Genomic DNA, 247,619 nt, shown 5'->3' on the forward strand with positions numbered 1-247,619 from the left:
TATCTATTTTTACATTAATTAATAAATTTAGAGCGTGCCATGGCCCTGATGTGGAGGTCAGAGGGCAGCTTGCAGGAGTAGCTTCTCTCCTTCTATCATGTGGAATTTGGGGATTGGACTTGGGTTGTCAGGCTTGCAGCAAGATCATTTACCTGTTGAACCATCTTTGAGGTCCTGTTTGACACCCTAAAAGGAAAAAGCTGGGCACAGTGGCCTGCACTTATGATCCCAGCACTAGGAAGGTGGAGACAGGAGCCATATGGCTGGGTGGAGAAAGGAATGTAAGGGGAACAGACAGGAACTCAGTGGAGTGTGGTGTGGAGTGTGGAGTCTTCAGGATTCAGGGAAAACAGGATCTTGCCCATTTTTGGTCTGAGGTAGATAGAGCTAAGAGCTCTCTAGTGGCTGGCAGTTTTGTTTTTCTGATCTTCAGGTTGAACCCCAGTATCTGTCTCTGGGTTTTTATTATTCTTGCTACAAGTATGCACCCCTGGATAACCTATAACCTTTTATGTACTCCAGGTTGGCCTCAAATTCAAAGAGCTCTGCCTCTGTCTCCTGGGATAAAGGGAGGCCTGGAACTTCTAGTCTTTAACAAAACAAAACAACGAGTCTGTGTGTGTGTGTGTGTGTGTGTGTGTGTGTGTGTGTGTGTGTGTGTGTGTGTGTGTGTGTGTGTCTGCGTGTCTCTGTGTCTGTGTGTGTGTTCATGTACATGGGCACATGTGTGTTGGTGGAGTGCATGCATGTTCAAGAGAGGGTGAAGTTGACATTGAGTGCCTTCCTCCAAGGCTCTTCCATTTGTTGAGAGAGGCACTGAACCTGGCGCTCACCAATTCAGCCAAACAACATCTAAATAAAACCTCCATGCTAGAAGAGCTGTAACGTGCGAGAGTTATTTGGTTGCGGTGGTTTTCATTATAACCTTTGACAACTAAGGTTAACTTTGCTATCCAAGGTCACAACTCCGTGCCTGGAAACTGAACTACAATTCCCATAGTGCATCGCTAATGTCTCGGGGGATTCTGGGAAGTGTGGCAGAAGTATGTTTTGGGCCAATTAGAATTACTGTCGCAGACGTAGTTATTAAATTAAGTTTCCCAAAGCGCATTTTTAGAAGGATTCTGGGAGGAGTGGCAGAAGCATCAGTTCCCCCGGGAAGAAAAAAAAGAGAAAGCATTTGAACTTGAACTTTTGGCGTTTCCTGAGGTTTGCAGACTTTTGGAGCATCGGAGGCACCCCGAAAGAATTCAGAGTGAGTAGAGTGAAACGAAACCTGTTCTAACTGCAACCAGGACGTTGGCGCCAAAATCAAAACTTAGCAGCCGCTCTCGGCTACAGCGTTTGAGTTTTAAAAGTGTTTCTAATCTCGAGAAACCAGACCTTTGCACCCAACTTTGAGTACCTCTGATTATTTTCCGAAACGTTTTTGGAGAGCTTTTTATACCTGGAACTTTTTCGATTTCTCACCTTTTCTCTTAATTTTTGAATTGGTGGTGGGATACTTTAGAAGTAAACCATAAAACTTTTTATATAATCAAGACCGTGAAATCTGCAACACGGTGGCTTCGCATCCTTCCCAGCCCCGCTGAAGTCCACAGTGGAATGGGTGTCCCCAGGTCTCTCTCCAGCACAAGGAGCAATGCCTCTGCAGGGGGAGGGCACCCGTGAAGATACAGAATGAATCTTCTGTCACACTTTATAAGTCATTCCTTCCGGAAAGGCGAGCAAGATGAGAAGTGTGTGTGTGTGTGTGTGTGTGTGTGTGTGTGTGTGTGTTGTGTGTGTGTGTGTTGTGTGTCTGTTGCAGTTATTTCATAAGAACCCTGCTTTGGCATTTGTTAGTTTTATGTAAAAACAGTTACCTTTCATCCTATCTATAATTCTGTGTACACACACACACACACACACACACACACAGACAGACAGACACACATACACGTGACAGGGTGTTTCGCTCTGTGACAAATTCCCGAGTATCCAGACTGTGATAATCCGCAGCTGGCTAAAATTAATTTAGTAACAGAAGTTGGACCAGACACCAGGCAGCCCTACAGTGGGCCACACAAAGTAGGAAGTAGCCACAGCCACAACGAAGTAGCTTTTGCAGTTGCCAGAACCCATGAACCTCATCAAAGGAATTCCAGTAGCCTAGAAATAATCGCCAGCTATTAGTCTCAGGAACTACTGTTTTCGTTATACTGTTTTGTTATACTGTTTCTTTAAAAGGAACATGTGCATGTGCTTACATTTTTAAAGGAGGCTGGGTCTATAAACCCCCGCTGAGGCAAAATGGTCAGTGCTGTGAATCTGAGACCAGCCTCGGCTACAGAATGAGACCTTATCTCAAGAAGTAGTAAATGAATGAAATTTAAAATCAATAAAAAATAAATAAATTTAAGTCAGGGCTCGGTGGATAAAGTGCTTGCTGAGTTTGATTCCCCAGGACCCATGTAAAGCTGGGTGCAAACAGCATCTGTAATCTAAGCACACCCATGGTGAAAGGAGAGGCGGAGGAGGCTCCCTGGGTGCTCACAGACGAACTAGCCTGGTGTACATAAGGACGAATAAGGAAAACAGCCTGTCTCAAAATAAGGTGTAGGGTGAGGTACCAACAGCTGAAGTTGTCCTCCAATCTGTACGTGTGTCCTGTAGCATGTGTGTGCCTGCAGCCCCTCACACCATATACACACAAATACAAGTATAGAAAATGAACAGTTTAATCACATGTACCCTTCTCAGCCCTCATCATCTTCTCTTTCCCCTAACCTAGCCACTGTCTATAGTTTGGTCTGTATACTTCTAGTCTGAAATATATAAATGCCTAGCTATAATCTTACCATTTGGTAGGTGGTAGTGGGAAGATGAGTGAATTCAGAGCCAGCCTGGGTTATGTGAGACCCTCTCAAACAAACAACAATAACAAATCCACATACCTCCAGATGAGTGAAGTGTCATACATTTGTAATCAGCACTGTGGAGTCAGAGGCAGGAGGATTGCCATGAGTTCAAGGCCAGCCTGGATTACATAGTGATTTTCTAGCCCACCAAAGCTAAGACCCAATGTCAAAATCAAAACAAAACAAAACTGTAATTTATGTATACTGGAATGTTTATCTGTCTCTTCATTGTAAATGAATTAGGCAGTGGTAACCAACCAAATATTGTCTCGCTGAAGATACAATAGGCAAATCAAGCTCAGTATGGTGGCTTATGTGTCTTATCTCAGTACTTGGGGGGACTGATATAGGGTGATTGCCTCTGGTTCGAAGCCAGCCTAGGCTATATTGTGAGTTCCAGGCCAGATGCATCATATTTTGATAAAAATACAGATTTATAGTATACAATGTAATATTTCAATATTTGCATATCCTATTAAATCAAGCTAATATATCTATTACCTCACATATCTATAGTTGTTCTTTCTGATAAGGGCATTTAAGATCTTTTAGAGGTTTTCAAGTATCTTTCAAGTATATATGGCAACCATCAGTACTACTGCTTTGCAGAACTTACATATCCTGTCCAAGTGAAACTGTGTACTCTGTACTTTGGCCAGCATCTCCCATTGCCTCCTAGGCATTTCTCACATAATAAAATATTATGCATACTACTTCCTGTTACTACACACATCGTTCTCTATTTAAAAGCTACTTATTATTCTATTTAATCATAAATTTAGGGATTGCTGAGGATCAAACCATAGACCTCATGCATGTTAGGTAAGTAGACTACAATTGAGCTACATCCACAGACCATATCGTAATTTAACCTTTTTATTTTATTATTATCAGTGTGTGTGTGTGTGATAAGTGTGCCTGCAGATGTAAGAATGCCGTAGTATACATATAAAGGCCAGTGGACAGCTCTGGGGAGTCAGCTTTCTCCTTGCCCTATTGGTTCCAAGAATCAAACTCAGGTCACTAGGCGTGCACAGCAAGTGCTTTCTGTGGCTGAACCATCCTACTGGGTCCCATTATCATAAATTTAAAAGAAGTATTTATCTATTTTATGTTCATTCATAAGCAACTGCATGTCCCTATGCCACGTGTGTGCCTAGTGCCTGGGGAGGCCAGAAGAGGGCATTGGGTTCCATGGCACTGGAGTTACAGATAGTTGTGAGCTGCCATGTGGGCACTGGGAACTGAACAGATCCTCTGGAAGGGCAACCAGCTCCTTTAAATTCTGACTCATCCTCAGCCCATATACTTTTTATTAACATTCTTAACCATGTTCTTTCCTCCCTAGAACAGATTCTTAGATGTAGAATTTTTAGGTCAAAGAAAGTTTATTTAACACATTAATAGTTATCTCTAAATTAACTTTGTGAGCTAGTAAAGTTGGCCTTAGTCACATACCTTTAGATTATTAAAATTAAACCTTTAACATTATTCTCACAGTGCCTTTTAACCCACATAGTACATACTGCCTTCTCTGAAGGTGATTCATACTATACATTTTTTGTTTTTTAAGCCACCTTGAATAACATCAGTACCTAATATTTTGTTAGCTCTCATTTGGTAAATATATTTTATCTTCGCCAGGGTCATAGATTGCAACCAAAACTATTCAAGATTAGTCATCAGTGACTCATAGTTGCACAATCAGAAAGCAGGTCTGAACTCTAAACGCTTCTTGGCAGGCTAGTCTCTAAAGCTTGCTTCCCTTGGGCAGGTTAAAAGGTGGTTGGTTGTTTAACTTGTCTTACTTTCTCAGTGAAATTTCTTGACATTTTTACTACTAATATGAAAGATGCCCTTCACAAGAAAGACAGTACAATCTAATACACAATTTGAAAAGAAGCTTTGGGCTGGTGATGTAGCTCAGTGGTTGAGTGCTTGCTTAGGATGTGGATAGGTAACATTCAGATGTGTGAGACTCTGGGTTCAACCCTCACGAATGCAAAAACAAATAATCAAACACAATTCTGAAAATGGATTTTTGTTTGTTTTTTTTTTGTTTTTGTTTTGTTTTGTTTTTCGAGACAGGGTTTCCCTGTAGTTTCTAGAGCCTGTCCTGGAGCTAGCTCTTGTAGACCAGGCTGGCCTCGAACTCAGAGATCCGCCTGCCTCTGCCTCCCGAGTGCTGGGATTAAAGGCGTGCGCCACCACCGCCCCGCCTGAAAATGGATTTTTAAGAGACAGAATCTACTACAAAAATGGGAATGAACTTGGATTTATGTGAATTTGAATAGCTGCCTATTGAAATATTTTCCTAGTGGTCTTGATTTTAATTTTGTTTTAGTCTACAGGATATTCTCCTACTTCATTCTCTAAGAGATGTTGGGTTTTTTGCTTGTTTGTTTTTCTTTTTGGTTTTTAGAGATAGGATTTCCCTGTGTAACAGTGCTGGATATCCCAGAACTCAATTTGTAGACCAGGTTAGCCTCAAATTCACAGAGATCCGCCTGCCTCCGCCTCCCGAGTGCTGGGATTAAAGGCATGCACCACCGCCCAGCGCTTTTAGCTTCTTAATATGACAAAACCTTTCATTTTAAGAATTCCTTTCTGTTATTACCCACAGTTCTTTGGATTGAATCCAGGGCCTTGCACATCCTATGAAAGTGTTCTATCATAACCCCATCCCCACCCCTACCCAGTATGGTCAAACTTCTTGTCTTACAAAAAAACAGTCCAATGCAAAGGATGGTCGGTAGGGAGCTTTCCTCCACATGTAAATCAAGGATCCATCTCATGACTGCCTTTTCCGTTGGAGTCTTCCCAGAAAGGGGGAAATGAAGATGGAGAAGCCACATTCATGTCTAATGCTTCATCCTAGAAGGGACATACATCATTTTCACTAACACCATATTGTTAAGACACAGGCATGACCCTACCTAGGAACAGGGAAGGGGAGAGAAATGATTAACTTTGCAACCACCTCCCAGCATCAGCTCCAAAGTACGAAGGAGGAAACACGTTGTTTATTTTAATTAGCTAATTCTCATAACTTACTAGCTCAGCAGAACAGGTTTTGTGTATTGGATAATAAGCAATGGGAATTTGAGATGCTAAGTTAGTTGGTGATAAAATGCAATGAAGGCCAGGGGTGGTGGTGTACATCAAGAATTCCAGTACTCAGGAGGTAGAGGCAGGTGGATCTCTGTGAGTCTGAGGCCAACCAAGGCTACGTAGTGAGGCCCTATCTTAAAAACAGAAAGCAGGGGCTGGAGAGATGGCTCAAAGGTTAAGAGCATTGGCTACACTTCTAGAGATCCTGAGTTCAATTACCAGCAACCTCATGGTGGCTCACAACCATCTGTAATGAGATCTGATGCCCTCTTATGGCATAAAGGCATAAATGCAGGCATATATCAAGGCAGAATGTTATATACATAATAAATAAATAAATCTTTTAAAAAAATTTTTTTGAGGCAGGGTTTCTCTATGTAATAGTCCTAGCTGTTCTGGAACTAGCGCACAGAAATCCACCTGCCTCTGCCTCCCAAGTGCTGGGATTAAAGGTATGCGCCACCACTGCCTGGCCAGAAACAATTTGTTTTTGTTTTGTGTATGTGTGAATGTTACTTTGAAAAATACCAATCTAAATTCCCACTCCCTCCCATCCTCCCATTCCCTCCACACACCCTCCCACCCCACCTCCTCTAATCCTAAGAGAGGGTAAGGCACTTTGCCTTCTGGAAAGTCCAAGGCCCTCCCCACTAAATCTAGGCTAAGCAAGGTATACATCCAAAGAGAATAGGATCCCAAAAACCAGTACATGTAGGAGAGACAAATCCCAGTGCCACTGTCAGTGGCCCCTCAGTCTGCCCCAACTGTCACATTCAGAGGGACTAGTTTGATCCCATGCTCGTTCACTCTCAGTCCAGTTGGAGTTGGTGAGCGCCCATTAGCTCAGGCAAGCTGTCTCAGTGGATGAATCCCTCATGGTCTTGACATCCTTGCTCATACTCTCACTCCTTCCACTCCTCAACTGGACCTTGGGAGCTCAGTCCAGTGCTCCAATGTGGGTCTCTGCCTCTGTTTCTATCTGCTGTTGGATGAAGATTCTATGGTGATATTTAAGATAATCATCAGTCTGACTACTGGGCAAGGCCAGTTCAGGCCCCCTCTCCTCTATTGCTTAGGGTCTTAGCTGGGGTCATCCTTATGGATTTCTGGAAATTTTTCTAGAGCCAGGTTTCTTGCTAACCCCATAATGGCTCCCTCAATCAAGCTATCTCTTTCCTTGCTCTCATATCTGTCCTTCCTCTATCTTGACTATCCCATTCCCTCAAGTTCTCCTCAACCCTCCCCTTCTCTCCTTCCTTCTACAACCCCACCCCCATATTCTCAATTTTGTCAAGCGATCTTGTGTGTTTCCAATTTCCAGGGGGTCTATATATGTTTTTCTTTGGGTTCACCTTATTACTTATCTTCTCTAGGATCATGAACTACAGGCTCAGTGTCCTTTGTTTATGGCTAGTATCCACTGATGAGTGAGTACATACCATACTAATTTTTTGGGGTCTGGGTTATCTCACTCAGGATAGTGTATTCCATCCATTTGCATGCAAAATTCAAGATGTCATTGTTTTTTACCGCTGAGTAGTACTCTAATGTGTAGATGTGCCACACTTTCTTTATCCATTCTTCAGTTGAGGGGCATCTAGGTTGTTTCCAGGTTCTTGCTATTACAAATAATGCTGCTATGAACATAGATGAACAAATGCTTTTGTAGTATGATTGAGCATCTTTTGGGTATATTCCCAAGAGTGGTATTGCTGGATCCTGAAGTAGGATGGTTCCCAGTTTTCTGAGAAACTGCCATACTGATTTCCAAAGTGGTTGTACAAATTATTCCCACCAGTAAGGGATGAGTGGTCCTCTTACTCCACATCCTCCCTTGCATAAGCTATCATTAGTGTTTTTGATCTTAGCCATTCTGACAAGTGTAAGATGGTATCTCAGAGTTGTTTTGATTTGCATTAGTTAAGGAAGGTGAACATTTCCTTAAGTATCTTTTGGCCATTTGAAATTCTTCTGTTGAGAATTCTGTTTAGTTCAGTACCCCATTTTTTAATTGGGTTATTTAGAATTTTAATGTCTAATTTCTTGAGTTCTTTATATATTTTGGAGGTCAGTCCTTTGTCTGATGTGGGGTTGGTGAAGATCTTCTCCCATTCAGTAGGCTGCCTTTTTGTCTTATTGACAGTGTCCTTTGCTTTACAGAAACTTTTCAGTTTCAGGAGGTCCCATTTATTTATTGTTGCTCTCAGTGTCTGTGTTCCTGGGGTTATATTTAGGAAGTAGTCTCCTGTGTCCATGCATTGAAGGCTACTTCCCACTTTCTCTTCTATCAGGTTCAGTGTGGTCAGATTTATATTGAGGTCTTTAATCCATTTGGATTTGAGTTTTGTGTTTGGCGATAGATATGGATCTATTTTCATTCTTCTACAGGTTGACATCCAGTTATTCCAGCACCATTTGTTGAAGATGCTTTCTTTTTTCCATTGTATAATTTTAGCTTCTTTGTCAAAAATCAGGTGTTCATAGATGTGTGGATTAATATCCAGGTCTTCAATCCGATTCCATTGGTCAGTGCCAATACCAAGCTGTTTTCATTACTGTAGCTCTGTAATAAAGCTTGATGTCAGGGTTGGTAATGCCTCAAGAAGTTCCTTTATTGTATAGGATTTTTTTGACTATCCTGGGTTTTTTGTTTTTCCATATGAAGTTGATTATTGTTCTTTCAAGGTCTGAGAAGAATTGTGTTGGGATTTTGATGGGGATCGCATTGAATCTATAGATTGCTTCTGGTAAGAGTGTCATTTTTACTATGTTGATCCTTCCTATCCATGAGCATGGGAGATCTTTCCATTTTCTGGTATCCTCTTCAATTTTTTTTTCTTCAAAGACTTAAAGTTCTTGTCAAATAGGTCTTTGACTTCTTTGGTTAGTGTTACCCCAAGATATTTTGTTATTTGTGGCTATTGTGAAAGGTGATGTTTCTCTGATTTTCTTCTCAGCTTCTTTATCATTTGTGTATAGGAGGGCTACTAATTTTTTTGAGTTGATCTTGTATCCTGCTACATCACTGAAGATATTTATCATGTAGGAGTTCTCTGGTAGAGTTTTTGGGATTACTTATGTACACTATCATGTCATCTGCAAATAACGGAATTGCAAATGACTTCTTCCTTTCCAATTTGAATCCCCTTAATCTCCTTTTGTTGTCTTATTGCTATTGCTAAAACTTCAAGCACTATGTTGAAGAAATATAAAGAGAGTGGACAGCCTTGTCTTGTTCCTGATTTTAGTGGAATCACTTTGAGTTTCTCTCCATTTAATTTGATGTTAGCAGTTGGCTTTTATATTGCTTTTATTATATTTAGATATGATTTTATTATATTTGGATATGATCCTTGTATCACTAATCTCTCTAAGACCTTTATCATGAAGGTGTTAGATTTTGTCAAATGCTTTTTCAGCATCTAATGAAATGATCATACTTTTTTTCTTTCCGTTTATTTATATGATAGATTACATACTTGATCATGATGGATGATACTTTTTTATATGTTCTTGGAATCAGTTTGCCAGTATTTTATTGAGAATTTTTGTATCCATGTTCATGAGTGAGACTGGTCTGTAATTCTCTTTCTTGGTTGAGTCTTTGTGTGTTTTTGGTATCAGGGTAACTATAGCCTCATAAAAAGAGTATGTCAATGTCCCTTCTGTTTCTATCATGTGGAACACTTTGAGAAGTATAGATATTAGCTCTTCTTGGAAGCTCTAGTAGAATTCTGCACTAAAACCATCCAGCCCTGGACTTGTTTTGGTTGGGAGGTTTTTGATGACAGCTTCTATTTCCTCGCACTTATAGGTCTATTTAAATTGCTCATCTGGTCTTGATTTAACTTTTTTGGTATATGGTATCTATCTAAAAAATTGTTCATTTCTTTTTACGTTTTCCAGTTTCAGCCCTCAATTTGATTATTTCCTGTCTTCTATGCTTCCTGTGTGAGTCTGCTTCTTTTTTCTAGAGCTTTCAGGTATGCTGTTAAGTCACTAATGTGAGTTTTTTTCCATTTTCTTTGTGAACACTTAGTGCTATGAACTTTCCTCTTAGCAGTGCTTTCATAGTGTCCCATAGGTTTGGATATGTTGTTCCTTCATTTTCATTGAATTCAAGGAAGATTTTAATTTCTTTCTTTATTTCTTCCTTGACCCAGGGGCAGTTCAGTAGTTCACTGTTCAATTTCTATGAGTTTGTAGGCTTTCTGAGAGTTGTATTGTTGTTAAATTCTAACTTATCAGATTACTACGGATCTGATAAGACACGGGGTTACTCCAATTTTTTTTTTAATCTGTGGAGGTTTGCTTTGTTACCAAGTATGTGATCCATTTTAGAGAAAGTTCCATGAGGTGCTGAGAAGAAGGTATATTCTTTTGTGTTTGGGTGGAATGTTCTATAGATGTCTGTTAAGTCCATTTGATTCATTACATCTGTTAGTTCTCTTATTTCTCTATTAAGTTTCTGTTTGGTTGACCTGTCCATTGGTGAGAGAGGAGTGTTGAAGTTTCCTTCTATTAATATGTGGGGTTTGATGTGCGATTTATGTTTTAGGAATGTTTCTTTTACATATGTAGGCGCTCTATTAGGGACATAGAGATTCAGGATTGAGACTTCATCTTGGTGAATTGTTCCTGTTATTTGTAGAAAGTGTCCTTCTCCATTAGATATTAGGATAGCCACACCCACTTGTGTCTTAGGTCCATTTGATTGGAAAACCTTTTGCCAACCCTCTACACTCTGAGGTGGTATCTGTCTTTGAGGTTGAGGTGTGTTTCCTGTAAACAGCAGAATGTTGGATCCTGTTTTCATATCCATTCTCTTAGCCTGTATCTTTTTATAGGTGAATTGAGTCCATTGACATTAAGTGATATTAATGACCACTGGTTGTTAACTCTGGTTATTTTTTGGTAGTTATGTTTGTGTATTTCCCTTTTTTGGGTTATGCTGGAGGGAGGTTATCAGATGTCTGTTTTTTGTGGGCATTGTTAGCTTCCTTGGGTTGAGGTTTTCCTTCTAGTACTTTCTGTAAGGCTGGGTTTGTGTGTAGAAGGAGCAGCGGGCTGCACTCCTGCCCAGCTCCCACACAGCTAGCTTTACCCAAAATAATTACACGGAAACTGTATTCATTTAAACACTGCCTGGCCCATTAGTTTCAGCCTCTTATTGGCTAATTCTCACATCTTGCTTTAACCCATATTTCGTAATCTGTATAGCACCACAAGGTGGTGGCTTACCGGGAAAGATCCTAACCTGCGTCTGTCTCGGAGAGGAGAGTCATAGCGACTGCCTCACTGCCTTCTTCCTCCCAGCATTCTGTTCTGTCTACTCTACCCACCTATGTTCTGACCTATCAGGCCAAGTAGTTTTCTTTATTAATTAACCAATGAAAGCAACAGATAGATAGAAGACCCACCTACATCATTTGTAGATACATATTGTTTAAATCTGTTTTTGTCATGTCATATCTTGTTTTCTCCATCGATGGTGAATGAAAGCTTTGCTGGGTATAGCAGTCTGGGCTTACATCCATGGTCTCTTAGTATCTGCAGCACATCTATCCAGGACCTTCTGACTTTCTTGGTTTCCATTGAGAAGTTGAGTGTAATTCTAATAGGCTTACCTTTATATGTTACTTGATCCTTTTCCTTTGCAACTCTTAATATTCTTTCTTTATTCTGTATGTTTTGTGTTTTGATTATTATATGGCGAGGGGATTTTTTTTGATCCAGTCTATTTGGTGTTCTGTAAGCTTCTTGTACCTTCATTGGCATATCCTTCTTTAGGTTGGTAAAGTTTTCTTCTATAATTTTGTTGAATATATTTTCTGTGCCTTTGAGCTGGAGTTCTTCTCCTTCTTCTAATCCTATTCTTAGGTTTGGTCTTTTCATGGTATTCCAGATTTCCTGAACATTTTATGTTAGAATTTGTTCGATTTAATGTTTCTTTGACCAATGAATCTATTTCCTCTATAGTATCTTCAGCACCTGAGGTTCTTTCTTCTATCTCTTGTATCTGTTGGTTATACTTGTCTCCGTAGTTCCTGTTCATTTACCCAGATTTTCCATATTCAGAATTCCCTCGGTTTGTGTTTTCTCTATTATCTCTATTTTAGTCTTCAAGTCTTGAACTGTTTCCCTTCACCTGTTTGATTGTTTTCTCTTGGCTTTCTTGGGGTTCTTTGAGGAATTTATTAATTTCTTACAATTTTTTTGTTTGTCTTCTCTTCCATTTCTTTAAGGGAGTTGTTCACTTCTTCTTTAAAGGTCTCCATCATTTTCATAAAGTTACATTTAAAAGTTGTTTTCTTCTACTTCTTCTGGGTTAGGATGATCAAGTCTTCCTGTTGTGTGTCCACTCGGTTCTGGTGTTACCATATTGCCTTTTAGGTTGTTGGAGGAATTCTTGCATTGGGACCTACCCATCTCTTTCTTCAATGAGGCTAGCAGTGTCTTGGCATCTTGGTCCAATCCTTGCTGTGGCTATCTCTTATGTCCCGGTCCCCTCAGTATTGGAGCATGCTGTGCTTCAGGGTTCTACAGAGCTCTTAGATCCCCTCAGTATTGGAGCAAGCTGTGTTTCAGGGTTCCATGAAGCTCTTAGGTCCCCTCAGTATGGAGCACATTGTGTTTCAGGGTTCCACGGAGCACTAGGAACAATTTGTAATTCCCATTTTGGCAAAACTTTCTTTTTTAAATTTATTTATTTATTTATTATGTATGCAATATTCTGTCTGTGTGTATGCCTGCAGGCCAGAAGAGGGCACCAGACCCCATTACAGATGATTGTGAGCCACCATGTGGTTGCTGGGAATTGAACTCAGGACCTTTGGTAGAGCAGGCAATGCTCTTAACCTCTGTGCCATCTCTCCAGCCCTGGCAGAACTTTCTTTATTTCTTCAAACATTCCTTCCAAAGTATCTATGTTTGAATCAGATAGCAAAATGTCATCCATGTAATGGTAAATTATAGATTTAGGAAATTGTTTATATATTATTTCCAATGGCTGCCTTACAAAGTATTGGCACAGGGTGGGGCTATGGCGCATTCCCTCTGGGAGAACCGTCCACTAATATCTCCTAATAGGCTGAGAATTATGTTAAATAGGCACCGTGAAGGCAAATTTTTCTGTGTCCTTTTCTTGTAAAGATATAGTGAAGAAACAATCTTTTAAATCAATAACTTTGAGAGGCAATCCTCTCAAAGAAGACAGAGAAGATAGAGAAGACAGAGGAATTCCAGATTGTAGAGGGCCCATAGGTTAAATTTCCTTGTTGACAGCTCTTAAATCTGTCACCATTCTCCATTTCCCAGATTTCTTTTTAACAACAAATACATGAGAATTCCAAGGGCTGGCTGATTCTTCAATAGGTGAACATGTAGTTGCTCCTGTATCAGCTGTTCTAAAGCCTGCAGTTTTTCTTCTGTTAAAGGCCATTGTTTAACCCATATTGGTTTTTCAGTTAAACATTTTAAAGGTAGGACCTTTGGCACCTATAAAGATTTGCTAGTTACTTTGTGTTCTTTTTTTAATTTTTTATTGATTTTTATTGAGTTCTACATTTTTCTCTGCTCCCCTCCCTACCTCTCCCCTCCCCTCTTAAATCCTCCCCCAAAGTCCCCATGCTCCCAGTTTACTCAGGAGATCTTGTCTTTTTCTACTTTCTACTTCCCATGTAGATTAGATCTATGTAAGTCTCTCTTAGTGTCCTCATTGTTGTCTAAGTTCTCTGGGACTGTGGTTTCTAGGCTGGCTTTCTTTGCTGTATGTTTAAAAACCACCTATGAATGAGTACATGTGATAATTGTCTTTCTGTGTCTGGGTTACCTCACTCAAAATAATGTTTTTTAGTTCCATCCATTTTCCTGCAAAATTCAAGATGTTGTTAATTTTTCTGCTGTGTAGTACTCCATTGTGTAAATGTACCACATTTTTCTTATCCATTCTTCGAGGGGCATTTAGGTTGTTTCCAGGTTCTGGCTATAACAAACAAAGCTGCTATGAACATAGTTGAGCATATGTCCTTGTGGCACAATTGAGCATCTTTTGGATATATACCCAAAAGTAATATTACTGGCTCTTGAGGAAGGTGGTTTCCTAATTTTCTGAGAAATTGCCACACTGACGTCTGTAGTGATGAGCTGCGGGCTATGTTCCTGCCACCCGGCTCCTGGCTGCCTGGCTAGCTTATGCCCTGAAATAACAACACACAAATTGTATTCTTTTAAACACTGCCTGGCCCATTAGTTTCAGCCTCTTATTAGCTAATTCTCACATCATGCTTTAACCCATATTTAGTAATGTGTGTAGCACCACGAGGTGGAGGCTTACCGGGAAGATTCTAACCCATGTCCATCTTGGGCCAGAGCTTCATCATGTCTGTCTAACTTCCCTGCTTCCCAGCATTCTGTTCTGTCTACTCCACCCACCTAAGGGCTGGCCTATCAAATGGGCCAAGGCAGTTTCTTTATTAACCAATGAGAGTCCTCCATCAGACATCCAAAGGGGTTGTGCCAGCTTGCATTCCCACCAGCAATGCAGAAGTGTTGCCTTTTCCCCACAACCTCTCCAGCATAAGTTGTCATCAGTGTTTTTGATCTTGGCCATTCTTTCAGGTGTAAGATGGAATCTCAGAGTTGTTTTGATTTGCATTTCTCTGATGACTAAGGATGTTAAACATTTCCTTTAGTGTCTTTCAGCCATTTTAGATTCCTCTGTTGAGAGGTCTCTGTTTAGGTTTGTACTCCGTTTTTTTTTTTTATTATTGGATTATGTGATCTTTTGGTGTCCACTTTCTTGAGTTCTTTGTATATTTTGGAGATCAGACCTCTGTCTGATGTGGGGTTAGTGAAGATCTTTTCCCATTCTGTAGGCTGTCGTTTTGTCTTGTTGACCGTGTCCTTTGCTTTACAGAGGCTTTTCAGTTTCAGGAGGTCCCATTTATTAATTGTTTCTCTCAGTGTCTGTGCTGCTGTGGTTCTATTTAGAAAGTGGTTCCCTGTGCCAATGTGTTCAAGTGTATTTCCCACTTTCTCTTCTATAAGGTTCAGTGTGGCTGGCTTTCTGTTGAGGTCTTTGATCCATTTGGACTTGAGTTTTGTGCATGGTGATAGATATGGGTCTATTTTCATTCTTCTACATGTTGATATCCAGTTATGCCAGCACCACTTGTTAAATATGCTTTCTTTTTTCCATTTGGTATTTTTTGCTTCTTTATCAAAGATCAGGTGTTCAAAGGAGTGTGGATTGATATCCGGTTCTTCTATTTGGGTGCCATTGGTCCTCCTGTCTGACCTTATGCCAATACCAGGCTGTTTTCAGTACTGTAGCTCTGTAATAGAGTTTGAAGTCAGGAATTGTAATGCCTCCAGAAGTTCTTTTATTGTACAGGATTTTTTTGGCTATCCTAGGTTTTTTGCTTTTTTATATGAAGTTGAGTACCATTCTTTCGAGGTCTTTGAAGAATTTTGCTGGGTATTTTGTGTTTTTGTACTGCCTGAATGGCTGGTGACCTTTGTGTATAGTACCTTATAATATCCCTGTTTCTGGTATTCAGAGATGTTAATTGGGTATTCCATTGCTGCAGCAGGTCTCGACCCCATTAATTAACTGTGATATTAGCTACATATGTCCTCAGCCTTCCTCTCTGTCCTTCTGTCCCTGTGCATTCGACCCATCCCATGCTTTGTTTCACTTGAGATAGGGTTTCAATTCCTAGGAACTGAACATCTGCCTCTTGAAGAGGCCAATTTTGATGCCAAGATTCTGGAGTAATGACAGACATAGCCGCACCTGTGTCCAGTAATCCATCAGTTACAATGCCATTTATATGCACTGGTCTTTGATCATTTATAGAAGTCTGCCAGAATATACGTTTCCTGTTTCCTATTGGAATTTTTGATTCATCCTCCATGTTTATTCCATCATCCAGAACAGTATGGTTTTTTTTGTTGTTGTTGTTGTTGTTTGTTTGTTTGTTTGTTTGTTTTTAACAGCAGGCACTGGATTTTTTTATTTTCCTGGTCCTCCACATTTCCTCCACAGTGACAGGGAATGACTGGTCCACTTTTGACTTGAGGGCCTGTGAGAGGCATCCCAAGGAGTTTTCCGATTGTATTGGGTTGCCTTGGCTGTCTTTTGTTGATCTACCTTCATTGGTTCAAGTCAGCCTTTGTCACATCTCCTACATATTCCAGAAGGTCGAGGCCACCTATTCTTACCATTCCCAAAGGAGGCATTATTTCTAGGGCTGCCTGCAGTCCTTTCTCAGATGTCCTATTCTACCACAATTAAAACATTTGTCATTTTGATGTCTCCTCAGACCACTGGAAATTGCTTCTCCTACCCAAGCCTTAGTACTATAGTCAAATGTCTCAACATTCATTGTATGCAAGATCCATTCATCTATTGGTGATAATCTGTCCTTTAAAGGCCCAAGTATTTTTTTGCATTCTAAGTTGGAGTTTTTAAAAACTGTTCAATAAGTACTCATCTAGCTTCTGGGTCTGTTACTCCTATTTGTACAGCCTTAGTTAATCTTTGTAAAAAATCACTAAAGGGTTCTCTCTGGCCCTGTTTAACCCTGGTATATGATTCAGTTCCTTTCCTGGTTCCTGAATCCTGTCCCAAGCATTTAAAGCTGCTGTGCTGCACAGGGAAAGGTGTGCTCATCGTAGAGAGCCTGGTCCTAAGAATTGGAGTAATAGCCTTCACCAAGAATGTGATCTTGGGAGGCCTCAAATCCTTTTGTTTTTCCCTGTTCTAAAATTTTTGCCTCTTTTCGCCAGTAGCATTTCCATAGCAGCTGGGGTCCATCTTCCAGGATCACTGAGACTAACTGAAGTCAGTTGTGTGGGGTAGCCTTATTGCTTGAAGCCCACAGTTTTACTATTTCCCTAACAAATGGTGAGTGCAAGCCATAAGATACTGTTGCTTAACTTCCTTTAGCTCACTCATACCTATAAGTTTCCATTTATATTCTTTGACTATCTTAGGGTATTTTGTACCTGTTGGCTTCTCAGAGGAGATTTCTGGATAAACAGTTAAAACTCTGGGCAAGTCATTCCTGACTTTAACCTGTACTGGCAAGCCTGTGTAAATCCTGTTCTTGTACCTTTTCTCCATGATCATCAGTTCTAATAATTTCCTCAATCATTTCAAATCTTTTTACCACTGCCTTTTGTAAAGTCTGAATCTCCAGTCCTGTGTTCTGTTCTAGTGCCCTCATTGATTCATTTAGCTTCTGGTTGTTGTTCTTCACACAGGATTCCAAGGTATGAAATTTGTCCAGTAAAGACAATGTCTCATCCTTGGACATTATTTGGATAGCATGCATATTGCCTTCCTACAGAGATACCTTGTCCGTTAACCTATCATAACTTTTCAACAGATTCTGATTGTTAAATTTAGCAGTATGAATTCTTTCAGATAATTGCTCAGCACCCTTCGAACTGGATTGAATTTTGTCTGTCAAATTAATGTTATCCTTTTTAATAAGTGTTAATTTTTTCAGCTAGCTGCTCGTTATTAGTCTGTAAATCTGTATTATTTCTAAAAGTGTCTCATTCTTGGCTCTGTTATCAAACTATTTTCTTAAAGATATAATATGAAAATCAAAGCTAATTCCCAAAGTTATGTATAAGGAAAATCACATAAGTCTTGCAGAGTACCATCCATAGTATAAGCAAAATGGTTATTAAATTCATGAATGGTAATATAGTCAGTCATCATATAACTTTCAAATTTCAATTTACTTACCTGCCCTAGGCAATTACAGTGAATTGGAGTAGGTGTAGTAATCTTTATTGGCCAGCAGGTGTCACAGTTGTAGCCACATGCAAGAGGGCAATGGAGGAGAGATGTAAGCAGCCCAGGCTCCTGCCAGTTTCTTTGCACAGCATCCCGCACTGGTTCCGCATGCACTGTTGCCTACTTAGATACTGATAAATATGCCTTGTTTAATAAAATGAAAGCACTTATTAAGGACAATTAAAGTGATTCCATACACGGAGAAAGTTTGTGGCTGGAATAAGAAGAATACCCAAAGCTTCCCCTCAGTCGCGAGACCCTTCAACATTGGGCTATGGCGGGGAAAGTCAGGTTCCTAAGCAGTGGCAGGTGGGCCACGGGCAGGCAAGAAACATGCCTGGATGGCAAACTAGGATGTTCCCATGGGCTTTTGGTACCCAAAGTCACACCCAACCTGGTCCAGCCTCTCAAAAGCCATTGGCTGAAGGAAGTTCCCCATCAAATAAGCAACAGACAAATAAACAAAACAAAAATAGTGTCAAAGCCTGTCCACATGAGTCTTGGTTTTTGTTGTTGTATGTTTTTTCCTGATACTGCAAAGTGGTTCTGGCCTAGCTTAAACTATAACTCTTGTCAATTTAGTACTTTAAGTGCATACTATGACCCTAAAAACAAAACAAACAAACCTCCATTTTTTTCTCTAGGAGCCCAACAATGTCTCTGTATTGTGGAACAATTTGCAGAAGGAAATCTTTTTGGTGCTATAGGCTACTGTCAACTTATGTCAACAAGACACGGTGAGTTCTAACCAATATGATTATTTTGGGCCTAAAAATACTAAGCTCTAAACTCTTTTTTTAAATCCCATATTAAAAATTAAATGTGTGAGATAAAAATTATACATAATATTGTTCACTGTAAATTATTTACCTTTGAAATCCATTTAGTAATAAAATTCCAACATTGAGAATGTTTCATAATCTTGACTATAAGTTCTACTCAAATAAGACATTGTCCTTTTGGCCAAGAGGTGATGAATACCTGAAATCCCAGCATGTAACTGGTGGAGGCAGGAGGACCAGGAATTCAAGGGCCTCCTCATCTACATAGAGAATTTGAGGTTAGCTCAGATTACATGAAACACTCTCTCAGGAAGAAGAAATAGAAGAGTAGGAGGAAGAGACGAAGAGAAGAGAAAGAAGGGGAAGGAAAAGGAAAGGGCTTTGTCTTTTTTGTTGTTGTTACTGTTTTTGTTTTGAGACAGGGTCTAGCTGTATTTTTTTCATGTGTGTGTACATATTTATGGCTACACATGTGGAGAAGAGTGAATGTACTTGGGTGTGCCTGTGCACATGGAGGCAGAGACTGACAGGTATCTTTCTCAGTCACTTCTCCCATCTTACTGGTTTTTAAAGTTTTTAAAGTTTTATATATATTTTTCACTGCAAAAAACTGATAGAGACTCAAACCTGAAATCATGTACAGTAAGGTAGATGAAACCTTTTTCCAGAATTATTTAATATTCTATATGACCATTAATATCATGACAAAAAGTTTAATATATATATATATATTAATCCTATAAATTTTAGATAATGTTTACATCTTAAGAAAGCCCTTTAAAGAGTCAAAATAAAACCAAAGAATTATGTGGTAGTAGCAATAAAATAGTCGCTTAATTTTGGTTTTTCTTCTGTCCCATATCAGGTAGCTCTTTTAACATGAGACAGAGATTTTGGATTTTAGTTTAACAAGCATGCTGGCTTTAGGGAAGGAGAGAGCCACACTCCAACTCCAAAGCCAGCGTTAATGTTTTAATTGGACTGGGACTACAACAGACCATTTGCATTATATTGAGAGTCTGTTTCAGAGCTTAATTTTTTTGTCCTTTGTATGGAGAACAGACCCAGGGCCTTACATGCCAGATAAGCACTCTAACACTGAGATACACCCTAGTTTGGTTAGAGAGTTTTAATAGTTAAATGGTTAATAATTAAGCCCCCAAGAGAATGCTCATTCAATCACCCACTAATTTTTTTAAGATTTTTATTTATTTATTATGAATACAGTGTTTTGCCTGCACACCAGAAGAGGGCACCAGATCTCATTACAGATGGCTGTGAGCCACCATGTGGTTTCTGTGAATTGAACTCAGGACCTCTAGAAGGGCAGCAGTGCTCTTAACCTCTGAGCCATTTCTCCAGCCCTGCTACTGAATCTTAAGGACTCTGATTCAATTTGTAAAGCTTGTAGACAGATTACAGCCACCCTAAATGAAGGTCCTAGAAAAGCCTAGAATTTGCTTTATTTTTGCCTCTTTTTGAGAAACCAGTACTTCTTTTACTTTTTTGAGACAGCCTTTCCACATAGCCCTTGTTGCCCTGAACTCACATAGATCCACCACCTCTGCCTCCTGAGAACTGGGATTAAAGGTGTGTTTCACCCTAGAGCGCCATACTTGATAAAATAATGGGCATTTTGATTCGGTTTGATTTGACCTAATTGGATTTCTTTGTGTGGCCAAGCCCATGGCAGGGGAGAAAGGAAAGTGGCAAGTGTTAGGTCCAGGGGGGTCGCGCAAAGATGAGAACACCACCAAGTCTAATAAACCAGAAGCAAACTATTCCAGAAACCAGATCCTAGGAAAACCAGAAGCAAACTTAAAAATAAAAAACCACCGTGGGGCACAAAAGCTTATCAGCGAGCTGAGACCACAGCCAGAGATGGTGTTTGTTAGGCTGTGGCCAAAGGCCGGTTTCTGAACCCACTTTTTATAATAGGGGCACCAAGCATTAGCTCCAAACAAAGGGATTTTTACGATCTTGCCCTGACCCGTGGGTCAGTCAACATAGGAGGGGAGTGGGTTTTAATGTTCATGGGTAACTAGGCAGCTATCATGAAGTATGTTTTAGAGAAGATTACAGAGAAAGTCACTAATTGCAAGAAAATAGATGTCTTTAGCAATAGTCAGAAAAGGGACTGCTAGTAATACCAGAAGGCTGATAAATCAGAATAATTGGTTCTTAGGCTGAGAACTTAGCAGAACGCTTTTCACACTATCGCAAGGTAGAACTCAGATACTGACTGCCATACTTTACAACCTCCATTATTAGAGCTCATAATTAACCCATTGTATTTGTCCACTGTCTCCTGTACCTCCAGGTGTGTGCCAGAGTCCCATGCCTCTCCTCTGGTGGCACCGGTTTCCCACAACAGAGACAGTGCCTAACCCAGAGGTCACATGTCTCTGTCTCCTAAAGGTTAACTCAGGTCACATCTGTCGTTTATCAAGGATGGCCAGGACACTACTCTCAGTTTGCAGGGAGAAGCTCTGGCCTTGTAAATAAAACAGCCAGTTGTAAAAGGAAATGACCTAAGCTTCCCAAGCATCCAAGAAAATAGCTCACTGTGAGTGAATGATCCTTGATCTGCTGAGAAAGCTGCTGATGGTCTGCTCTCATTCTTCTAGACTTATAACTTCATATTTCTTTATTTCTACATTCCTATTTCTGGAATCTACATTCTTATTTTCTTATTCTTGGACTCTTCGGGGAGCACATGCAAACCTGGAACCATATGTTTCTCCTCTAGGAGCCCACTTAAATACCCTTTGGGGGTGGTCCTGACCCTCCCCCAGGGCATGCTGGGATTTGGAGTCCAGACTAATACAACTCCCAAGCCAGGGGAGCTGGGATGGATGCTAGGGACTGGGGGCTACGCTCCAGACTTAACACGAGGGACCACCAGTAAAGCCTATTCTTAACCTAACTCATGTTGATAATACTTTTAGTAGCCAAAACGAAAATGTGGATTAAGAAAATTTACTGGACCAGGCATAGAGGTGAAACACTGAGGCAGAGGTGGTGGATCTGCGTGAGTTCTGGGGCAACAGGAGCTTTGTGGAAAGGCTGTTACGACTGTCGCTTTGGGAGACAAGCCACGCCCACTCCCTCCCCCATCCGCTGAGACAGGCTGATCTTCAGCTTCCAGCCTAAGCTCACTCTCTTTTCCGTCTTCCTCTCGGAGAGGCAGCTTCGCTTCTGTCTCTCTCCCAACTTCTCCGTTTCCCCCCCTTCTTTCTCTCTCTCTCTGTCTTCTTTCTCTTTCCTTTCTCTCTCTCCTGTCTTCCTCCACCTTCTCCCCTCTTTCCTTCCCATTCCATAATTCAACTAATAAATATCCAGTTCTATTCTGTACAATATGTCTGTACATGTGCCTCCCACCCGCTCGCCTGCCCACACGCAGCTCGAAGCTGGGAACGTGCACCTTCGCTGGGAACTTGCACTTTCCTGGGACTCACTGTCTGCGAGACTCCGCATGGCTGGGCCCTGCCCGGAGCTGCTGGCAGCTCTCGGGACACACGGTTCGGAACCGCAGGCAAAAATCATAACAAAGGCTGTCTCAAAAAAAGAAAGAAAGATGTTAAGGGGCGGCTCTGCCAACACAAAGAAATCCAACTAGGTCAAATCAAACCGAATCAAAATGTCCATCGTTTTACTAAGTAAGGCGCTCTTGGGTGGCTGAGCACATGGCGGGGAGACAGGAAAGCAGGGAGCACATGTTTCTCCTCTGGGACCCCACTTAAATACCCTGTGGGAGTGGTCCTGACCTCTCCCCTATGGCATGCTGGGATTTGGAGTCCAGACTAATGCAACTTCCAAGCCAGGGGGGCTAGATTAAATGAAAATTCATAAAGGTCAGTGAATGCAGCCTGTGCCCTTCTGTGGGTCTGTACTCCTTTTCCTTTCAGTCTCCTGCCTGCAAATACTTGCCTCACTGTGGAGAGCTGGCCAAGTTCCTTAAGGTATAATTCAGTGAGTTTTATTGCCCTTCAAGTTCAAGCCAATAAATACTGCTGAACTAAACCATTTCATATGCTAATTACTGAGATGAAAAGCCAAGAATAGCTGACCCTGTCCGTAAAGAAGCCAGTCTTTCTGTAGAGAAGAACAGTGAACAGTTCGGTGGCACACAGAAGGGTGGCCGGGAGTGCAGGGTGAAGACCAGATCTGGTGCATGGTCACCTGTAGCCACCTCAACTTTGGAGCAAACTGGGATGAAAAGAAATGAGTGGAGCTTGTCATGATGACACAGACCTGTAGTCACAGCTACTCTAGAAGCTAAAGCAGGAGGATTATATTCAAGGCTTTGCTGGAGCGAGTTCAAGACCAGCCAGGGCAACTTAGTGATAAAGGTGAGCATATAGCTCAGTGATGGAGAGCTTGCCTAACATGTCCATGTCCCTGGGTTCAGGCTCCAGTACTAGAATACATACATACACACACACACACACACACACACACAGTGCAGGAGAGTTAAGAATTCCCCCAAATGAATGATAGACAAAGAACCAAGTTTGGTTTATTTATGTTTGCTTGTTTATTTAACTTGGACTATATCTGTGTATGTCATGGCCTGTATGTGGAGGTCAGAGGATAACTCAAGGGAGTTGGCTTTCTCCTTCTCCCATGTGGGTTCTAGAGCTTGAGCTCAGGTTGTCAGGCTTGGTCACCTCACTAGTCTTAAGTCTGGTCTTTCGATGGCTTACTTCCCAAATACAGATATTTATTTGAACTGAAGGAAGATGACGAGGCCTGCAGGAAAGCTCAGCAGACCGGAGTGTTTTACCTCTTTCACGATCTGGCTCCTTTGCTGCAGGCATCCGGACGGCAATACCTGGTCCCCCGGTTTAGCCGAGCAGGTAAGGTAAAGTGCACCAGGGGAGTAGACGAGGCTTTGCCCATTAGGTAGGATTCAGGTCACACTGGAGCTCCAAAAAATATCCTTGCATTTCACATAGTTCAGATTTTTCTAACAGCTCTTGAGACTCAAGCTTACATAACTATTCCTACTAATTAATAACTTATTGCATGAATTTGAATTGCCGGTTAGATATTCTTGGTGGGAATGTGAACTCTAAGTGACTTTAGCAGAAGTCCATGAAGCTGCTGTTCAGGTGGGCTGGACCACTGCCCATTTTGTGAATGAAACCGTGTTGTAGCACACCATACTCATTCCTTGACATATTGTGTCCACAGTATACTGTAATATACCACAGACTTTATTGTAAACTATAAAATATTTTTCTCTTTACAGAGAAGGTTTCCCGACCTTGCTTTAGGCTAGTGATTCCTAGCCTCAGAGAACTGCAGTTTACATAGTTCAAGATTTGCATCCTAACTTGATTTTGACTAGGTCAAAATTGAATAAAATTAATTTTGAGACCCTTTTAGTACATATAACTAGAGATCTACACCTTTTGAATTTGGGGATTCTATTTTTGAGATTCAAGTGTGAATTGAAAATATTTTTTAAAGCTGACAGCAGGGGATGTGACTCAGTGGTCTGATACTTGACCAGCACACACCAGTGTCTTAGTTCCTTCCCCAGTGCTGTAGTAAAGTGCCACAGCCAAGACAGCTTACAGAAGGAAGGGGGTATTTCAGACTTGCCATTTCAGAGGGTTGGGAGCATCATGGCAGGGAGGCATGGCACTGGAGCAGTAGCTGAGAGCTTACAATTTGAAACCAGGAGGCAGAGACCACACTGGAAACAGTATGGGCTTTTAAAACCTCAAAGCCTTCCTGCACACCTCTCTGCAGTAACACACCTTCAACAAGGCCACACCTCCTAATCCTGCCCAAATAGTTCTACCAACTGAGGACCAAATATTAAACATAAGGGCCTTCAAGGGCCATTCTTATTCACACCTCCACAATGAGATTCCTAGATTCAATCCTAGTAGCAGGGAGAAAAAAATCCCGCAACCATTGAATTAAAGGTAAATACCAATGAAAAAAATCTATGATATACTAAAAATGGTCAGGTGTTCATTCTTGTTATTATTTCCTAAACAACAGTGTAAAACAGTTGTGTACCTAATTGCATTGTTATTTGATATTTTAAACAACCAAGAGCTATTGGCAAATACTATCTTATTCTATTTGAGAGATGGAGCACATGCAGATTTCGGTATGTAAGATATTCTGTAACAGACCCAGCTGATCCTGAGGTAGCAACTGTATACTTTAAGCAGAGGTACCTCCTGTGGGTCTCACATGGCTGTGATGATGTGACTAAAATCCATGTCTTACTTTTCCTCTCCGTCTTCTTTTTTGTTATTTAGAGTTGGAGAGGCTGCTGGGCAAGTTTGGACAGGATTCACAAAGAATAGAAGATTCAGTGCTGATTGGATGCTCCAACCAGCGTGAAGCGTGGTTTGCTCTGGATCTAGGTCTGAGTAGCGCATCCTCCATCCACAGTGCGTACCCTTCATCCACAGTCTGTACCCCTTTTCCTGCGAGGTACCTCCCTAATTTTAGGGTTTTGCATAAAACCACTTTAAAGAAAATTTCACACATACAAAAACATTACCAATTTTTCTCTTTAAATAAGGATATAAAAACACCATTATCCACTGTCATCACTGAAAAGAGAGTAAGAAAGGAGAGTTTTAGGCCATCGTAGCCTACATAGTGAGTTTTTGAGTGGGGGGGAGCTAAAGAGCAGCGGAATCTTGGCGTGTTAGTATTGTTTGTAATCCCAGCACTTGAGGAGCTACAGATGGTTCTCAGCTACAGAGGATGAGGCCAGCCCGCCAAGAGTGTTTCCATGGAGTGCTTCTGGGTCCTCCACCCTGCACTCTGGAGTCAGTCTGGATCCTCCCCTGCTCTTCCTCTCTTCAGTGTCTGGTGAGGGTGGAATGGTGATGGAGTGAGCCTAGACGTCCCATCTGTGTTTCCAAGGACTGTGCTGCTGACCCTGAGCACTCCAGAGGATCTGGAGAGATCTCTGCTGATCCTGAGCACTCCAGAGGATCTGGGGAGATCTCTGCTGACCCTGAGCACTCCAGAGGATCTGGGGAGATCTCTGCTGACCCTGAACACTCCAGAGGATCTGGGGAGATCTCTGCTGATCCTGAGCACTCCAGAGGATCTGGGGAGATCTCTGCTGACCCTGAGCACTCCAGAGGATCTGGGGAGATCTCTGCTGACCCTGAGCACTCCAGAGGGTCTGGGGAGATCTGCTCTCCGTTTCCCTGACTAACCTAAGAATCACGTTTCTAATCTTCCAAAATTCAGACTTGGGAACCCATACCCTGTGCATGAGCATGCATTCCGCCCCCCACTCCCTCCCCAGGTAGAAGCCTGGGAGCCTGTGTAAGTTCCCACATCCTACATGAGTCTCATAGGCAAGTTTGGAAATGGAGCTCTGACAGGAGGGACTTTGCAGAGGCAAAGGTGGACATGTGTTTAATCATGTTCTCTTTTCCAATTTTCTACCCTCCTGACAGAACCTGAAGTGGAGGCAGAGCTCGGAGGTTCTTTCGTCAGTCTGAGGCAGGCTCTTTTTCAGCTGAGCTCCATGGATTCCTCCTTGCTGTTCACGGTACTTTGGTTTCTCAGGTCCCTAGGAAGTATAAGAAAGCCACGTGTGAGGGCATATGCACATGTGCACACAGTCCTGGGGTGACACAGACCTTCCTGGCATTGGCAGAGGACAGTGTACTGTGAAAGATGCTCTACTGTTCCTTGTTGTGCTTCTAGCTACTGTGAAGACTCATCTCCTCAGAGCATAGCAACAGGCTCCATATATTTTAAAAATAAGTATTGATTATTATTTATTAATATATGTTGTATATACTTTTTCTCATAAATGCTTTTTAAATTTTTTTCATTTTTATATGCATTGCGTTTGAGAGAGATGGAGCCACTAGAATTTCATTTACAGATGGTTGTGAGCTGCAATCTGGGTGCTAGGAATTGAACCTGGGTCCTCTGGAAGAGCAACCAGTGCTCTTAACCACTGAGCCATCTCTCCAACCTATCATAAATGCTTTTTAAAGATTTTCTTTTTAAGCCTGGCGGTGGTGGCGCACGCCTTTAATCCCAGCACTCGGGAGGCAGAGGCAGGCGGATCTCTGAGTTCGAGGCCAGCCTGGTCTACAAGAGCTAGTTCCAGGACAGGCTCTAAAAACTACAGGGAAACCCTGTCTCGAAAAACCAAAAAAAAAAAAAAAAAAAAAAAAAAATATTTTCTTTTTAATTGTATGTGCATGTATGCCTGAGTGTAGGTTGTGCATATGAGTGTAGGTGTCTGCAGAGGCCAGAAGGGGTCACCACTACTGCACGAGATGGATTTACACATAGTGTAAGCATTTACAGGCCATAGGTGCTGGGAACGGAACTCTGGTTCTCTGAAAGAGATGTAGTCTTATTTTTTTTTTCTGGTTTTTTGAGACAGGGTTTCTCGATGTAGCCTTGGCTGTCCTGTAACTTGCTCTGTAGACCAGGCTGGCCTCAAACTCACAGAGATCCACCTGCCTCTGCCTTCCGAGTGCTGGAATTAAAGGTGTGCACCACCTTCACCCAGCCAGTATATATTCTTAACCACGGGGCCATCTTTCCAGCCCAACCTCATAAACATTTTTTTAATTCTATTGCATGAAATATATCATGTTTCACATGAAAAATAATTTTCCATTGCTCCAATAACTTGTTCTCACAGCTTTAGATTCCACTAGTTAATTTTTATTGTTGGTTTGTTTGTTTATTTGTTTTATGGTTTTTGTTTTGTTTTTTTCTTTTTTGTTTTTTTTAAACAGGGTCGTACCTACCTACCCCAGGCTGGTCTTGAACTTACTATGTAGCTGAAGATGACCTTGAATTTGTGATCCTTCTGCCTTTGTTCCTGGATTGCCAGTATTTTAACCATGCTCTCGGATGCTGGTGTATGTAGTGTTAGGACTGAACTCATTGATTTTCCTGCTGCTGTGATTGTCCATCGTCGTGGGGAAGTCACGGCAGCTCGAGGTCGGTGGTCAGTTACATCATCCACAGTCAGGTGGCAAAGAGTGATGAAGGATCAGTTTGGTGTCTCCTTTTTATTCCGCCCAGGACCCCAGCCCATGAAATGGTGCTAGACACAATTAGGGTGGGTCTTCTCACCTCATGAACCCAACTAGATAATCTTTACCATACGCGCCCAGAGTTTGTTTCCATGGGGATTCTAAATCCTGTCAAGCTGATAACATTTATCACCATACCAGCCTTTAACTTTAAAGATGGGATCTCAAGTAGCCCAGGCTGGCCTTCAACTTTCTATATAGCTGAGGATGGCCTTGATCTCCCGGTCCTCTGGTCTCCATTTCCCAGTGCTGGGATTACAGGCACCAACACACCTGTCTGCTGTGGTGTTTTATTGTGTGTTCTGAGTTAAAGAGAAACCCCTAAGCCTTTTTTAGGTGGAAAAAGAAAATCACAAGTTGAGTTGGGGAAACAGTGGATGAAAGCACCTGCTGCACAGTCCTGACCTGAGTTCCACCCTGGGAACTTGTAAAGCCAGATGCCATGGTCTGCTGCTAGGATCCCAGTACTTCTGTGGCAGGATCTCAAGCAGAGGCATTAGCCTGGAGTACACTGCGCTGAAAAGCCAGTGAGGCCCTCTTCAAGGTGGAAGGCAAGAACTGATTCTTCTGACCTACATGCACACACACACATGTACACACACACAAATTGTTTTCTTTCTTTTTTTTAAATATTTATTTATTTACTTATTATGTATATGTATACAATATTCTGTCTGAAGACCAGAAGAGGGCACCAGACCTCATTACAGATGGTTATGAGCCACCATGTGGTTGCCAGGAATTGAACTCAGGACCTTTGGAAGAGCAGGCAATGCTCTTAACCGCTGAGCCATCTCTCCAGCCACCTCACACACAAAATTTAAAAAAAAAAAATCACAACTTCATTGAGGAGGAATGAGTAGGAAAGAAATGTTTTAGCTATAATAGAAATTGAAATGTTTTCTTCTTAAGCTGGGTTACATTTTATGGGTGTGTATTGTATTGCTGTATATTTTTATGTTTTAAGAAATTCATAGTGCATTTCAAAATACCTTTAAGCTAGGAATATAGCTCAATGGAAGATTACTTCCTAGTGTATGCAAAGCTATAGATTTATAGCACTCTAAAAAAACAAAAAATAAAATAAAAGTACATAAAATATGCTTTCTTTTAGACTTTTAATGCTAGTAAAATATATTTAGGTCATTTCCTAGAGCCAGTGAGATAGCTCAGCAGGTAAAAGTCCATGCCATACAAGTCTGGTGACCTGGGGTGATCCTCGTAAAGGTGGAAGGGGAGAACCAACTCCACCAAGTTCTCCTCTGACCCATCCATGCACCATGGCACATGTACTATCCCCCCCCACACACACACACACACTACTAATAATACAATTAAACAACTTTATGAAATAAGTGAGCTAGAAAAAGATTCCCCCACGAATTGGTCTAGACACCTTTCTCTAAAACCAGACTTTCCTTTGTGTCTCTAGGCTCGGGCTCTTCTCCGCTGGCACGATGGTCATCAGTTCTGCAGCAAAAGTGGGCAGCCCACTAAGAAGAACGTGGCTGGCAGCAAGCGAGTGTGTCCTTCCAATAACATCATCTATTATCCACAGGTGGGGCACAGTACTTGGGAGAAGGCAGCCTGGACTACCTGAGATACTTTCACAAAAACCAAAGCAAGTGGCTGGAGAGATGGCTCAGCAGTTCAGAGCACGGGCTGCTCTTCCACAGGAGCTGGGTTGGTTCCGAGCACCCACATGGCAGCTCACAACAGTCTGTAACTCCAGTTCCAGGGGAACCAATACCCTCTTCTGGCCTCTGTGGGCACCAGGCATGCATGTGGGGCACATACCTACATACAGACAAAACATTCATACAGATAAAATAAAAGTAAATAGCCAGACATTGTGGTCAGCACTTGGGAGGCAGAGGTAAGCAAATCTCTGTGAATCTGAGGCCAGCCTGGTCTCCACAGTGAGTTCCAGGACAGCCGGGGCTGTGTAGAGAGACCCTGTCTCCAAACAAACAAAACAAAACAAAAATAAATTAAAAAACAAAAACAAATGAATTTATCTCAAAAATATTTCTCTATGTTTTTTTTGAAAAAGGGTCTCTCTATGTACCCCTGGCTATCCTAGAATTTCTATGTAAAATGAAAAAATAGGAAAAAGAAAATTGAGGACAGTAGTCCAAGAAAGTCGCTACCACTCCGCCGTGGGGAAGGAAGCCTGTGTGCTCAAAAGGCTTCCATGATTGCCTGTTCCTTTTGTCTTCTAGGCCCCAAAATGGCGGCACCTCAGTTTCCATTCTCCTTTCCTAGATGGCCCCTGTGGTGATCACCCTGGTGACAGATGGAGCCCGGTGCCTGCTTGCCCGCCAGAGCTCCTTTCCCAAGGGAATGTATTCTGCCCTGGCAGGCTTCTGTGATATAGGTGAGGGGTTTAGGGAGGAGCTGCAGGTGACACGTCCCGTCGCCATCATGCATCTAGTCACAAACATGCATCCTCATGTCAAGAAAACTTTTCTGGAATCATGTATGATTTTCCTACATAGCAGGAGGCAAAGTTTCACACATGCAACATAGCGGGAAGAATAATCCAGTGGGTGCCCCTTCACCCACCGCCTCAAGTTTATAATCTTTATTACACTCTTCCCACATATCCGTTTGTCTGCCAGGCCATCAACCCGTCTTAGTTCCTAATGAACCAATTACAGACGTTAGTGAGTCTTTCAGCACACACAACACTGCTCACTGGACTCCCATGCCTACTGACACTGCTTTTCCGTGTGCTGTCATCTCTTTACTGGGTAAAGTCTACAGACGGTGAAAATGGCACTGTCATGCAGCTGAGGGCAGCAGTAACCTCCCCACAGCTACACTCACCTGCATCAAAACCAGCCCACCAGACTTGAGCACTTGCTGATTCCTCGTGCTGGGGACTGAGACTCGGGACCTCACAGGAGCACCGCATTCAGACTTCTTTCACACAGTAGGTGACATACAATTGTCCTGCTCCCTGGCTGTCTGGAATTAATCTGAGTGCTTTCAGGTGAAAGTGTGGAAGAGGCCATCCGGCGAGAAGTTGCAGAAGAGGTGGGCCTGGAAGTGGAAAACCTACAGTACGCCACGTCCCAACACTGGCCCTTTCCCAATAGCTCGCTCATGATTGCTTGTCATGCAACCGTGAAACCAGGGCAGACGGAGGTAAATTCTGAACTTTCCCCTATGCTGTGGTGTCCCCTTCGCAGGCCACTGAGTGTTCTCTGAGCATGCGTTTAAGGATACTGTCCGGGCTGTATGGCACTATATAAGATAATCATTGTCGTGAAGGAGTATACACCTGAGAATGGAACACATAATCACCATTCCCCCTTGCTATATCTCAGCTATGACACAACTTCCCTTTGAGCTGCTTTGTAGAAGCATAATTAACACCCAGTCTGCTGATGGACTGGGGGTGGGGCTCAAATGGTAGAGTGCGAGCCTCACATACACCAAGTTAAGGGTTCAGTCCTCAAGCACCGTGTAAACCCAAACTGGTAGTCCTTCTCATAATCCCAACACTTGCGAGGTGGAGGCAGGAGGGAGAATTCGAGGCCAGCCTAGACTACGTGAGACCCTGTTTGATTTTAAAAGCCATGTATAGACATCTAATGCATCTAACTTGCTGGGTTTGGAGAGAGCATGTATTAGGAGCCATCAGTCAGATGACTGGCAGTGTCATAGACTTTACCCATCATTTCCTGTCCCCCTGTTTTTCCTCTGTGCTAAGAGCAATAAACATAAGCTTTTTTATTTATTTATTTTTTTTTTTTATTTTTTTTTTTTTTTTGGTTTTTCGAGACAGGGTTTCTCTGTAGCTTTGGAGCCTGTCCTGGAACTAGCTCTTGTAGACCAGGCTGGCCTCGAACTCACAGAGATCCGCCTGCCTCTGCCTCCCAAGTGCTGGGATTAAAGGCATGTGCCACCACCGCCCGGCCCATAAGCTTTATCTTAATATATTCAGCAGAATATTGCTAACTGTGAGTGTTGTACAGGTCTCCACAACTTAGTAAGTGTAAGTGAAACTTTACATCCTTTGACACTGCTTCCCCATCCCCCTCCTTCTGGGCACTCTACTCTTTGCCTCTACGAGTTTGACTATTTTAGAGTCTCCGAGCGCTGAGACCGTGTAGAATTTGCATAAGGCTTATTCTACTTAGCACGTCTTCCAGACCCATCATCTTATTATAAATGCATGATTGCCTTCATTTAAAAAACTCAGTAATGCCGGCCAGGGTGACAAAGGTCACCCGACAAGGTCACGTCGGTACTTGGGAAGCAGAGGAAGGAAGATTCAGGAGTTCAAAGCCAGCTTTGGTTCACATTGCAAGTTGAAGGCAACCTAGGACTGCATTAGACCCTCTCAAAAAATATCAAACAGAACCTCTCAATACTAGTTCATAATGTGTCACTTTCCTTTTTGACATACATCCAGACTGTTCTTACATCATGGATATTAGGAGCCATGTCACAGTAACAATAAGAATGTAGAGGTGCCTTTGACATCCTGATTTCAGTACACTTGGATTATGTGGTCAGAAGTGGGATTGCTGGATCAAATAATAGTTCTACTTTTTAAAATTTTATTTTGAGATAGGATTTCACTGTGTATCCCTGGCTGATCTAAAATTTACTATGTAGACCAGACAGGCCTGGAACTCCAAGAGCTCCACCTATCTCTGCTTCCCCGATGCTGGGTTTAAAGGCCAGAGCAACATTTTTTTTTTGAACTTCCATATATAGAACTATAGTGGTTGCACCCATTTATGTTTCTGCCAATAGTTTACAGTGGCCCTCCATTTCCAAATCCTTTCCAACATGTGTTGTCCATTTGTTCATTTTTGAGGCAGGCTCTAACTGTAAGTAGCCCAGGTTGGCCTTCAACTCACTGTGTCACTCTGACTTGCCTCAAATTTAGGGTCTTCCTGTTTCTGCTTCCCAAGTGCTGAGGTTACAGGTATGTCATGATGACAGACTGCTTGGATTTTTTGATAGTAGCCATCTGACTTAGCTGCCTTTCTATTGTTGTAAAGAGACACCAAGGCAACTTGTAAAATAGCTTGTAAACTGAGGTCTTGCTTAACAGTTCCAAAGGGTGAGTCCGTGACTACCATGGGAGGAAGGCATGGTGATGGAGAAGTAGCTGAGGCATTACATCTGGTCCACAAGCAGGATGGAGAGAGAATACGTAGGAATGGCATGGGCTTTTGAAACCTCAAAGCCCACTCCCCAGTGACACACTTCCTCTCGTGAGGATACACCTCCTAATCCTTCCCAAACAGTTCCACCTTCTGGGGACCAAGCATTCAAACATGTGAGCCTATGGAGGCCATTCTCATCCAAATCATCACACCACCTTAGAAGGTATGCAGCCATCTTGAATTTGCTCTGCATTTCTCTGATCAGCAACACTCTGTATTCTTCTATATATTTGTTTGCCATGTGTATTTCTTCTAAGAACCATCTATTCGGGTGTTGCCTGTTTTCCCCAGTGCTAGGGACTGAACACAGGATCTCAAAGGTGCACGCTACCGCTGAGCTCTTCCCATTCTGTGTGTGGTACTGAGCTGCAAGGGATATTCTTTATGAGCTGTTTGTTCTAAGACATTCTCTCACATCCCATGGGATGCTTTTGCATTTGTGTTTCCTTTGCTGTATAGAAACTTTTTTCTTCTGAGACAGAGTTTCTCTGTGTAGCACTGACTGTCCTGGAACTCACTAGGTAGAACAGGCTGGCCTCAAACTCACAGAGATCCTCCTGCCTCTGCCTCCAAGTGCTGGGATTAAAAGAGTATGCCCCCACTGCCTGACTTTTTATTCTGATCTCATCCTGTCTGCTTTAGCTTTTCCTGTCTTTGCTTTTAATGGCACACCTAAAAAAGTCAGTGCCCAACCCAGTATCACAAAATGTTAATAGCAGTTTCTTCTAAAGGTTTATGTGAGGTCCTACATGTACAATTAATTCTTGATACATTTTGTGTTGTTTTTTTGGTGGAAAGAGTGCAGTTTCTGTATCCAGTGTGCCAGCCCCATTTATGTTGAGATTTTTCACCTTCAATTTTGGTTTGGTTTGATTTTGTTTTTGGGTTTTCGATGTAGGGTTTCTCTGTAGCTTTGGAGTCTTTCCTGGAACTCGCTCTGAAGACCAGGCTGGCCTCAAACTCTTAGAGATCCGCCTGCCTCCGCCTCCGGAGTGCTGGGATTAAAGGCGTGCGCCACCACCGCCCGGCTCACCTTCAGTTTTTAACAGTACGTTATATAGAGACAGAGTACACACACCTCACTTAACAATTTAGGAGCTGGTCTCACTGCTCAGGGAATTCAGGATGTTGAGGACTAATGATATAAAACTCTAGGAACTTCTGGTCGAAAGGGACTTTGATGTCTTCCCTAAATCCACCTTGGCTGTCTGTAGCATGTCTGACAGATGGAAGTCACCGAAGGCCCTGCCTTTCAGTTTGCCTATTCTGTCATCTGATTTTTATGGACTCCAATCTGCTTCCGCTTCCTGGGACAGTCTGTGTTTACTTTGCTTCTTGCTGTTAGTCATCATTGACCTTTACCCTTTAGAGAAGAGAAACATTTGTACAGATGTGTTTGTGTGTGTGCATGGTGGAAATCAGAGACAGGCTGCGGGCGTCTGTTCTCCCCCATGTCTCATGTGCGTCCTGGGGACCAGGTGGAGGTCCTCAGGCTTGGCAATAAGCCGCTGAGCCAGCTTGCTGACCCTGTTCCTGCTTTTTAACTGAACGAGTTATACAGTTGATGCAGACACAATTAATTATAACTTACCACTCGGTATTTTAGTATCTGTACTTTGGGATTTTATGTGTATGTACACTGGGTACTGAAACCAGGCTTAACAAATGTTCTTAGCCTTGTACAAATAAGATTTTTTTAATTTATATTTTTTAAAGAACTATTTAAAAATACATTTAATTCTCTCTTGTGTTTCTGGTGTTAACCTAGCCCATCAATGCCAGGTGTTATCATTTGAGAAAACAGTTTTATTTGCATTTTCTCACTTTAGGCCTAGTATTTTAAATTTTATATCTTCTAATTTCGCACCCCCCCCCCTTGTCTTCCAGATCCAGGTGAACATGAGAGAACTAGAAGCAGCTGCCTGGTTCAGTCTGGATGAGGTGGCCGCCGCCCTGATGAGAAAGGGCTCCTTTATTCAGCAGCAGAGAGATGCTCTCCCATTGTTGCTGCCCCCCAAGTTAGCTGTTGCCCACCACATGATTAAGAAGTGGGTAGAAACACAGACCCGTTCTTCCCTGGCTGCTTAGCTCCAATCAGGCCATCTAGATCCCTCCCAAGCATCTGAAGGGCATGCCAGAGATCTACTGCAGAAGAGGTGGCAGAGCCACCAGGGCCACCTCATACAGCGAAGGAGCTCTGAGAAGTTCCAGTTAATAAAAGAGGTTTCTACTAATGAACAACCAAAAATGTCAGTATAACCTGGATAGAACATCCTGTACCTGCACTTGTCCAGCTACTTTGAAGGCTGAGGCAAGAGCATCACTTTTTCCTAACAACCTGGGAAACGCATCAAGACTCTGTCTCTATGACAAAGCAGAGATCTGAGGAAAATGTTGATTGATGAGACGCTAACTATGAAAAGCTGAGGGAAGGTGCTGATTTGTTTGGTGGAGGTCATTTTCTCCATGGCTGTAGGAGCAAACTCTTTCCAGCATGTGGCTCATTGATATTGCATTTACAGGAACTGCCAAATGTACCTGGGGTAATTTATCTTAGTTTCTAAACTATTAACAGATCTCAACTCACATTTGAGTTGCTTCTGTCCCCACAGAAAAATAACATAATGTTTTTGAATTTGTGTAAAGGTATATTCTTTTTTAAGTATTATTATTTTAAGTGTTTGCCTGCATATATGTCTTTGCACAACATGCATGCCTAGTTCCTATGGAGGCCAGAAGAGGGTGTCAGATCCCCTGGAACCGGAGTTCCAGACTGTGGTGAGCATGCCATGCTGGGACTCAAACTTGAGTCTTCCGGATGACAGGCTCTGATCCCTCTCCAGCCCCTATAGGTGTGTTCTTATGTGGTAGGAAAAGTCGACTTTTGTAGCAGTTGTTGCTAGAGGTGGAACCCAGGGCCTCACACATGGTAGGCAAGTGCTCTATCGCGGAGCTCAAAAGTTAAGGTTTTATCTTTGTAAGCTCTTGAAGGGGTGAAGAAAGTGGAGCAAAGGTCTCCCGCAGCGCGCTCTACAGGCTACCAGAGGCAGTGTAGTTTTTTGAAGTAGCTAAATCCCAGAAGGGCTGGAGATGTTTTGAAAGACTATGTTCTTTCCAGCTCTTTCATTTGTTCAGTTTGTGACCCAGGGAGGAGACTAAACACACACAGTACTGGACTCTGCACACCCAGAGAGTGCTGCTTCTGTTAAGGGGATGGCGAGGCCAAGCAAACACCACGCCTGAAGTTCGAGTCAGGACGACCCCCAACTCCACCCATGGAGCCAGAGACTGAGCTCAGGACCTCACGCACCTAGGCATGCCTGTCACTGAGCTGCACCCCAGCACCTGTGTCCTCTGTATCTTGCTGCTGTAAAAGAGAAGATTTTCTGGAGGAAATATATTTCATGCTTTTACTCAGACTTATTTTTTTTCTGTTCTGTGGTCCGAATTTTAGAAAAATGAGAATGGGCTGGGGACAGGAAAGCTCTTTGTGCGTGACAGAAAAATGTTTGCGTCTAGATTGCCAGGCTGTGACACAAGCGGGAAATGCGCAGAAGAAACTGGAAAGAGTGACTGGCAAGTCCCAGCTTCAGATAACGGCACTCATTGATGCTTAAAAGATAGAAGAGCCAGCAGCCCAACGATTACACACACATTAGTGGAGCATTTATCTAATTATTCTTTACTTTTTATTATCAATAAAAAGTTGGGAGTCAGATATTGAGATAAGAACCTGAATGATCAGAGAAGTGGCAGAGAAGCCACCAGTGACCTCCTGTCTCTTCCATTCCTCCATCCAAAAGTCTAAGATTCTTTCAACCCACCTTCTTACTTCCTGTTTCCTATTTGTCCTCAGTCCTCCAAAATCTCAATGGTTAATTTGATCAGCTAGTGGCTAACTCCGCCTTCTGACTCAAAACAAACTTTATAGTGAAAATGTGATCAAGGTATCGCTCACTACATTAAAGCCTCATAGCACTAGGCAAAAGATTCCAGAAGTGAAAAAGTTGAAGCTCTGAATTTCCTTTTGACCCCAAAAGGTCACTTCTGGGAAAACCCAGGTGCCTCTATCTGGAATTCCGGATCCTGATTTGGCAGCTTGCTTCCACCCAAGGAGGACAGCACTTGGGAAAGGAACCTGAGATTTCTGCACACCCCTGCAGTCAGGAAACAGTTCAGGGTCTGTGTGCCTTACTACCTGCTCATGCCATGAATGGGCTGAGTTTGGAGAAGGGCTCGGGGTTCCAGCTTAATTATGTGCTTTTTGATGAACCTGGGTTTTTTGGAAAAGATGAGGGAAGCCAATAGGAGACACTGCAATATTGAACTTCATTTTCCCAGCACAAGTTGGTAGAGGGGCCTTACCATTCCAAGGTTATCTGGAAGACGGGGCTAGGATACTGAAAATGGGAGGTCTGTGGGCACAGGGTGTGTGCACGGGCACAGGGTGTGTGTGCATGTACAAGCACACATGTATACACACAACAAGGGATTGTAGAAGTGCACACACACATGTATACACACAACAAGGGATTGTAGAAGCACTAAGGATAGAAGGTGGAGCTGGGATACTGAAAATGGCAGGTCTGTGGGCACAGGGTGTGTGTGCGTGCACAGGCACACACACGCATGTACACACAAGGGATGGTAGAAGCGCTAAGGATAGAAGGTGGGGCTGGGATACTGAAAATGGCAGGTCTGTGAGCACGGGATGTGTGTGCATGCACAGGCACAAACACAAGCATGTACACACAACAAGGGATGGTAGAAGCGCCAAGGATGAGTGGCATAGCTGGGGCCATGGTGCAGATTAGCAAAAACCAAGCAAAACCTTTTACCAAATGTATTGGTCACCAGAGGGAGTCTGCATCAAGCTCAGTCGCCTTTGGTAATGGGAATAGAGAAGCAGCCCGCTCTTGCCGTAGTTTTATCTGTTTACCCTTCCTCAACATTTTGTCATCAATGAAGATATAATTAACATACATGAATGCATTATGGGAAAGCCTTTTTCTCAATCAAACTGGGACAGAACCATAATGTGGGGATAAATTTCAAAACAAACTATAAGATGTACTTACTCTCTTTGTTTTTTTTTTTTTAATTCTTAACATTTAAAGTTATTTAAAATGCTACCAATTAAAAAAAATTCACCTGCTACTTCTGCATATGTGTGTGTTTGCATGCAGGCAGACCTGTGTTCATCTGTAGAGGCAGAGGTCAACTTCAAGAGCCATACATGTGGTTTGAGAAAAGGTCTCACTGGCCAGGAGCTTGCTGATTAGACGAAGCAAGCTGGCCAGCGAGCTATGGATATACCCAGGGCTAGGATTTTAAACATTTGCCACCAGGCCTGGCTTTTTCAGGTGGATTCTGGGGAACTGAAAGGTGCAGCAAGCATTTCATTGATAGGGCTCTCCACCCAGCCTGATATTTATTAATATATAAATTTATATTTTAATTTATTTATATTAATTTATATGTATGTTTTGGGTTTTTTGTTTTGTGGGTTTGTTTTTTGGGGTTTTTTTTGGGGGGGGAGGGGTTGAGACAGGGTTTCTCTATACAGCCCTGGCTGTCCTGGAACTCGCTGTATCGACCAGGCTAGTCTTGAATTCACTGAAATCCACCTACCTCTGCCCCCGAGTGCTGGAATTAAAGGCATGCGCCACCTCGGCCCAGCTAATTGATTTATTATTTATATTTTATGTGTATGTTTTGTCTTTATGTATGTATATATGTATACCACATGCATGCAGTGCCCACAGAGGCCAGAAGAGGGCATCAAAACATCCTGGAACTGGAGTTATAGGTGGTTGTGAACGCTGAGGATGTGGGTCCTCTGCAGGAAGAGTGAGTGCTCTAAGTCACTGAGCCATTTCTCCAGCCCCCAGCATTAGGCCTTCTCCAGACAATATATAGCAATTGTGTACAGCAAGACTAAAGGAAAGTTGGGTGTGACAGGCCACACTTTTAATTCTAGCACTTAGGCCAAAGAAACAGAAGGCTCAAAAACAAACAAACAACAAAAGAAACAGAAGGCTCAAGGGATTGTCAACAAAATGGACATTAATTCTCAAATGGAAAACCTCCTTTCATGTGTGCAAACAAGTCTCGGGTACATAGACAATGTGAGGCCGCCCTGGCTACGTGAGATTGCCTCAGTAAACTAAGAAACGTAAATGTGACATGAAAACAGAAGGGAACTGATGGGGAGGGGGATGAGGGCAATGGAGGGACAAACGAGGCCCTGTGAGTGGGAGAGGGGACGAAGGAGGCAATGCGAGCTAAACAGAAGCTAGGCACTATACCAGCTACACAATGCTCAGTGACACCCAGTCTGTAGGCTGCTTTTAATTAGTTAGTTAAAAAATAAGTTATCTTGAATTAGGAACATGTGCAAAATGTCACAGAATGAACATTTTAAACTTTAGCACTTTATATCTCATTAAAAAGTGAATGAAATGGGATTCTGCTAAATTAGAATCCTGACTGAGGAGGAACATACCTAAGAGAGAAACCAAATATCCAGAGTCACATCGAGGGCGCATCATGCTTTACTAAGCTACAAGGGAGACCATGTCTTGGGAAATTTTAAGCAAACAAAACAAGCTCATGAGGCCACAGGACTTGTGGAGAAGTGGTACTGGGGCTCTGGAACCTGCAAGGTTTTATTGTTTTTGTTTGTTTGAGACAGGGTTTCTCTGTGTAGCTTTGGAGCCTTCCTGGAACTTGCTCTGTACACCAGGCTGGCCTCAAACTTGCAGAGATCCACCAGCCTCAGCTTCCGGAATGCTGGGATTAAAGGCGTGCGCCATCACCACCCAGCTAAGGCAGACATTTCTAGCCGACTCGAAATAGCACACTTGACTCACGGTCTAGTCAGTGAGGATTTATTATTTATTCAGCTGATGTGCAGGCTAACTCTTCACTGGCTTTCCTTGGGGGTTGTGATCAGCATTGTCAGGGAGTCGCACACCCATGCTGTGTAACAGGTTGGAAGCAGGTCCTGCCAGGCCAGCTTGGGAACTGTAGGATTCCAGTATATTTGAAACCAGGTTCAGGTCTACATCCACTGGTTCAATGCAGTCTCCTGCACCTGAGTCTTCCTCATCTGAATTGTTATTTGCAATCTGGGATGAAAGGTCCTTCTAGAGAGAAGAAGAGAGAGAGAACAACATGAGATATTAACCCTTAGGTTGGATGTCAGTTACAGAAGATGGAATAGCTTAGCAATAATATATATACATGAATTCCAAATTAAAAATGAAATTTCCAATCCTTGGTAACATAAAGTGAAAATGAGCTCTAATAATGTGATTTGATGCATATATTAACACCTGGTTCCATCAGGTGTTGAGATGGCACATGCCTGTAATCCCAGCACTTGAGAGGTAGAAGCCAGAGGATCAGAAATTCAAGATCATCCTCAGCTACACAGGGAGTTCAAGGAGAATCTGGACTAGAGATCTTGTCTTAAAACAAAAGAAGCTTAGTTCTAAAGAATGTGACACATTTCTGTCTCAAAAGAGTTTCTATGTAACGGACAGTTCCTGTCCTGACTGTCCAGACCCATATAACTGACTCAGAGGCTGAATATGAATTATAATTGACCAGCTGATAGCTCGGGCTTGTTACTGGCTCACTCTTACATTTAAACTAACCCATTTCTATTAATCTGTGTATGGCTATGTGGCTGTGGCTTCACCTGCCCTCTAGCATGTCTTGCTTCCCAGGCAGCTGACTCTGCTCCTTCCCATCATTCTCAGCTTGGCTTCCCCGCCTAACTTCCAGCTATTGGCCTGTCAGCTTTTTATTAACCAATGAGAGTAATACACATTCATAGTGTAGAAAAGGATTGTTCCATAGCATTCCTACAAAGTGAACAAAAACACCTGCCCCTGCTTTGAAATAATCCAAAAGAGATAGCTAGCATGAATAGTTACACTCATAACCTGCATTAATATTAATACATTAATAAAAGACAAAAATCTAAATGTTCCTCCAAATGAAAAAAGTTAAATTTCCTTTTTGTTTCTTGACCACAATCTTTTAAGTGGCGTCTAACTACAGAGCATCCAGTTTGCTACCTGGGTCTCCTATTTCACAGGCTGGAAGAAAAGATTTGAAAAATTGCATCTTGACCTATAGACCTTTATGTCTTTGTCACTCAAACTGTGGTCCACTAACTTAACAGTCTGAATGTCTCAGGACTTCCCAAACAGAAAATTTCAGCTCTTTGTCCATTTGGCTTAATAAAGGCCATTAGTGCCCGGTGTGGTGGTGTCTCTAAGTGGATCTCTGTGACTTCAAGGCCAGCCTGGTCCACAGGGAGTTCCAGGACAGCCAGAGCTAAACAGTGAAACCCTATCTCAAAAAAACAAAAATAAACATACCAACAAAAAAAGGTCCTTATTATAACAAGATCCTGTGCAATATTTATTTACAATTAAATCTAACAAATAATTTCTATTAGGGTGAAAGCAATTACAGTTTTAAATGTGGTTTAGATGATTAAAGCACAGAGCTCACATTAACCATGAGCTCCCATGGCTTTACTGTTATTTCATGCTAATTCTAGGACACGAGGGTTACTGGCTAGTTAGACAATGCACAGTAGATAGCCAAACAATATTTCAAACCCTGATTCACAATGCTCTAATATCTGTGCTCTTCCTATAATGCCTCTTGCTGGCTAAACAGTGTGGTCAAAAACAGAGATGACTATGAGAATGGGAGAAGAATTCTAAATTTGAATCTAAACTAAGAAGACAGGAAACAAGATTGAAGTTTTTTTTTTTCTTAGTTAAGCTCCTCTTAGCTTTCTTTACATTTTTGTTTGTTTTTGTTTTTTGAGACAGGGTTTCTCTGTGTAGCCTTGACTGTCCTGGAACTTGCTCTATAGACCAGGCTAGCCTTGAACTCAGAGATCCACCTGTCTCTGCCTCCCAGGATTAAAGGAATGAGCCACCACCACCCGGTTCCCGTTACATTTTTTAAAGGTTGATTCTTTGTGTGTGTGTCTGTGTCTGTGTGTGTGTGTGTGTGTTTGATATGTGTATAGGTGCTCTGAAGTCAGAGGTCAATTTTGGGGAGTTGGTTCTCTCCTACAGTGTGGATTGAAACTAGGCTGTCAGGCTTAAGAAGAGGCACCTTTACCTACTGACTCAATACTCCAGCCCCTCTTCTCTCTTAAAAAAAAAAAATCTACGCATTGCTAGACCCAGTTGCCCATTCCTGTAATTCCAGCTCAACTTTGAGGTCAGCTTGGACTACAAAGTGAGGCTCTATCTCACGAATCTACTCACTCCATACACCTTCCAAGCACCACACACGAAGGAAAAGGAAAAGAAAAAAATGGCAGTAGTAGTAATAACCACATGCTAATTTGAGTACATAATGATTCTTTACTTTAAATCCTGAAAAAAAAATCATAGCATAAAGAATTTAACTCTGGGGGCTGGACAGATGGTCCAGCAGCTCAGAGCACCTCTGTGCCATCGTGACGGTGAGTTACAGTGACAACACCCAAGTAGAAAGCCAGGTGTCCTGCAAACACCCGTAAACCGTGACTGCTCTAAGAGGCTCAATGCTCTCTTCTCACCTCAGCGCTTACATAGCGTAGGACTTTTACAAAGTAGTTGGGTTAACTCATTGGTCCTTGCACATTGGTATAAAATGAAAGATTATAGGGGCCAGGCACAATGGCATGTGCCTATAATTCATAGCTACAAAAGAGGCTGAGAAGGGAAGGTCCCTTAAGCCTGAGACTCTGAAAGAGGTGGCAGTTCAGTGGTAGCGCAGGCACCGACAGCACAAAGCCTTTACTTGAGCCCTCACCACTAAAAGGAAAAGGCAGATTATAAGCTTCAAGTTAGGGGAAAACTAGCATTCTTGGGGTTGAGAATATAGCTTAGTGATGGACTGCATGTACCCCAGTCCCTTAGGGTCAATTCTTAAAATCAATCAGCACTTATTTATTTCAAACCTCACAAATCAAAAGAAAAGAAAGGAAAACTCGGATGAAATATGACTGTCAGTCTCCTACACGTGGAAAAGGAGAGGTTAAAAACACTCACTTCTTGCTTCCGGGTACTGAAGCTTTTGCCCATGCTGGTGTGCGCCAGCTCCTGGTCCATCTGAGCCATGTAGGACTTGAGACTGCCAAGAGCTCCTTTCAGGGACTCGGAGTCCTCAGTTTCAAAGTCCAAGTCGTCATCATCACTGTCTAAACATCCAAAGTCATCTTCATCTGGATCATCAGGGTCTGACTCTTGAGGGTTTGTTCCTACATTGACCAAGACACAGAAAGAACCATAGAAAGACAGGGTTTCTCTGTAGCTTTTTTTTTTTTTTTTTTTTTTTTGGTTTTTCGAGACAGGGTTTCTCTGTGGCTTTGGAGCCTGTCCTGGAACTAGCTCTTGTAGACCAGGCTGGTCTCGAACTCACAGAGATCCGCCTGCCTCTGCCTCCCAAGTGCTGGGATTAAAGGCGTGCGCCACCACCGCCCGGCTCTCTGTAGCTTTGGAGCCTGTCCTGGAGCTAGCTCTTGTAAACCAGGCTGGCCTCAAACTCACAGAGATCCACCTGCCTCCGCCTCCCAAGTGCTGGGATTAAAGGCGTGCGCCACCACTGCCCGGCAACTTGGTAAAACTTTTTGAGCAAGGTTATATCTCTGGGGACTGGAGAGATGGCTCAGTGGTTAAGAGCACTGATGGTTCTTCCAGAGGACCTGGGTTCAATTCCCAGCACCCACATGGCAGCTTACAGCTGCCTATAACTTTACCTCTTGGGGATCTGACACCCTCGCAAAATACCAATGCATATAAATAAAAAACAAACAAACAACAAACAAACAAACAAATAAATAAATAAGGTTACATCTCTCAAAGGATTGGAATGTTCCACAAGGGCCAAATGAGTTAACCCAACTACTTTGTAAAAATCCTTTCCAAAAAATGATGATTCAGGGAGACATTTATAGAACCATGAAAAGCCTGAGCCAAAAGATTCCACTCGTTTTTAAAAGTAAATTTGATTAATTGAAAGTATTTTTTAAAAAAGATAAAGCCAGACATTGGTGGTGCACACCTTTAATCCCAGCACTCGGGGAGACAGAGGCAGGTGGGTCTCTGTGAGTTGGAGGCCTGCCTGGTCTAACAGAGTGAGTTCAGGACAGTCAAGGCTGTGACACAGAGAAACCCTGTCTTGAAACATTGGGCTGTTGAGATGGTTCTCAAGGACAGGTATTTGCTGTGTGACCTGGTGATCTGAGTTAGATCCCTTAAGGAAGGAGAAAACTATTCCACAGTTATCCTCTGCCTGACCTTGACACCATGTGCTGTTATACATACACCACCCCACTCACATAATGCACACACACTAATAATAATAATAATAATAATAATAATAATAATAATAATAATTTTTCTGTTTAAAAACTGGGTTGGGGGTGCTGGGGAAATGGCTCAGCAGTTAAGAGCACTGGCTACTCTTCCAGAGGTCCTGAGTTCAATTTCCATAATAAGATCTGGTGTCCTCTTCTGGACTGCAGGCAGACATACATGCAGAACACTATACATAATAAATAAATCTTAAAAAATAAAATAAAAACTGAGTTGGAAGTATTTAAAAACTGAGCTTAGTGGTAGAGAACATGCCTACCATGTCTGAGGCCCTGAGTTTGATCTCCAGCACCGTAAAAAATACAGATTAAAAATATGGGAGCTGGGAAGGTGGCTCAGAGGTTAAGAGCTCCTGTTGTGTTGCTGAGAATCTGACTTTGACTCTCAGCATCCACCAGGCAGCTCACAACCATCTGGAACTCTAGTTCCAGGATACCCAACCCCCTCTATGGCCTCCTCAGGAGCCAGGCACACACACGATACACATACATTCATAAGCAAAATACATCTAAAATAAATCTTTAAATTACAGGTACATTTTTTAAATTTAAAATTAGAAAATGACATGATGTCAGCATTCAGCTACTCTCTGAGACATCTCTGAACAGCTGGATGGAGTCCAGATGTCAGATGTAATAAACACAGGTCTGTGCACAGGCACATGCAAAGACAGACATTTCTTTCATTTGTGTGTGTACAGACATATGCCCATGGGCCAGAAGAGGGCATCAGATCCCATAGAGCTGGAGGTTGTGAGCTGCCTGACATGGGTGCTGAGAACCAAATTCCAGTCCCCTAAAAGACCAACAAGCCACCCCAGGGTTTCCTTCTTAACCCAGATGTGCTCACGGTGAAGTGCCGTCTGCTTTTCTACATACTGTGTCTTGTGGGCCTTCTTACAAACTACGCAGATGACATCATACTTTATTATGCTTGTGCAAATTCATAATACAGTGCTTTATTTACCCATTTTTCTCTTGGTCATTATAATTTTGTTGCTACAAAAAAAAAAAAGCACTGAAATGACCATCAGTGACTGTTTATCACGTTCACAGAATAAATCCCTGAAGTGAAATTGCTAAGTCAAAAATAATGGGATTCCTAGATTCTCAAAATGTCCTTAGACTTACTTCTCCCCACAGAGGTGGTGTTCATTTCTCCAACCCTTTAAAATAGCTGATTAATTTTTTCAATAAGGTAAGAAAAAAAATCATGCTTTTATTTTACATTTGCTTGCTTCCTAGGAAGAGTTAACTATTTTCAAAGATGAACTGGTTACTCTTCAGTGCACAGCCTGTTCAACCCTGGGATTTGTTGTGTGCATGTGCACACAAGCATGTGCCAATGTGCATGCATGTGTCTCCTACCACTCTTCACGTTGTACTTTGACACAGTCTCTCCACTGAATCTGGAGCTCCCAGCAAGCTCAGGGATCTGCCTATCTATTTCCGTCCCTGTGTTTCTTAGAGGCACAGAAACATCTGTGCCTAGCTTTTTAAGTTAGCGCAGCGATCTGAACTCAGGTCCTCACACTCCTATGCAGCAAACACTTTATTGACTGAGCCATCTCCCCAGGCCTCTGTGTCGTCTCTTATTTTCTTATTGATTTCTAAAATAGTCAGTGTGAAAGAAAAGAAAAAAAAAATATGGAAGCCAATTAAAATCCTTTTAAAACATAAAATGTTTGTGCACTCAGCAGCTAGCAAGTCAAGCACTAACAGGTCGCCTCTATAAAGTGATTCAACAAGGCAGTAATTTATGGTTAAAAGCAACTCAAAACCATCAAAAGAAAGTAGTATTTTGACTCATAAATGACCTAATGTCCCAGTACTCTAACAGCAGTGATACCTCTTCACAGTTTCAAAATAAAAGTAAACACCACACTGTAACTTACCTAAAATCTTATCAAAATAATTAAGAAAAGAATCTGCATCAAAAGTGATTGGAGCTTCAGAAGGGTCTCTGAAAGATAAAAGGGAAAAGGCCATGTAATTTATCCTGATCACAGTTCTCTGAGACATGTTCTCAGATGGTGCTACACTTAGAGAAACTACCAGAAATATCCAAGAAAGAAACACCTAGAGTAATCGTAGTTTAAATCAATAAGAAAAAAATCCTTGTGCTTGTTTGAGTGGCAACAGAAATACAAAAATCTGGTCGCAGAAAAGCAAAAATTACACCTTGTTATCTTACATTTAAGCATATGCCACGTGGGGAGTAAAGAGCATGATTTATCTGAGTTCACTTTAACGCTTATTCTTACAGGACACCAAGTTTATGTCTTTAGCCCCAGCACATGGGAGGTGTAGTCAAGATGATCGTGATTTCATGTGAATTTAAGGCAAGAAAACAGCAGTAACAAAAATCAAAGCTTAACAAATTGCACTTTTCCCTTACTCTTTCCCTCTTAACAACAAATAATGTGCGTGAACCGTATCTTTTCTTACAGTTCAGGAATAGTAACACTCACAAGGTTTCATTAGCCTGGGGTTAGAAGCTCAGCAAGGTGCACTTCTTAGCGTGCACAGTCCCTGGGCCAATGGTGTGCACAGCCTCTGGGACAATGGCGTGCACAGCCTCTGGGCCAATGATGTGCAAAGCCTCTGGGACAGTGGTGTGCACAGCCCCTGGGACAGTGGTGTGCACGGCCTCTGGGCCAATAGTGTATACAACCTCTGTGCCAATGGCATACACGGCCTCTGGGACAGAGTGTATACAACCTCTGATTCAATGGTGTGCACAGCTTCTGGATCAATCCTATTTCAACCAAAAAGAAAAGAGATATTTGCTGTTCAGGTAACAATTTTACCTACTTTTCCTTAGTTACTTGCCACAAACAGCTTCACAGTTCTGTGAGTCTTTCTGCCTATGATGAGTTCCTTTAAGCCCTCTCTCTGAGTTTCAAGATTTCAGTCTGTTTGTGAGGTAAGAGATCAGAAGCTTGAGCCTGTTGAGAGCTACAAGCGATAGAGTCTACGGGTTCTGAATAAGAGTCTATAGAAGCCGGGCATGGGAGCTCACATCTTTAACACTCTGGGGGCAGAGGCAGGCACACAGCTATAATTCAAGACCAGCCTGATCTATATGCTGAGTTCCAGGGCAGGCAGGGCTCTGTAGAGAGACCCATCTCAAAAACCAAACCAACAAACCACGAGTAAAGTGAAGGTGCTGCGCTCTGCGTGGTGACTGTGAAAGCCACGAGTGCTCCGGCTTCGGGAAGTAAAAGGCTGCTTATGACCTCAGCTAAAGAGGGCGCACTCTATGCACCATATGCACCAAAAGAGTAAGCAAAGCAGGACAGAAACTTGCTCGAAAATAAAACAACAGTTACACACATACAAGAAAAAAGAAGGGAGAGAGAGGAAAAGCAACATGAAAACAATGCCAAGTGTGGTGGCATGTGGCTAGTCACATCTGCCCAGAAGGCTGACACAGAGATAGCTTAAGCTCAGGAATTCGAGACCAGGGCAACACAGGAAGACTCGAACAAAACAAAACAGAGAAAAACCAAAGTGGAAATGATACTTTCTTGAAGCACAATTAATAAAAACTCAGGGTCAGAAATTGGGGTTCAACCTGAAGATCTGAATAGCAAAGCAGCCAGGCGCTGGCTCTTACCTTGACCTCAGTCTGAAATGGCGATCCTGCCTCCAGGAATCTCACAATGAGACTGTGTCTGAGAGCTGTCTCCCCTGCCCCAAACCACCCCCCATCTTATATTCCTTTCTAGGGCTGGGATTAAAGGTGTGCACCACCATCATTAAAGGCATGCTCCACCCAGTTTCTATGGCAACTAGTGTGGCTATGGGGATTAAAGGTGCATGTCATTATGGCTCCTGGGATTAAAGCTGTGCATTACCATAATCTGGTCTGTAAGGCTGACCAGTGGGACTGGTTTACTCTCAGATCTTCAGGCAGTCTTTATTAAAATACAGTTGAAATGCCACTACATCTCCCCTTTTTGACTTTCTGCTTTAGTATAGCTACCTTGGCAGCTCTGCCCCTTTGTGGGTTGAGACTTTGGAGATGAAGGCCTTCACGCTGTCTGAGACCTGCACTACGTCATAGTTCTGCTCCTCCTCCTTCTGGGAAATGGGCTGTGATTCTTCTCTGCCTGCAGCATCTTGCAGCAGCCGGTCCAGCTGGTCTGGTGAGAGGACTAACCACTGATCATCTGAAAAAGAAAGCAGGTGGGCCATGACACAGGACAGGCCCTCCTTTCTTAGCTTCCTGCCTGCTCCTGGCCCATCACTCACCATCCTCAGGAGGAAGATCAGTTCCTTCTTTTCTGAGCTCCTCAACATCAAACGGTAGTGTCTGCAACACGGTTAAGATTTCCTCACCAGGACTCATAGCAAGTGAGCTATAAACAATGAGAGCCATGAGCATTCTTTATGATGGTGACATGACTTACTCTCTACACTGACGGAACCATCTCAACTATTTAGATGAAGCAAATTTAGTAAACAGATGAGTACTTTGAAAAATCACATAAGTAATAAATTATCCCTACCCCATGTTATGCAAACATGACTGGGCAAGAAAAAAATAATAAATGGCAAAACACAGGTGGGTGTGGCAGGTACATCTGTAATCCCAGCACTTAAAGGTGGAGGCAGGAGGGTTAGGACTTCAAAAGCAGTCTCAGCTATGCCGAAGGTTGAGGCAGGCATGGACTAAAAAAAGATACTGAGAATCAACCAACAAACAAAACCCTAAAAGTGATTTTTTTAAAAAAATGGCAAAAACCAGTCATTTTAGAACAGCAAATGCTAAAGAAACATGGAAGATGGTAATTAATTACCTTTATTAGGGTGTGGACAAGATTTTGGATTTTGGTTTTGGTTTTTGAAGACAGGGTTTCTCTGAAGCTTTGGAGCCTGTCCTGGAACTAGCTCTTATAGACCAGGCTGGCCTCAAACTCAGAGATCCGCCTGCCTCTTCCTCCCGAGTGCTGGGATTAAAGGTGTGCGCCACCACTGCCCAGCTATGTTTTTTTGTTTATTTTTTTTAAGAAGAGATAGGACCTGAAACATGGGTCAGTGGGTAAAGGACCTGCACGGTGGAAGGAGAAATCCGACTCCTGCAAGCTGTCGTTAAGCTCCACAAGTGTGCTGTGTCACTCGCACTGACAGTGCGGTGTTAGTGCATCATCAAGTGTATGTGAGGCAATACACACTTTACTTAGATCTGACCATTCTGCAGTGGATATACATTTTAAAACACCACATTGAGTCAGGCAGTGGTGGCGCACACCTTGGCAATCCCAGCACTCAGGAGGCAGAGGCAGGCGGATCTCTGTGAGGTTGATGCCAGCCTGGTCAACACAGACCAAGTACCAGGACAGACAAGGCTACACAGAGAAATCCTGACTCGAAAAACAAAAACGAAATAAAAAAAAAATGACCACATTGCCGGGCGGTGGAGGCGCACGCCTTTAATCCCAGCACTCGGGAGGCAGAGGCAGGCGGATCTCTGTGAGTTCGAGACCAGCCTGGTCTACAAGAGCTAGTTCCAGGACCGGCTCTAAAGCCACAGAGAAACCCTGTCTCGAAAAACCAAAAAAAAAAAAAAAAAAAAAAAAAAAAAAAAGACCACATTATACATGAAACACATGCACAATTTTCTCTGTTACTTAAAAAAAAATCTGAAAAAAAAATAACGGCAATTCATTTATCTCTTTGGATGGATACTTACGGCACATTTTCACTGTTGCAATCTCCAAAGTTTAAGAAATGGGAGATTAGCAAGATCAGAGGTATATTTTCCTGGCTCTAATGGTTGAAGTGAAAAAGTTATTAGAGGTTGGGAACCAAGTTTGGGTATAGACACAGTTGAAGAAATAATGGTGTAGAGGGACAGCAAGGAAGACGGGTGCAGGGCATGGGTAATCAACAGAAGCTAGAGACTGGACCAAAGACAACGAGGATGCTAGTGGTGCTAATAAAAGATTATGACACTGGCTGGCGGTGGTGGCGCACGCCTTTAATCCCAGAACTCGGAAGGCAGAGGCAGGCGGATCTCTGAGTATGAGGCAAGCCTAGTTTCCAAGAACTAGTTCCAGGACAGGCTCCAAAACTATACAGAGAAACCCTGTGTCAAAAAAAAAAAAAAAAAAAAGATTATGACACTGGCTGGCAGGGCAGCACTTGCCTTGGGAGGAAGAGATAGAAGATCAGAAGTTCACGTTCAACCTCTGCTACACAACAGACTCAAGGCCAGCCTAGGCTACAAAAGACCCTGCCTCAACACAAAGACAAAAACGTCATGTTACTGTTTTAAACAGCTCTAAGGATGGGGCTGGAGGAATGGCCCAGAGGTTAAGAGCATTGACAGCTCTTCCAGAGGTCCTGAGTTCAATTCCCAGCAACCACATGGTGGCTCACAACCATCTGTATGTAGTGAGATCTGATGCCCTCTTCTAGTGTGCAGGCAAACACTATACATAATAAATACATAAAAATCTTTAAAACAAACAAAGATGTCTAAGGACTGGAGAGACTGCTCAGTGGCTGGGAGCACTTAGCTCCTGCAGAGCATTGGCTCCCCAGCACTCACATGACACTCAATCACTGGGCTCTCCAGTTCCAGAGATCTGATGCCCTCTGCTGACCCCTGAAGGCATCAGGAACAAACATGGTACACAAAACACATTCAGGCAAAATACTCACAGACATAAATGAAGGAAGACTAAATAAATGAAAGAAGGTGTCTAAGCCTTGGGATTCAAGAATAGGTCTGGAGGGAGACAGGAGTTTAGTTTATAATAGTTTAAAAGGCCAGTCATGGTGGCTCAAGTTCCCAGTTCCAGAACTTGTGAGGAGGAGGCAAGTGGAATAAAAATAAGAGACCGGCTGGGCTACACACTGAGACACTGATTCAAATATCAAAAGACCAAACCAAAGCATATCAAAAGGAAACTGTTGAAAACCAACTAGTTTGAGAAATGGGAGTCTCTCCTGAAACTTTCAAACTCTGGTTATTTTGCTTCTTGAGTCAAGGTCTCTCTTTATAGGCCCAGCTGGCCTCCTACTCATAGTGATCTATAGTGCTATACCACTTTTGTTTTAATAAGTAAGGCTTCCCTGAAGACAAGAACGCAAAGCAGCCACACTAGTCAGCCATACAGGCCAGGCAGTGGTTATACACACCTTTAATCCCAGAAACCACACTATTTAGCCACAGAGGTAGGGTGGTGGTGGTGCACGCCTTTAATCCCAGAACTAGAGAGGAATATAAAGCGGATGAGACAGGAACTCGCTCTCTTTCAGTCTCAAGATTTCATAGAGGTAAGAGCTCTTTAAGGCTTGGCTGCTTTGCTTTTCTGACCTTCAGGTTGAACCCCAATATCTGTCTCTGGGCTTTTATTATTCATGCCACAGTGATCCTCCTGCTTCAGCCTCCTGGGTTCTAGGATTACACCCATGAACCACCACACTTGCTTAAAACATTAGATGTTTAAGCAGCTTGTATATTTTTCTCAGTAACAAACATAGTTGTGTGCCTTATGGCACAGCCATTTCCTTAAATATTGTGTTATAAAGAACTGCAGGGGACTGGAGAGGTGGCTCAGAGCTTAAGAGCACTGGTTCTTCCAGAGGAACTGGATTCAGTTCCCAGCACCCACCTGGCTATAACTGTTCTCAACTGTCTGTAACCCAGCTCCAGGGGATCTAACACCATCTTCTGGCTTCCTTAGGGAACCAGGCATGCATGTGGTGCACAAATGTACTAGCAAAACACTCATATACATAAAAATAGTAATTTCTTAAAAAAGAATTGTACTCAAAGTAAAATGAACAAGTAAAATTATGTACGGAAATAAAAATATCTACAATATAGATACAAATGGTAACAATGTCTAGAAACCAATAAATCAAAATAATAGTGGTCAACTTTGGTATAAATATTTTCCTCTCACATCACTCTGCACTTACACTAGAGTATCTATGTTATTTTCATAGCAACAACAAAAATCTTACTTATGGCAGGCAAGATGCCCAAAGGAACCTGATGATCTGAGTTTGATCCCCAGTGGCAAGTTTGTGTCTATAGCCATACACACATTACATACACATAGTCATGATACTTTTATAAAATAGACTAGTAAAAAGAACTATCCACTCAGCAGTCTTCCTTCCTCTGTGGTGGGTCCTAGCTATAACTCACCTTTCTGGCCGGTGTATGGAGAGCTGGAAGTAATTCTTCGCCATTTCTAGTCTTTCCTGGTACTCCGCAGAACCTTCCATCAGTCCCTTGGGAACACAATACTGGCCATTAGAGCAGCGCTTATACAATATGAGGCTCCATTCCCAGCACAATTATGATTTTGAAACTAGGTCTTGTAAGTAGCTCAGCTGGCCTTAAATAGCTACAAAAAAAAGGCTTTGAACTTAGAATCTCCTGTCTGAGCCTCTGGTGAGCTGGGATTACATACGTGTGCCACCACACATGACCTCAAAATGCATTGATTTTTAGTGTTTCATTACCATATGCTAATTATGTATGATAATGGGTATGATTTTGACATTTTTCGTATGTATATTTAATGCATCTGATCATACGCCTGTCTGGTAAGGCCTCCAGTGACAATGGCAACAGTGATGGACAGGCATGTTCCCTTTCAACTCTCTTCATGGCCATTCTCACATGTCCACACCTGCTACTGGAAGCTCCAGGTTCAGTGAGAACACGCCTTCCACCCACCTCTGCCCCCACGAGTGAGAACACCAACAACACACACATGCATACACACGCATGCTCACACACACATGCACACACACTCACAAGAAGAAACAAGCACCACAAGTCCCACCTTAAAGTAATCATTCCTCTTCAGACTTTCGAGGAAGCTGGCCCAGAGGGGTGAAGCAGTCACAAGGGATTTCCTGGAGTCAGAAAAATGTGGGCTACATTTGGAGCACAAAATCTCAAATCCATGAGCCTACATGAGACAGACAGAATTTTTGTTATGTTATTCTTGTATTTTCTTTTTCTATCATCTTAAATTAATTTCTTTCCATTTAGCCCAAATCAAGAACTAGATAACCGGACACAATGGGATGTGAATACTTAGAACACTTTTTGTTTTTGTGGTTTTTTCAGACAGGGACTCACTATGTAGCCCTGGCTGTCCTGGAATTTAATATCTAGAGCAGGCTGGCCTCAAGCTCAGAGACCCGCCTGCCTCTCCTCCCGAGTGCTGGGATCAAGGTGTCCACCACCCAGCTTCACTTAGAACACTTTTTAAACTTTATGAAAAGTAGAATTTGTTTCTGAGCTGCAAGATGACTCCGTGGATAAAGGTGCTTGCCTTGTGTTCACACAGTAAAAAAAGAGAACCAACTCCCAAAAGTTATCCTCTGACCCCCACTGTGTACCATGGCAGGCTCCCCAACCCTGCCATACACACAAAATAAGTAAATGAAAATGTAACAAAAATGTGAAAGTAAGTTGAGCATATTCTCAGACAAAGGAAAGAAATAATGATTTTGATTTATGATCCTTTGGTTAAAAATTACAGTATTATGGCACAGTAATCCAAACATTACCAACGCCCAGCATCTCCCTTCAGAAGTAATGTGTGCACTCAAGCTGACCCTAGTGCCATCCTTCTCCTCCTCTTCCTCCTCCTCCTCCACCCAACAGCCGCACGTTCTACTGCATGGAGAGAACTTCCTATTGGCACACAGTTGGTCTACTTCGCTTCACGGATGTGCCGTAATTGACCTAGTCAATGCACCTAGGTGTTTTCTAAATTGTCTGTGTGGTGTCTGCACCTGGAAAATGCACTTCCAGAAGCGAAGATGATAAGCAGCACGTCCAGTGCATCTGCAGTGTTGGTGGGCAGTGCAGACTGTCACAGGGACCGCCTCAGTCTCGCTCTGGAGCATGGCCATCCTGGAACTCAAAGGCCCGCCTCTGCCTCCCAAGAGCACCATCACACCCAGCTCGATTTCTATTCCTACCAACACGTTAGAGTATATTTTTCCTTTAGAAATTCTTACCAACTCAGTATATGTTCTCATACATTTTTATACTTGCCAATCTAGTAGTAAAGCTATTTTTGTAGCTTTAAATGATATTAATTCTTAAGAACAGAGGTCAACATTTTTTTTATTTTTAAATTAAAATTCATTTGTACTTCCTTCTCTGCAAAGTATCTGTTCAGCTTCTGAATATTTAAAACTAATCAGTTAGTATTCTTTTCTATAGGAACACTTAATATTCCTTCTCTGGGTTTTCTGATATCTTCTGAGCATATGACATTTTTCTTTTCCATGCAGAACTTCATCCATTTACTATTGCATTGTTGTTTGAGACAGTTTTGCTATCTGTCATCCAGGCTGCATTCTGGCTCCTAGACTCTAAATGAAACCACAGATGTATACAGTGCTTGGCTGGAAATCTTACATAATCAAATTATCAATCTTTCTTTTTTTTTTTTTTTTTTTTTTGGATTTTTCAAGACAGAGTCTCTCTGTAGCTTTGGAGTCTGTCCTGGAACCAGCTCTTGTAGACCAGGCTGGCCTCAAACTCACAGAGATCCTCCTGCCCCTGCCTCCCGAGTGCTGGGAAAAAGACATGTGCCACCACCGCCCAGTCAAATTATCAATCTTTTATTGTTTGCAATAAAAGCAATATTGGTTGCAAGCCACACTTTAAAAGGCCTTTCCCAGTCAGATAATTTTCTATAGTTTTTAATTTAATAGTTTCAATTTTTACATTTAATTATTTAATCCAAGAGGAATTCATTTTGCTCTAAGTGTGAAGGAACTGACTTTCTCAGATGGTTTCACAGCTGTTGGATCACTATTTACTGAATAAATCACTTGATGCTCTGATTTGAATTGATGAATTTAACTATCTTCTCACATACTCAGGACTTTCTAGAGTTCCTATGCTGTGTGTAATTTAAATGTTGATGAATAGCAGGAAATTTTTGCCTATAGGGATTGAATCAATTTATATCTCTATCACTGATGTTTAATGTTCAAGAGTGTCTTTCTTTGTGTAGTCTTTTTTAAAATAATGTATTGTTTAATTCTTTATTCGGTTAGTTAATTATTTATTTATGTGTATGTGTGTAGATGGGCATGCACATGTGAATGCAGGTACTCACAGACGCCTGAAGCCTGGGAACCACTGGTTCTGTAATTACAGGCTGCTGTGAGTCATCAGCTATAGGTGCTGGCAATCAAACTTGGGCCCTCTATATTTCTCCAGCCCATTCATATTAGAGAAAGAAAGGAAGGGAAGGAGAGAAGGGAGGGAGGGAGGGGAAATAAGTTAGGTAGTTTTCTCACTCAGCTTACCAACTTCATGCCCAATTCATGGGCTCGGTACTGGGGATGTGATGGAGGTGGCAGCCCATATCCACTCCGCCGGTCTGGCACAAACTTCTGTTGTACCAGCTGTGCGTAGAGACATTTAGTAAAAGTGACCTGGGCATTGGGATACAAAATGTGTGAGTCTTTTCCTGAAATTGAGTTTTGAATACCATTTCTAAAGTTAGAATAACAGACATAACGGTTGGTCCATTCGTGCACTCCATGTTTATAGACACAGGTGCAGTCAGAGGAGGTGTGGCCCGTTCACTTCCTGTGTTTTCAGAAGCAGCTAGCAAGATAAACATTCACACACTGTAAATTCACACTATTGCCCACTTTTCATTTGCCACTACTGAAATTATCACTAATTATACTACAGCAATTTAGGAGTAGAAAATAATAATTCTTCAGAGATGAAATGTTTTATTGGTAAGAAGGAAGTGATTACAGAAGTAGAAAGAATATGATCAAAAGTAGGTAGTATTAAGCCACAAAATGAGGAGTTTCTTAACACACACACACACACACACACACACGCACGCACGCACGCACGCACGCACGCACGCACGCGCGCGCACACACACGGGTTAAAAAAAGAAAGACAGATGTGCATTGATTATCTAAAAGACATATTAAAATGATAAGAAAGACCAAATGACCAAGAAAGATATATCTCACAGATGCCATTATTCGTGTTTCAGGCAAAAACATCTTGAATGTGCGACAGGCTCTCAAGTCAATTGGGTCGCGTAGATAGAAAGCCTGGACTGCAGCAGACAGCAGTCTGGGTCGTTGTTTGAGCACGGCCACGATGCCAGCTGGAAGGAAGCAGTGTGCCCGATGAAGGGAAGCTTCGATTTTTTCTGGGTACCTGTGGCAGGTAGCATAATGTTTTTATTGTAATTTTTGTAATTATTGTAAATTTCGTAATAATTGTAAATTATTGTAATTATTTAATGTAAATATTGTGGGTTTTTTTTTCAGGGTCTCACTGGGTACTCCTAGCTGACCTGGAACTCACAGAGAGGCTTCCTGCCTCTGCCCCAGAGTGCTAGGACTAAAGGTGTTAGCTAGCATGCCCAGCTTAAAAAGAATTTTAGTATCATTAAGACAATATTGTTGAGAGTCAGGCAGTGGTGGCAAATGCCTTTAATCCCAGTGCTTGGGAAACAGATCTCTGTGAGTTCAAGGCCAGCCTGGTCTACAGAGTGAGTTTCAGGACAGCCAGGGTAGTTACACAGAGCAACCCTGATTCAAAGAGAGAGAGAGAGAATATGCTGAAAAGTGCTATTGGAACTTGTCTTCTCTTCAAAATGAAGCTTAAAGGGTTCCACATAGGTCAAAGGACCTTACAGAAGCTCTAGAATCACAAAAATTTCAATTCTTACTTTATTTTTAAAAATTTATTATTTTATGTGTATGAATGTTTTGCCTATATGTATGTTTGTGCACTATATACATGCCTGGCCACAGAAGCCAGAAGAGGATATTGAATTCCCTGGGACAGAGTTACAGACTGTATGAGTGGCCATATGGGTGCTGGGAATTGAATTCAGGTCTTCAGGAAGAGCAGCTGGTGTGTTTAACCATGAAGCCATCATTCTAGCCCTGATATCAAATTTTTATAGATAACACTTTGATAAGACACCCAAATAAGAAAAGATACTTTGGAGGTAGGGTTTGAGACAGGGTTTCTCTGTGAAGTCCTGACTGTCCTGGAACTCACTCTGTAGACCAGACTGGCCTCAAACTCACAGATCTCCAGTTGCCTCTGCCTCCTGAGTGCTGGATTAAAGGCGTGCGCCACCACTGCCGCCCAGCTAAAAAGATACTTAGAATGGGAAGTAAAACTACACCTAAGTCAGGCACAGTGATACACACCTGAAATCACAGCTACTCAGAAGGTTGAGGGAAGAGGTTAGCTTGAGCCTTGGAGTCCAAAGCCAGCCTGGGTAACATAACAAGACCCTATCTCAGTCAATCAACCAATCAATGTGATTTCTGAATTTAAATCCCATAAATTTAACTGTCAGTTTCATGAATGGTGCCATCAATAAAATGCAGATGAGTATTAATCTAGGTGGAAGGCATTCTGTATGCAAATAAAAACCTGTGTTGCCCTGAACCAAATGTTCCTCAGCTAACAATATCTCTTTCTTACCCTCTGATGCGCCTGTCCACAGCAGCTCGTACAGATTCTGAAGCTAAAACAGCTTCTGGGTGTGCTGAGATAATACTCAAAGCCTGCTGGATTGTTGGGGGTGTAGTGGGTAGCCAGGGTATTCTTCCAGATTTCCTCGGCACAGGAATAATGCACAGCTCCCCATGATGATAAAACACCTGCAAAATGGTATGTCTTAGTCTCTTCTTCGTGGGCCCTGGGAAGCTCTAGGGACCCAGGAAATACCAGGGCATGAATTCACCTCTTGTTCTAGCCTGGGTGTACTTACCCTATTGGCACTATTATCAGGATCCAACCACTTAGGGAGAAAATCAGCAGCTTCTATTAACAAGAATTCACCATCGTTGTCTTCGATCCTAATGAGAGAAAAGACCCTTTTCACATTCACAGAGCGTAAACCAGCTATGATCCAATACATTTTCCCTTCTCCTCAGAAAACACTTGAGTGTACTATGTACAGATGGTCATTTTAAAATACAGTCAAGTAGGACTGGGAAATGGCTCAGCAGTTAAGGTGGTGCACACCTTTAATCCCAGCACGCACAGGGCAATGACAGGTGGATCTCTGTAAATTCAAGGTCAGTCTGATCTACAAATCAAGTTCCAGACCATCCAGGACTATACAATGAGATTGTCTTTAAAATGTGTGTGTGTGTTCTACCAGACTTCAGACAAAAATTAATAAATGAACAAAAATATAATCACTTAAGCTTTAAAATGAGAATTCGTTTAGAACAATTAAAATAATTACATTACCTTGCTACTAACTCTGGAAATGCCTTTGTAATCTCCTTTATTACATAAACAATAAACCATTCATCCTCAATGTTATCTCCAAACTTTGTCATGCCATACATATGGGCAGGAACACCTCCTAATAAACAAGAGAGAAGTGATCACAATCCAGGCATGTGTGACACTACAAGGAACTAGACATAAGTATTCAATAACTAACCACTGACTGCCTTCCAAGAATTATTTGGGGCATCACAATCCCAGACTTCAAACAGAACTACAGTACTGAAAACAGCCTGGTATTGGCATAAGAACAGACAGGAGGACCAATGGAACCTAATAGAAGACCTGGATATCAATCCACACATCTGATATTTGATAAAGAAGCAACAAATATCAAATGGAAAAAAGAAAGCACATTTAACAAGTGGTGTTGGCATAACTGGATATCAACATGTAGAAGAATGAAAATAGACCCAAATCTATCACCACGCACAAAACTCAAGTCCAAATGAATCAAAGATCTCAACATAAAGCCAGCCACACTGAACCTTATAGAAGAGAAAGTGAGAAGTACACTTGAACACATCAGCACAGGGAACCACTTCCTAAATAGAACTCCAGCAGCACAGACACTGAGAGAAACAATTAATAAATGGGACCTCCTGAAACTAAAAAGCCTCTGTAAAGCAAAGGACATGATCAACAAGACAAAACGACAGCCTACAGAATGGGAAAAGATCTTTACTAACCCCACATCAGACAGAGGTCTGATCTCCAAAATATACAAAAAACTCAAGAAATTGGACACCAAAAGATCACATAATCCAATATAAAAATGGAGTACAGACCTAAACAGAGACCTCTTAACAGAGGAATTTAAAATGGCTGAAAGACACTTAAGGAAATGTTCAACATCCTTAGTCATCAGAGAATGCAAATCAAAACAACTCTGAGATTCCATCTTACACCTGAAAAAATGGCCAAGATCAAAAACACTGATGACAACTTATGCTGGAGAGGTTGTGGGCAAAAGTGAACACTTCTGCATTGCTGGTGGGAATGAAAGGGAATGACCCCTTTGGATGTCAGTGTGGTGATTTCTCAGAAAATTAGGAAACAACCTTCCTCAAGAGCCAGTAATACCACTTTTGGGTATATATCCAAAGGATGCTCAATCGTGCCACAAGGACATGTGCTCAACTATGTTCATAGCAGCTTTGTTTGTCATAACCAGAACCTGGAAACAACCTAAATGCTCCTTGACTGAAGAATGGGTAAGGAAAATGTGGTACATTTACACAATGGAGTACTACACAGCAGGAAAAAAATAACGACAGCTTGAATTTTGCAGGAAAACGGATGGAGATAGAAACATTATTTTGAGTGAGGTAACTCAGACACAGAAAGACATTATCATATGTACTCACTCATAGGTGGTTTTTAAACATAAAACAAAGAAAACTAGCTTACAAACCACAATCCCATAGGATTTAGACAACAATGAGGACACTAAGAGAGATTTACATAGATCTAATCTACATGGGAAGTAGAAAGTAGAAAAAGACAAGATCTCCTGAGTAAATTGGGAGCATGGGGACCTTGGGGGAGGATTGAAGCGAGGAGGGAAAAGGCAGGGAAGGAAGCAGAGGAAAATGTAGAGCTCAATAAATATCAATAAACAAAAGAATTATTTGGGAGCTGGAGTTGCAATTCTGAAAAAGATATGAAATGTGAATTTCTTAGGAGCTTGGGTATAAAACAAGGATCAGCCAACCAAACCGGTTGTCTTTGAAAGCAAACGAAAGGTTGTGTGAGTATAAAACTGTGTTGTTGCCGGGCGGTGGTGGCACACCCCTTTAATCCCAGCACTCGAGAGGCAGAGCCAGGCGGATCTCTGTGAGTTGGAGGTCAGCCTGTACTACAAGAGCTAGTTCCAGGATAGGCTCCAAAGCTACAGAGAAACACTGTCTCAAAATAAAACAACAACAACAACAACAAAAAAAAACTGTGTTGTCTGGAGGAATGGCGGCTACAGAATGACCAGAGCTGGGCTTTCCAGAAAAGGCACAGACCCATAGAAGATAAGGAGTATCATGGGGATATAAGGATTCTGCTTTTGGAATTGTAGAACATTTCAAACAAATGTAACATCTGTAAGTATACAGAAGCTAGGCCGTGCGGTGATGGTGTATGCCTTTAATTCTAGCACTCGGGAGAATCTTTGTGAGTTCAAGGTCAGCCTGGTCTACAAGAGCTAGTTCTTGGCCGGGCTCCAAAGCTACAGAGAAACCCTGTCTTGGAAAAAAAAAAAAAAAAGTATACAGAAGCTAAACATCACACTCTTAAACAACCAAAAGTCAGAACAAATGAAAATGAAAATACTACATATGAAAATTTATAAAATTTAGCAAAAATAGTGACAGTAAGTTTACAGTTATGTAAAATCTCAAACCAGCACTCTAACTTTATACTTAAAGAAAACAGAAAAACAAAAAGCAATGCATAAATCTAGCAGGAGAAACAACAATTACAACAGAGATAAATGAAACAAACAGGGATTTTTGTTTTGTTTTGTTTTAATGGGGGAGAAGGCAACAAAATTAACAGACCAATAACAAGATTAAATAAGAGGAGATCCTACAATCAGATATGAAAGCAGGAATGTTATACTCTTTCTATAGAAAATAAAAGATTATCAGGAAATCTATGAATGCCTCACATCAAGAAACTGGGAAACCTATAGGAAAAGGATAAACTCCTAACTAAGGTCTTGACTCAATCATGAAGAAGTAGAAAATATTATCAGACCTATAACTAGAAAAGAATATTGAATCAGTAATCAAAAACCTCTAACAGCTGAGCACAGTGACACACTTGTAATCCTAGCACTGGGGAGGCTGAGGCACGAGGATCAAGAGTTTGAGGCCAAGCTGAGTTACACAGCAGAGCCAGGAATCTGAAACCATAAACTAAGTCTTAAGCTGATTTTTCTCAGGTATTTTTGTCACAACAATGAAAAGCTTACTAATAAAATTCAACAACACATTGAAAAGGTTATAATACTATTCAGTGGGATTTATTCTTAGACTACAAAGATGGTTCATAATACAAAAATCAATCAATAAGGCGGCTGGAGAGATGGCTCAGTGGTTAAGAGCACTGGCTGCTCTTCCAGAGGACCTGGGTGCAATTAATAGCATCCACATGGTGGCTTACAATCCTCTGTATCAGTGGAGGATCTGATGTCCTCCTCTGACCTGCGGGCACTGCATGAACACAGTGCACAGACATACGTGCAGGCAAACACCCATGCACATAAAATAAATAAAAATTTAAGAATTCAATCAATGCAACGTACCACATTAACAATGAACGTCAAGCACTGAGTAGAAAAGGGAACCATGAGTGAAGCAACAGTAAACCTGGACCTGTGCAGTACGGCATCATAACTAAAGTTCACAACAACAGCCACAATCCCCACATATTCTCATCTATATGATATATATTTAAATTTAGGGGTTTGCATGGATATGGGCAAACATCACTGATTTTAAAAGTTGTAAGTGTAAACCTCTTTGACAACACTAAATGGAAGGATTACTTTACCTTTGGCAGGTTTATATTTGAGATTGAAAGGCTGATTCTGCCAGATATAAGGCACCAGTATAGGTGCAAACTGGGTCATTATTCTTTCAATGTACTTCTGAAGAATCTCTTTGAGTTCTTCTGTGTCTCTTGCTTCATCTGGCTTCAGGAACAGACAGTACTCCACAGCATCTTCTACCACTGCAAGCTTCATATTGGCCTCCATTCTTTAAAAATGACATTCAAAGTTTCAGTGATATAAGCCACATAGAAGGATAAATAACAGCATTCCCCAAATGCTTCTATGTGACTGCACTATTTCCCAAAACTTTGATATGCACCTACCTACCATCTTCACGGTTTTGGTATTCATCAGACACCACTTGACTTATAATCTCTGAATGCCATTAATAGGTAAAAAACATGTTCCTTATAGTTAAATTATGTTAACTGGAAACCTTGACATTATAGAGTGAATGGAGACCCAACAATGCACTTCCCAATTACCAAATAAGTATGTAAGAATGAAAATTAAAAATAGCTAAATGCAATGGGTGTGCCTAATGTCTCAGCTGAGAGCCTGAGGTAAGAGAATCACTAGGGTCCAGGAGTTCAAGGATAGCATAGCAAGGCCCTGTCTCACTAACAAATGAAATGTTTTGCCCTTAAATTAGCAGTATGTGTAACAGTTTAAAAGTATTATATTACTATCCACTATTTTCTCTCAAAACTTTCATCTGTGCTTCTATTGCGTACTTTGGGCACTTTCTTTCTTGAGTCTTCTCGTTAATTGTGGAGCAGAAGTATTAACCCATCACTAAAACACCTCATTACTTCAAAACTACGTTATCAAGCCGGGCGGTGTTGGCATACACCTTTAATCCCAGCACTAGGGAGGCAGAAGCAGGTGGAGCTAGGCAGCTAGGGCTGTTACAGAGAAACCCTGCCCTGGGGGCGGGAGGAGCAAGTCTCTTGCTTTACAAAATTTAAGTCTATAGAAGTTTTAAAACTACAAACATTTGTGTGCTACCATTTCGTCCCAAAATAATTTGCCATGGTTCCACTGTCCGCCTGATGCAGCGATTTGTTTGTTTGTTTGTTTGTTGTTGTTTGGGGTTTTTTGTTTGTTTTGTTTTTCAAGACAGGGTTTCTCTGTAGCTTTGGAGCCTGTCCTGAAACTAGCTCTTGTAGACGAGGCTGGCCTCGACAGAGATCCGCTTGCCTCTGCTGGGATTAAAGGCGGTCGCCACCACTGCCCGGTTTGCGATCTGATTCTTTGAACCTGCATCTTCTATGCAACTACCCGCTCACCACGGTAAATTAGAATTATGCTGCCTTTCAACCCGGAGGGTCGAGGAAAAATTCTACCCATCCTCGCTACTAACCCAAGCAGGAGTCCTCATGCAGCATTTACAGGGTCAGAATTGAACCTGAGATCATTCGGGTTAAGGATCACAACACAAATGACAAACCTGAGCGCACAGAATGAAGCAACCGAAGAGCACAAGCTTGGCAAGGTCTTCTAGAACTCTTTGATCAAACTAGACTCCCATCTTCTACCCGACAAAGGCTAAGCAATTCCTTTTACGATTAGAGGCCCTGAGGGCCTCTGCTCTGGCACCTTTCCTTGGCCGCCTTTTCCGCTAGGACACTTGGTCAGAAGATACCATCAATCGCTCAAGTCCAGCCCACGCTGGGTCCCCTCCGCTTGGGCCCTGACCCGCTGCTGGAAACTTGGAAGAGGTGAGTCTATGTGGCCACTAATGCGCATCGGAGCCAGTTTCCGCACCATGCTGTATTAGTCCGTCACTTCCGCTCTTGAGAGGAAGAAGGCAGGTCGGAAGACTATAGAGTGGGAACTCTGGGAAGTGGCGGTCCGGAATCTAGGCGACGGGGCGAGACCGGGCGAGACGGGGCCGGTAGGTGGCAGGAAAGGGCTGGGCCGGAGCTGGCGGGAGGGCCAGGCCCCGAGGCCCCCGCCCTGGCTTGCCCGCCCCTGCCGCGGAGGAGAAAACGGAGGATGATCTCCAGATACACTCGGAAGGCCGTGCCACAGAGCGTGGAGCTGTGAGTGGATTGCTCAGCCCGCCCAGCCTGGGCCGCGGGAGCTCTAGGGACCCTTCCTTGGCCAGTCCTTCTCTCCTTTCCTTTCCCAGGGCTCGCGAAAGAAAATAGTATCCTCTTCTCCCAACCCTGGTGGAAGCTGTCTCTTGTCCTTGGGTCACCAGCGGAGAGTGTGTCATCCATGCTATCCTAAGACTGTTTTTTGGGCTGTTACTACGTGAATTGAGGGAATGGATATCCAGAAGCACTTAATGTTCCCACAGTGCTTCTGGCCCCACTGAAGATAATAGCTGAATGCTACAATAAATTTGAACGTGTCTAGTTCCAAACACTTTGCAAAACTGTTTGCTTGAATGCGTTAGCAAAACCAGGAGACCGACTTGGCAAATCCTGCAGATAAAGAAAGATAACAGATCTAAAGATTGTATTTAGAAGATGGTGCAGCTGAGAAGTACAAACCAAGTGGCAACCCAGTTCGAAAGCCTGTTGTCAAGACTTTACACACACACTGTCTTCACACCCCTGGCAAATAATGATCAGTTTTGTTTGTGGACTAAAAAGCAAGCACTTGTAGCTTAAAGACCTGCTTTGTATGCTTAGTAAAGTGTTGTAACTTGGCAGGTAACGATAATGCCTTCCTGGCATGTTGCGATTTCAAAAGAATCTTCAGTTTCTTTACCCTTTCAACAATTCTGAAAGATGGCTATAACTAGTTTCTGTTTCTCAGAAGAAAGTAGAAAGGTTCCACATCTTAAGCAGATAGAGTCTGAACTTTTAAAAAGCCAAATCCCATTGTTCCACCTCACTGACCTAAGTAATTTCAGCAGCCATGCACATACTAAATTTTAGCTATGCATGTGAATTTAAAGTCACGCCTGAGATTTTGAATGGACACTTTCTTGCTATGTAGCTTTTGGGCAATTTATGAAATCTGGGCCTTCATGTCCTGTCAATATATACAAATAACACCTACAAGCATACCTAAAATGATGGCATAGGCCTGGCAGCTTCAGGGATTGAGGGAGATCCACAGAGTTGATCTCAATTGACTTTAATATCTGTCTATCTGAGGGAGTAAAACTTAATTCTCTGGGGCCAGCAGGGTGGGCAAAACTTAACTCTCTGGGGCAGACGAAAAAGGAAAACATAGGCACCTCCAACATGTCAGGATCTCACCTAGGGTGCTGATGAATGGCAAGCCTTCAGCAGGTCAGAGAACCGAAGAGGAGATGCAGGGCATGCAAGCTACTGGACAGTCAAACAGCCACACGAGGTCTTTTCTGAGGGCCAACCTTAGTTCTTCATTTTATTATTTTAGTTGTTGTTTGTTCTCTATTTTTTCTGTTCTGTTCTTCTGATTCTCCTGATTTTCCCTTCTGTCTATTCTTATTTTTTTCCTTCTAACTAAATTTATTTTTTTCTCTTACAGCTTATATACCCCAGCAAAATCTTTCAAGCAGTATAAAAATTACAATGTAGTTACATTCTATTTTTTAAGTGAATGATTACAATGAATACAAGTAAAAAAAAAAAAAGCATGTTTCCCTTATATGAGTAAACATTTTACAAATTACAGGTGAAAAACTAGTTGTCCCAAGAACCCACGTACATTCATATTCAAGCAGTTTGTTGTAGATGAACAGCAAGGTATATTTCTTAGTCAGTTCTTTTGCTGCCAGCTGCATTTTGTGGTTACAAAAAAAGAGGGCCATTATCTCAAAAGGTAACCTTATAAAAAAAAACTACAAATATAAACATTTGTATATGAAAAACAGCTCCACTGTAAATCCTCAGGGTACATACCCACTTGTCAACAGTTTTTATTTCAGGAAGCTGAGGGCAGAAATGGGCACAAGGAATTGTTTTGTTTTGTTTTTCGAGACAGGGTTTCTCTGTAGCTGTGGAGCCTGTCCTGGAACTAGCTCTTGTAGACCAGGATGGCCTCGAACTCACAGAGATTCGCCTGCCTCTGCCTCCCAGGTGCTGGAATTAAAGGTATGCACCACCACTGCCTGGCTGGGTACAAGGAATTAATAATCACCTTTGATCACCAACCCATCCTAGCAGGAAAGGTGTGTTAGCCAGCAAAAGCTACGCTGCCATTGTTCCTATTCTCTGACCTCAGCAAGTCCCATGTTCAACTATTAAAAATGTGTCTTTATAAACTTTAAACTGTTCCCCGAGATTTCTGCCTCAAGCCATTAACAAAAACATTTTAACCTAATCTTACTAATCTACATGTCTAAATTCTTTCTAAGGGTAGTGGTTGAATCATTGATCTGCTCCAACAGCAATACTTGGAAAAAGCCAATCACTATTAGTACTAGTAACACTACCCAGTGAGGAGCTAGAAACCCCCTGAAGAGTTTTCATACAACCCATAGATTATGAGGAATATGGCAACCACAAAGGCAGCAATCAGAATTATGCACAATAACAGCATGAGGACCTCAGGACACATAGTCCTCTGGGCTTTGCCTCTCCAAGGCTCATTCAGGCATGGCTTTGCCAACCACCCTGCTGTGGTCCATGAGTTCCAATGCTACTTATTGGTCCCCTTGCATGGCCCCGACAGTAGGTCCTCAATAAGTGGTAATAATCACCTTGCCTCTTCCCACCTTTACTTAGTGCAAGAGTCATACAGAGAAAAGAACGCGAGCCAGGGGTGGTGTGCCTTTAATCCCAGCACTCGGGAGGCAGAGGCAGGCGAATCTCTGTGAGTTCGAGACTAGCCTGGTCTACAAGAGCTAGTTCCAGAACAGGCTCCAAAGCTACAGAGAAACCCTGTCTCGAAAAACCAAAAAAAAAAAAAAAAAAAAAAAAGAAAGAACACCCTGCTTTGCATCATCCGCTGAGGAGTATGTTATCAACACCACAGCAAATCGGGCAATAAACTCTTTAGGAAATAAGAATAAGAAATAGTCATTTCCCAAAAGGATTTGGCTTAAAAATCTGCTTTTAGTTTTTAAAATTCCATTCAGTGTTTGTGTGTGTGTGTGTGTGTGTGTGTGTGCGCGCACGCGTATGTACCAGCTTATAAGAGTCACTCCTTCCATTTTGTGGGTCTTGGGGATTGAACTCGGGTCCTGAGGCTTCGTGGCAAGTACCTCTCCCTACTGCACTATCTCATCAGCCCCAAATTTGCTTTTATAATTAATTCTAACCAGCTAAGTTAAAAAGACATTTTGCAGTTTTGATAGTTCCTAAAAGTAACGTTTCCAAAAGGAGATCCAAGTGGAGTGGACGAGGATTAAATGCATATAAATGATAGTAAATTAAAATGAGTTTTTTTACTTTAGGTGTTACAGTGATAATCCATTTTCAAGCAGTAGCTTCAAACAGCTTTCCAACAGGGTACTAAGTATACGTGTTGGAAAGAGTTTAACAAAAGTACTCACTCACACATACAGCCTTTCACACTCACCCCCTTTCTTTGGTGCTGGGAATTGAACTTAGTGTCTCATATATGCTAGAAAGCTCTACTACTGCTGAGCTACATTCCCAGTTTTGGGAATGAAAAATTCAAAATAAACATCTAAGCCAGGTGTGATGACCTGACATTCATAGTTTTTTTTATCATATTTCCGTTGGACATTGCCCCTCTGGAATCTATATTCTGTTGGTCTTGTCCACTGAAATAAATAGACTATGTCAGTTATTATGTCTTCCAGAACAAATAATCTACAGTAGGCATCATTTCCCCACAAAATACATTCAGGAAACTTGACAGGTTAGAGAGAGTTTTACAAGTTTCTTTACAGAGAATCTTCCCAGGGCTTTTCATGTGCAAATGCACTTCATAATCCCTGGTACCCGTATTTCACTTGAAGCACAGTATTAAATAACTGCTTGTGGGGGCTGGAGAGATGGCTCAGCAGTTAAGAGCATTGCCTGCTCTTCCAAAGGTCCTGAGTTCAATTCCCAGCAACCACATGGTGGGCTCACAACCATCTGTAATGAGGTCTGGTGCCCTCTTCTGGCTTCAGGCATACACACAGACAGAATATTGCATACATAATAAATAAATAAATAAATAAATAAATAAATAAATAAATAACTGCTTGTGATAATACGGTTATTAAGTGGTGAAGCCAGTGTTCAAATCTAAGTAGTCTGGCACCAAGGATTCCCAGGGGAAATGAATAGTTTGGGATTGTAGTGAATCGTACCATATTTGTACATAAAGTTAAGACCCCAGTTAGTGGATTGCACTTTAACTTTTCTCTCTAATGGTGGACATGATATTTGGCTGGCGAGATGGCTCAGAAGTTAAGAGTACTTACTGTTCTTGCAAATGATTTTAGTTTAGTTCCCAGCACCCGTATCAGGGGTCTCAGTTGACTGGACCTCAAGTTCCAGGAGATCTGACACCTGTGTGCACCACAGACTCACACAGGCACCAACACATACACATAAATTTTTTTAAAAAGTGTATTTTTACTTGGGGCTAACAAGATGGCTCAGCATGTAAAAGCAGTTGCTTACCAAGGTTGACAGCAGAGTTCAGTCCCAGGGACTCGCGTGGTGGACGGAAAGAACCAGCTCTCACAAGTTGGTCTCACTCTTCGCATGCACACACACAGAGAATAAGTAATCGTGAGCCAATGACTCTAGGGAATACCAACTATAAAGAGAAGACTGTTTTATCTTTCACAGGAAAGGAATAACAAAGCACGCTCTTAACCATCATCCCCTTCCAGAGCAACTGGATGACATTTCCTCTACCAATGACGGCCATGAAAAAGATACAAGTTCTCAAAGGTACTAGCACAAAGCATGCTTGCTTACTTATTGCACTTGATAATGGCAAGGATTTTGTTCATTAGGACCGCGCCTATGCTAGTGAAACAAAACAAGAATTTTATTTCTATGAGAACCTGAGGCAGGAGGATTGCTGGAGCTCAGACTTGCAAAGCCAGCCTCTCTCTCTCTGTCTCTGTCTCTGTCTCTCTCTCTCTCTCTCTCTCTCTGTCTCTCTCTCTGTCTCTCTCTCTGTCTCTGTCTCTCTCTCTCTCTGTGTGTGTGTGTGTGTGTGTGTGTGTGGTCTGTACAGATGACTGCAGTTACCAGCAGAGGCTAGAGGTCAGGTTCCCCCTATGAGCTGCCTGTCATGCATGCAAAGAACTGAAGTTGGATTTCTTGGAAAGCAGTTCACATTCTTAGCTTCAGAGACATCTCTCCTACCCACCAGAAGTAATATGTAGTTGTTGTTAAGTAATTAGATTTAAAGGGGATCAGACATTTGATTTTAATTCTATTCCTGCCATTTATAAGCTGAGTAACATTGGGCAAATGAGTTAATGGATAATGAAATAGAAAAACAACAATCAGCCGGGCAGTGGTGGCGGATCTCTGTGAGTTCAAGGCCAACCTGTTCTACAAGAGCTAGTTCCAGGACAGGCTCCAAAGCTACAGAGAAACCGTCTCAAAAAACCAAAAAAAGAAAAAAAGAAAAAGAAAAACAACAATCAGAAGTTGGTTTTTTGGAAACTAGTCAGTAAATCTTTCATTGGTTTGACCAAAACAAAACAAAAAAAAAGACATTATCAGCATCTCTCATATGGTCTTGTAAATATAAATCAGATAAAGTATGTAAAATGTCACACAATGTTTGTCATATATGAATACAGAGTAAATAATAACTGCAGTTTCTAAGAAACAGACCAGCTTCGAAGAGGGTGCTGAAGGACAATGTGCTGTCACAGGAAACACTGTAAAGTCAAAATCTAGTTTCAAACCTGGAAATAAAAGTGAGATTCCTTGAATTTTAAAGAGAGTTCATTAGAACTGCATTAGCAGGTTATAGTAGCAAGGGTTTAATGAGGTGGGTGTCTGTGAATGCAGTTGGGGAATTACAGGAACTAACCAAGTTCAGACGTCCTGTCACCGTTTCTGAGCTATCTCCAGCGGTAAAGCATGCACGTCACCGGTGGACACTGAGCAGCTCAGCTGCCGCCATTTCTGTATTGCTAGGTGGGCTTTTCCCATTGCTTGAACTCCAAGTCGATTTGCCTCTGCAGATATATTGTACACGTTTACCACCTGATAAGTTGCTGAGGAAACATGAAATTTTCCTTTTTTTTTCTTCTCCCTTTCTCTGAAATTAACCATTTAGTGAGTCTGACATCACCCAAGAGTCACCGTTTACATCAACTGACACCGGGAACTCGCCGTCTGCTTTTCCAAGCTATGCAGGCACAGGGATCTCCACAGAAGGCAGCTCTGACTTCTCTTGGGGATATGGTGTGAGTTGTCTGCTAATCATTCCCCTGCAGTTCTGGGAAGATTCTCTTGGAACGCCTCAGGAATTGCCATTCCTGCACTCTTCGCACTGTGTGTGCACGTACGCATGTGTTTGCTGTGTAGGAGTATGCTTGCCTTGTTGCCTTGCATGATGTGTGGAGGCCAGATGTCAACATTGTTTTCCTTGATCACTTTCACCTTATTTACTTATTTATTTATTTACTGTTTTTTGAGACAAGGTATTTTTGTGTAATTTTGACTGTCCTGGAACTTGCTATGTAGACCAGGCTAGCCTGAAAGGCACAGAGATCCACCGGCCTCTGCCTCCTCAGTGCTGGGATTAAAGTCATGTGCCCCCACGCCCAGCTGTTTTATTTGTTGTTTTGAGACAAGGTCCCAGCCAGAAGGTGGTGGCGCACACCTTTAATCCTAGCACTTGAGAGGCAGAAGCAGGTGGATCTCTGTGAGTTTAAGGCCAGCCTGGTCAACAGCAAGTTCCAGGACAACCAGAGCAGTTACACAGAGAAACCCTGTCTCAAAAAAAAAAAAAAAAAAAAACAAAATGTCCCACTAGGCAGCATTGGCTAGCCTGGAACACAGACCAAGCTGGCCTCAAACTCATAAAGACCCTACCTATCTCTCAGCCTTCTGAGTGCTGATATTAGAAGCATGTGCCACTATTTCATGGCTTATTTATTTTTTTAAAAATGTTGTGTGTGCATGTATGCATTTTATGTGTGTGGCTGCTGGTATCATGATCCATAGCTGGAGATTATAGGACAACTTTGTGAAGCTGTTTCTCAATTCCATCTTTACGTAGATTCTGGGACTTGAACTCTGGTGCAAAACTTTGGAGACAGGCACCTTAATCTACTGAGCCATCTCTCCAGACCCCGTTGTATTGATTTTAAACAACAGTTAGCTGCTCTCTTTACAGAAAGGCCTAATTGTTTAAACCTGTTATTATTATCATTAATCACTTCCCAATAGTTTTTCATGTATGTATATTTTCCTTGGTTATATGTATGTGCATACTATTTTGCAATCCAATTTCGTCATTGTTAATGGTGATGTTTATTATTACCTCCACATCTATCAACTAGAATAGTGTATATATATATAATAGTTCTTGGTGTTAACCTATCATAATGAGATTGTCCCTGTATTTAATATTTGGATTTTAAGGGTTTATTAGTTTCTTCAAGAATATTTTGAGCATATCTGTCTGTTGCTGTAGTTACTAGAATATGGAGTGAGACTTACATAGTTCAGTAGTCTAGTGAGGAGACTGCACAGAGGATGGAGAGTACAGAGTGACAAAGTGCCCCAGCAGGATATTGAAACAATGTTAGGAGAGGAGTTTCCTTGAGACTCTAGCATTATCTGTCCAGTAGGCTGAGATTTAAGGACTGTGGAGGTTACCGTGTGAAGAAAGAAACAAACACTTCTCAGACAAACAATGGCAGCTCTGCAAGAGCCCCAGAAGTGGGGATAGCAAGATGGTTCAGTGGCTAATGTCATCAGGACCACCAGTGTTTGGATCCCAGCATCCATGTAGCAGTCTGAGTGTCCCCTCAAATGCCTGTGATCTCAACTCTGATAGGGGTAAAGACAGGAAGATTGTTGGGACTTGATAGTTTGCATCTTAGCTGAGATTCAAACTGCAGACTCAGGAAGAGATCCTGCCTCAGGAACAGGCACAGAGTGATGGAAGAGAAAACCTAACACCCTGCCCTCCTGGCCAGTGTGCATGCACAGGAACAGACACATAGATAAAGAAATGATGTTAAAGTAAAGGGGTGCTATGAGAAGAAACTCACATTTCAAAGGGAAACATTCTTGGGACTGAAGAAAAGATGGGAACCTAGGGAGGAAATATAAATGACAGGGGCAGAAGAGCAAGACTTGGCAGTGGAGCCTTGCGGGGGTGGGGTGGGGATTAAACTTTATTCCTAGTGACTTAATCAGATGCCTTAGCAGGAAGTGAGCTGAGTAAACAGTCCTGCCACCCCGTGTTGTGATCAGAATCTCTAGGTTCTGAACGTTGTATACATGTGTCCCATCCCTTGCTTTCCTTTAGGTATTGGTATACAATGAATTTTTAGAATTAATTTCTAAATTACTTTAAAAATGTATTTCTGGCCAGGTGTAGTGGCATACACCTTTAATCCCAGCAGTCAGTAGGTGGAGGTAAGTGGATCTCTGTGAGTTCAAGGCCAGCCTGGTCTACAAGAGCTAGTTCCAGGACAGGCTCTAGAAACTACAGGGAAACCCTGTCTCGAAAAACCAAAAAAAAAAAATTCCTTGAGATGAAAACTCCCCAATTTAACTTTCCTTTTATATAAACACAGTATCTCAATTTGATTGCTTTAATTTTTTTATTTCTCGGTGCTGGAGATTAAAATATTCCCTCTGCTCTTGTGTGTGTGTGTGTGTGTGTGTGTGTGTGTGTGTTTCTCTGTGTCTGTGTCAGATGCACAAATGCCATGGCATGAGTGTAGAGGTCAGAAGACAACTTGTGGTAGAGCTGGGGAGATGGCCCAGTGGTTAAGTGCACTGTCTGCTCTGCCAGAAGACCAGGGGTCAATTCCCAGCACCCAAATGGCAGCTCACAACTATCTGTAGCTCCAGTTCTGAGGGATCTGGCAGCTTCACACAGACATACATGCAGGAACATACCACATAAAAATCAATGAATCTGCTGGGCGGCAGTGGTGGTGCACACCTTTAATCCCAGCACTTGGGAGGCAGAGACAGGAAGACCTCTGCGAGTTCAAAGCCAGCCTGGTCTACAAAGTGAGTTCCAGCATAGCTAGGACTGTTACACAGAGAAACCCTGTCTTGAGAAAAGAAAAAGAATAAATAAATAAATAAATAAATAAATAAATATCTTTAAAAAAATAAAAACAAAGAAGACAACTTGTAGATGCCAGTTCTCTCCTTTCACCTTTGGGTCCCGGGATTTAAACTCGAGTCATTGTGATTGGGCCCAGCAGCAAGTGCTTTTAACCACTAAGCCTAATCACTGGACTGAAATAAATATATATATTATAGCCTTTTTAAGAGCAGCTTAAAATGGATAGAAAATTCAGTGTTATCCACTGGTACTCCTTCTCTAGAGAATTGTACAGATTTTTTAAATTAAAACTTTATTACAAAGAACTTGGCCAAAAGAAAGTCAGACATCAAAATTAATCTGACACAAAGTCGATACATCCCTATGGCTCCTGATTGCATAAAAATGTATTTGATAGGGAAGGTGTCGAATCAAATGTGAAGCACCTCAGGTTCAGAATAGCTAATCTGACTGTACAGAAGCTCACCAAAATACATTCTTAATAGCTCATATAAATGTTGTTTCTAGGAACTTGACCAAAATGCCACTGAGAAAGTGAAGGCCATGTTCACCGCCATCGATGAGCTCCTGTATGAGCAGAAGCCAAGTGTGCACACACACAGTCTGCAGAAAGAGTGCCAGCAGTGGGCATCCAGCTTTCCTCACCTCAGGTACCAGACAAGACCACAGTCTAAACTGTGGGCATCTCAAATCTGGAATTCTGAGCATGTATGAGCTTTGGATTTTATTCTCGTTTTTTTGAGATGGGGTCTCACTATGAAACCCTGGCTGACCAGGAACTCACTGTGTAGACCAGACTGGACTTGACTCACAGAGATCCACCTGCCTGTCTCCAGAGTACTGGGATTTAAAGGTTCACCTGGCCTGAGCACAGTTTTTTGTTTGTTTGTTTGTTTCTTTCTTTCTTTATTCTAATGGATACAGCTTTGATAAAATTATCCAAAGTCATGTTGTATAAAGCCTTAGCTGAAAGAATACTCAAATTGTAGAAGTTTTTAGACTTAACCTAATCACCAACATGCCAACACATTATTCTAATTAAGCACACTTTTTTTGTGTGTGACAAGTCCTCCCTGTGTAGACAGGCTGGCCTTGAACTCATTTGTCTGCCTGCCTCTCTGTCTCCTTGGAACAATGCAAAACTTTTTAAGATCTACTTGTACATGCATGAAACAAAGTCTCAGCCCAAGTTTGCCTGGCCTTGAACTTTTCTTTTTTTTAAAAAAATATTTTTTCTTGGCTGGGTGTGATAGTGCACACCTTTAATCACAACACTCATAGGCAGAGACAGGTGGATCACTATGAGTTTTATGTATCTTGGCCTATACATTAAGTTCCAAGACAGCCAGAGCTACTTAGTGAGATCTTGTCTCAAAAAGAAAATTTCTCGTTTTTCTGTTGTGTTTTTCTTACATGTATTTTATATACTGCACATATGCCTGGTGCCCGTGGAGGCCAGAGCCCTGTATCTGGAGTTACAAACAATTGTGAACTGCCATGGAGATGTTGGACACTGAACCTGGTTCTCTGCAAGAGCAGAAAGTGCTTTTAACCCCTGAGCCATCTCTCCAGCCCCAGGCATTGATCTTTACATGTGAGCTGATGATCTTTAACTTCTGATCCTCCTCTACCCTTCACCTCCAAGGGCCTGGGATTGTAGACATAAGCCTTTCTTTTGAACAAAATGGCCAGAAAATGTTTTTTTTATACCACTGTCTACAAGTAATTCTCGTGTATTTGAAAGGACATACATACACACATTTCCTGAGAAGCCACTATAGTATCATGACTGTATGTACTGAAATTTCTGTTTAATGTTATTAAGAACATGATTCATGGGCTAGAGAGATGACTCGGCGATTAAGAGCACTGGCTGCTTGACCTAGGTTCAATTCCCAGCACCCACATGGTAGCTCACAAATGTCTATAACTCCAGTTCCAGGTGATCCAACCCCCTCACATAGGCATGCATGCAGACATAACACCAATACATGAAATAAAATAACTAATTTTAAAAGAAAGAATATGATTCATAGTTCTCACTAATTGGCTGGCCCTTCATCCTCTCATGGAGTTGGGGAGAGGGTGTGCAGTGCGTGTTGATGATTGAACCCAGGGCCAAGTGTTGTACCACTGACTCCTGGGCAATAGCTTTATCCTTTCCATATATATTCTATTAAAGGGGAATATACCTGAGTCATAATTCACATTTCCTCTCAAGAGTCATTCTTAACCAGTATCTGACTAAATCTGTGGGGTCTCCGTATAGAACCATCAGATGAACCATCAGACTTGGCATGCATGTGTGCCAAGCAAAGGTACTTTACTGTGTCTGTTCTTCGTTGGAAGGATTCTAGGTAGGCAGATAATCACTTCAAGTGAAGGCTATGGATTGTACCCTCGATCACCTTCTGCTGTGTCAACTTCCCATGAAGCAACCTTGTCTCAAGAGAGAGACTCTACCATGTAAGTACGCTATAACGCAAGCACTTGAGTCTCCAGTGCATAGCGATGGTTCCTGTGGAGGATGATAGCACAGAGGAGCAAAGCCAAGATCCTGAAATGTGTGCTGGCGCTGCTGGGTTTCTGAGACAGGATTTCTCTCTAGTTTTTGGTGCCTGTCCTAGAACTAGCTGTTATGGACCAGCCTGGCCTCGAACTCACGGAGATCCACCTGCCTCTGCCTCCCGAGTGCTGGGATTAAAGCTGTGCGCCACAGCCGCCTGGCATATTTTTTAATCTAAATAGAACATAAAATATTTACATGATAACAAAGTACACAAAAAAGCAGACTAATATATAAATTGAGATTATGGTTTCAAACAAGATTGTCGTATAACACAGATAGTAGTGTGTAGGTCAAAATGGTAGTCCAGGGAGTTAAGTATTAGAAAATGGTGTTAGGTTACAGAAGCACAAGCATGAAAACATGAAAAATTGAGTTTGCAGAGATAATTCTTTTGTTTTGGGCTGATTTAAGGGTTGTGTCTAGACAAGGTTTCATTATGTAGCCCTGACTGGCCTGGAACTCACTATGTAGACCAGGATAGCCTCAAACTTAACAGGTATCTCCCTGCCTCTGCCTCCTGAGTGCAGGGATTAAAGGTGTGTTCCACTACAGCCATCTATATTATTTTAAATACATATTTCAATGGATCCTTTTGGGAAACTAAATTCCACCACCTAGTTAATGAAGTCAGCCCCTACCATGGTATACACAAAACAGAAAGCATACAATGAAACACAGGAGATGCTTCCAGGACACAGAGTTGACAGTGATTTCGAGGATGTAATGTCATAGGCAAAAGCAAAAAAAAAAAATGGCCAAATTCCTGTGTACAAATAATCAAAAGAAGAAGAGAATATATACAATAGGATAAAGTGTTCACAAATCATATGCCTAATAAGGATTAATATCTACAGGGTAAATGATTTCTACAATTCAGAAAATCAGAAACAGCCTAACTGCAAATGGACAGAGGCCATGAATAGCTGAGAAGGAAAAAAAGGACTTAAAATCGTTCAGAAAACTACTGCCAGGACAAGGGGGGTTTGTTCCAAAAGTTATGTTATTTGCCATGTGAAAGCTGTTATGTGTTAATATGTCACTAATACTGCTTTTTCTTCCCTCTCCAAGATTTGGTATAAGGGGAAAGAAGTTACATTTTTCATCTTCTTATGCTCATAAAGTGTCTCCCACCACTAAACCCTCTGGCTTGTCCACTGCGGAAGGGGAAGAGGTGGACTGTATAATCTTTTCTGAAGGAATAATTGAGGAGTACCTGGCTTTCGACCACACAGATGCGTGAGTACTATCTTTTAAGACTGTAGCTCTGTTTTGGGTATCAGCGTCTACTTATGAAACTGCGCTAAGCAGGTTTGTAACAGTCTGATACTCGTGTCCAGTCAGCTCTAGCTGTAAGCAGGTTTGTAACAGTCTGATACCCTTGTCCAGTCGGCTCCAGCATGCAGAGCTCATATCCCTTTGCTCCCACACACCAGGCTTCCCTCTGTAGCTTCCTTCTTCATTTAGAAATTGCTTTTTCCTGAGATGAGAGCTTTTTAAATGACTTTCTCTCCATAATTTGATTTTATCATTTTACAAATTTTCACCAGTAGAAACTGAAACTTCAAAGAGTAGTTGAAGAGATGTGAAACTTGGTTTATTTAAAGTAAACTTTCTTGCTTTATTTTTATTACTATTATTGTTTTGAGACAGGGTCTTACTATGTAGCTTTGACTGCCCTCAAATTTATAGAAATCTGCCTGCCTCTACCTCCCACATGCTAGGATTAAAGGTGTGTGCCACCATGCCCATCTGATTCTTACTTTTAAAGGATACATATAGTTTATACAATTAATAATGTGTATTTATATCCACTTATGACAGCAGTCATATAATAGATATTACCTTGACATGGAATAGCTGAGAATCAGAGTGCTTAAGTAATTTGTCTGAGGCAAAGTAAACCAAAACCTTGTTCATCTGTTTCTAAATCCAGTAATCTCATCATACTGCATGCTGCCTCTCTGAAATGTAAACTCTTTTTCTTGTTGTTGTTGTTGTTGTTGTTGTTTTTCGAGACAGGGTTTCTCTGTAGCTTTGGTGCCTGTCCTGGAACTTGCCTTGTAGACCCGGCTGGCCTCGAACTCACAGAGATTTGCCTACCTCTGCCTCCCGAGTGCTGGGATTAAAAGGCTTGAGCCACCACCGCCCAGTGTAAACTATTTTTCTAAGTTCTAGATTTAATTTTGGTAAGTGATATTTATCCAGAAAGTTGTCCATTTCCTTTAAGTTTTCCAATTTTGTGGAGTATAGGTTTTCAAAATATGACCTGATGATTCTCTGCATTTCCTCCGGTCTGTTGTTATGTCCCCCTTTTCATTTCTGAGTTTGTTAATTTGGATGTTTTCTCTTTGCTTTTTGGTTAATTTGGATAAAGGTTTGTCTATTTTGTTGATTTTCTCAAAGAACGAACTCTTTGTCTCATTGGTTCTTTGTATTGTTTTCTTTGTTTCTATTTTGTTGATTTCAGCTCTCATTTTGATTATTTCCTGCCATCTAGTTCTCTTAAGTGAGTTTGCTTCTTTTTGTTCTAAAGTTTTCAAATGTTCTGTTAATTCACTAGTGTGGGATTTTTCCAGCTTCTTTATGTAGGCGTTTAGTGCTGTGAACTTACCTCTTAACACTGCTTTCATTGTATCCCATAAATTTGGGTATGTTGTATGGTCATTTTCATTTAATTTTAGGAAGTCTTTATTTCTCCCTTTATTTCTTCCTTGACCCATTGATGATTCAGGTGAGCATTGTTTAATTTCCATGTGTTTGTAGGTTTTCTGGAATTGGTATGGCTGTTGACTTCTAGTTTTAAAGCATGGTGATCTGATAAGGTACATTGGGTTATTCCAATTTTTTTGTATTTGTTGAGATTTGTTTTGTTACCGAGTATGTGGTCAATTTTTGAGATGGTTCCATGAGGTGCTGAGAAGAAGGTTTATTCTTTTCTGTTTGGATGGAATATTCTATAGATGTCTGTTATGTCCATTTGAGTCATAACATCTGTTAGTTCTCTTATTTCTCTGTTCATTTTTTGTCTGATTGACCTGTCCAGTGGTGAGAAGGGTGTGTTGAAGTCTCCCACGATTAGTGTGTGGGGTTTAATGTATGATTTAAGCTTTAGAAGTGTTTCTTTTACATATGAGGGTGCCCTTGTATTTGTGACATAGATGTTCAATATTGAGATTTCCTCTTGATGGATTTTTCATGTGACTAATATGAAATGTCCTTCTTTGTCTCTTTTGACTGATTTTAGCTTGAAGTCTATTTTGTTAGATATCAGGTTAGCTACACCCGCTTGTTTCTTAGGTTCATTTGATTGGTATATTTTTTCCCAACCTTTTACTCTGAGACAATGTCTGTCTTTGAGGTTGAGATATGTTTCTTGTATGCAAAAGAGGGATGGATTCTGTTTTCATATCCAGTCTGTTAGCCTGTGCCTTTTTATGGGTGAGTTGAGTCCATTTACATTAAGGTATATTAATGACCAGTGATTGCTATCTCCTGTTAACTTAGTTTTCATCGTTGGTGATGTTAATTTGTGTGTTTTTTTTTCTTCTTTGGGATTTGCTGTGATGAGATCATCAATTCTCTGTGTTTTTGTTGGTGTAGGCATCTTCCTTGGGTTGGAGTTTTCCTTCTAATATTTTGTGTAGGGCTGAGTTAGTGGCTAGGTATTGGTGAAATCTAGATTTGTCATGGATTATCTTTTTTTGTCCTTCTATGGTGATCAACAGTTTTGCTGGGTATAGTAGTCTGGGCTGGCATCTGTGGTCTCTTAATGTCTGCATAATGCTTGACCATGACCTTTTGGTTTTCATTGTCTCCACTGAGAAGTCAGGTGTAATTCTGATAGGTCTACCTTTATATGTTACTTGGCCTTTTTCCTTTGCAGCTCTTAATATTCTTTCTTTACTCTGTATTGTTAGTGTTTTGATTATTATGTGGTGAGAGGACTTACTTTTGGATCCAGTCTATTTGGTGTTCTGTAAGCTTCTTGTATCTTCATAGGCATATCTTTCTTTAGGTAGGGAAAGTTTTCTTCTGTGATTTTGTTAAAGTTTCTGTGCCTTTGAGTTGAAGTTCTTCTACTTCTATACCTATTCTAAGATTTGGCCTTTTTATGTTGTCCCATATCTCATGGATATTTTGGGTTAAGCTTTTGTTAGATTTTATGTTTTCTTTAACTGATGAGTTTATTTCCTCTATTGTATCTTCAGCGCTTGAGATTCTCTCTTCCATTTCTTGCATTCTGTTGTTTATACTTGCATTTGTGGTTCCTGTTCTTCTTCTCATGATTTATGTTTTTTTTAAAACTTTATTAATTTTTATGTATGAGTACTCCGCATGTACACTTGCGTGTCAGATGAGGGTATCAGATCCCGTTGTAGATGGTCATGAGCCACCATGTGGGTGCTGGGAATTGAACTCAGGACCTCTGGAAGAGCAGCCGGTGCTCTTAACCGCTGCGCCATCTCTCCAGCCCCATGATTTATGTTTCTATAATTCCTTCGGCTTGTGTTTTCTTTATTTTTTCTATCTCAGTTTTCAAGTCCTAAATAGTTTCTTTTATATGTTTGAGTTCTTTTTCTTGGTTTTCTTTAAGTGATTTGCTGATATCTTCCAATTTTTTGTTTGTTTTTTCCTCCATTTCTTTAAGGTAATTTCTCATTTCATCTTTAAGAATTTCCAACATTCTCTTGAGGTTATTTTTTGGATAATTTTCTTCTGGTTCATCCATATTTGGTTGTTCAGGTCTTACTTTTGTAAGGTCTTTAGGTTTTACTGGTGTTACTCTTTGTGGTGTAGCGTGTGATCTTACCTTTTCTACTCATCTTTTCCTCTAATAGGTGTGGTTGGGGCTGTCTGAGATTCTGTTGAATAATCTTCTAAGTACCAGTGAATCCAAAGCTCAGATGGTTGTTCCTCGTGGTACAGTCAGTGTCACAGTTCTAGTTACGTTGGTTATAGCTCAGTGCTCCTGTGCTTTGGTCTGCTCCCTTGGAGTTTGCTGTCTCAGGCCTACTTTGGCCTAAGCTTCTGGCTTTGATCTGTTTCTGTAAATCTTGATCTAGATCTCCTCTTGCAGATGTCCCTGGCTTGGAGTTGGACCTGTTTTAGTAGAGATCGCTGACTCTGGATCTGGTTGCTGGGTCAATCCTGATCCACCTGTGTCCCGGGACTGGGTTTGCTCCTGGCTTCTGCTCCTGATGGAGCTTATTCTTTCTGTGTCTTAGGTAACTGGTTCAGTCCCACTCTGGTTCCAGTGGAGGTTGCAGACTCTGAGTCAAGTAGTTGGCTCACTCCTGGTCTGCCAGTGTCCCAGGACTGGGTTGGCTCCCAGGGCTGAATTTGCTCCTGGCTTCTGCTCCAGGTGGAGCTTGTTTCCTCCGGCTCTCTCTGTCCTAGGATTCTCTGGCTTTTGATTTTTTTAGAGACTCCTCTTTCCCTAGCCTTTGTCATCTACTTCTTCTGTCTTTTGTTTTTTCTCAGATCAGAAGCCCTCCCCTTTGGTCCTTCATCTTAAGTTGTGAAGAATGAAGTTGACTGAAATAATATAAAATGTGGTACAAATGGCTGACGTGTGCTACCCGGGCACCTTTCCCTTTTTCCGATTAAAGTAAACACAGTGAATTTTCAGGCAATATGGGCAAGATTTCAAAAGGCAGACATATTACAGATACTACCAAAATATCTTCTTGTAAAGTAACTGAGTAGTTGGGCCTTTAGGATGTTCCTAACTAAAGCTGGACCTACTGGACAAGCCTATAATCACAGTTATTCAGGAGGCTGAGGCAAGGAGACTCACAAGTTGAAAGCCAGTGTTGGCTACAAAGTGAGATCAGGGCCGGGCGGTGGTGGCGCACGCCTTTAATCCCAGCACTCGGGAGGCAGAAGCAGGCGGATCTCTGTGAGTTCGAGACCAGCCTGGTCTACAAGAGCTAGTTCCAGGACAGGCTCCAAAGCTACAGAGAAACCCTGTCTCGAAAAACCAAAAAAAAAAAAAAAAAAAAAAAACCAAAGTGAGATCAGGATAGCCTATACAACCTGGTGGAACACTGCTTCAGAATCAAAAGTTGAAAGCTGTGTTGTAGCTCAGTTGTAGAGCATTTGATCCTGCATGACTGGAAACTCCAGTTAAACTGAAAATATCGAAGGTCACAAATAAATGAAAATGCCCACAGGAAATGAGTATATGTGATAACTTAAGCAGATGACTTTGTAAAAGTAGAAAAACCAGGAAAAAGTAACATTCCTAACTTACTCTTTCTATAAAAAGTAAACTTAAATTTCACACATAAAAATTTGCACATGACAGACCAAATCATGTAGGTTTAGAAAGCAGATATGAAAGATTTTTAATTTTTTTGTTTTGTTCTTTTTTTAAGTGCTGGAATTAAAAGCGTGTCACCACGTTACATCTCAAAAGCATTTTTAAACCCTAATACAGAATCTACAAGTCATATGAGAAGTTCTTAAATTATGATGTTAGATGGCATTTCTGCATAGGAACAAGAAATACAAAGTCAATAAAACTAGGCAAAAATATCTGTACCACATTTATAGAATTAATTTTTTAATGTATATATCAATGAGGAAAAGACTAAGGATTAAACAGGAAAAGAACATGAACAGAAAGTTATTATGAGCAGAACAAACATTTTATTTTTTTAATTTATTTATTTATTATGTATAGTGTTCTGCCTGCATGTATGCCTGCCCGCCAGAAGAGGGCACCAGATCTCATAGATGGCAGTAAACCACCTTGTGGTTTCTGGGAATTGAACTCAGGGCCTCTGAAAGAGCAGCCAGTGTTCTTAACCTCTGAGCCATCTCTCCAGCCCCAGAACAAACACTTTAAATATTTGAATTCAACCTTTTTACATTAGAGATAAAATGTCAACCATAATGAGATGTTGTGATCTCCCATCAGTTTGAGAGGACCTCAAGGCAATTGTGAAGGGTTTCTTCTTTACTGTTGGACTGTAGAGCCTCTTGAGAGAGTGGTGGACCTTATCTTTCAAATTGCAGAGTAGATGCCCTTTACCTCACTAATTGTATTTACAGGAATCTATTCTACAGATGTAATCACCCATAAAATGAAATACGGTATAACAATTACAGTACCTACCATAGTCAGAAGCCTGGCTAGTTGGATACATGTGGTGCAGCTGCTGGAATCCTCCAGCTGTTCTCTAAGAGACAAGCTGTGATATGTGTTGATAGGACAGTTGCAGATGCACTGGTAATAAAACATGGGCTACAGTGTAACACGCAATGTAATTATTTCTCTGGAACAGTATAGACTATTTGTTTTTGGTGATGGGGACCAGGAATCAAGAGATATAGGAGACATCCTTTTCATTATGAGTCCTATACATTTTAATTTTTCACCAAATAATGGCACATGCCTATAGTTGCAGCATTTGGGGGGTGGGAGCAAGTGTGATCACACCTGGTCTACATAGTGACTTCTACCCATTCAGGGCTACATAGCAAAATCCTACCTCAAAAATAACATTTAAAAATGATAGAAAGTAAATACAGTTCAGCACAATCATCTGATCCTCTTAGTTCCTACTACTGCTAAGCTCGTTCTTCCTCTGGTAGCTGCTCTACATGACCTCTTTCCTGCCTGTTTTGTTTTGGGGACCTCTGCCTGAGGGCAATCTCCTGTAGAAACGTAGAATATTTCTTCCATTCCTCAGTCACTTCCTGAATTTGCTTTGTTCTATTCTATGGCAGCAGTTCTCAACCTTCTCAATGCCATGACCTTGTAATACAGTTTCTCATGTTGTGGTGACCCCCAACAATAAAATTATTTGGTTGCATCAGGTGGTGGTGGCGCACACCTCTAATCCCAACACTCAGAAAGCAGAGATAGGAGGATATCTGTGAGCTCAAGCCAACCTGGTCTACAGAGTGAGTTCCAGGACAGCCAGAATTCCACAGAGAAACCCTGTCTTGAAAAAACAAAACAAAATAAAATTATCTTGTTGCTACTTCATGAGTAATTTTGGTACTGTTATGAATTGTAATGTAATATCTGACATGCAGCTTGAGCCACAGGTTGAGAACCACTGGTCTATGGTAAATGAGCACACTGTCAGCTGCCCCTCCGCAGCCCCAGACTATTGGTATTCCCCGTAGAGAAGCAGATGGGCTTGACTTATTGGGAGTTCCTGGTTGTAGGCATGGAGTTTCCAGAAGAACATAGAGGACTTCCAGTCTATTTCATTCCCACCTTTCCTTTGTGGGGCACTAGGACAGGGTGCTGATAAAAGAAGGAACTAGTCTCTTCTACTGAGAACTGGCAGCTGCAGGTGCTGGGTGAAGAGGAGGGTAGAGCGGGTACACCATGCACATTTCTGAGTATAAAGGACAATGGTGGGGCTCAGGGAAGAATAATCATGAAATCTTTCCCTCTTGCTTCTATTCCAGGGAAGAGGGATTTCATGGAAACAAATCAGAAGCAGCTACAGAGAAACAGAAATTAGGGTACCCTCCCATTGCTCCATTTTACTGCATGAAAGAGGATGTCCTTGCTTATGTTTTTGACAGCGTGTGGAGCAAGGTTGTGGGCTGTATGGAGCAGTTGACACGTAGTCACTGGGAGGGATTTGCTTCTGGTAAGGATCCTAATGAAACCAATGTGAAAAATAATTATTTATGATTTACAAATCCCAGTCAGTCTCTTTGTGTGTGTCTTTGGTGCTGGCTAAACCTAGGACCCCTAAGTGTGCCAGGCCAACATTAACACCAGGTTACAAGACGGCCTTTTTTTATTGTTTAATTTTGAGACAGAGTCACTCAAGACAGGCCTTGGACTTGTGATCCTCTTGCTTCAACCTCTCAACTGATATTCTGGGGCTTTGCTACCAGGTCTGGCTCTACAAAATCTAGGCTATATGCTTTATTAGTGCAGTACCTGGGTAAGAGAGATAGCAGAAACCAGTATTTTCCTATCTTTACACACACACCACAACACTTCTGAAACCAAGTTTGTAGGAGTATTCCACACATACTTAATAGATTCTCACACACCATGTGAGTGTGTTATGGTTGAATTCTCACACTACCTAGAAGATGGCTTTAGATCCCACAAGAGGCAGTTTCACAGCCTCTCCCACTTTATACCTCACACAACACATTGAAGCTTCATGCTGTGATCTGTACTTCTACCCAAAAATTAGAACTAATGAGTCTCCTTCCTTAGGTTTGATTAATCTGCTAGAATGGTGCACAGGACTCAGGGAGAAATCAGGCTTGCTGGCCTAGAAAAAATACTACAAAGGATGTAGATGAATAGCCAAATAAGAGATGCATAAGACAATGTTGGAGGAGGGAAGGGTGTATCCTCGCCACCCTCTGAGCACCCTCAAGTGAGTAGTCGGGAAGCTCTTCTGAAGAAGACATTTGTTCGGATTCTTATAAAGTCCACATTGTATAAGCATGTAAATAATTGGTTGTAAGCATGATTAAATAATCAGCTCATCCTCAGACCCTCTCTTCACAAAAGTCAGGGGAGTATGGCTAAAAGTTCCAAACCTGACTACATGTTGTTCCCCCTGGCGGTTAACCCTCCTGCTGGCTCCCCTCCTGAAATTATTCAGATTCTCCCAACCACCAGCCCTCTTCTCAGAATGCAGAAAGGCACTGTTGCTTTGAAGGTTCCAAGGGTTTTAGGAGCTCTGTGCCAGATACTAAGTAGAGACCAAATATGTTCTTTATGTTATATCAGAGTGAGTCTGATTAACGTTGGTGTTGTGGACGGAAACTAGCAGAGAACTTAGTAAATATCTGAGAATGGGTGGAGCAGTAATGAGGCCTCATCTGTGGTCATCAGACGAGTACAGAGCTTGTACTTTCTCCTCCAGCTGTGAGAAACCATGTGAGTGGCATATGCTTCTTAGTGTCAGTGAAGAATAATTAACAAACAGATACTTCACATCAGGTGTACAGTTGGTAAGTTCCGTTCTATGTACATGGTCAGTACAGTGAACACTCATCACTCCCACAAGTTCATGCCCTTTACAGGCCCTCCATGCTGTCGTTATATGTCACATCCTTTGCCAAAGATGCTTCTGCTGAGAGAAGCCAGATGAAGTGTGGTGGCCCCGAGGCTCCTAGGGAGTGGTACTGTTTGAAAGGATTGAAAGGATTAGGACATGTGGCCTTGTTGGAGGAAATGTATTTCTGGGGGTGGACTTTGAGGTTTCAGATGCTCAAGCCAGGCCCGGTGTCACACTTTCTTCCTGTTGCCTACTGATCCAGATGTAGAAGTCTCAGCTACTTCTCCAGCACCATGCCTGCCCACACACTGCCATTGTTTCCTGCCTTGACAGTAATGGACTAAACCTCTAAACCTGTATGTCAGCCCCAATTAAATGTTTTTCTTTATAATAGTTGCTGTGGGCCAGGCAGTGCTGGCACATGCCTTTAATCCCAGCACTTGGGAGGCAGAGGGAGACAGGTTTCTGTGAATTCAGCACCAGCCTGGTCTATAAAAATGAGTTTCAGCCAGGACTGTTACACAAACAAACCTTTGTCTCAAGAAACCAAAAAAAAAAAAAAAAAAAGAGTTGCCTTAATGGGCCATACTAGTAGGAACATGGAAGACAGTGGAGCTGAGGGTGATTTGAACTGTGGGGGCCTGGCTCAAGAGGTTTCAGAGGAGAAGAAATTTTGGTAAAGAATGTATTTGGCTGCTTTCTGCACTTGTCTAAAAAAAAAGAAAAGTTTAATGGATTAACAGCTTTGGTAGAGATTTCCAGACTGCCTAGTATTGACTGTGTTGCGTGGTTATCATTGGCCACACTTATACAGATCTATCATGAAAAGGAGCAAGCTGAGCAAGGAAAAATACAAAATGTACAGTTTGAGAAGAAAAGGAGCTCCAGGAAGTGTAAAAAGATTAAAGAAAAGCCTGCTGCTAAGTGGAATAAGGGAGTGGTGACTCTGGACAAGACTCTACCTAGCTAAGCTTTCAGTTTGTGAAAAGGGATGGAAGAGAAGCTTAGAGCGGCTGATGGTGTGGCCACCCCAGCACTTCGGAGGCAGACACAGATAGATCTCTAGTTCAGGCCAGCCTGGTCTACAGAGTGAGTTCTAGCACAGCCCGCAGTGAAGGAAACCATCAGTAATAGAAAGCTGGTGAAAATGAATTTGAATGAGGAGGCCATGTTCCAGTTCCAACAAGCAGCAGAATTTAGCAGCTTAGGCCAAATGGTTCTGGCCTTAGAGTCAAGGAATGACTAAGAAAAGCTGCTGAGGCTGGGCATGTGCCAGGGGTGTCCATGAATGGAGGCCTGGAGAAGCCATTGCATGAAGCTGTGAAGGAGAATCCCGGATTGCCTTGGAGATTCCAAGATGTTGGAGATGCCAAAGCCATGGGATACCTGCTGAAGAGAGCTGCTAACAGGGAGTGGAACCAGCCCAAAAGAGAGAAGTGTGTTGCAGTCAACAAAACTGAAAGGCATTGGAGATCTGAAGAGCAGTTTGACATCAGACACAGAGATGCAGAGTTTGGAGTTTGCCCAGCTGGTTTTAGTCTTGCTTTGGTCCAGTATTTCCTCACTGTGCTCCCTTTCCTCCCTTTTGGAATGGTGATATATATTATGTGCCATTATATGCTGGAATTATGTGATCTGCCTTTTCATTTTGACTTTACAAGGTATAATAGTTTCCTTGCCATGAGTATCAGAGACTTTGACCTATGAATAACGTGAAGAGAGTAGGGGCTTTAGAAGTAGAACTGAATGTAGTTTTGTATTATGAATATGGCTACAAGCCTAAGAGGGCCAGAGAGTGATTGTGGTGACTGAATGAAAATGAACCCTATAGGCTCATAGGAGGTGACATTCTTTGAAAGGATTAGGATATGTGGTCTTGTTGAAGTAAATGTGGCCGTGTTAGAGGAAGTGTGGCACTGGGCATGGGATTTGGGATTTCAAAAGCTCAAGCCAGGCTCAGTATCACACTTTCTTCCTGATGCCTCCTCTCCAGCACTGTATCTGCCCACACACTTCCATGTTTCCCACTATGACAATAATGGACTAAACCTCTGTACCTGTAAGCCAGCCCCAATTAAATGTTTTCCATTGTAAGAGTTGCTGTGGTCATGGTGTCTCTTCACAGCAATAGAACACTAAGACAGAGCACATATGGTCTACTTCCATTTACACCAACATCCTCTAATGTTAACGATCTGCAGTGACAGGAACCAGGTCATTTGCTCTGTCCGATTCTTCCACATGAGCATAATGACTTTAGATTTATCCATTTCACTTTTTATATCTGTAATTCCTTTTATTTCTGGATATTATTTCATGAAACCACATTTTATCAATTCATGTATTAATGGACATTTCAAATGCTTTTCACTATAGCTCTTACAAACACTAATGTACAAGAATTTAGAGGTAAATATTTTCATTTCTCTAGGCAAATCCCCAATACTAAAATGACTGAGTTAGATAGATAGATAGATAGATAGATAGATAGATAGATAGATAGATAGATAGAGATTATAGAAGTATTTTGTTACAAATTATATGTTTTTCTTTAGCACTCAAATTATTCCAGACCTCGCAGCTTTAAATAATACTGTTGTCTCACACATTTGTGAGTCAGAAGGCCTAGAATAACTTAGCAAGTCTTTTGTTTAGGGTCTCACAAGACTGAGGTCAAGGTATTGGCCAGTGCTGGCTTTTTAATATGGAGGCTAAGCTAGGAAAGGGTCCAGTTTTCCTTTTGTGTATGCTCAGAAGTATCTATTCCTTGTGGCTGTGATTTTCATGGCAGCTTTATTTTTCAAAGTCAGCCAGTCAAAAACAATTAAGGAACAGTTCATTTATAATAACATCAAATGACTGAACTGGACTGAAGTGGACTGGAAAGATGGCTCAGTGGTTACCAACAGTGGCTGTTCTTCCAGTGAGGACCTGGGTTTGATTTCCAGCACCCACATGGCAGCTAACAACCTCTGCAGCTCCAGTTTAGGGAATCTGACACCCTCTTCTAGACCCCACGACCCTACATGCACTTTATACATGGATACATAAAGATAAATATTTTCATGTCTTTAATTATCCTCCTCTTCCTTTTATACTGCCAGCTTCCTATTCTATTAAAAATGTTTAGGAATAAAATTAACTCTAGAAATGAGAGACGTGTGCCGAAAACTACAAAGACCATATGAGCTTACAGAAGACCACAACCTAAATGAAGAGACACAGGAAAGACAGCCTGCATGACATGGACTGGAAGACATGCTGCTGAGGTGACAGTACTTCCGAGTAGATCTGTATGATCAGTGCAGCCCCTATCAAGATTTCACCTGCCTGAGCTGGGGATACAATCATGGAGAACATAGTACAGGGCAAAGTCTACAAAAGAAAAAAGGACAAAATGGGAATTCAACTGCATGTTTTGTAGAAATGGGCAGGCGGATCCTAAAAGTCTGGAACTGCAAGGTCCCTCAAAGTTAAAACAGCATTGAAAAGAACGAAACTAGATAACTTCCTGATTTGAAAACTCTTAAAATACTGCTTTGATTAAGACTAGCAAAGGACAGATACATCAGTGTAGGTCAATTTCAGCAGGGCAGCCAAGATTAGTCAGTCAGGTGACATCTTGCCAACAAATGTGGCTAGAGTAAATGGATTTCCACACAGACAAAAGTGAAGTTGGACCCTGACATCTCACCTACAAGAGTCAACTCAAAAGTGGATGAAACAGGCCAGTGAGAGCTCAGTGGCTATGGGTGCTTGCCCATCAGACCGTATAGAGTACTCAGACCCTATAGAGACCCTATAGAGACCCTATAGAAAGAGGAAAGAACCAAATCTAACAAGTTGTCCTCTGAGTTCCACATGCACATGATGGCACATGTACATCTGCACACATACCAATAAATGATAAATGTAAACATTTTAAATAAAATGTTTTAAAAATAAAACACTAAATTTGAGTGAAAATTATGAAATCTCAAAAGAAATCATATAATAGATATTATGACTTTGGATTTAACAGTGAATTCTTAGGACATCAAAAGCATGCATAACAAAAAACTAAGTTGGGTTTCATCAAAATTTATAAGTTTGTGCATCAAGAGACATTCTCTAGATTGTGAAAGACCACACACAGGTCAAAATAATTATAACCACCTTTCCAGCTTGGGACCGGTAGAATGGCTCCCGCATAGAAGGGTGGCTAGAAGGGCCGTTCTGCCATAAACGAGGTGGTGACCCGAGAAAACACCATCAACATTCACAAGTGCATCCATGGCATGGGCTTCCAGAAGCATGCCCCTAGGGCACTCAAAGAAATCTGGAAATTTGTCATGAAGGAGATGGGGACTCCAGATGTGCGGATTGATACCAAGCTCAATAAAGCTGTCTGTGCCAAAGGAATAGGGAACGTTCCATACCATATCTGGGTACGTTTGTCCACAAAATGTAATGAGGATGAGGACTCACCAAACAAGCTCTACACATTGGTGACTTACGTGTCTGTTACCACTTTCAAAAATCTACAGACAGTGAGTGTGGATGAGAACTAACCTACTGAATCTCAAAGTTGGAGAACTGCCTTCAAAAAAAAATAATTGTCATATACCAGAGGAGATAAAGAACTACAATTTAATAAAGAAAGGACACAACCCAGTTTTTAAAACTGAGCAAATGCCTTCAACAGATATTTCTCCAAAGAAGATCTATAAATGGTCAAAAGTCACATGAGAAGGTGGTGTGCAGCAACTCATCATTAGGGGAATTCAGGTTAAAGAGAGAGAGAGAGATGCTGTTTCATGCCTACTAAGGGGTGTGTGTGTGTGTGTGTGTGTGTGTGTGTGTGTGTGTGTGTGTGTGTGTGAAGGGGGTTACTAAAGTGTGGATCCTATTTTTGAGAGACAACAAATGGGAAGGGTTTGCAGAAACTGGAACCCTCATGAATTACTGGTGCAAATGTAAGATGTACAGCCATTGTGGAAAGTTCCTAAAATGTTAAACAAAATTACCATATAACACAGAAACTCCTCTACAAAGTATATACATTACCAAGATTACAGAAAAGAGTTTACACATGTGTAAACATGTGTGGTTATAGTAGTAGTATCAGAAATAGACCCAAAGTGGAAACACAAATTTGATGTGTGTGTGTGTGTGTGTTATGTATGAAATAAATTGTGTGTACTCTAAAACTCCTGTGTTGAAACTATAATCCTTGATATGTTTTGGGAGCATTTAGGGAGGTACCAGCCCCCTGAACTAGTAGATTTCTTCTAAAAAGGTGAAGAAACACCAGAGCTCTTTCTCTTTCTATGCATACACAGAGAAGAGGCTGAGTGAGAACACAGTAAAGTAGGTGGCCATCCATAAGCCAGAAAGAGAAATCTGAGAGGTCAGCCCTGGTGGCATCTAGAACTGTGAGAAAGTAAGTGTTGTGTATGCCACCCACCTGTTATTTTATTAAAGCAGCCCTGACAGACTAATACACCATACAGTAGAATACTATTTATCCATAAAAAAATTAATTACTGAACCATTATTACAACATGGACAAACCTTGAAAATATACCAAATGGAGACAGACACAGAAGGCCACTTACAGAATTATGTATTATTTAATTTATATAAAATATCCCAAGTAAACAAAACCAAAAACAGACACAAAGTAATTTAACAGTTGCCAGTGGATGGAAGAAGACTTGGAGTGGTGGGAATTTTCTGGAATGACACTGTGGTGATGATTGCACAGCACTGAGTGCGGTGAGAATGACATACACTTTAAAGTGCGTTATGAGGCTTACCTCATTCCCAAAACTATAGCCTGTGGCTGGGAAGGTTAAGTTAAGTGGCTAAGAACCTTTGCTGCTGTTACAAAGAATTCAGGCCCCAGTAGCGACAGGGTGGGCGGTTGAAAATCATCTGTAACTCTAGTTCCAGAAGATATGATGCCATCTTCTGGCCTCCATGAGTACTGCATGCATGTGGTGCACACACAGAAATATAGGCAAACACTTAATAAACACATAAAATAAAAAATTAATATAATCTTTAAAAGTCTAGCCTAAAGATTATGTGGGGTTTTTTTATCTCTCACATGGCTTTCTTTTTTTAAAATTGATATTTATTGAGCTCTACATTTTTCTCTGCTTCCCTCCTTGCCTCTCCCCTCCCCCCTTCAACCCTCTCCTAAAGTCCCCATGCTCCCAATTTACTCAGGAGATCTTGTCTTTTTCTACTTTCTACTTCCCATGTAGATTAGATCTATGTAAGTCTCTCTTAGTGTCCTCATTGATGTCTAAATTCTCTGGGATTGTGGTTTCTAGGCTGGCTTTCTTTGCTTTATGTTTAAAAAACACCTATAATGAGTATATGTGATAATTGTCTTTCTGTGTCTGTGTTACTTCACTCAAAATAATGTTTTCTATCTCCATCCATTTGCCTGCAAAATTCAAGCTGTCGTTATTTTTTTCTGTTATGTAGTACTCCATTGTGTAAACGTACCATATTTTTCTTATTCATTCTTCAGTCAAGGGGCATTTAGGTTGTTTCAAGGGTCTGGCAATGACAAACAAAGCTGCTATGAACATAGTTGCGCACATGTCCTTGTGGCATCCTTTGGCTATATACCCAAAAGTGGTATTACTGACTCTTGAGGAAGGTGGTTTCCTAATTTTCAGAGAAATCGCCACACTGACATCCAAAGGGGTTGTGCCAGCTTGCATTCCCACCAGTAATGCAGAAGTGTTCCCTTTTCCCCACAACCTCTCCAGCATAAGTTGTCATCAGTGTTTTTGATCTTGGCCATTCTTACAGGTGTAAGATGGAATCTCAGAATTGTTTTGATTTGCATTTCTCTGATGACTAAGGATGTTGAACATTTCCTTAAGTGTCTTTCAGCCATTTTAGATTCTTCTGTTGAGAGTTCTCTATTTAGATCTATATTCCATTTTTTATTGGATTATGTGTTCTTTTGGTGACCAATTTCTTGAGTTCTTTGTATATTTTGGAGATCAGACCTCTGTCTGATGTGGGGTTAGTGGAGATCTTTTCCCATTCTGTAGGCTGTTGTTTTGTCTTGTTGACCGTGTCCTTTGCTTTATAGAAGTTTTTCAGTTTCAAGAGGTCCCATTTATTAATTGTTTCTCTCAGTGTCTGTGCTGCTGGGGTTCTATTTAGGAAGTGGTTCCCTGTGCCAATGCGTCCAAGTGTACTTCTCACTTTCTCTTCTAAAAGGTTCAGAGTGGCTGGCTTTCTGTTGAGGTCTTTGATTCATTTGGACTTGAGTTTTGTGCATGGTGATAGATATGGGTCTATTTTCATTCTTCTACATGTTGATGTCCAGTTATGCTAGCACCACTTGTTAAATATGCTTTCTTTTTTCCATTTGATATTTTTTGCTTCCTTGTCAAAAATGAGGTGTTCAAAGATGTGTGGATTGATATCCGGGTTTTCTATTGGGTTCCATTGGTCCTCCTGTCTGTTCTTATGCCAATACCAGGCTGTTTTCAGTACTGTAGCTTTGTTGTAGAGTTTGAAGTCAGGGATTATGATGCCTCCAGAAGTTCTTTTATTTACAGGATTGTTTTGGCTATACTGGGCTTTTTGCTTTTCCATATGAAGTTGAGTACCATTTGAAGAATTTTGCTGGGATTTTGCTGGGCATTGCCTTGAATCTGTGAAAAGTATGTTTTTAAAGATTGATTTATTTATTATATATACAGTGTTCTGCTTGAATGTATGCCTGCAGGCCAGAAGAGGATACTAGATCTCAATATAGATGGTTGTGAGCTACTATGTAGTTGCTGGTAATTGAACTCAGGACCCCTAGAAGAGCAGCCAGTATTCTTAACCTCTGAGTCATCTCTCCAGCCCCTTGAAAAGTATTTTTTTAATTCTTTGTACACATTTCTGCTAGTTAATTTGTATTTAAATTTTTCTCTATTCTTTTTTTTTTTTTGGTTTTTTTTTTTGGTTTTTCGAGACAGGGTTTCTCTGTGGCTTTGGAGCCTGTCCTGGAACTAGCTCTTGTAGACCAGGCTGGTCTCGAACTCACAGAGATCCGCCTGCCTCTGCCTCCCGAGTGCTGGGATTAAAGGCGTGCGCCACCACCGCCCGGCAATTTTTCTCTATTCTATCAACAGTTTACCTCCAAGTACTTTGAAGATGTTGTCTCTGGTCCTCTCCTTTTAAATATGTTGTCTCTGGTCCTCTCCTTTGTGTTATTTCTAACAAGAAGCCTGATGCCATTTTGTCCCAATCTATGTTTTTCACTTCTGGCCTAGAACCATCCTTATAGACAAGGCTGGCCTCAAACTCACAGAGATCTACATGTCCATCTCCCTGGACCTGGGATTAAGGACACATGTCACCACACCCAGCCTCCAGCTACATGCAATATTTTCTTCTTATTGCTGGTTTCAAGCAATTGATGATGACTTTGCTGTAGTTTTCTTCCTGTTTTTTCTGGTTGGAGGCAGCTGGGTTTTCTGTCTCTGCGGACCCAGGAAGCTTCGTTTGGAGTTTTCAACCATGTTTTTTCTTCACATGTGTTTGTTTCTTCACATGCTGGTTACTCAGAAATGGGTTTGTCGCATCATGGAGCCTTCAGATAACTTGGGCTTTAAAGAACTTTTTCTTAGGTCATCCTCTCCGAGAAACTCATACCTCCCTGGGTATGTGTACAACTATGCTTTTCTCATGTCTGTCTGTCTGTAATAGCCTCTGTCTCCTCTCCTGCTTAGTATCCATGCTTAAATCTATATTGATAAATGTATTATTTTTAAAAAACTCCAATCTTGATTTATATTTCTTCTTTTTTCCTTTTTATTTCATTTTCTTTTTTGTTTGTTTGTTTGTTTGTTTGTTTGTTTCAAGACAGGGTTTCTCTGGGTAGCTCTGGAATTTGCTCTGTAGACCAGGCTGGCCTCAAAATCACAGAAATCCACCTGCCTCTGCCTCCCAAGTGCTGGAATTAGAGGCGTGCACCACCACCACCTGGCAATATCATCAATCTCTGCTGTGATGTTAAATACACTATTTATCCACTCTATGATCTTGATACTTCAATGCTTCCATTTAGTGTTGTGAAAAAGGGGAGTAGTGCTAGGCATTTAATCACACACCTGCAATGCCAACACTCTAGGCTGAGGTAAGAGAATTCTGAGTTCAGGACCAACCCTGGCCACACAGTAATATCTGACAAAAAGGAGGGATGTAGAATAGCTTGGGAACCTGTTCCTGATTTTGGTTTTGCTTACTGATGCTCTCTTCATTTTGAGTTGATAGTTTCCTGTCTTTGAGTCTTTGATCTTGGAAACAAACTTAGGTAATTGCAAAGCATGTCTCATTAGTTTATATCTCCAGGATTTACTCTTTTATTATCTATTATCCATTGTGTTGAAAGCCAATGTCTTGTAGCTTCCGCAGCCTGAGTATGGTGGTGCACACCTTCACTCTCAGTAGTTAGGAAGTGAAGACAGGAAGATCTCTGTGAATTCAAGGCCAGCTGTAGATAGAAAGTGAACCCTGTCTCAAAAAAATTATAAGAATGGGTTATACACCCTTCTGCATGTTTTCTTTCAACTTTTAGATTACTATATTTGCTTATAACAGTTTTTCTTTTTTGTTGCTGTATAGTATTTGTTATATCTACTGCTGATGACTATTTGGGTAGCGTATGTTTTTCTGCGTAGAGTGCTATTAGGATCATCTCCATGTGTCTTTGGGGGAACATTTATACTGGATATATACTTGCATAGAATTGGTGGGTCATGTGATAAACTATGCCAATGTTAGTGACATCTCCCCCCAAATTTTTCTAATATGACTTTACCTATGTACACTCTCTCAGGTAGCATGAGTTCTAACGAGAGGTTTTTGAGGGCCAGCCCCAATGCTCTCTCAGGGTCCAGAAAGAAATCTATAGCCAGCGAAGGCTAGGGATCTGAGGGTGATCCATATTTCTTATGCCAGTTTTTTTTTATTTTTCTGTTTCTATTCTAATTCTCCTGTCCTTCATCTAATTCTTCCTAGCTTCTCTGTAGCTTAAAAACTCTCTTTCTCCCAGAAGCCTTGAAGTGATAAATAAATTACAAGAGTTGCCTCTCATTGGTCAAAAGCACATTTCTAGAGCAAGTGATAAGGAGCTGAGCTGTTTACCATGGCAACACAAGGGTCCAAGGTTACAGGACTAAGTCCATGACAGAGGGTGGAGGGCACAGTGTCCAGCGAGATAAGTTTTGAGACATAGGTCTTTTGTTAACAGACTGGCAAGCAGAGAATTGCCATGCCTTTCTTAGGGTGCTTTGTGTAATAACCGTGGTTGGATTTCTGAGACTCTGACTTGTGCATAGCTGTAAGGTTTTACACTTGTGATCTATTTTAAAAAAGCCTTTAGTCTAGTTTGAACTTGCTCTGTGGTAAAAGTGGGCTAATTGCATGCAGTTTATGTTAGACCGAGGAGAAATTGTTATTTTTTGATAATAGTCAAAGTGAAAAGGAACAGAGCAGGCTTTTAAGTGTCTACAGTCTTCAGTCTTCATGGGACAAATACATCCAGTTATGAAGTATATCCCAGTAAATATATTCTATATATCAAAATTATGCAGCCAAAATAAAAGTCATCTTTCTGACCATCCACAGATATATGAGCCCATAAAACTGAGATGCAATCATGAGATTACATATACACATCACACGAGATTACACACTACAATGCAGGTATTGGGGAGACACCAGCTGCTTTAGCAAAAATGAGCAACACTAGCCGGGCGGTGGTGGCGCACGCCTTTAATCCCAGCACTCGGGAGGCAGAGGCAGGCGGATCTCTGTGAGTTCGAGGCCAGCCTGGTCTACAAGAGCTAGTTCCAGGACAGGCTCTAAAAAAGCTGCAGAGAAACCCTGTCTCGAAAAACCAAAAAAAAAAAAAAAAAAAAAAAAAAAAAGTGAGCAACACTTTCCAGAGTCGATGGTCCTGCAGGCCTTGTCTGGACAGTGTTAACCTCCACCAGATAACCACTCCTCTGGTGGGCTGACATCTGAACACTAGTTGTCACCTGCAGTAAGTAATTCTCATGGCCCCTGACAGAGTTCTAGTTGCCCAACCTTTGCTATATTTGATGTTGTCTATGTGTGTTCCCTTCTAAAACCCAAGAGAACAGGACTGATACTTTTCATTAAAATTACTTGGTCAGGCCAGTGAGGGGGCTTAACAGGTACAGATGCTTGCATGCAAGCCTGATGACCTTGATTGGATCCCCCAATCTCATGAGGTAGCAAGAAAGAGTTGATTCCTTCAATTGCTCTCTGACTTCTACACACATGCACGTACACACCTGACAGCACATGCTCATATTTGCTTCCCCACCCCCCATAGACACAAACAAAAGCAAAAACCAACTGGGTATCTTGTAGTGGTATACACCTATAATCTCAGCACTTGGGGGAAGCAGAAGGATGAAGAATTGAAGGTCAGCCTAGGCTACATAAAATCCTGTTTCTAAAACCTAAATAATTAATTAAATACAATGAAGTGGGTTGTGTTTATGAGTGTTTTGAAGATATGACAAATGTTAAGTCTGGGGCTAAGAGACAGCTAAGCAGTTAGAACCCTTGTTCTTGCAGAGGACCCAGGTTTAATGCCCAGCACCCACATGATGGCTTACAACCATCTATAACTCCAGTTCCAAGGATCTCACATCTTCTGACTGGTCTTTCCTTTTTGAAAAAAGATTGTTTTTATTTTATTTTTGTGTGTTCACATGTTTGTCTGCATGTCTGTCTGTGCACCATGTGCGTGCAGTGCCTGCAGAGGTCAGGAAGGTGGTGCTGGACCTCAAGACTGCAGTTACAGACACTTGCAAGCCATCATGTGGCTGCTGGGAATAAAACCTGAGTCCTGTAGAATAGCAGCTAATGCTCTCAACCTCCTTTCTTATACAGCCCAGGATCATGACTGCCCTGGGGGTGACACCATCCAACTTGGTCTGGGCCCACCCACATCAAGAAAATGCTGCAAAGCTATGTGTGTAGACCAGACAGGTGAAGGCAGTTCTTCAACTGAGTGCCCTCTTTCCAGGTGGCTCTGTGTAGGCCAGACAGATGGAGGCCATTCCTCAACTGAGTGCCCTCTTTCCAGGTGACTCTAGTGTTGACAAAAAAAAAAAAACCTAACCAGCATAGAAGCCAACCTGCAATTTAGTCATGTGACATTCTGTTATGTTTTGTTTCTCTATAAGCCAAAAGTATATAAAAGTATATAAAACTGAGTAATATTCTTTTTTATTTCCCTTCTTTGTTTGTTTGTTTGTTTGGTTTGGTTTTTCAAGACAGGGTTTCTCTGTAGCTTTGAAGCCTGTCCTGGAACTCTGTAGACCAAGCTGGCCTCAGACTCACAGAGATCCACTGATCCGCCTGTCTCAGCCTCCCGAGTGCTGGGATTAAAGGCATGTGCCGCCACCACCCAGACATACCCGGTATTCTCATCTTTTACAAATGCAGATGTATAAAAAGGGCCTCTTCCTCCTAGGAGCGTCAGCATTTGCTGTGCATAGAACTTATACTCCGAGTCCTCACCTGCGCTCTGGGCCATCTGTGCAAAAGATGCACAGAGCTAACTAGAGATCTCAGAGGCTGTGCAGCTTATGTTGGTGATCATTTTAATTCTCAATCAAGATGGTTTTTGAAATCTAAATTAGGAAGAAAATACTTAGCTTTAAGTTGTTATCATGTTTTTAACTAATGGGAGCCAAGCTTCGCTGTTCACTGTCTCCGAGAAGTGGACCATCTCTGCCTAGACAGTGAGCCAGATGAAGAGAAGGGGGTGGCTTAGGGACTGTGAAGACAGTCCATCCAAAAACATGATTGATCCTCTGGTTCATCCCCCACCCCCCACTTCATTTTCAGTTGTGTCTAATGATAAAAAGCTCAGAAGTCCCAGTGATGAGGCTCAGAGGGTAAAGGAAGCTTGCTGCCAAGCCTGACAACCCAAGTTTAGTCCCCAGAACCCACTTGGTGGAGGAGCAAGCTGTCAAGTTGTCCTCTGACCTCCATACAAGCACCATGGCACATGTATGTACACACATACAAATAAATAAATGTGATACAGAACTTTGAATCTCTCAGGGAAGTGATGGCACACACTATTAATCCCAGCACTTGGAAGGCAGAGGCAGACAGAACTCTGTGAGTTCAAGTTCAGCCTGGGCTGAGGTACAGATCAAATTCCAGGACAGGCTCCAACACTACATGGAGCAACTCTGTCTCAAAACATAAAAGAATTAATCCCAGTTCCATATATACTAAAATTTGACAGTTATGACAGTAATGCTATGAACATTCTTGCATATTTCATGTCATACACATGTTAAGTTTTCTCTGTGCTTACCAAGGTTCACTGTTCACTATGCTGGTCTTCAATTGTTTTGTATACTAAATTGTTTTTGTGGGGTTTTGTTGTTGTTGTTGTTTTGCTTTTTTTGTTTTTGGAAACAGGGTTTCTTTGTGTGGCCTTGGCTGTCCTGGAACTCACTCTGTAGACCAGGCTGGCCTCAAACTCAGAGATCCAGATCTGGGATTGAAGGTGTGGGCCACCTTTGTCCTTTAGAGTTATTTTTATTCGTGCGTGCATGTGTTTGTGTGTGTGTATGTGTATACATGTACCTGTGTATACTGGTGCTGCAGAGGCCCAAGGAGGTTATGGGAACCCTTAGAGTTGTGAGTTCAGATGGTTGTGAGATGCCTGTTGTGGATGCTGGGAACCAAACTCTGAGTCCTCTTAGAGAATAGCAAGTGTTCTTAGCTTCTGAGTCATCCCTGCAGCCCTAGATTTCCCTCCTAGTTCACCATTTCTTTAACTTTACACCAAAGCTTAAATCTCAGTTTAGAGGCTTTTGTAGATTTATTGTGTTCTTTTAAAAAATTGTTTCTTTTGATATTTTGCACTTACTTATATTTTCAGATCTTTAAAGAAAAATGCTAGCTTTACATTCAGTGCCTGTCTATCCCAATTTTGGAAGTCTTTCCAGAACTGGCAGTGCTATTCCACTTGCTTTTTTTCAGGATGCTTGATCTCCATATAGAAACTATGATTTTAATGGTTTCTAGTTTCAGTGCATTGTCTATGACAGTAGTTCTCAACTTTCCTAGTGCTTTGACTCTTTAATATGATTCCTCACGTTGTGACCCACAACCATATAATTATTCTCATTTGCTGCGGTTATAAATCATAATGTAAATATCTGAATGCAGAATGCTTGCTGTGTGACCCCTGTGAAAGGGTTGTGAAGTCAGGATTCATGATCTGAGGGCTCTACAGCTCTGCAGCAATCACTAGCAACATGTGGCTCTTTAACTTTAAAAACTTTGTTCCACAGCTACAGCAGCCACATTTTAAGTGTCCCATCCCTTATGACCACCACATTGGGCAGCACTGATGTAAACATGTCCATCAATTCCGAAGGCTCTGTCATAGATGACTGCTTTTCCTTCTGCTTGGAACCTCCAGACATCATCAGCCTGGAAAGCGCTGTAAACTGAGCTGTCAGCCTGAGGGTTTACAGCTGTGCGGGTATGCAGTTGAGCTGCAGAAGGGAGAAAAGCCTTTCTAGACTACTAGCTGTCGGGAAGACTGTCTCTCAGAACTGTAACCAGAAGAGACCTATGGGTAATAGATCCTTTTCTTTGCTCAGATGATGAGAGTAACATTGAAATTACCAGACTGGATTCGGCAAGTCCCTGTGTGCTGAATGAACAGCACCCCTTGGTTTTACCTCGAGTGCCGCAGTCCAAGGTGCTGTCCATCACCTCAAATCCGGTAAGCCTCAGAGCAGATTGTGAGAAACTGGAACTGTTCTCTTTCCAAAAGAAATTCGCTCAGGTGTTTGCCTTGGTTGTGTTATTTCTGGATTTCTGGCAGGGTTCACAACAACGTAGTCATGTTTTCGTTATAAACTGATTAGCCCATTAGCTCAGGCTTCTTATTAACTGTTATAACTTATATTAGCCCATTGTTCCTGTCTCTGTTAGCCACATGGCTTGGTACCTTATTTGGTGAGGCAGTCGCATCTTGCTTTTTCTGTGGCGGGTCATGACTGCAGAACAAGCTTTCCTCTTCCCAGAATTCTCTTGTTCTTATTGGTCCACCTCTACTTCCTGTCTGGTTGACCTGCCTATACTTCCTGCCTAGCTACTGGCCAATCAGCGTTTATTTAAAATATAATTGACAGAATACAGACCATTGTCCCACACCACTTCCCCCTCTTTTTTTTTTTTTTAAAAAAGAACTCTGAACCTGATATCCTTTGTTTAGCTTTTCTCCTGACCATTAGCCATAACAACTTGTAACCAACATTCTAAACAAAGGAAAATATCCATAGTTCATTTTTTGGGAATGTGGGTGTAGTTTTCCAGGCTACTTCCTGCTGGTTTGGGAACACTGATAATCTTATGGGGACCTAAAGAACATTTAGAATTATGATCAAGTCCTGACCAGTGTATACTATGAGGCTTGATCATCTCAGGCAGCTTCTTGAATCTGTTCTGGATGTAGAGCTCAGACATCTGGGCCATCTGTTCCTACTGGGAGATCTCTCAGATGGTCTTCCTTGATCAAACCTGATTTTTCTTAACTCAGAATAAATTGATAGCCTCTTATTTTCTGTGGAAACAAAAGCAAAACCTCTTCTCCAAAGTAACATACCTTTTGACTTCAATTTTGAAGTCAAGGTATTTTCAAAGCACCTATCTTGGATTAATTCAGCAACATTTATAAGCAAATATCTTTTAGCAGCTGTTGCTCCTTCCTCAGCATTCAAACAATTCAAAGAGAGCATAATAGTATACAGTATCCAGACTCTGTGCGTTTTTCATCTTTACATGGCTTTATTTTAACCTCTATTTCTTTTATTTTAACTTTCAATTTTTGTCTTTTTGAGACAGGTTCTCTGTGTATCTTTGGCTGTCCTGGAACTCCCTTTGTAGACCAGGCTGTCCTTGAACTCACAGAAATCTGCCTGCCTCTACCTCCCAAGTGCTGGGATTAAAGGTGTGTGCCACATATCTTGAATTCACAGAGATCTGTCTGCCTCTGCCTTTCAAGCGTTGGGATTAAAGGAATGTGCCACCACACCCAACTACTCTTTTTCTTTTTTATTTTAAGGACTTTAACCTTTTTCTTTTCTATCCCAAGCCTGTATATATTTTTTAAACACACTGTAAACCATTTAGAGGTTTTCTTTGTCTTTGAATCTATCTTTACTGTATATCTCTCTTTTTCTGACCATGTGAGTCTTTAATTTGCTAAGCAATATGGGTAAGATTAAAGCCGTGGCTTTGACAGCCATATCCAGCCCATTCCTTAGCTTTCTGAGATTCCAGCCTCATGGCAGAGGTACCAGCTGTAGCCATGTTTATTGCCACAACTCTATGGCGTTTCAAGGTCCCTGCCACCGAGCAAGCTGCAGCAGTCTGCTCACAACCACATTCAAATTCTCTGTAGCCGGAACTCCTGGCTGAAAGAGTCAGAGTTTACACTGGCAGGACAGCCCAGAAAGCCAGCATTTTAAAACAGCGTGGCTTTTTTTTCTGTTACAGCTGAAAACCAAAAAGCATGTGATCAGCTTTTCATCAACACCATTTAAGTGTTTTGTGGCAGGGCCTCTTAAAAGAGCTGCAAGGTTTTACAGCTAAAGCTGATCAGGAAGCCTCTCTTAAATGAGAGTGCTTGCCTCTAGCAAGCAGAGGCCACCTGAGAAAATGCTGCCATGCTTGACTCTATTATTTTATGTCTAGAATTACTTCCCAAGCTCTCCCAGGCTTTATGTGGATGCAGTTGTCCACCTGGGCACCATTTGTTGTCTGAGGTTTCCTGTCCTGCCCGGTTCCTGCAGTTGTTAAGTCCCAAAGAAATCACACAGAGTTCTACATTAGTTATAAACTGACTGGCCCATTAGCTTAGGCTTCTTATTAACTATTATAACTTATATTAGCCCATTTTTCTTGTCTATGTTAGCCACGTGGCTTGGTATCTTATTCGTTGAGGCAATCATATCTTGCTTCCTCTGTGGCCAGGTCATGACTCCATTAGTCATGTTGTTAAGAGATGGTTTCACTGTATAGCCCAGGCTGGCCTCAAACTCACTGTGAGTTCAGGCCAGCCTTGAACTCACAATCCCCCTGCCTCAGCTTCTCAAGTGCTGGGATTACAGGTGTATGCCATCTCTTCTATGGCAGAAGAGGTGGTTAAAGGGCACTGAATGATGGCCAGCTCATGTTGGTAGTATTAGAACAACTAAGATTAGCTCCTTATAGAGCCTTTGGAATTTAGGTTATCACATGGGACAGACGTAGGGAGATATACCCCTGTAGTTCCAGCTACTCAGGAGGATGGCACAGGAAGATTACTTGAGCCCACCATTTCAAGGCCAGTATGGGCAATACAGAGAGACAATGTCATAAAAATTTTTTAAATAAAAAAATAAAAGAAAGAACAATGAAGATCAAGAACCAGCACTCTAGGCTAGTGAGAGATGAGTCTGCAGAGCTCAGGATTGTGTGCTAGTGGAAAAGAGCAGTTACTTTGCACTTATTTCTTCCTCTTGCTTCAAAGTTTGCTTGTGACTTTACTATTTAGGGTTTCTTTTCTCTTGTAAGCAGTAATAATGCTTCTCTCTGCCCATGAGAGTAGCCATTAATTTTCATCTGTGTTGATCAGCTGTCACTTAGAAATGCAGAACAAAGAACCCTGTTCTCTCGACAGCGCACCGTGCCGGCCAGTGGTCAGCTGTTGTACAGTTAAGGCACAAGGTTGGGGGGAGGTGTAAAGAACCTAACTGGAAAACTAAGTTTGCAAACTTAGCAAATGGAGCAGGTGTCTTCACCAACCAATGTATGCTTTTGACACATAGATGAGTTTCTGTCAAGCAAGTGGTCACCAGCCAAACGTGAATGGCCTCTTGGTTCACGGGATGCCTCTACAGCCAAGGAACCTCTCCCTGATGGATAAGCTCCTGTAAGAAGCTCGGCTTTTCATTCACTGGAGAGCTTAAGTAGAATGCTGAGAAAGAGAGGAAAGCAACCAGTCACCACCAGGCCACTGAGTGGCAGACACAAGAGAGGATAACAGTTAAGGAGCAAAGTCTCTCTCTGTCCCTGGGAAGGAGACCCAGGACCTGGCCACATATAGCAGTGTGGGGCTGAGTGTCGTGTGTGTGCTGCCCACATGGACTGCTGTACCACCCCAAAAGAAAATCTGTGTCTAGGGATTTAGATAATTACAAGGCCATCCTAGTAAGAAGAACGGTGCGTGAAAAGAGTTGCAGATTAAAACATGTAAAATACTTAGGAAAAAAGGAGATCATTTTGGCATAAAAGTGTCAGATGTCTGAACTTTAATGCTTTTGGGCCAAAGGGATTGCTTAATGGATACATGTGCCTGCTACCAAGCCTGACAACCTGAGTTTGACTTCAGGGACTGAAGTGATGGAAGGAGAGAACTGGCTCCCCAAAGCTGTCCTCTGACCTTCATACATACACTGTGACTGACATGTGCATACCCACACTCTTACAGAAAAAGTTTTTTGGTTTGTTTTGGTTTTGGTTTTGTTTGTTTTTGGTTTTTTGTGGCACGGTCTATGTAGCTCTGGCTGTCCTGGAACTCAACTATGTAGACAAGGCTAACCTTAATCTCTGAGATCCACCTGCTTCTGCCTCCTGAGTGCTGGGATTAAAGACATGTGCCAACACATCAGGCTCACCAAAAAAAGTAATATTTTAGAACTTCAATGCTTCCAATCAAAGATAATTGACAATATTGTAGAATTTAAATAGTCCATGGTAAAATTAGTGGGAAAGAATTCATGAATAAATGTGATCAGATTGTGGATGGCTATGCATGCAATGTTAGTATTTGTTCATGTAGTTATATATGACCACCATAATTTATCTATGCTGTTGTCCCTAGGTTGTCTTTAGGTGGGGTTTATTATGCAGAAAGGCATTATAAGTATTTTGTATAGGACATTTTTGAGGACATATAGTCACATTTAGGACCCTGTGGCAGATCACACAGCATGAGACAGGAACTGTACTGCAGCAAAAGGAAGTGAGAATAAGCAAGAGCTGTAAGGGTGTGCAGCCAGCACTAGTGCAGGGTGATGGTGCAGCTAGCATTAGCAAAGGGCAACGGTGCAGCCAGCACCAGTGTAGGGCAACGGTGTAGTCAGCAGCAGCCCAGGGGGGCGATGGTGAACAGGACCACAGACCTTGGCTGCAGATACTTGTCTATCGAGTAGTCAATACCCAGCACTCAAAGAAGGAATGGCTGAGCTTAGGGGATATTGTAATAACAAATGAATCAAAGTCAGTTCTGAGATTTCAAGCTCAGGAGGTTCGTTTTCCTTTTGGGCTCTGTTCTCAGTAATGGACCACCTTCAGAGAATGTGGAGAGATCAAGCTTGGAGACTGGCTTAAATGTCACCTAGTAAAAGATGGTAATTGAACTCACCATCAGACAAGAAAGGACTTGACAAAATAAAACACCAGTGGAGAGCAGCTGAAATCCATGACTCTTTTTTGTTTTGGTTTGTTTTTTTGGGGTTTTGTTTTGTTTTGTTTTTAGTTTTTTTGAGACAGGTTTTCTCTGTAGCTTTGGAGCCTGTCCTGGAACTAGCTCTTGTAGACCAGGCTGGTCTCGAACTCACAGAGATCCGCCTGCCTCTGCCTCCCGAGTGCTGGGACTAAAGGTGTGCGCCACCGTGCCTGGCTAAGTCCATACTTTTTAAATTAGAATAGAGTGAGTGAACTGGAAAAAGAAGACATGAGTGAGTGTTACTTAGGAAGACAAGAAAGCTCTCCAAGGCTGGAGCTTGGGCACTCTCCTTCCCAAATCCTCCCAAACACCAAGGCCTGACGGGCTCAGCAGTCATGGCAGGCTCCTCACTTCTTCCACTCTCCTCCATCTTGTCTCCTAGACGTCTTAGAATCGCCAGACTTCCTGGTATCTTCGTAAAACAAAACAAAACAAAACAAAAAACCAAGCCCACTGCGTCTGTAGAGCAGCACTAGGCTTATGGGAGAATCGTATTCTTCAGCTGTTTATGCAGACAGGGGTCTGCTCTGTTCTTACTGCCCTGGGCAGCATGTAGCAGCAATCTTTTGCTCGTTCCCACTAGCCCAGCACTTTAAAGGTTTATTTTTATTTGCATGAGTGCTTCGCTCCCACATGTGTATGTGCCATGTGTGCAGTGTCCACAGAGCCCAGAAGAGGGCGTCAGATTCCCTGAAACTTAGCTCACTATTTCAATAACAAATCAGTACCAAACCAGTGAGGCCACCCTGGTGTCTCAGATCTAACCCTGAGGACGTTTCCTCAGCTCAGAAAGTGCAGGACTGTGCGCAGGACGCACTAAGTACCTGTCAGCCTTGCCTTCCCCACAACTGAGCAAGTGACTGTGGCAAGTGGGCCATGGGCATTTAACCCAATCTTCATTCTAGAAAGGTATGAGTGAAACAGGTCATTGTCAGTTATAATCCAGGACTGGAGAGGCCAGGAGAAGGGTCTCAAACTCCAGCCTGGCCTCTGCTATCTAACAGGGCTGCCCGAATCCTAGGTAGCCTCTGGAAGCCGCTCGGCTCTTCTCTTCCCTGAACGTCTTAGGTTGAGGCTTCTTACCCAGAGCCCTGTGTTCTTTTACATAGAGATTTTCATTGTGGTTTCTGATTTGGCCACCAGAGATCTTGATGACAAGCTACTTATGAGGCCTGGCTCCAGTTCCGTCCTTTCAAACCGAAATTGGCCAAACCGAGCCCTGGACCTTAGTACGTCATCTTTGTCATATACAGCACAGTCCGCCAGGAGACGCAACCCCCCGCCACGCACCCTTCATCCAATCAGCACAAACCACTCACGTGCTGGGACGCCATGGCCTGCAGAAGAAATCCTCAGAGGATCCCGAGTGTAGGTTTCAAAAGTAAAATTTCTGAAACTGGTAAAACTAGTCCCAATAGTTATGTGAATAGTAATAGAGAATGAGTTTGACTATAAGATTTAAGCTATGCCTGGAAACAAATACTCAAGTAGTCATACAATGAATTGTCTGTAGTTTAAGTCCAACTCATTTTTTTTAAGTTTTAGTGAAATACAAATACTGGATGAGATCATTCAGTTGATTCTGCTGAAATTTGATTTGTGAAATTTAAGGGAGGGGGAGAAAACTCTTTCCAAAATTGCTTACCCTTTTCTGAAAATCTAGGTGAGCACATTAGACTTAGCGACTTAATGACTGCATTCCTCATCTATTTGCTTGTGTTGTTACAACTTTGCTTTGCATCTCGGTTTTGCTGGTGGGCTCTGCAGTCCAGCGACTGCAGACACACTCTCTTCTCCCTCACCAATGCCCCTGGGTCGGAACAATCTGCTGCCACCTATTGGAACAGCTGAAGTAGAACGTCTGAGCAACATGGGGTCACAGAGGCCAACAGTAAGTCTCATTCATACAGCCTTCAGGTGTGTGCCCTGTAATCTCTTGGGCAGTGGTAGTTCTGCAGAGTTTATGGTGACCTTAATTCTTCTCTCAAAAATAAGCCTGGCTCTAGGCGGTGGCAGTGGGGTTGGAGCTGTCGGCAGCGGCTACCACCGCTGCTGATGTGGGACAGTGTTGATCTGGCGCTTGCACAGCAGCACCCCCCTCCCGCCACACCCACACATATACTGTTAGCTGTTTCTTCTCTGCAGAAAGTCCACGGTGACTCCAGCAGAGCTCGAAGTGCAGTGGTGGATGAGCCTAACCAGCAGCCCCAAGAGAGGCTCCTTTTACCTGTCTTCTCTAGACCCAACACAACTCAGTCATTTTTGGTAAAGTGCTTCCCATTTATTGCTCTTGGAGGGGGTTAACACAGCGTCTCAGATAGCCCATGCTGCTCTTGAGCTCCTAATCCTGCCTTCCACTCCCAAGTGCTGCAATCACAGCAGATAGCTACCTACCCAGCTCCTATTTGTCCTTGGTAGTTAGGGAAAGAATGGGGTAGGGTATAAGTTAGGCAAACTTAGGGCTTTATCTAGTGGTTTCATTAACTCTAAGGAAAACAGTTGGATGTTCTAATGATAAAAATACTAAGTGTTTCTCTTAAAATTTTCAGTTGTCCCCATTCTCACTTTTTTGGTAGTAAAATGCCCTTCTTCATAACCTGAACATCTTCAGCAACTTCCTCTGAGCATAAACACAATAAACTCCAGTGCACATCCAGTCAGCCTAGCTTCACTGTCTACTCTGCTCTGTGGAAAGTACTCCGAAAAGTGATGTCAGATTGAGGACCCGAGTCTAAGAAGACGCTTTCCCTGATGGGTGTCTGCGCACCTGCTAGCGCTTTTACTTTTACTTTTAAGGGAGTATCTGGTTGTTGTTGTTGTGTTTTTATTTTTTGAGATAGGGTTTCTCTGTGTAGCTTTAGAGCCTGTCCTGGAACTTGCTCTGTAGACCAGGCTGGCCTCAAATTTCATCCACCTGCCTCTGCCTCCCAATGGCTGGGATTAAAGACATGAACCTCTACAGCCAACTGAAGTAACTTTGAAATGTTTGAGTTTCATAAAGCTCAAACGTAAATGGGAAGTCTGATTCCATCTCATGATGATGTCATAGGTGTACTTCCCTCTCACCAAGTGTTGGCTCTAGAAATGGCATTCTCCTGGCAGCTGTGGTGTTGAAAACTGCAATCCCAACACAATGAAGGCAAAATAAAACATCCCTTTTGTCCAACTGCAACATTACACCATATGGATTATTTGTAAATGTTAAGATTTTCTTAAACACATATTAATAAAGTTATAGAACATGCAGTTCTTACAAGTTAGCAAATCGCATTGTGGGCATCTGGCTTGAAACTTTCTTCTTGGAATTTAACATAGTGACCCCGGGTTGGCAGGTGAGTTTTTCATTGTTTATGTCAAGGTTTTCATGTGTGGTTAGAGTGTAGGACATATGAATACTTGGTCCCTAGCAGTGGCGCTGTTTGGCAGTTTAGAAGTATGGCCTGGCTAGAGGAAGTATGCTATTGAGGGTGCGTGGGAGAGTTTGAAGTCTCCCACCGTTGCTAGCTAGATCTCTGGGCTTCCTGCTTGAAATTCAGATATGCACTCTTCAGCTGTTCCTGCTGCCATGCTTTCTGCCTCCCTGCCTCAGACTCACTAAACCCTTCCTTCTGTAAGTTGCCCTGGTTTATGAAAGCAGTAGAAAATTAGCTAATGCACTCTCTAAGCCTCAAACAACCATCTTTGAGGGAAGAAGCTGCATCCTAAGACATCTTTTCTTTTCTTTTAGCCAGACACACAGTACCGAAATTCCTGTGCATCTGAGTATCCTCACCAGGCCCGACCTGGCAGAGGGGCTGCAGGTACAGGTGGGGCTGCAGTTCTTGCTTTTGTCTTTGTTCTACACATCCTCCTTTCCTGCAGACTTTCTATATTTAGCTGTCCCTCATCTGTGTAAATCATCTTAGCATCGTTTTGGAAGATGGGTATAAAAGAAAGGCCTAAAAGCTCCAAATTTCTGTTGTTTTTTTAATACCAAGTAAACTAATCTTTAAGGTAAATTACTTTTTAAATAAAAAATTTGGGGGACTGGAAAAATGGCTCAGTGGTTAAGATTTGCTTCTTCCAGAAAACCCAAAGTTCCCAGCATCCATGTCAGGCAACTCACAACCACCTGTAAGTCCAGATCCAAGAGATCAGACTCCCTCTTCCCGCCCCCACCGGTATCTGCACATGTGTGGCATACACTCATAGGCACACACATATACCTAAGTTAAAAAAACTTTTTTAAAGCCTCCAATCTTGCTACATCAGCTACACTTTTAGTCAGCTATTACTTAGTTTTAACGCTTAGGTTAATGAAATGTGTGTCTTAGGTTCTTCAGCAACTAGGCTACAGTTCCTTTTTTTGTTTGGTTTTGCTTGGAGACAAGAGTCTCTACTGTTCCACCCTGACAGTTCTGGAACTCACTTTACAGACCACGCTGGCCTTGAACTCATGAAGATCCTCATACCTCTGCTTCCCAAGTGCTGAAAGGTATGTGCCACCAAGCCCAGCTTGCTTTCACTTCTTAGGCGATAGTTGTTTCTTCAGTAGACTATTCAAACATGGCTTTTAGTGCCTTGGTGAATGTGTACTTCGCAGTATTTACAGTCTCCAGTTTTAAAGTCCACTAGTAATTTGTGCAAAGGTCCCTAAGATATGAACTGTGATGTTCATTACCAAATATAAACTGTTGACTAATGTCACTCTGCAATTCTGTATCTGACAGGTCCTCAGTCACATGGGTCTACAAAACCTCAAAGCAGAGGTGGACCCATCTCTAGAACCAGGCAGTGACCAAAGGACAAGTGAGAACCCGCAAGGCTGCAGCAGACTGAGAACACATGGAGGGCTTCATGCACCAGTGCTCAGGCACCAGATAATGCACAGCTCCTACCAACAGCAGCTTGGTCCATCTTCAAGGGTTATCTTGGTACAACTGTCCGAGAAACACTAGCGTATGTGCCAAAGACTGCAAGGGCAAGTGTTCCGTGTCCAGTTACTGTCTTCTTTCAGCTATTCCACTGGGTAGGAGAGACTGTACCCAAAGACGTGACAATGAAAAACAGCCCCAAATCACTGCTCATGTTGTCTGCAACCAATCACCAGTCTGATTCTTGTAAAGTTCAGTGAGATTACATACACACGGACGATTCAGATCACTGGCTTCAGAATATTTCTACTTATATTAATTTCTAAAGAACTGCACTGTTTTACCATATTTTTAGAAGAAAGTACTGCCAAAAATCTGATACTCATGAAATAAATGTCATTCCTAAACTTTAAGTTATTACTTTTTTTTTTTTTTTTTTGGTTTTTCGAGACAAGCTTTCTGTTACTCTGGAGCCTGTCCTCAAACTCAGATGCACCTGCCTCTGCCTCCCACGTGCTGGGATTAAAGTGTGTGCCACCACCGCCCGGCTCTATCACATCTTAATTTTTGTGTGAATGCATGTGTGTGGGGCATACATATGTGGTCAGGACCACCTTCAAGGTGACTCCCATCTGAGTCAGGCTGAACTCAGACCATAGTCTCAGGACAGGTGCCTTACCTGCTGGGCCGTCTTGCCAGCCACACTTTCCTATCAGCACTGGTAAAAAGTCAGTTTCTTTCCTAGGACAGCCTCATATGCCTACTTCACATCAGGGGCTTTTGTGTGCGCATGTATGTGGGGGCCAGATGTTGCTGGGTACCTTTCTCGTTTCTCCATCTCATTTTTTAAGACAGGGTCTCTTGCTGAACTTGGAGCTCATGCACAACAGGGTTTTTTTTGGTCAGTGGCTGGGCTCCAAGCTCACTCTTCATGCTTGTGATGTGAGTACTCTACACTGAGCCAGTTCTCCATTCCAAGAGCATTGGAATCGAGAACATCTCAAGGGCACTAGAAATATGAAGGCGACTCTTTTGTTTTTTGAAGACAGGTTTTCTCTGTAGTTTTGAAGCCTGTCCTGGAACTTGCTCTGTAGACCAGGCTGGCCTCAAACTCAGAGATCCCTATGGTATTTATGGTATGTTATAAAAAAAGCTTGTCTGAAGATCAGAGTGCAGAGCTAAAACCCTGGGTAGCCATAGAGGCCGGGCAGTGGTGGCCCACACCTTTAACCCCAGCACTCGGTAGACAGAAGCAGCTCTCCTAAAGGTGATCCCGGCACTAGAAAGGTGGAGACAGGAGTGATATGGCTGGACAGAAAGAGAAATGTAAGGTGGGAGGAGACAGGAGCTCAGGGCAGTCTGAGGATTCACAGCGACAGGATCACCTCTTTGGTCTGAGCATTGGTAGAGGTAAGAACTCTCTAGTAGCTGGCTGCTCTACTTCTCTCTGACCCTTCACCCCTGATAACTAACTCTAAGTTTTTATTAAGAACAATTAGAATTAGTTTTACAGATGCACCTGCCTCTGCTTCCCAAATGTTAGGATTAAAGGCATGTGCCACCACCACCCAGCAAAAGTGACTTAAATTATTCCTAGTTCTTATGCCATCAATTAGATAATATGCTTCAGATATCCCACACTGGATCATATTTCAAATCAAAAGTTCTGGCGTGCTTGTGATCACAAAAAATGTGTGATGTATCTACCTTGAATTATAATGCCCTGTAGGAAGAGGCTCAGTTTCTGCATCAGTCAACAGCAGGACTTGAACAGTCACTACAAATACACCACATACTGTAGGAAATGCCTACCAACCCTGGGAAACCTGTTCTCACGAGTCTGCACAGTGAATCTAAGCAGCTGTGACTCTGAGTACCCTCAGGCCACTCGGCCGAGTTCCTCACCCTTTTCATGTGTATGTTCCCTAAAGTTAGTACTCATCCTTAAAAAAAAAAAAAAAAACCTGAGAATTGGCTGGGCCTTTAATCTCAGCACCGGAGAGGCAGAGGCAGGGAGAGCTCTGTGAGTTCAAGGCCAGCCTGGTCAACAGAGTGCCAAGACAGTCACAGCTACACAAAGAAACCCTGTCTAAACGAAAAATAACAACGAAAACAGATTGAAACACATCCACCAGACCTTTTAAGTTTTTCTTTATTTAGCCATATACAATCTTACAAAAAAAGTCTGCAGTAATATGAACACCCACTTCTCCTACCACAAGGACAGAAGACAAAAACCTAACGGTAGAACAGGAAGAGAATCTGTAGGATTACTGAAACAGCTGTTCAAGTATTCTGAGGGTGTCCTCTGTAGGTAGAGTATTTCTTTTTGTTACATTTTTTAAAATTTCACTTTACATTACCTCTGCAGTTCTCCCCCCCCCAACCCAGGGTAGAATATTTCTTAAGTGCATGCACATCAGCAGAAAACCCATGGAGGCAGATGTCGAATCCACCCTCCCCACCATCACCGCTACACCTCACACAGCGTCAGGTGAACTCTAGGGATGACTCCTGTCTGGCTTAGGCGATCCACGTATTTTAAGCAGGAAAAAACTCTCAAAAGGTTAGGCTAATACCTGCCTTCACCTTGTCTACCATGGCACCACTGACATATGAAGAGAAAAATTCTATTATTTCTTTTCCTTCTTGGGAGCCGTCCTTTTCCCTTTGGAAGGTTTGCAGTATTTTGCTTCCATCTGAGCCAGAAAATTGTCCATTTCCTTTTGCCGATCCTTTTGTCTGCTCTGTTTGAGAAGTTAAAATACATCTTTCAAAATGCAACACTGTCCAATGAGACCAAAGTATTTCATGGTTTGGAGGGTTTGGGGCCAAGGAAGCACTCCAGTGACTAATAATGGATACCGGCTTCCTTGGGAGTGGTAACAATATTCCAGAACCAGGGGAGACAGCTGTACAATGTGGAGGGGGAATATTACTTCATTGTACACATGGTACAAGTTATGTGTAATTACGCCTTTAAAGAAAACAAAAACAAAACACACTGGAATCCATTCCAAAGAGTATACACACACAAACAATAAGAGACCATGAGAGAAGCCTGCCACGTTTACCTGGATGAGTGCTTTCAGGTTATCCACTCCTTCCTGCAGCCCCAGCTCCTTTCTGGTCATCTCTGCCTCTTTAGCCTCTTCCTGAGCCTGAACAGAAACTTTCATCAGACTCCATGGCAACCAAGAAATAACAGATTTACACCTTTTTCCCTTAAAGAAAATGTTAAGCCAGGCAGCAGTGGTCCACACCTTTAATCCCAGCATTTCGGAGGCACGGATCTCTGTGAGTTCAAGGCTAGCCTGGTTTATAGAGCAAACTCCAGGGCAGCCAGGACTGTTAAACAGAGAAACCCTATTTCAAAAAACTTAAAAAGAAAAAGAAAAAAAAATGTTAAGACCCCTTCTAGAGCTGGGGATACATGAATAAAATCACACACGGTTTTCAATAGAAAGCAGCATGCACTTCTGGTTCTTGTAAGCCTTTCTGTTCTGTCCTAGAGAGCACAAGTAATCTAGCATCACAAACCATATGGTGACACAAAGGAAAACAATGTACTAGGTGGACTGGAGGGTCACATAGCCAGGAATGGCTTCAAAGGGTAGGCCAGGTATCAGACACTTCAAGATCTTTGTCTGAAACCCAATTTTGTACAGAGCACTGGTGGCAGTCTTGTGAACCATTGTGGTTCAAAGGCTTTCTCAAGCAGCAAGCCGGCTTAGTGGTTAGCAGCACTTCTTGCCCTTTGAGGACACGCCAGCATCAGGTTGCCTGCTGCTCCAGATCCTGGAAATCAACAGCCTCGTGGGCCTCTGTGAGCACCCATGCTCATGCGTACACAGTGCACCAGCAAACACGCACAAACACACATAAATTTAAAATGTTTTCTGAGTAGAGAAAACATTAGGAAATTCAGTTTTAGCTTTTTTTTTTTAACTTGACTTCAAAGCTGCCTTCACTTAACAAAATATGCCAAAATACCACAAGAACATCTAAAGGCAGTAACTGTAATAATATGTGGCCCTCATCAGACAGAGGTCTGATCTCCAAAATATACAAAGAACTCAAGAAATTGGACACCAAAAGATCACATAATCCAATAAAAAAAAAATGGAGTACAGACCTAAACAGAGAATTCTCAACAGAGGAATCTAAAATGGCTGAAAGACACTTAAGGAAAGTTCAACATCCTTAGTCATCAAAGAAATCCAAATCAAAACAATTCTGAGATTCCATTTTACACCTGTAAGAATGGCCAAGATCAAAAACACTGATGACAACTTATGCTGGAGAGGTTGTGGGGAAAAGGGAACACTTCTGCATTACTGGTGGGAATGAAAGCTGGTACAAATCCTTTGGATGTCAGTGTGGCGATTTCTCTGAAAATTAGGAAACAACCTTCCTCAAGAGCCAGTAATACCACTTTTGGGTATATATCCAAAGGATGCTCAATCGTGCCACAAGGACATGTGCTCAACTATGTTCATAGCAGCTTTGTTTGTCATAGCCAGAACCTGGAAACAACCTAAATGTCCCTCGACCGAAGAATGGATAAGGAAAATGTGGTACATTTACACAATGGAGTACTACATAGCAGAAAAAAATAACGACAGCTTGAATTTTGCAGGCAAATGGATGGAGATAGAAAACATTATTTTGAGTGAGGTAACCCAGACACAGAAAGACAACTATCACATGTACTCATTCATAGGTGGTTTTTAAACATAAAGCAAAGAAAGCCAGCCTACAAACCATAATCCCAGAGAACTTAGACAACAATGAGGACACTAAGAGAGACATATATGGATCTAATCTACATGGGAAGTAGAAAGTAGAAAAAGGCAAGATCTCCTGAGTAAATTGGGAGCATGGGGACCTTGGGGGAGGATTGAAAGAGGGAGGGGAGAGGCAGGGAGGGGAGCAAAGAAAAATGTAGAGCTCAATAAATATCAATAAAAAAATTTTTTAAAAAATAATACATGGCCCTAACTCCTTGTAAAAATTTCTAATTAGCAAAGAACTTTACTAATGGGAATAATAATAAATTGGATCTTGTTATTCCAGAACAAAAACAAGCTTTGTTTTCCTCTCACCTCTCAAATGCAGCATCTCCTAAATCCCCTCACTGGTAGGCAGTTTTCAAACTGTCTTTCCGCCATCAAGTTTCTCAAACTAAAATTGCATGTTCGAGTACAGCTGTCCCAGTTTTACCTAGAAAATGATTAAAACGACTAGCGCGGAGAGCACGACACAACACAACGGTGCCTTCTCATTTCTTCCCTCCGAGCAACAGAATCGGCAGTCTCTTATTCCAGTAAAGCAGGCCCTAAACTCACCCCATACACAAAGGTCAGTTTTTCTCTGCAATTCCATGCATCCAAAAGCTCCAGCTCTTTGCCCATCTACTTGAGCCACACAGAAGACAACTCAAGTGCCCACCAGACCCCTAAAATCTTAAATTGCCTGCTCCCAGGAAGCTCTCGCTGTGAAAGCAAAGATGAAGCAGCTGTTGCTTTAATAGCAGTCCAAGGTCGCTTTTCCAAAGAGTACAAACACAGATGCTCTACCTTGAATTCCTATGCTATCATTTGTAACAACCCTGGCTTAATCACAAGTCCCAATCCTCAGCTCTCAGCAGTCAAGTGTTTCTGTCTGAGTGGGCAGAAAGACTCACTCCAAGCGTGCTTTAAAAAAAAAAAAAAAAAAAAAAAAGAGCAGATGGGGTCTGGAGAGACCACTCAGGGATTACACAGAGACCAGACCAGAAGGGTCAAATCCCTAGAAGCCGAAGTCATAGACAGTTGTGAAGCACCTGACTTTGGTGCTGGAAATCAACTTGGGCCTCTCTGTAAGAGCAGTGTATGTCCAGAATCATCTCTCCTGCCCCTTAGTTTACAATTTTTAATAACCATATGCATTTATAGAATTTTAAAAAATCAATCTTTGTTTTTCTCTGCCTCTTCTGAGCCATTTTGGAGACTTAATTTGGGGGCTACCACATACAAGACAAGCAATCCAGCACCAGCCTGACCTCAGAAGCGGTCATCTCTTCCGTTAGCCTCGGTGCTCCAGGACCACCACACTCCAACACCTTCTCTCTGTCCACCAATCACATGAGGACCACAGCCTCTGTCATGTAACCAGGCTCCAAACATTTCCTTCCCTAAGACAGCAAAGCTACAAGCACTGCCCCATGTGAAGTGTTTCAGAAGCACTTTAGGGTGATTTCAAACAATCTATAAAGTAAAATCATTTTCAGCATAACATACGGGGGGGGGGGGAGGGGAAGCAAAAACCAGGGTTTTCCTCATGATCTGCCAAGCCTGCTAGATGAGTGCCAGGTGAGCCCCGTGTCAGCAGTCCTGATTCCCATCGTCGTTAATATTCCACAATCCCTTTCTGGAGCAGCTGAGATATGCTACGAATAGCATTCAGACTTACCCTCCTTTTCCTTGCATTCATCTTTTGTTTAGACTCTTTGACAAAGGCATTGTACGATGGGACCTCCTTAGCATCAATTGCTTGTTGAATGATGTTCCTTAGCCTGGGTTCGTCTGTGTATTGCACACAAAGCACAGACTCCATGATCTGATCCATGTCGCCCTTGAAGTCCAGATAGGCCTGCTTAATATCGGCTAGCTCTTCTTCTGAACCTTTGTACGTCTCTTCAAAAGCTTGAATGTCTTCTAGCGATATCTAATAACAAAGAAGATCGCTTTAACTTCGAGGACTGTACTTATGAACTGGACGGTGGAGTTAATCAAAGCCCTGTTACCTTTTTAAAGAGTAACCTCCAATACACATCCCAGTCCCGGTCTTGGTTGAGGCCACCAGAGTCCTCGTCCACTGTCCCCTGTTCATCGTACACTGCTCTCTGCTCCTTGTCACTCAGGATCGCATAGACTCTTCCCAAGATCTGCAGGCAAAGAGCATCCAAAAGTCACCCTGAACCTCCCGCTGACACCGTGCGGCTAGAAAGGCTTAAAAATTCCAGGCCGGGGATCAGCAGTGCGCTGTACCGGGGATGGTGTCGCCGCGGAGCGGGAGGAGTTCGGGTGGCCGTCCGGACGCGGGCCCACATACCTGGAAGCGGCGGGTGGCGTCCTCTTTCTGATCCTCGTCTACGCGGTCGGGGTGCACTTGCAGGGACACCTTGTGGTAGCCGCGTCGGACCTCGCTGTCGGAAGCCTCACGCCGCACGCCCAGCACCCGGTAGAGGTCGGCGGTGCCGAACACCTGCTCACAGAGCTCCAGCAGCCCCATGGCCGGGAAAGGACGGCTCCGCCAACGCCGAGGAAATCCGTCCACAGCCGCTCCGCAGCCCCGCGGCCTCTACCCACCCACCGCCTTTTTCCCGCCCAAAACCTTGGTCGTTGCGTCACAGGCGGTGCACCGGGGGCGGGGCCAGCGCGCTTTACGGCAGCCGCAAATCTCGCCAGCCAAAATGCGGCCCTCTGCGTGCGTGGAGAGCCTCGTCTGGTGAGGAAGCACGCCCGCCCCGCTTCTCACGCCAGCACTCCTTCCTGCCCCGAAATCTGCCTCCAGGATTCTTACACAGAAGCTCACTCAATGACACGTGAAAACATTTAGTAGTTTCCCAATAGAAAGCGGTTACTCAGCCATACCTGATGACCCCCAGCACAGAACCCATCAAGTTGTCTTCTGACCTCCACACACACAAATCACATAAAATAAGTAAATGTAATACGAATGGTCATGTATTTGCGTTGAGAAATTTAACATGCTCAACCCAAAGGTTAAAGTAATGTGTTTTTTTTTTTTAAGATTCTCGAAACAGAACTATACAGGCTCAAATGACATCATCTGGGATGAATCCCTCAATCCTTGACACAGGAGAAAACCTGTGTCAAACAAAACGCACAAAGCAAGTTTTTAAGGACACCTTTTATCAGTCAGGCAGTGGTGGCACACACCTTTAGTTCCAGAACTTGGGTGGCAGAGGCAGGCGTATCTCTGTGAATTTGAGGTCAGCCTGGTCTACAGGACCAGTTCCAGGGCAGCCAGAGCTTTTACACAGAGAAATCATGTCTTGAAAAAACAAAAAATACCTTCTCTATTCCAGGCAGGACCATATATATTAGACAGCACAGAACTAATTCTACTTGCCTGCTCCAGTCACCTGACACTTTTGGTGGACATAATATTGACTCAACCTCTCATTTTAAACATTTCAGTGGTTTCTCAGCTTTTCCCATGCCTCATATCTAATAATCAAAGACAACTAAAGGCAGTCCCTCTCTATCTATTCTCAAAGACCCCTCATGCCAACTGAAGGAAAACTAGCAGGCACATTGGAGAGCCTCAGTCTCAGAAAGTGCATTTGCTAGTAGATGTTTCTAGAACCCAGATAAGACAAGTCAGAGCATGAGCAGACCTTGGAACCTTCCAGTACTTTAGCCTTACTCTAAATTTGAAGCCTACACTATCCAGCTTGTGAAAAACAAGTGATTATGTGAAGGAGACCCCCCCCCCATGCACAGCAGAAGCTCCCTCCAGACTCAGGATTAGGCACAAACCACACCCAAACATCTATTTTCCAGAAAGATCCTTTATTATGTGGGAAGAAAAGTTAAAGTGGCTGCTTTCTGACTCAGGCAGCAAACAGCAGCAAATGACCTTGAGAGAAATGGAGAGGTCTGTGTGAGGATTGCCGTGGATATACTGACTGGGCGTGTTAGTTGGGTAAACCAAAGGGGGCTTTTGATTGCTGAACTTTAACACTGGGATAGCCGGACCTGTTAGTCTCAGGAGGATGAGGTAGCCAAATAAGGAAGAAATGCTGGTGGCTAACTTTAGGGATTTGATCTAATGGTTTTTAGCAAGGTAGAGGGAACTGGGAGAAGGGCAAGGCCTGCCAGAGCTACATGCTCGAGTAGGCCAGTGTCCCTTCAACAAGTAATTCATGCTAATAGCTATATAATCCTATTGTTCTGGTGAAGCAGATTTGATTTCATAAGCCTCTCATTTACATACCAACCTCAGGATGCCTAAGCACAACACTTCTATCACTGACTTTCTTCTGTTTATGTGTGTGTGTGAGTTAGGTGGGCATGTGCCTGCTACAGCACACGTTTGGAAGCCAGAGGAAGACCTCAGCTGTCAACTTTACTTTGGACCTTTCTTGAGACAGGGTGGCCTCCTTTGTTTGTCCACTGTGCACACCAGCTGGCCTGTGTCTGGAGATTCCTTTGTCTTTCCGTCCCATCCATGTTCCTGTAGGATGCTGCTATTGCAGACTCTTCCACTTCCTGATCTGAACTCAGGACCGCAGAACTACATGGCAAAGCACTTTCCCCCGGAGCCATCTCCACAGAAAAGCCCTATCACTGCTTTCCCTCATATGGGCAACAACATGTGTAGGAAGACTTTGTAGGACATATGGAGTCTATAAAAGTTTCCTGCTCTTGAGGTACAGCCTCTCTCCTCATCTGTGAACATGGATATAATTGACCTAGAGTTGTAATACTTGAATACACAAGTAATTTCTCAGTACAGAGCCGGCTATACGAAGGGGCTTTGTATTAGCTTCCTTCTAACTACTCTCTTAAAAGGTAGCAGCGCACACCTTTAAGCCCAGCATTTATTTGGCAGGCAGAGGCAGGCAGATCTCTCTGAGTTCCAGGACAACCTGAACTGTCACAAAGAGAAAGCCTAGCTCTAAAAAACAAAAACAAAACAAACAAAAGGTAGGTTATTAAAACCCCAAAGCAATTTTAACAACCCGTCTGTGTAAACCTGGGATCATATGTCAAGAAAACAATAAATCTTCACCAATACAAACAATAAACAGGTAACTTCTTGAGCTTTGGGATGATCCCAAGTGATAAAGGAATCATTTGGGCCAGGCAATAGTAGCTCTACCTGTAACCCCAGCAGGCAGGAGAGAGGGTCAAGAGGCTGCACGCTAAAGGCCAGTCTGGTCTATGTATCACATATAACAAGCTCTACACCAGCCAGGGTTGCAGAACAAGACCCTGTCTTAAAGAAAGCCTTTGAATGGGCAAAGCACATTCTAGTTGAGGGCTTTGAAGCAGGAAAGGGCTAAAAGGCAGCAGATCATAAAACTGCCCATGTGACCAGGGCCTAATCCCAAAACCAAACCTCCCCACACCCACTGACTCACAGGTAAGGCAGGAGGCCTAGCAGGTATCATACACCCAGCTCTAATGTCAGACAACAAACTTCTGACTGATCCCTGCTCAGGCTACGTTGGAAGACTGGGACTTGAAAACCTCCATTTATTGATCCTCAAACCCAACACAAAGCTCTGCGCAAGAGCTGTGAAGGCCCCTTGACCTTGCAGCCACAACTGTGTGCACTGACGTCAGCTTGCTTCTGTTTCTCCAGGCTCTGATTCTGTTTTCTGGGACGCTAAGAGGACTTCTTGAGCTCTCTTCCTCCGAAGTCTCTCAGCATTTGTAATCATCATCGGATGCAGGGGGTAAAAGCCAGAAAGACCTAAAAGCAGCAGGATTTTCTCTGTAATATTGCACATGCCAATGTTTCCCAGAACTAAGATGCAACGCCTGACCCGCGGCACAGACAAGAAATAGGCCAAGCCTACTGTCTGCTTCCTAACACTGCTCTCCTTACTTTAAAGGGGAAAAAAAGGAAACTGACAGGCACCCAAGACACACTAGCTCCATTTTTATCCCCACAACATCCCAGTCACTCCAAGTGTTCTAAAAAAACTGGCAATTACATCACCACAGCTTTCTCCTGTCCGGAGCAGCATGGATGGAGTGAAAATCATACTTTGTTTCTATTATCCTAGAGCTGACTCCGGTATGAAAACCTCTTAAATTATCTAAGCTCAGAGATGTTTTACCCAGAAGTTTCTCCATAGGCTTAGAGAGGTGAGCCCCACAGCCAATCCAATGCCGGATCCGGTCCAGGTTGAGGGCAACCAGTTTTTCTCCATTACTGTTGGGCAGCGGATCGTAGGAGCCCAACTGCTCCACAAAGCGGCCATCCCTGGGGCACTTGTTGTGAGCAGCCACGATGCGGTAAAAGGGCCGGTTGGTGCAGCCACCCAAGGCGAGGCGGATGGTTAGGTGGCCCCCACGGTACGCTTTGCAGAGAAAGGTTGCTGTAGAGAAATAACTGGTTAGGACGCAAAAACAGAAGACACAAAATAAGTCATATACGGTGAAGGCCCAATTCCTCTTTCTCCTGCAATGTTCTCACTTCCAATCTATTCCGTCCGGCTTAGGTACCAACTTATCTGTAAAACTTTCCCCCTTCAACATTCCATCTCGGACACACCTCCATACCTGCCATTTACTAGGTTGCGACCTTGTACCCTTAGCTACCTCATCTGCAAAACGACTACTACGACAATTTTTAGGAAAAACTGAGAAGAGAGTTCGGGAGCGGGGGAGCACGCCTTTAAGCACAGCACATTTGGGGGCAGAGACAAACTATGATTTTGCTGTCTATGAGTTCGAAGCCAGCCTGTCTTTACCTAGTGAGTTCTAGGCTAGCCAGTGCTACCCAGTGAGACCCTGTCTAAAAACAAAGTGGACTGAGGCGATACTGCACTGTAAGGCAGTGCTGCCGCTCCTAACCCGGGTCCCCGCTTCCCGCACGCGCCCCAAAGCCCAGCGCACTCACTAAGGTGGACCATGGCGCAGCGACGCGTGTCCCCGCGGCTGTCCTCTCCGCATAGACCAGCGGCACACAGCCTGAAGCCTGGAGGAGCGCCCCAAGCGGCCTCGCACGCACCTTCAATATCCGGAGCCCACTGCGGAAGCGGTTGGCCGCTCGCCCCACCTCTTCCGCTTTCTCTTTCTGCGTCTACCGGAAGACAACAAGGCGACCCAGACCCTGACTTCCTTAAATGACGCGGAAGAGCTGTGTTTGTAGGCGTGGAGCTGCTCGTGGGGCTGTCATTGGCGTGATTTCCTGCGGCAGTCGGGGGAGTATTGCGAGACTGCGGGTGTGGTCTGCAGGGGTGCTGCGGAGATTCCCACCCTGGTTAGGGCGGGTGGGGTCCCACCGGAGAGCCCGGGCGGTCCGGACACAGCAGGGGATGAAGTTGGCTTTCCTTTCCTCAGGAAGACTTCATAAAGGACTGAGCGATGAGCAGGATTAAAAATAATTCATTCTGTTTATTAATATGACTTTCACTTTCAAACCTCGTATTCTCCCACCCTCACAGAAGAAATCACTCCATTGAAAAATAAGGTGGGTGGGGAGTCGGGCGGTGGTGGCTCACGCAGAGGCAGGTAGATCTCATGAGTTCAAGACCAGCCCTGGTCTACAGAGCTAGTTCCAGGACAGCCAGGACTGTTACACAGAGAACCCCTGCCTCGAAATAAATGCTAAACAACTAAATAAATAAAGGGGGAGAGGGCTTTAATTTCTCCCCTTTACTGCAACGTGTTCTAAGAAATTAAGGGTATGATTTCTTTGTCCTCTCAAGACCTAGAATTACGGCTTCACTAGTGAATTTTGCATCTCTGATCACAATGGTGTATAAAAGCCACTCCTGATTTACATCCATGAAGATACTGGTTGATTTAAAGAAATTAGTGTGTCTGTATTAAAGACGTTTTTTTCAGCGCTCCCAAAAGGCTTAGCCCCAAGAATATCCTCTTCTCTCTTACCGAGTGATGTAGCACGACAGTGTTCTAAGCTCACCTTTGAAGATGATGCCTTCATTGCCAAGCCCCAGTAGCTGAAGCTGGTCAAGAACCTTGACAATTGATGATAAGCTTTCATCAGAAATTGTAATGGTCACACCATTATGCCATATAGCTACCCACAAAATATATTTATTAATTAGTTACATAATTATATAAACATATGAAATATATAAGACTCAAAAAACAACACTGATAAATTTGAGTTTTCCTTTTTAATTGTGATCTGATTATAGTTAACAGATAAGGGGGGAAGAGGTCAGGTTTCATCTAGTGACAATTTGGGAAGGAAGATGAGATGCTTGTGGTCCATATTGAATATCCATTTTTAAGGATGTCAGAAAGATGGATCTCCAAAGCCAACCATTTCCTGAACGGTGTGGATTTCTGTAAGCAGAGCCTCATCTTTGAGTTTCAGCTGCAGAAACAAGATGGGGAAACTGCAGGTAACTCCAACACCATGAAGCTTTGAAAAACCCTAATTTGTGAGGCTCCAAATTTGCAGGGATAGAATGGGCTTTTCCTATATTCTCAATACCATGGGAGCTCCCTTAAAGACTTAGAATGTTGTGTTATTTTCATAGGTGTATGTTTCCCTCAGCGGAAATCCATCAAGCACCGGGGCTCACAATCTACATTCTGGGTCTTACAGCCATCTGCCGCATACCTTCATTGTGTACTTGTAGGCCTGCTCAGCTTCCAGCTGTCGTCCAACCTGAAAGAAACACACAGAACATGTGAGTTAATGATTACTAAGCATAATCATTTCAAGGAGGGACTGCCTAAGATTGACATTTCCATTGTCATCAGTACAGTGACCAAATCCAGAGCTAATCAAACTTGGGTTATTATGTGTTAACAGCCATCTTACCTTTCTTTCTTAGTTGGGCCCTTGCCTGTTCCCTGAAAGGGCTTTGTGAAGGGACAATAAGAAACACTTACTTTCAGACAGACCAGAGTCAGATAAGCCCATACTTCAGCGTTGTAGTTATTCAGTGCATTGGCTTCGGAGAGAGCGTCCTCAGCCTCGCTGAGCTCCTCCAGCTTGGCAGAGAGGGAGAGAGAAGAGACACAGTCCAGAGTGCTTTTCACTTAAGCCAACTAGAGTCAGCTTGGGTGGAACCACTACACAGCCAGTAGATGTCCATGACCTATACCAGTGCTCTTCCAAACAAAACCTCAAAACCCTGGAGTAACATGCAGCATATATTTTACATGTTCTTATATAATTTCATAACTATTAATAGGTATTATCCTCCCCATGATAAAGTAACTCTTCTTTTTTATCTATTTTGTTTTAAAATTATTTATTTAGAGACTGGGCTTTCCTGTGTAGAGAGACTCTCAGCAGGACTGGCATGATGAAACGCATGTAGTCCAGACTGGCCTTGAAACTGAAACTATCCTTCTTCAGCTGACCAGGCATTGGGACTATAGGCATGAGCCACCAGTCCTATTCTGAAAGCCAGGCAGCAGTGGTGCCCTCAGAAGGCAGAGGCTAAGGCCAGCCTGGTTGACAGAGCGAGTTCTGGGACAAGTAGGACTGCACAGAGAAGCCCTGACTTGAAAAACAAACAACGCAAAGAGAGAGAGAGCGAGTTTCTAAGCCCAAGGAAAGATGAAGGGTCAGCAGCCTTTCAGTCACGGCCCTGTTTCGCCCTACTCGTCAGGGCTCTCGGGCGTTGATTATTCGGTCACTCTACATTTGTAGAGTGCTTGATGCTGGGAAAAAAACGTGTGCGCGTATACCGCACCCTACCGTCAAAGACCTCACTGGTAGACAAAAAACAAAAAAAGCAAAAAATAAATGAAAAATAAAATACATAAACAGTTCCATTACAAAATAAAAATAAATATTTCTATAGTAAAAGCACACTTGCGATCTAGAAGTGGAACAAAGAGAAACAGCATCAGATCTACCCTAACACCGAAGACTAGCCTCAGAGAGGAAACATCACTCCTGTGAACCGTGAAGTTTGTTAGACACACAAGGTCAGGAGAGATAAAGGGACTATCTACAAAGGTGTGGGGCTTGACTGAGTACACCATGCATATAAAACTATCTTCTTTTATTTTTCCGAGACAGAGTCTCTCTGCAGCCCTGGCTGGCCTTCACCCCATAGAGAACTACTTTCCTCTGCCTCTACTTCTACCTCCTGAATGATGGAAGGTGCTGTCCCAGCCTCAAGGCAGGGACTCTGGACATGATAGACATCAACAGCCTCACAGCCTTGGTGGAAAACATCTGTCTACAACCCCAGCACTGGGTGGGTAAGGGGAAAAGATGAGGAGTTTAAGGACATTTTTGGCTAAACAGTGAGTTTGAGGCCACCCTAGGTACATGAGAATCCCATCCCTGGCACTGGGCAGGACGGGACTTAGTCTGCTGACCATGTTAGCAGATTTGCAGATGAACTGCGCCATGTCTAACAGGTGCTTTGAAAGATGCAGAGGAAAGAAATGCTGAGGCAAGGATGAAGACAACGGTCACCTAAAGTTAGTGACCGCCAAAGCAGGGGAGAGTAGAAGGCATTTTCTTCTCTTTACAGACTAACAATATTTTAAACTGTCCATGATAAAAAGCTAAAAGAAAACATTGACCCCGTAGCTGGTTGTGTAGCCCTGTGAGCTCACTTTGGTCTATTTATATCTCAGATTTCTCAGGCTAGGTTTGCCTAAGATTTTTTTTTTTTTTTTTTTTTTTTCGTTTTTTTTCATCTAGTTTAATTTTATTTCATGTGTATTGGTGTTTTGTCTGCATTCATTGGATCCCCTGGACTTGTACTTACAGACATTGGGCTGCCATGTGGGTGCCAGGAATTGAACCCAGGTCCTCTGAAAGAGCAGGCAATGCTCTTTTCTCTTTCTTTTCTTTTCTTTCTTTCTTTCTTTCTTTCTTTCTTTCTTTCTTTCTTTCTTTCCTTCTTTTTGTTGTTGTTGTTTTTTCAAGACAGTGTTTCTCTGTGTAACAGCCCTAACTATCCTGGAACTAGCTCTGTAGACCAGGCTGGCCTTGAATTCACAAAGATCTGCCTGCCTCTGCCTCCTGAGTCCTGGCATAAAAGGCGTGCGCCACCACTGCCTGGCCTTATGATAATTTTGAAGACTTATTTTCATTAGAGTAGACTGCCATTCCACCATCATTACAACTCCTACCCCACCCCACCCCACAGTATGCTCGGAGGACCAAGGAATCAGGGCCTGGTATTCAGACTCTGTTTTCTTACCCTGTAACAGGCAATTCCTAGTCCTAACCAGGTCAGGCATGAAGGCGATCTCTTACAGGCTTGCATGTAGGTTCTCTTTGCCTTTTCATACTGTTGAAAGAAAGCACCATTAAATTTCAGACACCATGTTGTAAGGTAACTGTTATCTTCTTGACAGTTTTGCTCCAGAATATTCTCAAATTGAGTGACTCCTTGGATTATATTTTCTTTCTTTTATTTTTCCTTTTTTTGGGGGGTGTGCTTTTCAAGATAGGGTTTCTCTGTAGCTTTGGAGCCTGGAACCCACTCTGTAGACCAGACTGGCTTGAACTCACGGAGATCCGCCTGTCTCGGCCTCCCCAGTGCTGGAATTAAAGGTGTGCACCACCACTGCCCTACTGGATTATATTTTCAGGGCTCCTTTAGAGGAGCTGATGCAAGAGGACTGAGAGAGATGAGGAAGCCAAAATGAAAGGTCAAAGGGTGAGAACCTGGGAGCAGATCTGAAGACGAGAGAGGGACTTAGGCTGGACATTCTGGCCAGGCACAGTGCTCATCTGGATTCTGTCTAGACTTTATGGACTAAATCTTTTCCCTTGGAAGTGGCATCATGTGGAAGGATGATAGACACTGAGCCTCTGGTCCCTCCGAGAACCTGGTCTCCTATCAGAAAAGTCTAAATGTGCCACAGAAGATATTTAGAGAAATTCAAAGATCCAACTTCCATTCAGATGCAAAGTCTATATTCCAGCTACTCAGTGTCTAAGAGCCGAGAGAAGAGGATTAGTTGAGCCCAAAAGTTCAAAGGCAGTCTTGGAACATAGTAAGACTCCATCTCTTTTCTTTTAGTGTGGGTGAAGCTGAGACAGGTATAGTGAGATACTATTTGTGGCTTAATAAATAAAGTGTGCCATACTAGTCAGCCATACAAGCCAGGCAGTGGGTGCACACACCTTTAATCCCAGCAGCCACACTAGTTAACCATAGAGGCTGGGTGGGGGTGGTGCACGCCTTTAATCTCAGCACTAGAGAAGAATATAAAATGGGAAGAGACAGGTCTCAGGCTCAGTCTTCAGTCTGAGGACTCGTGGAGACAGAATCTAGAATCTCCCATTTCAGTCTGAGGTAGAGGTGAGAACCAGTGGCTGGCTGTTTTGCTTTTCTGATCCTCATCTTGAACCCAAATATCTGTCTCTGGGTTTTTAATAGTCATGCAACAGGGTCTTATGCTGTAAGGAGGGCTGCTTGTTCATTTCCAGCTGCTCAGCCCCAAAATGATCACACAGAAACTATATTATTTAAAACACTGCTTGGCCCATTAGCTCTAGCTTCTTATTTGCTAACTCTTACATCTTAATTTAACCCATCTCCATTAATCTGTGCATCGCCATGAGGTTGTGGCCTACCTGCAAAGTTTCAGCATGTCTGTCTCTGTTGGAGGCTCCATGGCTTCTGTCTGACTCTGCCTCCTTTCTCCCAGCATTCAGTTTAGTTTTTCCCCACCTAGCTCTGTTTTTCTATAGCTCTGCTATAAGCCCAAAGCAGTTCCTTTATTTATCAGTGGTAATCACAGCACACAGAGGGAAATCCCACATCAGTCTCATAGCCCAGACTGGCCTCAAGCTTGCTGTGTAGCCCAGGATGACCCTTCAATGTCTGATTCTCCAACCTCTACCTTCTGAAACCTGAAATTCCAAGGATGTGCCACCACACCCAGTTTTATTTGATCCGAAGGCTGTATTCATGATAGACATGCATTCAACCAACTGCACTAAGTCCCTAGACCATTGTCTCTTTTTTGTTGTTTGAGACAAGACCTCAGTATTTTCCCCAGGGTGACTTCAAAGTTCTGTGCTCAAGCAATCCTGTGATCTAAGCCCTTGAGCCCTGGGACCATAGGTACACACTGCCACACTCAGCAAGACCCTGTCTGTCTCTTTACAAAATGAAACTTCCAAAAGAAGTACGACCCAGTGGCTTATTTCTTGCCTTGTATCCACAGCTGACCTTGAATATTTAATCTAGGAACTGGTTGCTTAGTAACTATAAAGTCAGTAGTGCCTTGAAGATGCAGCTTGCAATGACATCAGAAAGAAAATGTCAGCCAGGCAGTGGTGGCGCATGCCCTTAATCCCAGCGCTAATAAGGCAGAGGCAGGAGGATCTTTGTGAGTTCAAGGCCAGCCTGGTCTACAAGAGCTAGTTCCAGCCAGGACAGGCTCCAAAGCTACAAGAAACCCTGTCTCGAGAAAGAGAGAGAGAGAGAGAGAGAGAGAGAGAGAGAGAGAGAGAGAGAGAGAGAGAGAGAGAGAGAATGTCTCATTTACTTCACTGCAGCAGGGCTGTGAATTCTCTCAGCCCTGGCTCAGCCTTCCTGTGTGCCTTGTCCAGCACTGTGACGTCATGTTCCTGTTGGTTAATATAGTAAATAAAAACTGACATTTATGGGTGAAGAAGGAAAAGGAATGAAGACAAAACAACCATCGAGCCATCGCTCCAGCCCCACAACTTAGTTTTTACACTCTGATTTTTAAAAACTTGCTTAATCTTTAAAGCTCCTCTTAAATTACAGCTCACAATACCCATATGACGCTATCCAGACTGATCTCTGGAGAAGCCCACGCCCATTTTGGATGTGTATTGCTTTTACGTCAGTTTTACTCCCTCCTCTCCCAAACGTGTTTAGCTAAATGGTGTGTTATTCTGTATCTCTACTTAATAAATTTCAGAACTTCTTTCTGACGTGTCCTGAGTTCTTTTCTGCAGGGTAGATTTACCAAAATGAAGGTCCCTAAAAAACAGGTGGGGTGGGAGGACAGAGGACGGGTTGCTCTTCGGGTTGCTCTAGGTTTCTCCATCGCCCCGGACAGATCCTGGGTCATGGCTTCCCAGCCTTCTCTCTCCGTTACCTCCTTCTCCTCCAGGTAGATGTGTCCCAGGCGTAGGAAGATGAAGTGCATCTCAGAAGCGTCAACAACAAAACTGATAGTTCGCTCATAGCATGCCTTGGCCTCTGCATGGTCTCCGCTCAGAAAATAGAGATGGCCCTTCACACCCCAGACGTTAGGGTTCTGAGGAAGCAGAGAACATGCAGGGTGACTGGTAGTTAAGTCTCTAATGAATTTTATTTAACATTTAAAGTTAGATTGGTACATTTCTCTTTTTTGTTTGTTTGTTTGTTTGTTTGTTTGTTTTTTCGAGACAGGGTTTCTCTGTGTATCCCTGGCTGACCTGGCTGTCCTGGAACTCAAAACTCGCTCTGTAGACCAGGCTGACCTCAAACTCACAGAGATTTGCCCGCCTCTGCAGTGCTGGGGTTAAAAGTACAGTGCCATCATCACACGGTCTCCTCAGCACTTCCTTTCTCCAAGAGCACACACAGAAAGAGCTGTGTTTGTCATGCTAGGGGGTAACACCCTAGGTCTGTCCTCATTTTCTGATTCCTCAAAGCCATTTGCTCTTCAGGGGTGACTATTAAGACAAACACTCAGCTGTAATCAGGATAATCCTATTTGGAGCAAATAGAAGTCTAGAAACTTGAAATAATGAGAAATTTCTGCTAAATGCCCACTTTATCTATTCTCTTTACCTTTTGTAAAACTCATGCTCACTTAAGAAAAAAACCACAAATGTAAATGTTACACACACACACACACACACACACGCACACACGCACGCACGCGCAAACACACACATCAGAACTCTCTCCATGGTATGGTACCACTACTCTGTTTTGAGACAGTCTCCTCATGCTGCCTGTGCCCTTCTCAAACTTCTGGGCTCAAGCCCAGTAGCTGCTGAGACCCACTCTATTGTGCCTGTTCACACCCCTCCTCCCATTCAAGAGGCTTTATCTAGGAAAATCAGTACCAGATAGTCCATGTGGGCTGCTTGCTGAAGGTACTCCTCTGTCTTAGCAAAGTCCTTCTTGAGAAGATGTGTCTGGGCCAGAACCAAATAATATTCACAACTGGGTCCTCCTTGAGGGCACAGCAGCTCATGTGCCAGCACTCTGTGCACAAACTGCAAGGAAACCCAATGATCAAGAACATAAAAATGACTACATGTGTTAGCCGCATAGCTTTACAGGAAACAGTTGAGTAAAATGAGCATCTTTAGTGGCAAAGGGACAAGAGCAAATCATAAGCATTCAGTACTTCATGTTCTAGTAACAGCTATTCAGTCAGTAAATATCAACATTTTCAAGTGAACACCCTGCAGCACTGCACAGTGCTAGACTAGCCCTGGTAGCCACCAGACTGGGAGTTAGACCCTGCAGCACTGCACGGTGCTAGCCCTGGTGTATGTAGACTATATGTACTGAGTACAGGAAAAGGCTTCAGTTGTCTGCTTACAGGACGTAACATTTTCAAACTGTTGACATTTTAGGGAAACTTATAGTGAGGCAAGCCCCACCTCTCTGAAATGCTAAGACTTGGAATTTCACAAACATAAATACCTGCTTTTGCCACACCACTAAACATCTATGCTTACCAGTGCATCTGAGGCTCTTTCCCCCACCTCCTCAATTTAAATGACCTGCAAATCTGGTGCAGTCAGATGTGCTTGCAAAGCACAAGTGGAGCCTCCTCAGTTTTTGCAGTCCATTCTTAGTGTTTCAGCCCTTGATACAGAAGCCTGTTAGCTCTACCTGCTGTGGGTACTCTGACAGGGGGAGATGGGATTTACTCACTGAGGAGAGAGCCTGTTTCTACTGGGAAGACTCCCCTGTGTGAAAGGCTCTTGTTTAATGTGGTCCAACCCATCCTTTCGTGAGACTGCATGCTCTCCCGTGAGGTATGTGGTTGCAGGATCAGGGCCAACTCCACCAGTCCTAGATTTCACTCTCCCTCCTACCGCCTGCTCTTGAGCACCCCTCGTGCGGTCATGTGCTTATTGGATAGACTTTCTTTTGGGGAAGAAGACCGCATCCCCAGCTGCTCTGCCTGTGACTATGAGGGTAAGTAAATTTGGAAATAATGTATGTGAATGCATGTTTGTAGGGGGACAGGGGCACGTGTGTACTCTGTTGTGTATGTGGAGGTAAGGAAATAACTTTCATAGGAGATGGTTCTCTTCTTCCATCATGTGTGTACCAGAAATCAAACTCAAGGCCTTACCCCTTTACCCACTAAGCCATCTTGCCAAATCTATAGCCTAGTTGTACCGTTAAAATAATTTAATGTTTTTAGCCCTCTCTCACATAGCACTGTGTATCTGTTTTCAGGAATGGATGGTAAAAGAGGTATAATCAGGTGCCTATGAATCTCCAACATTTATAAGTTCCTAAAAGAAAAAGTGATATGGGATTCCCCTGTGTATGCTATGAATGTTTTATTGCCATTGGTTAATAAAGAAGCTGTTTTGGCCAATGGCTTAACAGAATATAGCAAGGCTGGAAGATGATAGATAGATAGATAGATAGATAGATAGATAGATAGATAGATAGATAGATGATAGATGGATGGATAGATAGATGATAGATAGATAGATAGATAGATAGATAGATAGATAGATAGATAGATAGATAGAGAATAGGCAGCCCCACCAGAGATAGTCGCCAGATGAAGGACAGACCTTCACCTGCTAAGCCACAACCACGTGGCGATACACAGATTAATGGAGATAGGTTAGCTTAGGATATAAGAGCAAGCTAAAAATATGCTTAAGCTATTGGCCAAACAGTATTGCAATTAATACAGATTTCTATGTGATTGTTTCGGGAGTCTAGGCGGCCAGAAGACAAACGAGCAGCCTCTGCCAACAAAAGAGCTCAGGAACTGACAAGAACAATCAGTGGGTAAAGGTGCTTGCTGCCAAAATATCTGAGTTCAATCCCCAGAACTCACACAATAGGAGGAGAAGACTTATGCAAATTGTTCCCCGACCTCCACATGCATGTATCTCCTCCAAAAGAAGTAAATGTAAAAATATTTTTAAAAGAAAGAGGTCAGGTGCAGTCAAATGTAGAGCCTGACTTTGTTCTGGGGCATTCTATGGGAACAGACTTCAGCAAGGGCTGCTGACAGCATCTGCAGAGAGGGACAGTGTTTGCAGAGTCCTCACATTTGGTAAGAAATGCCCTTAAAAGTATGCTTGAGGAATTAGCAAGAGAGCTCAGTGGCGGAATATGTGCGTAGTTTGTAGGAGGCTCCAAGCTCAATCCCCAGCACCAAAATTATCTTTGGTTTCTGTTTCACACATATTTAAATTTTCAAGACACCCCTATGGATAGAATTCACTAAACTCTTCCATCTGTGCCCATTCCCAACATTCTGACCTGCACAGCATTGACCTTCATCAGAAAACGAATGGTCTCCATGAAGATTGTGGCAGGAGCTTGGGGGATAGCATAAGGAGTAGAATGCAAAAAGGCTGAGGAATCTTGACATTTTGATGTTTCTGGAAATAGATTAACAGGATAGAAGACCAGATGCAAATAGGGAATGCCAGAAGCTCAGACATATTTAATAAGATATGGAGAAAAATATTCTGATCTCCAATGAGATAAAGATCAGACTCTGGGAAGCAATAGACTATTTGTAGTTATGATGCAGAAAGCTGACTCAAAGGCCTTCAAGATAAATGTGGTTCTAAAGGCCATTCACAACCAGATGGAGGGCCAATCACAACCAGATGGAGGGCCAATCACAACCGGATGAAGGGCTTTTGAAACCATTAAAGGGCCTAGAGAGCTGCATCAGTCAGTAAAGGCATGAGTTCTGACTTCCATCTCCCATGAGAAAAGCCAGGCACTGGTGTGTCACCGAAGTCCCACCAATGACAACACAAGCCCAGCAGATCCCTGTACTCACTGGCCAGTCAAGACAGCTGAAACATCAAGACCACAGAATCACACACTGTTGGGAAAAGTCATCCAAAGTACCATTGCATAGGGGAAATTGTGCCCACTGAAAGATAAACACACTGTAGTACCATGGGAAGAATCCCCAAACTGTAATCTGAGGGAAAGAGCTCTTCACACAAGAAGTCTGCAACAGAGGCAGCTAGCACATTCAGAAGGCAATATTCCTTATCGTCTTGGAGACAAGGTTAGTGAGATGTGCATCTCTGCTGATAGAACTCCTCATCCCTTGCCAAATGATGTGTCCAACGGGAGATAAAGCATCTCTCATGAGCTGACCCTGAAGGTCAGCTGTGTGTACTCTTCCTGCATAATTCTGTGGTCTGTAGCAGATGACTAAGGCCAGACACCTAGTGTTGGCCTCTGACCTTCACAAGTGCGGCACACACACACAAAATTAACCAATTCATTTGAAGAAGTATTCTCAGACATCCTTGGGTTTTAAACACAATTTACAGATATTCTGAAAATGAATACTCATTGGAAAATTACAGTTTTGTTAGATACTTGTGTGAACAAAATTAAAATCCATACTTATCTAGGAGTTCCAACATGGGGTTTGGATTTCAGACCCTGGACTAATGTGAAGAAGTGTGGTCAGTAAAACTTCATCAGAACCCACAGTCATAATCCCGAGAGTCCTTGTGCTCAGTTGGTTTGTTTACAGCCCTCTTTCCAGGGAAAACACTGACTCCTACTTACCTTTTTTCACTGTTAGCTCTTTTAATAGCACATTGGATGATTTCTGGGCAAGAGAAGGTTCCAGAGGCTGTAAAGTCATTATTGGTTCCTGTGACTCGGAATGCGCCTTAGATGATTCTTCAATAAACTCGTCTAGACTGGACAACACAGTGCTTGGTCCTAAACAGATTAGATGTTGATGAAAAGGAGCTTCCTCCCCAGCTGGAAGGTCACAGGGGTGAAGATGTGCAAACGGTAATGGGCTAATGTGTGGGCATCGTGAACGAAGACTATAAACGCCTCTCGCCTCGTCAGCCCCAGGCATGGTGAGGCCACACAGCACAGGTACAGCAGTCATTGGCTAGGTCCACAACCTCAAGAACTCACAGGCGAAGAAAAGCACAGCACAGACAACAGCAATGCTCTCAAGGGACAGGACCTCTTCCCCCTGTGCTCAGCAGGAAGTGGGGGAGAGGAACAACTCACAGAAGCAGACAACGAACTGAATGCGTAAGATCTGGGAAGACATGAACCCAGCAGGGAAAGGCGAGTGAAGGAAACACACCTCCCACAAAATACCTCCAACTTTGAAGGGGGGGGGGGCACACCAAAGACACAAAAGATGATGATACAAAGAATAAGAAGTAAAACAACAAGAACAACCTTGGGGCTGCGGCTGCATCTCAGCAGGGAGATGAGGACTCAGCATGTGGGAGCTCCTGAGTTTGATCCCTGAATAACAAAAAACTCTTGGTAATTTTTCAGAGGAAAATAACAAAAACCAGTAATTTCAGACATAGAAGAGATGAAAGCTGAGAAATTACACCAGAAACCGCAAAGTAATGAAAGATTAAAGTTTAAAAAGAAAAGGGAAAATTATGACAACATTGGAGGAAATAACAAGATAATGTAGGGGCTGCAGAGGTGGCCCAGGGCTTGATCCAAAAGGGCCGGAGCTTGGCTCCCAGCATCCACATCAGGGGGCTCCCAGCTGCCTAGAACTCCTTCCTGCTCCAGGGGATCACAAGCCTGCACAAACTCCTGACTCAGACACATATGCACACATAAAATTAAAAATAAAGCAAAACATTTTTAAAAGGTATTTGACACGAACATTGGAAGGGAGAAGACAAAACTATGTCAACTGGTGGGTATCAGTCATGTTTATCTGGTTGGTTGGATGGTTTTTCAAGACAGAGTTTCTCTGTGTGGTCCTGGCTGCCCTAGAACTCATTCTCTAGAATGAGATCTACCTGCCCCTGCCTCTCAACCACTGGGATTAAAGGTATGGATACCATGCCCAGCTCATAGTCATATTTTAAAGAACCAATAAAAATCACTAATTCATTAGAGTGAGTAAGAGAGAAACAAGGCTTCTACATACAAATTCAATAAAAACTATCTGGAATCTAGAAATAACTAGAAATTTTGTTTACTAAACAGGGTCTTATTAAATAAAGTGTTAAATTTTTAGTAAAAGACAAGAAGCCAGGTGGTGGTGGTGTACACCTTTAATCCCAGCACTCAGGAGGCAGAGGCAGATGGATCTCTGTGAGTTCGAGGCCAGCCTGGTCTACAAGAGCTAGTTCCAGGACAGGCTCCAAAGCTACAGAGAAACCCTGTCTCAAAAAAAAAAAACAAAAAAAACAAAAAAACAAAAAACAAACAAACAAAAAGACAAAGAAGAAAACTTATTAAATTGAGACATCATTGCCACACAGGACAGATGCGGCTAATATAAACATTAATTATCCTTCAAATAATCTCTAATTTGAATACAGTTCAAATAAAGATTAAGCAGCTGGACAATGGTGGCACAATTCTTTAATCCCAGCACTAGGGAAGCAGAAGCAGGAGGATCTCTGTGAGTTCAAGGCCAGCCTGGTCTACAAAGCAAGTTCCAGTACAGCTAGAGTTGTTACACAGAAACCCTGTCTAAAAAACTGAAAGAAAAAAAAGAAATAAAATAAAATAAATGTAGCTACACTTAAAAAATACACTTACTATATTCACTATAAAATCCATACAGACAAATAAAGGTCCATACATAGCTAAGTGATACAATCACATGTGCGAACCTGATATGCCAGATATTAAAGCACAGGTCAAAACCATAGCCATAAAAGACACGTATTCAATGCATATACATATATATATGTATGTATATATATATATATATGTATGTTTACATCTGACAAATATGACAGGATGACAAGTCAGAGTTTAGGAATATATATACCTTACCTCAAGGGGGGAAACAATGAAGTTAGTAGAGATTGCAGAGAAAACTATATAGCTATCTGGACAAAAAAATAAAATAAAATGTACTGCCCACCTAGCAGAATATTTTAAAATGGACTCCCTAAAGATCTAAAGATCTAAACATGAGACAATTATAAAGTTAGTTGAGGAAAATATTCTAAAAAAAAAAAACTCCACCCAGGTGTGGTGACCCATGTCTATAGTCTTGGGAGGTGGGGCTGAATGACAGCAACATCAAGGATAGCCTGTGCTACTAAGGGAAATCCCATCTTTAAAACTATGCCCAAACTGACACAGAACTGAAGCACAACTGCTAACGACTTCATCCACATCTGCAGAGCATTGTCTTCATCAAGGATATTTATCAAGACAGACTATTTGGCCCATTAAAAACAAGTTTCAATAATTTTGAAGAATTCAACTTAAAGAAAGTTTATTTTCCAGTCACAATGAGATAACAGTGTGAGTAAAAAGCAAGCAAGTGGGCTGGAGAGATGGCTCAAAGGTTAAGAGCACTGGCTTCTGGCTGCTCTTCCAGAGGTCCTGAGATGCTGAGTTCAATTCCCAGCACCCACATGGTGACTCACAGCCATCTGTAATGATATCTGGTGCCCTCTTCTGGTGAGTAGGCATACATGCAGACAGGACACTGTATATATAACAAACAAATCTTTAAAAAAGGAAGCAAGTATATCTTGAAAACTTCCAAATATTTAGAAAATATAAACCAAATTACTTAATAACGTTTGGTCTGAGCTGGTGAGTTCCTAGGTGTTGACAGGCGCAGCATGAAAGTCCATCTTGTCCCAGCACCTCCACATCTCCCAGCCTCCTTTCTTTTAGCCCCTTTCCATAATCTTTGGTTTGTATGTGGTTTCCCAGTTAATACATAGCTAATAGCTCTTATTTTTCTTATTTTTCGACTGCTTTGGGCCTATTTCAATGTAAGGGTGAAAATTCATTTGAGACTTGTGCGTATTTAAAGACCCAGTTGCTCCTCTGGAGCTTGTACGTTCAAGAATGATTAATCTATGAAATAAACTGATTACTACAGTCCAAAAAGAGTCTGTCCTGCAAAAACTGGAACCTAATGTCGGTAGCTTTAGCTCAGTCACCCCAACAGAGCAGCAACCAAGCATGAAGCAACAGATAGGCATACAGTGTTCTCTCTACACTGGGATGCAGCGTGGCAGTAAAACCAGGGAGCTGATAGAAGCAGTACACCATGGTTCAATCTCAAAATTTTTACAATTGGTAAAACACCATATGAAAAGCACATACCAAATAACTCTAGAAGTTCTATTTAAAAATCTAGAATGTTCCTAGAATTCTAAAACTTAAAAACTAACAAATGTGGGCTGGTTATACGGCTCAGCGGATGAAGGTACCTATCATCAAGCCTGAGTTCCACACCAGGAAGTCACATGGTGGAAAGACAGACCTGACTCCTCAAAGCTGTTCTCTGACTGCTGCATAGGTGTCAGGGTACAAATGTCTCCCAACCCAATGCATAAATACATAGATGGAGCCTGGCAGTGGTGGCCCACACCTTTAATCCCAGCACTCTGGAGGCAGAGGCAGGCGGATCTCTGTGAGTTCGAGGCCAGCCTGGTCTACAAGAGCTAGTTCCAGGACAGGCTCCAAAGCCACAGAGAAACCCTGCCTCAAAAAACCCAAAATAAATAAATAAATAAATAAATCTTTAAAAAAAATCTTTAAAAAAAATCTTTAAAATATACAGGGATAGAGAACAGGGTAGGGGAAGTGGATTAGATAACACATACATTTAAGAATTACATGGTAGGGAGAAAAGGACACAAGAAAAACATTTTAACGTATTCAAACAGTACCCTTTTCTTCGTTTTTTTTTTTGTTGTTGTTGTCGTTTGTTTGTTTGTTTTTGGTTTTTTGAGACAGGATTTCTCTGTAGCTTTGGAGCCTGTCCTAGAACTTGCTCTTATAGACCAGGCTGGTCTCGAACTCACAGAGATCCACCTGCCTCTGCCTCCCCAGTGCTGGGATTAAAGGCACGTGCCACCACCATCCGGCTTCAATACCTATTTTTTGTTTTTTGTTTTTTGTTTTTTTTTTTTTCGAGACAGGGTTTCTCTGTAGCTTTGGAGCCTGTCCTGGAACTGGGATACCGATGAAGGGAGTAAATTCTATATGATATGAAAATCAGCATCAGCAGATGCTTCTGGCCAGTTCCCTGATGATGAGTTATTAATAGGCATGGTGTCTCCCGATACTGCTGAAATGACTGAAACTTTCAGTATTTGTTGAACAAACACTGATTCCGCCTACTTTGCGCCAGGTCCTACTCCCAGGCCAGTACGTTTCCGATGAACACTTCCCATCTCCACATCCCACTCCCACCTGTCAGGCCTTCTGACTTCATGGCTGTGGCAGAATCGTGTATGGCTCCCCAAGGACCAAAACTGTGCTCCGTCTTCACTCCATCGTCAATGTTCTCTATGGTGCCAGCGCTCCTCAGCTTTGTTTGGAGGGTTCGTGCCTGAAGCTGCTTGAAGGCCTCGTGAAATGCCATTTCCATTCGAATGTCATTATTCTGAATTTCATAGAACAACCCTGAGGAAATAAAGAAGCTGAGACAGAGGGCTCAGCTCCCACCGTGTGGGTGACCTTTCATTTCTCTTTGCTTTGTTTTCCTAGAGTTTAAAACCACATCCAGCTGTGTGCACCTTTAATCCCAGCAATTGGAAGGCAGATGGAACTCTGAGAGTCTGTGGCCAGCCTGGTACAACCAGGGCTACACAAAGAAACCTTGTCTCAAACTCCTTACTCCTCTCCCCTAAAAAAAAAAAAAAAATCCTACATCTTCAGTCACTAAATAGGGAGAAAGAATCTGGTGATGGAGGAAAGCCCACATGTGCACCAGGGCAACAGCCTACCGAGTAAAGTCCAGGCGACAACACTGCTAGGCTCCAAGCACGTAGCATCCTCAAAGAAGATTTCTGCTTGCTCATAGTTCTCGGTCAAGACAGCCAGGACACCGCACAGCAACAAGCTGGGAAGAGAGCCGCTAGCACTGGTTAGCAGTCTGGTCCTCGGTCACGCTGTAGTTTATCCTACTCATTGTTCTCCGTTTCCCCTCTACCTGTGAATATGATTCTCATTCAGGGAAAGGGCTTTCCGGAAACACTCCTGTGCTTTCGTGATGTCTTCTGTGAGGAGGCAAAAGGCACCATAATCCAGCCAGTGATCCAGGTTCTGGGGCTCACGGACCAACCTCTAGGTGCACAAAGTGTCGGGAGGGACAGGGTTATTGTGACGCTATGCCCCACTTTTTGTGTATGCTACACAGTAAATGTCCCAGAAATACCACGTTATGAAAGTCAAAACCATCACTTTTCTTTTGCTTACACAGGACCCAGAGGACCAGCTAGAAGTGCTGTTCTAGCTTTGAGAAGGTCAAAAAATTGACATGACCTAAAAACGGAATCCTCAAGAGATTTATTCCTGAACTCCATCAGTGCCTCAGGAACTAAGGACTTACTTGAATAGCTAATAATACTGCCATAATCTTGAGATGGAAAATATATACAATTATCTATAAATACAAGGAAAATGATACCTCGTGTAATTGAAAACTATAAACATGGTTTAAAGAAATGAAAGAAAACTTGAATAAATGGAAGAACACCCTGAGTTCAGGTCAGGACGGGGAGAGTTGATGCTAAGATTCCAATGCTGCTAAGAGCAACCTACAGATGAAGACCAATCCTGTCAAAATCCCAGTGGAAATCCTTCAAACGTTAAACACAGAACCACTGTATAGTCAGCAATTCCACTCTTACGTATACCCAAAATAATTAAAACAGACACTAACTACTTTTATAAAAATGGTGCATTTTGAGTCTTTGGTTTGTTTGTTTAGAGACAGGGTCTCACTATATAGCTCTAACTGGAACTCACTGTGTAGATGAAGCAGGCCTTGAACTCACAGAGATTCACCTGCCTCTGCCTCCCAAGTCCTGGGATTAAAGAAGTGCCACAATGCCTGGCTGCATTTGGAGTCTTAAATTATGGATAAAAGTTGTTTGAAAAATATATGTTCTGTTTCTCCTAGTCTGTATTTTTGTAGCCCTGGCTAGCTTGGAACTTGTGATATAGCCCAAGCTGACTTCCAATTTATAGCAGTCTTCCCGCTCTGCCTTCTGGTGCTGACCTTCTGTCCTTTGGTCTTCTGTCAAGGGACCCTACAAGACCTGATCAAGGAGATTTACTACTATGTTTCTTTTGAACGATCCATGCTTTACATTTAGATTAATTATCCATTTATCATTGATTTTTGCAAAATGTTTAAAGTCAGATCAAGGTTCATTCATTTTGCATGTGGAGTGCCAAATGTTCTCATTTGTTGAAACAACTCATTTCTACATTGAATTTATTGTACAGTTTCATCAAAAATCAAATGACCTGGCTGCTGGGGAGATGGCGTTCATCATGCAACATGAGGGCCGGATTTCAGATCCTAGCACTCAAGTAGAAGCCAGATAGGTATGATAGCCTGTCTGTAATCTCAGGATGAGAGACAGAGACATAGGAGGTTGAAACAGGAAGATCTCATAGGTCAGCCTGAGATATACAGAGAGACCTTGTCTCAAAACCCCGAAGCCTGGACTGGGGATGCAGTTTGCCTGGTGCAGTACTTGCCTAGCATGCTCACGGCTTGTGTTGCATCTCCAGTACCACATGAACTGTAAGTGCTGTAGGTGCTGTGATCCTAATACTGGGGAGGTAGAGGCAGGAAGAAGAGAAGTTCAAGTTCGTCCTTGGCTATATATAGTGAGTTCAATTAAGGTCAGCCTTGAATAAATGAAACCAAACCAAACCAAAACACCAAATGATCTTATTCATATGGTCATATTTTTGGTCTCCCTCTCTGTTTACTGATCTGTGTCACTGGGCAAGTTTGATGCTCATAGCAAACTACTGTTTTACATATATTCACAAATAATAACAATAATCATCACTGAGATATTTAGCTACCTCTTCATAATAGACTGCTGCCATTTCAAAATTCTCATTGACTTCTGCCTCAAATGCGAAGAGTCGAAGCTGTTCACTGCTGGTGTGAATCGTTGAGGCAGTGCCTTGCATGGCATCTGGCATGGACTTGTCATTGAGATGGTAAACAAACAGAATGAAACAATTATACGTGAAAAATTATGAGAGTAAACTGGATGTGAGATCCAACCATCACATTAAATGAGACTGTAGTGTGTGTGTGTGTGTGTGTGCACATGCATGTGCAATCATGTAGGAATAGAGGAGTACACTTGTCTTGAATGTACTCGGTAGACCATGCAAATCTTTAACTTTCAATCCTCCTGTCTCAGTCTGCTGAGTAACTGGTATTTCATGCTCACAGCTACTAGGCCAAGTCCCAACACTTCAGTAAGGGGCTATTTCAGAGAAGTAATAGAAAGGCTAGGCTAAGCACAGTGGGCCCTTGAGAGGGGGCAGAAAGATCAGTTCAAAGCCATCCTTGGCTACATAGCAAGTTCAGGGCTAACCTAGATTATGTGAAACATTGTCACAAGGAAGAAAGAAAAGAGACGTCATTAGACAAGCAAGCCTTAATTTTTTTAAGGTAGTGGAGATTGAACCTAGGACCTGGCACATGCAAATGCTCTGCCACTGAGCTACATCTCCAGGCTAAACCCTTACCTTCCAGCTTCCCACCTAAGTTGTTTCCCTCTGGGCTCTGTCCTATGATCTCAAGGAAGAGTCACCCAACGCTTTCTCCTTTTCACGTCTAATCCTTCCATTTCAAACCTAGGTTCTTTCATAGTTGTATACCTGGGACTTCCCGACAATAGTTTCCTGCATTTACCTGATTTTTTTGTTTGTTTCCTTGATAGAGCTTTTCTGTACAATATTAATACAATCAAACTATATCCCAGTATGAGAAATTCAATTCATTGCTTCTGTTAATGGGAAAAAGGAAAACTTTAAATTAAAAAATTATTTTATGCCTATGGGTGTTTTGCCTGCTAAAGACTGTTCACCATGTGCATACATGGTACCCGTGGAGGCCAGAAGAGGACATCAGATGCCCTGGAACTGGACTGACAGGTGGTTGTGAGCCACCATGTAGGTGCTGGGAATTGAACCCAGGTCCTCTTGGAGAGCAGCCAGTGCTTTTAACAGTTATTGAGTCACTCCTCTGACCTTGCGAATGTTCTCTGTATAGCACTAAAGGCCTCCCCTCCATACCCCAAAGCCCTCATCAGGAATGGATCCCCAACTTCAAGTCCTGCTTCTCCAACTCGAGACAACTTCAGCCTCTGTGCCCGAACTCTGTGAACTTTCTGTATATGCTGCATTCTTCTACTCTTAAGCCTTGTGATGGACCTGGTGATTCACTGCTCTTGAGCCACCTGGAGATGTCTGCAACTTTGAAGGCCTGGCTCAAGCCACATTTCTTCCATGAAGCCTCCCCTGAAAGATCCCAGCATCACACAGGCTTCTGGCATGCTCTGTGGAGATATGCTCCATCCCATTTATGTTTTGTGCTTGTCTCCTCTCCTAAACAAAGGTTCCCTGGGGACAGAGGCAGAAGCAAATCCCATCTCATGTCAATGGTCAAGAATTTTCCAAACAAACCCTATATATCACCTGAGTCTGTGTCTAAGCGGGACTGTCCTTTCAGTCCCATATGACTGTACTCTCCTGCCTACCTATCCCAGGAAGACTGAGGTTGTGAAGTGGCGCGGCCAGCCAGAGACTCCCTGGCCATGGTAAGGTTTGATTCTGTCACTGCTCACATCAGTAACACTAACTACACACAGGAAGTAACAACTAACTACACACAGGAAGTAACAACTAACTACACACAGGAAGTAACACTAACTACACACAGGAAGGCACAACAGCCGGCAAGAAACCCAGGCACAAGCAGACAAGTAGGAAGAAAGAGGATCACCAGCCACTAAAATGGATGTCCTGAGCTTCAAGATGGCTCAGCGGGTAAAGGAGGCTGCTGCTAATTCTAATGACCCGAGTTGAGTCCCTGAGACCCACACAATGACAGGAGGAATCTCGACATGTGCACAACATGGCAATACACATACAAAATAAATAAAAATGTATTAAAAAATTTAAATGTGTATTTAATTGCTACCGTCATCTTCATAGTAACATAACTTTAAAGATACCCAGATGCAGCTTTCCCTTATTTCTGTTATCCTGAAGAGAACTGAGACTTGTGCACATTAAATAAAATAATTTTTTGTTTCACAATTGCCATAGCTTTTATTTAACAATTCTGCCACATTAAAAAATCTTTTATTTTATTTAGGTACATGCTTATTTTGTTGCCTGCATGTCTATGTCCAAGGCTAGCTGAGGGTTCAGAAGCCTGGGCGTTAGACTTATAGTTGTGAGCCACCACCATATGGGTGCCAGGAATTAAATTTGTGTCCTCTGGAAGAGCATTATATTCCTAACTGCTGAGGCATCTCTCCAGTCCCATGTAACATTTTTGAAATCTAGAGAACCAGTTTTTCTTTCTTTTTTCTTTTTTTAAAGATTTATTTATTTATTATGTATACAATATTCTGCCTCTATGTATCCTCGCACGCCAGAGGAGGGCACCAGATCTCAGTACAGATGGTTGTGAGCCACCATATGGTTGCTGGGAATTGAACTCAGGACCTCTGGAAGAGCAGCCAGTGTTCTTAACCTCTGAGCCATCTCTCCAGCCCCAGAGAACCAGTTTTTCTAGGGAACTCAAAGAGCAGGCATGGTCAGTACCTTGTATAGAACAGACTATCTCATCAGCATCTGCACACTAAAGGAAGGAAATAAACCAAGAAGAGAGCAGTGTTTCAAAAGAAGCCCTGCTCTTCTCCACCAGGAGCAGGCTCTGAGCTGTAAACACCTACCTGGTTTAAGGCCACATGCATTTGATCTACCAAGAACACATAAAGCTCACTGATAAATGTCTGCAGTTCCTCCTGGCTTTCAAACGCTGTTGTCTTCAAGTATTTCTCTCTTACAATCTTTACCACCGCATGCTGCAAGACACACACAATTCCCTTCCGATGACGCGATGCAGCCGTGTACCCCCACCCACTCTAGGACATCAGAACATCAAGCGATGGTCACTTTCTCCCATGTTAATCATAGGGCTCTCAGTTCACTAAGAGCTCCCCAGTCAACATGGCCTGAATGGCTTTATTCATTTAAAGACAGAGTCTCACTATGTAGCCCAGGCTGGCCTGGAATGCACTATGCAGCCCACAGTGCTGTTGAACTCACTTCTCCTGCCTCTATCTCCCAAGTGCTAGCTTTGAAGACATTGTGCCTCAAGCCTGGGTTGTAAGAAATTCTTTTCTTGATTCTGCAACATCACTAACAGGGAAAAGGCAGTGCTCACGCCATGGGAAGAGGATCGTGGAGCTGAAAAACAACTTTGGAGTAGGTTTGAGGGCTGTGACTCCCACTGGCTGTGGTGTAAGGGAGAAAGGGGAGAACTAAGGCCTGAGAGACCGGAGGATGGGGTTCTGCTTTAAATACTGTCACTGTGCAACCTCTTATGCTCTATTTTGTACCTCAGTTTCCTCTTTGTTAAGTGAATACATAGCTCCAGTATTGCACCATACTTTAGGTGGTGTCTGAGCAACTGAACAAAGTAAACAGAAGTTTGAAATGTCACATAAAGCTGTGTGTGGTGGCATGGGTCTATAAAGTCAGCACTTAGGGTGGCAAAGTCGGAGAGAGCCATTATTCAAGGCAGCCAAGGTTGTATGCCAGACCCTGTCTAAAAGCAAAATTATACAAATACAGTAGTCTTTCTGTATCCACAGTTTCAGTTATCTCTGCTCAAGTCCAGTTTGAAAACAAGTGGAAAATTCCAGAAACAAACAGTTCATAAGCTTTAAGTTGAGCTGTGCTCTGGGTAGATGCAGAAGTCTCATGCTAGATCTAGCTCCTTGGATCTGAAGCTCAGCACTCCATACCCATGTCCTAAGCATTAGATTCCCTGAGACTAGAGTTACAGATGGCTGTGAGCCTCTATGTGGGTGCTGGGAACCCAATGTGAGTCCTCTAGAAGGGAACTTAGTGTTCTTAATCGCTGAGCCATTGCTTCAGTTCCTTATCCAAAGTTCTGAGCACCTACTGGGGATCTCAGATCTCAGTTGGTGGGGATAATAATATTAATAATATATAAGCACAGCATTATGGTACAGTCTAGCAGTTACTGTTCCCGCCCTTAAGTCAGGTTATATATTGAACACCTTCATCATATTAATACTAATAATAACCCCATGTGATAATATTATTATCTCTTGTTGATCAGAAACAACCCATCTCCCAAACTAAAAAATGCTCTAGAATGAATAATAGCCACTATTATTTAATAAACTATTTTGTTTGTTTTGATTCACCTTCTGAGAACCAGGATTACGGGTGTGCAGCACCAGCTCCCAATTCTTAATTCTGTCATCAAGGAGACTTAAGTGAAAGATATGTAGAATTAGTGTCAAGAACGTAATTTCTTCTAGCGGGCAGAGGGTGGCGTCTGGTCTCAAGGCCAGCCCCGAGTGAAGATGAGGGCTTACCATCTCATTTGGAATAAATACTGACATTTTCCCCCTGAGGACTCATCTGAGCAGAGCCAGAGCAGAAACTACTGATCAAGTACTAGAGAAGGGGCTCCCGAGGCTGGTCACATAACCAAGGAAATGAGTGTTTCACCTTGAGCTGTTCTTTGAAAGCAAAGTACTTTCCAGAGCAGTTGAGCTCATAATTGAGTTGGCACTTCTGCTCCTCCAAGGTTTCACTGTCTACGTCACTTCCCACTTTGATCACTTGCTTTCCAAACATTCGGTGGTATTCATCCAGAATGGCTCTGGAAATGCTCTTGATCTGTGTGTGGTAGTCACTCACTGCCTGGAAGACAACAAACGGCAGTAAGCAGGCCTCAGAGATGCCCAGGTCACAGATGAGAAGTCCTACATCACAGCAGCTATAAGACTGTCCTTTCCGCTGGGCCAGAATCACACTGTCCATGATTCACTGACCACAGAATCACACTGTCCGTGATTCACTGACCACAGAATCACACTGTCCGTGATTCACTGACCACAGAATCACACTGTCCGTGATTCACTGACCACAGAATCACACTGTCCGTGATTCACTGACCACAGAATCACACTGTCCGTGATTCACTGATCACAGATGGAACTGAACGAAAACCTGGGAAGCCCCAAGAGGCTCCTCTCCTCTGGAAGCCTCTGTTCACACCACCTCCAAATGCCACAGCTCTGCCCAGCATTAACACCTACCTTCTGAGCTCCCCCTGTCCGGCGGGTCAGAGGTGGCCTTGGGGGTATCATTTCTTTGACCCTGTATTGTGAAAAAACAATAAAACCTTTATTATTGGCAGGCCTGTGTTCTTTCCTATTTCCCCCAAGTCCATGTGGAGGAGATCTGATATCTGTCTCTCCAGTGCACTTGAGCATTGCTGTGCTCTCTCATATAGAGATCTGAACCCTAGTACAGTATAGAAGATGGTGCTAATGGAGCCCTGGCCTTATTCTCACACTCTTTCTTAAGGTATTGCTAAGTGGCCTCTGGACTAAGGGTTGGGAAATAATGGGTATTATATCTATCTGTGTTTCTGAGAGGACACAGATTTGTAAAACTAAAAGTTTCCTTTTCACCTAGAATAAAAAGCTTGTGTTTTATTTTTTATTTATTTGTTTGTTTGTTTTGAAACAGGGTTTCTCTGTAGCTTTAGAGCCTATCCTGGAACTAGCTCTATAGACCAGGCTGGCCTCAAACTCACAGAGATCCTCCTGCCTCTGCCTCCCGAGTGCTGGGATTAAAGGCATGAGCCACCACCACCTGGCTTTGTGGTTTTTTTTTAAAAGATGTATTTATTTTTTTATGTATATGAGTGCTCTATCTTCATGTACACCTTTATGCCAGAAAGGGGCATCAGATCCATGGATCTGTGTATGTGATGCATGTATGTATGTATGTATGTATGTATAGATTTATGCTGTATACACATGTATTCATGCATGTGTATTTGTATATTCACCCATGTGTGTGTTGTGTGGGTATGCATATTTGTGCTGTATATTTCTATGTGCACTTATACAACCATGTGGTTGCTGGGAATTGGACTTAGACGCTCTGGAAGAGCAGCCAGTGCTCTTAACTGCTGAGCCATCTCTCCAGCCCTAAAAAGTATGTTCTTAATCATAATTTATAGAACTGCTTTATTAAATTACAATAATGCCATCAAACTCTAAGAGACCTTTTTTTAAGATTTACTTGCTTGAATCAGGTTATGGTAGTACACACCTTTAATCTCAGCATTTGGGGAGCAGAACTAGGGGGGGGTCTCTGTGAATTCGAGGCCAGCAGGATCTACAGAGTGAGTTTCAGTATAGCTAGAGCTACACAGAGAAACCCTGCCTCAAAAATAAATAAATAAATCAAGAAAGAAAGAAAGAAAGAAAGAAAGAAAGAAAGAAAGAAAGAGAAAAAGAAAAAGATTTACTTGTTTTTATTTTATTTGTATGAGTGCTTGGCCTACAATTATAAATGTGCACTGTGTGCTTGCCTAGTATCTAAAGAGACCAGAAGAGGGCATTGGATCCCCTAGAACTGTAGTTAAGAGCAGTTGTTAGCCACCACGTAGGTGCTGATAACCAAACTCGGGTCCTCTGAAAGAGTATCCTCTGTTCTTAACCACTGAGGCATCTCTCCAGTTCTGCAAAGGATCTCCTTTTAACTTTGCTGTTAGTCTCCTAGTTTCCACTCCAGAGACGGTGTTATCAAGTCATTGAAGATATGTGGTGAGTTCCTACTGTCCGTCAGGAGCTTTTCTAGGCCTAGGGATGGAGCCAAACAACATAAAGATCTTTGCCCTTGTGGAGTTTACTTTCTGGTTGTGAAAGAAAACCACTGAGATAAACACAGTATAAGCATGGGCCTTGGAGGATGATGCAAGGAGGCCCAGGCTGGTGGAGCAGATGAGCAGCAGGAAAGGCCACAGAAAATAATGCTCTCTGGGCAAAGACCCAAGGCGAGGGAAGGGCAAATTCATGTGATATTCAGGATAGGGGTATTTCAGGCAAAGAAGCAGACAGTGTAAAGAGCTTGCAACAACAGGAGCTTCAGGCTTGGTGAACGCCTTTAATCCCAGCACTCAGGAAACACAGACAGGTGGATCTCTGTGAGTTCAAGGCCATCCTGGTCTACCTATTGAGTTCAGAACAGCCAGAGCTACATAATGAGACCCTGTCTCAAAAACAAAACAAACAACAACAAAAAAATGAGCCTCACATGTGAGCAAAAGATATTGGTCTGGTTGGACTGAAGAAGCAAGGGCAAAGTACAGGCAGAATATATAGACCATAATGTTAAAAAAAAAAAGGTAAAAGTGCTAGAAGAAGACAGCTAACACTGCCCTCTGGCCTCCACACATACACACATGAATATAGAGACATAAATGTGTGTATAAGTGCACATAGAAATATACAGCACAAATATGCATACCCACACAACACACACATGGGTGAATATACAAATACACATGCATGAATACATGCGTATACAGCATAAATCCATACATCCATACACACACCCATGCACCTAGCACACATGCACACATGGCTGAGTACACTGATACACATGTGTGCATACAGGAGTGCACAGCACAAACATACACGTACATACCTGCAAAATCAAATAAAAATAAGAGGTCAACATTCCAAAACTGATGGGCTGTAGGGAATATAGTTCCCAGACGAGAGTTTCTAATTCTAAATAGGTAAATTTAAAAAAGAAGAAAGAGGCTGGGGACACACACAGTTGGTAGAATGTTTGCTTAGTATGCAAAAAACCCTCTGTGCATAAAACTAGGTTTGGTGGTGCACACCTGCAACTGAGGAAGTGCAGGCAGCAGGATTAGAAGTCAGAGGCTGCCCTTGGCTACACAATCCAGGACACAGGAAACTCAGTTTTAAGACAGAACAAAAACAGAAGAAAGCCCACAAGGCATTAACTTAATTGTACTCCTTCCAGAAAGAGAAAAAGAGAGCAAAAATTGTTCTATGTTTTAAGGAAGGAAGGAAGGTTTTAAAAAAAAGATTAGAAGAATTGATTTAGGCCAGCCTGGTCTACAAGAGCTAGTTCCAGGACAGGCTCCAAAGCTATAGAGAAACCCTGTCTCAAAAAACAAAAACAAACAAACAAAAGAAGAAGAAGAAGAAGAAGAAGAAGAAGAAGAAGAAGAAGAAGAAGAAGAAGAAGAAGAAGAAGAAGAAGAAGAAGAAAAATTGATTTAAAAAATAGTGAAGAGAAAAACAATAGAGGAAAACCACCAAGATTAAAAATAAAAAGATGGTTCATTTTATTTTAAAGAGCAAAAAACTGAGGCTGGAGAGGTGACTGTGGTTAAGAACACACACTGTCCTTGTGGAGGACCTGGATTCAGTTCTCAGCGCCATGCCAGGCCTCTCACAGCCACCTGTAACTACAGCACCAAGAGATCCAACACCTTCTTCTGGGCTCTGCAGGCACTTGCAACTCGTGTGTGCGCACACGCAGACACACACGCAGACACACACGCACAGACATGATACACACTTGTGCGCGCACATACACACAGACACATGTAAATTAAAACCCTAAAGATAAAAGCTGAGAGTAGTAGTGCGTGACTTTGACCTCAGTTCTTGGGAGGGAGAGAGGACGCAACTCTGAATTCAAGGCCAACCTGGTTTACATAGCAAGTTCCAGGGCTATAGGTCCTATCTCAAAACAATTCAAAACAACCAAACAGACACATAGACACACAGACAGACAGATGCATGAAATAGAAAATAATTAAGGAAAAGAAGAAAGAAAGAAAGAAAGAAAGAAAGAAAGAAAGAAAGAAAGGAAGGAAGGAAGGAAGGAAGGAAGGAAGGAAAAAAGGAAGGGAGAGAGAGAAGAGACAGAAGGAGAGAGGAGAGGGGAGAGAGGGAGAGAGAGAGAGAGAGAGAGAGAGAGAGAGAGAGAGAGAGAGAGAGAGAGAGAGCGCACGCCTGATGTGGGATTCCTCTCTGTATGGTGTGAATATGTTTTATTATTATTAATTTTTTTTTTGCTGCTTTGGCCTGTGACAGGGCAGATCATAGCAAGGCGAGAAATTAAGCAGAAATAGAGGAGGAAAGAAAGCAGAGTCTGAGAGATTCCATGTAGCCACCCAAGAAACAAGAGGTAACAAACCATGAGCCTCATGGTAAAATATAAAATAATAGAAATGGAGCCAGGAGGTGGGGGTGCACAACTTTAATCCCACCACTTGAAAGGTCAGGTAGATCTCTGTGAGTTTGAGACCAGTGTGATCTACAAGAGCTAGTTCCAAGATAGGCTCTAAAGCTACAGAGAAACCCTGTCTGGAAAAAGAAAGAAAGAAAGGAAGGAAGGAAGGAAGGAAGGAAGGAAGGAAGGAAGGAAGGAATAAATTTGGAACTGAGATTGGCTCACAACCATCGTAACTCCAGTTCCAGGTATTCTAATGCCCTCTTCTGACTTCCATCTGCACACACACACACACACACACACACACACACACACACACTGCACACACACACACACTGCACACACACACACTGCACACACATACACTGCACACACACACACTGCACACACACACTGCACATACACAGACTGCACACACACACACACACTGCACATACACACACTGCACACACACACACTGCACACACACACACACTGCACATACATGCATGCAGACAAAATATTCGTACATATAATAAGTTGAAAAGAGAAAAACTGACAAAACTTTAGCAAGACTTACTATGAAGAAAGATAAATACAGAGATAAAATGCTGATGAAATAGTAACATATTCTGGGACTGGAGAGATGGTTCAGCGCTTAAGAGCACTGACTGCTCTTCCAGAGGTCCTGAGTTCAACTCCCAGCACCCACATGATGGCTCACAACCATCTGTAATAAGATCTGGTGCCATCTTCTGGCCTGCAGGGAGCACATGCAGGCAGAACACTATATACGTAATAAAATATAAATCTTTTTTTTAATAAAAAAGAAAGAAACAGCATTCAGGAGGCAGAGGCAGGCAGATCTCTGTCACAGGATTTCAATCCCTTCAGCCAATGACTTGGAGCAATGGAGCAGCAAGCTCTCAGGCATGGTCTTGTCTGCCGCTAATAAACTGAGGGCAGGGTCTCTCACTCTCTTACTCTCATGACAGAGCGAGGTATACAGTGGGAGCAGAGCAGGCGGCTTGCTGTTGGTCAGAACAACTGCAGTGGTATCTAACCTGTCCTGTATCAGTGCGTGTTCACCCCTACTTTGAACCTCTCCCAGACTTGTGGATTCACACTGCAGAGCTCTGTGAGTTCAAGGCCAGTCTGGTTGGTCTACAAATCAAGTTCCAGGACAGCTAGGGCTACACAGAGAAACCCTTTCTCAAAAAAACAAACAAAAAATAGTAACATATTTCATATGTAATATACATAATATAATAACACATAAACAAAACATGATGATAGGGGATAAAAAACAGTTTTCGAGAATTACTGTATATGCACATGCACTACATGTGCATGCGTTTGTAGCACATGGCTTTAAAGCAACTCCCAGAAAGATCCAAGGTGGGAAAATACTGCAACAAAACAGTAGGAATCTGAGTGCTTTATACTTTCTTGCTCATGTCAACTAAAAAAATTTAATGACACTTTGCAATGAGGAAACAATAGTAGAATAAACTCTATCTGTAAAAAACAAAAAACAAAAACACTGTTGCTTAGGACAAGGGAAATACATTTGTTGGGACAAACTTCTTCATTCCTAAACTGCCAAATGCAGTAAGTGTCCCACACCTTCTGGCCAGTTCTTCTGGCATCCGCTTTGGAACTAAGGCTTTGTCCAGCTGAATCTCCAAGACAATGTATGTCCCCGCTTCCAAATATTGCTGCAAAGACATTGTTTGTTATTGGTAAATCTCATAAATAGACAGTAATGAATCACTCTTAGTAATATCAGGAACTACTTAATGAACCGCATATGAAGTGTGGTCTCCATGGCTCTAATGTTTTACAGGGGATAATAATTTGACAGAAATATAGCAATAGGGGTTAGCTCATGGAAGAAAGTGTTTTCCTGTCTGTTCTTGGAAATTTCCACTCCAGTGGATCTTACTGAACCTTTAAAAATTTTTAACACCCCCCCCCTCTCGGTTTTTTGAGACGGGTTTTTCTGTGTAGCTTTGGTGCCTATCCTGGAACTCACTCTGTAGACCAAGCTGGTCTGGAACTCACAGAGATCCACCTGTCTCTGCCTCCCAAGTGCTGGGATTAAATGTGTGTGCACCACCTTCCAGCTCCTTATTTTCTTTTTGAGACAAAATTTCACTATGTAGCCCTGGTTGGCCTGGCACTCTCTGTGTGGACCAGGGCCCAGAACTCACAGAAACCTGACTCTCCAGTATTAAAGACATCTACCACCATGCCTGGCCAACTCCTTCACGTTTGTCTGGAACTCTTTTAAATGCATGCCACTCTTTCTTCCAGCAGCCCTCTCATGTTTAAGCTTTGTCTTCAACTCCTTATATCTGCCTAGTCTTAACCACCCACAACTCTGACTGCTGAACGCATCTACCCAGACTTATTTTGCCAGCATCCTAAATACAGCTCTCTGAGGTATCTTGTTCTTTTTAAAGCTTCTCTTAATGATGGCAACCTTCTACAAAGCAACACCTGAAACCTGAGCTGTCTTTGACTTTTCTTCATCAATCTCCCTGTCCCCACAAACTTTCCAAGCCCAAAACCTGGCCCCTGTAGGCCGCTGACTTCCTTTGCTTCAACTCCTTTCCCAAATCCAACTGTCATCAGTGCACAAGTGTACGGTAAGAAAGACCCGCATGACCCCACCCCACCTTCTGTATGAAACCTGGACAAGAAGTCTGGGGTACGCCTTTAATTCCAGCACTCGGGAGGCAGAAGCAGGTGGATCTCTGTGAGTTTAAGACCAGCCTGATCTACAGAGTGAGTTTCAGGACAGCCAGGGCTATGCAGAGATACCCTCTCTTGAAAAACCAGAGAAAAGAAGGAGGAGGAGGAGATGGAGGAGGAAGAAGTAGCAGCAGCAGAAGCAGCAGTAATAAAAGTAATAGTCTGGCTTGCAACACACTTTCTAATTCACCATCCTTCACAATCCTAATGTCTGTGAGTCAAACCTTTGGCGCAGATAGTGCAGAGGGCTTACTGAGCTCTCTTTAGGCTCTGTATCCAGTGCCAGCTCAGAAAGAGGCAAGCGGGAGCCCAAGAGTCCCCTGCAGAATGAAGCTAAGCACCACGGAAAGCCGCTCAGGTCCTCCAGATTCTGTATCTCCCTACCTGCCACTTCTCTCTACAGTGCTTCTCAGTCTTCCTAATGCTGCAGCCCTTTAACACAGCTCCTCATGTTGTGGGGACCATAAAATTATTTTCACTGCTACCTCACAAGTGTAATTTTGTTACTGTTACGAATCATAACGCAAGTATCTATGTTTTCTGATGGTCTTTGGGGGTCACAACCCACAGGTTGAGAACTGCTGCTCTTTTCATTCCCCCTGTATCATACCCTGGGTTCATTGATTTAATTTTTCTCTGTGTCTTCACTCGAGCTGTTCTCTGACCATGGAGTGCCTCTCTCTGTCACCACTGTGTTTGGGTTCACCTTCTCTGTAATGATTTCCCGGGGCTATTCCCTCCTAACATCGTCTCCTCTGAGTCTAGCAAGAACTTTCTTTCACTGTGTCTGTTACAGCAGCCACCAACGCTCTGAGTCTCAGCTGAGGAGATAGATCGGGGCAGGAGAGCAGGGTCTTGAGGGCAGACGGACTCCTGGTGCTCCATGTAGACTTAATGAAACACAAAACTTAATTTTGGAAAAGACGTTAAACACAATCCGGGTACCAACTTACTTTAAGGTCTCAGTGAACAAACTTGCCCAGGGTCCTAGGCTACTCGAGGTGACTCATGTCCTCTAAAGCCGTCGTGCTCAGTGAAGGTCTGGCGAAATGAAATGAAATTTCATCTCTAAAATGTTGAGCATACTTACCTGTCCTTCTAGATTGTGGCTCACAGGGGTTTCGCCTTCCAGAGGAGTATCTGAGCTCTGGGATTTTATGCTAGGTGCTTGCTGAAACAAAAAGAAACATCAAAACTTGGACTTTTTTGTGGCCTTCATAGCAGTAGGGACATTAAGATGCAAAACACATCAATACGATACACCAAATGGGAAGTGGATGCAAGCGTCTACTTAAAGTCTAAGAGCCTACCAAGTCCAACACATCAATACGATACACCAAATGGGAAGTGGATGCAAGCGTCTACTTAAAGTCTAAGAGCCTACCAAGTCCCCAGGCCGAGCCCGTCCATCTATCTCCTTGTCTTTCACTGCTTTCTCTTCTTTCAGATTCTTGGAAACAGGTTTCGACAGTGGGGAGTTAAGACCCCCTGCTTTATTATTGTGAGCCAGATGGTGCCCAGTGTCCCTGAATAAGCTGAACAAACATTTGGTCTGAAAGGAAAGAAAGGAACAAACACAAGTCATAGGTAAAGGGGCCACCCAAAGGGGCCATTTTCTTCAGATCAGTTCAGTGTCTAGAACAGAGACCCGAAGAACACCGTTACATCCCTCGCTTGTAGAACATAGAAAACCACAGAAAATCAGGGGCCTCCCTGCTATTTAAAGTGGTAGGAGGAGACCTCACAGCTGCACTTGGTGTTGATACACTGTTCTGCCTGCAGCCAGAAGAGGGCACCAGATGTCGTTACAGAGCCACCATGTGGTGTTGGAGTAGGGCCCCCTGCTTGTTCATCCTGGCTAACTTAACCCCAAAATAACCACACAGAAATTGTACTAATTAAATCACTGCTTGAATCATTAGTTCTAGCCTCTTATTGGCTAACTCTCACATCCTGATTTAACCCATTTCTATTAATCTGTATATTGCCACGTAGCAATGGCTTTATGGGAAAGATTCGGCATGTCTGTCTCTGGCGTGTCCATGGCGTTCCTCTCTGACTCTGCTTTCTTCCTCCCAGAATTCCATTTAATTTTCTCCACCTACCTAACTTCTGCCCTATCAAGGGCCCAAAGCAGTTTCTTTATTAACCAATGAAAGCAACACAAAGACAGAAGGACCTCCTACACCATTGTGGTTGCTGGAAATTGAACTCAGGACCTGTGGAATAGCAACCAGTGCTCTTAACCTCTGAGCCATCTCTCCAGTCCCTGGAATCATAATTCTTATCATCAGAAAAATTTTAATCTTTGACACACAATTCTGAATTACTTCAGTAAATAACTCATTTATATAAAAGAGATAATATTTGTCTAATTGCTATTCACTAATTAATTTATAATTGAAAGAATGAGGCAAGTTTAAAGTTCACAATAAAACCTTGGTATGGTTCAAACCACAGTTGAATTTGTCATGTTTTCTAGGGGAAAGTAACCCCTGAAAAGTTTAACAACAATGTATTAGGTAATCATTGTAAAGACAGGTGTTTTTCTCATACAATACATCCCTACCACAGTTCCCCTCACTCCAGCCTTCCCTCTGCCCCCACACACACCTCCTCTCTCTCCCTGATCCACTCCCTCTCCATTTCCTCTTTAGAAAAGAGCAGGCCTCATGGGGACCTTGGGGAAGGGCTAAAGGGGTGAGGGAAGAGGCAGGGAGGGGAGCAGAGAAAAATGTAGAGCTCAATAAATATCAATAAAAAAATTAAAAAAAAAGAAAAGAGCAGGCCTCCAAGAGACAACAGTCAAACAGGACAAAACAAGATACAATTAGACAAGGCAAAAGCCCTCATATTGAGACTGGACAAGGCAATCCAATAGGAGGAGGAAAAGAGTCCCAAGGGCAGGCAAAAGAGTCAGGGATATGCCCGCTCCTGCAAAAACACCAAGGCAGCAGCCACAACACATATACAGAAGTCCTGCACCAGTCTGCACCAGATCCTCTGCATATATATATCATGGCTTCCAGTTTAGTGTTTTAATGGGATTCCTGAGTGTGTGAACTAGTGGGTTTCTGATTCTTATGCCTTCTTTTGGGCTCTTTTCCTTCTGTTGGTCTGTCCTGTCTAACTTTGATATGATAGTTTTTGTTTTATCTTATTATACTTTATAAAATGAATGAATGAATGCATGCATGAATGACAACCTAGCCACAAGGGTAAATAAATGTTATTTATAGCTGCTGGGAGAGGAAAAGTTAGTTTTCTCCCATGGAGTGACACTGGGAATATCACCCACTCCAGGGTGGGCCTCAGTGTCCAGAAGTAGCTGACCAACATAATGGACTCCACAGTTTTTTGTGCTTTTATTTGACAGCAGTTTGGTGGTTTTGTTTGGTTTTCCTGTTTGTGTGGTTTTTGTTTTGTTTTGTTTTACTGGTTTTGGGGGTTTTATTGTTGTAGTTGGGCTTTTGTTTTTTGAGAAAAAAAAAAAACAAAGTTGGGTGGGTAGGGTCAGGGAGAAGATCTGGAAGGACTTGGGGAGGAAAAGATTATGACCAAATATATTTAAATTTAAAGACTGTTTTAATTAATAAAATTAATTTTTTTTTGAGACAGGGTTTCTTTGTGTAATAGCCCTAGTTGTCCTGGAACTAGATCTGTATAACAGGCTGGCCTTGAACTCACAGAGATTTGCCTGCCTCTGCCTCCCAAGTGCTGGGATTAAAGGCATATGTCACCACTGCTCAGCAATTTAAATTTTCTTAAGTTTTATTTGTGTGTATGTGTGTATGTTGTAGAGGTCAGCAGACAACTCTGAGGAGAAGGTGACTCCCTGCCATCTTGCAGGGTCTGGGGATCAAACTCAGGTTGTCAGGCTGCCTGCAAGTGCCTCTACTATCTGAGTTATTTTTCCAACCCAAGTAAAAATAGTAAGATAAAAATGCCCATGTTCAGGCCTGCCATAGTGGCATACATCTTAAATTCCAGCATTTGGGAGGCAGAGACAGGCAGATCTCTCTGTAAGTTGGGAGGCCAGCATGGTCTACAGAGTGAGTTCCAGGACAGTCAGGACTACACAGTGAGACTGTATCTCAAAAGACAAAGTTCAAACTCTTGAAATTTTGGAGGAATCTAAAACTGCAAAAAATAAAAAAGTATGGTGGCATGTCCTGTCACCTGGAAGGCAGAGGCAGGAAGGTTGCAAGTTCAAGAACAGCCTGAGCTATAGACTAGAAACTGTGTCTGTTATTACAAACACGGTTAACAACCAGGGCATGGGGAAGATGGAGACCCTACTGGAGTAACTAAATTGACTCAGCACCAAAATGACTTATAGATGTGGTTGATTATACCCAAAGACACAGGCTTCTCTCAGCCTTAAGCAGAGGGGGTCATTCACAGGACACAGTGTTGAATGCCATATACTGACTGGTTCTAGATGTCAGCCTCACAGACGTGACCAACACACATATGGAGGAAACATTAGGATGACACCCTTTATTAAATTTATTCTTACCTTTTCAAAGACTGTACTATCCAGGTAGGGATAAACATGAAAAGCCCCCCTTATCCTCTTCACCCCCGGATACAAGAGTGGGACCATGTTGACGTACGCCACACCATGAAACGAAAGCTGATTTTCATCATCGGCCTAAGGGGACAGGAGCAGAGGCATCAGAGCACAGAGCAGCAGACAGTGTGGAGGCTGCCCCACGAACAAGCTCTGCCTGTAGTCAGTTGTAGGTCTTGGCTCAGTCACATAGACACTTGGGACCTGGCTTCATTTCCACTAAGACGTCGGGTGGTAGTGGCGCACGCCTTTAATCCCAGCACTCAGGAGACAGAGCCAGGTGGATCTCTGTGAGTCTGAGGCCAGCCTGATCTACAGAGTAAGTTCTAGGACAGGCAGGGTTATATAGAGAGACCCTATCTCAAAACAAAACAATTTTCATTGTACACATTCATTGTAGATGGCACTGTGTTACACAAGGACATGTTTAGTCAGGTATGAATATGCACTGAGCACAGTCTTCCACACACCCTTCCCCTTAATTCCTTTGGTTCCCCAAAATGGTGTTGTTTCTACTCTCATGTCATATGTACAGATGTTAACTGTAAGTATCTGTATTAAACTCAGAAACTCTAAATGACAGAAAATAGGTATTTGTCTTTTTGAAACTGACTTACTTAATCAGTATTTTTTGTTCTTTTCTCTTGCTTCTTTCTTTCTTTCTTTCTTTCTTTCTTTCTTTCTTTCTTTCTTTTTTTTGAGATAGGGTTTCTCTGCATAGCCCTGGCTGTCCTGGAACTTGCTCTGAAGACCAGGCTGACCTCGAACTCACAGATATCCACCTGCCTTTGCCTCCCAAGTGCTGGGATTAAAGGCATGAGCCACCACCACCCAGCTGACATTACTTTATTCTTTATGGCTGAAAAAATTTCCTCATGTATTTAAAACCACGTTTTCAAAGCCATTTGTCTGTGGTTGAGTGCCTGGGTTGGCTCCGTAACTGCTACTGTGTACAGTGATGTGCAGTGTCTCTGTGCTGGCTTGCAGTCACTTGGGCAAATACTCAGAAGTCATACAGCTACAACAGATGTTAGATGTATTTTTAGTTTTCAAGGAACCTCCATACTGAATTCATTGTAGAAAGAATACTTTCCATTCCTACCAGTAGTACCATAAGGCTCCCTTTTGCTCATTGTGGTGGTAACATTTTTGTTATACAAAAGAGCCTTTTTCAAAACCAAATCAAATGACTTAGATGTTTGTTAGGTGCCTGTTATAAGCTGTGTGTCATGTTAGGTTCAGTGCAGGCCATAAACAGTATGAGCCCACCCTCACAAAATTTATATATACACAAGGAATAAAGATGAGACACATCCAGGAAAATGACAGAGAAAAGCTCACAGAGCTACGTCTTCCCAGAACTGTAGCTTATCCACGAGTCTAGAACATTCCGTAGGTAAGACTAAACTTACTAGACTGAATTGGACTATTCATTTTGACCTAGATAAAAATGACTATTTTTTTATGGTACCTATGGTAAGAACATAGCAAAGGGTCAAGGGGAAATAAGTATCTGAAAGTAAGGCTTGCACAAGTATTTGTGAGCAGCAAGGAACTTCAGTGGTCAATCATCCAGGTTTTCCTGGAACACACCAAGAAAGTCCAAGGCAAAGAACCACAGATTGGTTGCATTAGGAAAAACAGTTGCATAAAATCAGATTAGACAGAGTAACACATTTAATTTGATTGGTCACTTCTTTTTTTTAAGATTTATCTATTATGTATATAGTATTCTCAGTACTCTGCCTGCATTACAGACGGTTGTGAGCCATGATGTGGTTGCTGGAAATTGAACTCAGGACCTTTGGAAGAGCAAGCAGTGCTCTTAACCACTGAGCCATCTCTCCAGCCCCCTGATTGGTCACTTCTAATCTTAAAAACTGAGATGAAGGCTGTCTCTGTTGCCTAGGCTGTTCTCCAGCTCTGGAGCGCAAATGAGCCTTGTCTCAGTTTCCCAGTTGCTGGGAGTCATGGACAGAAGCCTGCATACCAGCTTTATTTCGGTACACGTTTACCTTCTCAAGTTTGCCCGGTTTCCCTTTAGGTACAGTAACCAAAGGCACTCTTGTGATCTCCACAGGCCAGAGCCGGCAATCAGCGATTCGCTTCTGGAAACTGCAAATGGAAAAACCAGCCCATCAGCACCACACTGCAAACACTGGCCATTATGGAAATATTCTTCTTCTGTAGAAAATAATGAGGACAAGGAGCTGGGGTACGACTCAATAGTAGAGAAAGTCCTAGTCCTAAGTGTAAAGTCTATCATCCAGAAAGTAATGAAATACATGTGCGCGCGCGGGGGGGGGGGAGGAGGTGGGGTGGGGGGGGAGGGAAGGAGAGAGTGAGGGAGAGGGAGAAGAATGACTGTCTTATTAGGCAGGTGATTTTTCATTGGTTTTTGCGACAATCTCAGTACTATAGCCCAGTGTGGAGGCTGGAAAAATGTAGGCTCACTTCCACCTTATCTGAGAGTTTGGAGCTTGGTTCTTTTGAAATTAAGATAGCTCATTGTAGTAAGTCCATGCCATCCTGACAGGTGGTCAGGATATGCAAATGTACTTCTGCTCCCTTCTTTAAGGACAGTCTTCAGAATAGTGACCTAGAACACCTTAGCTACCTAGACAATAGGATGCTAATGATTTCATGTCTCAGAGTGATAAAGCCATGGACTGTGAGTTACCCTTTGTGTCCTTGTTAATAAAGTCTTCTGTTACTGTCTCCCCCCTTCCCCATTTATGTTGGGTATAAAAGCTGTGGAAAAATAAACACAGGTGAATTTCAGGATGTCAGTCACTGGAATGCCTTCCCAATACTTTCTATGCTTTTTGTTGTTGCTGTTTTTTTGTTTGTTTGCTTTTTTGAGACAGAGTTTCTCTATAGCTTTGGAACCTGTCCTGGAACTAGCTCTTGTAGACAGCCAAGGCCAGCACAGTAACCAGGATAAAACCTAAACAGCAATTTTGACAAATTACTGGAGACTAACAATTGAAGACATTCTCGGGAACCCTGGAGACTAACATTCTAGGGAACCCAGATGTAAGGGTTGCCTCTTCTTATGGATGCTAATTGCAGGAGCCCTGCAGGGCCCCAAAGAGAAGAGAAATTTAATGCTTCAGGGAGGGGTGGAAAGCAAATGTTTTGAAATATCCCTGAGTATTCTTCCTTCCTTCCTTCCTTCCTTTCTTTCTTTCTTTCTTTCTTTCTTTCTTCCTTTCTTGTTTTTTTTTTGGGGTGGGGGTGTTAAATTGGGGGGGGTAGTCCCCAGCCCCCAGGCCTGAGAGTTGTATTGGTCCGGACTCCAAATCCCAGCATGCCAGGATTTGGGATTTTTGCGTTGGCAAAGAGCTTGTGTTAGGAAAAATTCCTAACGGGGTTATTTTATTTTTGAGATAGGGTCTCGATTATATAGCCCTGGCTATGTATACCAGGCTGGTCTCAAACTCACAGAGTGAGTTCTATCAGTGTTGGCTGGGATTAAAGGTATGCACAAACTTGGTCTTGTTATTTTTTTTTTATAAGTTGGACAGCGGTGGCAGAGGCATGCAGATCTCTTTGAGTCTGAGGCCAGCCTGGTCTACAGAGTGAGTTCCAAGACAGCCAGGGATGCACAGAGAAATCCTATTTTTTTTAAGATTTATTATTTATTATGTATGCAGTGTTCTGCCAGAAAAGGGCACCAGGTCTTGTTACAGATGGTTGTGAGCCACCATGTGGTTGCTGGGAATTGAACTCAGGACCTCTGGAAGAGCAGTCAGTGCTCTTAACCTCTGAGCCATCTTTCCAGCCCAAAAGGTCCTCTCTTTAAGGGCCACTACCAGAGCCTTATGTGTTCCAAGAATAAAGTCGGCTAGACAACTCCACCAACGTCCAGACTCTGTCTCACAACAGGCTGAGAGGGAGGAGAAAGGACTACGAACTCCTGAGAACAACAGCCTGAACCTGAAACACAGAGAACTCATTCCCACCCCTCCAGCAGAAGCCTGGCAGCAGCCAATGACACTCAAGGAGAAGCAAGATTTCAGTGGAGAAAGCAGCAGAACCGAGTTCCCTCTTAATAGGGCTCTTAGGACAGCCCAGAGAAGACAAGGTAGGAGAAATGAGCCAGAAACCAGGGGCACAGCTATGACAAATGTTCACCATATTCAGCTCCTAAACAGATCAAGACCAAACCTCACACTAAAAACCCTAGTCCCGAGTTCCTATTTCCCCAAACCTAATGCCCAGATACAAATACAAGATTAAAAAGGGCCAGTGGCAAAAAAAAAAAAAAAAAAAGGGCCAGTGGCTCAGTGGGACGCTCATGATGGAAGAAAATAGATTCCAAAAAATTTTCCTCTGAAAACTTCCTCTGATGAAGTGGGACTTCACAAAATTCGAAAGATATGAATTTGAAATATGGTGGCTGAGAAGTAAGCCACTCAGTGATGTCTGTGGGGTCAAATAATCCCCAGTCATAAACTACTGGACAAGTGGCAGGTCCTGTGTTTCTCAAGTTTCTACTGTCCCGAGTGTCGCGCCCCGCTGTCATGTTCACTAATCTCGTCTCCAGCCAAAAATTATCGTGTAGTCAGTACAATTATCCAGAAGAAGGAGCCCTGTCTGGTGAGGAAAGACTGGAACCTCGGTTCCCATCCAAGTCAACAGCACCAAATGTTATTTATAGCTTAGTGGTGCGTGAGAATGGTTGGCAATATACGACAAACAACCCACGTGGGCGTTGATGGGGTGGGGACAGTGAAAGAGAAAGTCCAGCGGATGGCCAGGAAAGGGAAGTGAGGCAGAAGAGAGTGAGGAGCTGACTGAGCTTGGCGCATGCGTAAAGAGCCTTACAGCAGTCTGGCAGCCCTGATGTAGTGACATCGGCCATAGGCGGGCTAGGCCTTTGCCTGAAGACAGAGAAGCCCTGTGCTGCCGTGGGAGCCTGGGGCTGGCTGGGCCTGTGCTGATTACAGACAGGTGCATCTTTCTAGGTGGCAGCAGACAGGCCAGTATAATGCCTGAATGTTAACAACATGAGCAGGTAGGAACCAGAAGCACACCTGTGAAATACCTACCCAATGTTTCTATAAATGTAAAACTATTCTGAAAAAAATCTGTTTTTAAAAGTCAGAGCTGAGGGCTGGAGAGATGGTTAAGAGCACTGCCTGCTCTTCCAAAGGTCCTGAGTTCAGTTCCCAGCAACCACATGGTGGCTCACAACCATCTGTAATGGGATCTGGTGCCCTCTTCTGGCCTGCAGGCATAGACACAGACAGAATATAGTATGCATAATAAATAAATATTTTTTAAAAAGTCAGAGCTGAGAACTGGGCTTGCAGCCACACTGGTGGTCCTGTGTTTGTCATCTGTAACCAGCTCTCTATGGCAGAGAAAGTTATCTGGGTCTCCTGTCTTTCCAGAATGACGTCCTGATTCATGCTGGGGACAATGTGTCCAACTAAAACAATGTACTTTCTAGAGATGATCCATGAGACATAAATAGAAGTTATTAGGTTCCTGTGTGGTTCTGAGGGAGAAAATTCCTAAGTATATCTACCACCGAAAGACCCGGATAAATCCAGACCCCTCTAGCAGAAAGAGTAGAGCCCAAAAAATCTAGCAGGGAGAAAAGAACCAAAAATCTAGGTTAGCTGGTTCAGAGACTCTGTTCCAGGAACTAGCTGACCATAAAGTTAGATTATAATCTTGAGAACAATCTGGAGAAAAAGGGAGTTACCCCTAGTGATCATCACTGGTATTTTTGGAATTTTCTATGACACCCTCCCTACCCCCTTTGGGTTATTGGGTTGTGGTTTCTTCCCTTAAATACCCCTTCTCCCAGCTATTCGGGGTCGAACTCCTCTACCCCTGTGTGGGAAATGAGTTTCGGGCCCCAGTGCACTGGTTCCTGTCCTGTCAATAAACCTCATGTGATTGCAGCAAGGACGGTCTCTCGTGAGTTCCTGGGGGGTCGTGTTACTTGAGTGAGAATCTCCCCGCTTGGGGGGGGGGTCTTTCACCACTAGCAGTGTGTATGCTTTTAAATCCACACACACTTCCTTCTCCCACTTTCTGCCAGCAATGGAAAGTACAAGCCAGGACTTCAGCAAACATTTTTTCATGTGTCTGTGTATTTTGTCTACATGTATGTATGTGTGCCACATGCATTCCTGGTGCCCATAGAGGTCTGAAGATGGCACTGGGACAGGAGTTACAGATGGGTATGAGCTGCCATGTGGATACTAGGAATCAAAGCCTGGTGCTCTCCAAGAGCAGCAAATACTCTTATCTGCCCAGTCAGCTCTCTGGTCTTTGTGCTCACAGATGTGCCCTAGGGGAATCTGGAATGTTCAGTTCCAAAGAAAAGAATTCAAACCCCCTTTCCACCAGGAGGCTACAGGGACATTTTTTTTTTTTTCTAGCCTGGTGGCCTTTGCATAATCTGAGCAGCCGGAGTTAGCTTGGAACCTTCTTCCAGATCCATTTCATAAACCTGTTTTTCTCAGTAAATCTGTAGATCCCATCTTTGCGGAAGGTGTCACATGGACTTTACAAAGAGTTTCAATGTAGTCACCTCTCATCTGTGTTAAGCTTACTTTGTTCCTCAAGTAGATCTAGCTGTGTTTTGTTGTGTGCACAGGATTGAGTTAATCATCACAAGAATAGTTTTTAGCAGATTATGCTGTATTTAAATAAGCCCAAACTAGCCTGACAGTGGTGGCACACGCCTTTAATTCCAGCACTCAGGAGGCAGAGGCAAGCGAATCTCTGTGATCTCAAGCCTGGTCTACAGTGTGAGTTCCAGGACAACCAGAGGTACCCAGGGAAACCCTGCCTTGTCGGGGAGGAGGGACAGTACCCAGCCTGCAGGCCTGGCTGGTTAGGTGTGCGTTTTTTTGTTCCCACCTTGCAACAGCAGAAGGATCAAGGTAGCAGCGACTCTCCAAGTCCCAGACGATCCTCTTCTTCATGCATTCTGCTTGATTCCTAAATTCCTTGTCCTATGAAATAATCAGAGGGAATTTTCTGCTTATTCTGGTGGTCTGTGAGTGTTCTCATACATGACAGCTACTGCGGCTACAAGTCTAAGATAATCTCCTGTGATAATGCCATGTTTATATCAACCCATTACTAGGTGCCAAATGTTTATACACATAACCTCAGTCAGAGAATCTCAATTCAGAATATACATAAAAATCATGGAGTTTAAAAAAATGATCTCCTATTGAGTGGCAGTGTATACTTATTTATCTAATTTTATTAGGGTCCTGAAAGCAGCTGGCACAGGCTGTGTGCACGAATTCATTGCTGTCTGCTCTTGAATATAGCTGGGACGTGACCAGTAGTAGTTCTCTGAAATGACAGACTGTCACCTGGTTCTGTGAGCCTTAATTTCTTTCTTTTTTTTTTAATATTTATTTATTTATTTATTTATTATGTATACAATATTCTGTTTGTGTGTCTGCCTGCAGGCCAGAAGAGGGCGCCACATCTCTTTACAGATGGTTGTGACCCACCATGTGGTTGCTGGGAATTGAACTCAGGACCTTTGGAAGAGCAGGCAATGCTCTTAACCTCTGAGCCATCTCTCCAGCCCCGAGCCTTAATTTCTTACGTCAGAATATTTTTACCACAGCGACAGGAAGGGAAACTAATACACCACCGCCATTGTTTTGAAAAGGTTTCCAGGGCTGTTTGGAGTGGGACATCTCTGCACTCCTAGTTCTGAGGAGGGTGAGGCAGGAGGATGGGGTCAAGGCCAACCAAGGGCTCAACAAAAGCTTTACAGATTTTAGTTTGGTTTGGTTTTGGAGATAGGGCCTAAGTAGACCAGGCTGGCCTCCTGGCAGGCCTGGAACTTGCTACTTAGTCTAGGCTGGCTTTGAAGACCTTTTGCTTCCTGAGTGCAAAGATCGCAGGTATGTGGTGTCACACCTGGCTCCCTTGCAGCTAATTTTAAGGTGCAATCATGGCTGAGAAACAGTTATGTATACTAAAACATATGATCCAAATATATAAAATAAAATATAAATCTAAGGGAAGCGTGAATATCCACTAAACAAAGATGAAAAGATATTTCAGATTTTTAAATGTCGTTACCTTTATTACTAGCTTATTAGAGCCAATGAAAAGAACAACATCCTCATGTCGCTAATTTTTCTGAATGTTCCTACTGATGTTTGTCAACTAGTACAAGAATCATTTGCAATTACTTTTCTAAAAAAATCTTGATTATCATTAGTAAGGAAATGAATAAGTAAATTAAAGTATGTGTTGCTTTTTAAAAAATGCTTTAAAGTCCCAGGCAGCAGCTGTAGGCAGAGGACTCTGGGAACAGTCAGTCCCAAGGCAGAGACGACTGTGGGTCCCTGCAAGACCCCCGGGGGCCATGTGAGCAGGCGGTGAGCTCACAGAGCAGCCGAAGCCCAAGATCCCAGGGCGGTTCACGAGCGGTGGCTCATCCTGGGCTAGCTGGTCCCGCCATGTGGCAAGCAGGAAGAGACAGCTCGCGGAGGGAGAGCCACCCAAGCGGGCGGTGTGGACATGCGGCCGGCAAAAGGCACATAGACACAGTAGGCAGACACAGAACTGGACACTGGACATTTATGAGAGAGAGAGAGGTGGGGGAGGAGAGAGATAGGGAGAGAGAGAGAGAAGAAGGGAGCGATGAGAAGTAAAAGAGAGGAGACAGAGAGAGAGAGATGAGGAGAGAGAGAGTAGAGATATGAGATCTAGAGAGATCTGACTCGATGATATGAGATAGGCGAGAGAGAGATGTACAACTCAGAGAAGAGAGGAGGGTCAACGCCAAGAAAAGGGACAGGAAGAGAGTGATCCAAGATGGCGGCAAGAGGTCAAGGGTCACTGGGAGTGGGCGTGGCTTGCCCCTCAAAGGGCCAAAAGAATAACCGTATGTCTACTCAATGTCGTGTCATATAAGCAACCACAAAAAAGGAAAACAAATGAACATTTTTTAATGTAGTAATGTGAAAAAATACCCAAGGTACACTATAGTAAAACAAAGCAAATTGCAAACTAGCCTGTAAAAATGATGGGGACAGTATCAAACGTGTGCACTAATGTCTACAAATATGTGAAGCAAAGCTGACATGTTTCCCTGCTCCTCATGTAAGCAATACCATGAAATAAACAGAAAAAGACAAGCGGCTTCTTGTTTGTTTCTTAGAGACGGGTTCTCTCTGTGTAGCCTTGGTTGTCCTGGAATTTGCTCTGTAAACCAGGCCTCAAACTCAAGAGATCTGCCTGCCTTTGCCTCCTGAGTGCTGGGAGTATGTGCCACTACCACCAGGAGTAACTTCTTGATATGTTCTAGTTCTAGAAATACAACTGAATACTTCCCCAAAGTCTAGATTACCAAAACAAAAACAAAAACAAACAAACAAACAAAAAACTTTGTTTAAAAAAAAGATGTTCATGGGTTCCTTGCCTATAGGTAAAGATGGTTTGCTGTGCATCATGTGTGCCTGGTGGCCAGGAAAGCCAGAAGGGGGCATCAGGTCTGCTAGAACTGGAGTTATAGATGGTGGTGGTCCTCCACATGAGTGCTGAGAACCAAATCTGATTGTTCTGGTTTTAGCGAATATGTATAATTCCCTTATATTTATAATTTATTTTATATATTTAGATCTTATGTTATATATCTTAACAACTGAGTCATCTCTCCAGTATCAAGAATTTTTTTTTTTAATTTTTAAAATTTTTTGGAAACAGGGTTTCTCTGTGTAGCCCTAGCTGTCCTAGAATTTGCTCTGCAGACCAGCTGGTCTCAAATTCACAGAGATCTGCCTGTCTCTGCCTCCCAAATGATGGAGTGCTGGGATTAAAGTCATGAACAACCACTGCCAGGCTAAAGTGAAGCCCTGTCTTGAAAAATAAAAATAAAAAAAAGAAGAAAAATCATTCTTTCTATAAATCTTGCTATAATGCTGTCTGAATGTTATTTCACAACCTTTGGAATCATCATCAAATGGAAGGCTAATAGAAATATAGCCCTAGGAACCTTTTATTGTTTTCTTTTAAGCACTTGTTTTTGATTGGTAAGTCTGTCCTGAAATCTGACCCCCTTCCTGTCTTTCCCAGGAAGGGACTGGGCTGTCTCTCAATCTCCCATGGTTGTGCTTATTATGGGAGAAGCCCTGACAAAACAACTGTTAGGGAAACAACATGGGAACGAATTAGGAAGGAGACACATACATGGAAGGACTTTTACTGTGTGCGTCTTAACTTCAAATCTTGAAATGCATTATTCTTGCTATAGTTTGGAAGCTGAATGTCTCTGTGTTAAAGGCCCCACAAGTGGTACTACTGGTAGATTTGGAGCCTTTAGGAAAGGAAGCCGAATAGAGGCTCCTTAGGTACAAAACAGAGGGTCCAACCCAACACAGAGCCGAAGCTCCAGTGAACCAAAGCAGACCTTTTCTCTTTGTAAATTATCTTGTGTTCATTATAGTAACAACTGAGTAACACACTTATCTACTCAAAAAGAAATAAATGCAAAAGAAAGAGTAAATTGGATGTAAATTATTCTATTTGCAGAATTAGATATTGATTTTCACATGTAACCAGTTTCGACAAATGCCAGGTGTGTGTGTGTGTGTGTGTGTGTGTGTGTGTGTGTGTGTATACATTTCAGATTCACAAAGGGCTTATAATCTGTTAATGCACGGTGTTTAGCATGAAAATTCTCTCTCACCTCAGGGTGGTTGAGTTCTCCTTCCTCCTCCTCATAGGGACCACCCACAATGAATGCGTCAGGAATGTTATTAGCTCCTGGAGCAAGAATGTTAGCAATAGGCCATTTTTTAGGCCGGGGAACGACTTCTCTTTCTCCTCCAAGTTTCAGATTTCCATTCTTGAATACCATAGGGTAGTCTTTCTAAAACAAGAAGTGCCAGATGTGAGGACACTGGGAAAGGGCTTTGGAAGCTAGTCTTCTAACGCTGGGCGGTGACCGTGCACGCCTTAATCCCAGCACTTGGAGACAGAGGCAGGCAGATCTCTATGAGTTCTAAACGAGCCTGGTCTAGAGAGTGAGTTTCAGGACAGGCAAAGACACACAGAGAAACCTTGTCTCAAAACCAAAAAAAGAAAAAAAGTTTGCTTACTACTTTTTCCAGTAGAATTCTAGGTATTATCCCAATGATTACCTAATAGGGCCTATGCCCTTCACTCTATCTGTGCCAATGTATAACTCTGTGAATTATAGAAAACAAGATAAAATGTAAATTACTCCTTTAAAACATGTTTTACACATTAACTTATATGTGTGTGCATGCATGTGCACGAATTTGGGAGCTGGTGTTTTCTTTCCCTATGTAGGTCCAAGAGATTAAAGTCAGGTCATTGGGCTCAGCAATATACCTTTACTCTTTAAGACATCTCACCAGCTCACCCCCCAAAATTAGTAGAAACCTGAAGTTGGAGCTGAGCAATACATAGATGTTCCACACACAGTCATGGGGTTGTTCCTAGACAGGAAAGCAAACATCCGGACTCACCTTGGATTATTCCAGTTTCAGAAATGGAAGTCAAGTGTCCCTGGGACCCACCTAAATCCCCAGCACATGAGTGGTATGATAATTTGCATGCACAAAGCTGTGCCAGCAGCACGGGTGAGGTCATTAACTTACTGCACCGTGGGCCTTTCCAGCAGGAACCTTATGTGTTCCTGTATCTAGAAATCTGAGCTAAACAATACCTGTAATTAGGAGGAAGCAGTGCATAATGAGATACTTACACACAACCCATAAAATAATCCACGTATAAGCACACCAAGAACTGGCAACTTTTAAACAGTGTACATTCTTTGGACCATAACTATATGGTGATTAATATAAATTACATGCAATATATAGATTGTGTAACTGCATATGGTTATGAAAATATACATGTAAAACAAAAAAATCAATGTTAGTTTTTAAGCCTAAAATCTTTGCCATTGGTAGAGTGGGTCTGAGTGCAGTCTTGGCGGGGAGGAACATGGCCGTGAGTGTAGGCTGGCTTGTACCCATGCAGACATTTGGGAGCAGGGCTTTACCTCTCCAACTGATGGAACTTGTAGCCCAACCATGTAGTTCTGCTGAGGCCCTATGGGCATAAATGACTCGGGAACGGAGTAGGCGGCCTCCAGTGTGACCTTCAGGAGATTGCTTGCCAACACCTGGGCTGCCGTCAGTAGCGGCTCTGTCACAAATACCTTCACATCAAGACTGCACTGCTATAAAACAAAATTACGCAGCATTCAGGAAAATTCCCCTAGGTCTTCATAGTCTTTACTAACATTATTTGCTACTATTGTTTAAAACGAGGTTAAACTTAATTATTTCCAAACAGAGGACTTCAAATTTATTTTTCCCCAGGTACCAGGAGTTGAAGAGTCAAAAGGAGAACTGGAGAGTTTTGCTGAACTGGCGTCCTTTTCATTCTACAACAGTGAGGTGAGAAACAAACACACAGGCTGGGCCGAGGTGGCGCACGCCTTTAATCCTAGCATTCAGGAGGCAGAGGCAAGCCAGTCTCTATGAGTTCAAGACCAGCCTGGTCTACAAGAGCTAGTTCCAGGACAGCCAGAGCTGGTACACAGAGAAACTCCATCTGGGGTGAGGGGGGAGGAACCAACAAAACAAGCACACATGGAACAGGAGCTAGATGGCTCCACACAGAGCATAACCAGTAGGCACTCATGAAGTGGGTGCTTTTATTTTGCTAGCCTGTATTTTATGATTATGTGGGATGTGTTGCATGTATGATGTGTGTGTATGTGTTCGGGCACATATGTGCCATGGTGAGCATGTGGAGGCTAAAGGACAACCATGGATACTGGTCTTCACTTTCCACTGGTCTGGCTTTACATGGACTATGGGAATTCAAACCTAGGTACTCACATTTGTATGGTAAGTGCTTTATACCTAAGCTGTCAACATCACCGTCACCATTGCTGTTATTATACAGGTTCTCGCTGAGTGGCCCTGGCTGGCCAGGAACTTTACCTGCCTCAGCCTCCCAGGTGCACACAAGGGTGTATATCACCACATCCTTATGGTATTCTTATCATTTAAATGTAGTCATTTATCATAAGGTATTTTCAGTCAGGCAGTGGTGCTGCACGCCTTTAATCTCAGCACTCTGGAGGCAGAAGCAGGCAGATCTCTGTGAGTTTGAGCCAGCCTGCTCTACAGAGTGAGTTCCAGGGAAGCCCAGGCTATGTAGAGAAACTTTGTCTTGAAAAAAAAGACATTTTCAAGTATTTGTGTGTGTGTGTGTCTGTCTGTCTGTCTGTCTGTCTGTCTGGTCTGTCTGTGTTTTTTATTTATGTGAATGGGTGTGGTCGGAGAACAACTTGTGAAAACTGGTTCTCTCCCTCTACTGTGTGGTTCCTAGGACTGAACTCAGCTCATCAATGTGACAGCCAAGTGTGCTCCCCATGAAGTCATCCCACTGGCCCCTTACATGTGTATTGACTGCTAATAATATGCTAATAAAACAGACAAGTCCCAGCCAAGCAGTTGTGGCACACACCTTGACGTAGACAGATCTCTATGAATTTGAGGCCAGCCTGGTCTATAGAACTAGTTCCAGGACAGCCAGGGCTACACAGAGAAATCCTGTCTCAAAAAACCAAAAAAACAAAAGGGACATGTTTCCTTTCATTATTCGTATCATAGCTTTATGAGTTATGACAAACCCTGTACAAAATACTCTCTTTGAGAAGCACCAAAGAAGTGAATAATTAATTATTGGTCTGGAAGAGAGTAGGAAACAATGACAAAGCCTTTTTCAGGCTATAAAGGAGTTTGTGAGTTGGATCAGCAAAGGACATAAAAAATAATTCTGGGTTCAAAGAAAAGCTAATGTAAGGGGACTAAAGAAGTGTGCTGTCTTCTACCCAAAGATAAGTAAGTGCCAAGATTACTCATAAGGAGCCAAGGAAAGCTGAGGTAGCTTGGAGCAGGAAAACCACAAAAAAAAGTCTTTAGACACTTAGGAAGGAGAATCAGTTGGATTTGGAAACTGGCTGTAGTTAGGATCCATGGGTGTAATTTAGGAAGGAGCATAGGTGTGTAAGCCCTGGTCTCTAGCCTCCATCTTTGGAGGCCCCATCCCTGTTCCCGCCAAGTCTTGACCCCTCCCTGGAGGAGGGTCAAGATGAGCTCAGCAAAATCTTGACCACTCCCCAGTTTATTTAAACTGCTTACCTGGAAAGTTCCCATGTGGTTGTTACCACCCCCTCCCATGGTGGTCGAGTTAGTGGCCTGCTTGTTCCACCCGAGAGTGCAGGAATCCCATTAAACCTGGATATTTTTAATTTGGTTTGTTATGATTTGGCTTGATTGGGATTTTTGAATAGGCAGAGAGCTCGCATTAGGAAAAATTCCCAATATCTGGAGGTCCCACCGGGGAGAGTGGCCTTTCCGTGTGGCCCTAGGCCACGCATCAAAAGCTCCCTAGTCTACAATCTGATCTCTCTGCACCACACTAAAACTCCTGGGCTACAGCAGCTGCGTCTTGGTGAGTCCCTTTTTCTTGTCTATGCTATAGGGTTTTGGGGGGACCCATTGGCACTTACTTTTGTCGACTATTGGACTCTTGTTGAAGCCACAAGCTCATGCCAAGAGTTTGATCTCAACAGCGGCTAGACCCCGGCAAGACCGGGCCTGGCTGAGGTGGGCTTTGTTTGCTCCAGGGACGCCTAGCATTCAATTTCCACGAACCTGTTAGGCCTGAGAGCTATTTTAGCAGATGCACTGTAATAGACTTAGGCCACGTGGTTGGTCATAGACTTTAAAATGGGCACATACAGTTCAAAGCCAGATCCGCTGTGGCCCCTGGGATGCCTCTTACAAAATCTTTATAAATTGAGCCTGTCCAATAAAGATAAATGAGCAGAGCTTACATGTCCATGGTTTTAAGAGCTCCGCGTTCTTGCCCTTCCCTTAGTAGCCAGTGTCTTGCAGCACCATGCAGTCAGAGGCACTGGTCCCTCCCCAACTCCCTCAAGTCCATACTACCCAACCCCCTTCTGTGGAGCAACATTCTCCACAATCCTCTCCTTCCCTGTCTACCTCTTCCCTTCCCAACATCTGGAAATTCCACACCCTCTACCATCCACAATCCTCCAGAAAGGTGGAGAGGGCCAATGGACTCAACAAACAACAACTAACCAAGCTCTCCATTGAACTCAGGTTATCTTGGCCCTCCCTTCTCCCCATTGCTCTTACTCGCCTCAGGGCCACCCCACATTCCCCTATGGGCCTGAGCCCTTTTGAGCTGCTTTATGGCAGGCCCTTTCTCCTTAACCATCACCTCCCAGTCCAAGCTCCTCCACTGGTGGAGTACCTACCCTACCTCTCCCTCCTAAGGTCCTTTCTCCATTCACAGGCTGACAGTTGTCTTCCTGCCCCCACACTAGGGGACCCAAATACCCCTAAACCTGCCCCACTCTCCCCAGGGGACAGAGTACTCCTCAAACAGTTAACTCCTAGGTTTGAGAGCAAACCTCGATGGACAGGACCTCACATGGTAATCCTCACCACCCATTCAGCTGCCAAGCTCTTGGGACACCCATGCTGGTACCATCTCTCCAGGCTCAAGCGGGCACCTGCTCAGGACACTTGGTCTGTCCAGCAGACAGAACCTTCCACCCTCTGGTTTTCCAGGATGCCACAATGAAGGGCCTACCTGCTCCTCATCCTGGCACACTCATCTTTGGTAATAACAATATTTTCTTCCTAGACACCTGCCTTCTCACCTCCCCCAAGAAACAGATGCCTGACATCTCCGGGATGACAGTACATGGGATGCCTTTCCAGCCACACCTCTTGTTGAGCATGGACCCACCAACACCCAGCTCTCCCCTTCCCCACGTCGCCCCATGCCTGCAGGAAGTAGCCAGACTTGAGTCAACACCCCTTTTTCCCAAGAGAGCCTAAATGTTAGTCAAAATATCACCTCAGCTTCCTGTTATCCCTTATACAAACAGTCTGGAATGTAAGCCCCGTCTCTGGCCTCCATCTTTGGAGGCCATGTCCCTGTGCCCGCCAAGTCTTGACCCTACCCCAGTCTATTTGAACTGTGGCCTCCCCGGTTCCCCCTCGGGGCTACCTGAGAGTGCAGGATTCCCATTAAACCTGGATATTTTTAAATTTGGTTTGTTGTGATTTGGTTTGATTGGGATTTTTGCGTCAGCAGAGAGCTTGTGTTGGGAAAAATTCCTAACAGGTTGGATTTGGTGAGTGACTGTAGATGGGACCCATGGGTGTAACTTAGTCCTATGTCATGCCATTTCATGGACGGGTACTGTCATCAGCCCAAGGCACTAAGATTTTTTTTTAAAGGATAAATTTTAGGGAAGATGCTGAGTTCAGTTTTAGAATGGTGTGTCCAGATGTTTACAGGGAGTCACTGAAGAGAATTTCAGCATGCTGCAAAGGCTCACATTTTGGAATTCAGGATAAGGTATTGGCTGGTACTGTTGAATTAGGAGTCTTCAGCCAGAGGCAGGCTGCCATGCCTAAGTACATACTGTCATATATAATTTAACCCATTGGCACCCAGCTCAAGAAGCGTTTCCATAGTTAAACCTTACCTAAGTTACTTGCTGAACTGCACAAAGTAACCAATAACTGCTCTTTGCCATATTGATTCACCACAAAGGGTTATAATCCACATGGTGGGACTTAGCCTTACTCATGCCATTTATCAGAAACTAGCACTGTCGGTGTTGTGAGAGGAAGTGCCCAATGCATTGTGCTCACCTGAATGTGACCTTAATAGCTGGATTATGAGGCGGCTGAAAACACTAAGACTTAAAACTTGGGTTACCTTAGAGCCTGGCGAAGGAGTTTCTAAAGGTGACCCCTGCACAGGGTGTAACGGGACCGTCGTTTCAAATGAGTCCTCTCCTATAAGGTCAAGGTGAGCCAAAGAAGAAAGGGTCAAGTCAGAACTAATGCAGGCACAGACACATGCCATTGTTTCCCACAAAAACCTTTTAAACCCATGGAGGCTGAGTTTCACACATTGTTAGAAATAGGTTTTATGCATTTTGTTATTTTTCACTTTTGGATAAATTACACATCTGACCTTCCAGTAAAGGAAGTAGGTCCACCACAGCTTGGCCCAGAGTTAAGGTCTTCTCATCCTTCTGTTTCTTTTCCTTTGGTAAAACCTCAGTCACGGTTACTAGAAGAGTCAAAGAAAATGAGAACGCTTCTAACAACTGCATCAGATGGCAAAGCCATGGCAAGCAAAGTCCAAGTTAAAGAAAATGAGTTCTGACATGGGGGTCCATAGCTCAATGGCAAGAAGGCTTGTGTGATGCTTCAGTTAAAATCTCAGTAGAGACAGCAATCACAGCAACATCAACAATTATCCTGAAACCCAAGGAGGCACATCAGTGAGAAGTCCCTAGCTCAGTGACTTCCGCACTTTTTGTCTGTAACACATAAATGTAGAGGCATTTTGCTCTACTTCCTGTCTGGTTGTCTCACATATACTTCCTGCCTGGCTATGGGCCAATCAGCATTTATTTAAAATATAATTGACAGAATACAGACCACTGTGCCATAGACTGTTGTGTGTGCTTGTTTTCACCATGAAAAAATTGCAATCAACAAGAAGGCAAGCTTCGATAATTAATAAGAAGTCTCCATGTGGTTATTTAGGAGCTGTCTGGCAGGACAGAGAAAGACTCACTACACACCAGGCTGGAAGTACTCAGGACTAAGTCTTTTGGACTATTGGATGTTTGGTCTTTACAGTGTGAGGCAGTCATTGGTAGACTACCTCAACCATATCAAGGAACTCAATCTAATAAATAACTCCCTCTTAACAAACATTCATTTAGTCTGTTCTGTTCCTTTAATAGTGGTTCACAACCTTCCTAATGCTGTTACCCTTTAATACAGTTCTTTATGTCATGGTGACCCCAACCATAAAATTATTTTGTTGCTACTTCATAACTGTAATTTTGCTACTGTTGTGAATCATAATGTAAATATCTGATATGCAACCCATTTGTTTAGACCTACAGGCTGAGAACCACTGCTCTAGAGACTTCTGACTAATACAAAGACTACAGACTAAAACACACATCAATGAAGTGTCTGCAGTGCAAGCATGAGAACCCGACTTTAGAACTCACATAAATGTGGGAGCCTCTAGCAAGCATATGCAATCCCAGGTGTTGTGGGGTGAATAGGAAATAGGAATGGCCCCCATAGGCTTATATATTTGAATGTTTAAGGTGGCACTAGGAGGCATGGCCTTGTTGGAGTAGGTGTGGCCTTCTTGGAGGAAGTGTGTCACCAAGGGGTTTCAAATGCTCAAGCCAAGTTCAGTGTCTCACTTCATGCTGCCTGTAGAACTCTGAGCTACCTCTCCAGTAGTGTTTGCTTACATGCTTCTTGCTTCCCATCATGAGATAATAGAATTACCTCTGAATTTAAGCAAGCCCCAGTTAAATACTTTCTTTTATAAGAGTTGCCATCTCTTCACAGCAGTAGGACAGTGAGTAAGACACCAGGTTAGGGTGTTGGTGGGGTGGGCAAATCTTGAGATAGGTAGATTCCTGGAGCTAATGAGTTAACCGGGCAGAGACCCTACTTCAAAAAACAAACAAACAAACAAGGTGAACAGTAATATGGGATCAATATCCTGATACTGATCTCTGGCCTCTGCACATATGCACATGTACATGAACACACAACAAAATACATGAGCACGTATCTCACTGAACACACACATGTACATACATATACACACACATACACACACACACTACAGATCAAAACAAAGTAAAAGAGCTAGCACACAAGTGTAACAAATTACATCAGAGATAAAAGAATGTTTACTTGGAAACCATAAGATATAGATGCAGAAAACATCCATCTATCCATCTAATTCACTTAACAAAGACTCTTCAAGCATCTGTTATGCTACAGATATTTCTCTGAATTGGAAATTCTGAAATAAATGAAATCCAGACTTGATTTTAAGAAGAGCATCTTTTAGCAGCAGAAGCAAGTGAAAAATGGCCACTTAGGATGGTGCATATACAAAAGCACAGATAACACAGGCTACCCAGTGAGACCCAAATGTCAGATAAACAATGGACAATTTTAAAATATGTATCAAGTTCTATGGGCTTTTTTTAAAAATCATTTTCCCTAAAACCTGACAACCATAATTATTGGAATACAAATGAAACTTCCAGAAGAAAAAGTATGAAAAACTGATAAAATTAGCATGTCATGGTTTCAGATGCAGGAAGCAGACAAAGCAAAGTCCACTGCATTACCCTCCATGCAGTGTGAGGAACATGCAACCCTCCATGCAGTGTGAGGAACATGCAGCTCTCCATACAGTGTGAGGAACATGCAGCTCTCCCATCACAGTGCTGAGTACTCAGAATCTCTGCACGACATCCTTGAACCATGAGACTTACGGAATAAAGGTTTGTGGGCGAGGTCATCTAAAGTGATTCCTCCATCCGGACTGAGATCAATGCTGCTGGTAAAATTGTACTTAGCAGTTCCTTCTGGAGAGACAGTGATTTTGGAAGAGTCTCCAAGAACTGCCTGGTTGAATTCTGCACGAACAAAAGTAACTGGGGTGTCTCCTTTAAAGCCTTTCTGTGGGCAGAAACATCACGTTACAATTTCAAATGCATGACTTTTCTGCATATCTGGTAGCCTATCTTATCTTGAACCAAACATCATTTTGTTTCTTCCCCAACAAGCTACACCACAAATACAAATGGGACAAGTAGAAAATCATTAAACAAATATAGTTCAAGCTAAATGCAACATTCTACTTAAGAGTCATTTTCATTAAAGTTTAAAAAGGTATCACTTTTTGTATTATCTGATCCTAAAAATATATTGCTATATATCTTTAAAATTTGAGAAAAAATATACAGGGAAATAAATTTCCTGTGGCCTTATTCTAATGTGTAGGCACTACTAACATTTCAGAATATAATTTTATGTTTCATTGTGAATATGTATGCAAGTGTACATTTTGATATACACATTATTAAACAAACAGCTCATTAACTATGTCCTTTTAAAGAATCCTTCTGTAAACTTCAGGGCAGTGAATATTTTCCAATTTCAGTATTTACCTAATTTTTAGTAGTTATTGCAGGTCTCTTATTTGAAATCCTAAAATGAAATTAATCACTGAAAGAATTCACAAAGTTTAAAACCTTTTCAGAAGAATAGGGTAAAATTTATAAGCCAGACGTGGTATAATTTCAGAGTCTAGGAGGTTAAGACTGGAGGATTGCTCTGAATTTGAGGCCAGCCTGGGATAGTGAAACTCTGCCTCAGAAGAAAGAGTAGGGTGAGGAAATTACTCAGCAAGGCAGAAATGACTTTGTGGTGGTGTGAATGAAAAGAGCCCCCACAGGCCCACAGGGAGTGGCACTGTTAGAAGGTGTGGCCTTGTTGGAGGAAGTGTGTCACTGCACTGGGGGCAAGCAAAGGTTTCAGATGCTCAAGCCAGGCCCAGTGTCTCTCTTCCTGCTACCTTAGAGACTGGATGTAGAACTCTCAGTTCCTTCTCCAGCACTATGTCTGTCTGAATGCCACCAAGCTTCTTGCCATGATGACAATGGATTTAACCTCTGAACTGTAAGCCACCCCAGTTAAATCTTTTACTTTATGGTCATAGTGTCTCTTCAGAGCAATAAAAACCCTGACTAAGACAGGTTTGTTTCTACCTGCTAAGTTCAGCATTCAAAAGGCCAGATAGTTTAGACATTTGCCATTACAACTTGCTCAGTATAAACTAACAACATGAAATAATTGGGAGGAGTAAAATGAGGTACAGCATCACTCTTCCCCCCATGCCCCTACATAGGGGCTTTGTGGGTTCCCAAGAATCAGTTTACCAAATCATATGCGTTTGTCACAGTGATGTGCACCGTCCTGCCTGTGGATGACACCTGATCCATGTCAGCACTTGGTCACAGTCTCTTTGGCCCACTTTGGCCTCTGTAAAGATAACAAACAGATCTGTTTTCTTGTCTACCACATCACATCACACCCAGGACCGCTGGAGCTGCAGGCTCGCTATAGGCGAGCATTGCAACCTCTGCTGCTGGAGGGGAAATACTTTGAGGATTGTCACAAGCGCGGCTCCACTAACTGATGCTAAAAGTCCCTAAATATATACATCTATGACATACAAATGATCACAAGACAGGTTCTCCTCACATTTCCTCCACAGTCTGAGAAGTTCCCTTTGGGTGTTATGTCTGCTTTATAGATTCTTGAAAGCAACAACAGCATATGCCCTTATTTTCAAATAATTTGATAAACAATTTCAAAAGTAAATTGTTCGGGGCTGGAGATATGACTCAGCAGTTAAGAACGTTGGCAGCTCTTCAAGGGGTCCCAAGTCCAATTCCCAACAACGACATGGTGGCTCACAACCATCTGTAATGGGATCTGATGCTCTCTTCTGGCCTGCAGGTGTATATGCAGATAGAGCACCATATACATAAAATAAATGAATCCTAAAAAAAAGTTATTAAAAAAAGTAAATTGTTTGGGTGTGATGGCATACACCTGATGTGGGATGTCTTTCTATATGTTGTGACTATTATTTATTATTTATTTTTATTATTGGTTGATGAATAAAGCTATTTCAGTCAATGGCCAGGCAAAATATACTTAGGTGGGAAATTGAAACAAAGATAGGGAGAAAGAGAAGGTAGAGTCAGGCAGATGCCATGTAGCCCCCAGGAAAGTGAGATGCCAGGGCATCACCGATAAGCCCCAACCACATGGTGACATATAGATTAATAGACATCGGTTAATTTATAAGAAAGAGAGTTAGTCAGTAAGAAGCCTATGCCATTGGCCAAACAATTGTAACTGATATTAAGTCTTAGAGCTTAATATCATAAGCAGCTGCAGGGACCCAGTGGGCAGAAAGAGACTGGTTCAGTGGGATTGGAGGGACAGAGAAAATTTCCATCTACACACACTCTGTATCCACAGCACTTAGGAAGCTGAAGCTGGAAGATTTTGAGTTCTAGCAAACCTGGTTTATAGAATTTAAAACCAGTCACCCAGGGCTGCATAGCCAAACACCTTCTCACTTAAAAAAACAAACTAACAAATAAATAAATGTCTGTTTGAGATAGGATACCACATAGCCTAGATTAGGTGTGATAATTACTACTATCAACTAGGCAAATCTACAATCTTCTGGGACTGTAATCCTGTAGGGGATTGTCTTGGTCATGTTGAGGTAAAAAGACTGACTTACTGTGGGTGGCACCATTCCCTGGGTTGGGGATCTTAGATTGTATGAGTGGAGAAAGCTAACTGAGCTGGGTGGTGGTGGCACATTCCTTTAATCCCAGCACTTGGGAGGCAGAGGCAGGCAGATCTCTGTGAGTTCGAGGCCAGCCTGGTGTACCAAGTGAGTTCCAGGACAGCCAGAGCTGTTACACAGAGAAATCTTGTCTCAAAAAGCCAAAAACCAAGAACAAAAACAGCAACAACAAAAAAGGATAATGCAAAGGAAAAAGATAAACATATGTCCCCTCTCATATGCAGAACCTAGGTTTAACCAAACCCATGACATGAAAGCAGACATGTGAAAACCCACCTATTTGCCTGCAATCTCAGTGGAACTCTGAAACACAGCTTGCTCCAGTACTGAGGGGACCTATGAAGTGAGTAAACAGCCACATGGCTAGGAACTCCCCAGCAGAACAAAACCCTGGGCCCCTTCTCCAACTCCCTTGGCTTTTCTAGCCAGCCAGCAGGGAGTTTCCTGTGGCTAGGCTCCCTCCCCGCCTCCCCCCCCCCCCCCCCCCCCCCCCCCCCCCCGGCCAACCTATCCAGCCACTATCCAAACTACTAGATACACCCCGCCCCCAAACCCACCTATTTGCCTCAATCTCAGTGGAACTCTGAAACACAGCTTGCTCCAGTACTGTGGGAATTTAATAGGTAAGTGAACAGCCACAGGGCCTGATGCCCCACTCTCTAGGACCTCCCAGTGGGACAAAACCCAGGAGCCCTTCCCCAACTCCCTCAGCTTTTCTAGTCAGCCAGCAGAGAGTTTCCTTTGTCTAGGCTCCCCCAAAACAAAAAACTATCCACTGGACCCCCAAGCTACTAGCCACCCCCTGACTAAGAGCTTGGAACTTGCTATGATACTAAGGGGACCAAGAACTTGCTACAACACTGAGGGGATTAAGAGAGAGCACCAAGAGTGAACCAGGAGAGAAGACCAAGATAGCAGGTTTATAGAGACCTCAGAGGCTTTCTGAGACAGACATTGACAGTACAGAGCAGACCAAGAAAAACTCCCAAATACTCAGATAGCCACAACAAGGATTGGACCAAGATGCAAAGACACTGCTGGCCTCATTTGAAGGAAGAGATGGGCAGGTGCCAATGAAAGAATTCCTCCAGCATTCTAAAAAGCAACATGGTAACACATGTACCCAGCGGTCACACAAGAGGAAAACTTGATCATCTTAACCCAGAAGAAGTAGAAGAAAATGACTTTAAATGTAACTATATGAAAATGATGGAGACCTTTAAAGAGGAAGTGAAAAACTCCCTTAAAGAAATGGAAGAGTGCCCATCAAAATCCCAGCAAAATAGAAATAAAGAAAACAATACAAAGAATCAAAGAGACAATGATAGTTCTTTGAGAAAATCAACAAAATAGACAAACCTTTGTCCAAACTAACCAAAAGGCAGAGAAAGAATATCCAAATTAACAAAATCAGAAATGAAAAGGGGGACATAACAACAGACACAGAGGAAATGCAGAGGCTCATCAGGTCATATTTTGAAAACCTGTACTCCACAAAATTGGAAAACTTAAAGGAAATGGACAACTTTCTGGATAAATATCACTTGCCAAAATTAAATCAAGACCAGATAAGCAAATTAAACAGACCTATAACTGCTGAAGAAATAGAAACAGTCATCAAAAGTCTCCCAAATGAAATAAGCCAGAACCAGATGGTTTCAGCTCAGAATTCTACAAGACTTTCAAAGAAGAACTAATACCAATATTCCTCAAATTATTCCACACAATAGAAACAGAAGGAACATTGCCAAACTCTTCTTATGAGGCTACAATTACCCTGATAACCAAACCACAGAAAGACGTTACTAACAAAAAGAACTACAAACCAATCTCACTCATGAACATTGATGCAAAAATACTAAATAAAAATACTAGCAAATTGAATCCAAGAACACATCAGAATCATCATCCACCATGACCAAGTCGGCTTCATCCCACAGATGCAGGAATGGTTCAACATACAAAAATCTGTCGACGTAATCCACCATATAAACAAGCTGAAAAATAAAAACCACATGATCATCTCATTAGATGTCCAAAAAGCTTTTGACAAAATACAACATCCCTTAAAGAAATGTCTTGGAGAGAGCAGGGATACAAGGAACATACCTAAACATAATTAAGCCAATATACAGCAAGCCAACAGCCAGCATCAAACTAAATGGAGAGAAACTCTCAGCGATTCCACTAAAATCAGAAATAAGACAAGATTGTCTACTCTCTCCATATCTATTCAATATAGTTCTTGAGGTCCTAACTAGAGCAATAAGACACCAAAGGGAGATCAAGGAGATACAAATTGGAAAAGAAGTCAAACTCTCACTGTTTGCTGATGATATGATAGTTTATACAAGTGAGCCCAAAAATTCTACCAAGGAACTTCTACAACTCATAAACACTTTCAGCAGTGTAGCAGGATACAAGATTAACTCAAAAAAATGAGTAGCCCTCCTGTACACAGATGATAAAAGGGCTGGGGAAGAAATCATAGAATCAACACCCTTCACAACAGCCACAAATAGCTTAAAATATCTTGGAGTAACTCTAACCAAACAAGTGGAAGACTTGTATGACAGGAACTTTAAATCTTTGAAGAAAGAAATTGAAGAAGACACCAGGAAGTGGAAAGATCTCCCATGTTATTGGGTAGGCAGAATCAACATAGTAAAAATGGCAATCTTACCAAAAGCAATCTACAGATTCAATGCAATGCACATCAAAATCCCAGCAAAATTCTTCTAAGACCTTGAAATACGGTACTCAACTTCATATGGAAAAGCAAAAAGTCCAGGATAGCCAAAACAATCCTGTACAATAAAAGAACTTCTGGAGGCATCACAATCCCTGACTTCAAACTCTACTACAGAGCTACAGTACTGAAAATAGCCTGGTGTTGGCGTTAGAATAGACAGGAGGACCAATGGAACTGAATAGAAGACCTGGATATCAATCCACACATCTTCAAACACCTGATCTTTGATAAAGAAGCAACAAATATCAAATGGAAAAAAGAAAGCATATTTAAAAAGTGGTGCTGGTATAACTGGATATCAAATGTAGAAGAATGAAAATAGACCCTTGTCTATCACCATGCACAAAACTCAAGTACAAATGGATCAAAAACCTCAATATAAAGCCAGCCACACTGAACCTTACAGAAGAGAAACTGGGAAGTACACTTGAATGCATTGGCACAGGGAACCACTTTCTAAATAGAACCCCAGCAGCACAGACACTGAGAGAAACAATTAATAAATGGGACCACCTGAAACTGAAAAACTTCTGTAAAGCAAAGGACATGGTCAACAAGACAAAACAACAGCCTACAGAATGGGAAAAGATCTCCACTAACTCCACATCAGACAGAGTTCTAATAGCCAAAATATACAAAGAACTCAAGAAATTGGTCACCAAAAGATCACATAATCCAATTAAAAAATGTATTCCAGACCAAAACAGAAAACTCTTGACAGAGGAATCTAAAATGGCTGAAAGACACTTAAGGAAATGTTCAACACCCTTAGTCATCAGAGAAATGCAAATCAAAACAACTCTGAGATTTCATCTTACACTAGTAAGAATGGCCAAGATCAAAAACACTGATGACAACTTATGCTGGAGAGGTTGTGGACTAAAGGGAACGCTTCTGTATTGCTGGTAGTAATGCAAGCTGGTACAACCCCTTTGGATGTCAGTGTGGCAATTTATCAGAAAATTAGGAAACAACTTTCCTCAAGAGCCAGTAATACCACTTTTGGGTATATATCCAAAGGATGCTCAATCGTGCCACAAGGACATGTGCTAAACTATGTTCATAGCACCTTTGTTTGTCATAGCCAGAACCTGTAAACAACCTAAATGCCCCTTGACTGAAGAATGGATAAGAAAAATGTGGTACATTTACACAATGGAGTATTACACAGAAAAAAATAATGACAATAATGCAGGCAAATGGATGGAGCTAGAAAACATTATTTTGAATGAGGTAACCCAGACACAGAAAGACAATTATCACATGTACTCACTCATACGTGGTTTTAAAACATAAAACAAAGAAAGCCAGCTTACAAACCACAATCCCAGAGAACTTAGACAACAATGAGGACACTAAGAGAGACTTACACAGATCTAATCCACATGGGAAGTAGAAAAAGACAAGATCTCCTGAGTAAATTGGGAGCATGGGGACCTTGGGGGAGGACTAGAGGAGGAGGAGAGAGGCAGGGAGGGGAACAGAGAAAAAGGTAGAGCTCAATAAATATCAATAAAAAACATAAACCATAAAAAAGAAATGGATGAGAAGACAAACAAAAATTGGAAGAATTCAATAAATCCCTCAAAGAAACGCAAGAAACCTAAGAAAAACAACCAAACAGGTGAAAGAAACAGTTTAAGACTTGAAGACTGAAATAGAGGTAATAAAGAAAATAAAAACAAGGGAATTCTGGATATGGAAGATCTGGGTAAACCAACAGGAACTACAGAAACAAGTTAAACCGGCAGAATACAAGAGATTGAAGAAAGAATCTCAGGTGCTGAAGATACTATAAAGGAGATAGACTTATTAGTCAAAGAAAACATTAAATCAAACAAATTCTTAACACAAAACATTCAGGAAATCTGGGACATCATAAAAAGACCAAACAAGAATAACAGGGGTAGAAGAAGGAGAACCCCAGATCAAAGGCACAGAAAATATATTCAACAAAATTATAGAAGAAAACCTTCCCAATTTAAAGAAGGATATGCCAATGAAGGTTTAAGAAGCTTAAAGAACACCAAATAGACTGGATCAAAACAAAAAAAAATTCCCTCATCATATAATAATCAAAACACAAAATATACAGAACAAAGAAAGAATATTAAGAGCTGCAAAGGAAAAAGGTCAAGTAACATATAAAGGTAAACATATCAGAATTATACCTGACTTCTCAATGGAAACCATGAAAGCCAGAAGATCCTGGATAAATGTGCTGTAGACACTAAGAGACCATGGATGCAAGCCCAGACTAGTATACCCAGCAAAGCTTTCACCATTGATATTCCATGACAAAAACAGATTTAAACAATACGTATCCACAAACCCATTAAGGAAAACCCCAACCCAAGGAAGCTAACCACACCCACAAAAACCCAGACATCTTATAACCCCCCACCAGCATAACACAAAGAAGGGAAACACACTAACATTACTACCAAAAAATAATCAGAGTTAACAACCACTGGTCATTAATATCGCTTATTATCAATGGACTCAGTTCACCTATAAAAAGACATAGGCTAAGAGAATGGATACAAAAACAGGATCCAGCCTTCTGCTGTATACAAGAAACACACCTCAACCTCAAAGACAGACACTACCTCAGAGTAAAGAGTTGGGAAAAGGTTTTCCAATCAAATGGACCTACGAAACATGCAGGTGTGGCTATCCTAATATCTAACAATATAGACTTCAAACTGAAATCAATTTTGTTAAATATTAGGATGACAATTCATCAAGATGAAGTCTCAATCCTGAATATCTATACCCTCAATACAAGAGCACATATATAAAAGAAACACTACTAAAACTAAAATCGCACATAAAACCCCACACACTACTAGTAGGAGACTTCAAAACTCCACTCTCACCAATGGACAGGTCAACCAAACAGAAACTGAGCAGAGAAATAAGAGAACTAACAGATGTAATTAATCAAATGGACTTAAGAAATATCTATAGAGCATTCCACCCAAACACAAAAAGAATATACTTTCTTCTCAACATCTCATGGAACCTTCTCTAAAATTGATCACATACTCAGTGGAGCAAACCTCCAAAGATACAAAAAATTGGAGTAACCCCCTGTGTCTTTCCAAATCACTAGGGATTAAAGGTTAGAATTTAAAAACAATACTACTCTCAGAAAGCCTACAAAATCATGGAAATTGAACAATCAACTACTGAATCACCCCTGGGTCAAGGAAGAAATAAAGAAATAAATTAAAGTCTTCCTTCAATTCAACAAAAATGAAGGCACAAGATATTCAAACCTATGGGACACTATGAAAGCAGTGCAAAGAGGAAAGTTCATAGCACTAAGTGCCCACATAAAGAAAAGGGAGAAAGCTTACATTAGTAACTTAACAGTACCCCCGAAAGCTCTATGAAAATAAAAGAAGTAGACTCAGCTAGGAGGCCTAGAAGACAGGAAATAATCAAATTGAGGGCTGAAATCAGCAAAATAGAAACAAAGAAAACAATACAAAGAATCAATGAAACAAAGAGCTGATTCTTTGAGAAAATCAAGATTGACAAACCCTTATTCAAACTAATCAAAAGGCAGAGAGAGAACATCCAAATTAACAAAATCAGAAATGAAAAGGGAGACATAACAACAGACAATAAGGAAATTCAGAGAATCATTAGGTCTTACTACAAAAACCTGTACTCCACAAAACTAGAAAAAGTAAAAGAAATGGACAATTTTTTTAGATAGACACCATATACCAAAGTTAAATCAAGAGCAGATGAACAATTTAAGCTGCGAGGAAATAGAAGCTGGCATTTAAAACCTCCCAACCAAACCAAGCCCAGGGCCGGATGGTTTTAGTGCAGAATTCTACCAGAACTTCTGAAAAGAGCTAATAGCTATACTCCTCAATGTGTTCCACATGATAGAAACAGAAGGGACATTGACAAACTCTTTTTATGAGGCTATATTTACCCTGGTACCAAAACCACACAAAGACTCAACCAAGAAAGAGAATTACAGACCAATCTCATGATCATCGATGCAAAAATTCTCAAGAAAATATTGGCAAACCAAATCCAAGAACACATAAAAAAATCATCCATCATGATCAAGTAGGCATCATCCCAGAGATGTAGGGCTGGCTCAACATATGAAAATCTATCAATGTAATCTATCATATAAATAAACTGAAAGAAAAAACCTTATGATCATTTCATTAGATGCTGAAAAAGCATTTGACAAAATCCAACACCCGCTCATAATAAAGGTCTTAGAGCTATTAGAGATATAAGAATCATATCTAAATATAATAAAATCAATATACAGCAAGCCAACAGCTAACATCAAATTACATGAAGAGAAACTCAAAGCAATTCCACTAAAATCAGGAACAAAACAAAGCTGTTCACTCTCTCCATATCTCTTCAACATAGTTCTTGAAGTTTTGGCAATAGCAATAAGACAACAAAATGACATCAAGGGGATTCAGATTGGAAAGGAAGAAGTCAAACTTTCATTATTTGCAGATGATATGATATTGTACATATGTGACCCCAAAAACTCTACCAGAGAACTCCTACAGCTGATAAATACCTTCAGTGAGGGGGCAGAATACAAGATCAACTCAAAAAAATCAGTAGCCCTCCTATACACAAATGATAAAGGAGCTGAGAAGAAAATCAGAGAAACATCACCTTTCACAATAGCCACAAATAACATAAAATATCTTGGGGTAACACTAACCAAGGAAGTGAAACACCTATATGACAAGAACTTTAAGTCTCTGAATAAAGAAATTGAAGAAGACACCAGAAAATGGAAAGAACTCCCATGCTCTTGGATAGGAAGGATCAACATAGTAAAAATGGTATCCTACCAAAAGCAATCTATAGATTCAATGCAATCCCCATCAAAATCCCAACACAAATTTTCTCAGACCTTGAAAGAACAATAATCAACCTCATATGGAAAACCAAAAAAAAAATCCAGGATAGCCAAAAAAATCCTATACAATAAAGGAACTTCTGGAGGCATCATCATCCCTGACATCAAGCTTTATTACAGAGCTACAGTCATGAAAACAGCTTGGTATTGGCATAAAAACAGAGAAGTCGACCAATGGAATTGAGTTGAAGACCCAGATATTAATTCACACACCTATGAACACCTTATTTTTGACAAAGAAGCTAAAATTATACAATGGAAAAAAGAAAACATCTTCAACAAATGGAGCTGGCATAACTGGATGTCAACTTGTAGAATGAAAATAGATCCATATCTATCACCATGTACAAAACTCAAGTCCAAATGGATTAAAGACCTCAATATAAATCTGACTACACTGAACCTGATAGAAGAAAAGGTGGGAAATAACCTTCAATGCATGGGCACAGGAGACCACTTCCTAAATATAACCCCAGTAGCACAAACACTGAGAGTAACAATAAGTATATGGGACCTCCTGAAGCTGAGAAGCTTCTGTAAAGCAAAGGACACAGTCAATAAGACAAAAAGACAGCCTACTAAATGGGAAAAGATCTTCACCAACCCCACATCAGAAAAAGGACTGATCTCCAAAATATATTTAAAAAAACTCAAGAAATTAGACATTAAAATTCTAAATAACCAAATTAAAAATGGGGTACTGAACTAAACAGAGAATTCTCAACAGAAGAATTTTAAATGGCAAAAAATACTTAAGGAAATGTTCAACTTCCTTAGCTATCAAGGAAATGCAAAACAAAACAACTCTGATATACCATCTTATACCTGTCAGATGGCTAAGATCAAAATCACTAATGATAGCTTATGCTGGAAAGGATGTGGAGTAAGGGGAACACTCATCCATTGCTGGTGGGAATGCAAGCTGGTACAACCCCTGTGGAGTAAGGGGAACACTCATCCATTGCTGGTGGGAATGCAAGCTGGTACAACCCCTTTGGATGTCAGTGTGGTGATCTCTCAAAAAATTGGGAATCAACCTACCTCAGGATCCAGCAATATCACTCTTGGGAATATACCCAAAAGATGCTTAATCATACTACAGAAGGATTTGTTCAACTCTGTTCATAGCAACATTATTTGTAATAGCCAGAACCTGGAAACAACCTATATGTCCTTCAGCTGAAGAATGGATAAAGTGTGGCACATTTACACACTAGAGTACTACTCAGCAGTAAAAAACAATGACATCTTGAATTTTTTTAAATTTATGGTTTATTTAACTTTATTTTGTGTGCATTGGTGTGAAGGTGTCAGATCCCCTGGAACTGGATTTTCAGACAGTTGTGAGCTGCCATGTGGGTGCTGGGAATTGAACCTGGGTCCTCGGGAAGAGCAGTCAGTGCTCTTAACCACTGAGCCATCTCTCCAGCCCCAACATCTTGAATTTTGCATGTAAATTGTTGGAATTAGAAAACACTATATTTGGTGAGGTAACACAGATCCAAAAAAATGAATATGGTATGTACTCATAAGTAGATACTAGCTATAAACAAAGGACCTTGAACCTATATAGTTCATGATCCTAGAGAAGCTAAATAATAAGGTGAACTCAAAGAAAAACATATATGGACCCACCTGGAAATTGGAAACACATAAGATTGCCTGACAAAATTGGGAACATTGGGACGAGGGTAGAAGGAAGGAGAGAAGGGGAACAGGAGGGAAGAAGGGGAGGATTGAGGAAAACTTGAGGGAATGGGATAGTCGAGATGGAGGAAGGATAGATATGAGAGCAAGGAAAGAGATATCTTGATTGAGGGAGCCATTATGGGGTTAGCAAGAAACCTGGCTCTAGAAAAATTCCCAGCAATCCACAAGGATGACCCCAGCTAAGACCCTAAGCAATAAAGGAGAGGGTGCCCAAACTGGCCTTGCCCAGTAGTCAGACTGATGAATATCTTAAATACCACCATAGAACCTTCATCCAACAACAGATGGAAACAGAGACAGAGACCCACATTGGAGCGCTGGACTGAGCTCCCAAGATCCATTTGAAGAGCAGAAAGAATGAGAATATGAGCAAGGAGGTTAAGACCATGAAGGGTTCATCCACTAAAACATTTTACCTGAGCTAATGGAAGATCACCAACTCCAGCTGGACTGGAAAGGAACAAGCATAGGACCAAACCAGCCCCTCTGAATGTGGTTGACAGTTGTATGGTTGGGGCAGACTGAGGGGACACTGGCAGTGGCACTGGGATTTATCCTTACTGCATGTATTGGCCTTTTGGGAACCTATTCTCTTGAATGTATACCTTGCTCAGCCTAGATGTAGTGGGGAGGGCCTTGGACCTTCCACAAAGCAATGTGCCTTACCCTCTCTGAGGATTAGAGGGGGGTGGGGTGGGAGGGTGTGTGGAGGGAATGGGAGGAGGGAAGGGAGTGGGAATTTGGATTGGTATTTTATTTAAAAAATCTAATAAAAAATGAGAAAAAAGGAAAAAAAGAATATTATTCTGCCCAGTGTATTATATTAAAGCAAAATACATAAATAGCTCTCCTGATCAATTTATCAAGATCATGTTAATGGTTTTTCAATCATTAAAAGTTTTATTGGCAAAAGAAAGAAAGAGAGAGAGAGAGAGAGAGAGAGAGAGAGAGAGAGAGAGCAGACATGTAAGTCTTTCCAGGTAAGAGTAGAAGGGATGAGTCAGGGCCTACAGGGACAGTGGAGGGAACCTAAGTACAATGACAGACAGATGGATCTGTCATAAGGACATCCATTGTTTCATAATTAAATTTCATATTTTATACTGAAATTTTATATATTTTATACTGAAAATTTAAATTTAAATAATTTAAAGGCAAAGGAAAAGTCAGCTGTGAGGACACACTGCTCCAAGTCTGTCTGGGGGGTGATCTATAAAGAGGGCAGCATTTGCAGCCTCCAGGCTTACAGTCTGGGAGCTGCCTAAGAGCCCCACTTCTCTGCTGCACCCAAATGCTTGCAGGCGCTTCCAGGGCCTCGGTGGCACTGGCAATTTCCTTACCAAATGTAGGACACAAAAGGAATGCCTTTTTATGTCAGCCCCTTCTGGTAAATTAGTACCATACGAATGAGTTCATTTGTGCTCCCCTTGCTAGACTAGCACACGACTTTGAGTCTCTTTGATTCCTTTTTATTCAATTCATTCCATTTCTGTCAGAATCATTAATCGAGCAAACTGTATTAAGTTGGGGACAGGGGTAACTGCTGGGGATGGGAGACTATGTAAGCCCGTTTTCCTTGGGGATTTAAAGTCTACTGAGGAAGAGAGACGTACAAGTAGACCAAGACGGATCAGCGCGGTGACTGGTACCCTAGCAGGGGATTGTGCAAACTAACTTTCCGTTATGACTTGGTGGTACGCACTAAAGCCGTTCTTTCTGTATGCCATACAGGAGAGAAGAAAACAGTTTCAGACAATTTGTTATCTTACCAGGCCATCACTGAGCAGGGACATGTGAAGCTGGGACCTAGCCGGGTCTGAGAAGGCATGTGTGTATGGGCATACCAGGAAAATCTCCTCAAGGATAATTTAATATGAAGGCTGTTCCAGGCAGAAAGGTTCAAAAAGATCAAAAAGCAAATCAAATACTTCAGTATGTTTGGATCATAATGTGAGAATAAATCGAGATCAAAGCAGAGGAATACACAAGAATATTCTTCAGCTGTATTACTACTTCGGGCTCCAGCCTCAGCATTGAGGTCAACATCTCTGGTCTATGATCTGGCTTAGGCTGGTCCCTCCCCAGTGTGTACGCGTTATCACTTTGGAACCTTCGCTTTCCTATTTGTTTTTCTTCTGTCCTTTCTAAGACAGAAACCAAAGCTATTCATTCACTTTAAACATTTCCTATCCACGAAGATTCTCTCCATTCGGGAACAATCACCGCGCCTGTGCTTTCAGCCACTCCTCATTCCGGGGACATTTGTTTTGTTTATGAGGAGGGGGGTTTCGTTGGCTTTTCTCACGGTGCTAGGCATACAAGAGTCTCAAGCACTTCACTGAACTGACTCGACAGTCCCAGAAGTAGGACCATCTCCCACTGAGTAAGCGTGACCTTGGACAAAAGCTTAAGTTTGGCTCTCAACAAGGCGCGCATTTCTTGTCGTGCACTCGTGGTGGCAGTGCCTGCATTCTGGGTGAGGCGGGATGGTGGACGCAGCTGGGCTGGGTGGGAGAGGCCTTGGCAGCACGGGAGTTTCAACCTGGCCTTGGCCTGGAAGAAAAGATCTGGGGAGGAGGAGTAACCCAAGGCCCCTGAAACGGAGGAGCTGTCTTACCTGAGGCAGAAGCTGGTTATGTTTTCTGTAACTATAGCAACCGGCTAGCTCTCGCGAGAACTTGTTTTTCCCGTCGCGGATGACAGCCCAAACTTGTGCTTTGAAAACCACGCCTCTTGAGTACTGTGTTTTGGTTTTTTTTTTTCTTCCCTTTTGCAAGTTTGGGTGAAAGTACAACTTTCCACCCTTCGATTATATTTTCTCGACTCTTGATTTCAATATACCAACAGACACACACACACACACACACACACACACACACATACACACACATACACACGCACGCACGCACGCACACACGAACAATAAAACTAAAAGGAACTTTTGTTAAAGAAAAAAGTCCAGTGAGACCAGGCCAAAATAGCAACCAAACAAAGACAAAACCCCACAAACAAAAACCAAAAAGAAAAGAAAAAAGCCTTTACTAAATATATGTGTGAACACATCATTTTAAAGGATGCCCAGGCTCTCACTTCTAGTTCCAGCTATTTGGGAGGCTGATGCAGAAGGAAGGATCGCTTGAGCAGGCATTTGAGGCTAGCCTGGACAATATAAAAGTCTTCCCTTCAAAAGTAAGTTAATAACTTAGGTCTTTTCTCAAAATGTCTGTATCTTAAATGCTTACTGTTGGATCTAGAGAGATGATTCAGCAGTTAGCCCTGCCTGTGGCAGGGAGCAGGTGGCACACACCTTTTTAATTCCAGCACTGAGGAGGCAGAGAGAGGGGACTCTCTGAGAGTTCAAGGTCAGCCTGGTCTACAGAGAAAGTTCCAGGACATCCAGGGCCACACAGTCAAAGTCTGTCTCAACAACAACAACAACAACAACAACAACAACAACAAAAGAAGGTGCCCCTCCTGCTGTGCTAGAAGCCCCAAGTTTGATTCCCAGCACCCACATGGGCAGCACAAGTGCCTGTAGCTGCAGCATCAAGTAATGCAGAGACCTCTTCTGGCCTCTGTGAGTGTCTACACTCAGGCAAAGGTAAAAGTGAAAAATAAAATGTTTAAGTTCTCAGCTGAGACCGGGCAGTGGTGGTCCACACTTTTAATCCCAGCACTCGGGAGGCAGAGGCAGGCAGCGAATTCGAGGCCAGCCTGGTTTACGAGAGCTAGTTCCAGGACAGGCTCCAAAGCTACACAGAGAATCCCTGTCTTAAAAAAATAAATTCTCAGCGGGGTATGCTACCAAGTTCCACATTAGCTAGGGCTACATAGCCAGATGCTTCTTGTGCATTCCAAGTATACTCTATACCACCAGCGTGGCCTCCGCACTGACCATGCCTAGCAGTATAACTGCAAGGAAATGGACAGGGTCTAAGCAATTGCTATCAAAATCACAACTGACAAGCAGTCCCAAGTTTATGACTCCAGCTCCAGGGCACCTACACCCATGTGCACATACCGCCCCCCCCCCCAATTTGAAACATAAGATAAACCTTTTTAAAAACCACTGCTGACTTTGTCAGAAACTAACAAGAGGACTAACGCTTCCCATTTCATAATAATAAAAGTGCTGGTTTAAAAGGTATTAATCCAGGCTTACGGACAGACAGTCCAGAGCAAAGGAAATGAACTGAGAGTTAAGAAATATGCACTTAGCTGTTATGACCAACAGATTTTGAACAAGGTTGCCAAGAAAATCCAAGGTGGTAAAGAACACTCAAGTCTACCAAGTCTAGCTTGGTGAAGCGATGTGCTCATCTAGACAGACGTCTAGCAGGGACAAGAATGACACAGGTGCTTGTGTCTAAATGTGAGGATCTGAGGTCGAGTCACAAGAGTTCATAATCCCAGTGCTCCCATGGAAAGATGGGAAGTGGAGATGGAAGAATCTCTTGAAATTGAGTCAGCTAGAAGCTTGCATAGCAGTTAAAAAAAGGAACTGCCTCAAAACAAAGATGTCTTCTGACTTCTACATGTTGTGCTATTTACAGACACTTACATGACTGTATACATGCACACACACACACACAATTGTGATATGTAAACACATGATGAAAAGGGAAAGGAAATCCTACCATTTACAACAATTCAGATGAGCTGAGCATGGTGATGCACACCTTCAAACCCAGCACTAGGGAGGCAGAGGCTGCCAGGGCAGTGTCTAGTCTATACAGCAAGTTCCAGGCCATCCAAGACTCACTATAATACCCGGTCTCAAAACAAACAGGCACAAAAACAAAAATGCTAAGTAAGTCAGTCATTTATATTACAAGTATGTGGAATATAAAATAGTTGAACTCATATTAACAGACTGATGGTTACTAGGGGCAAAGGCCATGGAAATGGGAGATGTTCAAGGGCATAAGCTATCAACTTTAAGTTCTAGAAATGTGGTGACTATAACTCATAATGATGTATCATCTCACACCTGAAACTTAAATGGTAAGTTCTCTCTCTCTCTCTCTCTCTCTCTCTCTCTCTCTCTCTCTCTCTCTCTCTCTGTATGACAGTTTGAATTTGATTATGGAAGACACTACACAAATTAGTTCTATCAAAGATCATACTGTGAGGCTTAAATTAAGCAAATTTAAATTTTGTCAATTACATGTCAACTAAGCTTAGGGGCTAGATATGGTAGCATATGCTTAGAATCTCAGAACATAAAAGGGTTAAGACAGGAAGATTCCAAATTCAAAGCCAGTCACTACTTTGAAACAAGACTGTCTTTAAAAACAAAATACACAACTGAGGAAAAACAAACTTGGGGCTGAGAGATGGCTCAGTGGTCAAGTGCACTGCTTGCTCTTCCATAGGCCCTGGCTTCAATTCCCAGTGTCCACATGGCAGCTCACAACCATCTGTATCTCCATTTTCAGGGTATCTGCTGCCCCCTTTTGGACTCCTCAGGCCCCAGGCTTGAAGGGTGTACAGAATGATACACATAAAGAATAAGTAATTTTTTTTAAGCCGGGTGATGGTGGTGCACGCCTTTAATCCCAGCACTCGGGAGGCAGAGGCAGGTGGATCTCTGTGAGTTCGAGACCAGCCTGGTCTACAGAGCTAGTTCCAGGACAGGCTCCAAAGCCACAGAGAAACCCTGTCTCGAAAAACAAAAAAAAAAAAAAAAAAAAAAATAAGTAATTTTTTTTAAAGATTCAAATTACAATTACCACTCTAGGTCAAAAGAACTGTGGTTTAAAAAAAGTATTATACCATTTTACTGTTTCTGTAAATCATTGGGACAAACTTATTGCTTAAATGTTTATCTTAAAGATCAGACCATAGCTTTCTACTTTTCCAGTCTAATAAACTTGTAAGATAAAAATCTCAAAGATGTTGGTCATGCAGAGGGCGTTTAGGAGTCAGCACTCACAGGACAACTCACAAGCATCTGGAACCTGTTTCAGGGTTTCCAACCCCTCTTCTGGCCTCTGCCAGCAATGTACGCAAGTACACAGGCAAACACACATACATACAAAATCTTTCTTAAAAAGATGGGAAGGAAAGCAGAGGCTTACATAATTGAGGTGATTTTCCCTGCGACTATTAAACAGAATGGCACTAGCTTTGCTCCCCATCCACTGCGATCAGGCAGGAACACAGAAATGATTCTATTAGGGCGGAAGTGACTGCACTGTGGAGGGGAGGCAGCTTTCCTGTGCTTCAGCTAAGCTCCTGAGAGCCTTGGGAACATTCTGGTTACTGAGATAATGTAACAACCAGCCTTGCACGGGTCACCACCGTCAGAGCTGTGTGGTGTTCAAGGCACTCCTCCCATGCAGTGGGAGTCACTCCTAACAGCTGGCCTTGGGATAGAAAAGGAGTCTCAAGAACACCAGTGAAATCTCCAGAGTTAAGAGATTTCCCGGACAAACTGTGTTATCTGAGTGGACGTCAGGCGGCTCTAAAGCTCTTCAGTACTGCCAGCTGAAACTGACACTCTACCTGTACCAGGGAACCTCAGCCGTCAGATGGGACTTACTGTGGCTTCTAAGTACTTATGTTCCTGAGCTGAAAATCATGCTCTGAAATCAAACCAGACCGGCATCAGTTTTAAAAAACACCATTCTCATTCTCTCAGTTTTTGAACTACAGGTAATGAACATTTTAACATTACACAGAATTAGATTGTTGTGATTTTTATTTAATAAATCCTGATTAAAACAAAAGCAGTGAGAATAAAGCTTTACAAATGGCACAAAATTACTGCGTCATTGATATGGCTTTTACACTGATTGGATATACAAAGAAAAAAAGAACATTGGAATTAAGGCAGTAACAATGTGTGCAAACCAAGCACGTTACCCTGACACAATCTTTAGTAAAAGGCTACTCTGGTTAAGTGGTGCTGACATTTCTGCATGCAGGTCTCATGGTTTGCAAGGATAAGCTCAGAATAGTTTCATTCATTAAAGAAACAAAAGTTTCCCTCACTGACCAACGATGGCCAACAGCAGCTTTCTGTAGTCCCCGCTTGTGTCACTGGCAATCATGGTGCTTAGTGTCTTCTGATACATCTGGGTGAACATCTGCTTTATCTGAACAAGGTCAATCTGTAAGAAATGGTAGGTCAGAAAAAATCTGTTCAAAGAAAATGCATTTTTGTTGTCGGGTTTCATTTTGCTTTTTTGAGACAGGGTTCCTTCGTGTAAAACCCTCGCTGGAACTTACTCTGTAGACCAGGGCATTTATTTGTGTAATAATACCATAATAATCAGAATGGGAAAGGATAAACACCAAATGAGCAATGTTCCAGAATTATCATTCATACTAGTGCCACCCTTGCTTACATTATCAGGGAAGATCTCATTTGCTGCTTTAGAAAACCCTGGATGACAAGACACCAGTTTCATCTGTTAGCCCCAAATACTGTCATTTAAAATACGCATTACCTGACAACAGGATAGCTGTACAAAACCCTGTAATACAGTAAGTGGTGGTAAGGGTGCCAAAGAGATGATAGCACTTTCACATTCCCGGTGGGAATGTAACATGCAGTGGTTGCTGTGGAAAACAGTATAGTGATTTTTATTTTTTTTAAATATTTATTTATTTATTATGCATACAATATTCTGTCTGTGTGTATGTCTGCAGGCCAGAAGAGGGCACCAGACCTCATTTACAGCTGGTTGTGAGCCAGTATGTGGTTGCCGGGAATTGAACTCAGGACCTTTGGAAGAGCAGGCAATGCTCTTAACCACTGAGCCATCTCTCCAGCCCCAGTATAGTTATTTTTAAAAGGATCTACAGAATTACAGTATCATCCAGCAACTCCATTTCTTGCTAAATCCCCAAATGAAGTAGCAGGGACTTGAAGGGATCAGCGCACACCATGCTCATAGCAGCGTTATTTACAAAACACAAAAGGCAGAAGCAAACCAAGTATGTATAAACAGACGAACATCAGTCAACATGGGTTGTTATTCAGTCTTAAAATTATGCAGTCATGATGAGTTCCAAGCCGAGGCTAAGCAAAGAAGCCAGTCTCAAAAATGCTGTACGATTCCAAGCACACGATAAATCCAGTGCCATCAACACAGGACAGAAAGCTGTGTGGCAACTGCTGACAGCAGAAGGCAGGGGTGACTGTTTCCTGAGTATGGATTTTCAGTTCTGCAAGATGTAAAAATTTCTAGATGGTGTGACAGTGCACAACGTGACCATACGGTTGCAACAGTACACTTAAAAAATGGTCAAAATGGCCCAGGTGGAGGTGGTCAATGGCTTTAACCCCAGCTGGGAGGCAGAGGCAGGCAGATCTCAGAGTTCTAGACCAGCCTAGTTTACAAAGCAAGTTCTAGGACAACCAGGAATACACAGAGAAACTCTGTTAAAAACAAACAAAAACCCTAAATTTTGTCTGCCTTTCTAAAAAAAAAAACTACCTTCTATAGTATTATTTAATAATGTATACTTTCAATTAAAATATAACTGGGCAGTGGTGGCTCAGTACTTGGGAGGCAGAAGGAGGAGGAGCTCTGTGAGTTTGAGGCCAGCCTGGTCTATAGAGGGAGTTCCAGGACAGCCAGGGCTACACACGGAGAAACTCTGTCTTGAACCCCCCTCCCCAATACACACACACACACACACACACACACAGAGAGAGAGAGAGAGAGAGAGAGAGAGAGAGAGAGAGAGAGAGAGAGAGAGAGAGAGAATATCAATATATTGAAGTAAAAACTGATGAATTTAAAGATTATTTTATAATTCACAAGGATGCTAACATTGATATCCAAACAGATAGGTATTTTTACTTTTAAAAAAGGACAAACTGGAACCCATACTTAGTGTGCACAAGTACCTGGGTTTCAGTCCTAGCACTGCAAAAATCAGTCAGTAAATAAGCTGGGTGGTGATGGCACATGCCTTTAATCCCAGCACTCAGGAGGCAGAGGCAGGCGGATCTCTGAGTTGGAGGCCAGCCTGGGCTACACGAGCTAGTTCCAGGCCAGGTTCCAAATCTACAAAAGCAAGTCAGACACAATGGTGCATCCTGTAGTCCTAGCCAGCCTTGGCAATCTAGTGAGACCCCAGTCTCCTTAGAAATTTAACAAACAAACAAACAAACAAACAAATACACCTTGCAATTTCCCATAAACCTGTATTCCTCAGTGGCCTTTTCAAGTAGGAAAGCTTTTTTGCTGTCTTCACTGAGGGGCTAATGTTACTGAAAACCTTCCTCACATGGAGGGTATGTCATTCCTAAGGGTTTTATAATCACGAACATTGATTCTTCAGTCCGACAGAGAAAGTGTCATCTTGTCTCACCTCACTGCGAGTGACCACGATCCTGACCAGGGTGGAGTCATCTGTGCCAGCGCCTTTCATGGAACAGTAGAGTCGCTCAGCAAAGAAGGCGGGGCGGTTTAGGGCGCACTGCACTGCAAGGCAGACATGCTTCAGAGGAGGCCGGCATGGCCAGCCAGCCTACCTCTGTGGATTCATTTAAACCTGTTTGTGATTACTTTTTACACAGAAATAAGAAGAGTGTGAATGGTCTTCTGCCCCTTGCTTTTCTCAGCACGTATCAACCTTTGTAGCTGAATCAGACAGGCAACTTTCATTTCTAGGGGGTTCACTCAAGCCGATAAATCTATTTTCTCTTTATTGATGTGCTAATGTAGATTCTTTACATTTTCTTTATATATGAAGATCTATAGCAAGTGAGTCCCAGATTAAGTAATAGCTTATTAAAAGAAATGACAAAAATCTGAATTCTTTACATTAAGAATATATTTTTGAGGGCCAGCTAGAGCAGGAAAAGCACTTGTAAAAGGCCAGTTGCCCGAGTTCAATCCCCCAAATGCAAAGCACCTAAAAGTAGAAGCTAGAACTGCTTCACCGAAATATCTTCTAGTCTCCATACGTGTGCCGTGACATGCATACGTCTGTAACATATATATCACACACGACGGCTCAGTGGTAGAGTACTTCTCTAGCATGTGTAAGTCCTAGGTTCAATCCCTAGCACCATAAACACACGAAAACAACTGCCATTTGACTGAGAAAAAACTATGATTATCATCTAAGAGAAAACAGATTGACAAAGGTTTGAAAACAGCATTTGGAACTGGGCCGCTGGAAAGTCACTTAGCAAAGTGAGTTCCTGCAGATGGCAGAGGGTGCACATTGTACGTGACTGTCACTTTAGCCATGCTTATTACATTAACATTTTCAGGCACTCCATAGCTAGTAATAAGGAGTTCGTAATACTCTCCTTATTTCTGTAGTATCCGTGAGGACAGAATTCCCACACACCGAGGTGTCAGATCACCACAAACACATTAACTCCAAATAGTCTCACTGTGTTAAGAACTTGGATGTGTGTTCTGAGGGCTCAAAACAATGTTTTGTGTGCTATATATGGAGATACAATCAGGAGGTAGAGGCAGCTGGATCTTTGCGAATTCAAGGCCAACCTGGCTTACACAGTGAGATCCTGTCTCAATAAATAAATAAATAAACTAACTAAAAAAACCACGTCTTGGGGTAGTACTCACAGTCTTTAGGGCTTCCTCATTTGTTAAGAGGAAGAACTACAATACACGAGGTCTTCTTGCAGTGCTCAATAAAGATATACAAACAAAGCCAAGTACTCTCAAGCAAACAAACAAAATATCCTTCTGATTACACCATCAACATTCAGAGGACTGTACATAAAATATAGGGTTTACTTGGTTTCTGCCTAAACAGATTCTAGGGACACTACATTAACTGTAATCACTCAATTAAAAACAAATTAAGGCAAAGGACAAAAATAAAAATCTTACAGATGGTCTTCAAACCACTTTCAACATATCCAGAAAACTCTCGGCTTACACTGCTTAACAAATCTCGATTAGCCATCTGCAAACAAAAGTTACAGAGTTAAGCATTTTCAGATCTTAAGACAGACACACAATCTTCAGAAGAGTTCATACCCTGGAATAAGCCTCCATGGTAGCTTTCAGCTGAGGGAAACTTCTCGTGGCGAGGATCATGTTGAAGCAGGATTCATCTGTCCCTAACTTCCCCTCACCAGCCTGATAGAGGCGCTGGGCATCGTCCTGAGCCATCTGGTAGTTTACACTCTGGCTCTCATCACGGTTTCCCTGCGAGAGAAAGACCGGAGTCAAGTGAAATCCTTTCCTCGGTGCACTACTTTGAATTTATAGGGAAACGTATTGAAGGTGAATGCATCAAGTCTGCCAAGTCTTTCCTTCCAAATCAGTATTACATTATAATTAGCTTTGGATTTTTGTCATGGTCATGGCTTAATAAGGCTAAAGCAAGGGGTTTCAGGGCTTTAAGTACTAAATTACAACTAAATGTCTCTAACAATGGAATATAAACTATCACGTAAATGAAAAAATACTATAACTCTCTTTCGCTGGGATTTGAGATCAAAACACACTGTAGATTTATATTCCTATACAACTGTAAAATACCAAGCTTCTGTTATCTTTGTACCAGGCATTATGTGGAGTTACAGGGACACCAGAGACCGGGTCTCTGCCCTTAAGGAATTTCACTCTAAGAAGGGACAATGTAAGATTTCAGATGCAAGTATACTTCAGTACACACATATTTATTATGAGGGCTGGGGATATAGCTTAGTGGTAGACAGTTTGTTTGCCTTGCAGGTATGAACCCCTAGAGTCAATCTAAAGGAAAAAAAAAAAAACCGAAAAGCTAAAGAAGTCTCTTTTGAGGAGCACTTGGCATGAGGAACGGTATAGTCATATTACAAATGGGTAAATAGACATAACTCAGGAAAGTGTGTTCAAAAGGGGCCTAAGCTCACAGGCAGCATGCCTGCCTACTGGGTCCGCAAGACTGCAGCCTCTAGCACTCCCTCCAAAACACAAATAATAAAAGAAATATTCTTTTAAAAGTGCTCAGGAAAAATTTTAAATTATTTTTTGGGTTTAAGTAATTTCCTGTTTTCTAAGAATTAACGTCTGAGTAGTGATAGTTCATTCGCATTTTAATAAATAAAGCTTGCCTGAAGGTCAGTGCAAAGCATCCACACTAGTCAGCAATACAGGCCAGGCAGTGGTTGCACACACCTTTAATCCCAGAAACCACACTAGTTAGCCACAGAGGTAGGGTGGTGGTGGTGCACGCCTTTAATCCCAGCACTAGAGTGGAATATAAGGCAGGATGAGACGGAAACTCGCTTTCTTTTAATCTCAAGATTTCAAAGAGGTAAGAGCTCTCTAGTGACATGGCTGCTTTTGCTTTTCTGATCTTCAGGTTGAACCCCAATATCTGTCTCTGGGTTTTTATTATTTGTGCTATATCTCTTCCCACCTTAGAAAAGTCAAGGATGGGTCATGGACCCTGCATAAAGATAAACCCAATTAAGAACCATGCATCCCTTTTTAAAGCACTAAACATATATACCTGTCTTCCTCTCTTGCTGTTTTTAAAGCTTGTTAACTCTTTTGCTTTGCTCTTCAAATTTAGCTCTTCCGACCATTTTCCTCTCATTTTTGTATCTCCAGCCTTTGCACACCGCTCTACACCCGCCATACTTAATCTAACTACCTTCCGATGGTCCACACGAACTGACAGGACACCACTAAGCTGACAGGGACTTTCAACTACACCTCTGCCACAGAGCCTCAGGCTGGTTCTGATTTCATGAAATCTGAAAGAAGTTATTTTCTAATTTCTTACAAAAGTCAGATGCACAGAACAGTCTCAGCAATAACTACGAAGAAATCTGCTCACTGCACTCTGTGCTGTTCCTGTTAGTGACAGCAATAATTCAGGGAGCTGACTATTAATGAAGTGTGCTCACGGGCACATGCTCAGATAAAGTCTGGTCCCTCCACTAACATACAGACATTTATACCACACTCACCTGGCACATGGAAACGAGGAGACGTTCAAAATGTCCTGAGGTATCTGACTTAATGTCCTTTTCAAGATCTCGTCCAAATTCTGATTGATAACATCTAACAATGTCTCGAATTTCTTGATTTGTTCTTGTGCACAAAATCTCTATTAAAACACGTTCTTGAGTTCCTGCTCCCTACATGAAATGAAGGGAGGGGATTACACAGAAGCAAAAGATGGTCTCTAAAGATGATCAAGCTACATTTCTGAGGACGCAAAATAATGTTTTGCCTCAAACATCACTACAATTCAGAATTATCAAAATTTGTGAGGCTTTATATATTAAGCAACGCAGAATAGTTATAGAAAATAAGGTGGAGTACCTGCATTGCTTTCCGTAAACTCCAGGCATCATAGTAAGTAGAAGGCATGAACAGGGCAAGGATTAATTCTTCCATATTTCCACTCAACTCTGACTTGAGATCTTTAATTAAATCCTGTTTAATAAGATATGAAAATTAAGTACATAACATTGATTTCTTTTTTTTTTCTTTCCTTTTTTTCTAAAACAGTGTTTCTTTGTATAGCTCTGATTATCCTGAAACTTGCTCTGTAGATCTGCCTGCTTCTGTTTCCTGAGTGCTGGGATTAAAGGTGTGTGCCACCATTACCCTGTGAATATATAGGGTTTCTATATCTTATCTCACATGAGGCTCTTTTTTTAAAATAATTTTTATTTTAGGTGTATGGGTGTCTTACCTACATATATGTCTGTGCACCACATGCCTGCAGCGTCTGTGGAGGCCAGAAGTAGGCACTCCCAGTTACAGAGGGTGGTGAGCTGCTGCGTGGGTGCAGGGAACAGAACCTGGGCTGTCTGGAAGAGCAGCCAGTGCCATTGAGCCACCTGTTAAGCCCCTCACTTGAATCTTATGGAAAAATGGAACTGGCAGTATGAAAGTCAAAATTTCAAATCTGAATGTGATATATGAAACAATGAGTATTACATTTAGTGATGAATTCACTGTTTAAAAACACATAAGTCCTTCCTGCAGTTCTTCTACTGTACCAGATACAAAGACAGAAAGTATGATTAGAAAAGAGTAATTCAAACCAACAACATGAGGGCTGGTGAGACGTTGAGTGGGTGAAAGATTTTCGTCAAGTATGAGGGTCTGAGTTCAAGCCCTGGGTCCCACGTGGTAGAAAGCGAGAGCCGGCTGCTGACCCCCACACATGTATGACAGCATGTGCACACCCACGCACACATACACGGACTTGCACAAAAATAAATGAATGTTTAAAAAATGATTGTTAAGTTGGGAGCGTAGCCCCCTGCCCCCAGGCCTGAGAGTTGTATTGATCTGGACTCCAAATCCCAGCATGCCAGGTCCTGACCCTCCCAGGGTATTTAAGTGAACTCCCAAAAGAAGAACACGTGGTCTCTTTCCTCTCCCCCTGGTAGTCTCATTTGCAGCCTCCTGGTTCTCCCTCAGGGCTACCCGAGAGGGCAGGAATTCCATTAAACCTGGATATTTCTTAATTTGGCTTGTTGTGATATGGCCTGATTGGGAATTTGCGTCGGCAGAGAGCTCGCGTTAGGAAAAAATTTCTAACCTAGGCCAGGCTGACCCTGAACTCCTGGTTATCCCTGTCTCACCCACTTGAGTATTGGAATTATAAGTGTGCACTACCACACTCAGAGTTTTACAAGAAGTCTGGGTTTTATGTTGCGTAATTAATCTTAAGAATAAAGAAACAAGGGGCTAGAGAGATGGCTCAGCAGATAAGAGTGCTGGCTGCTCTTCCAGAGGACCCAGGTTCAATTCCCAGCACCCACATGGCAGCTCACGACTGTCTGCAACTCCAGTTCCAAGGGATCTGATACCTTCACACCAGTGCACATAAAATAAAGTTAAACAAACTATTAAGAAATAACAATTAAAAAGAATAAAGAAATCAGGCTCAGTAGGTGTCATTTTAGTTTTGTTTTTTGTTTTTGTCAACTTGATACATGGCAGGGGTACTGAACGAGGAACCTCAGTCGACACAATGCCCCCATCACAATGGCCTGTAGGCAAGTCTGGAGGGCTCACTGGAGGTGGTGCCACCCCGGGCAGGTAGTTGTGGGTAATGGGAAGCAAGCCAGTAGAATTCCTCCATGGTCTCTGCTTCAGTTCCTGCCCTGCCTTCCCTTGATGACAGATTACAACCTGTGATCTCCCAAAGTGCTTTTTGGTAATGGTCTTTATTGCAGAAGGAGAAGGAAAACTAACAAACAGAGTAGCTAAAGCACCTGCTGTTCGGCCTGGCAACCTCAGGCTTTTTTGCTTTGTTTTTTTCTCTTGAGAAAGGTTTCTCTGTGTAGCCCTGGCTGTTCTGGAACTCACTCTACTGACCAGACTGGCCTCAAACTCAAAGATCTGCCTGCCTTTGCCACAATGTGAGTTATTAAGTCTGACAACCTGAGATCACTCTCTAAGACACACACGTTAGAGAGAACCCATTCATAGAACATGACAAGAAAGCTCAGTGCATACCCATAACACATACACACACGCAATAAAATTTAGTAGTAGTAGTAATAATAATAATACAGAAAAGTAGGCTGGGTGGTGGTGGCGCACGCCTTTAATCCCAGAACTCGGGAGGCAGAGGCAGGCGGATCTCTGTGAATTCGAGGCCAGCCTGGTCTACAAGAGCTAGTTCCAGGACAAGAGCTGCAGAGAAACCCTGTCTCGAAAAAAAAAAAAAAAAAACCCAGAGAAGTATGTCTGAACTGAGTAGAGGAAAACAGGCTAACATTCTGAAGAAAGTAAACACACTGCAGAAGATGTTAGGAAAGTTTAGATTCCTATGTAAATGACAAAGATGTGCTAGCCACTTTTCTCCATCACGTCTAAGGAGCAAGGGCAATTTTGTCATTATTTGGCTGCATTAGTCACTGATCATCCATTCGACACTCACTACACACCTCCTGCTGGAGCATGAAGAGGAAGTTCTGAGAGCCGGCAGTGCACAGACTTTTAAAAAGTGCTATGCGACCACAGTGGAAGTGTCAGCCAAACCTGCCTCACGTGATACAGACAGAGTAGCTAATACTGAAGAAGTTGTTAGCCACACAAAAACAGGAAACAAGCACACAGAAGCACAAAACACCAGCCCCACATAGCACAGGACATGTTCAGAGGGAGAGGGTGGAAGATGACCAAGAGCTGAGAAAAAGCAGGGCTAAATAAGGAGGTCTCAGCGGGGGCCATATCCACTGTTTCCTGAATGACCATCACATACAAGGTACAGTATGAGGGGAGATGGGGACTGCTCTCAAGTTAAAAAAAGGTGTTGAAGAGATACTAATTCTGGAATCTCTGAAGTCCATTTATCTGTCCTGTCCCCCACAGTATTAGTAAAAATATAGTGCCCAATCTGACATGGATGCAGACCCTGTAGAACAGACCCCACTGCTTCTTGCTAAAAGGAAAAAGACATACCTTGCCATACATGGTCTTAAAAGCTGCTTTAATTTGTTGCCTCTGGTCATTGGAACGACTGGACACAACATCCACAATTGCTTGCTCATCTGTCCCTGGAAGAGTCACAAATATATTTATATAAGGACTAGAATGCTTCCAAGGCAGTAGGCACCAAATGATACTGAGGTGTAAGTTGACACAGGACTTTGTTTATGACTTAGGATCACTTTCCTATAGCTGTAAAAAGACAATCCATTTTCCTTACCAAAACCCTTCATTGCTTTGCGAAGAATTTCTGCATCTCTCATAGCATCAAAGTTGGAGGCTGGTCGGATTGTTCCTTGGGTGCCCTGAGTCATCACAGCAGGCTGGTAACAAAAGGTATATAAAGTTCAAGTAAGGATTTTTGCTTGGACAATAAGGCAACTTCACCAGATACCATGTGTATACAAGGATTTAGTACAAGAATACGAGCATTGTTACCAGGCCTCATTTTGAACAGACAGATCTAGCCCCTTCCTAACATATTAGTCTCCTACTAAATCTAAAATATTTTCTTAAACAATAGAAAAACGGAAGGAAGAAAGGAAGAAAAAAAAGAAAAAGAAAATGTAGGGCCATATTATACAGGCCCATATTTCTACATTGTATGGCGGCCAGACTTTCAGGCCATAGTTTGCACTGGGCCACATAGGAGGTGGTCACCTAGTCTTTCCAGACAAACTGAATCCTAAACAAAGGGTCAGGATATGCTAATGTCACTCGGATCCTTCTTTGTATTTTGGAGACGCCTGGGAAAGAGATGTTAATTCAGTCTACGTGACAGAGCAGGTACGGATAGGAAGAGGTGACAGAATGGGCATAGAAAAGTGTGGCTGTGACCATAGTCATTCACTTGGTTACCTAGGAAACAGAATGCCAATGAATTTTCCCTTCAGTTTACATTTTGGTATGAAAGCTGTTTGGAGAATAAATGTGGGTAATTTTCAGGATGTGAACTCAGGATTTCATGAGAGATTCCTGAAAACTCCCTTCCAATAAAGTCATGTGAGTTGTCTCTTTTATTCCCACGCCTCCCTTCTGGTCAGAGAAATAACTGATGGTCCACAACAGAAAGAGAAAGAAAGAAAGAAAGAAAGAAAGAAAGAAAGAAAGAAAGAAAGAAAGAAAGAAAGAAAGGAAGGAAGGAAGGAAGGAAGGAAGGAAGGAAGGAAGGAAGGAAGGAAGGAAGGAAGGAAGGAAGGAAGCAAGGAAGAGAATAACCCAGTCAGGTGGTAGTGGTGCATGTCTTTAATCCCAGCACTCGGGAGGCAGAGGCAGGCAGATCTCTGAGTTTGAGACCAGCCTGATCTAGAGTGAGTTCTAGGACAGTCAGGGCTACACAGAGAGATCCTCTCTCAAAAAACCAAGATTAAAAAAAAGAAAAAACCCAACACTTGTTGAGGGACAAAAAATAAAAGAGAGAAAGGGACATGGGCAGCTCAGCACTCACAAGAGCAAGAACCTTTCTCTGACAGTGGTGGGAACTGAATCCAGGCCCCGTGAACAATGGGAAGCATGCTTCCACCAAGCAAGCCTTCCAGCTTCAAGGAAAGGTCTTTATTATTAGGAATTCCTCCCACTTATACATATTCATACCCTAACATTTTGCTTTGCCAAAACAGGCTTAGCAGTTACTCCCCATTAATGTCCAAGCCAGAAATATAAGCAAAGAACAAATATTTCCAAAGTAGTTTTAAGGAAAAATTAAAATTATTCTACTTGTAACAAATACGGCAGCAGTCATGTGGTGGTGTGGGAGGGTCTCCTGTCTTTGTGCTGCTTTCATTGGTTAAGGAATAAAGAAACTGCCTTGGCCTGATAGGGGAAGAACTTAGGTAGGTGGAGAAGACAGAACTGAATTCTGGGAGGAAGAAAGCAGAGTGAGAGAGCTGCCATGGAGCTGCCAGAATCAGACATGCTGAATCTTTCCCGGTAAGTCACTGCCACATGGCAATATACAGATTAATAGAAATGGGTTAAATCAAGATGTGAGAGTTAGCCTGTAAGAGGCTTGAGCAAATAGGCCAAGCAGTGTTTTAATTAATATAGTTTCTGTGTGGTTATTTCGGGTGTAAGCTAGCCAGGCAGCCGGGACAAACAAGCCTCCTCTCCTTGTAACAGGGTGGTGCACGCCTTTAATCCCAGCACTAGGGAGGAAGAGGCAGGCAGGTCTCTGAGTTCAAGACCAGCCTAGCCTACAAGAGCTAGTTCCAGGACAGGCTCCAAAGATACTGAGAAACCCTGTCTCAAAAAACAAAAAACAAAAAACAAAAGTAATAAAATAAAAAAAACTGTTTTCAACATATTGTTTATATATAAACCTCTTCCAAGAACTAGAAAGAGACCTGTGGGACTGGGAAAGAGAGGCTTTAAGGGCAAGGGTAGAAAAGACCATGGAACACAGTAAATGAAACAGCAGGGACAAGGGCAGGGAGGTGTGTGTAGACCCCCATATGTTACTCTATACACTAACAATAACAAAACCTCTTAATGTATCAAGAGACATGAATAAAGAGACCTTAGGTGAGGGGGTGGAGGAGAAGCAGAAGATAACAGAAAACATGAGGCACAAAAGCAGAAGAGGTTCTACACGAACAGGAAAGAGATCACCAGATCACCATGGAGAATGGGAAGGGTGGTGTGAGGGCAGTGGAGGAAGGGAATGAATAAGAAGTAAGATCACACACACATATATGTATGTATACATATATTATATATAAAAATTATAATGAAGCCCACCACTTTACATGTTAACTTAAAAATGAATAATTAATAGGCTATCAAACAAAATGGCTCATTGGGTGAAGGTGCTTGGTGCTAAACTTGACAACTTGAGTTCATTCCCAGGGACACACATGGTGGAGGAGAAAACCAACCTCTGCAAGATGTCTTCTGATCGCCACATACACTATGGTACCTGTGTCCAGACATGTGCCTCACACATGAACACATACATGAACATAAACAAGAACACACACAATGCTTAAAGGAAAATCAAAATTCTCTTTCACAATTAATTACAGATTTATAAGATGACTAATTTTGAAAGAGTTAAAACAATTCACTGTGGTCTTAGAGGAATCTCTCTATGACTCTGCCAGTCAGAAGAACTATGACCTAGTCTCACTTTAGTCTTTCATTAGCTGTGCAGTCCTGAACAAGGTTCTCAAGTCTCTCTTCATCTCAAATTCAATACATCCCCATTGTGAACAAAACCCAACAAGACCACTGAGTGGTCCCTCTCCCATGTCCACAGCCCGTTCCCTTACTTTGACAAAGGCAAGCTTGGAAATGCCAGACCTCCCTTAGTATGTAACTCAGAAATAATTTCTAAGAGTCAAGATAAAGGCAAGGATCCAAGCTTATCAATCTTATTACAATAACTGGCAGAAGACATAAAAGAATAAAAGAATAGAAAAATTAATAAAATAGTATGAAAATGGGGAACTATATATAGAGAAAGGTAGGGGAAACTTCAAATATGGGAAATCTTATATGACTATTGAGAAATCAGTTCAACAGACTTAACCAGCTTCCATGGATAAAGTTGTGCCAAGCAGAGGGTGCGGTAAAGGGGCTGTCTGTAGGCACCATATCAGCAGGGCAAGGAGGTGGATGGGAAGACAAGGCTTTCAAGCAGAAACAGAGAGGAGCAGACAAGACTCAAGAGAGCTAAAGTCCAGGCCACAGGGAAGGGACCCCCGCCATGGGTGGAATTAAGAAATTTGGCAAAAAGTAAGCTGTTTCTCTTATTTGAAATGATGGTAGCCTCTTCCATTCCTATATAAACATCTGGATTCCCTGTCATAACATCTTTGCCACCTATAGCTAGAAGGAAGTGTTATCGTGGAGCCTGTTGTACTTTGTAAAAAACTTTTGTAAAAATCAATCAATAAATAAAGTTCTGACAAGCACTGAGGGGAAATAAAAATCCAACACTAGAAATCAGAAACAAGGGCAGACATGTTGGTGCACACCTTTAATCCCAGCACTCAGGAGGCAGAGGCAGCCAGATCTCCGTGAGTTCGAGGCCAGCCTGGTCTACAGAGTGAGTTCCAGGACAGACTCCAAAGCTACATAGAGAAACCCTGCCTCAAAAACAAAAACAAACAAATAAAAACACCAAAAAAAGATGAAGAAGAAGAAGAAAAAAAGAGGCAGAAGCAGGCATCAGCACAGTTTGACACCAGCCTGGTCAACACAGTGAGTTCTAGAAACAAATGCTGTCATATATACAGGACCTAGCAATTAACGAGTGCTGGCGGTCCTTACTCACATCACTGCTATAATCCAAAGAAGCAGGAGAGAAAGCAGGATAAGAAGAAAAGGATTCTGTATTGATCTGAAAGGAAAGTGGAAAATTATAAAGGAAAAACAGAAAACAACCACCCCTAAGTCTGAGAAATAGCACCCACCCACCACCCAAGTTCATAGTCACAATTACTGCTGAGGGCAGAGATGCTATGACCGATGTTGAGAGCACACCACACACATTCACTAGAACAGAGGGAGAGCATCACCACCTGTGAGGACGACGAGGCTGCTCGGACACTCCTTAAAACAGATGGGCCAAGGACCAAAGTGTCCATCGAAAGTGAAGTTTACCTCTCCCACTACTGTGACAGACCATGTCCTCTGCCTCACAACGGAGTGACACCCTTCCTCAGTATGATGAGTCCCAGGTACCTGCACTAAATTTAAAGAGTAGAAGCAAAAACTTAAGGAGACAAAGCGAACATACCTGGCTAGGGTAAGGAGCTTGTCCCCCAGGGTACTGAGAAGGCACCTGTCCTCCAGGAAACCCACCTGTGTATTAAAAGCAAACAAGAAAAATAAGCTACAGCAAACTGTTTATATTAATCACCAGGAACACAGAAGCACACGTTCATGCTATGCTACTCACTGAGATGAGAAGCATTTTGTTTAAGGTGCAAGACAGTGGGTTTCAGAAATTTTTTTCACATATAGTTATTGTTCTTTGTTCATGCCTGCATCCCCATATCTTTTCTTGTGTCCCTCAAAACTGCCACCCTCTGTTTTCATTTCATATACATTCATATACATTATTCCCTTCTGTTCTTCCTTCACCCTATGCTTCTAAACCTCTTTCTCGGGTTTGGTACCTCATACCATTAACCTCAGACACTTCCTGGCTGCCCAGGACTAAGTGAGGGAGTCTTACAGTTTTTACAACTTTGCTGCAGTTTTCTCACCTGCAAAAACAATGATACCTCATGTAATTTCTTTAAAGTTAATATTTTGGCTGGGAATGGTGATAGACACCTTTAATCCCAGAACTCTGGAAGCAGAAGCAGGAGGATCTCTGTGAGTTTAGTGCCAGACCATTCTACTAAGAGCATTTCAGGGCAGCCTGGGACATTCCAGAGCATTCCAGGGCAGACTGAGACCTGTCCTCTTCCTAAGCCCATAACCTTCACTAGGACAATCTTTTATGTTACTATTGTTTAAAATTTTTTTGAAAAATGTAACTTAATTATTTTATTTCGTGTTTTGTGTATGGATGTTTTTATTACATGTTATGTCTGTGCACCACATGCAAGCCTGCTGCTACCAGACGTTAGAAGAGGTGTTGGATCCTCTGAAACTGAGTCCCATGTGGCTACTGGGAAAGAACTTGGACCTTCTTGAAGAGTAGCCAGTGCTTCTGCCATCTCCAGGATAATCTTTTAAATATTGATTTAATGAAAACCAATTTGGGTGACATACATCTTTTAAAAAGACATGTATGTATGTATGTATGTATATGTATGTGTACTTGATAGACTTATTTTATTTTTTAGACTGTGTATGTGAGTGTGCAGGTGCCTGAAGAGGCAAGATGTGTAGGATGCACTGGAATTGGAGTTATTGGCTGTACGCTGCCTAATGTGGGTGCTGGGCACCAGACTCAGGTCCTCTATAAAGACACTACCTGGAGGCCAGGTGGTGGTGGCGCACACCTTTAATCCCAGCACTCGGGAGGCAGAGGTAGGCGGATCTTTGTGAGTTCGAGGCCAGCCTGGTCTACAAGAGCTAGCTCCAGGACAGGCTCCAAAGCTACAGAGAAACCCTATCTTGAAAAGACAACAACAAAAAAGAACACTACATGGTGTTAACTGCTGAGCCATCTATCAAGTTCCTCCCCACTTTAAGAACAAACAAACAAACAAACAAACAAAAATCTTGAACTAGCTTCAATTCTGATTCTACCTGGAATGGTTGTCAGGACACAGTCCTGAGGGTGGTTCCTTTAAGAATTGGCTTCTGGCTTTAGGACAGACACGTTAATAGAAGAAAACTATTCTTCATCTCCATTTTACTGATTATGCTCTCACATCAAATTGATACTCCATGATACCATATACTTAACATTCTTTATAGAATTATATAAATATTCCCTAAAGACTATCTCAAATACAATTTAAGTTTGCCGACAACTGAAAAGCTCGTAGAATCATAAGTTTCTCACTAGACAGCTGGAACATACCTGGTACTGGAACCTGGGCTGGTCCACCACCATAAGACTGTGCAGGTGGCTGTGGATAGCCAGAAAAGCCTGCTCCACCAGGTGGGGCCCCAAAGCCTTGTCCTTAAGGGATTAAGAAAATAAACAACATTTCAATAAGCTGCACGTGGAAACTCATCCCTGTAATCTTAACACTCAAGAGGCTAAGCCAAGAGGACTGCCAGGAGCTGGAGGCCAGTCTGAGCCGCACAGCGAGTTCCAAACAAGCTTGGGCTACACAGTGCGTTTCAAGTCAGCCTGGGATGCAGAGTAAGACCTTGTGTCCAAGAAACCAAAAAAACAAAAAACAAAAAATTCAAGTCTTATAGAGAAAAATTTTAAAAAATCTCTATGGCACTTATGTACACACACATACACAGATGTAACATAAAAATTTTTAAATTGAGTTTTAAAGTTTTAGTACAGGACAGAAATTGGTGATGCACACCTTTAACCCCAGCACCCAGGAAGCAGAGGCAGGCAGATCACTGAATTCAAGACCGCCTGCCTGGTCTACAGGGTGCGTTCCAGAATAGTCTATACAGATAGGGTGATACAGAGAAACTCTGTCTTAAAAAACCAAAAGTTTTAGTACATTTAGCTTCTTTAGTAACTTACAATACAAATCACTGTGGTAGGTTTTTAAAAATTGTGTTTAAATTATATTTATTCCTTCTGTTTTATGTGTGAGTGTTTTGCCTGCATATATGTATGATGGAGGAGTGATGGAGGAGTGTCTATGTGTTACTTTCATTATTAATAAAGATACTGCCTTAGCCCTTTAAGAGAACAGAAAATTAGGTAGGTGGAGTAGACAGAACAGAATGCTGGGTAGCAGGCAGTGGGGAGACGCTTCAGGCAGTTGCCATATGCAGTCGCCATGCTTCTCCTCTCTGAGATGGACGCAGGTTAAGATCTCTCCTGGTAAGCCACACCTCATGGTGCTATATAAATTACTAAATATGGGTTAAAGCAAGATATGAGAATCAACCAATAAGAAGCTACAGATAAGGGGCCAGGGGCCAGGCAGTATTTAAATGAATACAGTTTCTGTGTAATTATTTTGGGTAAAGCTAGCCGGGTTGCGGGACACAGCCCGCTGCTCCATTCTACAGAGGAGAGTCATCTGTCTATGTGTTACTTTCATTGGTTAATAAAGAAACTGCCTTGGCCCTTTAATAGGACAGAAAATTAGGTAGGCAGAGTAGACAGAACAGAATTCTGGGAGAGAGAAGGCAGTCACTTTAGGGAGTCGCCATAGTCAGTTGCCATGCCTCTCCTCTCCAAGATGGATGCAGGTTAAGATCTCTCCTGGTAAGCCACCCCTCGTGGTGCTACACAGATTACTAAATATGGGTTAAGCAAGATATGAATTAGCCAATAAGAGGCTAGTGCTAATGGCCAGGCAGTGTTTAAATGAATACAGTTTCTGTGTAATTATTTCGGGTGTAAAGCTAGCTGGGTGGCAGGACGCAGCCTCGCCACTCCATCTATATATGTATGTGCACCACATGTGTGCTTGGTGTCCTCAGGGTCAGAAGAAGGCAGTACATCCCCTGTAAATGCAGGTATGGATGGGTGGTAAACCACCATGTGGGTGTTGGTAATTGAACCCAATTCCATTGCAAGGGCAGTAAGTACTCTTAACTGATCAGCCATCTCTCCAGCCCCTATATTGTTTTTCTTAAATCTGGATAAAGTGGTCCTAATGCATAAAGGTACCATGTGATGCTAACTAAAGCCTCTGTTGCTTTTTTAAAAAGATTTATTTATTTTTATTTTATATATATGAGTGTTTTGTCTGCATATCAATATGCCACATTCATGCAGTGTCCTAGGAACCTCTGGAAATGGAGAGAGAGATAACTGTGAGCTGCCATGTGGGTGCTAGGAACCTAAGCCAGGTCCTCTGGAAGAGCAGTCAGTGTTCAGTCTCCCCAGGACAATGGTTTTCAACCTGTGGGTCACAGCCTCTTTGACAAATGTCTATCTCCAAAATACTTATATTATGGTTCATAACAGTAACAAAATTATACTTAGGGAATAGCAACAAAAATGATTCTATGGTTGGGGGGTCACCACACCAGGAGGAACTGACTTAAAGAGTTGCAGCATTAGGAAGGTTGAGAACCACTGCTCCAGGCCCTCTCAATCAGTTAAGATTACTGATAATTAAGTGGCATATTCTACAAGAGCCTCTCATAGCAAGAACAGTACTATGTTCCCTTCACAGGAGAATATCTTAAGTCTTTCAATTCTCCTAACCTTGAGAATTTTCACTCGAGCTTGCTACTGAAGTCTTAGCTGTCCATGGTTAACTAAGAGTAACTCTGAACTCTCAAGGATTAAGGATGAAGGTAGGGGAGGGACAAAAAAGAATGCTTCAGCAAATCTCAAGTCACTACTAACCTCATGCCCACATGACTTACCTGCAGGATAGGCTGGAGCCCCCCCTGGGTGTGGGGTAACTGGATAGCCCCCAGCGGCTGGATAGCCTCCAGGTGCAGGGTAGCCTCCAGCTCCTGGGTAGCTGCCACTTGGTGCTGGTGGGTAAGCATTTCCTCCCATTGGTGGAAAGCCACTAGGATATGGATATTGACCCGAAGCGGGGAAAGATGACTCCTGACCCGCAGGCTGGAAAAATCAGAAACATGTCAAGGGGACATAATCAAAGAAATATATGCCCATTCCAAAAGAACAAAGAATACTATTCAGGCATTTTTTTAAAACTTAAAAAAAAAACAAAACTTATTATTGGGGCTGAAGAGATGGCTTAGTGGTTAAGAGCACTAACTGTTCTTCCAGAGGACCCAGATTCCATTCCCAGCACCAACATGGCAGGCAGCTCACAACCGACTGTAACTTCAGTTCTAGGGGCTCTAACATCTTTATGCTAAAACACATGAAATAAAGTTGAATAAATTAAATGCTTATTATCAGCTCTGGTCTCATATTACTTATCAATCCTACTCTACTTTGCTAGGATTCTTATCAGAACTCAGTTAAATTTAATTTTATGTGAGGTGGACAAAAACATCCCCATTTTTCTATGGGAATCAGAACCAGCTCTCTCCTCCTTCCTCCCTCTTTCCCTACATGGCCTGACGATATGGCCCAGGCTCCCCTCAGACTCCTACGCCTCTTGCCTCCACTTCCTAGTGCTGTGATGATAGGCATGTACCTTTCAAGTGCTAGCCAACCTCACAGGTCCCTGCACTGTCATGGCATATGGGAATATATCATAGCTCCTCCCCTCCGTCCTCGAGAGGAAAGTATGGCTTCTGCAATGCTCTTGGACCTACTGTATAAGATTAAAGGAAAAGGTAACTAAGTCACACACACAGTCTAACATTTTAGATCTTAGTTGAGACTGACAATGTTTTTCAGTTTTACTTAACTTATAGTTTTTAATTGAACTATACATTTTTTCTCACTCCCCTTCCTTCCTTTCCTCTCCACCCTATATTCCCAATTTACTCAGGAGATCTTGTTTTTTTCTCCTCCCTAGGTGTATCCATGTATGTCTCTGTTAGGGTCTTTTTTGTTGTCTAGGTTCTCCGGGGTTGTGGACTGTAGGATGGTTATTCTTTGCTTTCTGTCTAAAAGTCACTTTTAAGTGAATACATATGATATTTGTCTTTCTGGGTCTAGGATACCTCACTCAGTATGGTTTTTTTCTAGTTCCGTCAATTTGCCTGCAAATTTCAAGATTTTTTTTAACCACTGTGTAGTATTCCATTGTGTAAATGTATATTTTCCTTATCTATTCTTCAGTTGAGGGGCATCTAGGTTGTTTCCAGGTGCTGGCTATGACAAATAATGCTGCTATGAATAGAGTTGAGCAAATGTCCTTGTGGTATGCATGTGCATTATTTGGGAATATGTCCAAGAGTGGTATTGCTGGGTCTTGAGGTAGGCTGATTCCTCATTTTCTGAGAAACTACCATACTGATATCCAAAGTGGTTGTACAACTTTGCATTTCCACCAGCAATGGGGAAGTGTTCCTCCTACTCCACATCCTCTCCAGCATAAGTTGTCATCAGTGCTTTTGATCTTGGCCATTCTGACAGGTATAAGATGAAATCTCAGAGTTGTTTTGGTTTGCATTTCTCTGATAGTTAAGGATGTTAAACATTTCTTTAAGTGTCTTTTGGCCATTTGAGATTCCTTTGCTAAGAGTTCTCTGTTTAGGTCTGTACCCCATTTTTTATTGGATTATTTATTCTTTTGATGTCTAATTTCTTGATTTCTTTATATATTTTGGAAATCAATCTTCTGTCAGATGTGGGGTTGGTGAAGATCTTTTCTCATTTTGTAGGCTGCCATTTTGTCTTGTTGACTGTGTCCTTTGCTTTACAGAAACTTCTCAATTTCAGGAGGTGCTATTTATTAATTGTTGCTCTCAGTGTCTGTGCTACTGGAGTTACATTTAGGAAGTGTCTACTGTGCCAGTGGATTCAAGGCTACTTCCCACTTTCTCTTCTATGAGGTTCAGGGGTGGTTGGTTTTATGTTGAGGTCTTTGATCCACTTGGACTTGAATTTTGTACACGGTAATAGATAAGGATCTATTTGCATTCTTCTACATGTTGATATCCAGTTATGCCGACACCATTTGTTGAAGATGCTTTCTTTTTTCCATTTTATAATTCTAGCTTCTTTGTAAAAAAAAAAATCAGGTGTTCATAGGTGTGTGGGTTGATTATCCAGATCATCAATTTGATTCCGTTGGTCCTCCTGTCTGTTTTTATGCCAATATCTGTTAGGAGCTGCAGACCCTCTGACCCTGAACTTTCTATAACCTCTTGCTTGCCAAAGTAAACAACTTGTTTTCCTATGCTTGCAGCTGCTCTGAGCATGAAACCCTCATGAGTTCCTGATAACAAGGAAGTGGTTTCTGGTGGGTTTGCAGTAGAAAATCCCAAGAGCTAGGATGTTGCCACTAATCAAGGAGAGCCCTTGATTAAGCTGCCTTGGGACATAATAAAATTGGCATTCTTGTTTCAAGAGTGACCCTCATCTCTGTGCGTTCTTTAATCCCCAGACCCTTGCCCAACCATGGTTCCAGGTGGTGCAGGCACCACAAATACCAGACTGTTTTCATTACTGTAGCTCTGTAGCAGAGTTTGAAGTCAGAGATGGTGATGCCTCCAAAAGTTCCTCTATTTCACAGGGTTGTTTTGGCTACCCTGGGTTTTTTTGTTTCTCCATATGAAGTTGAGTATTGTTCTTTTGAGGTCTGTAAAGAATTTTGTTGGGATTTTACATTGATTCTGTAGATTGCTTTTGGTTTCTCTGATTTCTTTTTTCAGCCTGATTATCATCTGTACATAGGAGAGTTACTGATTTTTTTTTTTTAGTTAATCTTGTATCCTGCTACATTACTGAAGGTGTTTATCAGTTGTAGGAGTTCCCTGGTGGAATTTTTGGGGTCACTTATGTATACTATCATATCATCAGCAAATAGTGAAAGTTTGACTTCTTTTCCAATTTGATCCCTTGATCTCAGTTTTTTTGTTTGTTTTGTTTTTTTGTTTTTAGATCATATTGCTCTAGCTAGAACTTCAAGTATTATATTAAATAGATATGGGGAGAGTGAACAGCCTTTTCTTGTTCCTTATTTCAGTGGATCACTTTGCGTTTCTCTCCATTTAGTTTGATGTTGGTTGTTGTTTGCTGTATATTGTCTTTATGATATTTAGGTATGTTTCTTATATCGCTGGTCTTTCCAAGACCTTTATCATGAAGGGATGTTGCATTTTGTCGAACAATTTTTCAGCAGCTAATGAGATGGATTACATTTTTTTCTTTCAGTTTGTTTATATGGCAGATTACACTGATGGATTTTTGATTAAAAATTTCCATCTCCTCCCCCTCCCCTCCCTTCCACCCATACCCCCACTTCCTCCCTCTCCAGGCCAAAGAGCAATCAGGGTTCCCTTCACTATGTTAAGTCCAAGGTCCTCCCAACTCCCCCTAAGTCCAGGAAGGTGAGCAACCAAACTGACAAGGCTCACAGTGAGCCCGTCCATGCTGTAGAGTCCAAGCCCATCGCCATTGTCCTTGGTTTCTCAGTCAGCCTCCACCGTCAGCCACATTCAGAGAGTCCAGTTTGGTTGCATGTTCCATCAGTCCCATTCCAACTGGACTTGGTGATCTCCCGTTAGTTCTGTCCCACCTGTGTTGAACCATCCCTGCATCTCTGGGATGAAGCCTACTTCATGGTGGATAATTTTTCTGATGTGTTCTTAGATTTGATTTGCCAATATTTTATTGCGTATTTATACATCAATACTCATGAGGGAGATTGATCTGTAATTCTCTTTCTTAGTTGTGTCTTTGTGTGGTTTGGCTATCAGGGTAACAATAACCTCATAAAAAGAGTTTGGCAATGTTCCTTCTGTTTCTATTGTTTCGAACAATTTGAGGTGTATTAGTACTAGTTCTTCTTTGAAAATCTGGTAGAATTCTGTGCTGAAACCATCTGGTTCTGTTTTTTTTTTAGGTTGGGAAACTTTTGATGACTGTTTCTATTTCCTTAGCAGTTATAAGACTATTTAATTTGCTTAGCAAATTTGATTTAATTTTGGTATGTGATACTTATCCAGGAAATTGTCCATTTTCTTTAAGGTTTTGTGAAGTAAAAGCTTTTGAAGTATGACCTGAGGATTCTCTGTATTTCCTCTGTGTCTGTTGTTATGTCCCCCTTTTCATTTCTGATTTTGTTAATTTGGATATTTTTTCTGCCTTTTGGTTAGTTTGGATAAAGGTTTGTCAATCTTGTTGATTTTCTCAAAGAACCAACTCTTTGTCTCACTCTTTGTATTGTTTCCTTTATTTCTATTTTGTTGATTTCAGCTCTCAGTTTGATTACTTCCTGTCAACTACTTCTCCTGGGAGAGTATGCTTCTTTTTGTTCTAGAGCTTTCAGAAATGCTGTTAATTCCCTAGTGAGAGATTTTTCCAGCTTCTTTATATGCGCACTTAGTGCTATGAACTTTCCTTCTTTGTGTCCCATAAGTCTGGGCATGCTGTGTAGTCATTTTCATTGAATTTTAGGAAGTCTTTAATTTCTTTCTTGTTTCTTCCTTGATCCAGGGGTGACCGAGTTGAGCACTGTTTCCATGACTTTGTAGGCTTTTTGCAATTAGTGCTGTTGAATTCTAACTTTAAGCCATCTGATAAGATGCAGGGGGTTATTCCAATTTTTTGTATCTGTTGAGGTTTGCTTTGTTATTGAGTATGTGGTTGATTCTGGAGAAGTATCCATGAGATTTTGAGAAGGTATATATGGGTGAAATATTCTACAGATTCTGTTAAGCCATTTGAATCATAATGTCTGTTAGATCTTTGTTTCTCTGTTAAGTTTGTGTCTGGTAGACCTGTCCAGTGGTGAGAGTGGAGTGCTGAAGTCTCCCACTATTCCTGTGTGGGGTTTAATGTGTGATTTAAGTTTTAGTGATGTTGCTTTTATAAATGAGCATGGCCTTGTATTTGGGGCATAGATGTTCAGAATTGAGACTTCATCTTGATGGGTTTTTCCTGTTAACTATTTTGTTAGATATTAGGATAGCTACATCAGTTTGTTTCTTAGGTCCATTCGATTGGAAAATCTTTTCTCAACCCTTTACTCTGAGGTAATGTCTGTCTTTGAGGTTGAGGTAGGTTTCTTTTATGTAACAGAAGGATGGATTCTGTTTTCATATCCAATCTGTTAGCCTGTGTCCTTTTATAAACGAATTGAGTCCATTGAAATCTGGTTTTGTAATGGAATATCTTGATTTCTCTGTCTATGTTGATTGTAAGCTTTGCTGGATATAGTAGTCTGAGCTGGCATCTGTGATTTCTTAGTGTCTGTATAATGCCTGAATAGGACCTTCTGGCTTTCATTTCTATTGAGAAGTTGGGCATATCTGATAGATCTTCATTTATATGTTACTTGCAGCTCTTAATATTCTTTGTTTATTCTGTATGTTTAGTGTTTTGATTGTTATGCAGCAAGGGGACTTTCTTTTTTAGTTCAGTCTATTTGGTATTCTGCAAGCTTCTTGTATTTTCATAGGTATGTCCTTCTTTAGGTTGAGAAAGTTTTTTTCTATGATTTTGTTGAGTATATTTTCTGTACCTTTGAGCTGGGCTTCTCCTTCCTCAATTCCTATTATTCTTAGGTTTGGTTTTTTCATGGTGTCCCATATTTCCTGGATATTTTGTGTTAAGAATTTGTTGGATTCAACAATTTCTTTGACCGATGAATCTATTTCCTTGATTGTATATTCAATGCCTGAGATTCTCTCTTTCATCTCTTGTATATGTCGTTTATGCTTGCATTTGTAGTTCCTGATCATTTACCCAGATTTTCTGTTTCTAGATTTCCCTCGATTTTATTGCCTCTATTTCAGTTTTCAAGTCTTGAACCATTTCTTTTACCTGACTGACTGCTTTTTCTTGGCTTTCTTTAAGGGATTTGTTGATTTCTTCCAATTTTTTGATTGTCTTTTCCTCCATTTCTTTAAAGGAATTTTTCATTTCCTTTTAAGGACCTCAATCATTTTCATAAAGGTATTTTGGTCATTTTCTTCTGCTTCATCTGCCTTGGGATGCTCAGGTCTTGGTTGTTGTAGAATCACTAGTTTCTGGTGGTGCTGTATTGCTTTTTAAGTTGTTGAATGTATTCTTAACCTATTGTCTATACATGTCTTCCTCCAATCAAAACAGGTGGGACCTGGGTGGGGGCGCTTTTTTTCTCCAATTGCTGTGGTTGGAAGCTATGGCTCCATTGATTGCTCCTTCAGGATTAGGCAGAGGAGAGCTTTCATTGATTGTTCCTGCAGGTGCCTTTGGGCCCAAGGCTCAGATGGTAGTTCCACTTGGTAGTGGAGGGGACAAAGCTGAGGCTCCAATGGTCAGATAATTTCTGGAGGTCACTGCAGTCATTGTGGCCCACTGTGCTGCTTGCTGCTCACAGTTCTCCTCTGTGCAGTCTGGCCTGGTCCCTCATGCTGCTGCTCATGCTTCTCCTCCCAGTGTTTACCACTCCCTAGAGGCTAGCACTGCAGTGGACCCGCAGTTACTAGAGACTGATAATGTTTTAAGAGTGGAGGAGATTCTTTTTTTGCTCAATAAACTTTCTCCCCAGCCACAAGGCTGGACTCAGTTACTCAGCCCCGCCCCCCCCCCTTTGCTGTTGGGCAGGACAACAGGACTGGAAACCACTGAACAAACAGACAAAAGAGATGCCCACCACTTTAAGCCTGGTTCATAAAGTCCTTTGCTTAAGCCGCCATGTGATGGAGGACTCTCATTGGTTAATACAGAAACTGCCTTGGCTTTTTGATAGGGCAGGATTTAGATAGGTGGAGTAGACAGGACAGAATGCTGGGAAGAAGGGAAGTTAGTCAGATGCCATGCCTCTCCTCAGTGAGAGAGCTGCCATGGAGCCAGCCACCAGGTCAGACATGCTATATCTTTCCCAGTAAGACACCACCTCGTGGTACTACACACATTACTAAATATGGGTTAAAGCAAGATGTGAGAATTAGCTAATAAGAGGCTGAAACTAATGGGCCAGGCAGTGTTTAAATGAATACAGTTTGTGTGTTGTTATTTCAGGTTTTAAGCTAGCCTTGCGAGAGTTGGCTGGGACGAAAAGCAGGCCTGCTCGTCTCACCACTACAGCCATGCTCTCCCTCTTGCCACCTGCCAGCCAACTCCAGAGGACTCAGCAGTGGACACTAAGAGCTGTACAGTCAACAGTGAGCCAGAGCTTGTGAGCCCAGAATCCTGCACAAAACAAGACCCCTTTCTACTGAATCCTACTCCACAGCTGATCTCCAAGAGACTTGAAGCAAGCCAAAAAATACATTTTAATTTATTGTCTTACATCACAGAGATGCTAAACTTGTCTATTTCAGCAAGCATTCTGATTGGAGTGGTTGCCATGGTCCAGCTTAATAAACAGGGACTTGGGAACACATTCGTAATTCTCCTGTAAATACACAGGAAAGCTATATATTTAACTTGCACGAAGACCTACACTTTATTATTCACCTAAAGAGGCCTTTCTTTTATTCCCCCTGATATACTATTTGTGAGTCTCAGTTATGAACTTAGCCCCCAATAGTATAGTCCAGGTGTTGTAATTCTGGAATTTAGCCAAGCCATGTTTTCCTTAGTTTTTGTGTGTGTGTTTGTTCCCAGGACCTTGCACATGCTAGGCAAGCACTCTACACTGAGCTGCCTTCCCAACACACTTAGTTATTTTAAGTCTTCCAACACAAAGGTGAACAGTGATTCCTGGGGTGGATTTTGTTTATGTGTGTGTTGTATTGGCTCAGAAAGTAATTAACGTTTTTAAAAACTAACTTTCAAGTTTTAAAACAGGTCTTCAGCTAGGTATGGTAGTACATACTTTCAATCCCAGAACTCCAGAGAAGAAAGAAAAGCAGTTGTTCTCTGTGAGTTTGGGGTTAACTTGGCCTACATATAAATCTAGGCCAGTTGGGACTACACTGTGAGACCTTGTCTCAGAAAACAAACAATAAGGGCTGGAGAGATGGCTCAGAGGTTAAGAGCACTGACTGCTCTTCCAGAGGTCCTGAGTTCAAGTCCCAGCAACCACATGGTGGCTCACAACCATCTATGAGATCTGGTGCCCTCTTCTGGCCTGCAGGTGTGCATGCAGGCAGAACACTGTATACATATCAAATAAAATCTTAAAAACAAAGAAAACAAACAATAAAACCTTGGACCATTTCACATAAAATGCAGGTTTCTAGCTTTCCGTGAAAAGCTAACCTACTCCAGCAACACTAAGTGTGCTCCCTGCACGGCACACTGGACTTGAGCTAAGCAGCCTCCGTGTGTCCATTTCCAGACAACACTAGCATTTTCTCACTGATTTATAGCTCTGGACATTCGAGTTCATAACCTCTGCTCTAGGGCAAGGCTACTTCTATATAGCAACTGCATGAAAGAGATGAATTATTTTAGTATTTTGACAACAATACTTACGGGATATCCAGGAAAAGGTGGGTAGCCTGTAGGGGGATAGCCTGGATATGACATTTCTGTAAAAACAACAACAAAAAGTCCTTTATAATTTCTTACACATCTTAAGGTCTTTGAAAGAGATACATACACATATACACTGTATTATGGTGCACATTAAAATGTGAATAAGGGGGTCAGAGAGATGGTTCAGAGGCTTAAAGGCACTTGCTTCAAAATGTGATAACCTGAGTTCAGTTCCTGGAATCTACATGGTAGAAGAACTGACTTCTTGTTGTCCTCCAACCTTCTCACACTTGGCTGAAGCACGCACATAACCTCCCTACCACACAGAGCAGAGATAATCTATTAAGGGTATATGCAAAGCTTATTGAATGCTTCCTTCTTACCAGCTATACCATATAGTTTATTATCCTCCAGTTGCAGCCTGGTGAAACGATTATTGTGGAATTTGAGGACCTGATTTCAATCCCCAGCATCATGTAAAAAGCCAGATGTGGTGGTACACACTTGTAATCTAGTCAAGGGAAAATGGAGACATGCAAATCCCAAGGGCTCACCAGCTAACCAGCCTAACCTAATTGCCAAGCTTCAGATCTCTGTGAGAAACCCTAATGGCATCCAAGGTTGACTTAAGACACTATTATAAATGAATAGTAAATTAATGAGTAAAGGTGAAAGCAATGTTCTAAAACGTGTTGAACACAGATTAGCAAGAATGTAATGTCAAGTACAAGAGAAGGGGGGTCACTATGATGGATCTCACAATAAAATGAGATACTGAGAGATGTAGTCAGGTAGTAGACTGTGTGTGTAAAGTCATTTAAAAGTCAGGTATAGTAACTCACACCTATAATCTCTGGGCATGAAGCTCTGGGTTTGATGCCCTGCACCATGAGGAAAACAAAAAGCAGTCAAGAGCCTTCAAGTCTGGTATGGAATTGCATACTCCCTCCAGCAGAGTATATCCATTCCTTACCTGTTAGCAGAGTCACTACTTAAATTACCCAATATTCTACCCATCTGTGGAAATGACCCTCCTCATCTTCCGGCATTTCTATTTCCATGGCATGTCCTTGTAGCAGGTCTCACCACAGCGGTGACTGGCTCACTAAGATTACTAGCCCATTCATGCTCTTGCTTATACTCCTGCTTCCCAATCTCCCCGGGCGTCACCATTAGCTGCCCTTTCCACAAACTATTCCTAAGATCCCAAATCCACAATGATTTACTTATTGCTGAAGTATCAAATAAAACTCACTGAGAGAGTCTTACAAGTAACAAGTGTGCACTTACATAGTCCAGTAAAAATCAGGGAAAAACATGACTGGTCAAGTCAGGTGGTGGTGGCACACATCTTTAATCCCAGTCAGTACTCAGGAAGCAGAGGAAGGCAGACCTCCTGAGTTTGAAAGTAGACTGGTCTACATAGTGAGTTCCAGGCCAGCCAGGACTGTTACACATTTCTCAAAAACAAAAACAAAACAAAACAAAACAAAAAACAATAAAAAACAGAACAACTACAAACAACAACAACTGCCCAAATTACTGGTCAAACATTCAGTCTCCTTGGTACTGACTCCAATTTATAGTCAACAGATTTAATTGTTTTTATATGCATGTGTGTGTACCACATGCTTGTCCAGTGCCTGTGGCATGAACACGCCAGGTCCTCTGGAACTAGAGTTAATAAAGGACAGTTGTGAGCTGCCACATGGGAGCTGGGATTAATCTTAGGTCCTCTGCAAGAACAGCAAGTGCTCTTATATGAGCCATACTCCAGCCCCAACACCCATTCCCCAGTGTGAAATCTTTATGACTCCAATCATGCTTATGTGTCCTACTGTCCTCGACCCCAAGCCTGTGGTCACGCATCATTTCTTACTTCAGTTTAAAGCTTTTCTCCTTTCTTTAAATAATACAATGAACAGAAGGTGGGATCCTCGGACTTTATACATCTAAATCACCCAGGAATTCACTGATCCAAAAGTGAGAGCCTGCTCCCACCCCACGTCCTTTTTTGAAACAGGGTCTCACACTTTAGCCAACTGAGGGAGCAGATTTTCTCCTTTCATTATGTGGGTTCCGGGGATCAAATTCAGATTGTCAGGCTTGGCAGGGAACACACTGTATTGGTTATTTATTTGTCAACTTGACACAGGCTAGAATCATCTAGAAAAGGGAAACTCAGCTGAGAAAATGCCCCCATCAGACTGGCTCAGAATGAAGAAGGAGAGCAATAGAGAAGCACATCTGATGTCAGTTTCTGGTCTACGTGTGTGTGTGCGCGCACACACATACACACACGTATACAGAAACATGAACACATACATGTGACCACACAAAGACAGTAAGATAACAAGAAAAATGACTCAGTCTGGTCTCAATTACTTGGAAGTCAAAGACCTGTGTATAAAGTGGGAAGAACCTAATTTTTTCCTTTCTTTCCTCTTCTCGGTCCTTGGCTGCCAGAAGGAGGAAGGGCAAGGCTGAAGTCTCTGAAGGACAGTCAGTGGGCCAAATGGAAGACCTCAGGATCAAAAAGGGAAAATCAGAAAATAATTCGTGAAATAATGTTTAGGGTCACAAAAACAGACTACATTAGCTACTTACAGCTTTAGGGTTAAGAAATTCTCCTTCACTCTGGACTAGCAGTTAGGGAGCCTGCATGGACCTAGGCCCTCTGTATGTAACTTGGTCTCCTAGCAGCTTAGCTGGCTTTTGGGAACCTGCTCACCTTGCTGGATTACCTTGCCTAGCCTTGATGAAGGGGAGGAGCTCAGTCCTACCTCTGTTCAAGCCCATGGGAGGCCTGCCCCTTTCTGAATGGAGAGGAGAATAGGGACTGGGAGGAGGAGGGAATGGGAACAGAGGAAGGAGGGGAAACTGTGGTTGGGATGTAAAATAATGGAAAAATGTTAATTAAAAAAAGAAATTCTCCTTTATGAGGAAGAAAAATAGTTTTCTTTTTTTAAAATATGCATGTAGTACACTTAGGTATGTGTGTGTTCAAATGTGCATGCGTATGTAGACCAGATATTGACGTTGGGAGTCTCCTGATCATTGTCTGCTTTATTTACGGAGGCAGGGACTCCCTCTGAATGCAGAGTCGTTGGATTCAGCTAGTCTAGCTAAATCAGACTGCCTGGCCTCTGTCTCCCTTAAGCAGGGATTATGGGCATCCAGCTGCAGTCCTCACACTTGCAGTAAGTATCTCCTTTCCCATTCGCTATCCCTAGTCCCCCAGGCAGAACTGTCCTTGCTCTTCAAAAGGTGAAAGGGCTGATACTGTAGCTCACAGGTAAGGAGGGAGGGAGAGGAGGAGGAAGAGGCAGTGACAGGGAAGGATGGAGAGGGAGTGTGAGTGAGAGCACCACCACCACTACGGAAGCCTGAAGATCTGAGTTCAGATCCCCAGAAACTGGGCACAGTAGCTCAAGTCTCTAGCCCCAGCACCCCTATGGTGAGATGGGACATAGAGCCAGAAGAATTCCCAAAAGTTTCAAGGCCGTTGTCTAGCCTGGTATATGTGACTGGAAAATCACACCCAAGATTCTCCTCTGGCTTTCACCATATATATATATATATATATATATATATATATATATATATATATATGTATATATATACACATTGTGGCATGTGCTCCAGCCCCACAAACTTGCACACATATGCATGTACATACACAGACAAAAGAATGATCTATTCAGATCAAAGAGTTCCAGCTCTATATTTTTAGCTACTATACTATCTTCCCTTTAAGGCCTAGAGGAATTATATGAAGATTACCAAGATTTTTTTCCCCGAGACAGGGTTTCTCTGTGTAGTTTGGAGCCTGTCCTGGAACTCATTCTGGAGATCAGGCTGGCCTCGAACTCACAGAGATCCATCTGCCTGCCTCTGCCTCCCAAGTGCCTGGCCTTTCGATTTTCAAAACGAAACAAAAATAAATTAATTAATTAATCAAAGACTATTTAGGTACCAGCACATGAAAAATTGAAACAATAATTTCAGTGCATTTTAAGGAATATTAAACACTAGAATGAAATTCCATCTCTGTATAGGTCATAAAAATACCTTCACAAATGCATTCACGTATGTACTAGGCTGTTCATTACAGTATCATCTGTAATATGAAGAGCTGTCAAAAATGTAAACACTAGAAGACAAGTAAAGCACATGAATAGTCAAAGTAAAGTGCTATTCAACTCCTAAAAATGCAGTAGCTTTAAAAGTTCATCTATAAAGCCATCTACCACACAAGTTAAGGGAAAACTGCAGAGGTTGTTTGTGAGCATCTGGGTAAAGAAACAGAGCCATTTTCTTCTGTATGTGGACAGTCTCACTGAAAGGACAAACACTGAAGCAGAAAAGGGTGGCAGCATCCTTGGGAGAGCTGGGGAATAACAACCAAGCAGTTTGCTTTTTAATGCCCCTTTCAACACTGTTCACGTGGTCACTTCAAAAGATAGACTTTAAGGTTTTTGTAAAAAGCTAAACAAACCCCAGGGTGACTCAACAAATCAACTCCATTCTGGACTCTAGCTAGTAAGTAAACTAAAGCTTTTATTTTTCCTTTAACATTCTATGTTACAAACAACCTTTGGAAACTTGGAAAATTCATTCTTGTTTCTCCAAACCATCTCCACCCAGTGAGTCAGCTAGTGAAAGGGTGGGTCTTTCAATGTGAGTGTCTCAACTGGCAAGAGGCCTAGGAACACAAGAAGCTGGGGGGCAGGGGAGGGCGCAAAGAGGGAGGAGGAGAAACAGGAAGTGTGACTTAGCCGAGAACAGATGTAGTTTTCCAAAAGCTGCTTCTAGGTTCCAGAAGGGTCATTTAAAGCAATCACTGACCAAGAGAAGTAACGCCGAAAGACCACTAGATCTCTGCAGGGGTAGGCAGCTCCCTACTCAACCACGAGGACTGACGAGAGGTGGCTTGTTTCCAGAGGCAAAATTATTTCTTCTACCTGCTTCTAATGTTTTCCTTGCCTAGTGGTAGGTAGCTCATTATACTTGTACCGTAATTGGGACAGATTACCTTATCAGAATGGCTCACTATCACCTGACAGCAATTAGGAACTGTAATGGGTAGTAGTAAGACACCGCACGCAAACCTGCAACTTGTACCTCCGTGCACTTCTGTATCCCCCCCTCTGCACCTCGGTTTCCTCGGGCTGTTACAAGGACACATCTGATGCGGGTCAAGGACCAGGGATGAAATCTAGAATGTTATTTCCTAGAATAGTTTCTAAGAATTGTAAGCCCGAGCTTATATCTGTTTGTGAATTCTGTCCTAGGTGTCATTAAGCACAGCATAAATTTCCCAAGTTTCTCTAAATTTGCTGTGTCATCAAAAAGTCTGGTCCCTAGCCAGACCCCGACAGAGAGGCGGCTCACCAGGGCCACCCTCTGGCCTCAAGTCCTGCAGTCCACGTGACCCAGAGCGGGGTGCCATTGCTCCCTGGCATCCCCACTCTGCCAAGCCTAACAGAGAACCGACCAACAGGCCTTCCCGGTCCTCCCGCAGGCAGGACAAGCCTGCCTAACCCACCCCAGCACCCGAAACGCGTCACCCGGAGGCCCAGTCCGCTGGTAACGCGAGCAGGCCTTCACCATTCCCGCACGAAGGTCAGACCTAGAATGGAAACAAGCCGACAGACGGGCGGGAAAACCGCAAGGGGAGGGGGTGCGAGTCCTCACCTGAACCAGGAGCTGAGTCGCAGCCCTGACGGCTTTCCCGCAATATGAAGCCAGGAAGAGCCGAAGGGCGTGGCATAGGGGCGGGGCAAGGATGCTGGCCTTCGGGACCGCCCAAGCTCGGGCGGGACTCAGCGCCCAACAGGTGGCTCAGCTGGTTGCGTTTCTGAGTGTCTGCTCCAGGCAGGGGTATTTCGAGGACTCAAGGCATATTTGCCTCCAGTTATAAGGAATTCTGGGTAGACGGAACTGGAGCTGAATTAGGCAGAACTAAACAGAGGGGAGTTGATTCAACCTTCTTATTCATTAGCGCGTTAAACTCACTCTACAACTAAATATTTGAGGCAGCTTTATGTAAAGAACCTACATACTCACACACACACAGTGACAAGGCGAGTGGAGGCTAGAGGTTAACCAACCTTTTGAAGGAGCCAGCCGTGATAAGCCGTGATATTTATGAACAGATCACCCAAAGGAAATTCTTTACTTTCAGCCTTTATCACCAGAGTAGGACTCAGCCATCGATAAATTTAATAGAGGCCTGAGTCTCAGTAGTTTACCCTGAAGCAATACCTGGTTGCAGAAAAAACCACAAACTGAGATTACCAGAGCACCACCCAAAAGAAATGCCTAACATTCCAACTGCTGTAGATAGAACCACCTACCAGCACACACTCACCAGGACACCCCTAGACAAATGTCAGCCAATAAGGGTCCTGAACCTCAGAAACCCCTTATCCCCACCTTCACTACTATAAAACCCTATTCTAACTGAGCTCGGGGCTTTCTGTTTATTCCAGTATGTTGGACATGCCCAGAGTTTGCAAACTTGCATAAAACAAAGGCTTTTTTGCTTTTACATACTGGGGGGAGGGACGGACTACAACTGTCTCCCTGTTGGCTTTTGGGGACTTCGCGGATTTGGGCATAACACCTTTCATCTGTTTTTTTAAAGAATGGTCACACTGAGACTTCTGAAGTTAGCTGGATAGTGATTTGCATCTCTGCATTCTCAGGGCTTGCATTTCCAAATGACTGAGCTATCTCCTCAGCATGCCCTTCACTTTTCACAACGAAAGCATGTTTTGGGGTACTTAGGCCTGAGCACAACTTGCAGGAATTGGTTCTCTTACTCCACCATGTGGTTCCCAAGGATGAAATTCAAGTTAAGTGTGAGGTAAGTGTAATGGATTATTAAAAATTGTTGTAGATCCCCGGCGGTGGCAGGCAGAGGGTCCTGAGGACAGCCAGTCCTAGGCAGGTCTAGAGCATGCTGCATAAGACCATGCTGCAGGTCTCCAAAGGTGGCTGGTCCCCCAGGTGGTGGTGTCCCAGGCGGTAAGCCATGTGGCAGCGGTGGGCGAGACAGGAGGCGGCACGCCATGCAGAGTGAGGTTGGATATTTATTTAGCAGTTATGGAAGGGAAGGGAGAAGGGAAGAAGAACAGAGATACAGAGGCGGAAGCAGAGAGGGAGAGGAGAGACTGAAGCTGCCTCTCCAAGACAGAACTCAGGTAGGAAGCTGAAGATCAGCCTGACTCAGCAGATGGGGGAGTGGGCGTGCATTACAGTAAGCACTCAGGTCAAGTGTGGAGGAAGTACCTTCACACCTCAGCACACTCCAACTCTACTACACACACAAATGTTTATTTGTGTAAGGTAAATGTATTTGTATGGACACGTAGAGGTCAGTGGACAACTTGAGGGAAACATTTCTTCCTTTCCACCATGTAGGTTCTGAGACTGCAACAATGTTTTTCAGGCTTAACCACTGGGCCATCCACAGGCCCAAGGCATTTTCACTTTCTTGATGATATCTGAAACATAAAATTTAAGATAACCCTATGTTTGTTTTTGTTGTGTTGCAGCTCTGAGGTAGAGGTATGCTGGCAGTTGAGAGCCAAGGAACACCACAAAGTCACATTGCACAACAAACCTCACACAAGAGATTTATTCAGAAAGGCACAGGAGAAAGGGTGGCTGTTTCTACTCTGGTGAGCAGCAGCAGAGAACTGAGCAGCAGGCAGGCTTTATATAGGGTTTATTGGGGGTGGAGAGGGGTCAAGGAGCTATCCAGGGTAGTCTGGAATTAGAGGGGTTATTAGCCTGAACTTGGGCACTTTTTTCTGTAATGAGACCTGGGCACTCTTCCTCCTCTAGGGGCAGAGAAGGCCATTACAGGCCTGCTGCCAGAGTAGTCTGAGGGTGGAGGCTAGCAGCTGGAGGTCTGGAGTTACAAGGGGAGTCTATGCAGGTCACAGAGAAAGCAACCCTTTCCTCACCCAGCGCCTGAGTCAGCACGAATAGCCAACATTTGTGTTTCTGGTATAAGAATCTAAGAAAACATACAAGTTTATGAAGATTTACTTATATATTTTCTTCTACACATGTAAGTTCTTTAGCTCTCTGAACCTTTTTAAGAAATGTCTGAGGCTAGGTTTTCATTATTTATTGTTCAGCTGACCTTTCTTGTCACCTAGGTACTCTGTCCCTTTAAGAGACAAGCTTCGCCCACCCCACTCTCCCCCCTCTTCCTACCAAGGCAAGCTTATCTTGTGCCTTCTTTCCATACTAGCTCTGTCCCTCCTTCTTCTGATGAGGCAACCACTGCCTCTCCCTTCTACCCACCCATCTCTTCCCTCCACAATCCCTTACCCTTATACCCTTTCCATACCCAAGCTCTCTCTGCATGGTGTTATCTGTCTGTCTCCCATCCACTGTTGTCTCCTACCTGCTAGGGGACCTGCCAGGGTCACTTTGCCTTAAATCTTTCAATCATAGCTTAGGCTGCACTCAAACTTGCTATATCACCATGACCTTGAACTGATTTTTCTGCCTCTACACCTCATGAGTACTGAAGCTTCTTGTCCTTAGTCTTGCTATGTATCCTTGACAGCCTCATATTGCTGAACCTCCTGCCATACCTGCCTTGTACTGAATTAATGCACATCCCACATCAATCTGAATTCACTTTATATCATATGGCTTGGGGCTCCAACGTTCTTCTTTTGCATGTGGCTATCCAATTGTCCCAGCAACATTTGTTGAAAAGTCTCTTCTTCAGCCTGTTCTACAGAGATCCACTTACCTCTGCCTCCCCAGTGCTGGGATTAAAGGTATGCACTACCATGCAGGTAGATCTTAAAGTTTGAGGCTAACCTGGTCTACAGAGTGAGTTCCAGGACAGCCAGGGTTATACAAAGAGACCCTGTCTCAAAAACAAAACAAAACAACAAAAAACCCCAAAATCAACAAAAAAGTGCAATTGTCTGTTGGGAGAAGCAAAGTTGTATGTGCACCTAAAGGTCATGACAAGGCTCTAAAAATGAACAGCTATTGATTTCCCAGTCCTGGGGATGATAAGGAACTGACTGTGCACTGGTATGGCAGTCCAAACAGATCTGATGCTAATCATTCCCTTGGCAAGAAAAACATCCTCTAATTTTTAAAAAAAGATTTGTGTATTTATGTACATGGTATTTGTCTGCATGTATGTCTACACCAGAAGAGGACACTGCCTTCCAAGGGACTACAGTTACAGACAGTTATGAGCTGCCATGTGAGTGCTGGGAATTGAACTCAGAACCTCTGGAAGAGAAGTTGGTGCTTTTAACCACTGAGCCATCTCTCCAGCCCCCAAATCCTCTAATTTTAAGGTCTTTTTTTTTTTTGTGCAGGTGAGTAATATGTGACTGTAAATAGAAAACAAAACAAGTGATTTAAGAAGCCCCAACATACCAATGTGCAGTGCAAATGCATATATAGTTCCGACTTTGTTGAAGACTACCAAAAACAAAACAAAACAAAACCAAAAAAGTGAGACATTCACACTTACACACACACACCTATCATAGCTAACTTTTTAGACACAAGTTAAATCAAGCTTGTACAAGGCTTCTTGTACAAGCTTGTACAAGCTTGAAACCCCTCCTACTTGTGAGGCTGACGCAGACCTTAGTAAATTCAAGGCCAGTCTTGGCTACTTCATGACAGCCTGTCTCAAAACAAGCAAACAAAAACAAATTACAACAGACGGCTGGGAACATAACTCAATGGTAAAGCACATGCCTAGCATGTACAAAGCCCTGTGTTCAACTCTCAGGACTAGGGTAACATCAGAAATGAGTCTTGTCATACTGAGCGTTCATTGGTATAGAATCTTTACTTGGACTGAACAAGGTTTAGCATTCAGAAGATTTCAAAGCTGGCAACAATTCGACATCAATGTGGTAATTTGAATAAGCTTCCATTTTTCAAGTTAGGATTTGGTTCAATTATTGAAAAGCCATCTGCTTTTTCTTCTAATTGCTTCTCTAGTTGGCAGGAGGAACTTCCAAGAAACAAGATGTAGTAAGCACTGCTGTAAACTGGCTGCTTATTAGGGTTAGAATAAACCTGTTCAGGTTTGAGGGATGTGAAAGGATTAGCTCCACAAGCAATGATGTGTGTATCCAAGTTCACCAGAATCTGCAAAGAGGCTTCCAATTCCTGTTGGCTGCGGAAGAGAAAAGGAAAATCCCTCTGGTAATTAGGAACGAGTAGAAATTGCTCAAGTGTATGGCAATTCATGACCAATACCAAAAATTTTCTAAAGCTGTACTAGGCAAGGGTTAGTCTTCCCTTCCAAATGTCTCACCAAATCCCAGATTATGTAATAAAGGACACTTCCCAGAAATTTTTTTTTTTTTTTTTTTTTTAGAGCCTCATGCAGGAAGGAAGAACACCTTCCTAATGGGCAAGATGAATCAAAGTGGGTTCATCTGTGCACAGGAAAAAGTCAGTCAGGAAAGATCAGAAACAGAAATAGGTAAAAACCTGTAAACAGTAATCAACGTTGGAATCTCATGGTCACGAAGTAGCAGCAGGGTAGGTAGCCAAGCTTCCATCAAGATTGGAGAGGCATGAAAACCTGAAGAACAAGAATGGAAATGAAGAGATGAAAGAAAGCCTGAGATATATCCTAAGAGCATGACACTCCTTTGATTATCTACTAAACCCTTATGCTGTTCATCTCCAGTTCTCATCATCATGAGCTACACAAGCTCTTCAATAAAGGATATATGAGAAATAATCAACCAAGCTCATCATTATATTGTATTTAATGAGGACAACAAAGAAACAAATAAGGACCAAATGAAAACAGTTGTAAGTTCTCCTGGCTAGTTTAATGTCAACTTGACACAAGCTAGAGTCATCTGAAAGGACGGAACCTCAATTGAGAAAATGTGTCTATAATATTGGGCTGTAAGGCATTTTCTTAAATACTGATTGATGGAGGAAGACCCACCCCATTGTGGGTGGGGACATCCCTGAGTGGGTGGTCATGGGTTCTATAATAGAGCAGTTGAGCAAGCCATGAAGAGCAAGCTAGTAAGCAGCACCTTTCAATGGCCTCTGCATCAGCTTCTGCCTTCTGGTTCCTGCCCTGTTTAAATTCCTGTTCTGACTTCTTTCAGTGATGGACTACAAATGCACAAGTATGAGCCAAATAAACCTATTCCTCTCTTTCTTTTGGTCATGGTGTTTCATCATAGTAATAAATACCCTAACTAAAACATAAGCACAGAGTAGAAAAATCAGCTCCTCAGTATTTCTCTGAATGAACAGCTCTTACCTGGATGGAATGCAGCCACCAAATCTGGATGGGCTAGATTCCCAGTCTCTATCTGCTCCTCCCAGAAGTCATGATACAGAGCCTTGTGGCCACTAAGCTGAATTGTTCCAGGCTCCAGGGGTGAAGGTGAGGAACTCTGTAAAAGGTTAGCACCCACATCCACACCCACCATGATCACACGGAGGCCAAGATGTTCAGGAAACATATAGCCAAGCTCATCATAATCTCCAGAACGAATGAGAAATGTCTCCACGTGGGAAGCACCAACTATATGCAATGTGCTTCCTCCAGCCTTCCCAACATCTATGGCCAGAGTCCGAAGCCCTAGGCCCAGGGTCAAGGGCCGTGACAGAACATCTGTTATCAACCGCTTCAAAGAGCTGTACAGAACATCAGGTTCTGGCTGTGGCCTTCCCAGATTTGCCCAAAGCATGGTCATAGCATCGCTACTTAGAACAGTATTCAGTGTAGACTCTAGCTGTAAACCCCTCATAGTAAACCAGGTATCCCAATCGTGTATATCTTCTGCTGGACATGGCCAAGGTCCTGAGGGTAGGACAAAATCACCTGTAGGGTAGAAGGAGTAAGTGAACAGGGCTGGAAAGAAGAGGACACACTGCTTTTGGAAACGAATGAGTTTGGTTCCCACCAACCAAATTGGGGAGCTCACAATTGTCTGTAATTCCAAATCTAGGGGAGGCCATGCCTTCTTCCAGCCTTGAGGGACACTGCATGCACGTGTACAAACACATATTCAAATATTCATAATTTAAAAAATAATAAATAGCAAATCCAGCTGAACGGTGGTGGCGCACACCTTTAATCCCAGCACTCAGGAGGAAGAGGCAGGTGGATCTCTTTAAGTTTGAGGCCAGCCTGGTCTACAAGAGCTAGTTCCAGGACAGGATCCAAAGCTACAGAGAAACATTGCCTTGAAAAAACTAACTAACTAGCAAATAAATCTTTGGCTTTAAAATTCCTTCCTCAATAAGTCATATTTATTTTGCCACCTAGTAACTACAAGTATCCCATTCCTTGTCACGTTTCTCATTTTCCCCTTAAAACAACATGCTTTTATTTTTGTCCAACTATATTCAACAATTATCACTAAGATACAATTTCCTAATATCCCTACTCTACCTGTAACCAGAAGCCATTCCATGACACGATCCACAGCCACAAGATGGAGCACTTGACAAACCTTCCTATGTGCTGGCCAATCTGACCTCTGGCACTCTGTATCACAGTAATAGACATTTCTGCACCTGAGAGAATGAACCAAAGAAACATGTCCCTCTATCACAAAGGTGACTGTGTGTGTTCAGGGGATACCTATACCTTTGAAGACAGGCCAATGAATTGGTGAAGATGATATGGAGGAAAATGACAGGTGGGGGGCTGGAGAGATGGCTCAGAGGTTAAGAGCACTGCTGCTCTTCCAAAGGTCCTGAGTTCAATTCCCAGCAACCACATGGTGGCTCACAACCATCTGTAATGGGGTCTGGTGCCCTCTTCTGGCCTGCAGGCATACACACAGACAGAATATTGTATACATAATAAATAAATAAATATAAAAAAAGAAGAAAAATGACAGGTGAAAATCCAAATGTGGGAGCCACACTGGCAGGTGAAGCAAAAGGAATGCAATTCTCAATAGAGTGCTGCCCCATCTCCACCTATCTAAAATTTATGTTTTTCACTCTTTCCGGGAGGCAGGAGTGAACTAAAACAAAACAAAACAAAACAAAAAGCCGAAAAAAAAAAAACAAAACAAAAAACCACACACTTTACTCATGCTTTCTTTTAACAAGAGTGACCATCTCAACTTTCTTGGAACAGATGTGATCTTAGCCCGTGTGTACTCAAGAAGAAAGTAGAAGAGCATCTGCTCTTTCATCTCCCACAACACCAAAAATAAACAGGATTAAAACTGGGGCCACACAAAATGAGAAACTATGAATTCTGAAAAAAAAATAAGCAAAAGAAAAACAAAAAACCCTTACGGTTGTTCCTCTAGTAATGAGCACTTAATATAGGATTATTTCTGAATGTCCCCCTACTAGCACCCCACAAGTCACCTCTTACAGTGCCGGAGAACCTTGTGATCTGGAAGTCTGCAAGGGAGTGCTTTACAGTAAGCACAGAATCGAAACGTGTCCTCCATCCTCTGGAACATTTCTCGTGGACACTGAAATCCAAAGCTTGATACAGGGGTTCCCCCATCTATTACCAACCTGTAGATACAGTAGGGAGAAAGCGCAACAGTGAGGACTATCTCCCAAATCTCTTCTGTGCTTCCTCCACCTTATACAGACTTTTATGTACTCTTAAATGTATCCCACTCTCATTTTTCTTTAGCAATTATATTTCTTCTAGCATAAAGGAAGATTGTGGAACCTTGGGTATGACAATAAGACAAACATCTAAGACTCCCCAGGATAGAAACAACTGGAGAACTGCCATAAACAGGATGCGCATTCATGCTTAAACATTGCCGGGGCATAGATGATGACAATGATGATACTAATGCAACTGATAGAGGTCAGAATGAGAAAATTCCCTATTATACTTCCATCTTCTGATATGCAGCACCAAAGACACTAAGCCCCCTTTCCACAGACTGATTACTCACTTGTATTCTTCATAGCTTTTCATGTTCAGCTTTTGAAGTATCAACTGGGACAGACCTGGTACATTATTATCCAAGGAAATGAAGCCAAGTGCATCAATGCTAGGGTCAGCTTTTAAGAGGGTTGAAGGTTCCGGAGATATTTCTGTGGGTGGGATTACAACCATGGGAGTCACAGGTGGGGGTTTCTTGTGCTTTCGCCGTTGTGAACGTGGAGCCATGTCCAGTGAACTTGGGGACTAGATGCTAAACAGGGATGGAATTTGACAAAATGAACTCATGTATTCAGATGCCTGACCCTTTTACTTCACATTCAAGTCTCTGAGGCATGGCTATGAGAAAATTTCTTTATTAGTTATGGAGTGGTTATTGCTATAAGCAGTTATAAAAAAACAGAGGAGACCACTAGGCATGTGGTGTCTCACTTCTATAATACTAGTACTCAGGATGTAAAGGAAAATGCAGAGTTGCAGGCCAGCGTTTCCTGCTGCACAGCAAGACCCGCTCTTAAACAAAAACAAGAGAATAATTACATATAATATATGTATGTTGTGAAATATGAAGTTCTATATAAAGGTAAATAAATGTACAATGTAAGGAATTACAAAATCTTTAAAGAAGCAGTGGATAGGAACTGGTTGAGCAAAGTAGCCTCAAGCCTTGTCAATGTTTGACTTTTGGGGGAAGTGGGAGGGGACAGGTCATATAGACCAGGATGGCCCCTAACTCATTATATCTCTGAGGATGACTTTGAATTCCTGATCCTCTGGCTCCATTTCCCAAGTGCTAAGACCACATCCATGAATGCTAGGTAAGCACTATACCATGTCAACTACATTCCCAGGAGAACTCTTTTATAAAAATAATGTACTAATATATTAAACACATAGAATCTTTTGTTGTTTGTTTTGAAGCAGATTCTTATGTAGCCCAGCTATGTGCTACCCTATATGTCTCAGCACAGACTGTTAAATTAACTTTAAAAAAGAAGAAAATGCAACAAGTTTTTGGCTAACCAGAGTTACCAGTAGCTGGATAATTGGCTACCCTAACCTGTTAGGAATTGTGGAGATAAGACATAAACAGGCATCAACCTGTTCCGCTGGCTCCCCTCGCCACCCTGTAGTGTCCTGGCTGCTCGGGCACCCTGTATAAGAAGTACATCAAAGATTATATGAAATCACTCAAAAGCAAACGAGAACAGAGAACAGAAACTGTAAAACCTTTATGACAGGGAGGCAGAATAATTAAGCACATCAGGCTAATTTAAATAACTACCAGTTTTTCACTAGAAACATTTGAATGAAAATGTCATGGGTTCAGTCCAAACATAAAGATGGTGAGACTCTAGAAAAGATTTTTTTTTTTAAATGACAGTTTAAAACTGGAAAATGTTTACAAACTGGGATCTATTGCCTGCCATGATATCTGGCTAATGCTTGCCATCTGAACAATACTAGGACTTAAGATAAATGGGACTAACTGATAATTTAAAAGAATTTATTTCACATATATATATATATATGTGAAATGTATATATATATATATATGTATATGTGTATAAATGCAGACGGACACATACTGCAATGTGTATGTGGAATTTAGGACAACTGCTGGAGTCATCTCTCACTTTCCACCTCATTTGAGGCAGGATCCCTTTTATTATGTATGCCTCACTGTGCAATCCAGGCAAGGTGGCTCATAACTTTTTAGGACATTCTGTCTCTATCTACCATCTTGACCTAAGAGCAAGAAACTATAGACATGTGCTATGGAGTTGTGTAAGCAATGGCTGTTCATTTGTTTCCTGGCTGCCCAGACCAAAATAATAACATATAAACTATATCAATTAAAAGTTTGACCAGTAGCTTATGCATATTTTTAATTAACTCTTACATCTTAAATTAATCCATATTATTTAATTAATTAATTCTTGTCTGTGTTAGCCACATGACTTGGTACCTTTTATCAGTGAAGCATTCTCATCTTGCTTCCTCTAAGTCTGGGTGACAACTGCAGACAGCTTTTCCTCTTCCCAGAATTCGACTATTCTGGTCACCCTGCCTATACCTCCTGACTGGCTATTGGCCAATCAGCATTTTATTAAATCAATACAAGTGACAAATCTTTACAGAGTACAAGACCCAACAGAATTGGCCTTTTCATTTGTATTCCAGGGGTAAAATTTAGGTTATTAAGCTTGCTGGGCAAACACTTTATCCCACTGAGTAACTTCATGCCCTAAAGTTTCTTTAGAAGATTTATTTTTGTAGGTGTTTTTCTTGTATATATGTACACGTGTTGTGTGCACACCGGGTATTGTGAAGATCAGAATAAGAGTGTCAGATCCTTGGAACTGGAGTTACAGACAGCTTTGAGCTACCATGTGGATTGCTGAGAACCAAACCGAACCAAACCGAGGTCCTCTGGAAGAACAGCAATTAAGTGTTGCTGAATCATCTCTCTCCATCTGCTTTTTTTTTTTTAATGACAATTTATTTGGAGTATAGGCATTGGTTTATCTGTTTAAGAAAAAAAACAGTGGGCCCAGCAAGGTGGGTCAGTAAGTAGCCAAGACTGCCAACTGGAGTTTGATCCTGGAAACCCATGTTATCAAAGGAAAACCAATTTCTGAAAGTTGTTCTCTGACTTTTGTGCAAACGCTCACATGCACACATGCATATGCATGTGAACATACATAAATAAATGTAATTAAAACTCTGGTTTTTTTCAAAGAACAAAAGAGTCAGGTGGGGTGCTACATGCATCATAATTCCAGAATTCAGGAAGGAAAGTCAGGTACTCTGTGAGTTTGAGGCCAGTCTGGTTTTCACAGCAAGCTGCAGGACAGCCACAGCTACACAATGAGACTCTGTCCCAACAGCAACAACAAAATCAAACTTATAAAGTTATCTAAAATTAAAGTGCATTTAAATTTGCTTGAAAAAATTATAAGCAATAAACTTAAAAATATACAGTAAGTGCAATATAAAATGAGCATCAGAAAGGCAAAAATAAAGTAAAAGCAGGGGAGATACCTTAGCAGTTAAGAGTACTGGCTGCTCTTTCAAAAGACCAAGTTCAATTCCCAGTACCCACACGGCAACTCACAACTGTCTGTAACTCCAAAGGATCCAACACCCTCATCCAAACACACATGCAGGGAAAACATCACTGCAAATGAAATAAAAATAAATAAATCAGTGTGTGTGTGTGTGTGTGTGTGTGTGTGTGTGTGTGTAGGTAGGTAGGTAGGTAGGGAGAGAGAGAGAAAGAGAGAGAGAGAGAGAGACATATACAGAGAAAGAGCAATTCAGACACTCACTTCAGCAGCACACATACTAAAATTGGAATGGTAAATGCGAATTTAAAAAAGAGTTTAGCAGCCAGAGGTGGTAGTGCACACCTTTACAGCAGCCAGAGGTGGTAGTGCACACCTTTAATCCCAGTATTCAGAAGGCAGAGGAAGGCAAATCTCTGTAAGTTCGAGGAGGACACCTGGATATAAAATGAGTACCAAGAAAGCCAGGGCTGTTGCACAGAGAAACCCTGTCTCAAATAAAATAAAATAAGAATGAGTTTAGCATATCAAGGGGAAAAAGAAAATAAAATGTCAATTTATCCTTAAAAAAAAGCAAGTTAGAAAATTAAGAAGAAAATCTCTAAAACATGGAAATTTGGAAGTAAAATCAAGGCCCTATCCATCCACTAGTCTAGCTGGGACTCTGTGATACCCAAGTTTTCTTTCAACTCTTTTCTTTTACCTGTGCCCAGTCACAAAAGACCATACTAGAAAAACTTAAAACTTCCATTTATCCAATGTATATTACTGATCAACAGGTAGAATCACTTGTATAATATTATATATATTTCTGTTGGGCATATGCCTGTGATCTCAGCAGAGGGCTTAGGCAAGAGTATCTCAGGTCTGAGACCAGTTTGGGCTATAACAAATAAACCCTGTCAATTGAAAACAGGAAGAAACTTATGCATTTCATCTAAATGGGGGTATCATATGCAAACTATAAAGTACGATGAAATCTACTAGAAAGCACTAATGGGAGAACAAAAGACATCTCCATAATGAGTAAGTTATAGGTGACTTCATGAAACAGAAAGCAGTTGGAACTGACCTCGAAAGATAGGAATACTCTGAAGGCACCTAGACAGGGAAAAGGACTTTCGAATACAAAGAAAAGAATGACTGTAGAAATACTGACAGGAATAATCTGAGACCTACTGAAAAAAAAAATGCCAAGATACCAACAGTGTGAAACAACAACCCAAAGGATTAGAGGAAATATTTGTAAGTTATACACTTATAAGGAGGTTAATAAGAGTACATAAAAAAACTCTTGATCCCAGCACTCAGGAGGCAGAGGCAGGCAGATCTCTGTGAGTTCGAGGCCAGCATGGGCTACAGAGCTAGTTTCAAGACAGGCTCCAAAGCTACAGAGAAACCCTGTCTCAACTCCCGTCCCCGCAAAAACTCCAAAAAAACAAAACTCTTGCCAGCCGTGTTGGCACACACCTTTAAGGCAGAGGCAGGTAGATTTCTGAGTTCCAGTACACGGTCACACAGTGAGACCTTGTCTCAAAACAACACCCAGCCCTATGAACAACAGACAATAAACATCTCAACTAAAACCAAGCAAAGTCTATCGTAAGTTGATGCTGAAGACAATACATATTTTGGGTACAAGACATACAGAACTGCCAAGAAACATTCTCTCTGCTGGCTAGCTTTCATAGTGTCAGAGGTGCTATGCTGTCTGCTGGAGGAGAAAAAAACATCAATGGCCTTACCCAGTGTTAGGCCCTAAAATTATAAAATAAAATACAAGGTATGCTCACTGAACGTAAAATAGTGGCATGGCCATTACAGAGTTAACTAACTGCTATCTGATTGTATTTGAGGCCAGCCACACAAGAAGAAATTCATGGTTGGTACTCTGAACCTGGTCAAAAGTCTGAGTGGGGCATTCATAGGCCCTGGGGGAACTGGGACTGTTGCTTTTACTAAGTGCCTGTGTTGTCAGACTTCTTTCTAAATGTTCACCTTTATTCCCATAGGTCTGTACTACTCTCAGCTCTTGTCAGAGCAGTTTTTGCAATGCACAGTAGTTAATGGAGAACTCATAACTGGTTTAAGTGCTAAGAATATGTGACCTTGAGTGCTCAGGCCTAAATGGGACAACTATCATCTATATCACACCCAAGCCCACCAAGATTCAGGGAACACTGTCTGGGGGGAGGGGAAATAAAGTAAAACTGGAAAATGGGGAGGAATGCCACAAAATGCTGTCTTTTGAACATGACATGGTGCTTTATCATAAAATCAGACTGTGGTCATCTGCACAAAATCAACAGTTCGGCGAGTCAAAATTCCAGCATGTGTGGGAAGTTCAGGAGGTAATGACTCCTAACGGAAGAATTACTGGCAACTGGGGGGAGTGTGGTCACTGGAAGAAGTGTCCTCATGATCTAGTGGATGGCTTCAAACCCATACACATACAGGCACCACTAATTGGACTGAATGGGTTGTTTTGAACAGAAATGAATTTGGGAGTGGGTCCTGTGTTGTGTGTATGGTGTATGTGGAGGATGCAGAACTTGAGGGAAGAATGAGAGGTATATCTGACCAAAATATATTATATATGCCTGAAATTCTCAAAAATCAAAAGAAATGCATTAAAAAGGGAGAAGATATTTAAGTAGGTATTTTTCCAAAGAACATATGCAAATGGAAAATACGCAGAAAACATGTTCACTGGTCATTAAAAAGTTATTAATCAGAACTATAATGAAATATCTTTTAATCTCCCCATAAAGATGGCTATCAAAAAAGAAATAAAACGGGAGCATATATGGCTCTCACCCATAATCTCAGTACTTCAGAGGCAGGGGAACTGCCCACAGGGCATATTCTAGACCTGACTAGACTACACAGTCATTTCAAGGCTAGCAAGGAATACAATGTCTCACAAAAAGAAAAGAAGGAGGGAGGGAGGGACTGATGGAAGGAGGGAGGGAAAGAGGAAAGTAAGATAAAGTTACACATGATAAAGCAATTTCATTCTTGGGTATGCACCTCCAAACAACTGAAAATGGTTATCTAATAAATGTTTTCATATAAATGCTCACAACAACACTGTCCAGATAGTCAGTAACTTGAAACAACTAAAGGTCCAATAATGAATGAATGATGAACACATTGGGATTTATATGTTGGGAAGAAAAAAGGGGGAGGGAGTAAACTGGGAGAGAGATTGACAGTTATCATATCTGGATGGAGAAGAGGAATAACTGCCTCAAAAGTTGAATTTTCTTTTACGCATGAAAATGTTTTAGATCTAGTTAGAGAGGTTTATAACTCTGTGAATATACTTTAAAAAATAATAATAGGTCTGGAAAGATAGCTCAGAGGTTAAGAGCACTGACTGCTGTTCCGGAGGTCCTGAGTTCAATTCCAAGCAACCACATGATGGCTCACACCCATCTATAATGAGATCTGGTGCCCAGAACACTACATACATAATAAATAAATTTAAAAAAATAATAAATTAAAGCTGGGTGGTGGTGGAGGCAGAGGCAGGCAGATCTATGTGAGTGTGAGGCCAGTTTGGTACCCAGAGTGAGTTCCAAGACAACCAGAACAACAGAGAAACCCTGTCTTGAAAAGCCAAAATAAGCAACAACAAAAACAAAGGGTTTCAAGTATCCCAAGCTGGTCTCAAACTTCCTATGGATATGAGAATGAACTTCAAATTTTGATTCTTCTGAGTCTATCTCCTGACAAGTATACTCCCATACTGGGTATTTTTGTTTGTTTTGTTCTTTCAAGACAGGGTTTCTCTGTGTAGCTTTGGAGCCTGTCCTGGAACTACCTCAGTAGACCAGGCTGGCCTCAAACTCACAGAGATCCACCTGCCTCTGCTTCCGAGTGCTGGGATTAAAGGCGTGCGCCACCACTGCCCAGCCCATACTGCGTTTACAAGTGATGGAAATCAAACCCAGGGCTTCATACATACTAGGTAAGCATTCTACCAACTGAACTATATCAACAGACTAAATAAATGCCATTTAATTGCTAACTTTTAAAATTTTAAATTTCATATATAAATTTCTCCTCAACGTGAAAAAAAGAGTACTTAAGAAATGAAGATATCTGTAAACATGAAGAGGCTAAAGCTATTAATATCCAGGTTTACTATCTCCAGGGACAAGGAAAAGACAGAGGATAAAAAAGACTGGCAGCAGCTGGTTCTACTGCAAACAAGGTAACAAAGTTCACACCAGGGATAATGTTTTGTTATAAAAATGGCCTGACATTTGATCCTTTACAATCAGATTTGTTAAAGGGAAGTATACAAAACCATCATGGAGCTGCAAAATGTACACAGGTGGCAAAATCCAAGTATTTCCAGAATCATTCAGCTCATATCCCTTTTAAATGCTACTCTTATAAATCAATGGCCTGAGGTTCATAGAAGAATCAAGAAAAAAATGTCTATTTTTCTCTTGCACTTTTTTTCTCTCATCCTTACCCTTCCAGTATCTCTCCTCAACCTGAGGGAATGGTTTGTTGGCGTTCACAAAACAGAGACAATGAAAGCTCACTGCATTCTCTACAGAGCACCAGTGGGGACACTGGACAGACGGCCTGAAGTTTTACAAGTCGTGTCCCTGTACTAAGGTGTAGATGGGAGCACACCTCTTTATACCTCTGAGCCCCATTTTCAAGAACCTGATTATGCCTGTAATCGATCCTTCCTTCCATGATACTAAGGATCAATTCTAGGGCCTTTTGTATAAAAAGCAGTATTCTGCCACCAAGTAAAACTCCCAGTCCACCTGCCTTCATTTTGTCTTTTTAGAAACAGGGTTTCATGTAGCCCATGTTGGCCTTGAACTGTATAGCTGAAGATGATCATAAACTTCTGATTCTTCTGCATCCACTTGCTAGTGTTGTAATTACAAGTATGTACTTTCACACCCAGTTTGTGGAGTGCTGGGGATTGAACCCAGCGCTTATAAATTAGGCAAGCACTCTGAGCTATAGCCAGCTTCCTGCCATCCACTTTTTTTTTCTTTTTTTTTTTTTTTCTTTTGGTTTTTCGAGACAAGGTTTCTCTGCAGCTTTTTTAGAGCCTGTCCTGGAACTAGCTCTTGTAGACCAGGCTGGCCTCGAACTCACAGAGATCCGCCTGCCTCTGCCTCCCGAGTGCTGGGATTAAAGGCGTGCGCCACCACCACCCGGCCTGCCATCCACTTTTAACCATCAAACATACTCCTATGTCCAGTGTGTTTCCAGAATCACTGCATTCTAAGAAAAACATTTAAATGCTAGAACCATTCCCCAGGTGAAAGTATATCTAACTGGACAGATGTACAGCCTTACACTCAAGGGTTTATAATGGTCATCTTCTTCATACTAGCCCATAACCTTTTGCCATAGTAGAAGACTACTAAGGTCAGAAAGATACTGCTTCATTTATGTATTTTCAAGAATGCCTTCCTCCAATGGTAGATCCACTCTCAGAAATGTGTATACATAGGAGGGTGGGATATTATTAGACAATCAAAAGCCGTGCACCACTTGGAGGAAAAACTGGTTATGAAAAATCTCTTATGTCACAAACTCCTGTATATCCAGAGCATACTGACGACTTGTATTATAAATGTTATCTGACAGGAAGGTGAGAATGTAGGAATGAGAAGTCATTAAATGTGTGTCGTGTGTGTGTTGTGTGTTTGTATTTCTGAATTTGTATACTGTACACTTAGTCCATGGTTCTAGCTTTCCCAGAGTCCCAAGCTCCTCCAAACTCAAGGGGTATAAGACTGAGAAAAATGAAGGGGGGGGGGGGGGGAACACGGACACCAGAGTATATGCAAGGGTGAAACTAGAAAGAGCTTTGGTAAGCACTAAGAACTCAGCATCGTTTAGCTCACTTAACCTACAAAAGAGATGACTTAGCTTTTTCTTCTGGCCATCCTGATAATTTAAGAGAAAACACCATCTACTACAGAAATGTAAGCTGGTTTCTAGAAAAACTCTTATCCTTCGTCTCCAAAGTCTAACCTAAATCATTAACCTATTCCTAAACAGCACTCTCCTCCTTCCTCCCTCCCTTTAACAAAAGTCCCATTTATTTCACGAGAGAGAGTCATATTCTCATTGTCTCCAGATTGAGATCTCACTGTAGTTTCTTAAATCCATCAACAAATACACCTTTCAGACAGTGGTGGGTAGACAAGGGTACAGATGGCCCCTGGGCTCCTCAAAAGGGTAGGGGAAGACTGGCATAATAAACATTGTTCCAGCACTTAAGAAGCTGAGGCAGGATGATCATGAGTTGGAGGCCAGTCTGGACAGTATCTCAAAAACCAAAGAACCGCCAAATGTGAGGAGAAGGTCGTAAAGGTGGAAAGTACATATAAAATATTGCTATTCTGGTTGGACGGTAATGAAACATACCTTTAACACTAGTACTTGCAAGACAGAGGCAAGCAGATCTCTGATTTTGAGGCCAGCCTGGTCTACAAAGCTAGTTCCAGGACAGCCAGAGCTACCCAGAGAAACCCTGCCTCAAAAACAACAAAAGAACAGACAACATTAGCTGCTTAATCAGTGATTAACACTCCCTTGAGTGATACTTTACAGAATTATAAAATGAACTAAGTAGACAGATTGATGGGAAAGTAACTTACCCTGCTAAGCCCTAGGCTTCCTTCCTTCTCTTTCCTCCAAGTGAAGTCAACGCTTGATCTCTTCAGATCTAGGCTGGATCTCACTTGCAGCTGTTCCTTCACATCACTTCTTTTGCAAACTGCTGAAATGCTGGGTATCAGTGACTTAAGGGTGCCCTGCCAACCAGACAGACAAGGCTGAATTCTCCCTAACGAGGCAAGTCAGGACCTGGACACCGGCTCGAGTTCTCTTTCTGACCCTTATTCTCTGCCAGGAGGGCTCTAAACTCTGTCAACACTCCCCCCCCCCCCCCCAGCTCACTGTAGCCAGGCAAGATGAGGAAAGATGAAACTTACAATGTCTTGGATGTCTCTCAAGGTAGCATTTCTGCTCTCACTTTATAGCTTGATGGGGAATGAGGTGGAGTGGGGAGGAACCCTTGGGATTAATTAAGAAACCAATATTTGGCTACAAGGATAGGAACCAGACCAAAGGAAAAGGAATCTTTGGAAAAGGTTGAGCCCAATGTCCCTTTTTAGCATAACACACTACTCAAACAGAATTCAACTATATCCAAAATAGGCTCAAGTATAAATACAAATACCCAAAAATGAAGAAAGAAATGGCATTTAATGGTACAACAAACTTAACTATAGGAAAACCAAGAACTAGTTTGTAAAAGCATTTCACTGATAGGACCCTAAAGTATTCTCTAAATGAAGAGTGTCAAAGGACATTCTACACGACAATTTCAGAAGAGGAATAAATG

At 42.3% G+C, this 247,619-nt stretch overlaps 8 protein-coding genes, 1 long non-coding RNA gene and 1 pseudogene across 26 annotated transcripts; 4 read left to right on the top strand and 6 right to left on the bottom strand.

Annotated features, from left to right (window-relative positions):
- Positions 1–1,102: 1,102 nt before the first annotated feature.
- On the top strand, positions 1,103–36,278 carry Nudt13 (nudix hydrolase 13). 5 transcript variants are annotated; one of them, XR_005282966.1, is made up of 10 exons: positions 1,103–1,255; positions 18,468–18,560; positions 23,325–23,464; positions 24,890–25,024; positions 26,057–26,151; positions 29,103–29,228; positions 29,936–30,047; positions 30,666–30,820; positions 32,745–33,022; positions 34,747–34,882. XR_005282966.1 is itself a non-coding variant. In XM_038309985.1 (9 exons), the coding sequence occupies exons 2-9, from the start codon at positions 18,478–18,480 to the stop codon at positions 34,945–34,947; spliced, it is 1,047 nt and encodes a 348-aa protein (XP_038165913.1). In that variant the 5' UTR covers positions 1,103–1,255; positions 18,468–18,477; the 3' UTR covers positions 34,948–36,278. The 5 variants fall into 5 exon arrangements, 3 of the variants coding, with proteins under 3 accessions (XP_038165913.1, XP_038165914.1, XP_038165915.1); XR_005282967.1 differs by lacking the exon at positions 29,936–30,047; XM_038309985.1 differs by lacking the exon at positions 32,745–33,022 and having other exon boundaries at positions 34,747–36,278.
- Positions 36,279–39,735: 3,457 nt separating this feature from the next.
- Ecd (ecdysoneless cell cycle regulator) lies at positions 39,736–63,900 on the bottom strand. Of its 2 annotated transcripts, none has more exons than XM_038310556.2 (14): positions 63,569–63,900; positions 62,118–62,323; positions 58,530–58,647; positions 58,042–58,129; positions 57,753–57,931; positions 56,270–56,462; positions 55,577–55,705; positions 53,077–53,205; positions 52,431–52,516; positions 48,518–48,624; positions 48,249–48,435; positions 46,156–46,223; positions 42,936–43,144; positions 39,736–40,004 (listed from the first exon to the last, which is right to left on the bottom strand). In XM_038310556.2, exons 2-14 carry the CDS (start codon positions 62,320–62,322, stop codon positions 39,777–39,779), a joined length of 1,926 nt encoding a protein of 641 aa, XP_038166484.1. In that variant the 5' UTR covers position 62,323; positions 63,569–63,900; the 3' UTR covers positions 39,736–39,776. The 2 variants fall into 2 exon arrangements, with proteins under 2 accessions (XP_038166484.1, XP_038166483.1); XM_038310555.2 differs by having other exon boundaries at positions 39,736–40,007.
- Positions 63,901–63,953: 53 nt separating this feature from the next.
- On the top strand, positions 63,954–110,678 carry Fam149b1 (family with sequence similarity 149 member B1). Of its 12 annotated transcripts, none has more exons than XM_038309628.1 (15): positions 63,954–64,163; positions 68,817–68,921; positions 70,276–70,405; positions 73,768–73,910; positions 75,610–75,726; positions 76,898–77,065; positions 84,260–84,447; positions 100,515–100,639; positions 103,731–103,834; positions 106,556–106,780; positions 107,180–107,303; positions 107,558–107,677; positions 109,140–109,218; positions 109,828–109,886; positions 110,122–110,252. In XM_038309628.1, the coding sequence occupies exons 1-14, from the start codon at positions 64,117–64,119 to the stop codon at positions 109,881–109,883; spliced, it is 1,731 nt and encodes a 576-aa protein (XP_038165556.1). In that variant the 5' UTR covers positions 63,954–64,116; the 3' UTR covers positions 109,884–109,886; positions 110,122–110,252. The 12 variants fall into 12 exon arrangements, with proteins under 12 accessions (XP_038165556.1, XP_038165557.1, XP_038165554.1 ...); XM_038309629.1 differs by having other exon boundaries at positions 109,140–109,212; XM_038309626.1 differs by lacking the exon at positions 109,828–109,886 and having other exon boundaries at positions 110,122–110,331.
- Positions 89,991–91,182, top strand: LOC119799772 (annotated as a pseudogene).
- A 1,721-nt stretch (positions 110,679–112,399) lies between the features above and the next one.
- Positions 112,400–117,648, bottom strand: Dnajc9 (DnaJ heat shock protein family (Hsp40) member C9). The gene is made up of 5 exons (XM_038309638.1): positions 117,361–117,648; positions 117,053–117,193; positions 116,719–116,973; positions 113,340–113,426; positions 112,400–113,012 (listed from the first exon to the last, which is right to left on the bottom strand). The coding sequence occupies exons 1-5, from the start codon at positions 117,538–117,540 to the stop codon at positions 112,899–112,901; spliced, it is 777 nt and encodes a 258-aa protein (XP_038165566.1). The 5' UTR covers positions 117,541–117,648; the 3' UTR covers positions 112,400–112,898.
- A 2,874-nt stretch (positions 117,649–120,522) lies between these two features.
- Mrps16 (mitochondrial ribosomal protein S16) lies at positions 120,523–122,066 on the bottom strand. 2 transcript variants are annotated; one of them, XM_038310077.2, is made up of 3 exons: positions 121,912–122,066; positions 121,127–121,387; positions 120,523–120,756 (listed from the first exon to the last, which is right to left on the bottom strand). In XM_038310077.2, the coding sequence occupies exons 1-3, from the start codon at positions 121,922–121,924 to the stop codon at positions 120,623–120,625; spliced, it is 408 nt and encodes a 135-aa protein (XP_038166005.1). In that variant the 5' UTR covers positions 121,925–122,066; the 3' UTR covers positions 120,523–120,622. The 2 variants fall into 2 exon arrangements, with proteins under 2 accessions (XP_038166005.1, XP_038166004.1); XM_038310076.2 differs by having other exon boundaries at positions 121,127–121,401; positions 121,912–122,058.
- A 38-nt stretch (positions 122,067–122,104) lies between these two features.
- Positions 122,105–125,736, top strand: LOC119800058. The gene is made up of 4 exons (XR_005282974.1): positions 122,105–122,484; positions 123,276–123,388; positions 123,527–123,679; positions 125,029–125,736. It is a non-coding gene; the product is annotated as an uncharacterized LOC119800058 (long non-coding RNA).
- Positions 123,161–191,945, bottom strand: Cfap70 (cilia and flagella associated protein 70). The gene is made up of 29 exons (XM_038310075.1): positions 191,919–191,945; positions 178,459–178,561; positions 177,010–177,196; positions 174,648–174,746; positions 174,387–174,466; positions 169,603–169,782; positions 168,259–168,441; positions 164,451–164,545; positions 159,581–159,680; positions 157,512–157,646; positions 154,377–154,544; positions 154,083–154,163; positions 151,862–151,953; positions 146,278–146,338; positions 145,685–145,879; positions 143,869–144,000; positions 140,969–141,094; positions 139,074–139,207; positions 138,868–138,983; positions 138,332–138,544; positions 134,357–134,425; positions 133,715–133,873; positions 132,428–132,549; positions 130,018–130,170; positions 129,057–129,218; positions 126,170–126,259; positions 123,885–123,986; positions 123,610–123,657; positions 123,161–123,360 (listed from the first exon to the last, which is right to left on the bottom strand). Exons 2-29 carry the CDS (start codon positions 178,519–178,521, stop codon positions 123,280–123,282), a joined length of 3,426 nt encoding a protein of 1,141 aa, XP_038166003.1. The 5' UTR covers positions 178,522–178,561; positions 191,919–191,945; the 3' UTR covers positions 123,161–123,279.
- Positions 191,946–195,986: 4,041 nt separating this feature from the next.
- Anxa7 (annexin A7) lies at positions 195,987–229,029 on the bottom strand. The gene is made up of 13 exons (XM_038310059.1): positions 228,917–229,029; positions 223,217–223,272; positions 214,636–214,840; positions 212,189–212,290; positions 210,443–210,507; positions 205,925–206,027; positions 205,678–205,772; positions 202,570–202,683; positions 202,212–202,382; positions 200,284–200,454; positions 200,134–200,209; positions 198,632–198,744; positions 195,987–196,416 (listed from the first exon to the last, which is right to left on the bottom strand). The coding sequence occupies exons 1-13, from the start codon at positions 228,990–228,992 to the stop codon at positions 196,294–196,296; spliced, it is 1,470 nt and encodes a 489-aa protein (XP_038165987.1). The 5' UTR covers positions 228,993–229,029; the 3' UTR covers positions 195,987–196,293.
- A 3,553-nt stretch (positions 229,030–232,582) lies between these two features.
- Mss51 (MSS51 mitochondrial translational activator) lies at positions 232,583–239,114 on the bottom strand. The gene is made up of 6 exons (XM_038310073.1): positions 237,160–239,114; positions 236,606–236,761; positions 235,668–235,792; positions 234,528–235,094; positions 233,729–233,822; positions 232,583–233,408 (listed from the first exon to the last, which is right to left on the bottom strand). The coding sequence occupies exons 1-6, from the start codon at positions 237,375–237,377 to the stop codon at positions 233,135–233,137; spliced, it is 1,434 nt and encodes a 477-aa protein (XP_038166001.1). The 5' UTR covers positions 237,378–239,114; the 3' UTR covers positions 232,583–233,134.
- Positions 239,115–247,619: the final 8,505 nt, after the last annotated feature.

This window comes from Arvicola amphibius, chromosome 13, assembly GCF_903992535.2.
Source record: "Arvicola amphibius chromosome 13, mArvAmp1.2, whole genome shotgun sequence".
NCBI lineage: Eukaryota > Metazoa > Chordata > Mammalia > Rodentia > Cricetidae > Arvicola > Arvicola amphibius.

Excerpts from the sequence above, each read along its gene's own strand:
- Nudt13 (XM_038309985.1), top strand. The coding sequence starts at position 18,478 with ATGTCTCTGTATTGTGGAACAATTTGCAGAAGGAAATCTTTTTGGTGC. Across the intron at positions 18,561-23,324 it reads ACTTATGTCAACAAGACACG|ATATTTATTTGAACTGAAGG; the intron begins GTGAGTTCTAAC and ends TCCCAAATACAG. Across the intron at positions 30,048-30,665 it reads GGCAGGCTTCTGTGATATAG|GTGAAAGTGTGGAAGAGGCC; the intron begins GTGAGGGGTTTA and ends GAGTGCTTTCAG.
- Ecd (XM_038310555.2), bottom strand. The coding sequence starts at position 62,322 with ATGGAGGCCAATATGAAGCTTGCAGTGGTAGAAGATGCTGTGGAGTAC. Across the intron at positions 58,130-58,529 it reads TTTCCAGAGTTAGTAGCAAG|GATCGAAGACAACGATGGTG; the intron begins GTAATGTAATTA and ends TTCTCTCATTAG. Across the intron at positions 40,008-42,935 it reads TCAGTACCCGGAAGCAAGAA|AAGGACCTTTCATCCCAGAT; the intron begins GTGAGTGTTTTT and ends TCTTCTCTCTAG.
- Fam149b1 (XM_038309625.1), top strand. The coding sequence starts at position 64,117 with ATGATCTCCAGATACACTCGGAAGGCCGTGCCACAGAGCGTGGAGCT. Across the intron at positions 68,922-70,275 it reads AAAGATACAAGTTCTCAAAG|TGAGTCTGACATCACCCAAG; the intron begins GTACTAGCACAA and ends TTAACCATTTAG. Across the intron at positions 100,640-103,730 it reads TGTCCATCACCTCAAATCCG|ATGAGTTTCTGTCAAGCAAG; the intron begins GTAAGCCTCAGA and ends TTTGACACATAG.
- Dnajc9 (XM_038309638.1), bottom strand. The coding sequence starts at position 117,540 with ATGGGGCTGCTGGAGCTCTGTGAGCAGGTGTTCGGCACCGCCGACCTC. Across the intron at positions 117,194-117,360 it reads ACGCCACCCGCCGCTTCCAG|ATCTTGGGAAGAGTCTATGC; the intron begins GTATGTGGGCCC and ends CTTTGCCTGCAG. Across the intron at positions 116,974-117,052 it reads GGAGGTTACTCTTTAAAAAG|ATATCGCTAGAAGACATTCA; the intron begins GTAACAGGGCTT and ends CTTTGTTATTAG.
- Mrps16 (XM_038310076.2), bottom strand. The coding sequence starts at position 121,964 with ATGCGGAGAGGACAGCCGCGGGGACACGCGTCGCTGCGCCATGGTCCA. Across the intron at positions 121,402-121,911 it reads CTGCGCCATGGTCCACCTTA|TTATTTCTCTACAGCAACCT; the intron begins GTGAGTGCGCTG and ends CGTCCTAACCAG. Across the intron at positions 120,757-121,126 it reads GCCTATGGAGAAACTTCTGG|GTCTTTCTGGCTTTTACCCC; the intron begins GTAAAACATCTC and ends TGCTGCTTTTAG.
- Cfap70 (XM_038310075.1), bottom strand. The coding sequence starts at position 178,521 with ATGGATCAGGTGTCATCCACAGGCAGGACGGTGCACATCACTGTGACA. Across the intron at positions 154,164-154,376 it reads GGGCTCGGCCTGGGGACTTG|CAAGCACCTAGCATAAAATC; the intron begins GTAGGCTCTTAG and ends TTTTTGTTTCAG. Across the intron at positions 141,095-143,868 it reads TGCATGTGGCCTTAAACCAG|TCCATGCCAGATGCCATGCA; the intron begins GTAGGTGTTTAC and ends CTCAATGACAAG.
- Anxa7 (XM_038310059.1), bottom strand. The coding sequence starts at position 228,992 with ATGCCACGCCCTTCGGCTCTTCCTGGCTTCATATTGCGGGAAAGCCGT. Across the intron at positions 212,291-214,635 it reads GGCTCCAGCCTATCCTGCAG|GACAAGGCTTTGGGGCCCCA; the intron begins GTAAGTCATGTG and ends TAATCCCTTAAG. Across the intron at positions 202,383-202,569 it reads GTTTACGGAAAGCAATGCAG|GGAGCAGGAACTCAAGAACG; the intron begins GTACTCCACCTT and ends CATTTCATGTAG.
- Mss51 (XM_038310073.1), bottom strand. The coding sequence starts at position 237,377 with ATGGCTCCACGTTCACAACGGCGAAAGCACAAGAAACCCCCACCTGTG. Across the intron at positions 236,762-237,159 it reads AAAAGCTATGAAGAATACAA|GTTGGTAATAGATGGGGGAA; the intron begins GTGAGTAATCAG and ends CTGTATCTACAG. Across the intron at positions 235,095-235,667 it reads GGAATGGCTTCTGGTTACAG|GTGATTTTGTCCTACCCTCA; the intron begins GTAGAGTAGGGA and ends TCTACCCTACAG.